The sequence below is a fragment of the Paroedura picta genome, chromosome 5 (genome assembly GCF_049243985.1).
Source record: "Paroedura picta isolate Pp20150507F chromosome 5, Ppicta_v3.0, whole genome shotgun sequence".
Taxonomy (NCBI): Eukaryota; Metazoa; Chordata; class Lepidosauria; order Squamata; family Gekkonidae; genus Paroedura; species Paroedura picta.
The window spans coordinates 44,231,378-44,495,195 of NC_135373.1; the positions used below are offsets into that span (position 1 = coordinate 44,231,378).

General features: G+C 46.2%; 9 protein-coding genes and 1 long non-coding RNA gene across 18 annotated transcripts; 3 read left to right on the forward strand and 7 right to left on the reverse strand.

The window, feature by feature from the left end:
* Positions 1-1,351: 1,351 nt before the first annotated feature.
* LYPLA2 (lysophospholipase 2) lies at positions 1,352-27,425 on the reverse strand. 2 transcript variants are annotated; one of them, XM_077337580.1, is made up of 10 exons: positions 27,287-27,425; positions 14,487-14,593; positions 12,585-12,616; positions 11,469-11,534; positions 9,217-9,264; positions 7,893-7,963; positions 6,796-6,869; positions 6,190-6,291; positions 5,788-5,964; positions 1,352-4,301 (listed from the first exon to the last, which is right to left on the reverse strand). In XM_077337580.1, exons 2-10 carry the CDS (start codon positions 14,562-14,564, stop codon positions 4,251-4,253), a joined length of 699 nt encoding a protein of 232 aa, XP_077193695.1. In that variant the 5' UTR covers positions 14,565-14,593; positions 27,287-27,425; the 3' UTR covers positions 1,352-4,250. The 2 variants fall into 2 exon arrangements, with proteins under 2 accessions (XP_077193695.1, XP_077193696.1); XM_077337581.1 differs by lacking the exon at positions 27,287-27,425 and adding an exon at positions 26,958-27,000.
* Positions 27,211-29,886, forward strand: LOC143837584 (uncharacterized). The gene is made up of 2 exons (XR_013231020.1): positions 27,211-27,662; positions 29,677-29,886. It is a non-coding gene; the product is annotated as an uncharacterized LOC143837584 (long non-coding RNA).
* A 1,834-nt stretch (positions 29,887-31,720) lies between these two features.
* On the reverse strand, positions 31,721-43,410 carry PITHD1 (PITH domain containing 1). 2 transcript variants are annotated; one of them, XM_077337582.1, is made up of 6 exons: positions 43,116-43,400; positions 40,131-40,174; positions 39,838-39,915; positions 38,745-38,849; positions 33,802-33,910; positions 31,721-32,474 (listed from the first exon to the last, which is right to left on the reverse strand). In XM_077337582.1, the coding sequence occupies exons 1-6, from the start codon at positions 43,311-43,313 to the stop codon at positions 32,373-32,375; spliced, it is 636 nt and encodes a 211-aa protein (XP_077193697.1). In that variant the 5' UTR covers positions 43,314-43,400; the 3' UTR covers positions 31,721-32,372. The 2 variants fall into 2 exon arrangements, with proteins under 2 accessions (XP_077193697.1, XP_077193698.1); XM_077337583.1 differs by lacking the exon at positions 39,838-39,915 and having other exon boundaries at positions 43,116-43,410.
* A 2,849-nt stretch (positions 43,411-46,259) lies between these two features.
* ELOA (elongin A) lies at positions 46,260-79,055 on the reverse strand. The gene is made up of 11 exons (XM_077337584.1): positions 78,859-79,055; positions 67,194-67,250; positions 66,316-66,434; positions 62,409-63,588; positions 58,965-59,079; positions 56,690-56,845; positions 56,112-56,209; positions 52,536-52,716; positions 51,311-51,422; positions 50,917-51,074; positions 46,260-49,614 (listed from the first exon to the last, which is right to left on the reverse strand). Exons 1-11 carry the CDS (start codon positions 78,928-78,930, stop codon positions 49,553-49,555), a joined length of 2,310 nt encoding a protein of 769 aa, XP_077193699.1. The 5' UTR covers positions 78,931-79,055; the 3' UTR covers positions 46,260-49,552.
* A 3,367-nt stretch (positions 79,056-82,422) lies between these two features.
* LOC143837586 (kelch-like protein 31) lies at positions 82,423-94,034 on the forward strand. 2 transcript variants are annotated; one of them, XM_077337586.1, is made up of 3 exons: positions 82,423-82,660; positions 90,443-91,648; positions 92,892-94,034. In XM_077337586.1, exons 2-3 carry the CDS (start codon positions 90,459-90,461, stop codon positions 93,622-93,624), a joined length of 1,923 nt encoding a protein of 640 aa, XP_077193701.1. In that variant the 5' UTR covers positions 82,423-82,660; positions 90,443-90,458; the 3' UTR covers positions 93,625-94,034. The 2 variants fall into 2 exon arrangements, with proteins under 2 accessions (XP_077193701.1, XP_077193702.1); XM_077337587.1 differs by having other exon boundaries at positions 82,423-82,568.
* Positions 94,035-98,262: 4,228 nt separating this feature from the next.
* Positions 98,263-105,819, reverse strand: RPL11 (ribosomal protein L11). The gene is made up of 6 exons (XM_077337588.1): positions 105,649-105,819; positions 102,500-102,653; positions 101,669-101,775; positions 101,446-101,577; positions 99,329-99,439; positions 98,263-98,344 (listed from the first exon to the last, which is right to left on the reverse strand). Exons 1-6 carry the CDS (start codon positions 105,652-105,654, stop codon positions 98,315-98,317), a joined length of 540 nt encoding a protein of 179 aa, XP_077193703.1. The 5' UTR covers positions 105,655-105,819; the 3' UTR covers positions 98,263-98,314.
* Positions 105,820-107,324: 1,505 nt separating this feature from the next.
* LOC143838871 (elongation factor 1-alpha 1-like) lies at positions 107,325-128,127 on the reverse strand. The gene is given in 15 exon segments (XM_077340781.1): positions 107,325-108,687; positions 109,936-110,035; positions 110,325-110,570; positions 112,456-112,687; positions 114,530-114,807; positions 116,061-116,360; positions 117,819-117,945; positions 119,250-119,484; positions 120,280-120,515; positions 121,050-121,200; positions 121,846-122,080; positions 122,082-122,119; positions 123,572-123,751; positions 127,290-127,445; positions 128,044-128,127. Coding segments are annotated over 9 exon segments (1,392 nt in total). The 3' UTR covers positions 107,325-108,687; positions 109,936-110,035; positions 110,325-110,570; positions 112,456-112,687; positions 114,530-114,807; positions 116,061-116,360; positions 117,819-117,868.
* A 547-nt stretch (positions 128,128-128,674) lies between these two features.
* On the forward strand, positions 128,675-141,919 carry PPT1 (palmitoyl-protein thioesterase 1). The gene is made up of 9 exons (XM_077337589.1): positions 128,675-128,850; positions 133,209-133,318; positions 134,055-134,182; positions 134,430-134,500; positions 135,269-135,371; positions 135,486-135,576; positions 136,565-136,663; positions 138,977-139,048; positions 140,917-141,919. The coding sequence occupies exons 1-9, from the start codon at positions 128,724-128,726 to the stop codon at positions 141,037-141,039; spliced, it is 924 nt and encodes a 307-aa protein (XP_077193704.1). The 5' UTR covers positions 128,675-128,723; the 3' UTR covers positions 141,040-141,919.
* Positions 141,920-144,030: 2,111 nt separating this feature from the next.
* CAP1 (cyclase associated actin cytoskeleton regulatory protein 1) lies at positions 144,031-170,642 on the reverse strand. 4 transcript variants are annotated; one of them, XM_077337593.1, is made up of 13 exons: positions 170,481-170,642; positions 157,078-157,199; positions 156,696-156,796; positions 156,284-156,361; positions 154,904-155,047; positions 154,388-154,473; positions 152,918-153,023; positions 151,958-152,141; positions 150,237-150,427; positions 149,012-149,135; positions 146,988-147,070; positions 146,647-146,790; positions 144,031-145,627 (listed from the first exon to the last, which is right to left on the reverse strand). In XM_077337593.1, the coding sequence occupies exons 2-13, from the start codon at positions 157,187-157,189 to the stop codon at positions 145,544-145,546; spliced, it is 1,437 nt and encodes a 478-aa protein (XP_077193708.1). In that variant the 5' UTR covers positions 157,190-157,199; positions 170,481-170,642; the 3' UTR covers positions 144,031-145,543. The 4 variants fall into 4 exon arrangements, with proteins under 4 accessions (XP_077193708.1, XP_077193709.1, XP_077193710.1 ...); XM_077337594.1 differs by having other exon boundaries at positions 157,078-157,202; positions 170,481-170,557; XM_077337595.1 differs by lacking the exon at positions 170,481-170,642 and adding an exon at positions 170,354-170,374.
* An 18,300-nt stretch (positions 170,643-188,942) lies between these two features.
* On the reverse strand, positions 188,943-227,207 carry MFSD2A (MFSD2 lysolipid transporter A, lysophospholipid). Of its 3 annotated transcripts, none has more exons than XM_077337591.1 (14): positions 226,164-226,414; positions 219,857-219,982; positions 218,348-218,472; positions 211,129-211,252; positions 209,725-209,803; positions 207,557-207,732; positions 207,038-207,128; positions 202,706-202,827; positions 201,522-201,605; positions 196,929-197,012; positions 195,533-195,645; positions 194,710-194,853; positions 193,327-193,503; positions 188,943-191,054 (listed from the first exon to the last, which is right to left on the reverse strand). In XM_077337591.1, exons 3-14 carry the CDS (start codon positions 218,353-218,355, stop codon positions 190,991-190,993), a joined length of 1,266 nt encoding a protein of 421 aa, XP_077193706.1. In that variant the 5' UTR covers positions 218,356-218,472; positions 219,857-219,982; positions 226,164-226,414; the 3' UTR covers positions 188,943-190,990. The 3 variants fall into 3 exon arrangements, with proteins under 3 accessions (XP_077193706.1, XP_077193707.1, XP_077193705.1); XM_077337592.1 differs by having other exon boundaries at positions 226,045-226,414; XM_077337590.1 differs by lacking the exon at positions 226,164-226,414 and adding an exon at positions 226,807-227,207 and having other exon boundaries at positions 188,944-191,054.
* Positions 227,208-263,818: the final 36,611 nt, after the last annotated feature.

Consider the following 263,818-nt stretch of genomic DNA (forward strand, 5'->3'; position numbering starts at 1 on the left):
GGGAATCAAACGCACGTCTCCAGATTAGAGTCTGCTGCTCTTACCCATTACACCACGCTGGCTCTTGGGAGATCTTGCAGAGCTGCTGGTATTGAGAAAACAACACTGGCCTTGGGGGACCAAGGGCATGGACTGCGTAGAAGGCAGCAGTTCCGTGCAATCGGTTGCTCAATTACTTCAACAGGAGAATTTGCATACATGTCATGTGAAACTTGCTGCCCAGGATAAAAGACACGGTCAAGCAAGAACAGATCTCCTTTTGCCCCAGGCAGGGGGAAAAAAACTAGCTATATCCCAAGACAAAGAATTTGGGCACCAGATGGGTTCCTACTTTCAAGTCTGCAGCAAGCTCTTAGCAAGCACCTGCCCCTTTTTACTGTTCAGCCCCCAGAATTGGGCAGGGCATACCTTATTGCACTCTCTAAAGAGCAGGGGGCAGTAGGGAGGGTCCCAGTGACAGATCTCCGGGAGGAGGGCTGGGAGAGAGACACCCTCCCCACCCCCCATTGAAGAACGACATTCAGTCTTGGGAAAGATGAAAATACCTGAACTACATTTTGAACTAGGGGGTTACATTATGCTGTTATACATTATACATTATACTAGGGGGTTACATTATGCTGTCTGCAACATCCTAAGGGTCCTTACAAGAGTTTTTTTAACAACCTGAACAAAGGAAGAGCTTCATTACGGGACAAACAGTGTCCCTGCATTATACAAAGATTTGTTTTAAAAAATACTGTATTTAAAAACTACAGGGCAGACCCTGCTCCCTGTTCCCTTCAGGAACTTTCCGCTTTCAAAGATAGGGGAAAAGGTAATTCTGGTGTCTCATTGTCCCCCCCCCCCCCCGAGAGACAAGGGAAGTCCAGCTTGCAAACTACAGACCCCGATCTCTGCCAGAAGTCAGTCATGTCTATTCCATTCTGCACAGCTGGTTTGAAGGCTGGGGCTTTAATCTCATTTTACTCACTGGGCTTCACCGGACAGCCTTGGCCAACTCATGCATTCATCCTCTCCCTTCCCTAACCTCAAATACCAACCTGCTTCACAAGCTTGTTGTGCAGAAAAGGTTGCCAGCTCTGGGTTGGGAAATAACTGAGATCTTGGGGGTAGAGCTGGGAGTGGGTGTGGGGCAGGGAGGGACCTGAGTGAAGTAGAATGCTATGGAGTCCACCCTCCCAAGCAGCCATTTTCTTCAGGGGAACTGATCTCTTTAGCTATAATTCCAGCAGATCCCCAGGTCCCACCTGGGGACTGGCATTCCTATGTGCAGGTGAACAGAAACAAAATGCTGCGTAACCAGGATTGTGTAGTGACCGCACCGAAGAAACAGGCCAAGGCAACAGGATGGTTGTGTTTGTTTAATCTCATACCCAACAGTAGAACATAGAAAATAAAAATGACGTAGGAGGAAGACAAATGAGAAGAGGATGACGAGAGAAAAAAAATAGAGGAATATACCACCCTCCCCCCCCCCCCCTGCCTTGGCCATATTCGACAATATCCTTCAGAGCCATCCACAATCTGCGGGCCCTGCTTTGCTGGCTGCTTGGAGAAAGATCCAGTCAAGTCTGAGGCTACAGTCGAGCACTGATCGGGACAAGCGCTTTGCAAAGGTGATCCACATCCAATTCCTGGGAGCAGCAGCCAGACAGCCCCCCCCCCCTCCCAGATGGGAACCGAATCCCACCCCGAGGGCAAAGCTAAGGCCTGGGCTGCTCAGGTAGACCGAGAAATGGAACTGACTTCTTAAAATATCTTTTATAAAATTCCCTGCAAGTAGAGAAGCTGGACTCAAGGAAAAGACGCTCTAGGTCAGTCTATCCGTCCCATGACTTTTTTTTTTTTAATGTGGGGAATCTTTTTATGCGGGGGCACATGTAAAAACAGCATCCTTGTCACAGGCCCCACTGTTAAGTGGAACATGCTACCCTTTCTTGTTCAGTTGCGCCTGAGTTGATCTTTTCCCCCAAAGTGGGGAGGAGGGAGAAACGGAACCCTCCAGGGGAAAAACAAAAGCCTTACTGTTTAAGCAGCCCCTTTTTAGAATGGCTTATGGCTATGACAGGGTTATTGCTTCCCACCTGGACATAAACAATAAAAAGAAGCCTGCATTGAATGACTCCATGCCGTCCCAACCACCCCCACCCCCACCTCAATACACTCCCCCCCCTCCAATATCAACCTTCACCTTTCCTTTTGCTGGTACAAACGTAAGTGATTCTGGCCTCCAGCTTGGAATGAGAACTACCAAAGGCGAAACAGGCTGTCTGCTAAAGAAAGCATACAAAAGTGTTTCGAGACCCCTCCAGGTGCCTGAGAAAGAATAAACTGAAGCAAAAGCTTCAACTGTGTAGGGAAGCCACTTATGCCCAAGGTGGCTCAGGCAGTGGCAGCCGCCGAAAGACATTCTTGCATGTCTTTTGAGAACTGAAGGTGAGCAGAGAGCCATCCCTTCTCGTGGAACTCCCACTAGGCCATGCTGCAACCTCCTCAAGGGGGCAGGAATCTCCTGGAAGAGGGAGAGCATCACTGCTGTGCCAGGGGGACTGTCAACACCCTCTCTTCCCAGGCACAGTATCCCCCTCGCTGCAGAGCTCTGTTGAGCACCAGGATGGACCCAGGGCTCACTGGCTGCTGCCTGACAACATTAACGGGGAGAAAGGTGGTGGGGGGGGGGCGTAGGCCACATAGTGAGCAAGACGAATGGGGGAAGAAGCAAGTGAAATAGCCCTTCGCCAAAACAGCAGGCACGCACGTGCACACACACAAACACACGAGAGAACAGAAAAAGCTCCTCCAGGAGGTACACACCATCCTTGGCTGTCGAGTCCTGGTTTCAGCCCAGGTGGAAGGATTCTTGAGAGGGGGGGGGAGGGCTTTGCTGCTCAGCAGCACAGACCACCCCCTCCTGCTGGAAGTGACAGAGAGAGCTTGATATGCCAGGAAAGAGGGGCCTTGTCACAAAACCCAAAAAAGCCGCCTTGGGTACCAGCCACCAGGGCTAGGGAGGGGCTTCCGGTGGGCGAGGAGAATGCTGGGCTTAGCGAGTCAACTGACGACTAAAAGGGGTGCCGAGGGGAGGCGGCCCCTGCTGCAAAAAACAAGAAAAAGAACCCAGCTTGCAGCCGCTTGATATGAAAAGTGAAAGGAGCACTAAGCAGCCATCCTGGGAAATCCGCTGAGGCGCGCCACTGAGGCCCTGCCCCAGCTGCAAGAGGAGCTGCCGGCAATCGGGGAGGGGGTGTGTGTGCTTCCAGTCACCGCAATGTCCAGAAGGCTCCATGCAGCCCTATGCTGCATGCCCATCTCCCCCGAGCTCTGCCCTGCCTGTGCAGCAAGGAACTAATGTGGGCCTAACATGATGGAAAAGACCACAGTGGAGGTGATAAGAAAAGGAAAGGTGGTTGGGCCTGGGAGGGATGACGCTAGGAAAAAATGCCTGATGAAGGTGAAGGCAATTCCACCACAGGACCCCCCTCTCCCTCCCCGACTGCAATTCCAAGCACCTGCCAAGTCGTGTGCATGCTCAGTTGTTGCACATGTGTCCAGCAGAGCAGGAATCGCATGGGGTAGGAGGAGAAGGACGCGGCCATCCACCAACAGGCTGCTCTTCCCCCTTTGCCAGGCAACACTGGTGGTGGTGGTGGTGAGGGGTTTGGAGCGAGGTTTAAGGTACGGGGCTCTGTGGAACGTCCTCCTGGGTGGGACAGGGGAATTTCCCTACCTCCCCAGCCCAGGAAAAAGTCTAGCGCCAGCTCCGATAAGAATAAACGCACGCAAGCTGGAGGAGACGGGCAGGCCTGAGAAGCCAACAGGGAGTTCAGTTTGCTCACTTACATGCCCCACAAATACTGCAAAAGAAGAAAGCAAGTCTCCTAATACCTTTCACTTTTAGAGCCTTTGGCTGCCGCCCAGTTAATCACCATGGGGGGGGGGGACCCTGAATCACCTTGCCCCTGGCAGACCCCCTAATTCACGAAAAGGCAGCCAAACAGAACTCAGCTTGTACCTTAAAACTGCTCCAGCCCTTCACTGTGCACACAGGAGATGCCTCCCCTTCTGCTGAAAGGAGAGGCGAGCACAGGAGGAAGGGAAGGGCCAGGGGGAAAAAGGAAACCAAAGGAAACCGACTGGAGTGGAAGTGGATTGCCATGGCTTCCAAATGCAACTGACAGGTCGAAGGTTAAAGATCGAAGGCGGTGACCTTTGGCCTCCTCTCCCTGCAACAGTCTTGATAGCTCCATTTAAATCCTGGGCAACAACTTCTCGATGAATTCTTTCACAGCCATCATCTCCTGCAGGGATTGAGAAAGGAGGAGTTCCAGTTAAGGGCCAGGAGGAAGCACTCCCTTCTGAGGAAGCAAGGCACAACTTTTGTCCTCTCCTCTCCTCTCCCCTCCGCCTCCCCAGTCAGGGCAGCCCAAATCAACCAACTCCTAAGCCCTGGTGGCATTTTTTCAAGATAAAACACAAGCAGAGTCTAGGGGCACCATGGAGACTACATTTATCCATGGCGTCAACTCTTGCAGGGACCAAAACCCACTTCCATCATATTCTCAAAACCTTAGCAAAGCTACATGCATCATCAGCTTGCTTTCAAGGCCCTGCAGGTGTCTCAAATGAGACCCAGTTTACAAAACCTGAGCAGGGGGGGGGGGAGAAAATACTTCATAATTTCCTCATGTTGCACATTTTCGCCTAAACAATTTTTAACTGTGCTTTAGGTCCCAAAGAGAGCTTGCAACCATTTTAAAGTCCCAAAAAGCATCGGTTTATCAAACAAAATGTGACCAACCCCCACCCCCACCCAAAGCAGTAATTAAAATTGCTCTCCCTGGGGGGAAAAAACAAACACACACTGTGGCTTCAAGGGTCCATGGGCCACCAGCAACATGGGGGGGGTAGGGGTGGCAGTGAAGCAGAGTGATGCAGCGTGAGGGCAGAAATCAACAGAAATCACTCTTCAGTGAGTGGGAGAAGAGATAAGGATATATCCGGTACAAGACTCTCACACGGGAGGCTTCTGAAGACCACAATCCATGTCAGGCTGCAATCTGACATGTTCTCTTTAAGGCAGCCAGAGCTCTTTGCAGTAGCAAAAACAAAAGACTAACATACAGCAGCACTCTGGAATTAATTCCACCCCCACCCCGACCCTAAGATCCCTCTGTTGAAGGAGCAAACAGTGGCACTGGAGTTTCCCTACAAAGCTCAGCCAACACAACAGGTGTCCTGAGAAAAGGAGCCTCCATGGAAGGGGAACGTGCAAAAGAAGAGGTGGATTTTTTGTATCCCATTTTTTTACTACCCAAAGGAGTCTCAAAGCATCTTACGATCGCCTACCCTTCCTCTCCTCACAACAGGCACCCTGTAAAGTAGGTGGGGCAGAGAGCTCCCAGAGAGATCTGTGACTGACCCAAGGTCACCCAGTTGGCTGCGCATGGAGGAGCGGGGAATCGGACCTGGTTCTCCAGATTGGAGACTGCTGTTCTTCACCACCCCGCCACACCAAGCTGGCTCCCAAGGGGACCATCACAGAAAATGCCATTTCCCGTTGTTGGCCAAGCCTCCAACAGTCAAGACACAAGCCAGCAGGCAGCCTTAGACTTTCCGATCCAGTTGGACCTTATGTGGAAGGAAGTGGTCCCTGAGATGTCTCCTCGTTGCTTGGGAAGACATGGCATCTCCTAGCCCCCCTCCCCCTCCCCCTCCCCACATGCTTGTTACCAAGTCCCCGGCAACAAAGCAGGCAAACGGGGCTGAAGCCAGCCACTCACTAACCTGAGGGCAGGAGCTGTGCATCAATCCCGGGTAAGTTCTGAACTGGACCCTGCTTGGATTGACGATGCACTTCAGCTTCTCAGCAGTGAGGGCCCCGAAGCGCACTGGGATCATCGGGTCCATCTCCCCATGACACTGAAGAATGGGTATGTCTTTGTTCACACTGTTGTTTGCTGCCTGCAACAAGATTAATGACGAGGAACTGCGGCTGACCCAGGTGGAGAGTAAGAGCATTCTGCATTCTGGCAAACAGTCTCTCCACTAGCAATCTATGCTTGCGGGGTTCTCCCAGCAGAGGAAGGAGACTGGTTCTTATCTTGAACGCCACCCACCCCAAATGGCTTAGGTACCAAATGACTTAGGTACCACCACATTGGGGGGGGGGGAGCAGGGCCACAATACCTGAGGGAAGGCCTTGTGCAGAGGGAGCCAGCAGCTGAGGGCCACGATGCCAGCCAATTGATGTGGGCAGGTGAGGGATGTGTAGAGGGAGAGCGCACCACCCTGGAGGACAAGAGGAAGCAAGCAGGTCAGGATTGGCCCAAGAGGAGAGATTCCCCACCTCCACCACCCAAAGGACCCCCGGATTGCTACGTGTTAGAAAGCAGGCAGTGAGCAAAAACTGGATTCCACTCCAGCGGCTTTGGTTTACGCCCCTGGGCTTCCAAGATCACACCAGCACAGCCTGTGTTTCCCACAGGGGCTGGAAACTGGCTTTTAAAAGGTAAATGAAAGCAGAGTGATGAAGGGTGATGAGTTCTGCACTAGACCCTGAATTCAGCAGCTGTTGTCTGTAGTGTGCCCCCCTTTTCTGGAAAACCTATGCATCTCCAAGGGGCCAGAAGCCACTGGACATCTGCCCCAACAGGAAGGCAGTGACTTGGGAAAGGGGCACCCAATGCTTACCCCCCAGTATCTACCGCTAACCCTGCAGCCCCCATCCAGGAAAGCAACCGACCATGCCCTGCCTCCACAAGCTGCCCTGCTTGCCCCTCTCCTCTGCCTGACCTGTGAAAAGCCTCCTAGGACGATGCGGTTGGCTGGGATCCCGTTCTTTATCTCGTGCTCGATGACGGCTTTAACTGGAAGGCCAAGGAAAGAAAGCTCGAGGCAGCACAAGATTTATAAGGCTCTGCATACACAGTCAACGATGCCAAAACTGCTCTTGCATTGATCCAACCTGCACACACCCCTCCCGATAATCTCTGTGCTGCCACCACTACAGACACAGCGATGCGGCTGCCCATCTTGATCTGTCTGCGCCTGTGGCTGGCCCATCTGCCATTTTATAGCAGCCCTGCAAAGTAGTTTAGGCCGGGAGAGAAAGTGACTGGCCCGAGGCCACTTGTTGCCAAATGGGGATTCTGGGTTCTACACGATGATTGCCACGTGACACTGGCACACCACTCAGTGTCGCATTTGCATCTAAAAAAATCTCCAGATTCCTCTTTAAAAAATGTTAGTACTTCAGTTTTCCAGGTTTGTGGCAGAGATAGGAGGGAAAGAAAGAATTTGAGTGGGGGTAGAAAAAAAAAAAGACCAATCCTACCTAAAACTCAGAATGTTCTTCAGTAGCACAACATAACATAAGGGCAAAAGTGCATAGCCTTTTTTGCAAAACAGGAGGTGCTGGTTTTGGTACCCTGATTTTTACCATCCCAAGGAGTCTCAAAGCGGCTTACCATCGCCTTCCCTTCCTCTCCCCACAACAGACACCCAGTGAGGTAGGTAGGGTGGAGAGAGCTCTGAGAGAACTGTGACTGGCCCCAGGTCACCCAGCTGGCTGCGTGTGGAGGAGAAGTGAGATATCTCCAGATTAGAGGCCGCCACTCTTAACCACTACGCCAAGCTGGCTCTCGAGGGGCCTTTCCCTGAAAATGCTGTTTCTCGTTGCCGGCTGACAGACAAGATGCAAGCCTCAGACTGTCGGATCCGACTGGACCTTATGTGGAAGGAGGCGGCCCTCAAGACATCTCACTACCGCTTGAGAAGACATGGCCCACCCTGGGCTTCCTCGGTGGTTTCCCATCCAAGTCCTAGCCAAGGCTGACCCTGCTTAGCTTCTGAGACCCACTTGCAACCCACCCACTGGCTAAGTGCCTTACTGTTCTCAGCGGCTTTTTTAATTCCAGTTTCATCCTCCGGTGCATCTGGACTTAGCCCCATCAGATCAAACCTAGAAAGGGAAAAGTGAAGGTCAGCCACAGCAGCCGGGCTTGCCTGCCAGGAAGCGACTTGGGGCCGAGAGATAAGCTGATTGGAAACGTGACCGTGTGGCTAGACCGCATCATGCCAAAGCGCTTGCATGTAGAAAAACACCATTTTCACTGAACAACAAAGAAATCCAGAGCATGTCAGTGGCCCTAGGAAAGGGTCCAGCTTGCCATTTCCCCTAAGAATCCACAGACTCTTGTTTCACTAGGTATTAGATGGGAGAGAGCCAGCAATTCCCCCACCCCACCCCCCTTTTTCCTTTTTAAAACCAGTTATGCAGATTAATGCCGTAGGCTAAAAAAACTACACGATACAAGATGCACTGCAAATGCTGAATTTACAGAAATAACTGAAGGTGAATAAAAACTGACCATAAAGAAAAATACTATTGGGTGGATGGCTCTGGGACAGATCCATCATGCTGCATCTGCTATCCCTTCTTGGATTACTGCCCCTGAGGTTTGGCTCTAAAGGCTGCATTCTCTCCTCAACAAGGAAAATCTGTATTCCCCTCTGTGAAGAGACAACGCCAGAATACCAGCCCAAATCAGAATGTGAATCCCAGAGCACCTTGACGGCTCACAAAATTTCCGAGGAGATAAACTTTTGTGAGCCATAGTTCACTCTGTCAGACGCAAATGAGGAGCTTAGACTGATCCGGCATTGAGCAGGGAGTCAGACTAGAGAACCAACTCTATGGTTCTATCCCTCTGGCCTTATATCCAGATCAGAAGGTCTATATGGGGGGTTTATAAGGAAGGGTCACTTTGAGACGGGATGCAGCAGTACCATGATGGTTCCTCATTTTCATTTGTATCTGTCAAAGTGAGCTGTGACTCACAAAATCCTATACCCTGGGAAACATTGTTGGCCCTTAAAGTGCTCCTGGACGTGAATTTTGCTCTATTACTACATACACAGCTCCTCAATCAAAACTATTCCTCTAAAACATTCATCAGCCCACTGAACACTCTGCAAAGGATTAGCCAGAGGCAGACTTCAGGCCCTCTTGCCCGTTTCCCTCTCTGGTCACTGCTTTATTTGCATCTTCTCCGCTACTCTTGAGGATCGGAGCCTCAACTGCAGGTCCAGGTGCCATGGCTCCTTGTTGTATGGAGCACGCCAGAGTTAAGAGACACCCGACACAGAAAAGCACAGGTCAGGGAAGACTACTTACCTAGCTGGCCATTCAACTAAACATTGTTTTATACTAACCAGGATGGCATGACCATCTTCATGTTGAGCGTGACGGGGATCCTGGGCCTGCAGTGCAAGGGGAAAGAAGCACAAAATAATCATAATCACCTGACAGGAAGGAAGTGGCAGCACGTCCTGTGCTTCTCCTCTCAAAAACCAGAACTCATCCAAAGAGACCGACGGAACGTGTTTTTTTTAAAATAATGAATGCAGAGAGGTGTTTTTTTTAAAGGCCCCTTGACTTGTTAGGTCCACCCCCAGCAATTCTGTGCTCACGTGATGCAACTTCAGATGTAGAGAATGCCTCCAGCTCTCCCCACATCTGCCCACTACCAGAAAGCACATTTCTCGCACCAGGATGGTGACCAGGTTGAGACAGGCTTGGAAGACAGGCAAAAAGCCTTCCCATAAGTACAGCCTGGTGTCCGCCCTCACAGCATCCTCCTCTCTGATGCAAGGCCACACACCATTCCTCCTGGACCAGGCAGTGTTTGATGTGGTTGCCTAGCAGCCCACCCAGGGACCTGGATGTTTGGGTACTGGCTTCAGCCTAGGCTTGATGCTTTGGCTAGGGAGATGCTGGTAAAGCAGCAGCCATTTCCTTTGGCGGGGAGGCTGAGGGCCCTGCGCAGGCCAGAGTACCCCCAAGAACTGCAGACATATAGAAGGACTCCAGGCTCATGGTGACAGGATTTGTGCAGAACCTGATCTGGAAGAACAATGCAGAGCTGCTTTCTAAGGTAACGGGGAGGATGGGAGAAGGGAGGGCAGAACATTGCAGGCATAGCTGAGCCGTACTTTGCAAGACCCATTTTGATTTTTGCAGGCAGGATGAGGAGGCTTCTGGCTCTCCCAGCTCTTCCCACTGGGAAGCTCAGCTCCAGGAGGCACTCAGGAGGGCGAACGGCTAGCTCTTCCTCCTCTTAGGCTCTCTAGACCTCTCCACTTAGCCATTCTCCTCCTTCCTTGCTAAAACGCTCTCACGCAAGCAGAAAGCCATTTGGAGGCCCAGACACGCACAAGCAGAGAGCTTTGGCCTGTGTGCACAAGACGATCGGTAGCTCTTAGCGAGGACTGAAGGGAATAAAATGCTCAGGCGCACAGCCCTTGCAGAAGACAGAAACTGGAACACCATCAGTGAAGCCCTCTCCTGTTGATAAATGCTCAGCTCTCCTCTCTATTTAACTCCGGCTGAGGAAGGAGAGGAGAAATACAGTCCTTCCAATGCCCGGCTGCTGAAAGCACATTTACTGAGTCAGCTTTGCCATGAACATTTCTGTTGTGCTGAACTGGACGTTCTGAACACCAAATGTCTTCTCACAAAACGTACCATTATCTGAATGGCTGATAAAGTCAACTCTGAACCATGGAGGATTTTACTTACAGGTAAAATACCTGGCTAGCAAGATCTTTTAGTCTTTTTTTTAAAGTCAAATTGTCTTAAGATGCTGGATGCTAAAGCGTTCATTTGATAAATTCTTCCCTGAAGACAGGACCTTCAACAGGCAATCTGACTCAAGCCACTGTGCCTTAAGAATGGCACATAGCAGTGGCATGTGCAGGGTGAGAAAGACATGTCTATCTGGAGACAGCCAAGAGACTTAAAGCAGCACGGGGATCAAGCAGGATATTGCCCTGGCTCCCAAATAAGGCACAAGTGGACTCCTATATACTCCTAGAATCTAGATGCGATCACACTTTGGGGGCAGTGAAGTCTTCAGTCCCCATTGGCTAAGCAGGTGCCATGCCAGGGAAGGTTCAAAGCTATCCTAGTGTTTGCAGTCCACTATGTGTGAGGGAAGGACCACTGGCAGTTTGGCTGTGACTGAAGCAGCACAAAGGCTCTAGGAATAAGGGGACCTTTACTGGGTTGGAGAAAGAGCAAGAAAGAGAACCGGGGGAAAAGCTACTGGTAGGAAGCCCAGGAGCAAGATGGCTGAAGGGAGGCTGCTGAAGAGGCATGGGACTGAGACAGGACAAATAACAAAGGAGACCTGAGGAAAGAGACTGAAGAGGTAGAAGAAGAAATGGGGAAAAAGAGTTAATAAGAGTGTGGATGGTGAACATCACGTATCTTCTATTTGAAATAACTGGCCAATTATTTGGCCACAGCCTCTTAGCAGCTATGCACTGAGTCAACAAGGAAGCTAGGGAAAAGCTGACCAGCCTGACATTACGGCATCCGCCTCCCTTGCCCTCCCCTTAGAGACACCTCTTCTTCAAGTCACAAACCAGCCCTCACTCAAATACAGGCCCAAGGCAACACTTACGCGTGAGGGCAGATGTATTTCACATATGGGAGCCGGATGGCAGACAGGGCCTCAGCCCAGCTGTGCCTGAAGGAGGGAGAGACAGAGAGAGGAAAGGTCAGAACTTGTCTTGTGGAGGAGACACACAGAGAGGCGAGGAGAGACAACTGCTCCTGTACACCCATGGCTCACGCGTGAGACAATTCCATTTTACCAAAATGTATAGCAGAATACGCCTTGCGCTGCTACCACTGTGGTAAGTGCCATGCTCCTAGCACCTCAAGTTCCCAAAGCGCTAAATAAGTGGCCATCAAGTTTTATCAGTGAAAATAGGGTTTTAATGGATTTTATGGTGATGACTGTGATGACTGTTACCTGCCATGTGGGAGTGGTGGGATATAAACTGAATTATAAGTAAATAGATACATAAATAACAAACTCTCAAGGACAGATCAGTACTATCCTTGCGCAGCCCGAGCACTGAAATCTGTAATCCCCCAACACTCTCCCACCCACAAGTTCATGTTCTAAACGAGAGCCCCAAGACGGCTGCGTTCTCTCCTCCAAAATGAACAGAGAGCAAACGCCTCGGAACCAATTCATACGAACAGCTGCCACTGGACAGGCTGCAATCCCTTAACCATCTTCCCCACTCCCCAAGACCTGGCTTGCGCTTGCCTGCATTTCTCTGAACAGCCTCCCGCTCCCTGAAAAATAAGTAGCCAGGGGCTGTTTGATTTGCACACGCATCAAATTCCCCTCTCTCCTTAAATGTTATCATGACTCAAAGGCTGGCAGACACGGGCTGCTGCTGGCAAGAAGGTGCCCACACTGGGCCACACGTGGCCTTAACCTGACATATTCTTGCCATGGCACAGATGAGAAGTGTTGTGTGGGCTCCAGCCCACACACACTTTGCTCCAGAGAAGTTTGGAGGTCAGGGCTGCAACGGCCAATGGGAAAGAGGCAGAAGGCCACCAGCTCTGTCCAATATTATCAGCCTTTTCCTGGCCTCCCAGCTTCCAAGGCTGCTGCTCGCCATGGTCAAAACCTCCTGACCCCTCATAACTGCAGCATCAGCCTCAACGACAAAACAAGACCAGGCAGCCAACAATAGCTTACGCTTAGGACGCTCACCCTGTGTCTCCGAGCCCATGTAAAAAAATGACCTGTGAAAGCAAGAGGAAGACAAAACACATTAGGCCAGCAGCACACTGAGGCCCATTAGCAACAAACAACCAAATATGTATATTTTAAAAGCACCTGGGATGGCAGAGGAATGATCCAACTTAACAAAGAAGAGAAGGAACAGCTGAGGAATGGTCAACCACTTGCTTGCTGCCTACTCAACTGTAATCAATGGGACATTCACCTACCCCTCACCCACCCCGCCCCGCTTGTTGGAAAGGAACTTGCCAAGCCACTCCTGTCTTGCCTACTTTTGGAGGCTGATTGAGCTACGCCACCCCCTCCATGATTTAGAGCAGAGGCCAGAAGACTTGCCACCTGAGAGTTCTACCCACACACACAAACACACGCACAAGAGGGCGTGAATTGCTGGGCTGGAGGTTATCACCACCTGTTAGTTAATCCGATAAACTGACTTGACTGCCTGCCCCTCCCACCTATTGCTCAACCTTGATTTTCTTTTTAAAAGGGAAGGATAAAGCAAGGCCAGCGTCTGGCCAGTGTGTGCATATGACTGTGAGTGTGAAAGAGAGAGAGAGAGAAAGGCTATTGCGCAGATGCACCAAATGACTCTTTCTGAACCCCAGCTTCCCTTTCTGACATAACTTCTAGCTCTCAGAATAGCAGAGATGAGGAGATGAGTGTGGACACTACAGGGTCCATGCCTGCTGTAACTGGAGAAACTGCACAGGCAGCCAAGCACTATTCTCAGCAGATGGGGGGTGGTCAGAGGAGGTTTCAGGACCCTCCTTGACTCCTTTCCCCTCCCCTCTTGTCTCTTTGAACTCCCCTTTCCAGGTTCTAGTCTTGCAGAATCCTGTTTGATAGGCAAAACTGAGAAATTAGCAATTCAAATCCAGTTTGAGGGGTTCAACTAAAGGATCCCTTGGCCACTTTACAAGTCCTGTTGCTGGTTGCAGCAGCTCACATCTCAGGGTCACCTTCTCCTCATTTCCTTCCACTTCCACAGAGCACTGACAGTGAAAGCAGAGCAAAAGGAAAAGGGGCCCCATGTGATACAGATATTTGTAAGCCTCTCACTCTCCAGAAACGTGTTTTTCCCCTGACTCTCAGCCAGATAAGATTGAAAAGGGTTGTTTACTCTAGATTAACTTCCCATATTAAGCACTGCAGCTACTTCAGAAGACTTCCCAAGTGCTCCTGGGTCTTGCAGACTCTGTGATCCACACAGGAGAGTCACCAATTGCTTCTCCTTCCCTGATTGCAATCTCTGGGCAAATGTGATTTACATAAATTATACTCCTTGGAAAATTCAGATTTGTGTAGGCACAGAAGATGCACAGGTGTGCAAGAGAGCTCAGAACATCTCCGATGATGTGAGTACAGCCAAGGTCAGCAGCAAGAATGAGGATTACGCGAGCTTTAGGGCTGGCACTGTGACAGCTGTGCCTCTCTGGTCTGTCACGGCATTCCCACCTTTAAATTAGGATGGCGAAGAGTGAGGCTTGGTTATTGACTTTCTCGTTAGTACAGCAAGAGCCAGGAGGCTAGCACACGCTTGGACCGCTGGGCTAATTACCTGCCAGAGACAGCAAGCCTGGCTGTGTGCTGGTCCTACACAAACAACACTGTGTGGTTAACTAGAAAAGGAACCAGATTATTTTTATTCATTTAGGTACCATCCCTCCCTTCTACACGCAGGCACACAATAATCCCATCTACAAAATCCCACCTCCCCCCCCACACACACACACAAACACACTCCACAGGGCGAGGAGCCCCTTCACATTTACAAGGGGGGGGGGACTACACAGAGGAACTAGATCCAGTTAATTCCTTTAATCTTCCTGGATCCCAGCAGATGGTAGGCCTAAGAGAGCATGTGCTTACCGCTGCAGTCTCCCGCTCTGCCCCTGAAACGGTCACGGCATCGGCAAGGAGGGGGACAGACATGTTGTTACCGCACATACACCAATAGAGGCTTCAACTGCTCACACCTGGAGGAGGGAAAGAGGCACACACAAAAATGTTGGATTATGTCACGCTTTGTTCACAGGGGATGTTGCCCAATATTTAACACAGCCCAAAGGTGCTGGGAGGCAGGTTGCTTTGTGTCCGGGTTTACAAGAAACAGATGCAAGTGACTGCCGACGCCTTCCACCAAGTCCGGGCAGGAGGCAGAATCCTCCATATGAGAACCCTTCCACCACATACCGGAGTCATTGATTCCTCTGTTTATTTAAAAAAATGAAAGCCATGATTTTCAACACACAGGACATTATAACCCAGGATATCCCTCCTTAACACCTGGGCACTCTTGCTGCCTGGACTACAACTCCTGAAACTTCATGAAAGAGGAGTGTTCAGTGGGCAAGCTGGTTGCAGACGGCCCTGGTAGTCCCTGCACGTAAATGGACTGCCCCACCTATAAGCAGGGGAATGGGGGAAGCCAAGCCAGCTTCTCACAGCAACCTATATGGGAAAAAAAGCAACGTTTGGAGACTCGGCTAATATTTTAGAAGACCTGTAAAAAGCAGAGATGCCACACAAACCTGAAAAGATATACGAGCCCTTCAAAAACTATGAATATTTTGAATCCCAGCCTACTTGAGGCTGTACAGCCCTTATCTCGAGGCATATTTAAATCATAGCACTTTGTAAAGGAGATAGGCAGCTCAGACTTAGGTTTGCATACGTTTGGGATACTGAGCTTCATGTAATTCTCCAGAAGTCCTGTGTAGGCATACTGGTACATACAGATTACTTGGTTTTGGAATGTATTCTGCAGTTTTCTAACAGATCTGAGACATGGAATTTTAGGAGTCAGGAACAACATCACAGCCAAGGGATCCATTTATTATTATTATTTATTTTATTTTTTTTAGATTTATTTCCCACATCTCCCGATAGGCTCGAGGCGGGTCATAACAACTAACCCCATTAAAATTCCCATTAAAACATCAATCTACTAACATGACGGCTAAAAATCCCATCCCTCCCCCAATTATCAAAGAGGTGAAGAGGAAAGGATAGGGGAGTAGCGTATACTCCAACTCCTAGGGGGGGGGAGCGATGTCCCTGATTTGCTGACCCCAGTCTCAACCATAGACCTGGTGGAAGAGCTCCATTTACAGGCCCTGCGGAAAGCTGACAAATCCCGCAGGGCCCGCAGATCAACTGGGAGCTCATTCCACCAGGTAGGGGCAAGGACCGAAAAAGCCCTGGCCCTGGTCGAGGCTAGGCGCACTTTCTTCGGGCCGGGAACGACCAACAGGTTCTCACCCGCAGAGTGTAAGGCCCTGCGGGGGGCATAGAGCGGTAGGCGGTCCCTCAGGTATGTGGGTCCCAACCCGCGTATGGCCTTGAAGGTTAAAACCAAAACCTTGAACCGGATCCGGGCAGCAATCGGCAGCCAATGCAGCTGCCTCAGCGCCGGCTGGATGTGGGCCCTCCAAGATGTTCCAGTGAGGACCCTGGCAGCTGCATTTTGCACCAGCTGTAGTTTCCAGGTCAGGGACAAGGGTAGGCCTGCGTAGAGCGAGTTACAGAAATCTATTCTGGAGGTGACTGTCGCATGGATCACTGTGGCCAAGAGATCAGGGGACAGGTAGGGCGCTAGTAGCCGGGCCTGGTGAAGATAGAAAAATGCCTGGCCCGCTACTCTCTTGACCTGAGCCCCCATAGTCAGGGAGGCATCAATGGTCACACCCAAATTCCTAGCTTGGGGCACAATGGTAAGTTGCACCCCTGCTAGGGTGGGTAAACGCGCTGCCTGTTCCCGCCCCCTTCCCCCCAGCCACATTTCAAAGAAGAAGATGCTGTAAAGATGCCTCCCATGCCTGAGAGGAGATGGATGGAGCATAATGGCAGGGTCTCAGTTAATTACTATCAGCATTCCACCGTTAAGGATACACCTGCCCATTAACCCCCTTGACAGGTTTATTTCCGTTACTATATTTTCCCCCAGAATTAAACCCAAACACATATTGTTGTTGTTAGGTGCAAAGTCATGTCCGACCCATCGCAACCCCATGGACAATGATCCTCCAGGCCTTCCTGTCCTCTACCATTCCTCAAAGTCCATTTAAGTTTGCACCGACTGCTTCAGTGACTCCATCCAGCCACCTCAAACCCATGACAACCATATAAACTAAGCTTGTTATTCCTGTTTGATCCTGGAATCTGTTAAACATCTACATTATGCCATAGGCTAACTTACCACATACCCTCTACCTATATGTATGGACTGATAATTCCCATTTCACAGTATCTGTGGAAATGTGCATGCACATAAAAGCTTATACCTTGAATACAACTTGGTGGGCCTGAAAGGTGCCAAGAATAAGCAGCCCAGGACATCCTTAAACAATCCCAACTGGAATCTTCAAGGAAGGAACTTCCACAATTTCTCTAAACCAATTGTTCCATCTAGTCACAGAACATTTATGGCAATCCCATAGGGTTTTCAAAGCAAGAGACATTCAGGAGTGACCTGATATTGCCTGCCTCTGTGTAGTGACTTTGGACTTTCTTGGTGGTCTCCCGCCCGATTACTAAGCAGGGCTGATCAAGGTTAGCTTCTGAGAGGTGATAAATGAAACCAAATCCTCTGGGCCAGATGAACTGCATCCAAGGGTACTAAAAGAACTTGCAGAACCTCTGTCCATTATTTTTGACAATTCTTGGAGAACAGGTTAAGTGCCAGAAGATTGGAGACAGGCATATGTCCCCATGTTCAAGAAGGGGGAAAAGGAAGATCCAGGTAACTACAGACTCATCAACTTGACTTCTATAGCTGGCAAAGTTTTAGAACAAATCATCAGTCAGTCCTTGAGCAGCTAGAGCAGATGGCTGTTATTACTAAGAGCCAGCATGGCTTTCTCAAGAACGTGTCAAACTAACCTTATCTCTTTTTTTGAGAAAGTTACCTTGCTAGATCACGGGAAGACTGTGGACATTGTTTAGCTTGATTTCAGTAAAGCTTTTGATAAGGTTCCATATGATATTCTAATTGGCGTTAGTAAAATGCAGTATGGATTCTATTACTGTTAGGTGGATTGAGAACTGGTTGACAGATCACATCCAAAGGGTGCTTGTAAATGGTTCATCATATTCTTGGAGAGGACTGACGAGTAGAGTGCCTCAGGGATCTGTCCTGGGCCCTGTATTGTACAACATATTCATAAATTATTTGGATGAAAGAATAGAGGGGGTTGCTTATTAAATTTGCAGATGATACTAAACTGGGAGGGGTAGCAAACGCACCAGAAGACACAATCAGGATATAGGATGATCTTGACAGGCTGGAAAACTGGGCTAAAATGAATTTTAATAGTGAAAAATGTAAAGTTCTGCATTTATGCAGGAAAAATCAAATGCATCACTATAGGATGAGTGAGACTTGTCTTGGCTAAAAATCTGAAAGAAGTGCCTGACAGAGCAGTTCCTCAGTGAAACAGGCTTCCTCAGGAGGTAGTGGAAGTTTTTAAGTAGAGGCTAGATAGCCATCTGACAGAAATCCTGATTTTATGAACTTAGGCAGATTGTGAGTGGGTGGGCAGGAAGGGATGTGCCACTGTTTGTCTCTTGTGGCCCTTCCTTGCATACCCAGGGAATTGCTAATTGCTGCTGTGGGATGGTAGGTGAATTTCCTCCAGGCCAGGCTGGATTCTGGAGATTTTTGGCAGAAGGATCACTTGGGCATGAAATTGGGGTCACCGTAGGTGAGCAGGTTGTTGTGAGTTCTAGTGCAGAGGGTTGGACTAGGTGACCCTGGAGGTCCCATCCAACTCTATGGTTTCTATGATTCTAAGATCAATGTAGCCTGGGCCATCCAGGTCAAGGTTCCCATAACACAAGGCTTTTGGGGACTGGGGGAAAGTTGTCCTGTCGATCGTACTTCCCCAGGCTCTCACATGCATCGCCATTGCCCCAGTTAAGAGAGGAGATTGGCATGCGTCCCATTTCGGAAGGGAAGCAACTTTTAAAATGACTAACTCCAGAGGGGCAGCCATATCACCTAATGCAGCAAAAACCATTTTGGGAGCCTTGTGGCACCTTGGAAGATTTATTTGGCACTCTTTTAAACAGGCCAGAATCCAGTTCATCCAGTATTAAGGCAAGGAGATGCAATGGGCATTCAATCTAAACTAGGAGGAGGGAATGACACTTTACATTTAGTGCACTCACTTGCTTGGGGAGGAAGCAAGAATGAATCAGAGAATCAGCATGAAGCTGTCCTAACAAGGAGCTCTTATCCCTGTGACAATATTTTATGAGAAAGTAGAGACTGGAAGGAGTTATTCTTCACTACCCCCCTCCCCCAGTGCATACAAGCACTCACTCTTCTAGGCCTTGCACATGCTTTGCAGACATATACCTACCTGTCAATATTAGTCAAATGAGACTGGTTGAATGCCCCAGTGCAAGAATCTCAGCCTGCTTAAGTGATGACGGTGTGTTTTGGGACACAGGCTGACGCCTCACCTGCAGTCTGCCCTCCCACCCATTATAATTTCAGCCATTGCATTTATGCTTCTGCTTTCCCACAATTCAAAGTGGTACCCTGAGAGTTCCCAAGAGGCCTCAATCAAGGACTGCTGAGATTAATTGCTGCTTAACATCAGCCAGACAGCTGGATGAGGTTTCAACCCCACCCTGGTTGCTGAGGGAATTCTTACCTACCACAGAAAACCGGGCAAGTGACTATTTACAGGCCTAGACTACAACTTCACCGTTAATGGTTTTTATATAAATTCTTAGACTTCCTCACATGGGGGATGTTTGTTTATTTGTGTTTACATTTCTAACCCACCCCACGTGAGCTTGTCACCTCAGGGTGACATACAGTATGACACTGATCAGCCAGACACTATAATTGAAGTTGGAAGCCATACAACCCAGATGAAGACCCTTCCCCCATAAGCCACACATTAAGGAAGCTTACCGCTCCTACACAACCCAAAGTCCTTTATTTGATTACTGTTGATGCCATCAAGGTGTTTTATAATTTAAACTACTAAAATCAAACCACAACACAAAACAGAGTTCCCTTAGCCAGGCTTTCGTGAAACCCTGGGGTTTCTTGACGGTGTTGGAAGAATTTCCCAAATGGGTGGGAGTTAATTTAATTTCTAATATATTTTTATATATATTAATTTGTCATTTCTTGGGTGATATATAGGGTCATGTTGACCTGCCACCCCCCATGGCTAATGATGGTCCTGGAGGGGGTGGGAAGGGGAGGGGCCTCAGTTGGGGGTGTGCACAGCTAAGCTTCTATGTGTGTAATACCTTCAGATTGTCTGGTTACCAAGAAAGAGGCATTTGGAGGTGGTTTGCCATTGCTTGCTTCTGTATCATGACCCAGGTATTCCTTGGGGGGGGGGGGGGCGTCTCCCATCCAAATACAAGCCCTGACTGACTCTGCTTAGCTTCCATGATCTGATGCTAGGTTGGGCTATCCATGAATGCGGAGTGTGACTATTGCCCTCATTGCTTCCCTTCTCTGCAACATCCTCATTCTCCCCAGCTCTGAAAATGGCAGCACTGCAGCCATGGCCAGCCCATCCCCCTTCCTTGTGCAGGTCGACTACTTGCTAAGATGTCACACCTCTTTAATGAAAGTCCCTGTGCAATGCCCTGCAAAAATGCTTTGGGAGACAGCACATGAATGAGCCAGGAGGAGATGCCTACTCATATGGGGTTATGTTTTATTTATTAGTTATTTATTAACCAAACTTTTATGCTGCTGCTCCTAGACCAGCTACCTGCAGCGGCTCACAACACTGAGTTTTACATATGGTAGACCTGCTTGCTCTGATGTTGTGGACTTGAGGGTGAAGAGTCATGCATCTGCTTCTGGTTTATGATCCACTGTAAGCTGACAGTGTGATCTATGGAAAAGCTTAGTGCAGGGGTGCCCCTAACTGTGGCTTTCCAGATGACCATGGACTACAATTACCTTGTGCTTGTGCTGGCAGGGGCTCATGGCATCTGTAGTCCATGGACATCTGAAGAGCCACAGTTTGGCCACCCCTGGCTTAGTGGATGGGTGGCTTTGCCTTTGGGAAAGAGGGAAGCAGCAAACAGACCACCCTCATATAATTTCCATTCCAGATACAAGTGCAGAAATTAATCCATCTTTGCAAGCATGTATTTATCACCTCTTAGTCCTTATCTAAGAGCCTCTTGTGGCGCAGAGTGGTAAGGCAGCAGACATGCCCATGAGGCTGGGCATTCAATCCCAGCAGCCGGCTCAAGGTTGACTGGGGAGGGCACTGGCAAACCACCCTGTATTGAGTCTGCCATGAAAACGCTAGAGGGCATCACCCCAAGGGTCAGGCATGACCCAGTGCTTGCACAGGGGATACCTTATCTAAATGCCACGCCTATTGCGCTGCTCCCCTCAAGATAGGCTGTAAAATCTGAGACCCGATATCTTTGACAGGGCCATCTGCCCAGACTCGGCACATACACACACCACACACTCCTGCTGAATGTGCCAACCTATTTTATCCCAGTTCCCACTGAGGACAATTTGGTACCTTGCCCTGTAACTTAACAAAACCCAAAACTACCGAGCTAGTTCATCCCACCCCCATACTGAATAATAAAGCAGTCCTGTAACTCAGTGGTCCCCAACCTTTCTGAGGCTGGGGACCGGCAGGGCATCGGGCCGCGCCCGTGCATCGGGCCGCGCCCGCATAGCCCGGCCCTGATTCCCTCTCCCCGCCCTCCCGCAGTAAGAAGCTTCCCGGGCCGCAAGCTTGCAGCCTGGGAAGTTTTTTACTGCGGGGGGGGGGGAGCCGCGGCCCGGCACCATGGCCTTCGCGGCCCGGCACCGGGCCACGGCCCGCAGGTTGGGGACCACTGCTGTAACTCACCCCAAAATCAAGAGAGCACAACATTCAAAGCCAGAAATGCCACAAGGGATGTGGTCATGGTTTAGGGGCGGAGGATCTGTTTGCAGGTAGACAGCCTAGCTTCTACCACTAACCACCGACAGCTAGAAAGTTCAGATGGTCTGCAATTTATTTTGGTCCATTTGTAAGGAAGTTTAGGCTCAGAGACTGGCCTAGATCGTCCAGCAAGCTTCCATGGCAGAGTGAGGGATCCAAACTTGGGCCTCCCAGATCTTAGTCCAAAGCTCTAACCACTGTACCATAATGACTCACCCCCTCTTGGTCGTGGAAAACATAGGCTAGACACACTGCAGTACTTCTGCCATTCAGAGCAGACAATATTAACCGAAATGGCAGTTTCTAAGTATATTCAAAGATCAGAAAGATAGGTGCATTTTAACCCACAAAATACCACTCCTCCAAAGGCAGTCAGCTGGGTGACCTTGGGCTAGGCATAGTTCTCTTAGAGCTGTTCTCACACCCCAGTCCTCTTCGAACTCTTACAGTCCCACTACCTCACTGGGTGAAGAGAGGAAGGGAAAGGTGTTTGTATGCCACTTTGGGACAATCTCAAATAGTGAAAAGCATAGTATAAAAACCATCTCTTTTAATTTTGTATTGGACTTGCTTTGATTATGGAAATCCAAAGCACTAAGCATAGAGAACAGAAAGTCTAGAAAAAGAAGATTCCTTTAAGATAAAAGAAAAGAGGAATATACAATCTCCAGTAAGATACTACTAACTCCCTCCCATCTATGGCATATTCATATTTATGTGAGGGCCAGAGAACCTTCGGCAGAACAGAAAGACTTCTAGGCTCACAGCTACCTGCATGCCTAATTATGATGATAACATATCCAGGCTCAGGGCGGTTTACATGGAACGTAAAGAATTACACATTGAACTCAGTTTTGCCAATAAACTAGAATATAACGGAGGTGACAATAGTAACAGAAGATAACAATTTAACAGAATAGTAATCAAACAGGGCTACGGTATAGATTCAGATACATGGATTCCAGGGAGGGAGGTTCAGGGGCCCAGTAGTTGTTGTAGATTCCTCTACCAAATGCCTGGTGGAGGAACTCTGTTTTGTAGGCCCTGCGGAACTGCTTTAGGTCTGTCAGGGCCCTGATCTCCTCTGGGAGCTCATTCCACCAGGTGGGCGCCAGGACAGAGAAGGCTCGTGCCCTGGTGAAGGCCAAGCAGGCTTCTTTTGGGCCAGGGATCACTAAGTTGGCGGTGGCAGACGGCAAGGCTCTTTGAGGGGCACAGGCAGAAAGGCAGTCCCCTCAGGTACACTAGCCTTGAATGGTCAACTCAGGATGGGTAACATCAAAGTTAAAAGAATAACCAATTAGTTAAAACATAAGTTAAATTTAGGCTTTAAAACTTTTTAAAAGCCACCACTTCTTATTGTTTAAGAACTTGCTGAGGGGGGCAAGTTAATTCATGGAGGGATTGGTTGGTGGATGGAGTCTCAAGGCAGGGAAGCCAGAATCTTCTTTATGTTCTTACTTGGCCTCAACCACAGGTCTAGCAGAACAGCTCTTTGAAGCATGGTTGACGTTTTCATTCCTATACAAGCATTTAATACTGTTATCTAATTACCTGTAATTTTTTTTTCATAATGCACATTTTTTTTATCCTGGTATCCTTCCAAGGAGCTCGGGATAAAATACATAATTTCCCCCTCCTCCAGTTTATCCTCAGAGCCACTCTGCAAAGTAGGTCAGTGAACTTCATGCCCAGGTGGCAATTTGAACCCACGTCTCCCCTGTCCTACTCCACCATACTAACTGCTAAAGCACCCTGGTTTCTTGTACACATTTCTCAGATTACATGTTCCAGTTCAAAAATGCACACTCTAGAAAATGTGGAAGGCAGATACTAATAGCAAAAGCAGAAGTTCAAGAGGAAACCACACACAACGTTTCAAGATAAATGGATATGTGAATGAACTGGATAGCTTTCAACAGAAATGATACTTTGGCTTGAATTTACAGCCACTCAGCACAACAACAAAGTATCTTACAGGACCACCAAAAATAGGAGAGGAAGGCAGCAGAACTTCTGCAAAAATCAGTTTTGCCTCAAGAGAATTCATGATCAGTGTGAAATATGCCAACAGGACGATCTGCTAGATATTATATGCTAGGACCTCCACAAGCATCTGACAAAATTCAAAAACTCCTAACAAAACCGAACAATCATGAGATGAGGTAGGTTAAGTGGCAGGAAGCAGACAGAAATAAACTGACACTTTTCTCAATTTGAAGGAAGCAAATTATTCTTCACACCTGGATCTGTACCAAAAAAGGTGTTGATTTAACCTATTCATAAATTATCTGAATGAACAACAAGGGAGGTGGCCTGCAGAAGATACCACATTATTCAGGAATAACAACATCCAGGGGAAAACAACTGAAAATAAAACAGTAAAGTATCATGTAATTATACACATCTGCAGCACCGCAAGAATTCTAAATATTGCACATAGTTCAGGTTACTCCCTTTCAAAATATCAGAGCTGGGAAAGGCAGATAAAATGAGTCGGTATCAGGTAGGCAGGTTAAAGATATTGAGGCTACAGGATGAAGATGGGCCAGGAACTCTTTCTAACTAACCTACCTTGCAGGGTTGCTGAGATCATAAAACAGAGCAAGGGGGAACAGTTTCTGCCCAAGGGCTCTTGAAGAAGAGAAAGAATAAAAATAGGATTGTTAAGGAAGATATAACGGAGAGCTATCCAATTACAAGCGGGAGGAGTAAACAGACATTTCTGTTCCTCTCATGACAGGACTTTGGGTCAATTAATGGAAGCTGATTGGCAAAAAGGTTCAGGTCAGCATTGCCACACAATGTGATTGTGGCAACTGGCTCTCTAACAAGGACAACTCCATGGAGCACAGCTCTTTCAACCTGGAGTGCTTGCTGGAACTTCTATGATCAAGCTTCTGCATATGCATCCTAGTTTTGAGCTTCTAGAATCATTGGCCTAGTTATAGCTGAAGACTGATTAAAGAGCTTGATCTGACCCCCACAGGGTAATTGCATATCGGCCCTCTTTTTATTTATATACGACATCCCTATGCCACCTGTCCGTCTATATAGGCTCCCCGACAAGCAAACATTATAAATGTTAACACTGAATGTTTAAACTATGTATACATATAGGAATTTCATTAAAAACATATACACACATAATACCAAAAACCAGGGAGAAGACTAATAACACTTATTACAAGTATGAGAAATGGAACAAAAATTGTCTTTGCCCAGAAGGCAATGAGAAGGGAATTCCAAAGTTCTGGCACTATGACCAAAAATAACCTCTCTCAGGTTGCCACCGATCTAGCCTCAGATGGCGGGGACACCCAAACTAGGGCCTCCAAAGATCACTGGAGTGGACAGAAGTGTTCATATGGAAGAAGGGGGTCCTTAAGGTGTGCGGGCCCAAGCCTTTAAAGGTTTAGGCCCTTAAACAAGTTGGGAGCCAAAGTAGGGAAGAATATACCAAGGACAGATTTGAAACCATCAGTATCCAGTTCACCAGAAGGTTAAACAAAGAGAGGCAAAGGGGCTTCCAGACAATTGCCTCCTTGCAGTGGTATTCTGCCTTAGAATGTGGAGGTTTCCCTTTAGTCATCATGGCTACTAATAATCATTCATTGCCCATATCTGAGTGAACGGGAAGGAAGGAAGATATTCAAATGGTGAATGGGATTTCAGTTGTGTGTTCTCTACTGATTCCCTGTTAACAAAAAGAAGCCATGCAATTTTAATAACGCCTGTTCAGCAATGACAGCATTCAGCAACAAGCAGTTTACAGGCACAAAGATAGCCCCATCATCGAAGAAGCTTCTGAATACATCACTAGTAAGCAGATCGCTAGCACCACCTTCACAGAATGCCCAGCAGAATTTAATTTGCACCCAAAGGGACAACTGGTATATCTGTATTGAATCCAAACGGATTCCTCTCTTATCTCAACTTCTTAAACAAAGATGTTTTAAATAACCCTCAGTTGATGCTCATCATTTAGCATTCCTTGTTCTTCCTAAGATGAAAAAACACTTCAAACATGGGGCACATAGCCCAACCCAATAGAAGATGTTCATAATTATTTTATGCAAACTCTCCTGTAGACCATTTACATACCAGGGCAGAAGGGAGACTAGGGCCAAGATTGAGTTACCATCCCATACACTCCATCCTTTTGTCTGGTCATGCCAAACAGACCAAAATACTCAAGGCAACAAGCAATCAGTTTATGGAATTTACCATCCTCAAAAGTGGTGATGGTTTTCTTAAGGATAATTCATATCAAATCAGGAAGGACAGAAAGTGTAAGCAGCTATGAGCCTCAATACCACTTCTGCATTCTGAGGTAATATAATTAAATATAGACAAAGGGAGAAGGCATTTGCCTTCAACACCATTATGCTAACTACCCCTGGAAACAGAACGCTGGGCTAGAAGGTCCTTCATCTAACTCAGCAACGCTATGTATAACCTAATGAACAACTCTGCGTCACATTATAACTAAAGCACAATGAGCATTATTCTGATCCCTATTATAACCTGATCCAAAAGTTCTGGCCTTGCCTGATTGATTCATCTACAAGTCAGACTTATATATTTTTCATAACTATGTGTTGCTTGCTAAAAGTCAGATGAGTTATGGGGGGAGCGGGGAGTTGGCATATAATAATGTTAACCACTAATCCAAAACATACATAATTTCAAAGCACAGCAGAGCTCATTTCCTAAGCAAATGTATTTCTCTGTAGCATTCCAGTTTTAGTATACACGCTGCCAAAGCCAGTACAATAAATGTATTTAGGATCTGACTAAAAAATAAAAACCTATAACATTCCAGTCAGAGGATAGCTTGCAGTTACTAAAGCTGTGAGCACACACCTTTGAATCCAGGGTCCCTCAGTCCTCATAACTCCTCTTTCTATTCCTTTTAGATCAAAAGACAGATCTGAATGCCTAACAACCAAGCAATTCTGCATCCTTTCCAGATGCCAAGCACTTCTGCTTGAAAGAAGCAAGGCAAAATATACTACCAGCATCCACATGACAGACCAGCATCAAAGCATTTACTAGAAGTACAGATGGTAGAAATGAAGTGCCCATCATTTCTTTGTAAGGGCACCTAAAAGACACCAGATGATGCCACAAAGGCCTGACTCAGAATGAGGCAGCCCCCCCCCCCTTCAAGAAACTGAAGGGGGAGCTTTTTAAAACACTTCTACCGCCCCAAACCACTCTCTCCCGCCAGTCTCCTTCCCCTCTGCGCTGCTCCTGAAAGGAAGAGCCGGTGGGACGGCGTTAGGGCAGACAGGACGAGGACAGCAGAGGCTTCCTATGCACCGAGCGAGAAACAGGGCTAAACAAAGCCGCACCTGCCCCTCGAGGAAGCCCCGACCCCCTCCATCCTCCCCCGCACCTGGATCAGCATCCCATCCCGCTCCCTCAGCCCTCGGGATGACTCGCCCTGATGCTTTTCCATTCATCCCCAAGCAGGAAGACCCTCCTCAGCTCGGGCCCCTCCCAACAGGGGCCACACCCGCCTTCTGCCCCCCCCACAGGCTCCCCCCACCCCACCCTTTTGCCGCACATGCCTCGACCCCGCCCCCCCCCCGCCCTCCCCCCTCAGCTCAGCCAACCGCCAGGTTAGCTCCACCCAGGGCGGCCGCCACACAGACGCACACACGATATTCCGGCCCCCGTCGCCTCTTGCCCGCCAGGCCCCGCGGCGCTCCCGCGGCCTCTCACCTCTGCCTCCCTTCTCGCCTCCTTCCCACCCGGCTTCTGACTGAGAACTCAGCCAGCGTCGAGCTCCCCCAGACCGCCCCGGATGTGCCGCCGCCAGAGCGCGAGGGGGTGACTTCCGGAAGTGACGTGCCGCTGGCCCTGGCCGGCCTGCGCGGAATCCGGAAGACGGCGGCGCGCGGGGGGCGACCCGGGTTGGCTTAACAACAAACAGGACGCGGTGCCTTTTGATTGTTTGATACTTGAAAACAAATAAACGAACCTTTAATCTTTTCGGGCCTTTTTGCTGCGTGGGGTCATCGACTGGGAACGTCCAAACGGTTTTAGGCAAAGTCGCGGAGACGGAAGATGCGAAGATTGGAAAGACGAAGGAAAACAAGTGAGATGAAAATCAAGAGAAAGCGATTAAATGTCCTAGATTTATATTTTTAAAACTCCTGCTTTCAAAAGTAACCAAGTTTTTAGTAGTCTCGTGCTTTTAAAAACGTGCTTAAATATTTTCATGCCTTAAAAAAAAAAACCTCTGCTGTAACGTTTTAATATTCATACGCCTTTAAGTTTTTAAACGATGTCTTGTCTAAAAATGTTATAGTGTTTCATGCCTCGGAAAAACAGTAACTCCCATAATATTTCCATAGCCTAGAAAAAAAAAGTGTTGCCAATGCATTGTTTGACAATTTCGTATGGTGATGATAGCAGTATGGAGGCTGTTTTGCGTTGACTTTTAACACAGATGGCAGTACCAAAACTGGATGGGAGTTAATTTTTAAGGCGTAATTATGTTGCTAAATGCAAGTGGGTAGCCGTGTTGGTCTGAAGTTGCTCAACAAAATTTGAGTTCAATGGCACCTTTAAGAATAGCAAATATTTATTCAAGGCATGAGCTTTTATGTGCATGCACACTTCCTCAGATCATAAGAGTACAGATATAAGGAGAAAGTAAATTAGTAGAAAATTAGTAAACAGCATTGCAACATCCTACATATGTAATATGATAATTCTGTGCTAGAAAAGCAAGTCTCTTTTAATTACTTCTTTTCAAAACTGGGAAAGTATCTGCCATTAATCCCTAACCTTAACAGTTTTATTCCCCCAATGTTTTTGTAAACGGCAATCCAACCCAAAGGTTTTCTCTTGAAGGTGACAGCTTTTTCAAATCTCATAGGATAGACATGCAGGCTCCTTACAATGGAGGCTTGCAGCAGCCAGGAGTAGTCCTAGCAACATAGCCAAGCTTACCCTCCTGGGCCATCTACTGTTCAGACTGAACGCACCACTGGAATGGCTTGGAGTGTGCCTAACACATTTGCTTCCTTTTCATCATTTGTTTTTTAATGGTTGGTCACTATAAACTGCTGCTCTACAACAAAAGTCAAATTGTGACCAAATCCTATTTACAAAAACCTAATTTCAATATCTGCCTCGATCTGGATGGTTTGGGCAAATCCAATCTCATCAACTCACAGAAGTCAAAAACGGTTGACTCTGGTTAGTAGCTGAATGGGAGACCGTCAAGGAAGATCAGGGTTCCAGTGCAGAGTTAGGCAATGGCAAATCACCTTTATTCAACTCCTGCCTTGAAAACCTATAATGGCAAAGACAGGATCACAATTCAGATCAATTTCATTCTCTGTTGCAATGTGGACCTGATGTGCCTACACTAGCCTGATCTCAAAAGTGAAGGAACATTAGGATTTGGACAGGAGACCAGCAGAGTAGCTCAGGTTGCTAAACAGAGGCCAGCAATAGTAAACCACCAGTGTTCCTCTCTTGCCCTGAAAAGCCTACAGCAGCCTTTTTCAACTTTTTTGTTGTTGAGAAACCCCTAAAATATTCTTCAGGCTTAAAAAACAACAACAACAGAAGTGGTATGATCATGAAGATTATGGTTGGGAAGCATAGCTGTGAACACAGCCACCTGGGGTTTCTCCCCTTACCATCCTCTCCAGGCCAACCTTTAGCCATTTTGATCATGTCACCCATTAAATGTTTAACAAATTTTAAAAATCTATTAAAATTAGCAAACTTATTAATTAAGGAAACTCTTCCAGGGCCATCAAGAAATCCTGGTTGAGAAAGCCAGCCATATAGAATCGCCATATGTCACCTTCAGTTTGCCAAACTCTTAGACACACCAAATGTTAATGACACAATGTGATTAATTATTCCTTTTCCTTTTTAAGTTTTAAAATTCACACAGAACACTTCCCCAAATGTGCACTGGTTGAGCAATGTTTTCTCATTAGTTTCATCAGTGGCAAGGCGGATAAAAATAAACGTAACCCAATTGTAACAATAAAGCAAATAATCCACAAATTTGTATTTACATATGACTCTTAGATATCTACTTACGCCTCTAATTTGTTGTAAACGTAATGTTTCTTTTCAAACAGATGCTGGCAGGATTCTACAAATCAACAAAGCTAATTAGAACTTTCTTCAACGTAATATGTATTTTTCTTTCCATTTGCTATCTGCGAGGCTGAACAGTCACGCTCCTTATATCTGCAATTTGCCAGCAGTTTCCATCACCAAGGATTTCTTATATTGTAAACAGATCTTCAGGAGGCAAGCATTAAAACAGAACTTGGCAATTATGAAAATGGTATTCAGAATTATTCTTGGACCTTGTCTCACTGGCTCAACTGAAAACCATTGCCGCCTTTTCAATAATGTATGCATCCACCACGGCAAGAAGGGTAACAAGCCATTCTGTCGTATAGCATAACAAATAATGGAGCCACGACATCCTCTCTATTATAACTGCATGTCTGTATCAGCTCTGTGCCTGAAGGATATAATCAGCTGATTGATGTGCTTATAGCTGCCCAAAAACTGCTGATGGCAAAACATTACAGTGAGGTAGAATAACAGACATCCTATAGTTTGGGATACGTGAGCTATTTAAATTGCTTGTGCATTCCTTAGGATGCTGGAAAAATTAGGGCCAAGGGTAACACTGAGCAAGGTCTGCATGCCACGGTATACATATTCAGGTATGTTGCATCACAAAATCTTTGCTTTATTAATGGTCAAGCTCTCACCAGATCATAAAACCGGGGGAGGAAATTCTGCACATTCTTGGCTGCACATAGCTTTCTTTCACTGACTCAGGGATCAGGGACTTTCCCATAAATTGAAGGAGGCTGTGGTTAGGCCATTTCTGAAGAAAATCTTGCTGGATGCATCTGACCCAGCCAACCACCACCCAGTCTTGCATGTAGCATTACTGGGGAAGGTGGTTGAGCGTGTGGTCGCACAACAACTACAAAGTTTCCTAGAAGAAACATTGGCTCTTAATCCATTGCAATCTGACTTCTGACCTGGCCATGGAGTGGAGACAGCTCTGGTCACCCTCATGGCCATTTTCTGAAAGCAGTTTGATCTAGGTGGATCAGCACTGCTGTTATTGTTAGATCTGACAGCAGCATTTGACACAGTTGATCATGGGCTTCTGGCCCACCATTTAGCTGCTGAGGGGGGTGTTCAAGGTGAAGCCCTTAAATGGCTAGTCTTTCCAAGGTCAGGGACAGGGGTGGCACTAGGGAACAGACCCCCCACACACACACACACCAGCAGCAGGCCTTATATGTGGGGTCCCACAGGGAACCATTCTCTCCCTGATGGTATTTGGCATCTACATACACTCCCTTGCCCAACTGATCTGGAGTTTCAGAATGGAGTGTCATTGATATGAAGATGACACTCAACTGTATCTGCTGATAGATGGCCATCCATTTACATCTCTGGATTCAGTGGTCAGATGTTCTGGAGGCTCTGGTGAGGTGGCTCAAGCAAAGTCAGCTGAGGCTGAATCCAGGTAAGACAGAGGTCCTCTGGTTGGGTCAACGTGTTCCAGATGGGCTGCTACAAGTCTGGATGGCATCCAGTTGACAACTGAAGCTACCATGAAGAGTCTGGGTGTGATATTTACCCCCACAGAGACATACCACCATCAATGGTTGACTTTAATATTTACAATTTCAAAGTATGATTTTTAATATTTTATTGTATAAATCTGAATTTTAAATATACAGGGATTGTATATGGAGTATGTAATCCATCCTGAGTTCTCAAAAATAGGGTGGACTATAAATCCCAAAATAAATAAGAGTGGATCTCTATGGCAAAACAGTCTGCCAGAATCCTTGCTGAAGCTAATTACACTGTACTAACAGCCTGAGTCCACGCAGATACTGAAGGAGCAACCTGATTTCAAGGGAGGGTGCTTGATGATTTCTGCTCTGCATCACTCCCTTCTTTGATACCAGAAAGCATTCCCAGCATCAGCAAAGCAAGGTCCTTTTCCCATACCAATGACATCCCACAGCTTTTGTCACTTCCGTATCAGAGTTTCATTTCCCGTTTTGCTTGTTTTCCTTTAATTTTGTGCCAAGGACTTCCTTCCTTATAGAGGTATTAATCAAGAGACAAAGGTTTGTTTTTGTTTTGCTGTATTTATTGGGGGAGGGGTGTAGAACAATCAACCCACCTTAGTTAGAAAGTCACACCTATGACAGACAGACTTCAAATTCTTTGGCACCCGAGGCTTTAGACAAACAACTGAAACTATTAGGGAGCAGCAAAACCCCCACTGAATAAATGCCTACTGAAAGGCAAAACTGCCCTGCTCACATTAACATCCTAGGAAGTTAGCCAGGATTCTACCTAGAAAGTCACTCATGGTCACCCCCTTCCCTGTAAATTACATTTCAAAGCTAGAACCAAACCCCAGATTGTGCAAATGATCCCAACATTCTTAACCAACAGTCTCACATACACTCTCCAGCAGCTGAGCAGCCAATTCAGTGGCTGAGAAAACAGTCAGCCCCCTGGAAAGATATTCTGCATGTAGTCAAGACAACTGCTGTGCAAACCAGCAAGGAGTCATTCCTCGGTGCTTTCAAGCTTCTAAACTGACAGTCCTTTTGGCAACAGCAGGGATAGCTTTCGACATGATAGCCAAATGTTGCCACCCTGCTTCCCAAAAAAAAACCCTTGCACGCAAAAAGAATTAAAGCTATGATGCTCCTTGTCGCTGCAAGGGTTCCAAGCTCACACAACAGTTGTGTGGTGCGAGCCTCCGAAGTTAGGAGATGAAATGGGTTTGCGGCGTGATCTGATCAATTCTGTGATCAGCAGGATTTGCAGCGGCTTCGTAGTTGCAGATGGTCACTTCGTGACGGAGAGCCTGTGGAGGAAACGAGATGAAAACTTCCTTTAAAATCTGCCACCTTGAAAATGTTGGTGCTCTGGAAAGCCAGGTCTGGGCCCCTCACCCCTTGGCGCTGTCTCTTTGTCTGCAGATTTTGCCCACAATTCCATAGCGTTCTCTGCCTCTGAACAACTGACATCTGCTGAAAGCAACTTTCCCTAAAGTGTGGGTTGCCATCCTCCAGAGAAGCGTGCCCCCCACATACATCCGACCCAACCAAACCAGCTCCAGGCATGCACTGTGGCCACTCAGGTGTACAGCTGGCCGAGATAGCCAAGAGCTGTTTATCTTGGCAGGGCTCAACACCAGAAAAATTAACAATAACCACCTTTCTCACTGCTCTCATCTTCTTGATCTGGAAAGCTGAGAGGAAAGAAGCAGGAATTTCAGGAATTTCTACTCAACAGCTGGCATCAACAATCAGAACAGCCTAGCTATTTACTCATCTGCTTTTCTCCCCAAAGAGGACGCCAAAGTGGCCTCCACTGCTCCCCTTCTTCCACTGTATCCTAACAACCACTCTGGCAGGTAGGCAAGACAGAGCAAGTGACCCAAGGCCACCAAATGAGTTTCCATAGAATGTGGGTCTCTCAGATCCCAGGCTGATACTAACTACACCACCACACTGGTTGTCCAGAAACTTTCCTGTGCCAGTCTCAACAGAAATTAGCCCAACACAGGAATATTTTCAAACCACTAAACATGAGGTAGATGTGTTAAAATAACAACTAGGTGGTATGAAAGGGTGGTGATCCAGATGCCCATTTATAGTGTGCAAGAATCATGTACAAGTCAATCAGAAAAACTTTTGTTCAGTGGAAGAGAACCAACTACATGTCCTCCTGCCTTACCCAAACCTGGGGTTTTGGAAGGGAGAGAGGGTTGTGCAAAAGTTGTATGCACTTGTTTTCAAGGCTGGTATAACTCACTACGAGAACAGGCCAATCAATCATGCCTTCTCCCACTAGAAAAACTGCTAGGAACTGTAATGCATAAGGAGCACTGGTACATAACTACATTTCAGCCTGGTTCACTTTTAATTTGATTGTGCCTTATTGTGCATGGACACTTGTTCCAGATTTTCACACTTTCCAATCCACAGCAACTCTTGACATATGTCAGCAAACTGACACGGTGGGAGTCCTGCCAGGAGAAACCATTTATAAGGGTACTCGCCATGTTCCCATTGTACTGGGGCTTGGATCTATACCACTTGCCTGTGCTCAGAAAGGTCACAGCAAAAGGCACAGAAACTCTCTTTCTGCGTTTTCAGTGGTTTCACACACACACAGAACACTCTTACCTCTGTCCATTCTCCCCTCAGGCCTATGTAAAAGATCTTTGTTGTCTCAGCACCAAAGTTCTTGGAGAAGTGTATTGAAAGATGATGAATGCTTGAAAAACGAGCAATTCTGCAAAGGAGGGGAAAACAAGTTCAATGCTCTGCCTGTAAAGCTCTTGTTACAGACACATTCCAGTCTCTGAACTATAAAGAACACCCATCGTGGCAGAAGTGTTGGCTCAGCAGGACAGAAAACAGAGATCTGTCTGAACTGCTGCAACCAGTTCCTGAAACCATCGTCGTCTTGAATCCATAAAGTCTAAAGGGAAAAACACAACTTGGCTTCTTCAGGGGACTGCAATCATTTCAGGCTTTCGGTAGCATGCTCACACCCAGAGGTAGACCACTTTTTTGTAACAGAATCAGGGAAGCCCCCGGGATTCTATCATTGTGCAAAATGCACAAAATAAATGTTTGGAGGACATGTTTGTCATGACATTAAGAGGTTCTACATAATGGAACAACTCAGGAGGGTGCTTTACAAGGGATAGGCTCATGGTCTATTGCAGGGGTAGTCAAACTGTGGCCCCTCCAGATGTCCATGGACTACAATTCCCATGAGCCCCTGCCAGCAAACGCTGGCAGGGGCTCATGGGAATTGTAGTCTATTGATACCTGGAGGGGCCGCAGTTTGACTACCCCTGGTCTATTGCAATATTTCTTGTCTGTAATGACATTCTTTTACTGCATTTTCTACATTATTGTACATTATGCTTTAAATAGTTTTATTTTCATTTTGCTTGCACTGCTGCCCAGCCCTAGTCCTACTGCACTGTTAATTGGAGACCTTTGCTGTCTGACTGTGTTACATTCCCTAATCCCCCTTGAGTCTCAGCAAGAAAGCAAGCTATACACAAAGTAGATAAACTAAGCCATCGTACATTTTTAAACTGTTTTGTCAGAAAACATTTTGTGGGATCTCACACTTTTGGGTTCTCCAATGGTGTAACAACCTGCTGAACAAGTTTATTTGTATTTAATTAATCAATCAATTACATTTATATACCGCCCTCCCCTGAAGCTCAGGACGGATCAACCTGACTCTTCATAGCAGCTGTCAATTCAGATTTGGGCAGGTAATTCAGTGAGCTCCCAAGGCTCTTCTTACAATTCCCACCTCTGAGAGGATAATACCAGTTATCCTTCCCACCTGGCTTGATTTACTTCATGTATAACCAGCCTTTTCCCCCAATGGGGATTCAAAGCTGCTTACATCCTCCTCTCCTCCTCCCTTTTATCCTCACAACAGCCCCGTGTGAGAGGTACATGACTGGCCCAAGGTCACCAGACAAGCTTCTATGGCAGAGTGGAGATATGAGCCTGGGTCTCACAGAGCCTATTCCAATACCCACTACACCTGACACAGTGGCTGACTATGCATGTTGTGATGTGCGAAGGTGCAGGGACATGCAGCCTTGGGACCAAGTGAAGCACCAGTGGAATCCCTACAATTCACCTTGAGTGACTGCAAGGCTTTGATTACCTGCTCCATCATGACAAATTCTCAGAATTTGTTAACTTCTTAACAAAAAAACTTCTTAACAAAAAAACTAGGGCCATTGTCTTAGTAGCAATGTAAACAAAGCAACCTTACCAGTATCTGGCAAAGGGAGTGGAGCTAAATAATGAGGAGCACACGAACTTTCAACCCATGTCCCACTACTCTGCCCTTAAATATTTAAACCCAACCCAACAGAGACCCAAGCTGCTGGCATCATCTTTCCCCTCTAATTCAACAATCATCCTGTGACTGATTGTAACTAGTTTTCATGGCACAACGAATTCTCAGAGGCTTTCACTGCCAGAGTCAACTGGCTGTTAAGGGTACTCCAGGCTGAGTGACCGTGGTCTGGTAGTTTTACTTCCTAATTTTTCATCAGGACCTATCAAAACAAGTTAGGAACTAAAACTACCAGATAACAACCACACAGCCCAGAATACCCATAGCCACTAGTTTCCATGACATACTGGGGTTTTGAACTTGGATCTCCATAATTCCAGTTCAACACTTCTCCACAGTTTAAGAATCATGCCTGGTTTAGGTAGATGGGTTTATAAGTTGCACTTACAATATGGGTATGAACAAAACAGCTTAAAAGTTAATGGTCGCAAATTCTCATGCTCACGTCTTTTCTTCAGGCTCTTGAATGAATGATGTGTCATTGCGTCACAACCAACTCATGGCGACCCCCTCCACTGGGTATTCAAGGGAAGGTGACTTACCATTGCTGCCTTCTGCACAGCAATCCCAACCTTCCTTGATGGTTTCCCACCTAATGACTAACTGCAGCCACCCCCTGCTTAGCTTCCCAGCTCTGACGAGTTTTGAGTGATTTGGACAATTTACTGAAAATGCTTATTATTCAAAAATGCATTTCAGGTGTTGCCACTGTGAAATGAGTATAGTGTCTGCTTTAGTTATAATTGCTTTGCAGACTCTAGCTGACTCAAAGGCTATAATGAAGAAGGGTGTGCGCATGTGAACATGCTTAATGTATGCTATTAAGACGCGTCAGAATTTCAGAATTTGACTGCGTGCAGAAGTTTAAGACTTCCTCCTAAAACTGCTACCAATGTTTCAACTAAAAAAGGCTTCAAGCTGACTTTCCTTTCTTGTTTTGAAGGAATTAATTCATATACATGTAACCAAGTCAGTTGAGTTCCTCAGGGAGGTCAGGGAGCAGAATGTAAACATATTCTACACACCAACAGTGGCAACATAGTGCTTTTGTAACCACTAAAGGAAATGAACAGAAGCCCAACAAATACAAAGCCATTAAGCAGGAGACACTGGGCATTTCTGAAGGCAAAATGACTTCCGCCAACACAGTACAACAAGGGAGTGCATTGGGATTGTTTCAAATCCCAACAGGATCTGAATTCCCCATTTATGTTTGGATTGGAAAAAGCCAAAATAAAACCAGGGAATTTGGGGCACAGTTTCAGATTGGGGAAATCCAAAAGCATATCCCTAGAGCACGACTTCCCTCTACCCACTCACCCCTTGCACCAATTGACAATGCCTGGAAAGGAGACTCCCCAGAATAGGGTTTTGGGTAGCCATGAAAGGGAGGAATTTAAAAAGTCACACCATGTGGGTGGAACACCTATAGAAATACTGTATCAGCTTTAGCCTCTGGCCTTTGTTGAGATGACAATACTACTAGGGTTGGCCCAAGTCTGGCAAGCTTAGTTTTATGTCTGAGGCTACTGGGGGGATTCCAGGAGCAGAAATTATCTTACTATTAAACATCAAGGGATTTCACCAGAAAGAACACTCAGACTTTCTCCTAATGAAGAATTCTGGAGAACCCGAAAGCTTGCACAACATTCTGCATCGTTTTGATTCGCCCACATGAAAGGTTGAATGTGGCTTTTGTCTTTACATTTTGCATGGGTGGTGCACAACATCATGCCACATACATAAGCTAATGCAAACAGGAGCCTGGAAGAAACTGACATAGCTAAAACCAACAGAACTCCAGCACAGCAGGTCAGGAGATTCAAGTGTAAGACAACAAAGCAGGAGCATGGAGGACTGCTGTGGGCATATGCCAGATGCAAGTATATTGCCTGATCTTCCAGTGCCCCCCACTTGCAAGGGACAGCTGTGATTGAGTTGGGCAGCTGTGAAAGAGCCTCTACATTCTCTGCAGAAGGTTCCAAGTTTAATCCCTCACATCTCCATTTAAAAAGCCCCAGGCAGTACATGATGAGTAAGATCTGAAGCCCTGGAAAGCTGCTGACAGTCTGGGTAGGCAATACTGACCTTGATGGAACAATGGCCTGACTCAGTATAGCTTCATGCACATTCATCTGTGTGTCTGAGTAGTGGATGTTACCCAGTTTCAAAGTACCTCACACTGTCCTTCTAACAGGTACAGCTTTGGGTGAAAGGGCAACTGGGATATTAGAAGATAGGCTGAAGGTCAACAATGATTGTAAATGTCAGGTGACTCTGGAATAATAAGCGCTCTGTCTTGATTTACAAGCAATCCACCTTGGACCTCTAGTGGTAGAAAGGTGTATTTGAAAATACACATGTGATTTGACTGAATGGAGGGTCGAATGGCTGGAAGTGTAAAAGAGGCTACTCCAATCCATGATACCAAAGACTTAAGCAAAGGAAGCCTTACAGCCTCCATTGTAAAACCAACCAGAGAAAGTGAAGACCTTTATAGAGTCCTTCCAGGTACCTTTGAGCAAGGAAAATCACCCTTCAACAAGAAGATTAATGAGCAAAGCAGGTATATTTATTTACCAATCAGGACAACCTCTAGAGTCAATATGAGTTACTGAATGTTTTGCGTGGGGAACTGAGGAAGAGGAGACCCTGCATAACATGCCCATGAACACTGAAGCAACTGATGCAGCTCCAGCTGGGGACCACTGAATAGTTTTCCACCCTCTCAAGCACCCCAAGCACTTTTCTGCAAGCAAGAAGCCTGAGCCGGTTTAACAGCTCTCAAGAGATGTGGGGAACTGCAGTTTTGTCATGAAAGCAGCTTAAAAAAAGAGAGAGACACGATAAAGGATGTAGAGAAATAGAATTTGGGGAAGCATGCAATGCATATGTTACATGGCTTCAGGAACAGAACGATCTGCACATGCTTACTGAAGACAGGGTAGCAGTCATGTTAGTCTGCTGTAGCAGAATAAATCAAAGGTCCAGGAGCACCTTAAAGACTAACAAACAAATGAGCTTACGGGAGATACATGAAGGGAAAACTGTACTTGCGAATCTTATGGGGCAGGAGCTGAGGCCATTATAAGTCCTTCAAATTTAAATCTCAATGTAAGGGGAAAAGGGAGGAGATGACATAGAAAGGTTACATGTGGCTTTTGAAAACGGTTACTGAGTCTTTAAGGAGCTATTGGACTTTTTGAAAAAAACAGTGCCATACTTGGTAGGATACTCCAGTTCTCCCGTAACGTCGTGGTTCAGGCTAAATGTCTGATCTGGTTCTCTGGCAGTATCATCAAAAGACATGTGGGGGATATTCTTAAACCTGAGGAAAGGAAATAAAAGCAAGACTCAGCTTGTATAAGTCTGCACAGGCTCTCCCTTCCTCCTTCAGCGCCTGTGAGAATTACTCGCTTTTGCAACAGGAGAAAGAGACTGATGAATGGGCACCAAGAATTACAAACTGGGAAATAAGGTGAAACCAGAACAAGAAGCAAGCTTCACTTTCTGTTTAAGACAAGGGAGATCGTCCCCCCTATTGAAAATAATAGGAAACATAGGCATGGGCTTCCCTTGCATACCACTGTTTGTAGGTCAGTAAGGTCATCATTTCTAATTAAAAGGAAACTAATTTACTGTTAATCAGCATACTTGTTTTAGAAACTAAAGGGACTTCTCAATCTCATCCCCAAGCTGGCAGTCACTGCTTCTTTGCATAGCACTGTCCCAAAGAGTCCATGGATGGCTGAACATGATTTCCCCCCTCCTCCTGCAAAGCACTTGCAACCAGCTGCTATAGGCTCCAGCCAGACCTCCTTCCATGACTCCCACAGCTGATGCCATTATGAAGCAAAGTCAAGTGACAAAATCCCCTCACAGTTCTCTAAAAAAAGAATAACTCTTGCTTCAGGGGCCCCAACATGATCCGCTCGTGTCACTAAACAGGAAGACTTCCCTACAAAGAGAACAGACCTGCAGAATCCAATCTCTTGATTTGAACTATCCAGGGTTGAATCTTCGCAAAAAGGTTTTTTAATATGAAAAGTTGAAATTAACAGGAGGGGAGAAGAGACTAAGGTGGCAGCTTTTTGCCTGTTTGCTAAGCAGCTCCATTAAATAATGTGGGACTTACACAGAGAAGAGCAATGTTAACTGATAATTTAATGCCAACAGGTAAAACACAAGGAAAAATTGAAGCAGAAATGAAAAGTAACAATTTACATGCTGGACTACCAGTTTACGTGGTGGACTACCAGTTTCAAACACCCCCTCCCCCTGCAAGTAAACTGATTTGCCCCTCAGTCACCACTTACAGCCTCATTTCCGATGGATGAGTGTCATTATCCTCTCCCATCACAATTACCCCTTTCAACTTCACATTGCCTGTAAACCTGCAACAAAAGATTGGGTAAACTGGATTCCAAGTAGTTATTAGTCAAACAGTTGAGTTAGCTTTTGCCATAAGCAGCTGCCATTTCCCAGAAATTCCTCCCTCCAGACCAGCCCATCCTCAAAATGCTTTGCTATTAAGGTCAGCAGACAGAGTCCAACATGAAGAGGGACCGGATGCCGGCAGGTCAGGAAAGCATTAAAAATGCGTACTTACGGAATATTAAACAGAAGCTCTTGATCGTCATCACTTTCGACAAACTAGAAGGAAGAAATATCAAACTGGGCTTAGGGTCTTTAAAACATTACTTCTGGTTGCTAAGAAAGAAGCAGCACTGTGGACTCCAGTCACTAAATAGTCACACCAGCTGCTCTTTGTCACTTTGACAATGTCACAGGGCACTGGATTTTAATGTTTAAAGTTGCTAAGCATGGTAGGATGCACATGTGAGAAGTGGAACAATTTTTCAGGCTTTAAAAGATTTGCCAATGAGCACACTAAAATTACTTTAGGTCACATTTTTAAAAAACTATCTTGTCTGCCCACACACACCTACAGTAGTTATTTGTGTTACAATTACCACTTTAAAAGGACAGGCAATATGCGAACGCTTCCATGCCTGGTCTCCTGTACTCAATAATAGGTGTGTGGCTAAAGTGATCTGGATTCAGGATGCAACTCTCTCATCTCTCCCAGAAATGGGATTCATAAAAATGCAACAAATTCAACCCCTGCTACTTTCCTCTTGTATCTCATTCCTTTCCAAGATCTCTACATTGCTTGAAAACTTGGAATTGGGGAGCATGCTACATACAGAGTATATCAAATAAGCTTATTTTGCCCCACTTACCCCAACTGTACCAGAAAGTTTCTTGATATTTGGACCATTATACACTTGCTTGATATCCTGCCATTCTTTCTGAAGCAGGTTACATAGTTCTCCTCTCTGCCATTTTATGTTCACAACAATTTTGTAAGTCAGGTTACACTGAGAGGATGTGATTGGCTGGTCCAAGGTTATCCCGGAAGCTTCTATGGCAAAGCAAGGATTCAAGCCAGGGTTTCCCAGATCCTACTGCCATCTCCAACATTCTAACCACTACACCACACCTGCCAAAGACATCACCAATTCGGAATCTGTAAGTCCACTCCCTTCAGAATCTACCATCTTCACATGCTTAACATTTAGGTACCACTCTTTATTTTCCTCATCCCCTAACAAGTAGGCAGGCCAATCCTCATTCTGGCAATCTCAAAAGCATGAACCAGGCAACTATTAAGAAGCATAAGACCCTGCTGAGAAGTCTAGCTAGAAATATGTCTGTCTTCTTCCATCCAAGCATACAGGCTGACTAGGCCAGATTTTTAACAGGACTCTGCATCGCAAATCCAAGTAGCACTTGACTAACAACAGCATGGGAAACCAATATATTTCCTTTTGCTCTGCAGGAGGGATAACAATAGCATGGGAAACCAATATATTTCCTTGTGCTCTGCAGGAGGGATGTCTTATCACATAAAAGTACACTAACATATAATTGCTAATCTCCACACAAATCTTTTGTGCACTGCCAACTAAACTCAACTACATGCCATTTGTACACATGTTCATTTTAGAAGAGGATCAATTACAAACCAGGAAACTTGATTTCAGCCGTCTTGGTAATGATTTAAATTATGTGTTTAAAATCAATCTGTTTCTCTTTATTGGGTCAGCTCTTGCTCTTCTCATAACTTTTCCAAAAAAGACAACATCAGTTTAAAAGGCAGAAACTTTACATCCATGCCAACCTAAACATCTAGTTTTTGTACAAAAGACATACCCATGAAATGGATAGCAAATAGAGTCTGGTTAAGAAGTGGAGATGAAATCTCACCCTCAGCAATTCAGATTAGGGAGAAATGTGAACTCAGATCAGTTTGACCAAAGTTTGAGTCCATTGGGGAAAACATTCACATATCCATTTATAGGTTCCATTTCCAGAGTAGAAAAGAGAAAGCAGTGTAAAGAATGACAAAATAACCTCATTTTCCACATCACTACCCACATGCATTACTCAAATACTTGTGTAGACTCCTGAAGTATTTTTAAAAATAATCTTGCTACAGTACAAACTGAGCTACACCTTTACAAACCTAAAGGCACACCGTGACTGCCCCTCCATTTGGTAAGGAAATGGCAGACTTTCAGTCCAATGAAGGAAAGCACAAAGGCGTACTTAGGATAATGCCACAAAAGGGCAAAGACTTAGTGGCCCCAACTCCAGTGAGCAGAACCACACTGGTGTTTCTACTTATGACGAGCCCTTCACCTCACTGTCAAATTGCCAGAGGGTGTAGAGAAGCAGCAATTTTGCAAACATGCATATATCTATATAAAAAAATTAATCAGGAGGGCATGTAGCAGATTATGGCACAAACTTTTATCTATCACTTCTTTTCTTTCTTTCTTCTTTTTTTTGGGGGGGGGGTATGTTTTTCTACCCAAATCAGTTCATACTGTTCCCTTCCTCTCTGTTTTTATCCTCATAATAACAATCCAGAGAGGTTGGTCTACCTGAGTGTGAAACTGGCCCACGGTTACCCTACAAATTTTCCTGGCAGTATGGGTATTCAAATCCAGTTCTTTAGATACTAGTCAGATGTTCTAACCCAGGGGTGGCCAAACTGTGACTCTTCAGATGTCCATGAACTACAATTCCCAAGGGCTCCTGCCAGCACCTCCTCAGCATAGCACAGCGACTCATGGCAATTGTAGTCCATGGACATCTAGAGAGTCACAGTTTAGTCACCCTGCAGTACATCATAATGCTCCTGACCAAAGGCCTGCATAAAGCAGCTTCGTGCACATTTATCTAATACCTTCCCATGCTACCTTCCTCAAGAATGTCATATATTGTTCTCTTGGTCTCCATGTCTCCTTCTCAAACACCATCCTGAGAGGCAAGCTAGAATAGGGCGTTAGCTGGCCCAAGGCTACCCAGCAGGCTTCCATGGCAGAGGACGAATTCGAACCCAGGTCCACCGCATCCTAATCTGCAACACTGACCACTGCTTTTCTAAACGACTGCATGCTAAATGTAGGGGGGGCTTCCAGATTAAAGAGCAGAAGTGACTCCTAGAAGCCGCCCGAGAGAAAGGCAGCGGCGGAGCTCTCCACGAAACACGCTTTCGTTCGTGCACACACACAAACTCGCCCACCTGCTGACGGTCGCCGCGGTCTTCCCAGGCACGGAAGACGAGCTTCCCGCTGCCCTCCCTGCGCTCGTTCAGGCACTCCAGCCGCTCGCGGTCAATGCGCAGGTAAAGGCCCCAGGCCTGGCCACGCCGCTCCGGAGGCTCTTCGGGATCGTCGCCATGGCAACAGCTGCCCCCGCCGTGGCTGTGCCCGTGAGACATGGCCCAGCACGAGACAGGGGAAGATTGGAAAACACCCGGATGTCAACAAAACCTGCGCAGGCGCGGCGCCCCGGTTTTATCAGCGCGCTCTCCGACCACCTCCTGTCACGTGACGATGCTGGCTTTCTCTCCCCTCCCGTCCGTAGAGGCATACAAACAGGTGCATAACCCGAACTTCCGGTACACACTTCCGTGTGTGCGAAATGTAAACAATGGCGTCCAAAAGGAAATATAAAGAGGTCTAGGCTGCGGTTTTTCATGTATGGTTCAACGCAAGCTCAGCGGACTCTTCCAGTCCATGAAAGCTTACACTGGAATCCAAGGCCAGCCATGGGGATGGGTGAACTGGGCGCTGCAGGGGGTCAAGCTCACAGGGTATCAATTTACCTTGTCTAAATGACAATTTACACATCTTCCTAAAATGGAAGAATGGTTGGAAACTCTACTTTTAAAACGATTTTTGTCTGCGTTTTGAATTATGCAGTTAATATTCTTTTTAAAAACGGAATTTTTGCCAAAATTTAAGCAAAAACATTGAAAAGGAAAACATGTATTCCTTTTCAGCCCTTCATACTATTAGATAGCAAGAACAGTGCTTCAAGGTAAAGACCTGCACTTGGTTGAGGCAATGCTGCTACCTCATCAGAGTAGCATAAACTTTTTTTGTTTGATATCACTTAGGCTTCCCACTGTCAATGTCATTTTCCCAGTTCAATGTAAATAATCTTACCTGAGCATCTTTTTTTTTGTCCCTTCAGGATGACACCTTTATCATAATCTTGCCCACAGAAATCCTGTGTCATTTTCCTTCATTCCCAACAAGAGCACCATAACCCCTTGTCCAGTTGATTCATGGACCGCACTGAATCCTAGGAAATGTTCTTTTGTCCACAAATCTCATCCACAAATCTCACTGCAAGGGATATCATTTCAGCAGACTTATATCAAGTGTGGAATCTGACAGAGTAATATGTTGATTTGTCCAATCTGTTATGTATGTTTTCTAACCCTTTGTTGGCAATGAGGGTGATCAGTTCATAATTTTCCCACAGTAGTGATCATTACACCTCTCATTTCATCATCCGTATAATACTAAAATTTCCATTGTTCTTTATGAAAAGATCCCTGAAATGGCGAGTTATGTGTTGCCAGGATCACTAAAATAGCATTGAGTTCAAGCATATCCCTCCAATGCTAAATTCCTTGCCTTATAATCCGCTGGTGTTCTGTATCAATGTACTTGTAATCTAAAACTGGGTTCAGGTTCCATCCACTTTTTGCTGTCAAATGGCTAGATGATTTTTCATGTTGTTTCAGAATATCATTTAAGTGTTCCCAGTTAGGGATGGGCACAAACCTAAAAGTTTCGGTTCAAGGTTTCTGGCAGCCACCTAAGTGAACCCTGTACTGAGCTGGAATTGCCCCAAACCAAACTGTCCAGTTTGGATCTCCTTCCCTCCCAGCCATGGCTTGCTGCAACCAGGAGGGGGGGGGGATTACCTGGGAAGGGCTGTCACAAACTGCAAACATGCTCATCTCTACAAAGGAATACACATGCAGCTGACTTATACTGACTTAGATCTTGGGAGTCTTGGCTAATCTTACTGGCTGTTCAGTCTGTTAGGTAGGCTAGCTAGCCTCCAGGTGGTGGCTGGAGATGTCCTGGAATTTCAACTGATCTCCAAGTAATGGAGATAATTTTACCTGGAGAAAATGGCTTTGTTGGAGGGTGGACTCTTCAGCATTGTACCCTGCTGAGATCCCTCCCAAAATTTCCAGGTATTTTCTATCCTAGAGCAGGCAGAGATCTTTCAATGAAAACTGAAGACACAGAACAACAGTCTTCACAGTCTTCACTTTTTAACACCAGTATCCTCAAGATACACCCTAATACCAGTGGCCTATCAACAATTGATTTCTACAGATAAAAAAGAGCTTTCACTTCGGTTAGATGTTCAGCCATGCCTTTGGCAGTCTTGGTGGGCAGACAGAGAGGAATTGCTTGTGCAGAAAAACTGTGTCCCTGCCCCTTAAAAGAAATGGAGACAAATGAACACATTTTCTGCTGCCCCGCTTTATGATCTAGAACAGTGGCTGTCAACCTGGAGATCGGGATCCCTTTGGGGGTCAAACGAACCTCTCATAGGGGTCGCAGCAGGATGAGCAGCTTGGGGGGGGGTGCCACTGTTGAACAATGGATCTTCATGCCATTGGTCAGTTTTGGTTTAATTTCTGTGAAAAAACACTTGCATAATTTTATGGTTGGGGGTCACCCTAACATGAGGAACTGTATTAAAGGGCATTAGGAAGGTTGACAACCACTGATCTAGAACGATCCAAACTTATTCACCCATTAATCAACACAATGCCATATGAAACTAATGCAGAGCGGATCAGACAACTTCTTCTGGATGAAAAGCTTCAGATCTCTCTGCAGAAGGCAACATTTTCCTTTAACCTTTAACATTCTTAATTTCCCTGTTAACTTTTAAAATGATTTTTAAGATTAATCTTAATATAGCTTAACTCATTCTGATGCTTGTCCTAAAGTACTAAAATTTTTACATTTTTACTTCTTATGTTCCTGTACTTTAGTATAAGACCATGCAAATAAATGAATCTAATCTTGAAGGTCTTTCAATTTACTACCCAATCTCTTCAACTAGAAATGCCAGAATTGAATCTGGAACCTTCTGCATGCCAGGCAAATACTCTACCACAGAGCCATGGTTCCAGTTAAAAGGTCTTTGGAAGCCAAAAGGATCAGACCCTGCATTATCTGTTCAGCTACCGGAGGTGCTTTCCTTCAATGGAAGGAGCCTTCTACCAGAGGAAAGCACTTATACAAGCAGAGCACAACAGCGGTGGTCCAACCAAAGAAATTCAGTCGGCATACTTCCCAATTAACAGGAACACACGCAAAACACAAATGGGGCAGAAACAAAGTCCAGTGTTTGGCTTTTATTGAGACACAGCTTTCTTCCTTTCATATAACTTATCTAGTTAAAATATTCATCTCCATAGTTACCACAAAAAAGTAACATAGAAAATTGTTATTTACAGTCAGGGACCAAAATACAACCGTTATTCGGCATTACCTTTTCCTCATGGTACACCAAAAAAAAAAAATGACTCTGTTTTTTGTAGTGTAGCAGTGAAAACAGTACTTCTTTTAAAATGTTCTGGACACCCAAGGGAGAATAGGGAGTGGAGAGGTTTCACTCTGCAACGGATCCCACTTGGGCCCCGTGTGCCTATTAAAAGGAGGTTCAAAATTCATTCAAATCAATTAATTTAGCATCAGACTTGGAGAAAGGCAGATCTCACCTTCCCAACTAGTGAGGGGCATGACCGTTCCTTCTCCTGCCTCTGCAGAGGGCCTGCTTTATCCACTGAAAAAAATGCTGTCCGGTATAAGAGCTAGAAGTTGCAACATTTGCACTGCAAACTTCCCTCGGCAAAAAACCCACCACCAAACTAGTCCAAAATACTGACAGGTGGCTGAATTCTCAGATACAAGGACCCAATTTCAGTGGCAAAGTAGACCCAATGGCATAGTTGATGGATGTCATGGCCACACGTTCCACTAGGCAATGCCCAAATATTGACCTTGACCAGTAATGTGGTACTAACCACAATAGGGGGGGGGGGAAGCCTGACACAACAAACCCAGGTTGACCCCTCCACCTCCCTTTCTGAGTCAAGGAAACTTGAGATCCTGTCCTTCCAGCCCAGCAACAGACAAAATATGCATTGTGAGGGGGTGGTGCTACAAAAAAAACCCTTTGACTTCACCTGATATGGTGTGGAATGATGACGTTACAAAGGCCAGATGGGCAAGGTTTCAATCAGGTAGTACAAGATACCATTTCAGTCTGCAGTTCCTCAGTTGGGCTGAAAAGGTCTGAGAGACCTGTTTGCTTTCTACTGGCAATTGATAGGCAGGGAGGAGGGGTGTCTACCAGGGTCAGACCTTAGGTATCCAAATTTAACACAACTCGGGAATCCTATGGATGCATCCAAACGCTCTTTCCTCACTGGCCAGTCCATCGGTTTCTGAACCATTCTGTTTCCCCTTCCCAATCCCAATGATAAAAAGGAGAAAAAAATACACACACATATTAAAAAGCACAACAGGAGGCAGATTATATAAGTAACTAAATACAGCAAAATTAAATACAGCAAAAAAAGCAAGAAAACAGCACGATTTCCTTTCCTTTTTTAAAACAGCACAACACACTTTGAAATGCTACACAATGTCATTTAAAGCTTTCTGGGGCCTTTGATTGGCTTGGAGCAGACTGCGAGAGACCCATTTTCAAATACCATCATCATTAAAAACTGATAGAAAAAGTACCTGGAACTGTAGGGACGATGCATTGGACAGAGAAACATCGAGAGGGCTTTTCCTACCCCTGCATGGCACGTGAGTCACAGCAGAAAAGAAAAGGTTCCATCCTGTCCCAAATGTCGATGGATAACCAGTGGAAAGAATGAGCAGGGTCTTCTCTGTCATGAATGCCAACAGCCTCCTATTATAGATCAGGAGCATTCTTGCAAGATCAGATGCTACAAGACTGGAAAGTCACTAGAAGAATTTCCCCCTTCCCTATGAATCAGTCTCTCCTTCACAAGTCCTCCTAATCAAAGTTCCTTCAGCCTTGGCACCAAGAAACATACAGTCAGACTTCCTAAGGCAGGGGTAGTCAAACTGCGGCCCTCCAGATGTCCATGGACTACATTTACCATGAGCCCCTGCCAGCGAATGCTGGCAGGGGCTCATGGGAATTGTAGTCCATGGATATCTGGAGGGCCGCAGTTTGACTCCCCCTGTCCTACGACATAGTCCACATCTTCGCTCCACCCCTTTCACCGTCAGGATCAATCACATTTTACAGCCCGGTGTCCCCTTTTCCAGCATTTTAAAAAAGCAGTACCTAAGCAACACATTTCCCTCAAACTCTCCTCAGATGGGCCAGGCCAGACGTAATACCCAGCAGGCTTCCCCCTGGCCTGCCAAATGATGAAAGTGTTGTGCTACACTCAACCCAGCTGCAGATGATCCAAGGAGACAGAAATGATCCAAAGAGACAGCAGTTTGCTTGCTGCTTCTTCCAACTTCTGGTGTCCAGGAGTCCTGAGTCAAAAAGAATTCACCTGAAGGGGGTGCCTTTTCCAATCAAGTGACTGGGGATTATAAACTAAAAAGTTAACGCAGTGACTCCCTTGAAGTGTTTTCCAAGGGATTTGGTGAACCGGAAGCAGCTGCATAAAAAAAACAAACATCTTTTGACCAAAATCCAGAAGGGAGGGGAGAAACAACAAATCTAAACAAATTTTTATAAGTTTTAAAAAACACAAAATGCACACACACAAAGACACAGCACCCCCCCAAAAAAAAAAGAACCCCTAAACACTAAAGCCTTCACTATTCCTGTTAAAAACAAATTTGGCTCCCAAATGTTGTGATCCGTTTAAAAAATAAACAGCTGAATGCTTAAAATTTAATTTGTGCATTTTCCCTCTGCCGCCTTTGAAAATTCATGTGCTGCTGCTGTTGTTTTTTTCCTATTACATTTAAAAAGGAGGATGGGGGGGCTCCCCCTCCATTCTTTTTTTCAAAGGAACAGATGATAGAACGGAGGGACAGCCTCAGCAGTCTGGAAAAGCCAACTGCTCCCGGTCTGTACAAGGGCTTCAGCAAGGCAAGGAAGATTCTAAGAGGTGGGGTTTAAGGGGAAAAGGGATTACAAAAGGATGCTCCAAAGATGGCCTGGCAAAAAGCTGGAAAACCTCCGGCAGGATCTTGGGACTGCGGGGTGGAGTCTGAAACACAACATCCAGATTTGGAGTACAGACTGTTCTTCAAGAGCAGAGCTTCCGAGGCACAAGACTTCTGGATCCTTAAACTGAAGCTGAGGAAAACACTGTAGGTGGGGCGGGAGGGGGTTTCCTTTCCATTCCATCATCAAGGCAGGGAGAGGAGAAAGACAGATTACAGGCCAAACAACAGTCTCTGGACTTCCTTGTTTTCACACATATCCAGATTTCACATTTTCAGATGCCAGGCTACAGGAGCAAAGGGGAGGGGCTGGAGGGCTGCTTCAAACAATACTGTGCTGTTGGTCTTCCACTGGGGGTGAGGTGGGGGAATCCTGGGGGCCCCTCCCTGTTTGCCCACAAATAATTCTCCCATTGAAGAGACAAGCTCCCTTCTTCTCCCGTGCTCGTGGGCACCTTTATCTTCGAGAGAATCTGTTTTTGAACGCTTTAATAGTCTTTGCCATCATGGGTGCAATTTCTGAAAAGGCAAAAAAAAAAAGAATGTAAAAAGTTGACAAAGATGTGCAGGATCATGAAATCCCAAGTAAATATTTGAGAAAAAGCTACTAGTCCTTCGGGTCTGGATTTCAAACTGTACTGTAGTACAACAGAGGAAACAGTTTTTCAACCGTTCAAATTAAATGTTAACTAACAAAGTTTTGGCCCAGACTTATGACCCTGCCCATCTTTAATGCCAAACTAGAAAAATTCAACCAACTGGCTGATACACTAATGTAATCTTTTTGGTTATAATTCTTCCAATTTATTTTGTAGATATTGCCTTCATACCTATGATGTGCAAACATAAGCCAAAACGGGTTCTGGATAAACACAAAACATTTTCTTTTTCAATAGCCCATTTTCAAAGTTGTTTTCTTCCTCAGTGGTGTTCTTTAACATATAAATAGTCCCTCAGGTTCAGTGCTTCATGGAGGTTTTTCTTTACTGCTCCATGGCTGTGAAAACCAAGCTATGACTAGCTATGACTCTTAATTGCCACTCTCCATCTCAGAACCCCCCACCTTCTGAGGGGGTTATAGTTAGTCTCTCTCCCACTCCGCGTCATGTCAATGAAAGATTAACCACATCCAGACCTCACTTCTTTTCCTTTTAAAGGCCAGGCTGCTAAGTTAAGCTATCGAAGGTTGTTTACCGATTCCAAAGTACTAGACTGGGAGTGAAGAAATTATTCCAACATTGCAGGGTCATGATTCATTTTGGGTCTTCCAACACCATAGATGTTGCAGAAGATCCTTGGGCAAAGCCTGAACTAGGACACAGTTCTTATTGGCTTGGATCCAGCCCCCCAAAAAACATCCGCTAACAAAAGAGGGAGGGGTTCAACCAATTCCCCCACAATGCTCCCTATGGAGCGGCATTTCAAGGCTCAGTTTGGGCTGCCACAAAAAAGGAAAGCAAGGAAGGTACATTACGTTGATGGATATCCTACCCATCAGTAGAGATCTGCCACTGGATCAAAGGACTTGGCCGGGTCAGTTTAGGGCTTCAATATGTGAACCAAGTCCATGTCTCAGAATTAACTTCCTACCCAAGAAAGCCATGCTAAAAACACCCTTATAGGGCTCTCTGAAACTGCAAGTTGAAATCTACTTGTCTATGCACTAGGCACTACCATTCAGGAGCACTTCTCACCACTCTTTCTGTTTACACGCCTAGCACCTTCAGTACCAGCTTCTGTCCCCCTATAATGCAGGGTTGTACATTGAAGCCAGGCGCAACCACTGGCAGAAGTGATACTGCAGCATCTCTGGTCACTTACTCTTCACGGGTGGCCTCCGAGGGTCGTAGCTAACAGAGGAAGTGCTGCCCAAAGATGGGCCCGAGTGACTGCTGCTCGTGCTTGGGCCTTCATAGGCCTGCTCCTCTTCTGATTGAACACTGCTGCTTTTTGTCGGGGTGAAGAGAACTGGCTTTATCCTGAGGGGGAAAAGAAAGATCCTAAATGACTTACATGCTAAAAAGCGCTCTGTGCGTGCTCAAGTACGATAACTCTGCAGCTTCAGTCAATCTGCACAAAAATACAGATACTGAAAAACAGAAGAAAAGTGTGTGTGTGTGTGGGGGGGGGCTCTTGAGCAAGCTGCTTGACTTCCATTTGCAGTCAGCTCCACCCTCCTCAGAGCTGAACAGAGAGGATATAGTTTGAAACTCACTTGATCTTCTCTGAGATCGCTGATCCTCCAGTGCCAAACTTCTCCTGTCTTCTCCGCACATCCCGGGGGGGCTTTGCGGTAGAATTGACAAACGCCATCTTGGCTACTCTGCCTGGAATGACGTGGGGAGAGAAACTCAGGTTAACCAAAGGCAGCTGGTCCATCAAGGCCTCAAAGACTGGCCAAGCCTGCTCTTTTCCTACCTCACAGCAGACAGCCTGCATCTTTGCCAGCCTCCCCCCCAACGAGCCTCACCTGCACCTTCTCCCTTGGGGAGTGCCGTTGTGTTTCCTACAACAGTTTCTTTCTGCAGCCACCCAGGGGCAGCACAGGAGGCTTTTCTAACCAGCAATAACTGCTCAAGAATGGATTGGCAGACCTAGGGCCTTGCGGGACAGGTGGCTTATTACATCCTGCTGCACTAAAGCCAGGAGCCATTGAACAGGGGCAGCATGGTGTAGCATTTAAGGGCACGGACAACAAAAGAGGGAATAAAATCCCAGCCTGTATATACAAGCTAGAAAAAGAGGCTGAGCAGCACATTTAAGATTTTTAAAACATCAATATTAATTGCATACTATTGATCCACTATATATTGACACAAATGCTGGCAGGGGCTCATGGGAATTGTAGTCCATTGACATCTGGAGGGCCGCAGTTTGACTACCCCTGCATATATATTGACACGTGGATAAAGTAACATAATACGAAAGACTAAACATGTTTCAACCCCTCTTTGGGTCTTCCTCAGTGGTCTTCAAGGCCATTTCCTCAGCAGATAGGATTTAAATACTTTTCTTACGGTGAATTATATGAGACACATGAGAATGCACTCGGGCTAAAAGAGGGCAATAATAAGGGTGCAATTTTGGAAAACAAATATTTTGTATGGGGCGGTTCTTAGAGAGAGATCTGGAGACATTTTATACTAGTAGGAGCCTCTTCTTTTAATTCCTTTTACCACCTAGTGCAACACTGTAGAAGTGCATTTTAATATCAGACCACTGAGGAAGACACTCCCCCACGGAAGGGTTGAAATGAGAACAGTCCTTTGAGATTCTACATGTAGCTTTTCTGTCAGCATTTTTGTCTTCTTGACTTCCAAGCTATCCTGACAGGTTGTCCCTGTTTGCTCATACAAGAGCTGGCAACCCTGATCCCCGCTGCCTTTCTGATCCAGTGGCCGGCTGGATGGTGCTATCTTGGTACTCGCCCTCCCCTCTACCTTTGGGCTTATTGGCGTGAGCCGAGCGGATGTTCTTGGTCAGCATCAGCAGGCGCTGCTCTCGGGCTTCGTGCAGGCGGAGGTACATCTCTCGCCACGACTCAAACTCTTCTGGCTTCTCCTTCTTGAAATCGCGGAGGCAGTGATTGTGCCACAATTCATTGGTGTCCTCGGTTAAAAACTGGAAACCAAAAGCACAAAGGATGAGCTCAAGGGAACAACAGAGCAGCGAGTGGCACAGAATCATCAGAGCCGTTCAGATGTTCTGGACAACCATGGATGACAAAACTAGCTTGATCAAATCCCAGTTAGTTGCAATATATGAATTCTCATGACTTGTCACTCTGGGTTTTCTTAGCTGATCCCAACTTGGGGTTTCAAACATGGGTTTGTAGCCCAGTATCTTATTGGTGCTTGACTAGAGATGGCAGAACAGGGAAAAAAAAGGCTCGGTATTGGTAGTTAAAGCAAGAAGCAGGGTCTTCGGAGTTCATACGCCAACCAGAATTTGTCATTAACATCTAGAAGATGAATCAGGGTTTGTTGCACAAACAGCATTTTACTGTGCCTGAACGTAGTCGCTGTTAAGGCAGAGCCATTCTCTGCGGATGATCACAGATTGCTCAAGAATACATGAAAGCTGTTTTACTTAAGAAATCAGATAACCACCTAAAACTTTTAAAAACTTACCTTGTTAAAAGGGCATCTAAACTTCTGGAGCAAAAATAATGACTGACATTTTTTTCTAGACACTGGTTGCTTCCTTTCCCATGGATCAGTCTCTCTTTCCTATGTGACTTATTTTTTTGAATAGGATTAATGCTATCGAGGAAGGTGGCTTGAATGGTTAGGAAGACTTTGGTTTGCATTTTGTATTGCTCTTCTGAATGGCCACACCCCCTTTCAAAATTTTATGGACCCCGGTATCCCTGCTTGTGCTAATTCTTTTTTTTTTTTATATTGTCCAATAAGGTATCGCAAAAGGGTTCAAGAAGTCGTATGAATGAGGAGTTTCATACGACCAGGCCAGGTAATAAACAATGCAAGAGAAAAGGTACAAAGATTACATTTGGGTCCTAACCTTCTTCTAAGGAGCTCAAGGTGATATATAGCCTTCCTCATCCCTCCTCATCTCTCTCTCTCACACACACACACACCCCATCTTGCCATTTTACTCTCACAACAGCCCACTGAGGCTGAGAGATTGTAAGTCGCTGTGAGATGACTTTGTCGGGAGTGACAGAGTAAAAGTCTAAATGAATGAACAAACAAGCAGCGATGGCCACCCAGGAATCTTACCCAATCAGGTGAATTTGAACCTACATCTCCTGGGCTAGGTCACACACTACCCACTACACCTCACTGTCTCTTACATGCATCCCACAGTAGTTCTTCATACTTTGTGTAGCAAACCAATGAACATTCTGTGAAGTCACACTCCTGCTTAATGGGTGTAAAGAACCAACTGCCATAGAAAGAAATCTCGATTTGGATTTGTGTGTGTGTGTGTGTGTGTGTGTGTTTAAAGCAGTTCTTAACTCTTATGGGTGTATGGCAAAGACAAATGGAAAAGTTTTGGCACTCTCTCCTTCCTTCCATTTGTCCCCCTGGCTACCTCAACATTTCCAAAATCTAAAGAGCACAAGACAAAACCAATAGCAAAGAAAGAAGTATATGAAATATACTGACTTTTGCATAGAACGAGGAAATTTTTATTTTACACAAAATACATAACGCTCCCATGTTAGGACTGCTGAAGTTGCCCAGCAATTGGCCAAAGGGCCCTTAACAGAAGGTGACTTACATGCTGGCACATTCTGTCAACCAAGTTATTGATTACACAAAACTTGTTCTCATTTCTTGTCCCCACTGTGGGAGCCTAGGAGACCATTTGCACCAGCTGCTCCTGGGCTCCCTGGAGGCAGGAAAAATTACAGGGTGGTTCAGCATGTTTTTCTTTCCAAAGCCTTGTGGTAACTCAGCCTTTCTTCTACTCCAGAGGCTCATTTGCAACGGCAACAGCTGGAAGCCAGTGTGCACGGCCTGATCTAGGATGCCATGCCAAGCTGTTGCCCACCTGAGCACCCCTCAGCAGACAACACCCTACTCCCAACCCCTCCCATCTAGAACTGATGCAAAAACCTATACTCTGACAGATCCAGAAAAGCAAAGAATAGTCTTGGGATCCCCACACTGAAAGCCCATACATAGCAGCTGGGACTTGTAGAACATTATTGACATAACATTCCCCTGAAATCTTGCCGCTTCAAAGGGCAAGATGACCCCAGATACATGCACATATGCTGTTTAAAAACCTTGTGCTTAAAACAACAACAAAAAAACCCCAGAAGAATGCTGTGATCAACGTAGAGCAGATGGTACTGGCTTCTTCTCCCAATTCAAGATTGGAATTAGAAAACCTGACTGCAATCCTTCATCTTTCTTCTACAGAAGGAGGTGACTGCCATTCATTCTTTGGGGCGGACAAGTGGGAGATCACTGATTGAGTTCAAGCAAAGCCCAGCTTCTTCTCCTATCTGTGGGTGGCTTGGCCTTGGCCAACAGGGTTGCTGCAAAGTCTTGTGCGCACATGCACGCCCCAGGTCCCACGCAACAAGTAAATGTTCCCTTTTCGCACATCCCACTTGCCATTGCAAAGCCAGGCATATTTCTCATGACTGATAATCGTCTTTCATGCATTGCACACCCATCCTGTCAGGAAAGAGCCCTGGACAGTAGTACAGTCTTTTGTCCCCTTATAGCAGACCTGAGCAAACAGCAGCTTCCCAAAAGCTCTCTATCAAGCACACAGCAGAGGCTTAGAAGAGTTGGTTCAGGAGGGTGCTTTTAGAAAGGGAACAGAATTCCACTGTTCATTGCACCTTACTGCATTGCTTTCGGCTATTGTTATTCCAACTTTTTTGCATTGTCTGTGTACAAGAGTGGCCAAATTGTGGCTCTCCAGATGTCCACAGACTACAATTACCATGAGTCCCTAGTCCATTACCCAGGCTAGCCCAATCTCTTCAGATCTCAGGGGCTAAAAAGGATTGGCCTTAGCTACGATTTGGAAGGGAGACCACCAAAGAATACCAAAATTGTGAATGGAATTAGGCTATGGCAAACCACCTGTGAATGTCTCTTAATCTCAAAAATCCCATGGGGCTGCCTTGTCAGCTGTGAACTAATAGCCAAAAAGAGACAGACAGACAGACATCTCCCATCGGATACTTTTGTGTTTGGGGTTTTTTGCATGCCTTCTAATTTTGGAATCCTAGTCCCACTGCATTGTTTATTGGATGGCTCAGGCTACTTCACTACTTCATTTTCCACTGTTGTGATCCACCTCAAGTTTCAGTAAGAAACATGGGCTATAGATTTAGTAAATATAATTAAGTAAACCAAGGCACTTCCTGATTGAGAGCTCAGCTGCATCATTGATACGCCAAACACAAATTCTAAGGTACATCTGGACAGTGACTCTGGGCCAGGGCTGCAGCCAAGCCCTGTTTGCCAGAGTGCTGGAAATCGGGCCAGCATGGAAAAATCCCCCTGCCCCATTCTCCTGGCACTTACGGGATTACACTCCTCGATGCGGCACAGCTGCTCCGGGGTGCACCGCTCCAAGACAGGTTCCAGGACACTGAAAGGGACTCCACCCACTTCATAAATTGCTGTACAGAAAAAGGGAGAAAATATGTTCTGTAGTCCTCAGATTGCAAGTCACCCACAGGCTTATACCAATCCACTAAAACCATTCTGTAGGGCCCTTTATATATTCATTACGACTGCATGACCTTATGTGAGCTGCTTCCTAATAAAAGACTAGCAGCCACCACATTAGAGCTGCAGATACACTATGGACTATAAATCCTCACTAATGTTATCACAAGTTATTACTAAATGGCATTTCCTTAAAAGCTACTGAACCTCAAGGTAGCGTGTGTCGGGGGGGGGAATCAGTGGATCAGGTAAAGAGTGACATGCATAGGCCTTCCATCCTATATACAGCCTCAACCCTCCAAATACTAGCATCTATTTACCATTACTTGGGAGACATGGGGAGCTGAAAGCAAATCTTAGATCAACAGCAGTAGAAAAGTCAACCAACAGCAGCAACCCAGAATATCTGGCAGGCAGCTGGCAATACTCACAGTCAATATTATTGCTGAGGACCCGGATGCACTGTTCATGCAGAGTCATCATCTTTGGGAGGTAGGCGGTCTTAGATCCTGAATACACCTGCATCTTGGAATTCAGCCTGCGTCCTGTAAAACCCGCTTCATCCTCCTCTGTATGAGAGGACAATGCTGCAAAACAAGAGGTTAAGTAGAGTTATGTGCGTGGGGGGGGGGGGGAAATATACACATTACTGTCAGGTCTCAAGATCCCAAAGAGAGATCAAGTGCAGATCGGCAAAGACACTTTGTCAATGGCTGGATGAGCCTGTTCTCAGAAGGTTAAAAATGTTTCATTAGATTAGGCTGAAGATCTACCTAGTCCAGCGGTGGCCAGTCAAGTGACCCCACATGGCAAACCCAAACAACACCTACATCAGGCATATTGCTGATGGACATTGAGGCTACATTCCACTATCATTGTAAATACCTGCTTCCACCATTTCATGGAAGATAACTGAATGATCTATTTGCATATTGCTTGTAGGTGGTCTGAAAGGATGAGCACTGTGGAAAATGAAGACCTTGGAACGAGCATACTGAAGCTGCATGGGAAAGGAGGAATGACTTCTTCTCTTTAAACCAGCCTTTCAAAATCTTTTGATCATGGAGTAAGCCCCAAAATATTCATCAGACTTCAAGTAACCCTGGAAGTGATACCAGCTGGCCACACCTTGCTGCCACACACCCAGTTTACAGTGTGGATGGCATTATTGAGGGGGGGGGATGGGAGGAGCCAGTGGGGGGACTGCAGCAGATTCAGCACTTCCCTCCTATTCCTTTCCCACTGTGTGAATTCATCAAGGCCACCGCAGACCAGGCAGATGAGCAGAAAGCAACTCTGTCCTCTTGACTCCTCCTTGAATTAGTTAATTTTTTTAAAATTTATATATTAAAAAATTAAATTCCCCTAACTGGAGTAACCCCTCTGGGACTCTGGAGTAACCCTGTTTGAAAATGACTGCTTTAAACCAAAGCTGCATGGAAGCGTCCAAAGAGCTGTGCAAATATACATTAGCTGAATTGTAGCATACACTCCATTATTTCTTTGATTGCTGATTCACACATAACACAGAGTACATAGGCTGGGTCCTGGGATCCACGCGCTGTCACAAGTGAGTTTCGGGCCCTGGACAATTCTCACATATGGGGTACCCAATTCAGATCACGACTCTGGTACCCATGGGGAGAAGACGCAGGGCTGTGCTATTTGGCCCCTGGGGGCCCTTTCTTCACACCTCTGATCCAAGAGGAAACCCATAATACATGTATATCATTGGGAGAGAAACCCCAGACTCCTGAATGTATGAATCAGCCTTGGCCGACCAGACACCAAAAAGGGATTACCTTATTTCTCAAAGCACATTTCACAGCAATCCTAATTTTGAAAGAGAGGATCAACTGCTGCTAAGAGAGAGTCTATCTTGCATCAAAGGAAGATGTCTTTCATTGAAAGTAAACCCCTCTGTCAGCAGAAGTGATCCACGGAATCCAGCCCACAGTCTGCCTATCATCTAACTGCCTAATTTCTCAACAGAGCAGGAATGCTGGATTCAGGATACCCAAGAACATGCCTTCTCCAATATGAGATTCCCCAGGCGAGCTCCAAAACCTTTTCAATGTCACAGCCAATAGATGCCAGGGTGGGGATGGATTCCCAGCAGGGGAACTCACCTTGTGGGATCTTCCTCCCAAAAGGCTCACAGAATGTAATAAAAATAAATAAGCCAGTGCATATTGAATTGTCTCTTGACAGCAAGGTCAAAAATTTCCATTCCTACAGGCTCTGGAGGGAAGGTAGCATGATATAGTTTGAATTCATGCGATTTTGGACGCTGAGCAAGGTCAGTCCTGGTCAGGACCTGGATGGAGACCACCAAGTAAGATTGGGGTTGCTATGCAGAGAGAGCCAATAGCAAACCACCTCTGCTTCTCACTTGCCTTAAAAGCTCCTTGCTGAGGTCACCATAAGTTGGGTGTGACTTGAGGGGTCTTACATAAACATATATGCCACCATTTCTAGCAATTAGACCCCTACCCTTCACCGGAAATGTTGGTTCTTTGATGATGGCACTGTGAGATTCATTCACCGTTTTCACTATTGTAAGGAGTTTTGAGTGCAAAGGGAAATGAATACATTTAAAAAAAAAAGTTTTTAAAACCACTTCCAACACATCTCTCCTGCCTCGATGAACAGCAGAAGGTTTTCTCACATCAATTCTGCTCCATTCCATTCTCATCTCAAAATTACCTTTCCTCTTTGGCTGGCTGGGGGGGAGCGAATCCAACGAAGGAAGAGGGCGGTAGGAACTCTGGATTGGGGGCAAAGGTATGTCCGGGAGCGTTGGCACCACATCTATGGGAATCTGAAAGAGGTGAGAACACAGTGTTTAAGTATATAGCCTTGCAAACAGTTACTACTCCGCAAAAATATTTACCAGTCATCCTTTCCTCATACATGTTAGATACTGATGTCCAACCAAAAAACCCCCACCCTTTCCCATTTTGCAAAAGCTTCTTGGCCTACTCTCCTCGGAGTGATTATTACTCACTGCAAGCGACCAACTGAGTCGCTGTTTACAAATTTTTTTTTTTATTTATTTTTCAATTTATTTCCCGCCACTCCCTAAGCGGTCGTGGCGGGTCACAGTGTCTTAAAACCCCATTAAAACACTTAAAATCCATCAGAACATGGCGGAACAAAAAATCCCCTTCCTACCTCCATTGCTAAGGGGGGGCGGAGAAGGAGGCGGTCAACGATGTTCAAGAAGCCCGGGGGGGGGGGGGAGCAGTAGATGTACCTCGCCGACCCTAGCCTCAACCATGGACCCGGCGGAAGAGCTCCATTTTGCAGGTCCGGCAGAACGCTGAAAGATCCTGCAGGGCCCGCAGCTCACCCGGGAGCTCATTCGACCAGGTAGGGGCCAGGACCGAAAAGGCCCTGGCTGAGGCACGCTAGACTAATATAGACTAAGGCAGTCAGGTGACAACAGATGACACCTAAAAACACCACATATCATTGGCTGAGGAGGGTAACAAAACCATATTTGTTTTGCAAGTAATCATAGTCTGAGAAAATGTTAGTAAATGCAGCAGAAATCAGCCATTTTCAGAGAATTCAAAATTTGGTTGTACTTTTAATTCCTAAATTCCAGTCCCTGTGCTAGATCACTGAAGATCCACACACTTCCTCTTCAACCCTCTCCCATCTCAAGTAGAAAATGAACTACAAGAGAACTGCAAGGGGACAGACAGTGGACTGAGTCTGAAATAGATCTCCCACTATAGCATCTTAGAGGTTGAAGGCTTATGGGATCACAGCACATGATCAGTCTGTCCTGCCTGCATCTTTTATAAATCAAGATGACACTTGAATCAACTTTTTCAGCTTAGGTACAATGAAGATGCATACCCACTGGTTGCTTTAATACAATAAAATAACCTTTATATCACAGAGAATAGACGTTTCTCCCATATTTAACATTTCAAAAGGTGATAAACAGTACATTGCTTATTTTTTAGATAACTTAATGTTCGTGACTTCTAATACTTCTAAGAGTTCTTTGTAGACAGGTGATGGTTAGACTCAACACGAGAAAGTGTTGTTTCTCCAGTGTCCTTTTCCACATTATTTGGCACCTTCACGTCTATCACAAAATTGCTTAGTCCTACTTCTGCCCCTCCTCCATGTAAAATAATCTCTGAAGAAGCAAGGGCTCAGAATAATTAAAGAGCAGATCAATGTTCTCCATGGGATGGAAGACAAAAAACCCCCATGCTAACCGTGTCATTCTAATGAGAGTTACACCATTTTAAACCCTTTGAAGTCAGTGAGCTGAGAAGGATGTAAAGCTTTGTTTAGTGTCATGCTGTGAGCCAGTTGCAGGAATAAAACAGGAGTGAAACATCATCCAAAGGGAAGAATGGATGACAGCTGTGGTCCCTTGCTCATCCTTCTCCCCCCCCCCCGCCGCCATGGATCAATACATCCACATAAACTACTGTGCTATATGACGACTTACAAAGATGTTTTGGGCCAGAGTTCTTTAAAAACATCAAAAACAGGCTTTCAAAGGGAAAAGTTCAGATTTTACTGAAACCAGAATAGTTTTGAGAGAGAAACATGCTACAGACAGATCTTTAAAAAAACATGTCCTTCAAAGCAATGGGAAGACAACCTACACCATCGTTGATTCTTTTGATTCCCTTAACACGGCACAGAACTCATGTCTGTAAATGTTTTCCAAAAAAGGAAGATGAAACAGAAATGCTCAATGAAAACAAAACAAAAATCTCATTTGCCAAAATCACTGATTTTTATGTTCTGCACATGAGACCATGAAAATGAGAGGGCTGGCTATCCAATTCCACATGTGGACTGGCAGACGCAGCAGAGCAGATACAAAGTGTACCAAGATCTTGATGCCAGAGGCAGACTACCCTCTAATTTAGGTCTGAATTCACTGGGAAGTTCTTCTGCTTAAGGCGCCCTGAAACGAACAGGAGCCCAAAAGTCTACACTGGGACTTCCACAGCAGGCCTCCTCCCCCCTGAATTGTACCACTGGGGTCAGATCTGCATCTTCCTTGGGTCACAGTGGTATCGTGTATGTGTAGGAGGAGCTCCCTGCTTCTTCTCTCTTCCTTCCCACCAAGTATTCTGAGCTGCCACACCCAAGCAGATTTGCCCTTCCCTCATGTACTAGTGGCCTGGGACACTGGCTGAGCTCTGAGAACATGAGAGGAAAGTAGTTTCTCCTAGTTTCTCCTATTTGATGTCCAACACAGCCTAGCCAGGAGATTATAATGGAAGAAATGAGCAGCCATGGCGGTGAGGCTCTTTGAACATAGTCTGAGCTCTTTAAAGAAAAACGATCTTTCTTCACTGGAGCATGGCTTTACATTCTGAAGCACACGTATGCAGGGGGAAAGTATTTCAAGGTACATGATGACCTAAGAAAGAAAATCAAAGCCATCCAAACTCTTGAGGCTAAAATGAACTTGAGAAACATAGACGTTACCCTGCCGTGCCCTCCTTGCGATGGACACAAGCCCACTGGAACTTGAGGGGAAAAGGCAGAAGCCACCCTGTCCCTTCCCCTAGCTCCTGGTCTGGCTACAGCAGGGGTAGTTAAACTGCGGTCCTCCAGATGTCCATGGACTACAATTCCCATGAGCCCCTGCCAGCATTCACTCATGGGAATTGTAGCCCATGGACATCTGGAGGGCCGCAGTTTGACTACCCTGGGCTAGAGCATTACTAATAGGTCTCCAGGTCTTTGAACCCTTCCTGCCCAAGCTGGGTGGGCTTCCCTTCACTCAGTCCTGAGTTAGGGGAGTGAATGCCCTCTTACGCCACTCTGCATTCTTTGCTCCAACACAGAGCACGTGCCTCCCCTCCTTTACCGCCCAGTCAAGTCATTCAAACAGCCATCTGGCAATTTGGGCAAATAGATATTCCCTTGCCAGAAGCTCAGCTAGCAGTCTAAGTAGTTGCTGACTCTTCCCTGGGCAAGAGTGTTCATCCTTGAGATTCTGGTCCCCTGGGCGTCATTCCATACATCTTAAACTCCCATCAAAACACCTGTGGATACCCACAGTTTAATCGTTCCTCTCCCCAGTGCAATCCCAGTGCAATCCCCTCCCCACGCATCCTTTGTGTCACCAACAGGTCCATTCTGGGGAAAATGGCTTACCTTGGTTGCTTTGGATGTCTCCGATTGCTTCTTCTCGCTCACCTGCTTGTGGGCTTTTCGGCTCGAATCGGAGCTCTTGGCGCTAGACTTGGACCCATTCTGCTTGCCATGCCCTCGGTCCTTGACGGGGGCAGGTGCTGGGGGCTTGGCCGGCACCTTCTTCTTCTTCTTGCGCTGAGGCTGGTCATACATCAGGTAATTCTCAAAGGACATGATCGGCTTTTCAAACTCATCCTCCGCTTCCCTGTTGGAAGGGGAGAAGCTGGCTCTTTTTTTATTCAAATCGGAGGATTTGGATTTGCCCTCTGGGGGTTTTATACTGCTGGAAGCCACTTTCTCTTTATTCTTATTGGACAAATCCTGTTCGGGTTTTCCCTTCTCCCGGTTGCCATGAGGGACCTCAGAACCCTGCTTGGCTTTCTTGGGTTTGGGAGGCTCGGAATCCACGTGCTTCTGCTTCTTGATGTGGTTGCCCAGAGCCTCCTCAGAGTCAGTGTGCAATGGCTTCTCCTTCTTCGAGCCACTGCTTTCTCTCTTCTTCTCGGGCTTGCTGCTGTCCGTGGCCTTCAGCCTTTCCTTACTGCCACTGGCTACAGAAGCTTCTCGGAGGGGCTCTTTGGAAGACCCCTTGTGAAGCCGCTCTGAGCTGAAAGCCATGACCTTCTCGTCCCCCTTGGCCTCAGGCCACCGCTTTTCCTTGTGAGAGGACTTGTGCTCTTTGCTCCAACTCAAGCTGCCTTTGTCCTGGGGCTCACTGGGGGTCCGAGCATGACCCCCCTCTTGCCTGTTCTTGTTCGCCTTCCGTTGAAGGACCTTCTGCTCTTGCTCCTCAGCTATGCAGAGGTCTGGGGATAATTCCTGAGGGCTATCGCTCAGCGTGGGTGAGACCGGATGCCCATAGTCCGAGCATTCCTGATCAGAGGAGAGCACGGGAGACTCTCTGCCCCATGTCCTGCCCTCTGGTGTGCCATAGCTCACAGTCTGATGGAGTCTGTCCGGCTTGGGGCACCTTTTGAGCTTCTTTGCACCATAGTCCGGCTCGTATGCCTGGCTGCAGGAAGGCTGGTATACTTCTGAATAGTCCTGCTCCACCTCCTCATCCTCTTTGGGGGATGGTTCCCGCTGCCGTTTCCTTGAGCTGCTTCGGCTGTAGCCGCGTTCCTCAGATTCAAGGTTATTCCTTAAGAGAAGGAGGGAGGGAATTATATGATTGATGTGAATGATGGAGCTACAGTTTTAATAATTCCCGGGTCCTAGGCCCTACCTGGTGGAATGAGCTCTCAGAAGAGCTCTCATGATAATTCCACAGGGCCTGCAAGATGGAGCTCTTCCACCTGATGTTTGGTTGAGGCCGGGATAGAGAAGATCTATGGGGACTCTCTTCTAACTAGTTATTCAAACACCTTCCCTGAGACTAGGGATCGGGATGAGATCTGTGAAGCTGGGTTGAAATTTGTATAGGTGAACTAGGGGCCAAGCCCATTGCATGCAGGACTACAATGGGCGATAGATTAGGAGAGTGGAGTGGAAGAACTCTGTGGATGGCCTCCCCTCCCCCCAGGACCTGGAATGGCTACAGGCAGCTGTAATGGAACTCACCAGCAGAGGCAGCTCTCACGCAGCAGTGATCTGCAGCCTCCAAGCCTCAAAGGGAAGTGGAAGGAGGAGGGGGTGGTCAGGGGTGGGGGACAGAAGGTGGCCCTTCTGGCCGCATGACAGGCAGGCAAGTCAGTTGGAGGAGGAGGAGGAGGAGGCACTCAGGGGCGGGACAGCCACCCTGAGTGAGTGTTAAGCACTAAGTGGCACTTAAGCCATGAGACACATTCCTCGTCCAAGGCCTTATCAGTAAACCACCACAAGCCAGCTGGTCCAAGAGTGGTGGTTAACAAATTGAATCAATCAGTCAATCAATCGATCGATCAAGATTCTAGGGTGCAGGATGGGGCCCCAGAATCACTGCTTCCTCCCAGGATGACCGAATCAGGTGGTGTCTCATGCTCCGTGTGAAGTGGGTGGCAGCTGCAACCACATACTGACTGCCTGGGCTCTAGACACTGCAGGCACAAGCAGCTGCCACCAAGCTGGTGTCCAAGCCCCGGATGGAGTGGACGCAAGTGGCAGTTGCTGCAAGCAAGAAGCTCAAGACCCAGATAGGGCAGGTCAAGTGACAGCAGTGAGAGCCTGCTCTGTTTCTTCTTCCCCCACCTCCGATAAGGATGGGGTAGGGATGTGGGTGGCTACACACATGGGGCTCAGGGTAGCGGCCCCATTGCCCATTGGTTAAGACCACCCTTGATCAAGAGCCCAAAAAAATTTGAATCAAGAATTAAGTGAATGCAATGGTGTGGTTAGTTCCACCCTCTTTGCTGGAAGTAAATAATGCAACCTGGTATGCTCAGACCTCATCACTTCTACAGACCTTCTTGTAGATTTTTAAAACAAAGCTTCCAGTCCTTATGACGGAAGATACGCATATTTTCAAACTCATCTATGAACGATCCCAGCCTTAAAGAGACGAACTTCCACCTTCCATCCCATTCTTTTACCCAAGGACTTAAGACAGCCTCTTTCTCCTATTTCTTACCCTTGAAATTCCAAGGTACATAAAATCTAAGAGACCAAGTTCTGAGTAATGTCAGCCAGTAAACAAGTTTAAGCAAAACACATGCAAGCTCTACTGACATGCAGAGCTGAAGTTTCATATTGTGCATTTCTAAAATGGTTCGGTACCAAATTCCAACTGTGACCTAAAAAGAGAGGGTCAAGATTGTGCAGCCCACTGTGGGTTGAGCTGCACTGCTACCCACATTTAATCACTGCGTGGAGCACAAAAAAGGGGAGACACGCCAACTGCATTTTCGTTGGCCACAAACTGAGAGACCCAGTCCTAGCTCAGTGCTCCTTAAGCAGCTGGGGGAGGTCCTTGGGAGATAAAAAGCAGCTGACGTCGATAGTTCTATTTCTCCTTTAAGTTCACAACCCCTCTCTGAAGTACCTGTTGGAAGCAAGTAATGGCCCAAATTCTTAGACCAGGGCACTTGACCTCTGAGGTATGTCTCCTCATAGCTTCCACAGTGGAACACTGCTAAGCAACCTAATAATGGGCAGACCTTGAAGACCATTTGGAAACTGAAAAGAATCCAGAATGAGGCAGCCAGGTTAATTCCTAGCATTAGTCACTGAGAACACATGATATCTGTTTGATACGAGTTGAGTGGGCTGCCAGTTTTCTGCTCCTGGGGTTCAAAGAGAAGATTGTCTATAAAACTCTTCAAGGTATTGCCCAAAGATACTGGAGAGGCTGTTTTCCTCCATATGATTCCTCCCGTTCACTAATATTCCTGGAGATCATCCATACACTCCAACCCATCCCACACTGCCTATTGAAATTCATCGAATCTGGGATCTGACATTCTGAAAAAGACCTTGAAGGCTTTTTATTGCTTCTTTTAGGCTTTTGTTGTTCTGACAGATATGGCTGCCCACTGACTGTTTGCTCGGCTGCTCTTTCCAAATGCGGCAGAAATTAACTCTAACTGGAGCACTATCATTGGTTTATTTCATGACACACTTTGAGAAGTTCTTTGCGGGGAGTGGGGAGGGTGATAATACAGTGCCAGAGGATGACAAGGGAAACCTGGGTTCAAATCCCCCCTGTGTGTCCTTGGATTAGTCATACTCTCTTGACCAAACCTACCTCTCACGGCGGTTGTGATAAAGTGGAAGACGATTCCTGATGAGTGAGTGGGATTTAAAAAAAAATCTAAACAAACAACACACGTGCTCAATGACAGGAGCCCAAGGAAGGGAAGGCTAATTGGCTTTATTCTTCATTGCAATTATTTTTCAGCTCTCCCCTATAATCTGGAGAATAACAGGCCCTTGGACATCATAGCCGAGGGCTTACCGGTCTGCTTCCTGGGGGACTGGCACCAGCTTCTTCCACCTTGCCACCAGGTCCTTGGCAAAGTCTCCAACCAATTCATGTTTCCGTAAACCATTCACTGTCTTCCCAACGCCAGTCTCCTACACCAAAATACAGAAAATCTGTTTAGGTTTTGCAGGAGCCTTAGGAACGGGAGGGGGGGGGAGGAGGAGGAGGAGGAGGAGAAGAAGAGTTGGTTCTTATATGCCACTTTTCTCTCCCCGAAGGAGTCCCAAAGCAGCACTGCAGCTGAAGACCTGGCCTACAGAAGTTCTGTTAGGGCCTTGTGCAGCTTGTTCCACCAGGCCTTGGCTCTTGTTAAAGCCAGGCAGACTTTTGGGGGGCCAGGGAAGACCAATCTGTTTGAGTGGATAGAGTGTATCACTCTTTGGGGGATATGGACAAGCAGACAGTCCTTGACGTACACAGGACCCAGACTGTGTATGGCCTTGGAGGTAAGTATCAGCACTTTAAACCTGATCCGGTGCTGTGAACACCTATGTAGTTGCAGCAGCTAGGAGAGATTCACAGAGCATCATCTGCTCAGAGATGCAAGCCTGGGCTCCATCAGATGCATTTCTCTTACCAGGCTCAATTTTACTATCCATGAGAGGTGCAGGCCAGGACCACCCGAGTGACATGTCCCCATTCCTCGGGACAGAACTACTGAGGCTCATCCAAGTAATTGCTCTAAAATTATTGATATTGTACCATTAAAACGGACCACGTTACTCACTGGGAATTTTTACCCCTATTTTAAAATCCCAAGTTTAGAAGCTCTGATCTCATCCTACAACTTCATAGCTGTGGCTGGTAGTTTAAAAGAAGAAGAAGCAGTGTCATCAGGAAAGAGCTCTTACCAGAAGGATATCAACCGTGATGGGCAGTTCAGAAAGCTTCTTCAAACTCTTTAGCAGCTGCAAAGACAAAAGAGAGGTGGGAAAACAGGTTTTTACTTTCTCCCCACAAACCACAACACCTAGGAAGAGCTCCTCCTTGAAGCATGAGCACACACAGGAAGGGCATAAAACAAACTCCTCAGGATGACTGCCATTGGCCTTGCTGTAAACGAACATTCAGAGATCTTTTGATGCACAGAGAAGCCAAATCCCCAGGCTGATGTCACTGTAGTTGGTAACCTGTGACTTCACTGGGGATCCTTGCAGTGGCTCTGGAGATACTCCCTGTTCAACACTGTGCAAGGGAGCCTTTGCTATTTCAACGCAGGAGCTTGCATGTAGAGAAATGGGCTGGGAGCATAACTCAAGTCCAAGTTCAGTGGAGGGAGAACTGTTAAGGATGCCACCAATGACATCTTGAACCATTGCATTATTTCATTTGTACCCTGCCTTTCTCACCAAAGGAGACCCACAGGGGCTTACACCATTCTCCCCTCATTCAATCCCATAACCAACATCCACTAAGGTAGGTTAGGCTGAGATGTTTGGGGAATGGAGCCTGGGAACGGCAGGGTTTGAGAAGTGGAGGGACCTGAGCGGGTATAATGCTGTAGAGTCCATCCTTTAAAGCTACCATTTTCTCCAGGAAAACTGATCTCTGTCATCTGGAAATCACTTGTGATTCCACGAGATCTCCAGGTCCCAGTTTGAAATTGGCAACTGTACCGCTCATCCTGCAGCCACAGCAAAAAAAGAAAAAGAATGAAGTAGTCTCAGACAGTCCCACACCTGCAACTTAGGTTCAATCACAAGGTGCCCTCTGAACAGCCTGCATTTACTGGAGCACATGTCAATATCGTCAATGCACAAACCACCACACGGTGTGTGCAAGCTCTGATCCACCAAATCAGAGCCTATGGCCCTTGACCGACACACTAGCCTTGCTGGAACCCAGTGTAGAAGCAAAAGTCTATCAAAGAAACAAGGACTCATACAATAGCGTAGAGGCAAGCCTTCTGAAGGCACCACCCTGAAAATGGGTAAGATCAATTGCTGCCTGTTCCAGAGATCTTTGCATGGCAGCTCCCTGCTGAGTGGAATGGCCAGCTCGATGTGTTCAGAAAGGCTCCCATACTTCTGGCATGCCACTGAGCATGTAAAACAGAATTATTCAGAAGGGCATTTTTATAGAGGGGATAGGGCTGGAGTTAATGTCTGTGAAATGTTTAGGTATCAGAATCAGAAAGAGTGGGAAGAGACCACAAATGGCCATCCAGTTTAGCCTCCCCACTTTCTTGGGCACTTAAAAATTACATACTCCTAAAAGGTGTTTATCCAGTCTCCTCCTAAAAACTACCAATGAAGGAGACTCCACCACCCTCCAAGGCAGCATATTCCATCTGCGAACAGTCCTCCCAATTAGAATATGCTTTCTGGTATTTAAATAGAGCCTCCTTTCCCATAATTTGAACCCATTGCTCCAAGTCCTTATCTCTAAGGAAAGTTGGCCCCCTCTTCAACATGTCTACCTTTTACATAGTTGAATGCAGCTATCCTATCACCCCTTGCCCTCTTCTTCCCCAAGCTACACATACCCAACTCTTTCAACTTCTCCCTATAAGGCATGGATTCCAACCCTTTAACCCTCCTAGTCACCCTTCTCTGAACTCCCTCCATCTTGTCAATATACCTCTTAAACAGTAGCACTCAGAACTGGATACAATATTTCAAATAAGGTCCTACTAATATCTCATTAGGCTTCTTAGCTGCCATTTCACACTGTTGGCTCACATTCAACTTACTGTCTACCAGAACTCCTAAGTTCCTTTCATAGGTACTACTATCAAGCCAGGTATCCCCCATCTTATATTTATGCATCACAGTTTTATTATCCAAGTGTAATACTTTACACTTCTCCCAATTAACATTCATTTTGTTGGCTATGGCCCAATTTTCCAATCTAGCCAGAGCTCCTTGAATTGCAGTCCTTTCCTCTGGGCAGCCTTTCTCAACTTCTTCACTGTTGGGAAACCACTGAAGTGGCGCAATCATGCAGAGTATGGTAGGGAAGCATAGCTGTGTATCTGTCTATCTGCCCCTCCTCTTCCCCCCCCTCCAGGCCCATCACTGGCCATTTGACTAGGGGGTGGGTGAGTCAACATGACCATATAAAGTCATACCACCCAATAAATGTTTAACAAATTTAAAAAATATATTTTAAAATTAATTAACTTCCACCCATTTGGGAAACTGTTTCAGGGATATCAAGGTTTTCATGAAATCCTGGCTGAGAAAGCCTGCTCTGGGGTATTAGCTACCCCATCCAAATTGGTGTCATTGCAAATTTGACCAATGTACCTCCTATTACCTCATCCAGCTCATTAATGAACATGCTAAACAATACTGGCCCCAGAACAGAACTCTGCAGTAGACCCACTGGTCACATCCCTCCAAGATGAAGTTGAACCACTGACGAGCACCCTTTGGGTAATCAGCCATTTGATTGTGACCTCATCCATCCCTGTTTATGCTAACTTTCTCCAACCTTATCAAAGGCCTTACTAAACTCAAGATATACTAAATCCACTGCAACAGGTAGTTTGGGTTGCATTGGCCATGATATCCATTATGCTGGGGGATTTTTTTTTTGCTAACTATTCTGTCATTTTGGAACTCAATTTCATTTACAATGTATACTGTCTGTAGTAACCCATTTCATTGCATTGTTCCCAAGTCTTTCAGTGCTGCTTCTACTGTGTTTTCTGTGTGTTCCTGAATAATGTGAATCAGCAGTAATGCACTAGTGTTATATGAATAGATTTCATTTCATTGCTTTGAACGATGCCCCTGTCTCAGCAAGAAAGACAAACTTCATCCACTTGAGCCTTTGCAATTCAGACTCCAGTATGCAACTTTCTAACCCACATATGCACAAAGATGCTTACACAAACATGGAACACAGCACAACAAGAAGAACTTTGTTCAGAGGCTTCACACCGTTGCAACCAAGGCTGTATGCATTTGGCACGGCGGGGGCTGAAGCACACAGTTGTGCAATCTAGCACAAAGAACAGCTGCAAGAGACTCTCCACTAACCTCACTTTCCTTCCCCCTCCAAAAGATCCTAGGCTAGCCTTCATGGTTGTGGGCCACCAGGCGGCAAAGGACAGAGGCCCATATGACCTGCATTAACTTCTAATGCAGCCCTCATGATGTGAGAGGACACGGCAGGAATGTATGCACAATTTCTGTTTTGAAGGGAAACTAGCGGACAAGCGGGCATTTGGTACATAGGACTGAACAGCAACAGGCAGTAAGACCTTGCTGACGCCTTGCGGAAGGGCCTGCTACTGAGAAATGCACCATTTTAAACTGGCCTGGTATACTTGTAATTTCGATCTGAGGGAAAGAAAACCCACATCCTATTTCCCCTCCACCCACCCACTGAAGAAACTTCTTTCAAAGCAACATTGTAATGGCTGCGGAGAACCACTTCCTTTTTTCATCAGTGCCCCAACACTGGAAGTTTGCTACGCTCCCAAGAAGAAGAAACTGCTCCCACTCCAGGGTATGCTCAAAGGTACCATAGGCGGCTGCCTCTTCAATGAAAAGAAAATAAAAGAATTTTGTTAAATGGCAGTGAGATCTAGGATGAAAGATTTCCTCCCAAGGTTGAGAACAGCAAGTCTTTCTTTAACAAACCAAATGTGTATGTAATCCGCTTTAAAGAAAATCACTATACAATCACTATACAATGGCTCCATGACACATCCAACAATGAAAATCACTATACAATCACTATACAATGGCTCCATGACACATCCAACAATGACAAGGATTTAAGGACAGTAACTGCTGGCTCTGTCACAATGAGCAGACTTTCTGTGTTGCTGTGCAGCCCATTATTTTTAGGAGCCAGTGGGATATAATGGTTCCTATATTGAACTGGGATCAGAGACATGGCCTCAAATCCCCACGCTGCCTTGGAAACTTGCTGGGTGACCTTGGGCCTGTCATTTACTCTCAGCCTACCTTACCTCACAGTGAGCCTCTTGTGGCGCAGAGTGGTAAGGCAACTGCCTGAAAGCTTTGCCCATGAGGTTGGGAGTTCGATCCCAGCAGCCGGCTCAAGGTTGACTCAGCCTTCCATCCTTCCGAGGTCGGTAAAATGAGTACCCAGCTTGCTGCTGAGGGGTAAACGGTCATGACTGGGGAAGGCACTGGCAAACCACCCCATATTGAGTCTGCCATGAAAACGCTAGAGGGCGTCACCCCAAGGGTCAGACATGACTCGGTGCTTGCACAGGGGATACCTTTACCTTTACCTTTACCTTACCTCACAGGGTTGTCAAGAGGACAAAATGAGGAATAGAAGAAACCTTGGGCACTGCATTGAGCTCCTTAGAGCAGCCTTTTTCAGCCTTTGAATCATGGAAGACCCCAGGAAATAATTTTCAGGCTTCGAGGAGCCCTGGAAGTGATGCCAGCTGGCCATGCCTCCTTGCCGCACCCCTGGAAGCAACATGTCACTGGAAGTGACATCACCATCTGCGTTAACAGGCAGGTTTGAGGAGGACTGAAAGGGGAGAGACAGAAGGTGGCTGAAGGCACAGAACCCAAGAGAGAATTCACTCATGTTTGGGAGGGGAAGCAATGGAAACAATCGGTTCTGTAGCTTGTGGCTAAGGAGAGGAGAAAGGCTGCGGACCCCCCAGGGTCCACGTGCCCCTGGTTGGAAATCCCTGCCTTAGAGAAAGGACAGAATAAAAATGCCCTAGACAGCTGATTGTGGTATATTCAATCCTAAATTATTTATTTAAAGACAGTGACAACAAAAGCAACATGTAATGTAAATTATTGTTGCAATGATTTGTTTGACACATCCTGGAGATCCCTTTGAAACTGGAATGGTTAGAAAGAGTCAGAGGAAGGTAACTTTGAGCTCACAGCTTATTACGTGTCATGGGTCAGGTTGGCTTGAGTAAAGGATGTTGAAACATGAAAGCTTTGTGGTGTGCATTATTCAAAAATATATGAATGACCTACGGAGGCGTCAGAGGAGATGTGTATTTGGGATAGTTAGATTAGGAACTTCCTGATATTTTTCAAATAGCCTGCCTCCTATGCCCTGAACCTGACTGGCTCGATTGGGGACTTCCTGCTCTTTGGAGCACACTTCCTCCCTGCTTGCCTCCAGAACAGACAGAACAAAGACAACAGGAGAGTTAGACAGGTTTCTCTCCTCTTTCAACACAATGTTTGTTTCTCTTCTTTGCAACTCTGCCAACAAAGGAGACATAACTAAAGGAGGCCAACAGTTCTTCATTATATGAAGAAGACCTGGAACCCCTCCCCACACAGCCATTTAATGAATGATGCCTGCGTTGGGGGCATATCATAGTTCACCAGTATATCCAAGTCATAAACTACAGCTTCCTGGCTTCCCTACAAATCAGGATTCATAGCTCTGGAATAAAACCAGAATGGAAATCCAAGTTTGCAGGGCAAAGCAGAAATCACAGTTTGTGATCTTGATACAACAAACTGCAGAATTATTTCATCCAGTTACTATTTCATTCAATGCGAAGGCTCGCCCATTAACCTGCCTGACGCTTATGATGTGCAGTTCCCATTCAATGAAGGAAGATTTGGTTTCCCTGATCCACCTTGGGCTCTTTTGGAGATTTCTTGACTGGTGATCTCCTCTAAATGGAATGCATTAGGGTCCCCTTATGCTAGAGTGGATCCCATTCCTCCTGTAATTTCTGCAGCTAGGGAACAATTGTGTACAATGTGACAACAGTAACAATTGGATCCGTTTTCACATGCTAAATTAACATAATGGTCCAATCCATCTGAAGGGAAGAAATCTCTTTTTAACAGGAGGATTTTTACATCGGACTACTTGATTACTTTTTGTCATTTTCTCAGCTGAGGTCTAGATATGACTTGTCAACTGCTGAATGGCAATATTTACAATTGAAACATCTGTTGGCATCTGAATACGGCACTGCTGCCGGCCCCCTTTGCTCCTGGAGACGCTAACTGAATCAAGACAGAAAATAACATCTGTAATATTGGTCTGTAAATATTGAATGCTGCTTAATAAATACGATATGCATAGAAATGAACAAAATCAGGGTATACTGAATGAAGAGTTTAACAGTTGGCATCGCAATGCATCCCTTAAGCATATGCTTTGGGTGTGTCCAGTCATTCATTTTTTTCTGGGAAGAAGTTATTAGTCATATCAGTTTTATATTTGAATGTTCATTTATTTTTGATGAAGCCTATGTCCTTGCAAACCATCAGCCTACCTCTTGGAGGCTAACTGGCGGTCAATAGGAATGGATCTTCTTTTCTCTTCCTATACTGAAAGGCTCCTATTAAAGCACAGGAAAGATAAATGGACACCCAAAATAATTCTGCGGATTGATTACCTTAGAACGTCATCAATATTGACTGCATGGCACACAGAGGCCTTATTTTTAGATATTTGGAACTTTTAATAGAAATGGACATGTAGAACTGCCACCACTGTTATATTTTTGACTCTATTTACGTTTTCCTTTCTCTTTCTCTTTTGTTGCAAGATGTTGAGTTCTCCTTATGTTGCTCTTTTTTTGTTTTGAAAGAAATAAAATGTTAAAAAAACTTCAGAGGCTGTTTCAAGTGTCCCTCTCCTCTGAGATTAGATGGGAAGCAACACAAGAGAGGGCCTTCTTCGTCATGGCGCCAAAACTCTGGAACACTTTCCCAGGGAGATCTGTCTGTCCCCTTCTGTTGCCGTATCTTCCACCAGCGAGTGAAGACTTTTTTGTTGTTTTATTTGGCATGTACTCATAGACCCTCCTTCCTGCCTGATGTTTTAGTTGTTATTCTTACATCTTTGTATTTTTGCTTTTGCTTTTCATTATGAGGGGGATGATTCCTGATTTAAACTCTGGGGAGTTTGGGAGCATCTGCTTTGCTTATGAAAGGCTGAAGCTTTGATTAGCCCCCTAAAATGGAGCAGGCAGCAAATGATACAAAAGGCTTTGGTGGGCTGCCATTCAGAGGAGAAGACTGCCCACAACGGATCAGTGGCCTCATCCAGAAGGAGGCGGTTTTCATGTATTCCTAATGCAGAAATCCATTTCAGGTAGACATGAACAGCTGCATTTCAGTTTTCATGTAGAGTACATACCCTGACCTGGATGGCCCAGACAAGCTTCATCTCATCAGATCTTGGAAGCTAAGCAGCATCAGCCCTGCTTGGTACTTGACAGGGAGACCACCAAGGAAGCCCAGGGTTGTTCCATGGAGGCAGGTAATGGCAAGCCACCTCAGTTTGTCTCTTGTGTCAAAAACCCCATGGAATTGGCTGCAACTTGAATGGCACTTTCCACCACTAGGAATACATATACGACGTTGCTGAATAACAAGCTGCATTTCAGACTATTTGGCACATTATGCAAAGGCAAAGGCCGGTTTGCCCTCAAGCCTCCTGTCCTAGCTAACCCTGATCTATTTCTTTCCTGGCCTTGCAATCCACCTGCAAGAAAGTAATGAACCACATCTGGGTCCCAATCCACAACCATTGATTTAGCTGAAAAATCTGGGGACTACTCCAGAGTCTATCTATATTCAAAATCTTATTTCAAAACAGAGATCTGTTCCCTCCCTAAAAGATGTACAGTCTTAACTTTTTTCTTTAAATTCAAAAAAGATTTCTGGGCTAGATAACAATGTAAATCTGCCCATGAAAACCCCCCAGTGACTCATATACAGTTAGATACTTTACATAGGCTTTAAACCAGAGATAACATGTATCTAAAGAAAGTAATCCATTGATGAAAACAAGTGGAAATTATGGTAAGAAAATATCATTTTGTGCAAGATATGTGAGCATATGAAACTGCCTTTTACTGGGCTAGGTCTATCACAGTCATCCTTGTCTGCTCAGACTTTCCAGGGCCTCTGATGGAGGTCTTTCACTGCAAAGACTGGGATTTGAACCTAGGACCTTCAGCATGCAAAACAGATTTGGTCCTGAGCCACCCCAATGACAACAGCCAGGTCATCCCCATATTTCCTCACACAGGGAAGCTTTGAATTAGAATATGTATAACAACTTGAATCATATCCTACAATCCCGCCATAGAAAATTTATTTATATATGTCCAGGTGCAGATAGGCAGAAACAGATCAGTCAATGTAAAAAAAAAAACAAATCCAATGTAGCATTGCCCTTCTTCTTCATATCACTCTCCACCCACATACACATATATGTTATTTCAACATAAGAACATAAGTAGAGCCTGCTGGATCAGACCAATGGCCCACCTAGTCCAGCACACTTTTTTTCACAGCAGCCTACGAATTGTCATCGCTCAAAATCATTCTTGGGAACTGGAGGGGAAGCTGAAGATTATTAAACAATTGCATGGGGGGAAAAACAGCATGCGGAAACTGATAAATCTAGCATCACTTATTCCTGAGCAAAAGACTTGGGAGGCTGGTGCTTTTTAAGAACTCCTCTCAACCAAATAAAACCACTTCCAAACCTAAAAGCATTTTTGAATGGTTTTCAGATCTTTGGCCAACATAGCTGAGCTCCCAGAATCCCGAAGGGATTTGTTTTTTTAAAAAATAGGAGCAATTCAAATGGATCCTGAGCAAGCCATAAACCTTTTAAAAACAAGAAGTGCTTTTAAGAACAATGTCACTTAGCTCTGTAGTTTCAAGCTACATGAGAGAAAAAGGACCTTCCTTCCAGCACTTGGAATGCTCAGTAATTAACATGCTAAGATGAAAAATGCTTCATGTACTTCTTCTCACACTGACCCTTGTTTTTTACAGAGTTCAAAGAATTGGGGAAGGAAGAATTAAATCCTTCCTTTTCCTTCTAGCGAAAGATAAGATGGTACAGTGGTTAAACTATTAGGCTTGAACGCCCAGTTCCAAGTCCCCCACTTAATAAAGGAGTACACTCCACACGTGTAACCTTTTCTACCTACCTTACCTCACAAAATTGTGTGGATGAGGGAATCCACCTTTTTAAGGATTGTTTGTTTGTTTATCACTTGGTATCTCAGGGTGGCTAACAACATTAATAAAATACAACATGAGTGCATTAATGCCATTTTAAGACTGTGAAATGTAAGTATACACAGTCAATAACACTAGGATTGATAAACCGACGTAGTCAAGAATCAGCCCAGTATTTTACAGCAGTGGACTACAATTCATGGGAATTGTAGTCTATGGACATCTGGAGGACCACAGGTTGACTACCCCTGCTTTACAGGGCAGTTCCTAATGAACAGTGAAAAGCAGAATGTGTATGCAAAAGACAGCCTGTAGTTGATTATTTATGTCTGCACTGGCCTCAACCCAAAGGACTGGCAGAAGAGCTCTGTTTTAAAGGCACTGTGGAACTGCTGGACTTCCAACAGTGCCCTGATCTCGCTTGGGAGCTCATTCCACCAGGCCAGGGACAGGTGCACTTCTTTGGGGCCATGGATCACAAGCCTGCTGGCATTGGCTGAGCATAATGCCCTTCAAGGGACGTATTCAGATAGGCGGTCCTTAAGATACGCTGGACCTAAACCGTGTATGGCCTTAAAGATTAATTTCAGCACCTTAAACCTGATCCGGAATTCAACTGGGAGCCAATGCAGAAGAACTGGTGTTATGTGGGCCCTCCATGGTGTTCAAGTGAGGACCCAGGTAGCTGCATTCTAGACCAATTGCAATTTCCCAAGCAGGGAAGGCCTGAACAGAGCAAATTACAGTAATCCAGCCTAGATGTGACTGTTGCATGGATCACAGTGGCGAGGTAGGATGCTAGTAGCTTAGCATGGTGGAGATGGTAAAATGCCTAGTCTCGTGACCTGAGCTTCCATAGTCAAGAAGGGATCCAGAATCACTCCTAGGCTCTTGGCAGATTGAAGCTAAAGTATAATAAAACAGAATACCACTTGACCCACCCACCATGTCTGTCCCAAACAACTTATCCTGCACCACTTCCTTACACAGCTTAAAGAAGTTCATAGTGACTGTATTTACAGGAAAAGATGGTTAAGGAACAGTTTCAGCTGTTCCATAAATGTGGGTCCTGTGGGTGTACAAAATCAGAGTGCAGCAACTAACCCAGAATAATTAGTCTATAATTTGAAAAGAGGTTAAAGTACCATGAAAAAACAAAACAAAATAAAAAATAGCTTTAAAAAGTACCTTGAAAACTAATAGATTTATTGTGGCAAAAGCTTTCCATTAAGGGGACCTTGATCTAGAAAATATTGGAACACCATAAATCAAGATCTTTAATGAACACACACCAGGCAGCTACTCGCCTTGAATTTATTTTAAAGGGTGCAATCTTACAGACAGCAGCAAGGACTGCCCTTCAGACATCCTTATCATGTTTTCCGATAGCAATTTCCCTCTTCCTTTTCAACCCCTCCCCCAAACACACACTGACTTTCTCCAGTGGAGTAACTGTGATAGCAGTTCGCAACAAAAATAAAGAGCACCCCTGCATCAGCGAGCCCAACACATTTTTGACAGTGTGAATTTTCAAGGGCTGAAAGACATTTAGTCATATGCCACGTCTAACATACGCACACCCCCCCACCCCCCCAAAAGACCACAGTGATAAGCATTCAAAAATATTTTTATCCGGTCTTTCCCCACAGAGGACCCAGGGCAGGTGGACCATAGTAGTCCAGTGGTTCAGACTGCTAGGAAGAGCTACAGCTAAAAGGAAATGCAGAAGGAGGAGGTCCCATGTCAGGAGCTCCATCCAACTAGGGGGCTCGTTTTCTATGTATGTCTCGAATGGGAGGTGAGTGGGTGAGATGGGGGTGGTGCAGAGGACACCCCACAAATGAGAACCCCTGCACACCCTTCATACATCCTTTAACCATATAGCTAAGGGGGAGTGAGGAAGAATGCCAATAGTAGGCCTTCTCCATGGGCAAACTTGGGGGTCAGTCTAGAATAGGAGTGAAAAACAGGGCGAAGGGAAATGTCTTGAGTCCCTTTGAAGGCTAACAGATGGATTGTGACAAGCGGCTGCCACAATTGTACTTAAAGCCAGTGAAAGGAGCTCTGGGCCCCCAAAGCTCGGGTCACTCCCAAATCTGTGTCGTTTATGCACAGAAAGGGAACCAGAAGGCTGGGGAGGGAAATCTTGAGAACAGGAACACCCCTCGGCAGCCTCCTTGGCTCAAACTTCAGGAGTGTAAAAGGGCGTCCCGGGGTAACTCAATCCGAATTAAGCCCCGTTCAGGACGTGGCCTGGCCAATTTAGCGGGGGGGGGGTCACCCCGCTTAGGCAGCTGCTTCCCCCTTACATCAGAGGAGGGGGGCGGGATTCACGATCTCTCTGCTCCCCCTCCACTCCCCGCTGTCAGGCTGTCCACAAAGGGCTCCCGGTTGCACCTCCACTTTTGCGCCCTCCCAATTCACGACGCGCACCCATAACAAGCCCCCTCTCCTCCTCGCCCCCCCCCCCGTCCTCGCCTTCTTCGCGGGGGGCCTGAGGGCCACAATGATGGCCCTCCCCACTGAGCAAGCATCTGGGCGACCGCCAGCAAAGCCCCCGCCCCCTCTCTCGCCTCCCTCCAGGGGCTCCTTTTACCTTCTTGGGCTCCGAACTGCCCGAAAGCCTCGATTGCAGCTTCCCTACAACTTCTAGTACCGACTCCGCCATTTTTACTGCTGGCGAGGCCTCTTCGCGGCGGAAGTGGCCGTTGCTTCACCGTCTACCCAGGAGAACTCGGGACTTCCAAACTTCTCGTTTCTCTTCGCTGGCTTTTCTCGCGACGCCATCTTTACTAAGGGAAAACGGAACGGCCGTGAAAGGAGGCGTTGCCGGAATTCTGAGGACTTAACGCTGTTTCGCGCCATATTGGAAGAGGGCAGAAGCTTCTAAACTGGAGAAGGTAGCGAAGCGCCAAAATCGCCATCTTGGGACGTGGCAGGGGAAAAAAACGCATCAGCTGAGTGGGAAATGGGTTGAAACTTTCCCATCTTGAGTCAGGGCAGGAAGCTTCTTTGCTGAAGCGCAGCCGCCATTTTGAGAGCTGGCAGAAGCTCGCTGGTCCGAAAAGCTTTTAAACATCTAGTACATTTTTAAAATCCTAATCTGCCTCCAGGGATCTCAGAGTGGCATACATGTTCTTCGTTCCTCCATTCTAATCTCACTACAGCGAGACTCGAGAGACAGAGACAGTTTGACTGACAGTCTCCTCCATTTTATCTTCACAACCTACAAGATAGATTTACCAAGCCTAGAGTTTCCTTACAGCTGAATTCCAGACTGCAGATATGGCTCTTCTGGGGAAAATGGTAGCTTGAGAGAGTGAACTCTGCATGCTTGTCTGGTTTGGGATATTCGTGGAGATTTGGGGACAGGTCCTAAGGAGGGACTTCAGTTTCTTCTGGACTCTGATGTATTATTGAGCCTACTCTCCAAAGATGCCGTTTCCTCTAGGGGGAACTCATATCTGCAGTTTGGAGATCAGATGTGATTCTGGGAGACTTCCAGGCCCATATCTGTGGCATGACATCTCAGCAGAGCACCTTCCCCAAACTCCACGATTCCCAAATCTCCAAGAATGTCCCAAGCTGGAGGTGGAAGCCCTGAAGATAGATGAGCCTGAAAGTGCCTAGCCAAACCTTAGCTCTCCAGATGTCCTAGCCAAACCGTAGCTTTCCAGATGTTCATAGACTACAAGTAATTGTAGTCCGTGGACATCTGGAGACATAGTTCAGCTACCTCTGGGCTAGCCCAAGGTCACTGTAACGGACAGTAAATGGTTAATGCTGAAACTGGGTCTGAGAACCTTGATTTATGGGATTTGAATGAACAAAGTTTGAGTCCAGGGGCACCTTTAAAACCAACAAAGTTTTATTCAAGATATAAGATCTCGTGTGCATGCACACTTCCTCAGATACAGTGAATCAGATTCAAATCTGTTTGGGATTCAAAGGGAATTCTTCAGCTGAGAGGGTCAGTTGGGAGTGGCAGTTGAGGGTTGTCAGTTAACCATAAGAAAGCGAAGCAGATTGGGGGAGGATCAAAAAAGATCCCCAGTTAGGGAAGTACGAAGTGTGGCCTATCCCTAATAAGTCTGAGGAAAATAGCTCCCATTCATAGGGATGCCTGTCCCCAGGTGGAGATCCCCCAGCTCATCTCCAAGCAACAGAGATCAGTTCCACTGGAGAAAATTACAGCTTTGCAGGGTGGTCTCCATAGCATTATGAAGTCCCACCCCACCTCAAATCCTGCCCTGGTTCCACCTCCCAAGTTTCCAGAGATTTCCCAACCTAGAACTGGCAACCCTACTCCCAGAAGACTGGGCTCACTGGGGGGTGGGAGAAATTCCTAGCCAGGAAAGAAACTGGAACTTGTATGAACGTCCCTGCCTTCACCAACTGTAGGGTCTGTTAGACCAAGAAGTTTATGCTGGTTTATGTAAGAAAAACTGCTGAGAAATCTCCAAGTTTTAAAGACCTGTCTGAATAACCCAAACAGTTACTTGTTTGTGACAAATTATCTAGTGTTTATTTTTATACAAAGTTACCTCATTCTTGTTCCCTGTCGCCTGTTGACCTCATAAACTCTAAACTTTATTCCTACCTGACTATTTCCACTCAAAGTGAAATAAAACAATTATTATTTCATAGAAGCAGATCTCTCTCTCTCTCTCTCTCTCTCTCTCTGTATGTATGTATGTATGTATGTATGTATGTATGTATGTATGTATGTATGTATGTATGTATGTATGTATGTATGTATGCATGCATGCATGCATGTATGTATGTATGTATGTATGTATGTATGTATGTAAACACACAAACAAGCAAAAATACAACATATTTTGTATCCAAAAATGCAACGTGCACTAGCTCCCCCCCACGCAGGACAGCCAAGGCCTGGACGAGCCTTTTTGGGGTAGAAGGGATGCTGCCCCCACCCCAAAAAGGCCTGTCAAGGCCCCTCCAGCCTGGAGAGGCCTCGGCAGGTCTTTTGGGGGGTGAGGGAGCACTAGTGGGGACTGTGTTTCTCCCCCACCCCGCCCTGGGCAGGCTTGCCAAGGCCTGACACAGAAGCTGGAAGAAGTAGGAGGGGGATACGGCCAGGGGTGGGACATGCCTCTTTTTTGGCCGTTCATTGGATGGACAGCCAATCAGCAATGGGACAGCTGGGACAGCCTACCTGATTGGTAGACAATGAGTCCCAACTTCTCCCAGCACTCTCTTACCATTTTATTTATATGTTCAGATATGTGCGCACGCACACAGACACAGACACACATATACACACAGAGAGTATTTTTAAATACAACATACTTTCTCATTCCGAAGGTGACCAGATTTTAACATTGGTAAAGCGGGACACCATTGAATGGGGGGGGGTCTTTATTAAAAATTTGGTCTATATGGAGCAACAAAAAGTTTCTTAGAATGCATAGAACGCAAAAATAGTATTGTAATATATATTTTTTAAATTCCAACATGAGTACAATTTGCCAGATACCCCCAGATGTCCCTCCAAAAGTGGGACAATCTGGTCACCTTACTCATTCCTCCACCCCATATTACAATTCTATTGTTGGATTGTACCAGAGACATACTATTCCTGCTATTTACCGTTAATCTCTGGCACAATTCCAACAGTGGAATTTTGACTTGTTTTAAGAGTGCCAAGGAAGTGTTCTACCAGCAAGCCTCTCCTTTTTACTCTGTGCTAGAACATTTCTTTCTGCTGTGATCCTTTTTTAAAAGCTTTGGGGAGTGTTTTTTGTTTGTGTGTTCATTTACAAACAAGAACATTCAAAATTACCATTGGAAACAGCATTGTCCCCTTTCCCCTTTCATCTCTCTGCATGTGTACAACAGGCTTGAATAATCCTTACAACAGCTTGGTAGGGTAGGCTTCTAACTTCCCAAAACAGCAGACTGGGGGGTGGGGGCAGAGTTTACAAGAACTGTGCCTTCAGTTTTTGATTCAGAGGAGGTCAGAACTAGAGGAATAGCTAAGCTGCACTCTGCCACGATAAAGGTGCCATGTGTATTCTAGGCCCCACAGAAGCTGCCTTTGGCTGGCTCAGCTCTTCTCCCTTTCCTGGCCTGTCAAACCTCTTTTTGCGTCACTCCCTTCCAGCCAAGGTGCAGGGGGATATGATAAGGGTGGTCAGCTGGCCTGGCTGAATTGGGAAAGGGGGAGGAGGAGGAGAGTGCTGGGGTCTGGCTTTCTGCCCAGACTCCTCGGTTCTTTTCTCCTGCAACACAGACAGACCCCAGTGGCTTCACCCTCCGTCAGATCAACCTCTCGACACTGAGGTAGGGAGCAAAAGGCAGCCTTCTTTCTCAGAACAACTTGCGACAGACTCCCTCTGCCCTTTCCACTGGAATATTTACCAAGTCCTTGGCAGGTCAGTGGAGTGGTTCCAAACTGGGCCCAGAGCCAACCAAGCGGGTTTTGTTTTTCTTCCTGAAGAAAGGGACAATAGTGTGATCAGACTGGGAGATAAGGACAAAGGGTTCAGACCACTGGCTTCAGAACTGCCTTTTTGGATCAGGGTCTCCGTACAGTGGGGTGCCTGCCAAGGGCCCATTGCTGATAAGAAACGTTTGGCCTTCCTGCTCTCACCAGGAAATGGGAGACTGGGCCAAGCACCTTGTAATGTTGTAAAGTTCTTTAGGACAGTCTCCTGTTTCCTGGTCAGGGGGACTGTGGGGAGGGGGATATGCAGCATGGCTTGGCCATGTGTGATTTATGTCCTGTTCCCTCCAGGTGACTCTCCCATCAGAACATAGATGTTTGTGGTATTGCAGGGATTTCTGGGACAATCTCCCTTTTTCTGGTGGGAGGGATGTCTGAAGCAAGAGAGCCACATTCTTCTGCCTGCCTCGTAGAGATGCCAGCCTCAAGGTGGGACCTGGTGATCCCCTGGAGTTACAACTGAGCTCCAAAATATGGAGATCAGTGCCCCATGGAGGAAATGGATGCTTTGGAGGGTGGACTCTACAGGATTGTACCCACTGAGGTCCTTATTCTCCCCAGGCTTCACCCCCAAATCTCCCAGGAATTTCCCAGCCTGGAGCTGGCAATCCTCCCCTCTCATTTCCTGCCAGTGGCCAAGGGGGACCTGGAAACCCAACTCCCCAGGCTTTTCCCACTGGGGTGAGCTTCCCTATCTTGGTTTAGAGATGGAGTGGACCATCAATTCTCCACTCCTTTAAGGCCCGTAGGGTGCATGTGCATGCACATGTATAGGGGGAAAATGGGGTAGAAGAGAAGGAGGAGGAGGAGGAGGAGGTGGCAGAGTAGCCTGCGTGACTTGGGGAGGGCCACTAGAAGGCGTCCAAACAATGTTATTTGTAGTCACTGTTCCAGAAAGAAAATACAACCCACACAAAAGAGAGGGCTATTTTGTTAATCCACCGGCAGGTAGTCTTCCTTCTACAGGGCCGTATTTAATGGATCACATCCTGTGCCCCAAAATCCTAGGATTCTGATTCAGTGAGGCACTTCTTTGGGTCTTAAAGCAAGATCACTTAGGATCCCAGCCACACATTCATTATGTTTGACTTCTATGCAGTTAGGATTATGTCTTCTTATTTTACAAATGGGGGTGCCCAATGGAATAATAAAAATTAAAAGAAGAAAAGGGGGTTATTCCAAATGGATAGCCATGTTGGTATATTCTAGCAGCACTAAAATGAAATCCAAAGACTAGCAACGTTTATTTTCGCAAATTCTAGTAACACCTAATGGGGTGGGGAGTCCATCCGGGATCTATATCGACTTAAAAATGTTCACAACAGAAGAAAAAATGCCCAGGAGAGAGACGTAATACCTCTGTAACAACTGAGGCTCATCTGGGATAACTACACAAAATACTTTGAACCTTTCAAAGCTAGAAATATAATTATTAGCATTGTTACATAAAATATGCAGAGAATAAAGACAAAGATCTAACTTTATACATCCTGGGGAGAGATTTTACAATGAGACCCTAAAAATGAAGATTTTAGTATACACAGCGTACACTACTGTGTTAAATTTTGCCGTTGATAGTAAAAGGCATGCAATATGATTTATGCGTGTACATGCTGCAATGCAAGGGTTCTGCAGGACGCATGTTTTCAAAGTCTGCAGTTTGGTTTTGTTCCCCCCCCCCCCCAAAAAAAAATACAAACAAACAACTGGAACAGAAATCTGGGGCACATAGTAAAATGTGGATTAATGTGTAGCTCCACACTAATAAGAGCAAAGTAGTCATCCAGTTTTAATTAGAGGGAGGGGAGTGCACCTCAGCTATCATCAGTCTGGAAAAGATTCCTCTGTGCACCACAAGAGACCCATCTCTGTAATGCTCATGTGCTTGGCATTATATTCATAATCCTCCCAAGCATTATTTTCCAAAGATTCCAGAGACAAAAGGCCCCTTTGGACAAACACGGTCAATTTTTCACAGCTTGTGATTTTCAGGTGCTGGAAAATGTCCCAAAGAGACAAGCCTTCTTGTCTCTTGCAAATCACTGTCCTTCTTTGATTGGCTGGGGAGATTTGGCCAAGACATCACTACTAAGCCAGAATTGCCGATGAGCATGAACTCTTCAGGCTCATGCAGTCCTTCCGTCCTCTCCTGCTGATGTGCTGTGCCAGGACCAAGGTCTTCTTGCTGGAGGAAATCTTGATCTGATTCCAATGTGGTGGTGGAATCAGACCAACGATTCTGACACTTCAACCAATTAGAGTTTGCTTCTTTCTCAGTGACTGGGGTTTTTAACCAGGACAAAATGGGCATTTGGAATCTCGCTTTCTGTGGAAGAAACAAAGTCCGTTTATTTGAAGTACCTGCACAAAGATACCTTAATTGATGCTATATCAAAGGTTTCCAAACCCAGGAAATATTTGGGCACCAAAAGCAATCAAAACCTTCACTTAGCTGGAAATTCACTTATAACTTTTTTTTTTGGTGGGGGGCAGTTTGGTTGACAGTTGGCCATACAGAACAAGATGTCATAACAAGGGGGGATTTTTAAAAAATTCTGTTGGTTTTAAATTGTAATGGTTTTGCTGTGAATTGTAAACCACCTTGAGCCAGGAGGAAAGGTGAGAGATAAATATTTTAAGAAATAAAATTTGTGCCCAGCCCTATAGATGATTAAGCTTTTAATTGCAAAAGGTCAAGCATAGCCTAGAATAATTGCTGACCAGGAAGCACCCCCCCCACACGCACACACAGTGTGACCTACTCTTTAAATAAAATCATGCAAACTGCTTGCTGCATATCCCGTTCTGCCACACATTCATTGGGGTGTTCTAGTTAAAAAGTATAGTTAAAGCACTATGTATTTTTGCAGCCCCTATGCTATTGTGCGCGTAAGAGGAACTGCACTAAATGCATTTTTGTTTCTATATATGAATCTTTGGATCCAGCTGTGATTTTGCGTCAGTCAGCCGATTAAGCTGTCCTTGACATGCTGAAGCCTACGGAGTGAGCCAAAGCAGCACAGTGGTTAGAGCGCCTGACTGGGATCTGGGAGAGCCAGGTTCAAAACCCCTCTTTGCCCCGGGAATTCACTGGGTGACCTGGAGCCAGTAACCCTGTTTGTCTAACCTTCCTCATAGCATTGTTAATACAAAGCGGGGGAGAACAGTGTTGTAAACTACTCCAAGTCCCTATCAGGGAGTATAGATATCAAGAAATAAATGCAGATAATGTGGCTGTTTAAAATATAGCTATAGGGGCTAATCCCCAAAAGTTGGCAACTCTAGCCTGGCACAACCGGCAATCTACTACTTATCCTGGGTCTCTCCCCGTCCTGTTCTAAGAATGACCAATTGCTTAGCCTTCCAGAAACTTGATCCTGTTATCCAGCTCTGAAAGATGCAAGGCAGAGGTACCTCAGCTATTTCTGTCCTGTAACAAACAGGTTTGTCACTCAGGGGCTCAAATCTCTCTCTCCCCCCCCCCCATTCTTCAGCACAGGGGAAGGGAAGCTGGACAGAAACAGCTGAGGAACAACGTCCTTTTCCCCACCAGTGATCCAAAACTGCACTGTGCTTAGTTTAGAGACCGGTTGCCCTCTTGCTAGATCCCCAGCCCTTAAACTTCATGCTGTCATGTTGGAGGCTGCCCTGGTCCCCTGCCAAGGCTGCAGGAGACATAGGAGACTGCTACAGCAAATGCTCCCTGGGAACTATGGGCAATTCCGCACCCATTAACTGTAGTGAAATGATTACCGTAGTCGTTATATTCAAGCCGCTCCGCATGACGTCACCAACATCCAGCATCCAGGCAGCAAACTGCTTGCTACATCCTCCATTTTAAAGTGCTAATTGGGGAATCACATAAAGTTGATTCCCCAACCTAAAAAGTGAGAGCTACAGGAAAGCAAACAGCAGGCCACCAGTAAAATAAATGTGTGGAGGTGAAGAAGTGCTACCTCTGCCTTCAATGGCCTGTCCTTGCACTTGCCTCCCTCTCCCTTCTTCCGGGGGACAGGAAGTGCTTTTTAAAAATTAAGAACAGCCTGGAGCAACAAATAGGCACACAAACGTGCAGGCAATGCCAGAAATAATTTTCTCCCAAAGTTATGACTCAATGCATGCCTCTCTAGAGTTCCCCCACCCCCCAAAATCAGGATCGAGATTATTTTTTTTGAAGTATCAGGACCAGTGAATCCATAAGGCATGGCATTCAAAAAGCACTTTGCATCTATGATTAGATGCATAGGCGTTTAAACAGAGAAGTATTGAATTGAACAAAAAAAGTGGGCATCGCAGGTCCTTTAAAATATTGAGAAAGGGGATTGGCTGCCAGGATTGACAGGTGGAAAAGAGTTGTGTATAAAATACATTGCTCTCTTCCGCCATTTCCAGCAGGCGATATGGAGTGTAGGAAGCATGAAAAGGCAGCAGACAAAAGTGACACAGCAAGAAGGTGAGAAATGGCCAGATGCGCAGTAATTCTTAGCATTATGCCATTCCGCTGGCGTAACGCTATATTTTTTGATGTGCGGAAATGCCCTAAATTTCCTTCATACAGTAAGTAGGAAACTTTCTTCAGTCTGATCCCATGTAATGGTCAGAGTTTCAAACCAGGGTCTAGAAGTTCCAGGTTTAAGTCCCTGCTCTTCTAGGGAAGCTAAATGGGTGACTTGAGGTCAGGCAAAGTACTTGTTTGCTGTTGGAAGATGCATAAATGATACTGCAGACCTGCCTACAAGGTGAATGTATTGTGCACCCTAAAACACTCAGCAGTATTACATGGCCACTATTTAAAAAAATCACATGTACTATTGATTCAATTGAAACTTTCTGCTTCTACTATGCGGTACTAAGCATCAGGCATCCTCATCCTCCAGTAAGATTAGCCAAGGGCTCGATGCCAATTCATAGCTCACCAAGAGACAGCTGAGCAAAGCAAGAAGCTGAGGCTGACTGAAGGGGAAAGGATTTAAGGGGAGAAGGGCTTGGATCACAAGGGCAGTGTGCACAACAGCGGTTCCTCCAACAGAGCAACATTTCCTCTCACACTGCTTAGGAGCCAAGCCAAAATGCTAGGAACTCATATCACCCATGCAGCTGAGCGAGTCATGGGATTTGCTTTCATACTATGTTTGGGTTGGTCTGAGTGAGGTGAGGAGTGTCTGAGAAGAAATCTTTGTGGGAGGGGCTCTGGGCAACACCAGAAGGAGTTGAAGGTACAGGTAGGGCCCCAAAGCCCTATCTCAAGAATTTTTAGAAGTATTACAAGGAAATGTTTTACATTTGAATGTGTGTGTATTAGAGAAGAGAATTAAGACACTCTAGTCTTGTTACCACTCCACACAAGCGATGTCATGTTGCGTTTCTGCTCATGGGGCTTTGCAAACTGAGCTATCAGGTCTGGTAATCACATTTCACCACCTTTCAAGAAGTTCATAGCAAGGTAAAGAGGGCTCCCGCCCCGCATTTTATCCTCACAACCACCCTGTGAGGTAGATTATGTTAAGAGAGAATGACACAGCAGAAGTGACTCAGCAAGTCTTATTGCTGAGGGCCAGACCAGACACAAAAAAAGAAAGCACATAGTAAATCACAGTCAAAAATCAAGGTCACAAGGAACCCATGTATGCATCAGGAACATAAATCTTCAAAGCAGATGAGCAAACATGAAATATAACTTTAATAATCATCAGCTTCCTCAAAACCAGAAGTCAAACTTACAGTGGTTACAGGCTAAGGTTTTGTGAATCCTTTGTGAAACAAACCATGTCTGTTTTTTTTTACAAAGTAATGAAACAGCAATCATGTACAAAGAGGTATAGAAGAAGAGCTGGTTCTTATATGCTGCTTTTCCCTACTTGAAGGAGTCTCAAAGCGGCTTATGATCTCTTTCCCATTACCCTCCCCACAAAAGACACCCTGTGAGGTGGGTGAGGCTGAGAGAGCCCTGATATTACTGAAGAAGAGTTGGTTCTTATATGCCGCTTTTATCTACCTGAAGGAGGCTCAAAGCGGCTTACAGTCACCTTCCCTTTCCTCTCCTCACAACAGACACCCTGTGAGGCAGGTGAGGCTGAGAGAGCCCTAATATTACTGCTGGGTCAGAACAGCTTTATCAGTATAATGGCAAGCTCAGGGTCACCCAGCTGGCTGCATGTGGTGGAGTGCACAATCAAACCCGGCTCACCAGATTAGAAGTCTGCACTCCTAACCACTACACCAAACTGGCTCTCAGAACAGCTCCACATATACAGAACTGTTTTCACATATACAAATTCAGCAGTTAATGCAAAAATCTGGATCTGGAGTTGCTTTCTGAAAGTTCAACAAAAGAAAAAAGTCAAATTGTTATAATGAGTATAAATGTTCTAAATACTAAATGTTACTCTACTGGAAATAAAAATAATTCTTACTTGATATGTTGTTTATAAAGCAGGCCATGGACTTTCAAGTTTAATTGTGCTGCAGATATAGCTGGCCAAAATCTATCAAAGATTCCTTAGTTCCTTTCCAAATCATAAAAATATCATCCAGGAATCTTCTTGTAGAAAAAAATACAAGTTCTATAGATATTTTCTCTTGGGGGATAAATTTATAATCTGTGTATAAACAGATTAGCCAGTTCTGGTGCAAATTTGCTTCCCACAGCTGTACCTGAAATTTGCCAGGAAAATTCCCTTTGAATTTGAAGGAAATTTTTCCACAATGTGATATTAAAAAGATGTAGGGGGACTGAAGTGTTGGTCTCTTTTGTGAATACTTCCATAGAACATCCAAAGCCTCATCATGTGGTACATTGGCATAAAGGGAAACAATGTCTAAAGTGACAAAAATTATCTTCTGCCTGCAATTGTATGCTGTTAATCTGGTTAAGAAAATCCATTTTGTCTCTTAAATTGGAATCAGTTGTTTGGAAAAATGGCTTGAGAAAAAGCTCTAAATATGTGCCAAAGGTTCCAAAACGGATCTGTAACTAGAAACAATGGGTTTATTTTTGGTAAAAGGCAGAATTGTGGCATCCTTTCTTCTGATGTTCAGAGGTAGGTTTGTGTATAAAGCTTTCTACAATGGCTTACCCCAGGAGAACCTTTATTACTTAATTAGCTTGGATGGATCTTCTTTACTGTTCACACAGTGAACTCTGTTGTTCAATAGTCTATATGCCCCTATGATGCACTCCTCTCTGCCCCATATTACCACTGCCCACTATTGTCAACTGGTTTGAAAAAGGCCCTGTAGGCTGAAACGCATATGGTCTTGATGACCAGGATTCCGCAGGATCAACTGTGTACATGAAATCATCAGGGTTTTTGTGAAATTACTACAGTTTACGTAAAGTTCACTTTGATGTATTATGAAGCCTGATATTCAGACTTTGTGTTTTTCATCTTTGCCATTATGTACACCATATAATCCATTCTATTTGAAGTATTTTGATTTGCAGCATCATCCTTGGGAATTTATCAAGACTGTGAGCGTTCAAGTTAAAGACTTGGGGGGGAAATGCTGTGTTAAACAGAAATTTTAAACTGCCTCTGGTTCTAGTGATAAGTGGATTAGGACCAGTCCAAAGACCATTGTAACTGGCGATGCTAGTTCCCGTGGTTTCAGCAGGAACTCTTAGCTCCCAAATTGATCCAGTCATTTAAAGTAGGACCACTTTGTATGTGTGCATCACCTAAAATGCCCCCCTTTAATGTTGTCATTGCAGGCATCCTCTTGTGCCAATGGCTCCCAAGAAGAAAACCCCAAAGAAGAGCAAAGCCGTGAAGACAGAATCTCTTCTTAATACCACAATGGTAGAGGATCCTTCCCTTGATATTGACCAGCAGCAGCAACTGGAGGGGTTGTTTGAAAATGGTTCTGATGGGTTCCTGTGCACCGCTGTCGAAGTCATAGACCCAAGCCATGGAAACAGCATCCTGCAGATGATGAGTCACATGCGCCAAGAGCACTTACTTTGCGACCTCACGATCACTATCAAAGGAAAATCCTTCAGCGTTCACAAGCTGGTGATGTCCTCCTGTAGCGATTATTTCAGAAGCCTGCTGACAAAAGATCTCCACCTTCAACAAGTGGACCTCAAAGAGGTCTCTTCCTTGGGTCTGACCACTGCCATAGCCTATGCCTACACAGGGAAGCTGAGTCTTTCCCTGTACACCATTGGCAGCACCATTTCCACAGCCAGCCACCTGCAGATGTACGCTCTGCTCAACATATGCACCGACTTCCTCATTCAGGAAATGAATGTGGAAAACTGGGTGTATATTGTCAACATGGCGGATACATACAATCTTAATCAGGTGAAGGAGGCTGCGAGAAAGTTCATCACAGAACACTTCCTGGAGTTCTCTGACACAGAACAGTTCATGAAACTCACTTTTGATCAACTCCATGAACTTTTGATGGATGACAGCCTTCAAATCCCTGATGAAGTGGTGGCCTTCCAGATTGCTATGAAATGGCTAGAATTTGATTCCAAGAGGTTCAAACATGCCGCTGATCTCCTGAACAACATTCGGTTTGGTACCATCCCAGCTCAGGACTTGATCAACTACATTCAACCTGTGCCATGTATGATGCAGAACCCAGAATGTCATAAGCTGCTGGTAGATGCTATGAATTACCACTTGCTGCCATATCAACAAAATGGCCTCCAGTCCAGAAGGACCAAGATTCGAGGAGGCTACAAAGTGTTGATCACAGTTGGAGGCCGTCCGTGCTCAACCGAGAAAGCCCTAAGCAAAGACATAAACTACAGGGATGAAGAAGGAAACTGGAATAAGCTAACAGAGATGCCCACGAAATGCTTTAACCAGTGTGTCATCGTGATGGATGGATTTCTGTATGTGGCAGGAGGAGAAGATCAGAATGATGCCCGAAATCAGGCAAAGCACGCGCTTAACAATGTGTGCAGGTAACAAAAATACCTAATCAGACTTCAAAGAGAGGTGTATGGGAAAGGAATTATACATAAACATATGCTTATAGTGAATGAAGACATTGGCCCATTTAACTCAGTATTATCATCTGATTAGCTGTATATCTCCAAAGTATTAATCGAGGGGTCTTCCTACCATCCAGAAGTGTATTAACTGAGTTATGGCCCTTGTTCCTGGACCATAACCACTTGAAAATATAATCTGGGAGATTTATCCACTTGGGTTTGATCTAGAGAAGTTATATTTAGGATAATTAGGACTTTTGTAATCGACCACAAACCAGCTTCGGGAGTGGTAGAAAATGAATATAATAATAATAATAATAATAATAATAATAATAATAATAATAATAATAATAATAATAATATTGTAAAGTCAAAATGATTTTTGGTCCTAAAGTTGGTTGGAATAATGCCATGGCTCAAAGGCAGACTACTGAGGATTCCCAGTTCAACCCCTAGTATCTCCAGTTATAAAAGAATCAAATAGGTGATATGAAAGACCTCAACCTGAAACTTTGCAGAGCCACCACCAGATAAGAGTAGACAAGACTGACCTAATGGTATGATTCAGTCTAAAGCAGGTCAAGTTTGTTTTGTAGAATAGCGATCCCCAACCTGTGGGCCGCGGACCACATGTGGTCTTTCGGCTAATTGGAGGTGGGCCATGAAGGATGCCTCCCCCCCCCCCAGCCCTTTACAACGCACTTCGGGTGTCATTGTCTCCCATCACTCCCAGATGGGACTATCTCATTGCAGAGAAACCAGCTCAGGGTTCCTATTGATTTGTCATTGTCATGAGTTAAAATTTCCATGAAAATAAAATGTTCCTTATGTTCATTGTTGTGGCGTGTCTGTATCTTATTTTAAAGGGATGTTTAAACATTACCATAGCAATCAGAGAGCGTCAGGGCAGTGGTTGAGAGAAGAGGAGTAAACTACCCCCCACACAAACACACATACACACCGGCCCTCAGTAAAAGGCGGTGAGTGGTCCCCGGCGTTGAGTGGTCCCCGGTGATAAAAAAGTTGGGGACCACTGTTGTAGAACATAGACCCTGCCTAGCTTTTTGTACAAAAATAAATATTCTTAAGGGTGGTGGGGGAAAAAAGATTTCAAGACATTCTCTCTATTTCAAAGTTTAGAGGAACTATCTATGTCCCAGTGTTTTATTCATGCACTGAAATTTCGGGTGACAGTCTTCTTTTCCCCCCACAGGTACGACCCGCGTTTCAAAACTTGGCTGCACCTGGCTAGCATGTCGCACAAGAGAACTCACTTCAGCCTCAGTGCTTTCAACGGGCACCTGTATGCTGTTGGGGGCCGCAATGCCAAAGGGGCCCTGGTCTCCGTTGAGTGCTACGTCCCTTCCACCAATAGCTGGCATGCCAAAGCCAACATGGAGTTGCCACGCTGCTGCCATGCCAGCGTGGTCATTGGGGGCAAAATCTTGACCACCGGTGGCTATGTGAACAACGCCTACTCTCGCACAGTTTGCAGCTATGACCCCGCGGCCGACGCTTGGCAAGATTGCTCTTGGCTAAGCAGCCCAAGGGGGTGGCACTGCGCTGCCACCTTAGGAGACTATGCCTACATCCTGGGAGGCAGCCAGCTGGGCCCCCGAGGGGAGAGGGTGGACATGATCCCTGTGGAACGCTACAGTCCTCTGACAAACCAATGGAGCTGCATGGCGCCCCTGCCCATAGGTCTGAGCATGGCTGGGGTGGCTACTCTTGGTGGGCAGATCTTGATAGCAGGCGGTTGGAATGAAAGTGGAAAGAAGTATCAGAAGAGTATTCTGGCCTACAACCCTGATCTGAATGAATGGACAGAGGAAGGGGAGCTCTTGGAAGGCACTGTGGGCATTTCCTGTTGTACTATTGCCCTCCCCCAGTCAAGCACCCGGGGATCCAGAGCTAGCTCAGTGGCCTCTGCAACTGTCAGTATTTAAGGATAGAAGGGCAGGGGGTGGGTGAAGAATGCACAATTCATATCTGGCCTAGTCAGGGTGAGGGAAACCTAAAATTGCCAAAGGGGTTTTGCAGTTTTCATGTACCAGTTTGCCAGCTTCCAAACCTTCTACATGTCACTTCCTGGAACAGTCACAAATCTTACCACATCTGTTTCAACCTCCCAGAAACTGCTAACCACTGAACAAAGGCTAAGCTACTTCATAATTTCCGGCCCTTCCAGGTAACAACTGAGAATGGCCCTCAGCGTAGAAAACCTTCCTGCTCTCATCCTTTCAAAACACAGCCATCCTTTCACAAGATGTTCTTGACTTCCAGGGTCTACCTTGAATGAAACTGCATGACTGGAATCTTGGGCTCTTCAGTTCTAAATTAAAAGATATGAAGTACACTCTAAAGCTTTGGCGTATTTTCTGTACAGACCCACTGAGCTCGGAAATAAAGGACAGTGAGCAGGTTCTGCTGAACTACAGTACTCTGAAAGGCAGAAATCCATTCCAAGATGGGATTTAGCATCACTACAGTCTTCATTTAGGACACTTCCATGGCTTCTATTCACAATTGTTAAAGGTACAAAAGTATAAGTCCGTTTATCCTCCTCCAGGGCTGAGTTTAAGTTATAAAACATCCCACCTTTCTCTAGCCCTTACTATTGACGTGGGAAATATTGGTAACAATAGCCAGTTCAATCATTGGATTGAAACACAATCATTATTTTCATAAATCATAAATTAAGTGAGCAGGCTCCTGAAAATAGGGGAACTGTTTACTGGGAACATGCCCTTCAGGAGAACATCATTAATGATCATATAGCGGGGGGGGGGGGGGGGGAAGCAGAGACTGATTTTTCAAAATTTAAGAACAGAATCACCATCCTGACTACCTGAACACAAGTGTATATTCATGAAGCTGCCTTCTATGGAGTCAGGCCACTGGTCTATCAAGATCAGTACTGTTGTCTACTCTGACCGGCAGCTACACTCCAAAGTCGTGGATCAAGGCCGTTTATGTCCTCTTCTACCTGACAAAGTGGAGATGCTAGGGACTCAACTGGGGGCCTTTATACAGAGCTGCCAGAGGCAAAAGGCAGCGGCCCCTCGATCCCCATTCACAACAGCTGTCAATCCCCTGCCCCCGGGGGGGGGGGGTAACTTCAGGCGATGTCTGGCCCAGCAGGCCTGTACAGGGAGGGAATATAAGGCCTGTTCAGACCTATAGCCACTCTCTGACATATAGAGAAGACACAGTTCTAAAAACATCATTTTCAATATTGTGGGACTTAAGATACAGAAGAGATTGGGGGCGGGGTGTGCGTGAAAAAGCCAGCAGTGAGTTAAATCTTAGAACTAAATCTTAGAATACATGTTACAATTGAACACATTGGCAGATGCCACAAAGCTTTGGTACATGTGCATACCTGATGGGAAGGAGGCAATGTAGTCTGTTGAATTCTCAACATATTCTTTCGTTCCCGACCCTAGGGAAGCACGCCTGGCCTCGACCAGGGCCAGGGCCTTTTCGGTCCTGGCCCCGACCTGGTGGAATGAGCTCCCGGGAGAGCTGCGGGCCCTGCGGGATCTTTCAACATTCCGCAGGGCCTGCAAGACGGAACTCTTCCGCCAGGTTTATGGTTGAGGCCGGGGCTGATAATAGATCTATGCCTCCCCCGGGGACTCGGGTTCCGGACCCGAAGCAAAACATCATCAGGACCTCCTCTCCACCCGCTAGTAGTGGGGGGGGGGGAGTTGAGCTGCCGTTCTTGCCATGCCAGTAATATTGGTAATGTTATTATTGTTTTAATGGGGTTTTAATGGGATTTTTGGGATACCGTTACCCGCCACGAGCCGCAAGGGAGTGGCGGGAAATAAATCTAATAATAATAATAATAATAAAGGCCAAGTGGAAGTTAAGATCATTCATATCAGCAAGGATAACTCTGTGGAAGATGCCGTTCATTGTTTTCCGTGATGCCAAGACTGCTGACCTCAGTGCCCTGGGTAGGAACACACTGACTACTTGGCCTCAGAAAATACAAAGAAATAGTGGTGGAATGAATTCAACAGAAAGCAGATCAACATTGGCATTGTGCTCAGAGAGGATGGTTTCAGACCACAGGAGAAGTCATTCCCCTCCTCAGAGCCCTGACCCACATGGCTTTTTGCTCAGCACAAGCTTTGGTTACCCAAAAGCAGGCGTCTCCCTGGGCTAGAAGAAAAATCGGTCCTATGTTCGAGAGCACAAATACTGGCTCATCGGGTACCTTCCCTGGGCCTCTTCAACCAGGGAGAGATAAGGACTTCCACGGCTTCCCATGTTCCTGTCAGCTGTTAAGCACATACCCAGGGAACAGCTTGGCAGCAATGGACACCTTTTGTTCAGGGCCTCTAAGTCATCAGCACTGATCTCTAATGCAGATAAAATATCTGACCGGGGCTTGGGGGGTGGTTCCTCCTTCAGCCATGAGTGAGTGGCCATTTCTTGCAACTGGCATAAGGGCATCGGACAGAACTCTGCTAGCCTTGAAAAAAGTAACCATCTGCTCAATGGTAGCAACATGCCAGCCGGAGGCCAGAACACACCACAGAATCAAACCCAGCCAGGTGTTAGATCATATGCCTTCCATCACCCTAACACATGCAGTTTTTAATGCTCAAGTATGTTGCTAAGAGGGGACAAAGCAATTAAGAAACCAAGATCAGTAATTACAGACTAGTCGAAAGGACTTCCTGCTCTTCCTCTAGTTAACCTGCCTAAGGCAAAGGCAGCAGAGATGCTGGGATGTATTTGTACTGATCTGGTTCCAGGGCAGGAGATTTCTGTATGCAGAGTAGCAGCTTTTGTAAAGTGTAAAGGAAAGCAACCCAACAAAGAGACAGATCACCCTGGTGCTGATGGGGGTGGGGGAAAGCTGCTCCCTGTTTGACATTAGCTTGCCCCTCTGTCTCAATCAGCATAAATTAAAGGGTATCCCACTGCATCTACTAATTCACACCTCAACTTTGGGGTCCACAGCATCTTGCAAATTTGAATATAGAATGAATCCTAGCCCCCGAATGCCTGCACCCAATACCTCTTTCAAAGCTTTAGCAGTAAATGAAGTAATCTGGCATCTTATACCAACTCTGCAGCTTGGCGTAGTGGTTAGGAGTGCGGACTTCTAATCTGGCAAGCCGGGTTTGATTCAGCACTCCCCCAAATGCAACCAGCTGGGTGACCTTGGGCTAGCCATGGCACTGATAAAGCTGCTGTGACCAGGCAGTGATATCAGGGTTCTCTCAGCCTCACCTACCCCACAGGGTGTTTGTTGTGGGGAGAGGAAATTGTAAGCTCCTTTGAGACTCCCTTTGGGTACAGAAAAGCGGCATATAAGAACTAACTCTTTTTCTTCTGTTCTGCATTTTGATGTTTGGCTCAGATTGTTATAAGTTGCTGATACCTGATCTATGGTACCCTTTGGGAGGAACTGGCAGGCCTCATATTACTGGCAAGCTGCCATTCTACCCATCTCTAAAGCAAAGCGAGGGCAGCATATAAAACATGTACTGGGAGAGAATGGAAGAAGTCCCCTGTCTCAGCAAGGGCCAGCATCTTAAACCAGAGAGTTAGATCTTCCCTGGCCAAGCCACCAAGAGGCTAGACGGTCAAGAGCCCTGCTAGCTGCCAGACTCACAACAAGAGCCTTCCCCTGCCCAGTTTAAGTGAAACACAGTGAAGTATGGACTCTCAAGAGTCTTTCTCTACATTCCAGGGAGCCCCATGTGACAGGAATCATGATTGTGCATGCGGGCAGGCTTCAGGTTACTGGCAAGCTGCCATTTTGCCCACTATCCAATTAAGTACCAGGTTCTTCAGCAATTAACTAAGTCCACAGGCTTTCACCCTTAAGTCAAGGGTAGTCAAACTGTGGTCCTCCAGATGTTCATGGACTACAATTCCCATGAGCATTTGCTGGCAGGGGCTCATGGGAATTGTAGTCCATGAACATCTGGAGGACCACAGGTTGACTACCCCTGCCTTAAGTAACAGATTCCTGTCTTCCAGTATTAGCTGGTAAAAAAAAGCTTTTCACAAATACACTTAAAAAAGAATATGATCAAAACATTTTCAATGGCCCCTAAGCCCTCATAAAACGGCTAAAACTAATAAAGGGATGAAATGTGATTGCTGGATTGGCTGACTCATATTTTATACACACGTTGAGTTTAACAGAGCTGAAGAATATTGGAAAATGATTTCTGGAACTATTTCTCAAGGAATAAAGTGTTACCTTCTTTGCTAAATGATTCCTGTTTGAATTATGTAACCTCTGTCAATACTGGGAAAGGAGTGGGTTGAGAAGCTAAAGGAATGAGTGCAGCAGGGTAAACTAATCTGTATGTTGCATGATAAAAAAAGTTAGACGAGTTCGATAAATGGAATGGTGAAAAGGATAGTGTATTGAAGCCAATAATCTTGGTATGATTTGTTTAAAGAACTGAAGATAAAATGGTAAAGCTTTGTATCCATCTTTCTTTTCACTGAATAAAATCTTTATTTTAAAAAAAATTCAGTGTGTGCATGTGTGTGGGGGGGGGAGATACAGATATAAGGATCCAATAAGAGAAGAAAGGAGGCAAGGCTACCAGTTAAACAATGGAAAACTTTATTAACTTTTTTGGGGACAGGGACTGCTTATTTGCCAGGAAGGATGATGCCATCATACTGCAACAGAAAAAAAGGGATAATCAGAAATGACCAACAGCAAAAGTTTCAGCAACATAAAGTTACTAGATGCTTTCTGATATATCAACTGTAATCAGCAATCTTGCAAACTACTCTACAGAAGTAGTGATGGAAAATGGCTCCAAGACACATTCACACCCATAGGATTTTCAAGGCAAGAAACAGACATGGTTTGCCACTGCCGGCCTCTCCGTAGCGATCCTGGACTCCTTGGTGGTCTCCCATCCAAGTACTAACTGGGGGCAACCCTGCTTAGCTTCCAAGATCTGACCAAATCAGGCTCACCAGGGCTGACAGAAGTTAACAGTCAGCAAAAATTGCTTGCCATGCAAGCCGCTGTCTTTTCTTCCAGAACACAGACGCTCACAACCAACTCTTGTCGCATCTCCCTGCCCTGTGGCCAGCAAGGCACTCCTCACTCAAAGGCTCCTAAGCAAACAGCTTACTTTTAGCTTACTAAACAAAACTTCTATTAGCCAACACCTCTCCTGCACCACATGGTGAATCATATGACGTTATTTGGACTGAGACTTTGCCATGTATCTCATGGTACATTGCTGCATCAAAGATTTTAAGGGCCCAAGTCCCAAATGACATTACTGCAGAAAACAAACTAAACCACATGCACACCTTTTACATCCTGCAAATAGCATCAACTGTCCAGGTCAGTAGCTAACCGTCCTAAACTGCCTGAACCCAACATGACACAGCAAATTCAGGGTCTGACAAAAGCAGGAAGGAGCAAGGACAGTTTTATATACTGTTCATTTTCAGAGTCCCAATACAGGCTTACTGCCCATCCCACGAGATTCATAAAAACTGGATCACGCTCAAATAATACTATAAAGATCTATGCCTCCCCAACACCCATCACGCTGTCATTGTGGTATGCTAAACAATTTGAGCTGATGGATAAGTGCCTTTTGCACATTCACTAACACTCCAAGTAATGCCAGGTTGTACCTTCTGCTGGAACCAGCGCATGGCTTCCTCCTTGCTGATCCTGTGCTTGGCCCCAATACTGCCGGTTCGGCGCTTCTTGTCAGCAATGCTGAAGCCTGGCCGGCCCAGAACCTGCAGAGACAACATTTATTTATTTTTTATTTTATTACATCCTCCCCTGCGGTTCAGGGTGGTTTACAGTGAATTCATGGTGTAATACAAAGAATGTTCGTCATTGAGAAAATATAATATTTTTAACAGTAGGAATCATAGCAATATTTAACATGTAACATTTATAATTTTACAACTTGCGATTTTATATTATTTCAGCACTGCAGTTTGACACACCCGCCTGTGAGACATAGCTGGCCCCTGGGCTCTGTTCGGTGGAATTACTTCATTGGCTTTGACCGAAAGCCTGGTGGAAGAGCTCCATTTGCAGGCCCTACAGAACTGCTTTAGTTCTGGTGGGGCCCAGATCTCTCTTGGGAGCTCATTCCACCAGGTGGAGGCGAGGCCAGAGAAGGTTCTGGCCCTGGTCGAGGCCAGAAGAGCCTCCCTGGGGCCAGGGATCGCTAGCATGTTGGTGTTTGCAGAACGTATTGCTCTTTGGAGGGTATAGGCAGAGAGGCAGTCCTTCAGGTATTCAGGGCCCAGATTGCTTATAGCCTTGAAGGTGATTAGCAGAACCTTAAGCCTGACCTGGTATTCAACTGGTAACCAGTGCAGCTGTTGAGAGTGTGGGCCAGATGTGGGCCCTCCAAGGTGTTCTTGTAAGAATACTGGCTGCCGCATTCTGGACCAGCTGTAGTTTCCAGGTCAGGGATAAGGTTAAGCCTGTGTAGCATGAGTTGCAGAAGTCCAGCCTAGAGATGACCATCACCTGGATCACTGTGGTTAGGTGTTCAGGTAGGGTGCTAGCAATTTAACTTGTTCTAGGTGGAAGAACATCAGCCTTGCTACTCTAGTGACCTGTTCCTCCATGGAGAGGGAGGTGTCAAAGTGGCTTCCCATCCCATCCCTAAACATGACTCTTTAAACCTACTCCTCAAATGTTAGGCTTTGTGGGCTACCATTAGCCAGAGGCCTACATTAAGTGCTCCGTACACTTCATGCCAGCTCATATGGGATCAGACCCTTGGTTTATCAAAATCAGCATTTTCGACTCAAACTGGCAGCGGCTTTCCAGGATCTCAGGCAAAGGTCTTTCACATCACCTAGTACCTGATCCTTTTAAATGGATATGTTGGGGACTGAAAATGGAATCTTCCGCATGCCAAACTGAATGCTTTAGCTCTGAACCCACCAACCCTCATCAAACCACTGAGGATACTTGATAGGAAATGTAGCTTACTTGATTATGCGCAAAAGACCCCCTGTTCTTTAACATATGTAAGAGAACTTTATTTTAGCATAAGCTTTCACAGAATATAGTTCACTTTTTTTCAGATCCAGTGACTGAACTCTCCCTATGCAATCATTTTATCTAAGAGCATGGGGAAAAGACCACTAAACTTAGGGGCATGAAATGCAGAAAGTACAGCTGAGATGCAATTATATAACATGCAAACCTAATGAAGAGTACAAGATTCAAGTCCAGTAGCCCCCTAAAGACCAAGATTTCTAGGTCATAAGTTTTTGAGACTCAAAGCTCCCTTTGGCAGATACAAGCAAATAGTTCTGATTCTCAAAAATTTATACCCTGGAAATGTTGGTCTTTAAGGTGCTACTGGCCTCCAGTCTTTCTCTTCTACTTGAGAACAACACAGCCACCCCTCTGAAACTATGAATACAAAAACCAACTGAGTTATTAACTCAGAACAACTATGAGCTATGGCCTATCTATCCTCCTCCTTGGCTCAGTTATTCAGATGTGTTCTAATAAACCAACCTCGGAACACAAGTGTAATTGTGTTCCGAGGTTAGTTTATTAGACTCAGCCTTTGGGGGTGGGACATACCCTTCTCCTGACCTGTAATCGCTTATGTCACACTATTCCAAAGATGGTGACCATCTACCAGAATAAATACAAGGTATGGGGTAGCTAAGGCCCTGCATAGAAAAAGAGGAAAAAGAACTATACAGGATAAAACTTTTGAGACTGCAACCTAACAACCCAATCAGGCAAGCATACATACCACGTAGAAGTCCAAGCCATAGATTCCAATGCTGGGATCGTATTTAATGCCCAGATCAATGTGCTCCTGGATTCCAAAACCAAAGTTGCCGGTGTCTGAGAAGTTGTTCTTCCTCAGTTCATATTCTCGCACCTGAAATAGTCACATCAAACATGCATGCTTAGTTTTCCCTCTTCCAAATGCTCGGTGAAGAAAGGACCAGATCACAAGGAGAACAGCTCACCTTCAGCCCCTTCTCCAGGATCTCCTCAGCTTTGGCTCCACGTACAGTGCAGTGAACAGCAATCTTCTCATTTCTCCTGATCCCAAATGATCTGACAGTGTATCGAGCTGCAGAAGAAAGCCAAAATCAGCTAGTTTGACAGTGTGACAGTCATGGTGTGTTGCTTAAAAAAAAAAACCAAAAAAATCCCACTTGGCAGTTCATCAATCTTCACTAGATAGCTAACAAAAAACAGATACAAGCAAACTAAAAACATGGCAAAAAGTCCACCCAAAAACCATCTGAGACGGCTTCCACACACACAATAGACTGAGCTTGCTTGGGGGGTCCAAAGGCCATGGAAGACTTATGAGTGGATCATTTCACAATACTTCAGAAGAGACCAGGGAGCTGTTATTCAAGGAATGGGTTGGAGGGGCCAGTTCCAAGCCAAACCAAAATGCACTTCTGTGTCCATCCGTCCCCTTATTTAAAAAGTTGAGTTGAAATACTGGTCTCTTGGCTTAAAAAAAATTCTAGCCTTTATGGATTCTGAAAATAAGACAATTATGAATCAACGAAGATCACAGCTTAAGAAGATGGCAGCACTGCAAGAATTAGTAAACAGAGAGGTCTGAAATACTAGTCTAGACAATGAACATGCTTACATACACTTCCAACTAGTCCAGCCCAAACTCCTACCACCACCACCCCCCACACTGGAATCATCACCTCTCTTCCTGTTTGGACTACAGATGCATTATTCAAGATAACATAATAGATCTTACAACAAACACATTCCAGGGCCTTGGCCAGAAATGCTTCTATGATGGTCTCTTTAACAAGTTTTACCTTTTGAGAAGACAGGTGTCTGGCCTGTGAGCTGCTCCAGCACTTTGGCCGCTCGGGTGAGCCTGTCACCGCTCTCCCCGACACAGATATTCAGGCAAAGTTTGCGGATGCGCAGCTCCCGCATGGGGTTCTCCTTTTCACCCTGATCTTGTTGCTGTGTGAGAATGGAAAGAGAACGCACTGTTAAAAACCAAGGAGGCCTAACTCTCGGCCCAAAATGTGTGCTCCAAAAGGAAGAACCCTTATGCTAAAGGGCCGTGTGGAATTGGGACAAATTGTAAAGGCATATCCAAGTACTCATTTTGAACTAGTTTTATGAATTCACGATGAAACCCTCTGAATCTTAAAGACAGAGGTAAATGCAGCCACTCTCTACAATACTCCCCAGGGCCATTTCTCAGCATTGAGGAAGTGTCACATTTTCACTCACTCACTCCTCCCCCAAAAGCCATCCTGCTGTTTCACTATAGTTTCTTTATGTATTTATTAATTTACTTTATTTATAACCTGCCTTTCTCCCCAATGAGGGCTATTTTACCTGTACAAAACTTCTGCGTGAGTGTGTGACTGGCCCAAGCCAGCAAGGCTCCATGGCAGAATGGGGATTCAAACTGGGCCTCCCAGATATCTGTCCAACAATAATTACTACACCACAATGCCTATTTTCACTACAGCTACCATAGTCCCCATTATGTCAGCTTAGTCCACTCCTAAACCTGCCCTAAAGACAACCTACAAGGACCCCCCCCAATGTATTGCTCTAGTACAGCGGTCGGCAAGCTTCCGCTTGCTGCGGACCGCTGATATTGAGTGGGCGGAGAGGGCGGCCTGGGGGCCCACACACGCGCGGCAGCCCCAGCGCAAACCATCAATATCTATATCACAGGGCTTGACAAATCCCAGGCCACTATTGCACATAGAAATTTCATTGTGGCATCTAGTATTTTTTTGCGCTGGCAATAATTAGAAAATACGATGAAGCATAACCCTGAAGGCTGAAATATGAATCTGTCACTTAAGATTTTTGAGCTGGTTTTCAGAGTCAAAGAAACTTTCAAGGCCTGCTGTATCAGCAGTAATACTGCAAGGGCAGGTGCCTGACTATGCTGACCTAACAACCAAGTTAAATATAATGCGGGCAGGCTAAAAAAAAACCCTCATAACTTCTTGGTTAAATCCAACCTCTTGGTTAACATGCAATGTTAATGCACCAGCAATGCCTGCCCTATGGATCTCTAGTGCAACACCAGTACAGAAAGCATGGGTTTGCACATGATGCTGGGCATATGCACAATCCACTGGATAGATTACTCTGTTCCTTTGGAATATTTCAGGCCTATCAGACAGAGGGCAGCATGCCTGATGAAGAGTTCTTAAGGCTAATTCTTGAGACTGATTCATACATGCAGAATGAAGCAGGAATAAGATGGCATATAACATGCCACAGTTTTAGAGCGCAGGCAGGATGCCACATGTTGAAATACTGCTCTGTTCCTATTCCTTGCAAACAGAAATCCAGCACAAGAAAAGGGAAGGTGCTGAAGCTTTTTCCAGCTGTGGTCCATTTCTATTTTCAAAGATGAACACCCATCACCTGCAGTCCCAAATGGTGCATCCCTTTCTACCACCTTATTCTCCAGCATACACAAAGTTCAAAAGTTCAGGCCTGTTTAACCTGTAGGTGGCTACACTAAGGTTTGAGCATCTATCCTTACCCACAAGCTCCAAAGAGTAAAATCTGAGGACTCACAAAGTGGCAAGTACAGCTTATTGCTAAAACATAATAAAGGTGACAGGTGAACTCAAGAAGAACATCACGCCCACTCTAATGTGCCAGTGCACCCTAGAATTGTTCCTCAACTAACATTTCAAGGCAGAATGAACTAAGCTGCTCCTGATTGTTACAATATGACAGTCCACAAGGGAGAATAGGAAACAGGCATAGATGCTCAAAGCCCTTTTACTATGTATTCTTTAGCCCATCCAACCTTTAACAAGAAGAAAGGTTGTAGATTCTCCACCACAGATGCCTGTAAGGGGGAGACAACATTCTACAATGCCAGTTTTCAGTACATATTCAGTATGCAGTATGCTAGTATCACCAGATTAATTTGTATACAAGAATGCACGTGTCTTTCCATTAAACATGGGCCTAGGACGTGCCATCATTTCTATATTCCTCACAGAAAACCAGATGCCAAGATTCAACCCTGAGATTCCCATCCAGACATCTCAGGAGGAACCAGGCCCGGATTATCATATAAGTGTAGTTTTTCAAAGATTAAAAAAGGGAATGCTTCACTAGTTTGTCAGACTGTTGTTCAGGGATGAGAGCGACCACACAGACAGCCAAAGTAAAAAGCCCAGGGTTCTTGTTTTTGGATAAAAGGACAATAGGATGTACGTATGTGACACGACAGAGACATGGCCGTGGGGTGGACAGAGCACATTAAAAAGTCATATAATACTAGAAATCTAGTGATACTCTGCAAGCTTACTGGGTAACAGATTCAGGATACATCAAATTAAGTGGTCCCCCCCTCCCCACCCCCAAACAAATAAGTAGTTTGTGGGATTCACTGCTACCGGAGATAATGATGGCTTTAAAAGAGGATTAAATAAGCTCATGGTTAAAAAGTCCATCAATGGCTACCAAGCAAGATGATTTAAAGGAAGTTTCCACCTCAACCAACTTCTATCAGGGAGGTTTTGGCCTCCCCATTCCGTTCGTCGGTTCTCCAAAGCAACTCGTGAAAAAAGGATGACGAACAAATGGCCCACTCATTTGATCCAGCAGAGTTCTCATTTTAGAAAAATAAAGGGGGAGGGGGGAGACATGGGGAGATAGTTCTCATTTCCTTTTAAACTCCCCCCCCGAAAGTTGGGGGAACGAAGGGCCGAGGCCTTCCTCGAGGAAACGGAGGCTTGACGGCATCCCAATCTGGAATAAGAGCCGGCCCCTCCGACATGTCTACGCTTCCCGGGCCCCGGAGAAGCATCCACCGCCTCCCATCACGGCCTGCGGGGAAGCCCCGGTCCCTCTCCGAGTCCTCGCAGCCAGAACTTCGCCGAAAGAACTCGGGCCCGGGCCGATGGAGGCGGATTCAATCCGACCCCCCGCCGCACTACCACAAACTGCAGCTACTCACCGCCATCTTGGAGGCGTGGAAGAGGCCAGGAAGGTCCCGGAAGAGGATCTTGTAAGGGAGGTCGCTTTCCGCTTGCCATAGAGATGAGCCGATCAGGCAAGAGAATCTGGCGGTTCGCCCGCGGGGAGCTTGGCCGCCCCCTAGGGGTAGGAAGGAGGCGCTGCTCGATGACTGTGAGACCGCGCGGAGGTTGGATAGAAAGGTCAAGCTGCTGTTATGCCCTCCCGCCCCGTTACAAAAACGGGATCCACATCGGGCAGGTCGGATCTGCGTTAAGCAATGAAGGCTGCAATCCCCGGCCTCAGGAAGCGATGTCTTATTCCGCTTAAACGTGCATAAAGCTGCACTTTGTGCCCGAAGTTAGAGGGAGGCTGCTGCTTGACACAACAGGCATCCTAAGAACCTCGGCTGAGTGCGGTGGCTTGGTGCTCAGGTTGTCAGTTCCAGGTGGAGAAATAGTTGGAAGTTGGGGGTAGAGCCTGAAGGGGGAGGGGTTGGGGTGGGATTTCAGGGTGGGGGGAAATGCCGTACCAAAGTTGCCGTTTTCTCCGGGTGAACTGATCTCTCTTGCCTCGAGATGAGTAGTAATCCCAGATATCACCAGCCAGCACCTGGAGGCTGGCAACCCTACTCAGAGTGCTGTCCTCCAGTTTGGGCTGGTGTGCCTGACCCATCTGTTCCTGGTTCAGTCAAACCTAGGTGCAGTGATCCCTGCCTTAGGTGTGCCATAGACCAGCCTTTCTCAGTTTGTTTTACTGTTGAGAAACCCTTGAAACATTCTTCAGGCTTTGAGAAACCCCAGAAGTGGAGCAATCGTTCAGAATATGGTCATGATGCATACCTGTATCCATGCCCACCTGGAGCCCCTCTCCTTCCTACACCCAACATTGGCCATTTTGGGAGGGGGGGTGGATGGGTTGACATGACCATATATGGTTCATCTTGAGGCAGTTGAAGACAATTTTATTTGGATTGCATTTGATGACTTTGAAAAATTATGGCAGTCCCAATTGCATATTTTAAATTTTGGGGTTTTTTTAATAATTGTTTTATTTATATTGTAAACCACCTTGACTTTCTCCAGGTAGGAAGGTGGTTCATAAATGTATAAATAAAATATAAAGAGGATTAGGCAAATTTATATCTAATAAATACCATAGGCTGTGTTGGTTAAATAAAACTTCCGCATTCAGAAGCAGTATATCTGAGGTTAGTTCCATGGTAGTCATTTAGTTTGGAATTGCCATTTTAAACAGTAAATCCAAACATTGTAGTCAACCTGTTGCATTCCAGCAGTCCTTGTGTTTTTCTATGTATTATTTCAAATTGTGATTTATACTGACTTCTTAAAACAAAACTGCAAGCATCAGACAATTCCATATTTCATCCTAGGATTACTGTTCCTTTAAAATGTTCCTTTTGTCAAACTTCTTCCTATGGAGTATTCATGAACAGACTGTAACAATGAAAATCATTTCTAGATTCCTACTTTGACAATGATACAGTAAGGATTAGAAAGTACATCAGATTTAACAAGTAGGTGAATGTAATTCAGTTTTCTTCTGAGCCCACTCAAATTAGCAGGCTTAGAAATATGCAGCTCTTTTTACAATTCCACTGTATAAATACCACCAAGTACTAAATCCTCCCCCAAAGAAAAATCCCTTAGATTAAGCTTTTGAAAAAATATTTTTACTTTCAGGAAGCATCACAACCTTTCAGAACAAAGAAAAAAGCTCAACCAAGTGACAGTCACAGCTTAATAACAAATACAAACAATGAGAAAGACATAAAGTATAATTTGTGATTTCACAAATTTTAAACCAGATACATGGGGAGGATGGGCTCAAAAGTAGGGCATCTCTTGAACTACAGATAGCAGAATGGGAGGATATATGGTTTGCTGGTTTGCAATGAAGCACACAGTTACCCCTTTCTAAAACCAATGGGGTAACTGTTTAGGATTGCACAGTCATAGGTATGCAGATTGCGGGGGGCTGGTTGGCTTGGATTCATGGATGCAGTGGTTTGGTAAAACAGGCTAGGCTTTTCATCACAAATAGAATGCAAAGGCCAAATCCCTTTTACAGGAACGGGCTACTGCTTGCAAGAGAACATTCTAAGAGGGCAACAGGCATCTAACCAACAGGCATCTTGACATACATAGGCTGAAAAAAAGATGAAGGGATGCACATTTTAGCACCCGAGCACATTTTGATCCTACAGTTCCCCTAATGCCAAAGCAGAGTGACAAGGGTGTACAAAAAATATCAAACATGGCATGTATTAGTGCTTTTTATATAATCTCTCTCAGGTAAATTAGAGGGTCATTTTGAATGGAGCACTTTCCGCTCTATGAAATTCGCACTGCATTTTACAGGAAGGACAAACAAGCAGGAATGGACAAGATCCTGCTCACCGGCTCCATGTCTGTGTCACACTTTTTCATACCTGTACCATGGAAGCACTCCAGTGGAGACCAAACATTACCTCAGAAACAATCCTCAATTACAAGTCCCATCAGAATCAGTTTGTTCTGTCACTATCCTAAACTATACTTTCTCTCAATGTAAACACAACTATTTTTAAATTACCATATGTGGGATAACAGTGGACACCAGAACCATCAGACCAAGCGTGATCATAACTGGCCAGCTCATGTCAGGATTCATGGCCAGACCAGAACAAGCTTTCTTGCGTGACACAGTGAAGGTCTTAGTTGTTCCTTCCTTCTCTCTCAGGCGGGCCCACAAGAACTTCAGCTTAGTCGGAGGGAAGAACTTCACACCAAACAGGTTGCACTTGGGAAGGAAGAAATGGGTCAGGTGAGCTGTGGCCACCTCATGAATGAAATTGGCCAAGACTCTTGAGAAACACTGAGATACTTCAGAGGGATTCCAGTCTTCGTTATTCTTCCACTCCCAGAGGGTATGCAGGAAGGATGTCCTGGTGTGATAGGAAGTCAGGTGAGCCAACATCTGAGGGTATTCCATCTTGAGAGCATCCACAAGGTCATCCAGCATCTTCAGACACTCTTTTCTAGGTCAGAAAAAGACATCAGTTATTCAATTAATTCAAATCTCCCAAAGACCTCTCTAAACAATTTTGGTGGGGATATGCAGAGCAATCCAAAGCTCCCACTTGGTAGAATTAGCTCCCTGAAATGGAGTCCTGAAATGGCTTTCCCTAAACAAAGTGCTGTAATACAACATCATGGATTACGGTCCTTTGAGACTGATTAGTGGTCATAGCTTTGATCACAGAATTCTGATAATTGTTCATTATGAAAGCAATGAGAATTCTTGAGCCAAGTGTTCAGCCTTTTTTTCAATCAAGGAAGTCCAGGTGGTCTGTCATCCAGGTGCAGGGAAGGGCTAGACCTGTTTGGCTTCAGCAAGGAGGCTATATCTTGAGCTTTCAGAAATGGCCCTATGTCACCCTCGGGGTGGGGCTGAGATAATAACTGCTTGACATCAGTGACAGGCATCCCGAATTCCACTCACTCTATCCACAGTTTGAATTAATTCCACAGCCAAGTTTTTGTTTATGGAGGGACACGTGAAGAAATTATAAAGAAAAGACTTTTGCAGAGTAGCTGTCCTCTGTTAAACACACCGAGCTCCCACATTTCTGCAACTAAAAGGTACTGCTTTCCAGACCAAATGAACTTAAGGGGGGGGAGGTGTCCTGCTGGGCCAGACCATAATCCTGTTTCAGATGGTGGCTGACAATTGAATGTATTGCTAACAAACAGGATGAAGGCTTCCTCCTAGTGCTGATATTCCAGAGATGGATTGCCTCTGGTCATAGATGTTCACCGGAGATAGTCAACAGAACTGTGCCTTCTCTCTGCAGCATTTCCACCTAGGGTTGCCAACATTTAGGTAGCTCTTAGAGAGCTGTTAGAATTACAAATGATCTCAAGATCAGTTTACCTGGAGAAAATGACTTGGAGGGGTGGACTCTGGCATTATACTCCACTGAGCTCCCTTCCCTCTTCAAGCCACACCATCCCTTGGCTCCACTCCCAAAATCTCCAGGAATTTCCCTACCCAGAGTTGGCCACTCTATATTCTATTTCCAGCATCCCCAGCCATTCCAGTTCCAAATACAATTTCTAGCTGCTGAATTCAGGGGCATAGCACTTGACAAGGCATCCTCAAGATTCTGGATTTAGATTGACTATGGAGCACATTTCCCTCAGATCCTAATAGGCCTCACTTTTGCCTCCCCCCCCCCGATCCAAAACTGAATCTCTAAGATGGCCATGCCCTCAAAGATACACACCTGCAGCAGTACTTTAAGTGGTACCTGCAGCATGCTTCAGGGCTCCGATGGCAGTTCAAAATCTCTTTTTCCACATGAGAGAAAGAAATCTTCCAAGTCTCTGAAAAGGGAAATTCCCATCCCAATCATTAAATTGTATTATATATTTTAACCATGTTGTAAACTACCTTTAGCCCATCATTGTGAGAATGGTGGTATAAAAATCCAATTCATAATAATAAGAATAAATGAATTAAAACTATATATGACAAATTTAGATTTTACTTATCGGCAGCCCTGCTTTGCAATTTTATATTGTGGACTTTTGTGTATTTTTTCTCATTGTTATTGTATATTGTCCTGCAAGGTGAAAGGCAGCTAATAAAGGTTTTAGATAATTAATTAATTACCTTTGTTGAGTCTCCCAGGGGACTGCTCAGCCACAAAGTGAAACACCCTCAGTAGCTGCAGCTGTTCGTTTTCCTCAAGCAAATCCTTGGCCTTCTTTGTACACGGCCATTCGCCAGCCATTTCCAGAGCTGGGATGAGGTCTATGGACATGAACTTGGTGTCTTGGTTGTCCCAAATCACTAGGTTGACTGCTGGACAGTTGGCCTTCTTCTTCTTCAGCTTCATTTTCCATCCTGGAAAAGGCTCTGAGATACCAGGCAGATAACTAGTTTGTTGAACCAACTGAGGATTGCTCTAGTTAGCATGTAATGCACTCCCAGGTCTGTCTCCAACTCTGAGGGAGCCTAATAACGCCCCCTGTAAAAACCCATGTTCCCTATATATTTGAGCTGGCTCTTGTCAGCAGTGCCCATGCATCTTTGTGAAGGGACATATAGGGAAGCTTTGGAAACCAATCTTTGAGCCTGAGAGCAAAAATGCTACCATAATATCACATGAGAACATAAGGATCAATGGTCCATCCATCTAGTCCAGCATCCTGTCTCATGCAGTGGCCAACCAGCAACAGGGTATGGAGGTTGAGGATTTTCCCTTGATGTTGCCTCCTGGCTCTAGGATTCAGAAGTATAGTGCCTCTGAATATGGAAGTTCTCAGTCACCATGGCTAGTAGCCATTGATTGATTTATCCTTCATGAATCTATCTAATCCCCCCTTTTAAAGCTGTTTATTCCTGTGGCCATCACTGTACCCTCTGGTAATGAATTCCACACCTTAATCACTCTCTGATAATCTCCTCAGTTGCTTCCATGCAGAGCTTTTGCTCCACATCTGCCCCTGCTGCATGCTGTGACATGATGAGAGGGGGATGGACATCTACATGACATTATTATGCCTATTCCAGGTTTGCCCTAGTTTGCTGTATATTTTCCTAAATCCACTTCAGCAGATTTTTCCTGAAACCTCATAGTAAAACCAAGATTGTGGAAAAAAAAGGGAAAGTACAGATTACTACAAGCTCCCCACGCAACTGGCAACATTCTCCTTCATGCCTGCCATTCTCCATGTCCACCACCTCTAGGCTTTGGGACAGCTATTTTGTTAAAAGCTTGGCCATAGATATATATAATATATCACTATATTATAGTAATACTAGTATCAAAGCACATTTTAAAAATAGTTATGATACCTGGAACATAGAGTAGTATTGCCATTCTCTAGGTATAGCCTGAAGATCTTCCAGAATTACAGCAGATCTTTAGAGAAATAGCTGCTTTAGAAATGGACTCTAGCTGACCAGGCGTCCCGATAATGGCGGGACACTCCCGGAGGAGTGTTCAAATGTCCTGCTTCCTCACAACCCTGCTGCCACCTGTTTTTTGCCGCAGCCTCATAAGACCACAGGCGCACCAGGCAGAGGCCCGCCCTTGGCCCCCACCTAACCTGTACCAACAGAGGCCACGCAGGCAGGAAACTGATGGGCTCATGGGAGGCGATGGTGAGCCCAGTTGGAGCGAGGGAGGGAGGGCTGCCATTGCCACCCCTGAGACCTTTGGGCCGGGCTGGCCCCCTTCTGGGCTGGTGTCCCACCTTACCTCTGTTCAAATCTGGTCACCTTACTACAGCATCATAACTTGCTGTGGTCCCTCCCCTCCCCAAACCCAACCTTCCACAGGCTTCGTCCCTAAACCCCCCCAGGAATTTCCCAACTGAGACTTGGCAGCCCTGGTATAGGGGTTACTGCCGAAGAGTCCCCGTTTCAGTTGACTGGCAGCCAGTGGTCACACTCATGCTGGTGTGCAAAGGGTACTGCTAACATAGTCCTTCTTGTGGCCTTGGGTCTGGCAAGGGCACTTCGTGAGGCCCAGTGATAATTTATGGGAATAGCCGCAATACTGTGAATAATTTGCTCTTGCTTTGTGCTCTGGAATTCGACAGCAGAAAGTCAGGAGGATACTGTCAACTCTAAAGCAGCTCTCTTGCATTAGATACACTACAGAGAAGCAATTAGACATACATTTTTGTTGCGTGGGAGTATCAGAGAACAAACCAAACGGTCGTAAGTGTTGCTGCTTCCGGCTTAAAACTGAAAGGCACTACTGATGTATTCATGATCAGCCATTGTCCCTCACCTGAATAAAAAGCTTTAATGAACTCGTCAACGTGCTTCCAGAATTCTTCCATGACGTTCCTTGAGGAGATAGTCTTTCCATCCTCCAGGAGGAGGGCTGCTGGGAAGCTGTGTGACTTCTTCACGAGAGTAAGGCAGTAAAACAGACCGCTGTAGTTCTCCACTTCAGTGTACTGAACGTAATCAGGAACAGGGATGCTCAACAGCACCTCAAACTCACCTAGACACAAGAACTGCAGGGAAATCAACCACACATTTGAAGGAACTGCGGGGGGAGAAGGGGGGCACAACTAGTTACTGCTCACTACTCTAGTTCTACCAGCTCTGTCCATTGCCACTACTCCCACCTTCCCTGGTTTTAACATCCCTATCCTCTTCAGGCCCAGTTTTACTTTCTCCTTTTAGCTGTATAGTATTATGAATACAATTAAATAAAGAAGATTAGGACTAGCTTTGCCCCACCCAGCTGAATGGGATTGAAGATGGACTTTTCTTTCTCCTCAGTTGCAGCTATTTCTGGCAGTGGCAACCTGCCATGTGCCACTGTGGTGGGGATGTACTTTCTTAAAACCAACCATTGGTGTAGCCTTATAGCAGAATTATACAACTATATACCACTCAGGCTTTCTGGATTCCCAGAACTCATTTAAAAAAAACAATGTATAATAAATGAATTTGGGGAATCCAGAGAGCCTGAGTGGCATATTGTTACATATAACAGGAAATGCATATTTCTACTATAAAAGGGACCAAACGATACATTGTTACAACTCTATAACAATAGGTGAATTGCTGATTTAAAGACAAAATTAAATACCTCCCACATTGGGATGAGCAGGGGAAAAGCCCACTCCTAAATAGCTTCCAAGCTGAGGTAAACAACCAATGTATAAATAACCGTTGGTAATCCAGATAAGTGTTGTGCTATGCCTGTACTTCTGCTGTTGCTATGGTACAAGTTCACAGCACTGTGGCTTGTCTCAGACATCATGTGAAACCAGAGTTATTTTATGGCTGAAGTGAGATGCTGAGTTGCTCCTTTAAATATGGCGAAGGTGTGTCAAATCAGGATCAAAAAACATCAATTTGAACTGGACTTGGTCTCAACTAATTTAGTGTATGATATACAGATGTGGACACACTAGATTGTTGGTGTCATATTTACAACATTACTGATGGAGATATCAGCAGAGTCTCTGTGGAGGAGGCAGAGCAAAGAGCCAAGACAATGAAGTCAGCTTTTTTGTAGTCAACCCAGGATTGAATGATTGACAGACAAATCCTCGGCTGATTCTGCACCTTCAGTGTGCTTTTGTAGCTGGATTTTCATGTGTAGAACATGAAAATCTGCTTCTAAAGTGCATTGAAAGTACATCAACCATTGTGAGCGGAATGGACCCAGGTTTCATAAACTAACAACAGGTCTGTGTTATGTTTGAGCTGGGCCATTCAGTGGGCCCCTTTGGAATTCTGACAGAATGAGCAAATACAGGAGGTTGAGCCAACCACAAAATGGCTGCCATAGTTTACCTTTGGTCAGCTGGTGAAGATTCCTTGTGCTGTAGTGGCAGCTGTTGCTAAAGCAGGAATTTTAAAAAATCTGCCAAGCCAATCAAATCTCCCATTGCCAGTCAGGCACACTACAGGGCAAAAGTCTCATCTGCCTTTTTCTGCTTTCTAAAAATGTTTGGTGGGCACCACAGAAGGTGCTGGCAGGCAGTACTTTGGGGTTCCAGGCTCTAAGGTTTCAACTCACTTGCTCTGATTCTCTGTGGTAGTCAAGAGTGAGCTAGTAATGAAACTCAACTGAGTGTAGATCAGTGTTTTGGGGTTGTTGTTTTTTTTTACATGAATTTTGAGGTTGGCCTGGATGGGGGGGGGCTGCTTTGTTACCTGTTGATGTAACAACAGCCACCTTTTCCTGTAGGTCAGCATTATGACCGCAATTCAGCAGAAGGAGAATGTGAGAGACTGAAAAAAATGGTGGCTCAACTAAGTGAATGTGGGACTGTGAATTGGAATTGGATACTAGATCTACACCGGCCCTTTGTCAGGACTTGCCAATGCAGTGTTACCTTTTCATATGAGCAGCCACCGCCTGAGACAAGTTCTTTGGTGTCCTGGAAGTAGGGTCTGTCTGGACATTCCCGCAGGTAAGTGAGAAAACGACTCAGGAAGTTCTCAAGAAGGTCTGCTGCCTGGACTTTCTCTGGTGGAGCTAGGTGTAGAGGTTTTGCCTTCCTGTTACCTGGTGGGACGCTGTCTCTCAGTGAGCTTTGGTGGTCTCGTCCTGCAGCTGCCAAGACTTCTGTGTCTGTATGATGTGTGCAACTGGAGAGGGAAGATATCCTTCCTGTATTTGGTAGAACATAAGTATTTGAGACAAGGTATCATGGTAGGTAGATCAGGGAGTCTTGGGACTCCCTCTGACATAGGACAGAATACTGGATACTCAGGCATATTGTTGCCTTATCTCTGAATGCACTATGTACTATGAATGTACTAAGACAGAAAGAGCAGATAGACTCCCAGGTGGATACCTCTGGTCCGTCAAATAATCTGGTCTAGGGACTTTTTCCATAGGCTGCTGCTGTTTCAGAATTGCAACAGAATTAATGTGTTGAGATCACCCAAGTCCACGTAAATGACAAGAAATAAAGGTTCTTTAGAAGTCCAAGGTTATTTGTGCGTGATTTTTTAATGACATTTCACTTTGTCTTCACAGGAAAGAAGACTCAAAGGTCAGTTGGTTTCCACAAATTAGTGTTCACAGAATTAGTTTTCACAGAACAGACATCTAGTATGTGCCAGTTTCATAAAAAAAAACACATCACCTGCCATTACAATACAACTTATCACCACCTCTCACAGCTAAAACAGCCATCACTGTCTCAAATTGGTTTTTACTCCACAATTTAATTGGGGTAGCAAAAGGCAAAAAACAAAATCAATCCCAAATCATCCCCAAGAGTCAGTTTCCTTCATACCAGCTACATTCCAATTGTCAAACGCCCCTCTTTACTCCTCTCCCAACACAGGTGGGTCATTTTTATTAGGTTGTAACCACCTGGCCTCAAAGGTGAGCAGCCCTCAAACTGGTATCCAGCTGTAGAGAAGCTCAGACAGTCATCGCTTTACTAGGCAAGGATACGCCTCTGTTGAAATGCAACGGAAAATTGTTTCTTAAACATCTCTAAACAAGTAAATGCTATATCAAGCAGATGAAAAAAAGCCCTCAAAGAAGAGAAGGCTGTGGTATTGCCATTATTTCTACTATTTGTGAGGTTCAGGATCTTTTGTGTGTGGCAAAGAAACCAGTTGCCCTGGCACACAAAAGGTCGGACCCGGCTGGCGTTTCTGTTCCTGGAAAAAAAGCAATGGGTCCCCCACCAAAACTGCTACCCAGGGGATCATGGACCTGCATGGAGAACAGCCATATGAGATGGGGACTGTACTAAGGAGGGGAATTGGGCATGATCTAACCCATTTTTTAAAAAATTAAAAGAACATTCATCCCAAGCCGAATCATTGGAGAGAAATAGCAAAGACCAGTGTGTTTAACAGTTCTCTTCCCCCAAAAGAATGATAGAAACATGAAATACTTACTTGTAGGCTCCCTGCCAAGCCTGTTGGCTCTCTGTCTGGACCAGGGGGCTGGAGTCCGAGGGAGCTCCAAGGTCTTTGGAATCTGAGGTCTGGGTGTTGTGTTATTTTGCAGCATCCTGTCTGGTTCTTCTTTCTCTGTTGCTGGTGATAATGGTGTTTGGTCACCACTCCCTTCCTTCTCTTTCATCTCTCTGCCGGTCCTTCCTTGGGACTTACCCTGAAGTGCCTTCACCATCTCACCACATCTCCTGTTTGGCATGGTGTTGGCGGAGAGGAAAAGAACCGAGGTGGGCTTGGATCCTGCGCAGTTTGGGAGAGACCTGAGCTGCTAAATATTAAGTCCATATTAACAGGCCCAACGATAGGGTGGTTAGAGAGTAACGAATGGGGGGGCTTGGACCTTTGAACAAACTGTGGGGACTGGGTGGGGATTCAGTGACAGCGTGGCTTTGCGCCCCCCCCCATTTCACAAAGAGTTCCCTCACCTCAACCCACTGATGCCCTTTGGAAGAAGGACAGAAGGGTCACTTCTTGGCTTTTTTGACATGTCTTTGCCTTTCTTTTCTACCACTTTCAGCTCCCAGAATCCACACCACATTTTGCAATGACAAATATTTCCCAGTATGGAAGTACCCTTTGGATTTGGATTAATTTCTCCTTTACACAAAGAAAGCAACTTCAGAAATGATTCCAGCCCCTCTGAAGCCTGGCAGAGTTCAGAGAAATGCTCCCAGGTGTCTGCCCCCCCAATGGCTAATGATTTATCTGGTATTTTGCACATAGGGGCTTCTCTCGTAAACCAGCAATATCTCTAGAGCAGCTCCTCAGCTTGGTGTAGTGACTAAGAGGTGGCCTCTAATCTGAAGAGCTGGGATTGATATCCCAATCCTCCTCTACATGCAGCCAGCTGGGTGATCTTGGGCTAGTTACAGTCCTGTTAGAACAGTTCTCACAGAGCAGTCTTCTCAGAGCTCTCTCAGCCACACTTACCTCACAGGTCTGTTGTGGGGAGAGGAAGGGAAGGCAATTTTAAGCCGCTCTGAGACTCCTATGGGCAGTGAAAAGCACGTTATAAAACCAACTACTCCTCTTGTTACACAGACAGCCTTACTTGCCATAGAGCCCACTGTGGAGAATGATCTTCTCCATCATAATACCACCCTCAAAAAAAGGATTAGTCAGAAACACCACTACACAGGAATGGGTCAGAAGGGCAGTGTCTTAATTTGGGGTGGGCTTGGTGGCATCCTCTGTCAAGGTGGTGCCACCAAGTGGCAGGCAGAGGAACAGACCATCATGAATGACAACAGGTCTCCTTCCTGAAGGGCTCAAGTCATGCCTTGCCTCCAATATGGCTCTTGCAGAACTTTGCTTAGTTTTTACCCACCCACTCCTGCCAAAAGTGCTGCATCCTGTCCCCTTGGTTCTATTCAAGGTGCTGGCCATTACCGATAAAAGCCTTCATGGTCTGGGACTAGGGTTGTCAGGGCCCCCATGGCTCCTGGCAGGGGACCGGGAGATAGGGTTGCCAGCTCCAGGTTGGGGAACTCCTGGGGGTGGAGGCTGAGGAGGACAAGGACCTCAGAGGGGTACAACACCATAGGAGTCCCCCTTCCAAAGCAGCCATTTTCTCCAGGGAACTGATCTCTGTAGTCTGGAAATAATCTGTAATTTCAGAAGATTCCCCAGGTCCCGCTCCAAGGTTGGCACCCCTACCTAGGTCCCACCTCGAGGATGGCAACCCTACCTGGAACCCACCTTATCTCCAGGACTGCCTCTGCAATTCTGCTTCATCAGCCTTTGTTCTTCTAAGCCTTTGAATTCTTCTTGTGGTCAATTAGAAGCCATCCCAGCTTGAGCTCAGGTCCTTTTTGGATTGCAGTTCCTGACAGGAAAAAGTTACCAGAGGACGTTAAACATACTTGTTCTCTGTTCTTCAACATCCACAGTTTACCTCAATCAGAACTTCCATTCTTTATTAAAACATGGGCTTCTGCAGAACATCTGCAAGTTGCCTTCTGGGATGCTGAGGAGGAAGAGACTATTTGTCATGTGTAGTTGCTCTGACAGCACTATAGGGGACTCATCCTACGACTTCAGATTGCCTGTTCATAGCCCACACTACTCATCCGAAAATGAAGCCAGGACCAGCCAGGATGGTTGAGGGAGAGGGGATGCCAAATGTTAAGGGAATCGGAACACCACGGCCCACATTATCCCAAGAGTTCACCCTTGTGATATTAGCAATGGCGTGACGGTTTTTTGGGTTGTGGCAGGTAGAAATTCTGAGAAAGTGAATCTAGGGGGTTCAGAATTGGCCATTTATGGTCAATTGCCCTGACCTGGATAGCTCAAGGTAGGCTGATCTCGTCAGATCTCAGAAGCTAAGCAAGGGTGGCCCCGGTTAGTCTTTGTATAGGAGACACCAAGAATCCCATAGATGCTATGCAGAAGCAGGCAATGACAATCCACGACTGAACATCTCTTGCCAAGAAAACCCTACAGGTCACCATAAGGCAGCTGTGACTTCACAGCCAAAAAAAAAAAAGGGTGTGAATTGCCAATTATTGTGTGCTGACTTTTCTGTTGTCTCCTTTGGTACTGCCAAAAATTCCCAAGGCAGACTACAAATTCCCCTATACTAGACCACAGGTGAAGGCACCGCTTCACAGCAAACTATTTCTCCATATTATTTTAGTCTGTTTTCCTGCCAAAATTGGTTCCAAGCTTACCACAGACCAGCTAGGGGTCTCTATGGTCATAGGCAACTCTGAACAGAAGATTTAGTCCCCCGTCCTGTCCTTATTCTCCTCTTCTGGATCTTCTTGGGTGTAAAGGGGGATTCAAGGCCTTAATGGAGAGGAGGGGTCAGCTGTCCACCCACCCTGGGACATGGAGCCCCAACTATACTGACCCTCAACAACTGTCCCCGTCTAACAGTTGGATTCAAACTCCTTAGAATGTTGGAGGACTGCCTCCCTCTGGTCTGCAGGTAGGGCAGCGTCTGGGTGCGAGGCTGGCTGAGCGCCTCGCGGCCAGCTTCTGGAGGTGGTCTCACCACACGCAGGCCGGACACCTAGAGGTGTCCTGGTCAGTGCTCTGCCCAGAGTGGCGTTTCCAAAATATTAGAGCTACCAATGATTAAGATGAGCAATCCAGAGCTTTCTCCAAGTCTTTAAGAATCCTTACTCAGTGGGGAGTAGTCAGAGAAGCTCTTCACACACATGGGCTTGCCAGGGATCATCTGGACAATGGCTGCGCCTCCAGACTTCAATTCCCTGGGGCTGTCCTCCAGCTTCTTGCCAGATCCGTGATCGATCTTCTCCTTCAGCTCAGCAGATTTGCATGCAATATGGGCAGTGTGACAATCCAAGACTGGAGAGTAGCCAGTAGCTATTTTCCCTGGGTGGTTTAAGATGAGGACCTAAATGCAAGGGGTACCAGAAGAGTGGAAGAACATAGCCTCTCGTTCAAGAATTACGCCTCCATATATTAAAGTAAGAATTCTAACGCAAGCATCCTAATATAGCATCCTCTGAGGCTGAACATCCTAATATATAGGATCAGACTGAGGCATCCTAATATAGCATCCTCTGAGCCTTCAGGGGAGGGCGGTATATAAATATAAATAAATATAAATAAACACATAGGGGCAGATTCACACATTGCTCTTTAGATACTTGACCAAGATTTTCTCCTAGGTTTTGTTAATGTATGTGCAAATATATGCCCTAAACAGATGGTGACAACCTGCCCTGCCATATTCAGGGGCAAACCCATAACTTGGCTTGTCCAAACATTTTATCATTCATGTGTATTTCCTAGGAAGACTCTAGGTGGGTTGTGATGATTTCTACCATATACAACATGAAAGTTGTATTTATTTCACTGATATCCTGATTTCTGCCCAATGGACTCCCAAAATGGCTTATAACTTTCTCCCTTATTCATTTTATCCTCACGATCTCCCTCTGAGGTAGGTTTGGATAGTTTCCATGGTGGAACGGGGATGAGACTTAAGTGATGTCAGCCAAATGGGAACTCTTTTTTAAGCTGCCAGAAGCCCAGCAAGGGACAGAGACTTCTGGTAGAGGAAACCACCTCTGCTAGCAAAACAGAGTCACAGGATCCAGTTCCATGTTTTGCAGGGGCCCTTGGTATCTTTTGTACTCTGGAATGTGTCTCTAGCTATGAGCTATACCACCACAGGACCACTCACCTGGGCTGTGAAGCTGTCCACCTCCATCGGAGGATCATTCTTACTATCCCCTGTCACATTTCCACAGCGGATGTCTTTCACAGACACGTTGTCACCTGGTAATGCCTCTGCCAGAACCTCATGGTGCATCTCCACAGACTTAACCTCAGTGGTGATGTTGCTGGGAACAAAAGTCATCACCATACCAGCCTTCAAGATGCCAGTTTTCACCCTGCCCACAGGGACAGTGTCAATACCTGTGTGGGAGAGGGTGTGAACTAACAGGTGCAGCTGAGCTTAAAGTTTTATTTCTCAGATTTATATGCCACCTTCCCTCGAGAGCTCAGGGCAACTCACAACAGATACATTTTACAATAAAATAAAATTCCAAGTATGTTGGCCACCATGGCTCCATGTTCCTCACCACCCTTCCCCACCCCAAAGTGAGGTCTTCCACTCTATAGCAGAAGCACCTTCAAGTTGTCTCGAAGGTCCAGCTTCTTCTCCATAGCACAAAACTTCTACACAAGTACACTACCCTGATGCATGCTACTTCTATTATTCACAGATACCATACTTCTGAATGAGAGTAAAAACATGAGAGGGGAACAAAGGACCCACCCCAAACAAGTAGGTCACAAAAGTCCACATGGAATCAGATCTTCAACCTCCACCACCAGAACTGGGCAACTAGCCAGGCTTCCTACTGTTTTCAGGCAGGTTTGTTGTTGTTTCAATGTTCTTCCAGGAAACGGACAGATATGACCACTTGCCTTCCTCAGTTGACTCACCACCAATCTTACAGACATCCTGCAAAGGCAGGAGAAGAGGTCTGTCAACAGGGTGAGATGGAGTAATGATGGAATCCAGAGCTTCCATTAGCATTGTCCCTGCAGCATTTCCTTCCTTCCTGGTAATTTTCCAACCTTTGAACCATGGCACCTGGAGACAGGATCAAAACTCTAAACCATGCATTGATTAAAAAAACCAAAACACTTATTTCCCTCCAGGACACTCAGCACCAAGTTCAGGATTATTCCAACAGGAGATGGTTGAACCTGCTTTTGAACACGATTCCAGCAGTTTTTTTGGACAGAGGCCCACTTATGAGTCCCAATCTACAGCCAAATGCCAGTTTACTGTGGACTTCACCGTCGCTGCCACCTATTTGTTGAAATACATGTCTGCCTTATTAGCCCTTGGGTTGCCAAAATGATTGGGGATAGACAACTTCCTCAGGTCAACTAAGCCTGTTCAGAGCTTTAGAAAAGCAATGATGATTCTCAACATTGTTGCCATGCACCTTCAGGGAAGGCAAGAGATCACTGCTAACCAGCATCTTCCCTCCACAACAAGTATATCAAGTTTGCTTCCTTCCTAGGTCCCATACTCCTGAGCCTATGTGATGAGCACTTTGATTTCTGCCAAATGATGCCATCTGTACCAGAGCTTGGCCACTGGAAGATTATGGCTTTGGGATCCCAAATACTGAAGCAGGTGGCTATCTAGTACCCCCCCCCCCTGGATTGCAGAAGCTGGCACTCCCCAGTCTTGAAGGTCACAAGTTGAAAGCAACTTTTTTCTTACTTTGCAGCTGACATCCATCATGTTGTCCCCATGCCATCCAGAGATGGGCACAAAGGCAACAGTTGCTGGGTTGCGGCCAATCTTTTTAATGTAGGCGCTCACTTCCTTGGTGATCTCTGCATAGCGTTGGCTGTTGTAAGGGGTCTCTGTGGAGTCCATCTTGTTCACCCCAATGATGAGCTGCCTCACCCCGAGGGTGTAGGCCAGCAGGGCATGCTCACAGGTTTGCCCATTCTCCCATGCCAGCTGATACAATCAGAACTGCACAGTCAGCCTAGCGAGGAAGAAATCAGGAGTCTCAGGGGCCACTTTGAGTCCAACACAATAAGTCTGAAATGTCGGTGAGGCAGTGCATGACCCTGCTAGAAGTCTTGTAATAGGAGTGAAAAAATCAAAAGCTCTAATATACCCATACAAGAACTTTCAAAAATGGCTAAATTAACCAGTCTAGTTAATGGGAGATCAACACAAGAATTTCAAGAACAATGGCAGTACTATACAGACTTCCTTGATAAACAGAAGTACATAATGGGATTAGGGGATCAGAGAACTTGATTGGGGGTTCATTATGTTTAACATGTCTCATACTTATTTTATATATTTTCTTGTTTGTTATATTATACTATAAAATTGAATAAAATAAATTATATAATGAGTAAAATACCCATGCACCAGCAGGATCACTCTTTATATCTCATCATCATGGGAAGATGCTCTAACTGGACTCTTTTTAAAGCACCTCATACTTCCTCATCTGAAAAGTTAGACTCTTGAAGTAGGCAAGAACAGTGTTCCTCCTGCTCTGACTTGCAAAGTGTGTGTTCTGTCTTCCATTACCTTATCCCTTTAATTGGAGATGATGGGATTTGAACCTGGAACCTTCTACATGCAAAGCCAATGCTCTGCAACTGAGCTATGTCCCTTGCAGCACAGATAGCCAAATTACAGAAGCAAGGCCAATGTGGGCCTGGGACATCATCTAGGAGATGCCATAGCCTATATAATAGGGACCAGATGGCAGGATGTTCACCTGGCCTCAGCCAGGGCCAGGGCAAGGGCCTTTTTGGCCTTGGCTCCTGCCTGGTGGAATGAGCTCTTAGAAGAGCTGAGGGCTCTGACGGAGTTCATCCTCCAGGCATTCAGTTGAGGCCAGACAGAATGGAAATTCTTGCCCCTCCTCCAAGTGTCCAACAGGAACATCATCCCTGGAGATGGCAACCGGGGAGGGAGGGTTGAAGGAGGCTTTGGTATGGTGAAGACTGGTGGAAGTTGGGAAGTGAGGGTCTGGAGTTTTAGGTTTCATCATACCTTTATTGTCTCTTAATCTATTGTTGAGAGCCACTGCAAACTGGCAGGTCTAGGAGCAGTAGCATACAAATGTAACTATAAATAAAAAGTAAATGGATGGTGATATATACACCAAACTCTGTCAATAGAATTCCTTCCTTTACTGGTCCAACACCACAGCCTTGAATAGAAGGCTAATGCAGAAAAGATTGCCTCCTATCACTTTGTGTCTGTGCCAGCATGAGAATCACCTGCTTAACATATTGAGATGCTGATAAGGACAGGACATGAGGTGACCTTTTCCACAGATCATTGCTCCTATTCTAACAGTGCTTATTGAGTTTGCATTTTACTGCAACATTTGAGCCCTTCAGCAAGGCAAAATAATCCTTCCCGTTCAATGGCATTCCCTGTCTGCAAAAGTAATAGGAGCCCCTACCTGAGAGGTTCCCATGATCATGTTCCTGATGAAGTCCCTGTGGCCAGGAGCATCAATACTGGTGATGTAGTATTCAGCGGTCTCGAATTTCCACAGGGAGATGTCGATGGTAATCCCTCGCTCCCTCTCAGCTTTGAGCTTGTCCAGCAGCCCGGCATACTTAAAGGAGCCCTTCCCCATCTGTTGAGGAATCAGACACCTTCTGTGCAACTAGGTCAGCCAGCTTGGCTTACTTAAGCTCCTTCGACATCAGCCATACAGAAGCATTGTACAGGGAGTGCCTTCAAATGATATTGACTGTTTAGGGGGAAACCATCCCACACAAGGATTTCAGTTTTAACAATACAAAGTCAAGGAGCCACGGACAGAGGTTCTCTTAAACTTATTTCATTGCAAAATGCTTTTACTGGTAAAACATTGTCTGGGAATATAACTGTGTGGCTCAAGGAAGAGAAAAGCCTAGCATTCAATTATTTTAGCAATTGATGCCTGTTGTCATCAGTAAATGTGTGCAGCTCAGTTCCACATGAGTAGACAAAGTGCCAAAAGAGGTGACTGTTTTGAGGAGAATGGGTCTACGTGGCAGGGGCCGATCCCAAATGCATGCCAATTACTACAGGATGGCTGATGCCTGCTTCATCCATTAAAAATACATTTTTCTTTCATGGCTCATGAAATTCCCATTTGGAAGTCACTGAGACTGCCTAGGATGCACTTTGTAGGTTCTCTCTGACAAGATTTCCATGCCACCAACAATATCTTTGAAACTTCTCTGGTCTTTTTAGAAACTGCAGTTGGTAGTCTAATAGCACATACTCCAAAGGTCCAGCTTACATGGTACAAATAATAAAAATGTTCCTAAATTGTGCCTCTTGAATGTATGAAGCCATTCTATACAGCTAGACTTGTGAATCACATAACCCAGCTGCAGCAAGCTTTCCTTTAGCTCTACCATCCCGTTACCTTGAACTAGAGAGCAAATCTGGGAATTATACAAGCAAATTAAGAAGTCTGCCTTTAAGCTACATCCCTCCACACTGCAGGCATGGGGGTGCATGACTGGATTATTCCCCGTGGAGTTATTGCTCTTGGATTGGCAACCAAACTGGCATCAGTTTTTTAGCATCTATACCAGGAGTGGCCAAACTGTGGCTCTCAAAATGCCCATGGAGTACAGTTACCATGAGCCCCTGCCATCATGGGCTCATGGTAACTGTAGTCTATTGACATCTGGAGAGCCACAGTTTGGCCATCCCCGATCTATACAATATTGCACTATTTTCAGCCATTTCCTGCTTTGCTTCATTCTTTCCTAAACTGTGCTGCTATGACTTTCTTTGAGAAATTACTATCAAAGGAATTTGCAGTGACAGGAGCAGAAGAGGAGCACTTTAACCACCCACCTGCATCTGTACAATGCTACTGCTGTCATTCCCCTCAAGTCCACCTTACAGCTTCAAAAACCCCACCATCATTAACTGATATCTTGCCAGCCTGTTATGCTACACTGATATATCAGTGATGGATTTTAAGCTGCAACTATGTTAGTCAACAGATGCAACTGATATATTGTAGCTTAACATAATCAGTTAAAACAAATGCTGGCCAAAACCCCTTCTGGCAATTTGGGAGAAGAAAGAGTATGGCCAGCATGGGGGAATGATCCAGGAAAGCATGGACAAAATGTTTTTCATCAAATCAGCCCAGGGCCCCTTCATTTTAACCTAACATCTTTTCCCTCTTAATAAAACAGTAAGGGCTGTTGGGGTGGGCTCAGTCCGTGATGGGGAAGGGCAACAATTGGTCCCATGGCCCTGGACTGACAAGCGGAGGGGCCAATTGGAAGGCGCAAAGCGCCTTCCGATTGGCCCCTTACCAGGACAGACCAAAATTCCATCCAGCCAGGGGCAATCTGGAGAAATGGCTGCCAGTCTGCTCCTGACCACCAAAGGGAGAGGAGGTCAGTAGGGCTGCCAAGGGGGGTGAGAACAGAGGCTTGGACAGGCTGTGCCAGCCCTTTTCGCCCCAAGGCTGCCCTAACTGTTCAAGTCCAACTGCAAATTGCCTCAGAACCCTGACTGAGCTGGCAGGAGGCTGGAGAGTGCTCCCCCTCCCCCCTTCAGGCCTGCTGTGAAGGAACCTCTGACAGGCCCTGACTGAGGGGAGGGAGGCATTTCCAAGAGCAACGCAGGGGAGCCTGAGGGACTTCCTTTTGAAGCTGGGGGACTTTCCCCTTCTGCCAAACAGCTGGCTGACAGGGAGGCCACAGAAAAGCCCCATCTCACTTAAAATACTGCTCTGCCTAGAGGTTAGACACAGCCAAGCCATGTCTCTTTCTTCTTTGCAACTCTCTGCATATTTGAAGCCACTGCACAGTGTTATTCTGCAGACGAAACTGGTTCTTTTGTCTCCTGTTTCATCTGCACAACAACCCTGTGCGGTAGGCCTTAAGTCTTTCAATTCAACAACAACCTGTGTGGGAGGCCTTAAATGTTTCTTTTCTACCACAACCCTGTCCAAAGTAGCCATTTCTGCCGGGGGAGCTGCTCTTTATACTCTGCAGATGAGCTGTAATTCCAGGAGCTCTCCAGGCCCCACCTGGAGGTTGGCTACCCCTGGGTTGGAAATATTCCTGGAGGTTTGGAGGTGGGACTTCAAAATCGTACAATGCCTCAGAGTCCAGCCTTCAAATGAGCCATTTTTGCCTGCAGTTGGGAGGGAGTGGTGCAGGTGTGTCCCTCCTGGGCTATGGGCTATGGCCAGCCCTTACCAGCAACTGTCTGTATTCTGGGGCGCAGACAGGCAGACCAGCATCAGTCCTGTGAGTCTGGAAAGTGCAGGAAGATCTAAATAAATACTTACAGCCTGAAACTAAATAGTGAGAGGGAGAGGAAGGGAAGATGATTTGAAAATGCTTTGAGACACCTTAGGCCCGCTGGGTCACTGCGGCCCATTCCCAGTTCTCTCAGACCTCTCACAGCCCCACATACCTCACAGGTTGTCTATTGTGGGGAGACGAATGGAAAAGGTGTTTGTTAACTGTTTTTAGACTCCTTTGGGTAGTAAGCAATAGGGTACAAAAATCCGTTCTTCTAAGGAGCAACCATGAAAGAAGCATGTGGGCACATAACATTTTATCAACAGTGAAAAAATGGAAAAGAAGGAATGGGTGGACACCTGTGTTCTGTGGCTACTCCATGTGTATTAGGGCAGAGGGGCATTTCGGTGGCTGTGGCCTAATTCCCACAAGAAGGGAAATGACGCAGAACTGGGGGGAATTGGTTGCCATGTAATCTTCCCCTAAGAAGAGTCTTCAGTCTGATTTTCCCTTCACATTTCTCAAGACATGGCTCTGGAAACCTCATCTGTAACCACTATGCCACAATTTCCAAAGGTCAGTCTTCTCCCACACTCAACGAACATTCCAAACCACAAATTCTTGACACCCATATCTCCACACCCATGCCCTCATTTGCCACTATGCCACCGCAAGCTCTCACACAACACACACATTCAACCCCATGCCCTTATAGACTGGACAACTCCTCCCCTTCCTCTTCCCACTGCCAAGCTCTAGCGCCCGTTGTATTCTTGGATACAACGGGCTTCACCCCTAGTCAATACATATTAGGACATGAATGAACAGAAACCTCTTTGATCAAAGACCACTCCACCATACTACCTCCCCATAAAGAACAGTCCTCTTCTCCTTCCTCACCTCAGCTGCTTCCTTCTCAAACTTCTCAATGGTTCCCTCATAGATGGCACCATATTTGTAGATCAGATGCCCAGTGGTTATGGATTTCCCAGAGTCCACATAACTTATCACCACAATATTGATATGGGCCTTCTCTTTCCCATGGTGGTAGCTGGACTGAAGAGACAAAAACAGCCAGTTGAATGCCAAGGCTCAATTGCCAACAGCCTTCATGAAGATGGCAAGAGGCTGCTTTTCATCAAACAGGCCCACCCATTTTCCAGTCAGGCACTAGCATGATGGCTTCAAGTGGAGGCTTAGACACATATTTGCAAGACCATCGCTAGTCAGTAGGCACAATGGCACTCCTGTGTTCAGGGGAAGGGGTGTCATAAACCCACCCTAGAGCCACATGTGCTTTCACTTGTGGTGTAAGTCTGTGTGCCCATAAAGCGTGTTCATCTTCATTGTGTCCCCAACCTTTTTATCACTGGGGACCAGTCAACGCTTGTCAATTTTACTGAGGCTCGGAGGGGGGGGGGGGGTTAGTCTTTTGCCGAGAGATGTCACCACCGCCGCCTGAACCCCTGCTCCACTTGCTTTCCCACCGGCACCCCTGGCTTCCCACTGCCCGCTGGGGAGCGCTGCCAGCAGAAGCTGCGCAGTGCCATCGTGGCTGCTGGAGAGCACCAAAGGTGAGCCGGTGGCAGAGTGGCAGGGCAGCCCCTGAGGCAGCAGCCGGGGAGGAGGATGAGGAGGAGCCCCAGCCCAGTACCGACTGATCAACGGACCGGTCTCTAGACTGGGGTTTGGGGACCGTTGATCTAGGGGACACAGGTTCAAATCCCCACGCTAGCATGGAAACTTGCCAAATAACACTCAGCCTAATACTGGCTGTTTTATTTTCCATCCCTTTCCTTAGAACCCCAGCATAGTTTGCCTGTCTACCAAAAGCACACTAGGCTGACGTTTTCAATGAACTAGGACCCCTAGATTTCAGCAAGTACAGCAGCAGATATGAAGTTTGGATTGTGTTTGTCCCAGCGTGCATCACCTTACATGGGGATAACAGGTCCGTTGTTCTTGGGAGCCTTTTGTGAGAAATCTTAAAATCAGCCCCTTTCCCTCCATTCATTTGGAGAACAGCAAGCCTGCTTTGCATGCATCATTTTTTTTCGACCACGGCCAAACTGCAGCTGTTTCATTACTCTTCTGCAAGGCTCTTGGAGGCTCGCGCCTGAGGGCAAAAAGGCATGACGCTAAAAAAAAAAGGCAAAAAAAAGGCACAAAAAAAAAAGCAAACCTTATCGCCAGAACCACAATACCCAGGGTTCTTTGGGGCGAAGACACAGGATTTCTCCTTCGTGCCGTAACGCTAAGCCCGCCCCGCCTCTTTGTCACGTGATATTTTGTTCTTCGCCGGTTCTGGTGTGTGTGTCATATGACACATCCAAGATGGCGCCGGTCAAGTGCTTGGCGGCTTTCCTACGGCTGCTGCTGCTACTGCTGCTGGGCGGGTCGTGTAGGCTGAGTCTAGGCAGCGCGGCGGAGCCGGTGCCGCTGGTGATATGGCACGGCATGGGTGAGTGGAAGCGCGTCCCGGTCCCTCGGGGGTCGTCTGTCTTGCAAGAGGATGGGGTGCATTACGCGATGATGGGGAAGTTTGACACTCAGTTGGTCTGTAAGGTAGTCCTGCAACCGTAATTAGTTCCTTATTTCGGAGGGCTGAGAAAGATTAGCTTGCACAAAGCGCCATGTTGTGCATTTATAGATATTGCACGCATTCCTGGCCACGCAAAGCTGCCTCTGACTTAGTCAGTCCATGTGTTGATGCCGTCCCCTCTGACTGGCAGTGGCTGTCCAGGGTCTCAGGTAGAGCGTGCTTCGCATCACCTACTGGCTGTGCAAGGTGATGTCAAGTTGCAAGCGACTTATATTGAGCCGGTAGCGTTCCCAAGGCAAGAGGCGAACAGAGGTGGCTTGCCATTGCCTGCCTCTGCTTTCAATTATGGATGACCTTGGAGATCTCCTATCCAGGGCTGACCCTGCTTAGCTGCTGGGATCTGGTGAGATTAGGCTACCATAAGACACCCCTAGGACAGGAAGGCCTGGAGGATCATTGTCCATGGGGTCGCGATGGGTCGGACACGACTTCGCACATAACAACAACAAAGACACCCCTATTAAATGGGAGATGTCAGGGATTTACCCTGATCTTTTCCATGCTAAGTGGATGTTCAGCAACTGAACCCTATCCCTCTTCCACTTTGCTGAGTGGTGAGAAGTTCCAAGGTCTAACATCTGAACTGACTCCCTTGGAAGGAAGTCATGCTGGAGTCTTCTCTTCTCTCTTGTATTATGCTTGATTTACAAATACACAGGTAGAGCACATGGGGAGGGGGATCTTTCTCAGATCCCCAGAGAAAGAGTGATCCTGCTGCCATCAAGTGCTTCAGACCATTGCCCCAGCACTAGCTGCCTCCCCTCTCTGCTTTCTCCATAATCTTACTCAGAACTGAATAGCTTTGTCTGTGTCCTGCCAACCTCTATAACAGTGTGCTTGTGTTCCTCCGAGCCTCAAGGACCATTTTGCAGTCCCTTTCAGGGTCAGCAAGACCCACTGTGGCCATCTACAGAGATAAGAGATGCTTCAGCTCCCCTTTGCCCTTGTCCTCTTTGATGCGCAGTGCCCCGGTGACTGCATTTGGGATAGACCCATTTGCAAATCCCAGGCAGAGGCCCCAGACATGTGCAATAGTTATTTTAACTATTTTGTCTCCTGCTTTTTTGCGTCTAAGCATTCAGTAGCAAGGAAATTTTCAAAGTTAAAAATCTCCCCTCCAGGAGAGCAAGTGGAGTGCAAATTAGCCTCATAAATAGTGAGGGATTCATTAGCTGATATGGCATGAAAGAAGGGAATCACATGTAAGAAGGGAACGCGATGGAACAGAGAACACTATGTTAGAAATCCATTGAAACAGCAGCTGTTTAGAATGCTAAGAACCTGTGTGGTAAAGTAGTCTAGAGCAGGGGTAGTCAACCTGTGGTCCTCCAGATGTGCATGGACTACAATTCCCATGAGCCCCTGCCAGAGTTTTCTGGCAGGGGCTTATGGGAATTGTAGTCCATGGACATCTGGAGGACCACAGGTTGACTACCCCTGGTTTAGAGAGTCAGAATACGATTAGGGAGCCAGGTGCAAGTCCCTATCCTGCTATGCTTAGCTTAGGCTAGTCACACACTCTCAGCCTAACCTATCATCAAAGACTGCATAACAACAAAATGTAGCAGGGGAGAGCAATGTAAGCCACTTTGGGTCACCACTAGGGAGACAAGTGGGGTATAAATGAAGTACATAAATAAATACCACAAATAAAACACAGGCAAACCTTATAGGGGGAAAACCGGTTACCACAAAGAAGATTCATAGATGCTCGCTGAACTACCAAAACTGGTCGAAGGCCTCTCTAGATGATATCAGTGTTTGTGCTAGATGTTTATTTGCACACACTGGGGCTCATAGCTGCATTATGTATACTTAGGATTAGGATGGTCACCATGGTAGATTTGTACCTGTGTGACAAGATTTAGATCATAAACTCCCTGCTGTCAGCTGCAGCTTTGTGACTGCACAGGAAGGACAGGTTTACTAGCAGGTTCTTAATCTGTTGTCAACAACTTCGTAAGTAGTAGGGAACTGACCCAAATTCCTTTGCTGAAAAGCCCCTGGGCTGCTCCGCAGTGCTGGCTGAAGCAGATTGTAGTTGCTCAAGCCTTGAACGTGGAGGTGGATTCTTATCTGGAATGTTATAGCGAGCACATCTGCCTTGCCCCCCTCACAAGAATTGTTTTGTGAGTTCAGTGGCACCTTTAAGACCAACAAAGTTTTATTCAAGGTATAAACTTTTGTGTGCAGACACACTTCTTCACATATCTGAATTCATTTATCTAAAGAAGTGTGCCTGCACATGAAAGCTTATACCTTGAATAAACTGTTGGTCTTAAAAGTTGCTACTCGATTTGAATTTTTTACGGTTGCTTCAGACCAACATGGCTACCCACCTGGCTCTGTATTTGTGAATTCGGTGAGGAAATTCTGAAAACTCTTGCCCCTGATTATCTTGGGGGAGTGGTGGGATCTGAATGTGGCGTAGGGACAGATTTGGTGCCTTAGGGCCTCTTACATAAAATGGGGCTTGCGAGATTGCAAGGGTTAAATTAATAAGGATTGTGAGGGCTGGTTTAGAACAATACTAAATCACAGGTTGGCATACCACAAGGCTTATCTGAAGGGCAAACAGGAGGGAGCAAACTGGCTTCAGCTTTGGACCTTCATCCTGTATTAGACCTTCTCCATTGTGACTGCAAATGTACATAATGCATTTGTACGCCAAATGAGTCTTCCAGGTTATATTGGCACTTTTGTCAGTGGATTTCTATTGTAGTAAGATGTATGTGGAAAGCTTCAGAACAAGCACACGCCAACATGGGACAGTGTTGTCTTGCCTGAGTCATTTTCTCCACCACCCTCAAAGCGGTTCTGACCCCTTTGCTGCTGCTTGCCAGGTTCCCAAGTCAAATGTTCACTCTCTCCCTGCTGGCCTTTTGGGCTCCATTTGCAGCTTCCCTCAAATGGTCAGGTCTCTCTTCCCTGCCTTAAAAAACAGAAGAGGAGAATTGTACAGGTGAATGTACTTTAACCACTTTTATCCCTTGCTTGTATTTAAAACAGGCTTGTTAACCTGTTGCACATTTGTGTTGCATTTTTACCTCTCGCTGCCTCAGAGGAACTTTGAGTTCCAGTGGTGAAGCTCAAGAGGCACTGGCTCAAGGAGCACCAACTTGAGAAATCTTTCCCAGGGAAGTTTATGTGCTTGGCCCCCAGCCTTCCTCTCCCTCAGCACTCTGCCTGCCCAGCTGATCCTGGTCTTCAGGAAAGGTTTAGCCTTGGGGCAGGAGATGGTGGATAAGAATTCCTGTCTGCAAAACATTTCTCAGTGAAAAGGATTATTTCTCACATGTCTAGACAGCCTGAATGTCTGTCACAAGTTTGCCTGGAGGCTGAGGTTAGCAGACTTTCTGAGCCATAAAAAGCTGCACTGGCATATGCATAGCTTCCTGAATGTCCTTATGGAGGGATTATGTGCAGGAGGGAACTAAATAACCCCTCTCACACACACTTCAGCTTTGATTTCAGCTCCTCTCGATATCTAGACAAATTGCTAGGGATGCATGAAAACTCCCAGGTTTGTTCAGTGAGTGTGTTCTTTTGGTGGGGAGCATTTGCTTCTTCAGATACTGATAGATAGCCCAAATTATGTTTGACCCTACAGTCTGATCTTTTTGGTGAATTGCCTGTAATTAGGTGTGTTTTTTCCCCTTATAGGGAGTTAAGCACACAAACTGCAGAGGGGTATCTATGTGAATGCCAATATTATTTATGATTTTACAGTCTGCACTCTTTCACAGTCCTAAAAAGGTTCTTGTCATTTATTTTAGTAGTAGTCAGGCAGCACAACCCAAGTGACCAAAGGAGGCTAACTGACCAAGGGGGGGGTTGCTGCTGGCTACTCCAGGCAGCTGTGATTTTGGGGTCCCTGTATATTGTTAATAGCAGGGCTATTCAAGCCTTACTCCTAGAATCCCTGGGTAGCATACTTGGTTCTCACATGAGCCCCAAGAGGTAGGTGAGGCTGAGAGAGCACACAACTACTCCAAGGTCACATAGGGAGCTTTATGGAAGAGTGTGAGTGACACCAAGATGCTTGTTGAGTGTTAGTAAGGCTACATTGTGTTGGCTTTCCTGATTTACATAGTATGCTATTTGTATTCTTGCCTGGTCTAAGAAAGAATGGTAGAGGCACAGTTCCATCAGGGTGCTGATTTCTGATCTTTAATCGCCTTTCTGTCCCCCCTCCTTTTTCTTTTTTACAACTTTAGGAGATAGCTGCTGCAATCCCGAGAGCATGGGTTACATTAAAAAAATTGTGGAGGAGAAAATCCCAGGCATTTATGTTCTGTCCCTGCAGATTGGCGACAGTGTAATTGAGGTAGGATCAAAAATTGGTTGTTAGTTTTGTCTGCAGACAAAGGAGTATGCAATCCCTTCATGCAGTTTGTCTTAAATTATTACCCTTTCTGAGGTTCTCTTCCCTTCACCTGATATAGACTACCTGCTTTGCCAGTGGACATGCAGAAATCCTTAAATAAGATGGAAAGTTGAGGCCCTTTACACACTAGAACAGTGGTCCCCAACCTTTTTCTGCCTGGGGACCAGCAGCAGCAGGGAGGGCGATTGCCCGGCCGCGCATGCCAGTGCATGCGCAGCTGAAAATGGGCATGCGCGGCGCACGCGCGTTCTCGGCTGCGCATGCGCATTGTGCGTGCACAGCCCTGCTTCCCTCTCCCCCCTCCCACAGTAAGAAGCTTGCCGGGCCGCAAGCTTGCAGCCTGGGAAGTTTCTTACTGCGGGGGGGTGGGGTCGGGGAGAGGGAGCCTGGTGGTTGGGGACCACCACCAAGAAGACAGCACAGGAGATGTCCTTCTGACTGAGATATCAGGAGAATCCAAGGAAGGAAATGTGCAAGCCATACATCCCCATAAGTTCTAGAGACTTAATTCTTTAGAGAGAGGTGAACATTCAGGGAAGGGGCCTGAAATGTCCCTGGGGGATCCCTGTTCCACCCCACTTGTGGCTGAAGCCAGGCTGAATGCAAAAATGTGAAAATCATTTGACACGTCAGCCACTTACCCCATGTCCTCCACCTCTGTGTCTTTTCCCACCAGGACGTGGAGAACAGCTTCCTCATGAACGTGAATGACCAAGTGAAGCTTGTGTGCAGTGTCCTGGCAACAGATCCGAAGTTGCAAGGTGGCTACAACGCCATGGGCTTCTCGCAGGGAGGGCAGTTCCTGTAAGTGTACCAGGTTGGGAAGGAAGGAAAGCCCTTGGGGCAAAGGCAGCCTGGCAGAGAGTGGCGAGCTAATCTCCTTCTCATGCCAGAGCTGTTTTGGAGCTCATCTTAGCTCAATGCCTAATTTTTAAAAACATTGTTGAATTCACCGATATCACTACTGGTCAATACAATTTTCAGGCCCTGTAGAGTTTAGTTTGGAGAACGGTGTCTTAAATCTCTTTTTTTCTTCCTCCTCCTTTCCCAGGAGGGCAGTGGTGCAGAGGTGTCCTTCTCCCCCTATGTTCAATTTGATATCTGTTGGGGGTCAGCATCAAGGTAAGCCGATACTGTCGGCATCTGTTTTCTAGGCTGTACGTGTGGGTTTAGGAGATGGCCCTTTGAGGCTTGATGTTGGCCATGCTCACTCCTTCTTCCTTCAAGGATGACAAAAGATTTAAACTTCAGTGGCATGGAGGAGAGAGGTGCTTTCCTCACAGCGTTGCCACATATTGCAGGTCCCTTAAGCATCCAGAAGAACAAACAGCTGCAGATTTGCTTGTTGCAGGCCAACAAGATGGAGACTTTGCCTCCCTTCCTTCCTCAAAGGAAATACTGAATGGGCGAGGGAGTGGCATGGAGAGGAGGACAGTGGGCTGTCCCTGACTGCCTAAGTCAGGGGTGAGCAAACTGTGGCCCTCCATTTGTCCATGGACTACAACTCCCATGAGCCCCTGCCAGCACTGTGGCAGGGGCTCATGGGAATTGTAGTCTATGGACACCTGGAGGGCCACAGTTTGCCCACCCCTGGCCTAAGTAGCCAGTTTAAATGGCACAGTGCAGGTTTACAGATGGTCACTTGCCTTGTTGCCTGTGGCAAGTAAGAACCACCTTTGGGGTAACCCAGCCTCTTAAAAGATTGCTACTAGTTCTAGGATTTGAGCCTCAGCTCCTCTGCCCCGCCTATGTAGAGAACCCATGTAAGGTCTCTCTCAGCAGGTTGGGGGCCCCCTTTGCACGTGATTTGGGGAGGAGTTTGCAAGGCCAGGTGCTCTTCTGGCTTGTGGCTGTTGAGATTGCTTGTAAATGGATTTCTTGCTGCTACAGGAGTCTATGGTTTCCCACGTTGTCCTGGGGAAAGTTCACACCTGTGTGACTGGATCCGGAAGATGCTAGATCTTGGTGCTTACACTGAAGCTGTTCAGGATCGGTGAGTTTCATCGGGGGTGGGTGGGGGGGAGATGCTTCACCAGAGTATGAATGGGACCAAAAGTGGGTTGGAATTTTGGCTTGCTTGGTGAACTTTTTTTTTTTAATACCACAGACTGGTTCAGGCTCAGTACTGGCATGATCCACTGAATGAAGAAGAATATCGGAAGAAGAGCCTCTTCTTGGCTGATATCAACCAGGAACAAGTAAGTCTCAAGATCAGCAGGAAAGGCCTGGCTGGATCAGGCAACAGATCTATGCAGCCTAACCTCTTGTCTCCAAAAGTGGACAGTTGGGTACTTCTGGAAAGCTCAGGCCACTGTCAGTATGGTCAGATGTCATTAGGGCCAAGATAGTGCATAAGAATTGGCATATTGTAGGGATGTGGTATCGGCTCTATGGTTCTGCAAAAGAATTTCTGGTTCTTTTGTCTGTGAGGATAGGTTTACAAGCATGTTGGCTGCTTTGAAAAGCACTGGGTGATGGGAAAGGAGGGTTAGTAATTTTTAAATGGCAGAATAAGCTTTCTCCTGCATACAGGGTACAGCTTGGTGCCACAGCAAATCATGCACAAGAGCCATCAGAATAAATTATCCAATCAAGGGAAGATGCTGAATTTCCCTGATGTACGCGAGCTTATCCACGTTATCATCAACATTTACTATGGCTGAAGATCAGCCAAGCAGTTTACCAGCTTAGTTTACATCCAAATATAAAATTAATACACAAGAATTAAAATGTATAGCTTCATAAACTATATAATCTGTGGAATGGTAGCTGCTGCCTTCAGGTGCCTGATGGAAGCCTGGTTCTCACAAAAGTGGTTGGTGTGCCTGAGGGGAGAGGATGTGCCTCAGTGGTGGGTGGTAGAGCATCTGCTTGAGGTGCCAAAAATCCTAGGTTCCACCCCCAGCAACTGCATTCAAAGAATCAGGCAGTAGGTGACTTGACAGGCCTCCATCTGAGACCCTGGAGAGTGGCTGCTAGTCTGAGTAGGCAACATGGATCGTCATGGAACAAAGGTCTGATTCCATAGAAGGCAGTTTCCTGTGTTTATGTCTATTGTGCTAGCAGGAAGTGACATATGGATTATATGCACATGAGATGGCAGGAGACAGGGCTTAGATTTGCAGCAAGAATGAAAGTGTGTTCTGCCAGATGGCCTTCACTCACTCCTTCTCTTCCTCCTTTTAGGGCATCAATCCAACTTACAAGAAAAACCTGATGTCTCTGAAAAAATTTGTGATGGTGAAGTTCCTCAATGACACCATGGTGGATCCTCCTGCCTCCGAGGTGAGCAGCTATAATCCCATCTTGGCATGAGCCTGGCGAGGCCCTGTGGACTTTGTGCCAGCCTGGCATCTTATTCCACCTGGGCAGCTACCCATATGAAGCCTCTGTGTGGCACACCACCAGAGGGGTGGGGTAGCAACCCAGCTTGAAGACATCAGTGGACATCAGTGCTGTTGGGTGGGCAAGTAAGTTGTTTTGCCTTGCCAACCACCGCTTCAAGTGTGTGTTTGTGTATGAGTAATTATTAGCTAGCTGACATAGTGCTGTTGAGGGTTTATAGATCATCAGATGTACAACATGCAGGATTGGCAGAATACCAGCTTTGCAGGCAGGTCCCACGTTCAGTCCCCTGGGATGCAACTTAGGAGTTGTCTAATACAGTGGTCCCCAACCTTTTTATCACCAGGGACCGGTCAACACTTGACAATTTTACTGAGGCCCGGGGGGGGGGTAGTCTTTTGCTGAGGGACATTGCTGTCTGAGCCCCTGCTCCACTTGCTCTCCTGCCGGCACCCCTGACTTCCTGCCTCCCGCTGGGTGCTGCCAGCAGCAGCGGCACAGTGCCATGCCAAGGAGGAGCCCCAACCATGACAGCCACTGGCGAGCACCAAAGGTGAGCAAGCGGCAGAGTGGCAGGGCAGCCCCTAAGGCAGCAGCCAGGGAGGAGGACAAGGAGGAGCCACGGCCTGGTACTGACTGATCTACGGACCTGTACCGGTCCCCGGACCGGGGGTTGGGGACCACTGGTCTAATACAGGGAGGGGAAAGAGGGTCCCTCTTTAAAACAAAAGTCATGCAGGGAAACCATTGTGGTCATGTGATAGGAATTGCTGCTGTAAATTAGTTTCTTAAGCAGACCCCTTCCTTGCAGACCCCTTCATTGGCTTTTCTGTTTTTTTGTCTCTTTCTACACCTGCTGTGGTTTGCTCTGATTAGCTTCACGACTGCAGCTTTATTGGTTTGCCATAGTTTCTGGCAGGATGTGACAGGCCAGTGGGATCAGCAAGATCAGCTTCACAAGAGGTTACGGATGAGGAGTTCTGATCTTGCAAGTTTTTTCTGTCCAAGTACTTTTATAGCAGTAGGGCAGTGGTTCTCAACCTTCCTAATGCTGCGACCCTTTAACACAGTTCCTCATGTGGTGGTGACCCCCAACCATAAAATTATGCAAGTGTTCTTTCACAGACATTAAACCGAAACTGACCAATGGCGTGAAGATCCATTGTTCAGGATTGTATATAAATTGGGTTTTTTCGGGGTTTCTCAGTTCAGTTCTGCCTCTTTTGTCTCAACATGCCAATCTCACTCTTTTCTGCTGCTCCAGACGGACAAACGCTCTATCTCGATCTACCCCACAAGGCTGTTGTGTGGATGGTGCTCTCCAACAGCCAAGCTGCTTGCCCTGCTGCAACCCCTGTGAAAGGGTCGTTCGACCCCCAGGTTGAGAACCACTGCAGTAGGGAATATAAAAGGCCTCTGCCTGTGACCCTGAAGACCTGCTGCTGGCAACAGTAGATGAAGACTGGTCTAGATAGACCAAGAATCTGATTTGGTCTAAGGCAGCTTCATGCATGTAAATCCCTCCAAAATGGTGCAGTCCAAGCTGCCACATCAGGACTACCAGTTCATTCTCCAGGATGTGAAAACCAGGCCTTGGCTGTTCTTTATAGCCAGCTTTGGACACGTCGGTTCTACTGCAAAAGAAGATAGAAGCCAGGTTCAAGGAGGGAGGAGGTCCCACTTCCCCTTGTGGCTTGTCTCAGTGTGCTCAGATTCCTTCCAGGAAGGTGCATGGCACCCAAAGGCAGACCTGCCCTCCCTGGCTTTGCAGTGAAGGCTGACAAACTGCTGTCCCTTTTTTTCTCCTGAAAAGCTCCACAAGCAATAAGAATGTCTCCATTATCTTCAAAACTTTATTACTAGACAAATGAAGTGCCACCAGACATTGGGAAGAGGTGCGGAACATTTACACTGACAGTTACTTATATCTGCATGGCCACTTACCTCTTTTACTGCTGTCTTTCCCCCCATAGCATGAGATGTATTGACTTTCTGGGTAGGTCTGGATCATGGGTGGAGACCATCTCACTAAAAACACTGACGACTGCCCTTTGAACAGTTCTGCTAACTTTTGCTTGACCTCTGCTCTCTAATGTCAGGGGCTTTTAGGGTACATGATTTTGTAGCAGCCAGACAGGAGCAAGAAAAGCAACTATGAGATGTGTCATTGGGCCCCTTACTTGCTTGAGTGAACTGGCTCTCCCAACTGGGAGTGTTTTGCTTATGGCTTCTCCTGTTCTTTTCCTCTTGCAGTGGTTTGGTTACTATCGTGCTGGCCAAGCCAAGGAGACCATTCCCTTGAACGAGACTTCACTGTACACAGAGGTAACTATTTTGAGTTGCGTGGATAGGAATCTTGCTTTTTCTCTAGATAGAATTTGCAGCTGGCCCCCATTCTTTTTGCAGCTGTCTAAAGTTTCCTTGCATGATCCAATTTTTCTGGTCATTGTTCTGTCGCCCAGGAAGGGAAGGAGCATGGCTTTGTGACATATCGTCAGGGAGCAAGGCAACTCGTAAGAGGATGGCAGGGAGTCCGGAAGGTGTGCTGAGCTTAGAGTTTTGCGCTTCGGCCACCTCAGCAATCACTGAAGCCAGAAGGGGCGTGTAGGAGTCTAGCGCTGTGGCGTGGAAAGGGGGGGGCGCAGTGGTGGCCACTGGTTGGTACGCGGCTGCCTCGGGCTTCGGTGATTGCTGAGGCGACCGAACTGCACAACCCTAGCCCAGAGAGGAAGGGAAGGATCTTCTATGCCATTGAGAAGTTCTGACTGCTGGAAACTTTGTTATTCTCTGAATGGAGAAGTTGAACATTTTTTCAGCATTTTTTTAAAAGATCAGTTCTTTAAACATGGCATTCTCAGGCCTGAAAAAGCTTGGGGTGATGACTTAGATCAGTGGTCCCCAACCTTTATTAGGCTGGGGACCGGCAGGGCATCGGGCCGCGCCCGCGGGGACCACGCCCGCGGGCCGCACCCGGCCGCGCCCGCGAGCCACGCCCGTGGATCAGGCTGCGCCCGCGGATTGGGCCGCGCAGGCGCGTCCTGCACAGGCGCAGCCCAGCCCCGATTCCCTCTTCCCGCCCTCCCGCAGTAAGTAGCTTCCCGGGCCGCAAGCTTGCGGCCTGGGAAGTTTTTTACTGCGGGGCGGGGGGGGGGCGGGGAGAGGGAGCTGCGGCCCGGCGCCATGGCCTTCGCGGCCCGGCGCCGGGCCGCGGCCCGCAGGTTGGGGACCACTGACTTAGATCACTGCAGCTCTTCAGACTTTTCTGTAGAAATGAATCCTATACATGTTTTAGCGCACAGTGCTAAACAAGGTCCATTAAAAAACAATACATTAATATCATAGCAGAAAATATGCCCCAGATAACAAAGCCACCTGATGTGATTTGATCCAATCGGATCTTCTTCAGAGGTGTTACTCAGAAAATTCTTGCATATTTTTCTACTGTAATTGTAATGTGTTGCTTCTAATTGACCTTGTTTGGCATTGCGCAACATATATTTTGATAATAATTTTTAGATTTTCCAACCCTTCGGGTTCCTAGCTCGTTTTACAGGTTGGGTTTGTTTCCTTTTCCGTCCCTTTTCCATTTTCAGTAAATCAAACCCATCCCAACTGGACTATAGCCATTTCCCCATAATTGTAGGTGAATGAGTCCTTTAACATTCAGAAACTTCCCTGGAGTGCTTGGAGGCTAAGCCACAGTTATCAGACTAGCCAGTTTTGGGTTGTCATGAAGGTGTTTTGCCTACAGCAATTCCACACTGGAATGTGTTTTAATCTTTCTGTTCAGCAAGGGAAATTCTGTTGCCAGTGAAAGACACTAGTGCATTGTGCAGGACACTGGGTGTAACTTTGCTTAGCATGACTACCTGTCTGAATACAGGCCACTATTCTAGAGTCGGTTTGGGTCAGGTTAATGAATACCAGCTAGTCATAACTGTACTTGCGTGAAGCACACTGCAAAGCAATCCTGGTCTACTCTAGGTTTCATTCTGGCTTGTTCCTTGGCCCTGCCCTCACAGGATGCAAAAAGCAACCAAAGCAGCATGCCGTCGTTGGGGCAAACATCCTGAATGTAGCTTTTTCTGGTTAAGAGATTTCCCCACACACCCCTTAGAATCATAGAATTGGAAGGAACCTCCAGGGACACCTAGTCCAGCCCCCTGCACAATAAGTGTTCTTTTTCTTTTTAGGATCATTTGGGACTGAAAGAAATGGACCAAGCAGGAAAATTAGTGTACCTGGGAGCAGAAGGGGACCACCTCCACTTCTCCAAAGAGTGGTTCTTCAAGAACATTTTGCCCTTCCTGCACTGAAGCTGAGGGTTTGCTTTCTACCGAGTCCAAGTGCCAGAACTCTCCTTCAGGACATCTTGGCCTAGTTTGGCACTTGCTGCCTGTAACTGCTTGCCTGGAGAGGTGTGTGTTTGTGTGTGTGTGTTCTTATTAACTCAGATTCTGGTCTCAGACTAGCACTCCAACTGAATGCCATCGCCCCCAGTAGCTTCCTTCTCATGTGGCCTGTCAGCTCCTTCCAGTAATTGAGGTTTGAGAGCCTGTATAGCCATCCATACATTCACTTCTATCAAGGGGGTCAAGTTAAAATATAATCAAAGCATTATTACTGATGCAGTTAAACTGAAAAATGGGGGGGGGAGGGGGAGAACCTAGAGATTTTATGTCCCTTTTCCAAAGTGTGCAGCTGACAGAATTCAACTCAAAATGCTCTTAGGACACATACAAGTCTGCACTTAGGACACACTAATGCAATTGCGAAGCCTCTAGGCAGATTTCTCAGGGAGTTAAATTTTTCCTTAAATGTCACACAGTATTATGTTGAGTGAGGGCCCCAGGCCCAGCTGAAGTTTTGGAGTAGGTGTTTTTGGTAGGGTTTTTTTTTTTTTTTTGCTTGTTTGGGTTTCTTTGTAGCAAACAGGTCTTGATCTCTGGCCTGTGCTGGAAGCGTAGCTCCAAATACAGCTGTCTAGCGAGTGACTGGAAAGGGCTGCCCAGCATTTCAAGCAAAGCCAGGCTGCTTCCAACAGCAATATTTTCCATCAGCTAAGAGGGCCGTGGGTGTGGCAGTACGGGTGTACTCTGTGTAATTAAGGTGAGTTGAGCTTTTCTGCACTGGAGAACTCATCCCAAGAATCAATGAAACATTTGATGCATTCCAATTAAAAAGTTTCAACTAAAATGTTGCCGTTATGATTGTAGCAGCCTCATGCAGACCACACTACTGCACGAGGGATGTATAAAAATGTATGTGTTGCTAGAATCATTTACTTGCATTTATTGTCCTACTGCAGGCTTTCTCAGCCAGGGTTTTGTGAAACCCTTAGGTTTCCTGAACGGGAGGGAGTTAAACCAATGCTTAAAATGTTTTTATTTTATTTTATCGAGTGATATGACCATATATGGTCAATGTTGTCCCTTCCAGTGGCCAGTGATGGGGCTGGAGAGGGTGAGAAGGGAAGGGAAGGGGAGGGGAGGGGAGGGGCCCTGGGTGGGTGTGCCCACAGCTCTGCTTCCCAACCACATTCTGCATGATTCTGCGACTTCTGGGGTTTCACAAAGCCTGGAGAATGTTTCAGGGGTTTCTCAGTGGTAAAAAAGTTGCCTACTGAAAAGCATAAGGCCTTCCCAAAAATGTTTTAGACACTGCCTTTGTTGTTGGGAACAGAACATGCAGTGCACATGCCAAGATGTAACAGGAGGCTTACATGAAGATCTTGGGTTGGATCACTGGCAGATTAGGTGTTAAAGCATCTCAGCAGGGAAGGATCTCAGCCACTGCCCCTCAGACTAAAAAATATAGAGCAAGCTGGTCAGTGTTCTTCAGGTATTGCAGTCATGAAATGCAGACTTCTAGTCAAAACAGAACATTTCTGCTCTTGTACTAGCATCACTACCTCAAACAGCCACAAAAGCAAGCCAGCTTTGGGCTCCAGCAGCTGCTTAGAAGAGTTGGTTCTTCTACGCCACTTTTCTCTACCCGAAGGAGTCTCAAAGCTACTTACATTCACCTTCCTTTTCCTTTCCTGTGTGAGGTGGGTGAGGCTGAGAGAGCCCTGATATCACTGCTTGGTCAGAACAGTTTTATCAGTGCTGTGGTGAGCCCAAGGTCACCCAGCTGGCTGCATGTGGGGAGAGTGGAATCAAATCTGGCCATCGCTCCTAACCAGTAAAACCAAGCTGGCTCTCTGATGCCGCACTCTGCCTGAGAGGGGAGATCATGTACTTGGCATGCTGAGTGTTCCAGGCTCAATCTCCAGTATCTCTCGTTAAAAGAATCAGGCAATGTGAAAAATTTCTGCCTTGAAACCCACTGCTAGTCTGAGCAGACTGCGGAGGACCAATCAGTGTTAGACAGCTAGACCAGGGGTACTCAACCTGTGGTCCCCTCCAGATGTACATGGACTACAATTCCCAGGAGCCCTTGCCAGTGTTTGCTGGCATGGGCTCATGGGAATTGTAGTCCATGGACATCTGGAGGACCACAGGTTGAGTACCCCTGAGCTAGAAGACACATCAAAGAGCCTTAAAGCAGGGGTAGTCAACCTGTGGTCCTCTAGATGCTCATGGACTACAATTCCCATGAGCCCCTACCAGCAAATGCTGGCAGGGGCTCATGGGAATTGTAGTCCACGGACATCTGGAAGACCACAGGTTGACTACCCCTGCCTTAAAGCATAGCTTCCTTACTGGCGTGTATTTCCCTTAGTTTGTCAAAGAAATGCAAGTATTGGGGTGAAATGAAGCCTGCCCAAGCTGGACAGGTGACATTTGGACCCTGAAAAGTGGGATAAAAGAAGCCTCAGTCACCTTGGAGTGAAAGAAACTTCAGGGCTGTATGTTCACAGGAGTAGCTATGTTAGCTCTTTAAAGACTTAACGTTTATTCCCGAAGCAGCTTAGAATCAGTTGTGCTTCAATGGGAATAAAATTCTATTAGCCCAGATAATCCATCAGGGCCATGGCACAGGAAACATTTCAGAAAGTGGGCAGGACTTATTACTGACAGTCATTGAAATGAAACAGGTGTCTGTTGGAGGATCAGGAGAACAGGAAGCACCGTAGCTTTCCTTAGTCAGTATGGAATTACCCTTTTGGCTCTACCTCCTCTGAAGGCCATTTTGGGTTTCGCAATTATCACCCCCCCCCTCAGAATTCCAAATGCAATGCAGACTCAAATAGGTTGGGACTTCCTTTATTAATCTGGACTTCTGTTGTGCAATAAACCACAAGTTAACTTCCCTTTTCAACACTGAAACAGCCTCCAAGCAGATGTCCCAATAAGAGTCACTACTTTAATGAGCAACTTGGCATTAACTTTATTCTATCTTCAGTATAATTTTTAAGTACATAAGAAAAGGGTTTTTTTTTCTTTTTTCCACAAGCCTCGAGAGAAATACAAGTCACAGGACAGTCTCAAAATAAGAAAAGATTGCATATCTTTTGGTAAGTTCCATTTCAGTGAAAAAAAGTGAACTCATTAAATGTGGCAAGAAAGGAAATAAGATATGCTATCCGAGACACCAGGAACCAAGCGCATAGGCAGCTAGCTCCCTTTTGTGGCCGATACAGTACCATGCCTTCAGTGCCTGAGCGCAACTGTTGCGGTGCCCCTGCCAACACGCAAACTTTCTGCACAAAGAAAAGTTAAGCAAAAAAAGGAAGGAAGCAGACAGCCGGGGGTGGGGGAGAAGTCTTCCAGCTTCTATATAGCAGGGGTAGTCAAACTGCGGCCCTCCAGATGTCTGTGGACTACAATTCCCAGGAGCCCCTGCCAGCGTTTGCTGGCAGGGGCTCCTGGGAATTGTAGTCCATGGACATCTGGAGGGCGGCAGTTTGACTACCCCTGTTCTATAGCGTAAATTGATTTCAATTAACTACACAACTGACTGCAATGAGCTTGTGCTTACAAATAATTAAATACTGGACTGGGAATGATCACTCAGCCCTCCCTAGGTGCGAGGGAAAGGGCAGGTGCTGAGAAAAACCGTCCTGAAAGGCTGAACATATGAGAATGTCCAGTTGCTCAGAAGAGGGGACCCTTTGGGCACAGCTTTCACGGGGGAGGGGGGCCTTGAATGGAAGAGGGTTAGTGGCAGCTTTTTAGCTGCTGGCCAGACACCTTGGAGGGGTGGTCTTGTGGCACTGATAACCAAGAGGTCTCCCCGACATCATGGCACAACACAGAATTTGTTTTTGTTTTTGTTTTACACTGAGCACATAGGAAGGGGAAAAAAATCAAGGAGGAAGGAATTTTTCAGCCTTTGGTCCAGCAAAGCCACTCCTGGAGTCTTTTGAACACCCCTGATTAGAATAGAATTGCAAAATTTAATTTGTTCCCTTGTAACTTCCCCCAAACACACCTGGCAGATGTACTTTTAAATGCACACATCACAGGGGTTGCTATACCCTGATACATACTGTGTTTCTAAGAAGGAAAATAACCTCTCTCTTAAATGAAAGGGCCTCTGATACTGGCCCCAAAGTCAATGGGGGGGGGGAGAAGAAAGATCAGACAAAAGATTGATTGGTGACGCAGTTTGGTCTGACGGGGAGGGAGGAATGCAACACCATTCCCCACTGATCAACCACCAGAAAGAATCAAACAAGTCCTGCCGCATCCTACCTCAAATCCCAGCCTGAGGTTAATTTTCAGTGAAGGCAGGTAGATGTCTCTCAGGTAGGGCAGAAGTGGACTGACAGCAGCGGGGAAAATTACAGGAAAACTTAAAAAAAAATATCCCCCAAAAGCAGATTTGTCCCACAGTGCTGGTGGGGAGTGGGGAGGAGTCACGGGCCCAGTCGGCTTATCCAGCTATTTCTGTCACCGTGGTGACTAGCTTCTGCCCATTCCACAGCGTCTTGAACTGCTCAGGGATCGGGAACTCGTTCTGGGGGAACAAAATTGTGGGAGTCAATACTGAAGCTTATCTGTATAGTATGAAGAAAAGAGGGTTAGCAAGTATACTAAGCGTGCTAAAGTGATGTGGAGGCAAAAGTTCTGTAGTCTTTACAGTTATCCACCACTGCACAGTATGGAAGAGGTCCACACCAGCATCACACCATCATGAGGTTTAGGTCAAGGGAAGAAGTTAATCAACACAATTCAGGGCAGACTAAAATATTTCACTGGAAACACACACCATTTGTGGAATGCACTGATTTTAAAAGGGGATCAGATTAATTTACAGACCTCACTGCTTATCTCTATGGCCATGATGCCTTAATAGAGCCTCTACGTTCAAAGGCATTATACCTTAGAATATTAGTTGCCAAAGAGCAAACTGAAGGAAAAGAAGAGTTGGTTCTTATATACCACTTTTCTCTAATTAAAGGAGTCTCAAAGTGGCTTACAGTTGCCTTCCCTTTCCTCTCCCCACAACAGACACCCTGTGAGGCAGGTGAGGCTGAGAGAGCCTTGATATTATTGCTCGGTCAGAACAGCTTTATCAGTGCTGTGTTGAGCCCAAGGTCACCTAGCGGGCTGCATGTAGGGGAGGAGCAGGGAATCTTAGCTTGCCAGATTAGACATTGGCACTCCTAACCATTGCATCAAGCTGTTGGCTTCATGCCCTGTTGTAAACTTCCAAGGTACAGTTAGGTGGCTGGCTACTGTGATAAACAGGATACTGGATTAGATGTATCTTTAGTTTGATCCAAGCACAGCTCTTCTTTTCTCCTAAGTTATGTTTTACATAAGAGGCCCCGTTATGCAGTCTCAAGGAAGGTATCAACTAAGTAGAACTGTTTCTTAATCCTAGGTCACAAGTATGAAAGGATCTAGAAATCTGCCAAGATCCTTTACAACACAAATCTTCTGGGCTGGTGATTTAGCCACAGGCCCATGAGTAATTTCCATCCAACTGGAAAGCTAGCAGAACCCCTCCACATGACTGGGAAAAAGACTTACAAAGTCGCCATTGTCCATGGGAACGAGAACGTTCATCTCTGAAGACTTGGCACTGACAATCTCGCATTCTAGGGAGTTCTTGCTTAGGTAAACATGACATCCGTCCGTCTTGTTGATGGATATAGTTGGCACTTTACCCAAAACCTAGCAAGGGTAGTAAGGATAGTTAGAGCTTCCTGGAGTGGAGAACCACAGGGCAAAACAGATAAGCAGCAAGGTAGCTTTCTACTTAATTTTTTTTAAAATGGTAGCATATATGGATCTCAGGCTTGTTTATCCTAAAGCCCAATGACTGTTTCACATCCCCATTCTGGGAACTGAGTGCTGGGATGGGCCGTTACCTGTACTTGGATGTCCCGACTGTTTATAATCTCAACAATGCCCACAACATCATCAAACACCAGTCCCAGCTTCTTACAGTTATCTGTAGAAAGGGGAGAGAAGGCAGTGGAAATGTTACCATCCCGTATCTTTTAGCCTTAGCATGACTCTTTAAACCAAAGTGCTTAACCCAGGTTTTCATGCCAGCAGGGGGAAAAAGAGGAGTGAGCAGGGAAGTACAAGCTATTGGTGACAGGAAAAAAACATTGTAGTCAAAAGCTGACCATCATGACAATTCTCCCCTTCTGGATAGAAGCCTGCTGACTTCAAAGTATCCCACAATTGCCATGCTGCTGATACACTTGCGGAGAGCCAAGGGATGCACAGCAGCAGCAACCCTCCAGGCTCCCAGAATTCACAAGAATTTGCATATTGTTGCTGCCATTGAAGGGTCTGCCCACACAGGGATTCTGTAACACGGGAAGTAGCTGTAGCCTGGAAAACACATGCCAAGTGGGTTCTGCTCCTGTTGGCCTTGCACCAAATAAGGGTGATTGGCACACTACCCCTTCTTGCCTCCCACAAGGGTGAACAATTGGAAACTTTTTAAAAATTCAGTCTCCTTTTCCAACAGCTCTGAACTCAAACAGGTCCCCCCCCCACCCCCAATATTCTCCTTCCTTCAAATCCCACTGCCTCCGTCTCCAGTCCTAAATGCAGCCCTAGCAAGTAGTCCCCGCAATTGCTCCTATTCAGCCTGCCCTCTTGTTGTCAGTATTGAGAGTCAACGGATCAAAGGAGACATTACAGCAGCCACAAGTTCAACCTGTGGCCACCCGGCACCATTATAGGAAAGACTGACCATTGAACAAATGCCATCAGGGTCCAAATCCAGGGTCCAAATCCGTGGCACTAGACAATTTTGTCCCCATTTTAGCCTTTTGAAATGCCTCAACAGCTCCCCCTGCTGCTTTTGGAGTACTTGAAAAGGCACTGGGGAGTCACTTGAGCCCCCCACATCATGGACACAATCAGGATTAGGTCTTGGTTCTCCCCTAAAATGGCTTTTGCCACCACAGGTCTAATGTGCAGTAGGGCCCTAAAGCTTCCAGGGAACCCAGATGTGTTTCTTCTTCTAATGCTTCCTATTGTCGCCTTATAAGGCAATGATGCAGTCCTTATAAGGTAGCCATGTTGGTCTGAAGCAGCAGAATAACACCTGAGCCAAGCAGCACCTTTAAGACCAAGAGAATTTTATTGAAGGTGTAAGATTTCATCTGCAAGCACATGTCTTCAGATACTGTGATTTTAAATGCTATGATTAGATTGCATTCTTCTTTATAGTAACTTATTTGTATTTTAAGGTGAAGAAGTGTTCTTACACACAAAATCTTAATAACTTCAGTAAACTCCTGCTGGTCTTAAAGGTGCCACCGGACTCAATTGTTGTTCTACATCTTTTATAGTTTGCTGTTCCCGCTGAGGTTTAAGGGGGATTACTCAGTGCTGTGCCTGCTTTCCAAGGAGGGCAGCCAACCATCCAAGTGGGGCCTGGAGTTCTCTCAGGGATTAAAACCTATTTTCAGACTAGAGAGGATCAGCTCCCCAAAAGGAAACGGTGGCTTTGGCAAACGAAATCTATGACATCACACCCTGCAGAACGCCCTTGCCAAGCTGCCTCCTTAAAGAACCACATGAGAATCTCTAGGATTTACCAGCCTGAAGGTGGCAACTCTATTTCCAGGTCAGGTAAGAACCATCAAGCACACTCATTCAGAACTCTGAGGTCAAGATGCAGCAAAAGGGGCTGGATACTTTTTGCTGCTTTGCACCAATCGGTTGAGTAGTCCCTTTTTGTCAGTGGCATACTTGTGTAGAAACCAGCCCACCAAGTTCAGGATATACGAGAGGAGCTTGCCATTGTGCACTTCCCCTTGTTCCCCTAGAGAAGGGACTCCGGAGCGCCTGCCTGTCTGCCCTGAACAGCGCACGCCCTTCCCCCTCTTGCTTCCTATGCTGATTAACAAGCCACCGAGGAACCTACCCAGTGTGATGGAGTTGATCTTCCCTTTGATGTGGAGTGTACTGTTTATGCACTTGTAGACGTAGGCCACCTGCTTCAGTTCAGTGTCACTGATTACCAAGTTGGAAGCACCCTCGTAGTTTTCCTAAAGCATGGAAGAGAAGAAGGCTGCTCATTGTCACATCCCTCAGGAGACAACCAGGAACCGCATCAAGAAACGTCTGGACAGTGCCAGATTCCTCGCGCCCTTATCACCAACAGCAATTAAAAAGCCCACCCTTCAAAGAAAACATGTACCCATGGACACTGGTTATAAGATCTTGGCCCTTTTCCCATTCCATGCCCCGCACTCCAATTGCAGGAGAACTTCCCTTTAGTTGAATGTTAATTAATTTTTCACTTGTATTCCACCCTTCCTTATTGGCTCAGGCCAGATAGCAAGAAGATTCCATACAGCGTTAAAATACAGGTAAGTTAATATAAAGAACAATACAATCCAATTATCACATTTAAAATTACATTTAAAATTTAAAACCAATCATCAGCCACCACCTTCTCACAGGTGGAAATTGTGGAGAATCTGTTTTGTCTATCTGGGTGGACTATCCAGTAGGGAGGCCAGGAATCCTTGATGTTACTTCTGGGCTCAACTATAGGCTTGGCAGAACAGACCCATCTTACTGGCCCTGCAGAAACGGTTAAAGTCCTGCAGGGCCCTGATCTCACTAGGTAGAGTCTTCTACCAGGCCTAGGCCCTGGTCGAGGCCAGTTTTACTTCTCTCCACCCCCACCCCGCAGCACCTTTCACTGTGCAGTCCCCTCCTTGTTACCCCAAACCATAAACTCAAGCATGCCCCCACATATCTGAAAGCTCTCCCCGCTGGGCAAGGTCAACTTCACAGGAGACTGACCAGCAGTGAAAGGATTTGGGCCTTAAATGAGACCAATGTAGACACCTAAGAATATACACGTATCTGAGAGCCAGGAAAGAAGAGGCTGAGGGCTGCACCCAACATTGCACTAAACACACCAAAGTTCTGCAGAGGCACGAGCTGGGTTCTGCTGTGCATGTGCCATTAGGTACACTGAGCATGTCTGCAAAGTTATTTCTGCTGCAGATGTGCCCTCTACTTGAAGCCTATTTTGCGGCTGCAACTTACGCTGTTGCAAAATCACTGGGCATGCAGCCACAGCCCACCCGAACAGCTATGAGGCCTAGATGCTAAGGCACCGCAAGACCACTCACCACTCTCCATTTCTTCCCTTCCAGCCCCAGGAAAGGAGGGTCCTTCCTTAGGGGCTGTTTCTGGGAGGGACTGATAGTAGAGGAAGGCTTGGGAGCTGTGTAAGGTTTTGGTCCCGTCCTCACTGGGCCACCTTGGTTCTTCAGTGCTGGGTTCTTGTGGGTCTTCATGTCATCGGACACATGCTTCAAACCTAGAAGAGATACTGTCATGGGTTTCCAGGACTGGGTTTTAGGCTGACATTCCCTGTAAGAATCTAACCCTCACAGAGGAAACCTTTCTTCATGCCTGCATGCTCCACAGCCCACAACACTACAGTGGCACTGGAGCACACTGAAACACAGCTCCTTCCTGCACACTAGCAATGCTGCTCCAGAAACCCTCACTTGGTCTGGGGCTCCTGATGTTACCTGAGGAGTAAAAGAAAGTAAGGGTGCACCTCCCCACATAAGAGCTTTCCAACACAAGTCCTTGAGAACTGGTCATTTGGGAGGTTTACAGTGCTTTCACTTTTTGTGCACTAAGAATTGCTATTCATTCTCTCTGGGAGAAAATTAAATGCTTGCAGAATTAGATGCTTAAGTTTTCACAATAATGGAAGTTTTTAAAGGCAGGCTCTGGGTCCAAACCATTCTGCAGATGTTCCATTTGCACCCAGAGGAAATCAGTAGCAATTGTAGGGCCCACTGACTGCGCTGTAGTGGGAAAGGCAGGTGCCCAGCTGTACCCGCTGTGTGTTTTGAGAACAGACGTGGCAGCTGCATTTACTGCGCAAGCACAGGGCTCCTCCTAATTAACAGATCTGTCAAAGGATAACAGGAGGAGGAAAAAGAGCTAATTGGCTTAGCTCAGAGATCAGAGCCGCAGCTCCTTAACACTCCTGGGGGATTTGCTGAACACAATGCAGTTCCTTTATTCCTAGAACACAAGACAAGAATTCCCCGCCTAGAGCTCTAGAGCTGGAGGCAACATAAAATCTGGTGCGTTACCCTCCTACTCTCTGATCCCACACTTCCTCACTCCCTCAACCACTACAATTCCCAGAATTCAAATTTCTTTTTCCTACATTAACATTACTCCTAGCTGTGAAGCTACCACCCTGCCACATACCATGGAGACTGAGTTCTCATCAGCCATGCAAATACATCTTGTTTGGCACATCAATATGATACAGTGGGAGCTTTAACTAAGATCCACGGTAGAGGGAGGAAAATCTTGACAGAATTAGCTCGAACCAGAGTTTAGCAAGCTGCAACCTGGACATATCGAGAACGCAACACATGTCCGAATCCACTAGAAGGAGCTTCCCCCCCACTGTAGGAAAGCACCCCCCCACCAGTGAAATGGATCTGTGGGACCCAACCCTGAGTCGACTTCCAACTCTGTCACTGGGAAGTTGCCTCAGCTGTCCCTGGCAAAAACTGCTGGGAAACAAAGTGCACACACGTGTCCCTTGCAGAGCCGCTGCAGGAGTAAAACAGATCCAGAGCTGCCAGTGATAAAACTACTGGTATAAACGCACCAGCAAGTCTATACAAAAATGGGTTTGCAGGACCCCACCTCTCCTGTGACTCAGAAGCTGCACACACCACCTCCTTTAACACCACTGTTTGAAACCTATACATTTTCCCAAGCTCACAAGACTGTAATTAATATGCTAAGCAAGCTTGCTTAGAACACAGATGAGTTCCCCTACTGCCCCTTGCCCCCCGGCATTACCTACCAGAAGTGATGGCTTCTCCTTGGTTGATTTGGGCAAAAAGCGCAGAACGGGATGCAGGGTCATCTGCTCCAGAATTTGTGGAGGTAGGAGGTGGCGGAGGTGGAGGCCCAGGTGGTAGGGGTGGGCCACAAGGAGGAGGGGGAGGAGCTGGAGAGCCCCCATCAGTTGCAGTTGCTATAGGTCCCTGGGGGAAAGGAAAAAAAAGAAAACCCAGGAATTTCAAATCAGTATGAGCAACAGAAGAGCCTGATAAATCCAGCTAGCCCAATTTCATCAGCTAAGGAAGGCTGACCAGGTGGTACCTGGATGGGAGACCTAGAAAGGAGACGGCTGGGCAGAAGAAGCAACCTCTGTTTGTCTCTTCCCTTGAAAACCCTGTTGTCATTAGTCAGCCACAATTTGATAGCGTGCAATTATGAGGAACAGAGCCCTGGGGCATATCTGAGGTGTGCAGATTTATTGTGGCACAGGCTTTTATGAGTTAGAGCAGGGAGCTGCAATCTACAGCTCCAGACGTACAGATCTAAATGCGGCTCGTTTAAAAAGAAAATGAAACCTGTAAGTTAAGGAATACTGGAGAGGGTAGGCGAGATGTTAGAATAACTAGAACGGCAGGGAAAGATTGTTCAGGGACTAAACAGCTTCTTCAAGATGCTTTAGGAAAGAGAAATGATAGACAGGAACAGCTGCCCAGGAATGCAATTGCACAGATTTCAGTCGGCGTTCCAAAACAACTACATAGTGTGTGAGTGTAAGGCTTACTCTGAGACCTCGCATGCGCAACTTCAGTAGAAATATTCAAGGATTATCAACACATACATCAATCATCAGCACTGTGAAGCAGCAAGCTTTCAATTATCTCAATATAAGTGCTTGCAGCAAAAGAGCCGACAAGAAGACGTGCACACACACACACACACAAGCTATCACATCCTGCCGTAACATTCAGCAGGCACTCACCGTTTTGCTCCAGGTCAGCCCAGTGGTGTGATGCTCCTTAATGTACGCCTGCAGCTCTGTCCAAATGCGCAGATAAGCCTTCACCCAGTTTACATGCTTCTTATCTCTAGGAGGAAGAGCCAGGCAAACTAATTGATTCCGGTAAAAGGGGAGGGGCGTATCTGAAACTCTGCCTAGGAGCTTTAGATGTTCTACTCCCCGGTTTGCAGGTGGAGCTCTCTGTACAACCTGGCCGTTCTGACCTCTGCTACAATCAAACTCCTTAGCCCACCAAAACAAACAAACCCTGTTCAAACTCACCTGTTTCTACCTTGGCACCATCTAACCTTCCAATTTAGCAGAAGGGCATTCCACTTCTGCTGGACTTTTTTGCATATTTATAAAGGGAATATGGCCGTATTAAAATGGGGATTGCTTGGGATGCTTTTACAAATAGACTGCAGTCACCGTACAAAATTCTTGTTTATGGATTTTGGTAATTTAGTTTTCGAATTTCTTATGTCATTTCTTAATACTGTTTTTAACTACATTGTAGCTTTGCAAGCCAATCTTATTTATTATCTAATTTATATGCTGCCACTCTCTAGAGGCTCAAAGTTGCTTACAACATTTTCAGTAAAAACATAGCTGAATTTTAAAATTTAACAATAAAATATTTTAAAACCTACATTTAAAATCCCCAGAGCATGGTTTCTCAGTGTGAGCAGAGGGGAGGGGGTAAAGTGCTACCATTGTTCATTTTCTGGCAGAAAGTCTCCTTTCCATATCTGTATATGTTGGGTGTTCGTAGGGAGGACAACTAGTGGTAGTATTTTGTAGGCCTCAGGCATAGACCCCGTGGAATAGCTCTGCCTTGCAGGCCCCGCAGAACTGTTTTAAATCCCACAGGGCCCTGATCTTACCTGAAGAGCCTTCTACCAGGTCAGTGCCAGGGATAAGAAGGCCCTGACTCTGGCTGAGGCCAATTTGATTTCTCTGGGGCCAGGGATCTTGAGCAGGTTGTACTCTGAGGGGGGATAGGGGAGGAGATGGTCACGCAGGTGCCAAGACCCTAGACTGTTTAGGGCTTTAGAGGTAAGAACCAATACCATGAACCTGATTCAGTCCTCAATCTGGAGCCAGTGCAGCTAGGAGCATTGCTGGTAGAATGTGCTCTCCCCATTTGGTTCCTGCAAGTATCCTGGCCACCCCATTCTGGACCAGTTTATTATCTTATACTGCTCTATCACATTGCTAAAACTGGCTTGATCCTCAGCTAGAAAGGCAGACTACAAATAAATACAGCAACATCTACTTTGACACTGCAGTTAGGGACTCACTATCTGGGCTATGAAAGGTATTAAAAGACTGAAATCCACCCCCTGGGAACAGAAGCCCTGCAGACAACCTAGCTATCACACCACTACTGATTTGAAGCCCTTCCATGCTTGTGATTTGAAGCCCTTGCGCCCTTCACCTTCCAAGACTTACACATCTTTATATTCCTTGAGGACACGATTGCCATAAAACATGGCTGCGTCTGTCATCTCCTTCACATAAGGGCCTGGTTTGGGAGCCTACAAGGAGAGAATGCAACATCAGAACACGAATTCTGAAACTTTACCATAGCCCTATGTGAACAAGTGGAGAGCAAGCCTGCACTGGCTTTGTACCAACAGTTCTGGCAGTCTCTTCCCACAAAGAATCATGGGGATTGTAGTTTGGAGGATTCTACCAGGAATTCCCCACACATCACTACAGTTCCCAGGGGAAAATGATCCAGACTGATTTAAACAGAACAAATAACATCCTATAGTCCCACCAGTCCTCAGGACTAGAACAAACCAGCAGAGGGTGGCAAAGTATGCCATAAAATTAGCTCCATTTTAAAATTACATGCACCCAGTGGTAAGTCAATCCTGTATGGAATTACTTGCTGCATACCCACTGAGAATTCAGCTCTGGACAATATGGAGTCTTGGATGGACCCAACTCTGAAATCCTTACCATGGCAACCCAGCCTAGTGCAGGGATGCTCTCACTAACTGCTGAGAGGTGATTGAACAGTTCGCTGCCACGGTTCTTCTCCCGGAAGTCCTGGACCACTTGGATCTGTTCTGAGATTGGCTTCAGCAGGGATGAGAAGTTATTCTGCAATTAAAAGTTACGGTAGAAATTAAACTTAACCACAAAAATACTTTACACATTTCATTTCCCTGTGTTACCCCCCCCCCCCCCCCCCGCAAACACACACACAATTTAGATGGCTGGTACTATTGATGGGCAGGTTTTTATGCGACGCAGGACCACAACCATGACTTAAATAAGAGGTGTAACATCACAGCATTTTGATTCAGAGAACTTTTAGGGCTGTCACAAGGTGGGGTGCAGTAGGCAGAGCACCACAATAGCTTCCTACAGAGGTGGCTACCCAACTGCATCTGTGCATGAGTCACTTCTTGGCTAAAACCCTCCTCCCACAAGACTCTTGCAAGTAATTCTGTCCCATGCCTGCTTCAGGTGGGATGGAAATCAACAGTCAGTCACTCCCAGCACAGAGATACAATAGGAAGAACTGCCCTCAGGAAAGGCTACCTGCTGCCACTCTGCATGAGTCAGTGTTCTGGGCTTTTGTTCTGACTGGAAGCCATGCCAAGAACGATGACTCACAAAGACACACAAGAACAGCATGGGAGGGGACAACACTCCTCTAAGGGAAAGTGAATGTACACAAGCTAAAAGAAAATTCATCTTTCACTCTAAGGGAAGTACGCCTCCAGTTTTAATTCAGACCTCAGCTAGCAAATAACTGGGAAACAGAAGGGACGGAGGTGGCATTTGTGCAGCAGTGACAGGCTAGGACCTAGGAGACCCAAAATCTGAACCTGCATTCCACCACGGAAGGTTGCTGGGTGACCTTGGGCTAGTCACACAGCCACATATACCTCACTGAGTTCTTGAGATAAAATGGAGAAGGGGAAGAAAGGTGGGGCATGAATGAACAGAGTAAAAAGTAAATATATGCACAGCCAAACTGATATACACCTGTGTGGGCTAGAATCTTCTGACCCAGGCAGAAACCAAACAGTCCCACCCCTCCCCAATCTAAAAAGTCACTTTTCTGGGCTAAGAGAATCACTGGAATCACTTATGGACTAATGACTCAGCAAACATCACCCCTGGCACACCACTATCTGATAAATTATGCACAGCACTGACTTAATATCTAGGCTTTGGCATTCTGGAGAACAAGGCTTGGAGAATATTATGGCATTTTGACATTGAAGGTATTATTTAAAGGAGAGAGTGTGTTGTCACCCCCCCCCCCCCCCCAAATCCATACACTTTGCAGTCACTCTTGAACACCACAGGTTTCTCTACACTTACTGCTGCTGGTTGCTGGCACTGGGATGCTGTTACCAGGAGCGCTCGCTCTGTCATCAGTCCCGAGTGGACCATCTTAGCCTTCCAGAGAAAGAAAAGTATACATGACAGCAATGGTTTTACCTTAAGCTAACAATCAATAAGGGATTGGGATGTACACCTCTATATACGACCGGTGACCTTTCAACTCTTACTACAGTTCAAAGATGAAATTCACAAGTAAAAGATCGAAACAAAGTCTACACAAACTATGAATGTAAACCATGAGGAAAGAACTGGGACAAACCACTGATGCCCCTTCATACCCCCCAAAAAACCCTTGTCTGCTTTCACCATCAATTTGCTACTCTCCAATCTAGGTTTTCTTTAAAGCATTTCAAGCACACATTTTTCAATGAAGAAACCTGAGGCTTACGTGTTTCAGGACATCGCCACCAATTTCTTTGCTTATCTTCATGTATTCGGCTACTGGACCAGCCAAAAGAGAGTCAAAAGCTTGCACGTACTCAGCTAGTCCTGTAGAGGGAGACAAAGCAAGGCTAGGAGGAGAATTGGAGGGGGAGCAGCTGGGCTTGGTCTGAATTTATGTGCAAATCGTATTCACAGTATAAGCATCCCAAGACAGGAAGCATTAGAGTTACTTGCAGGAAGCATTAGAGTTATCAGAATCATCTGAGAACTGAGACTGTTGCCACGTGAGAACTGTTGCTCCTTTAAAAACAAGCAGCTGGATTCTGCAAGGGGGAATGCATGCCTACAGCCAATGTGCTAAGCTTAGTGTCAATCGTGTCTCTTACTGTTCTGAGAGCCTTCTCCGTAACCACCTTGCGCACCAGGGCCGACGGACACCATCTCCAAGCGCCCCACAGCCTTCTCCAACCGTTCTACTAGGCTCTGCAACTCTGTCATCTCTCACCACCTGCTGAGGCAAACCACACATTAAGGAATGGGGAGGAAGCCGAGATGGCCAGTGTGTACATAAAGGCCACCTTATACTAAATAGATGCAAAATGTTAGACTTAAGCCTGAAACAGATGACGGTCTTTCCCCTTGCTCCACTGTGGTAAGGCTAGAAACCAGCCCTCTCAGCCAGAAGCCCAACAATTTCTCTGAGCTATGAGACAGAACAGCCCTGGGATTTTGCTTTTGACAGGCCACATGGCAAGCACTGGCAACATCAAAATCGGTGCCCTGTCCCTAATAGTTCTGTACCCCCAAAAAATGGTCCTCCGTGCTTCCTGGAGATTTAGACAAGTGCTGATTTTAGTAATTACTACATCCTAGCACTCTACCGAAGGAGCATGTTCATCTACATAAACAACCGAGTCCAGTCTTTGGGAATTTAAAACCCCATAGCTTCAACTTCAGTCACCAGCTGTCCTTGTTTGTTCACAGGTGCTAGTCTGACATGCATTTGTATGAGGAGGGTGACACAAGAGCCCAATTGAGATCCTCACAGCTCACTCCGGAAGTGTGCACCCCCAATAAAATTTCCCTCCTATCTTTCCTTGTCAGAGTTTACCGCGATGAAGGGTTAAAACTCCACTTGAACCCTTACAGCCTTGAACTCTCCCTGGGCATTCATTGTGGTATACCGTTACACACTGCACCCAAGTGAACAGAAAAAAAGGGGGAGGAAAGAATTCCTGCAGGAAAATGCAGAAAGCCAAATCTCCAGTAAGTTCCCAATTGCTAAGCCATGGTTGAGAGACCAGGACTGTGTCAGCATGAAACTCAGGAGAGCACAAAGCTAGCTCAAGCCCCTCGTGCTCTTGTGGTATGAAAACACGGAAGTGCTTGAGCTGCTGCTCATTGTGGGAACCAGTCCTTAGAAGCCCTGTCTGTATCCCATAGTTTCCTATTCCCAGAAACCTGGCAACAGATCTCCAATACTTCTATATGAATTACGGGCAGCTCTCCAACTAGCCATCTGGGACTCCTGTCAAGAGCAAACCAACTTCCCCCAACACCTCCTGCAGTTATAGGTATAATGTTATAGGTATAATGGGATGCCAGACGGCATTCCTTCCTCAATGGCTTTCCCCAGCAACTCCAGACAAGGAAAACAACTTAAAACATTTCCCATCCAAGACCTCAAAACCACCAAATGCGAAAAGCACCAAATGCTAAAGAGACGCTGGAGGCCACAGCAGGTTCCCTGCGGAAGGCAGAGAGCTCCCTTCTGTCCCAACCAGGAACAGGCAACCATTGTGCTTACCTGAGGTCGAGAAAGCAGCCACAAAACCCATTTGAGCAACACAAGGCTGGCGATGGCCAGAGCTAAATTAGCATGCCAGGCCCAGGCACGTGCCAAGGCAAGCAGCTGCCCAAGGCAAGGAAACAATTGTGCCCCTGTTCTTGCCTTTCCCTGCAGGATCTTGTTTTCCAAGGGTTGCTGAAGAAAAGGCTTGAGGCATGTGAGTTTTCTTAGCTGCCTCCCCCAGGGGCAGCTAACAAAGCCTGCCATTAGCCTTCTAAACTGGAGACCCATTTAGGAGTTCGCCCACAAGCAAGCTGAAATAAGGGGCAGGCAGGGAGGGGCTGGCCAGTCACTTTCTTTCAAACTGCAGCAGTCATCTGGAAGATGAATCAGACTGCCAGGCCAAGAACAAAATTCCCTTATATCGTCAAAGAGCTCAAAACTAAGCCAGCCAACGTTTTTATCTCCAGGCACTGGGAGCAGCACTGGGCCTAAAGCGGAAAAGGGCTTGCTAAATTAAGCTTCAGGATCTTTCACCCTTTGCATTCCAGACTGCAGACAATGAATGGCACACAAATTTTGCAGCATCCATGCAGTGTGCACGTGGGTTTCGCTGGCAGATTGGAAGGAGCTCTGCTGCCAGCCCAACATATGAGCTGTTTGCTCTTCCTGTCTTCAGCAGGTATACAGTTCAGAGGCTCAAAACCTCTGTCTATTAGCTCTGGTTTGCACTGTGTGGCCCTGGACAAGCTGGCACATAGGATTGAGGACCAGTCAAAGACTTTTTTTGTTTCATTTAAAATTGTACCTTGAAACTAATTTTCAATTGGGGCTGTTTTTCAGGGAAGTATTGTTAAAATCTGATAAGGATCCCTGCAGGGAGAAAAGTAAGGAATAACTATTCTAAGTCTAACCCCCTGGAGTTCAGACAGATCCACACTCATACACAAGGCCATGAAAGCTGCTTGCTTGCCCTTAGATATAGTCTCATACTCCCCAGGAATGTGTTGTAAGATGGAACCATGTGTGTGCTGACCGTGTTGTGACTCCTTCCAATGCAAACTAAGTGTGCCACTCCCCCACCCCATTAACAGACAGCGAACAGTGCAGGACTGCAGTATAGGGAAGATTTTTCTCAGCCTTGGTGGGCAAGTATCAATGGGCCCTTGATGGATGGATAAAATAAGGCATGCCACTTGTTAGCATTATATTGATCAAAACACCAAGGTCTATCAAGTTATGCGGTTAGTATCATATGTTTCTTCTGCAAGCTCTATTACAATAGAAAGAGAGACAGGACTGTTCCACATACATCACACTGTTACTGAGTGTTCTGATGATCCTTAAATTAGACAGCCGGCCTGGGTAGGGCTGTTGGATGCAATTGTGCTGCTCCCACTCACCAAACGTACTGGCCACAGAGAAGAGGAAGAGAACAGCTTCCTTCCTGGAACAGCCAATTTGTCTCTGCTTCCCCTTTACAGGAAGGCCAACATCTACTACAGACAGTCACTGCTATGCTAACTCAGATTGAGCTCCTAAACTTTCCCTTCTACATAAAAAAATATTACCTTACTTTCACATGGGGTTTTCAATGGCCTCTCAAGGCAGGGAATCACAGGCCCATGAAGTCTACATTGAACAATTGACAGCATCTCATGCCAATAAGTTTTAATTTGCACGCAATTCTGCTGTTTGTTCACTCAACAGAGAGCAGGTCATATCTTCTGTATGAAAGACTGAGTGCAGAAATGCTTCCACAGCAGTGACAAATTATGTAGGATCCTGGCTGTCAAGGAGAGCAATCTCGCTTGAAAGGATGAAGGTTAAGCAATGGTCAAGAGCTCCCATCTACACTTTAACAGCAGAGGCTACAAACCTAGGGACCAGTTACAGAAACAACCCCTTCAGACCTCCCTTCTCAGCACAGGAGGCCGCAAATAATCTCGTGCAGGGCTTTGCTTTTGAAAAGGCAAAGAAGTGATATAGTGGAAATTTCCTCCTACCAATTCAGAACCCTGGCTGCAAACCACTCTGATGAGGCTGCGCTAAGCCCAGCATTTCAACTACGCTACCAGTTCTGGAAAAGCAGCCACATTTTGCTGCATCTGATTAAAATAATTACATCTTGAATACTCCTTTAAAACACATCTGAGACAGATCATGACAAAATTAAGAAATCCCAGCATAAAAATAAAATACACAGTGAACACACTGAAACCACAGTTTCCTGTGGCAGAAGCAGAGCGGGGGGAAAAGAGCTCAGCACACACAGATATAGCAGTAACAGCAGCCAGGGAAATGGGAAGAAGAAAATCAATATTCAAAATACCTGGAGAAAATACACGTTTATATCTGGGGAATAACGGCAAAGCAGGGTGACTGGTGACCGTGTAACCAACAACAGCAGCAACTTCTTCAAAAGAAACGGGCAGTTGAGATTTCACAACAGCATAACTTTGCAATATACGTCCACAAAGGTATTAGTTCATAAACTTTTTGCATCGCCTGAACAAAAGAATGCCCTCCAATTTACAAGGGAATACCTACCCAAAGACGGTTCTAACCCCCCACAGCCAATACGTATCTAGTTATTTGAATTCCCTTCCTGTTGCAAGTACACAGACCTACGTTGCTTCCACACATCTCACACTGTTAGGGACCACAGTACATGAGGCATGGACTGGAGGCTTGGGACAACCTGTCTCTTCCTGATTTATGTTATAGAAATTGCAAACTGACAGCTGAGAAGATTTCCAGCTAGCTTCCTTGCAGTCAGACCAGGACAATTCACCGGAATTGTTGAGGACTACCTCCAGGACCCCACTTCCACACTCTGTCCTGCTGACTTATATGCTTAAGTGAGAACATTTGGGAGTGGGCCTGTTTTATGCTAGTGTGTGCTATGTGTGAATAATGCTGGGGAAGCAGAAGGAAAACGAGAAGAACCAACATGAGATGGAGTGACTCAATAAAGGAAGTCACAGCCTTCAGTTTGCAAGACCCGAACCAGGCTGTCAAAGCTAGTCTGTTCTGCAGGTCATTAATTAATGGAGGCCACCATAATCAGAAGTGACGTGAAAGCATCTGAAACACACATGTGCACATGCGGCAGATAATGGGTTCTGGACAAGGAGAATCTTTGCATTTAAACACTGAGCAATGGGAAAGTGGCTATCATAGAACGCTCACACTGGAAGAAGGTGGTAGGAGATAGGTGGGTTGAGTCAGTAATTATATCTAATTCTGAACACAGTTAAAAATGTGGCTGGTTAAAGGCTATATTCAAAGAAGGGAATCATAAAAGAGGAAGGGACCGAGATGCAGGTTTGCAGAAAAATCCCAAACAAAAAGAGTGGGAGAGTTACATTAAAAAAAGCAAAACAGAGCAGCATTGTATGCCTTTAGTACATAGTGTTTGGTAGGTAGGGGATTGTGAGGAGTTGACCAAAGGAATGGGGAAGGAAGAAACAGGCAGCATGGGAGAGCAAGGCAGTGAGACACAAGGAGCAGGTAGCGGCAAGGAAGGTGAAAGAAGTGGTTCCAGGTAGGCGAGTGAGCTGTGTAAGCAGCAGTACAGGCAGCTGTGGAGAAGATAGCACAAGAAAGCAAGAAAAGAAGCAGTGGCAGAAGGGAGACAAACAGATTGAGTAGGTGGGGGAACATAGGGGGCAAAAAGCTGTAGGAGGAAGCTGCAGGATTGCCCTCTCACACCTCCCTGTTCTGTTTGTTCTATTCAATTGTGTTCATCAGCCTCAAGAGTCCCAAGATAAAGCAGAATGTAATGATGAAAACTTGCTAGAATTATGGGGAAGTGAAGCTTAACACATTTGTCATGGCTCTTCTTTGCACTGGCCAAATCTAGCAATTTTCACATCAGAATTCTGAGGTTATTTCCAGTTAACGGGCCACAGGCCAGGGTACCGTTCTCGACCACTGAGCCCGCTGCATTCCACATGGGCCTTATCGGATTAAAGCACTATTACCTCCGTCTGATTGCATTTCAGATACAGGGATTACTGGCAGCCTGAAATCTCAGATACAGAACAGTTTCTAGCTCCATAAGCAGTTTATTACAAGCTGCTGCAAGTTTGGCTCCTAGTGGAATGCAGGGCTCCCCTGGATCTTGGCCAAAGAGAGCATGGCTCCTGAACATCAGGAAACAGCATATCTCTCTAGAATGTCAGGTTTTCTTGCGGTCTGGCAAGGAAACCCCGACTCTTTCTGAAGTACGTCTTGCAAACATAGAACTCAGCTGAAAAATGCCTTATATCTCCTTGCTATGGGAGTTGATCTATATGAAAAGTATCCCTCAAACTCACTGGCCTTGCAAGCTCTAATTGGGAAGTCATTTAAAAATGTGCTAAGCATTGCTTGTTTCATTAACCATGTGGGTACACTTAAACCATGCTGAAACAAGTCCTCATGCATGGAGAGTATGTACTTCCAAAGGAGAAGGAAATTGCCATTTAGTTTGTTCAGTGCTAAAGATACATCTGATTGTGATGAACACAAGTTCTGGATTGCAGGCTCACTTCACAGCATGGTTCTACATGGTGTTTTCAATCAATCTTCAACCTTGGTTTATGTATTATTTTGTTAGGGCTAAGGGGAACACCTGACCATGGTGATCCGTGCAACTGTCACTTCTAGACTTGACTTCTGTAACTCTCTTTATATGGGCCTTACCTTACACAGCTGCTAGGGTCCACTCCGGGTCATGTTGGAGGGCCCATATCCAGCCTGTGCTGAGGCAGCTACGATGGCGGCCAATTGCATTCCGAATCAAGTTCAAGGTTTTGGTTCCTGGCATAACCTTTACGGTCATTTGCTGTCCGGGCCCTGCATATCTGAGGAATGGCTTGTCTCTTTATGCCCCCCCCCCCGCAGGTCTCTTCTCTATGAGAATGGTTCCTGGCCCATGGGAAATGCGCCTGACCTCAACCAGGGCCAATGCTTTTTCAGTCCTGGCCCCGACCTGGTGGAATGAGCTCCTGGAAGAGCTGAGGCCTCTGACAGAGCCATCACAGTTCCGTAGGGCTTAGAAGATGGAGCTCTTCCTCCAGGCATTTGGTTGAGGCCAGGCTGTGGAAGATGTTCTGAACAACTAGGTCAAAAAGCCACACACACACCCGGAGGCTGGTGGGCAGTGGGTGCAGGGAAAGGGCATCAGCCCATGCTGGACTGGTGATGGGGGAAGCAGTTTACTGTAAATCAGCATGAGCTGGATTAGTCCAGAAGTGGAGGTCAATACTAGGGTTGGGTGCTTCAGTTCCCGACGCAGCCTGCACCTCGGGGGGGGGGGGATCAGCACGCCAGTGGGCGCACATACACAGGCGTGGAGCTGACACCTGCGCCTACACCCCCCCCCCCCCCATGGAGCTGGCTGTGTTGGGAGAGACCGGCTGCCAAACCGCTCAACCCTAGTCAATACATTTTAAAATAAAATAAACTGTGGCTATGTATTATATCTGCTGAAGGCCACAGATGACACCCCATTTTATTCTTCCATTATGTGGCTTGCTCCAATAACAAAATCATAAGCATTTTCTTCTTTAGAACTTAAGCTTCCATCCACTCTACCTGCTGAGTGGCTTTCAAACACATGGTTCATACACCGACATGCCCCTGAAGTGCTCCTTGTTCACTGTAAGTGCCTGAAAAACAAAACTCTCTTTAGAACGGCTTAAGCCACTGACTCTTTTTTTTTTAATGGCAGTTACGTTACTAGGAAATGGTGGGGAGGGAAGTCAAGCCACCCAGATTCTATTTTCCTGTCAGAGCAGACTTTTACAAGAGATGCTTTAGCGTTTTCATGCTATGTCGCTAAATTTCAGACAAACAGCCACAAAAAGCTCAGCAGGATGCTACTCTTCAAGTTTAAATGAGAAAAGAACATTGGACTGACCATGAAGATTTTGTCTTCATAAGGGTGAGGAGGACACTCTGATATGCATGGGAAGAGGGACCCAATGGTTCCAGAATGTCCTCCTCGTTCTCGAGAACTTAACTTTCAACTTACCACGAAGGTTCCTTTTTCTCAAGGATGCGGACACTCTTGTACCATTGGGCTCCTCTTCCCAGAAGAAGAATTGGTTCTTATATGCTGCTTTTATCTACCTGAAGGAGTCTCAAAGCGGCTTACAGTTGCCTTCCCCTTCCTCTTCCCACAACAGACACCCTGTGAGGTAGGTGAGACTGAGAAAGCCCTGATATTACTGCTCGCTCAGCCTCAGTATAGTGTGTGTGTGTGTTTTGGGGGGGGGGGGGTGTTTAAGAAGCCACAATGAGAACTTTAAAGCCCACCCTGCTGGTCCCTGTTATCTCTCCTCTTGTTCAGTCTCTGTTCCTTCCCTCCCCAAGACGGATTGTTTTGGCAAGCTCTGTACATACACAGGACTTGCTTTATAGTTTGTGGTTTTAATTCTCAATGTTTTTGAAGCTTTTGTGTTACCTGTGGTTTGCACTAAAACATGCCCTAGTCCTACCTTGCAGTTTTTCCGCGCTGCATGGGGGAACCATCTACAATCTACAAGATATATAATGTATTAGCATGGAATAATACAACCACACTCCTCTGCCACCAACCACGTCTTAATGTGGTGATATAAATGGCTCTCTCAGAAATGACACACCATTTTCACTTGGCGCGCAGCCTACCTTTGCTTTAGTTCTATGCCCATGGAACTGCAAAGACCGCAGAACTTCCCAGAGGCACTTGATACAAAAAAAACAAACACAAAGGTATATTTTGCTGCCAAATCTGTGATGGAAAGACAGCAAGAGTGACAGGAGTAATAAGAGGACTGTAATGAGAAGCTAATATGCAGAGGGAAGCAACAACCTTTCAGCTACCTTTGAATGCCATTACTTGATCACTCCTTTGGCATGAAACTGTTGAAGCCAGATGCTTATTGGAGCTAGCAACAGGAGCCAGTGTCGAGAGCCTTGATGGGCTGCTTAGGAAGTTCTTATCTTGTTAGTCTACACTTGCAGCTTGCTTGCCAGCAGGCCAACAATCAGGCTATAAGAAAATGCATTACTCTAAAGAAAATATTTCTGCTTGGGAATACACATGATGAACAGGCAAAGCCTGCACATCGTTTGAAACCAATGAATCAGAGAAGTGTGCAAAGATATTACAAATGTACAATATGCCACCCCACTTTTGGCAAATCTTTTATGAGGCTAGTGGCAGCCATATATCCCAAGTTACCACCTCGAGTTAACATGGTGCTTGCAAAGCTTACTTCAGCTATGATGCAAACCCACAGGAAGAGATCTTGGGTGCAGAAAACTGGAAGAAGAGTTAATCTAGGGTCCTCAATCTTTTAAAGTTTGAGGGTTCCTTTGGAATTCTGACATAGGGTAGAAGACATAACTCCAAGACAGCTACTACCACGGGAAGCAGCGCCAACCACAACATGTCAAAAGAGCGAGGTTATCCAAAACTCCGGCAATTGGTCTTCAATATTTCAGGCAGACGTTTTGCTTGACAGGAAGCTTTTAAAAATGAAATTATTGTGTTTGAATTTTTTTTATTATTATCTTCAGCTGTGCAGGGAATATACCTGCACTGTGTTTTTAATTGGGTAGTCAATCAGATCTCCAATGGCCAATCAGAAGCCCTTCTGGGCAAAAATCCCATCAGCTTTCTAAAAAACACTTAGAAGGTGCCAAAAAAGGTCTCAGCAGCTGCCATGTGCCCATGAGCAGCATACTGGACATCCCCGAACTACGCTATTCATGGCTGTAGAAAGCCTACACCATCTTAGGTGCCCTGAACAGCCTTGCAAGCACATTGGTTGACCATAAAACTTTTTAAATGGTCTTCCTACTGACATTTTTGTTCAGTGTTTGTGTGGCATGGTGATAATCTTAAATGCAACAGAGAACCCAACAACCTTCCAACACTACAAACTGCTTGGTTGCCCCAAGGCAATTCTTATTTGCCCTGTATGATTAGGTGCACACATGAGCTTGATTCCCAAGTCAGGAGGCTGATGCTCAAGAGGCCAGACTCCTGGGCACATCCTACCATGAACTTATCCTGAGCAGGCGTCATTGACTTAAATGAGGCACGTGCTTCTCGTCTGTCCAGCACTGACAACGTACATTATGCTCCAGTGACAATAGAACTAAACAACCATCTCCACACAGAGAAGCTGACATCTAAAAGGAGACTAGGGGCAGATGTAACAAGGGAAATATGAGAATGTACAGTTTTGCACAACTTGGCTTTGTTTCAGTTAAGGACCAAGGAGCAATGGAGATAAGCTGAGGGAAAAGGTGAGGGATGAGAAGGTGGCACCTACTGGGGGAAGGGGTTTAGGCATAAAGAGCAGCAACAGAAAATGAGCTAGCTTTTTAAAAGAATTGCACAAAGTGATTGAGGCTTTAATAATTATACAAGAGGTCCTACTTGGGGAGGGGAGAACAATCTTGCATCAAAAATGTTTAGCATAGGGCATATCCTGATGTTTCTCCAAGGAATTCAACAACATATTGAGGGCATTTTCATTTTATTTTACCATTCATGAAAGGTAACAAGAAACACAAAGTCACCTGGCTGGTTTTATTTTTATATATACGGCTATTTTACATACTCAGCATATGGACTCCCCAAATCAGATACATTTAAAATTATGTTCTTAAACATGCAGATAAAAGACAAGGCAAAGCAGTCAACTGAGCTATTTGCAGTCTTTCCTAAAAAGGAAACTTATTAACCAGCCCCCTACTGTTTAGGCAAGACCTGGCCTGGCATGCCTCCCTGGGAAGGAAGTTTGAGGAAAAAATGCTACTACAGATAATGTCCAGGGCTATCTGGTCAATCTCTTCTCATACTCTGGAAAACAAGGAAACACAAACAAGCTCTGTTCCCACATGGCTCAGCAGGTATTTGAACTCACGTTTCTCTCCCCACACCCAACAGCCCTGCAAGAGACACTATAAAGGAGAGAATGCAGACACAAAGTACCATTCTGAGGCACCGCTTTAAAGAGAGCAGAGTGATCATTTGTTTCCAACTATTAATCCAGGAAGTTGACAGAAAAACCCAAACCTCTATATCCTGCCTTAATGGGGCACATCTGTAAGTAAAGCTCTCCTATTAAATTGAGTTGAGCATGAGAAGTGCACCTGGGAACAGTTATTGCTTCTCATACAGCTAAGTAACTGGTTTCCCCTCAGTTCTGTTAAGTCTTGTGGGGAGAAAAAAACAAATAAACTTTGCCCCCCAAGAATTCATGCTAAATAGGTCCAACGGTTTCTGACTAACCTGAAACACACAGCGCTTTGAAATATTTTCAGTCTCAGAAGCAAGAGAAAACTACTGTTTCTTTAGATAACTAACTACCAGGATCCTGAGACACGATATACTGTATTTTACAGTATATTTTACACAGGGCTCCTACCCAACAGGGGAGAGGTCAATATCACCTTTGTAAACATACATGCCTTGCTGGATCAAACCAACCTTCAGATAACTCAACACTTCGCAAGCATGAAGGTGACTACCCTCCTTGGGCCGCTTCAAAAATCTTGATACCCAGATATGCTACCTCTGAACATGCAAGTTCCATTTAACCATTAAGTTAAGTGATGACTGTTGACAGACTTACCCCCTAGGAATTTACCTTTTTAAAAGTTAAAGCAATCCTTGCATCCTGAGGGAGTGAATCCCTTAAGTTATTTATGCACCATGTAAAATAATACTACTTTATCTCTGTGCAGAACCTACAGCTAATCCATTTCACTGGGCGATTCCCAAGTTCCAGGAGAACAATGAGAAAGGGTGAAGCACCTCTACTGACAATTGGACATGCTCCTCTCTTCAATTATTACTCAGCTGCACTTGGCACATACCAGCATTGCTTCCAAAGGATTCTGCCTGGCCCACTCACAAGAGAAAAACTGCAAGGCCATATAGCTATTTTATCCAGTAGCTGCCCCAGCTCACTTATCTATGTGAATTACAAAGCTCTTTGCATCCACACATGCCAGACTAGAAACTGCCAACTCATATACAGCAAATAGTGACAAAACTCAGGAAGAATGGAGCCAACTCCTTATGGAAGAACTCCTCTTGGCTCCAACACCCAGCTTCCTAATACAGTCTCACACACAGCTACTATCTGAAACATTTTCCTACCACCCGCCAGTATACCCAGGGCCAGGTTACTGCCTTCATTCTCAAAAACTCCTATATCAAGATGGACCCAACTTCAGCCTCCCCACTGCCTTGTTCAGACTGCACACTGCTTGTATGAAAAGCACACTGCTTTTATTCCTGCCAACTAAAGGTAAAGGTATCCCCTGTGCAAGCACCAGGTTATGTCTGACCCTTGGGGAGACGCACTCTAGCGTTTTCATGGCAGACTCAATACAGGGGGGGTTGCCATTCCCTAACCCCAGTCATTACCGTTTATCCCCCAGCAAGCTGGGTACTCATTTTACCGACCTTGGAAGGATGGAAGGCTGAGTCAACCTTGAGCCGGCTGCTGGGGTTGAACTCCCATCCTCATGGGCAGAGCTTCAGAATGCATGTCTGCTGCCTTACCACTGCGCCACAAGAGTTGGGAATCCTACCAACTATTCGGGCACTATTTTCTCCACACTGCATCCCTTCTGCCATTTTCACATTTAACTATAGTTTCACCCACGATTGTCTATTTAATTCAGAATTTAACAAGATAAGCACCATAGCTATGATGGTAACCAGTTTCTAAGGTAAAGCTTTTGTTCCCACTATTTTTTTACAAAATCAGATACCAGTTGGCTAACTTGCACATTGCCTTTTCAAACAATGCATCTCTTTTCTGAAGCATCTTTCACAGTGCATTCATACATCTCTTCACCCCATCCAGTACATATTTCGGCTTTTCCAATACACCATACGGTATTCTAATTATATACTCTCTCTATCAAAGTGCTTCAAATGTACGAACAGATATTCTTCCTTTTCCACCCACACTAAAGCCAACACCCCACTCATTCATCCCAACAAAAAACATTCAGCATCTAAATGTCACTTCCTACTGACTTCTTTCCTCTGTGAAAATGGCTGTGATCAAGAAAAGGAGATGCTCCAGGGTTGCTTTTTAAAAAAATGTACTGGGTTTTCTGGTGAAGGTTTAATTCTGAGTCCTGCCAAAACGTCCATGTAACACTGACCATTTAAAAACGGCCTGAAGCCCTGGTAGATTTGCAACTGCTGGAAACTCTTCATGAAGACGACTTCTGCATAAATGGAATGCTAGCCAAGTCACCTTCGGCCCTGCCTGATGCAGCAATAATAATTTAATGATCTTATTCGAACAGCCACAGAAGGCTGACGAGACCTGTATCAGGAACGAGACTGTCAAGCACGTGACAGATTGGAATTGCCTCTCCCCCTCCCCCCCCCCCGGTAAAGCCTAAGCGTCACCTCGCTGGGGCAGGACCAAACTCGTGTGTGTGGGGGGGAAACCCACATGCAAACGACCCCGGTCTTTTGCCTGAATGAGGAAACGGAAAACACAGCGGCGTGACACTGGCAGCCGCCAGAGAAAACTAACCGCGCGAGGTCTGTTCCAGCCAGAGCCCACCGGCACCTCCCCCCCCCCCCCCGACTAAGGAAAAACACACAATTCCAGCCGAACTGTGAATCAGAGCTCCCTTCCTCGGAGCCAAGCATGCCTATGGGCTTGCACCTCGGGCAGGGCCTCCCCTGACAAAATGCTTCCCCACCCAATGACTGCAATCATTAGGGCTATCTTTAACGCACATGCGACTCGGCCGCCCCCGCCCCAGACCCCGGCGTGCTGCCTGCTATTTTTTCGCCTTCAGCTCGGACATGCGTCATATCGACCCCTCAATAGGCAGTCAGTCACCTCCGGCCCCCGGCCTCACTCGCCCCTCAGTCCAGTGCAAGCTGAGTGAGGCGCGGGGGTCAGACCGGCCGCCCTCGCTTCTCAGGGTGCAGCTCTCCCACCCTCGCCCCAGCCCGGGCTCGCTCACCTCCGTCTAGCTCGCCTCTTCCCGGCTGCTCCACTTCCGCCTGGAGACGCCCAACCGCCCTCCCCGCTCCACTTCCGGCCCGGCCGGAAATACGCGCGCGCGCGCGCGAGGACTTCAGTCGAAGAAGAAGAGGGGGGAAAGGCGCGCGAGGAGGCGGGGGTAGGCACGCCCCTCTTGATCGAGCGGGTCGGGGAGGAGGCGTGGCTTTGGCAGGTGCCCGAAAGGGCGGGGCTTGGAATGGTGATGGGCGGCAAGCGGGAGAACTGTTGGCGCGAAAGTAGGCCAATTAAGGAGACAGTCCTTCATCCGACAGGCGGATATCTAACTGGTGTAGCTTTTCTGAGAAGAACGGCACCTGTTTGACTTCTGTCTGGCATGGAGTGATGGCTTAGGAAGGAATGCAGGGCAAAGAAGTCCTGTTTGGGAGGGCGGGATTAAAAATTGCCAGTTGGATTTAAACTGTCCGGAATTTTTGCATCTATGAGGACGTCTTCTTAGAAAATAAAATGAAATTGCAGTTTTTCAATGCTTTTGTTGTTGTTAGGTGCGAAGTCGTGTCTGACCCATTGCGACCCCATGGATCCTCCAGGCCTTCCTGTCCTCTACCATTCCCCGGAGTCCATTTACGTTTGCACCTACTGCTTCAGTGACTCCATCCAGCCACCTCATTCTCTGTTGTCCCCTTCTTCTTTTGCCCTCAATCGCTCCCAGCATTAGGCTCTTCTCCAGGGAGTCCTTCCTTCTCATGAGGTGGCCAAAGTATTTGAGTTTCATCTTCAGGATCTGGCCTTCTAAAGAGCAGTCAGAGCTGATCTCCTCTAGGACTGACTGGTTTGTTTGCCTTGCAGTCCAAGGGACTCACAAGAGTCTTCTCCAGCACCAGAGTTCAAAAGCCTCAATTCTTTGATGCTCGGCCTTCCTTATGGTCCAACTTTCACAGCCATACATTGCAACTGGAAAGACCATAGCCTTGACTAAATGCACTTTTGTTGGCAGGGTGATGTCTCTGCTTTTTAGGATGCTGTCTAGATTTGCCATAGCTTTCCTCCCCAGGAGCAAGCGTCTTAATTTCTTTGCTGCAGTCCCCATCTGCAGTGATCTTGGAGCCCAGGAAAATGAAATCTGTCACTATCTCCATTTCTTCCCCATCTATTTGCCAGGAATTGAGAGGGCCGGATGCCATGATCTTTGTTTTCTTGATGTTGAGTTTCAAGCCAACTTTTGCACTCTCCTCCTTCACCCGCATCAACAGGCTCTTTAGTTCCTCTTCACTGCTTTACTGCCACCAAAATTACTAAATCGCTCCTCCCCAGGAGCAAGCGTCTTAATTTCTTTGCTGCAGTCCCCATCTGCAGTGATCTTGGAGCCCAGGAAAATGAAATCTGTCACTATCTCCATTTCTTCCCCATCTATTTGCCAGGAATTGAGAGGGCCGGATGCCATGATCTTTGTTTTCTTGATGTTGAGTTTCAAGCCAACTTTTGCACTCTCCTCCTTCACCCGCATCAACAGGCTCTTTAGTTCCTCTTCACTGCTTTACTGCCACCAAAATTACTAAATCGGTAAGGCGCTAGGGCAAGTCAAAATCTATTTCTTCTTTTTGAAAGTGAAACAATGGAATCCGATTCCTCACCGTGTTGATCCTTGCAGTAATCCTGATTATTGTGAGAGTAAACAGAGAATGCTATGTTTTTCCATTTGCCATTTCTAAGATGAGGGGAAAGATTCTGAAGGAAAGCAACTTGGAATATTGGGAGGATAAAACTTGTAAAGCACTTTGTTTCAGGGTTAAGTAGGTTTATATGAATGTCTTTGGACATCAACAGGACTACACCTGTTTAAAAATCAAGCTGTGAAACTAAGGCAGATCTTTCTAGAGAAAGAAGAAAAAGAAGAGTTGGTTTTATATCCTGCTTTTCTCTACCTGAAGGAGCTTCAAAGCAGTTTACAATCACCTTCCCTAACTCTCTCCACAACAGGGAGCTTATAATGTAGGTGGGGCTCAGAGCTCTGAGAGAACTGCTGTGTGATAACAGCTCTATCAAAACTGACTAGCAAGGTCATCCAGCTGACTGCATTTGGAGGAGGAGCAGGAAATCAAACCCAGCATGCCAGATTAGAGGCCATCACTCTTAACCATTACACCAAGATGGTTCTTAGATGCAAAATTCCATGAATTTAAGCTCCACAGAACATAGTGGGACATTTGAAAAAGCATACACAAAGTTCGCTCTCAAAGAATTCTGTTTTGCAAGACTATCTGAGCTCATTATCCTGAAGAAAATTTGCACGTTCTGTGCTTTCCACATTCTTCAAGAATCTCCATTCATTTTGATGCATTGGCTTCCTAGCCCAGTCAGCTCCCAAAGTGGCTCATGCATTCAGTGCAAGCATGCTTGACTGGGTGAGATCCCACCCTGTCTGCAGTTTCAAACTGGTCTTGCCTGTCTAACCTATTCCCTTAATGTATTTGTAATTAAAATGGATACCTGAAGTCCACCATTCCATCCTGTTGTCTTCCCAATGATACAAGCAAAATATTGAAACACTGGTTGGGTCTGATAGGATACTGAGAAGGGGAGGCTATCAACTGCTGGAGAGGAGGATCCAAGGGATCCCGAATATTTCTGCCCCACCTCTAACATCCAACCGCTTGGGTTTCTTATCACTGGGACTTAAGAGAGTGGATGACGTTCCTCAGAAAATATAATTGGGGCTGCCAACTTCAGCACTGGAAATTCCTGGAGAATCAGGGGTGGTGACTTGAGAGGGTGGAATCTGGGAGGGAGATCAGCAGAGATATGGACACTTGCCAGAGCATTATACAAAAGAAGTTATGCAAGATCAAAAAACATGGCAACAGTTGATCCATAGGGTTGCCAAGAAGTAGACACGGCTGAATGGCTAACCACTGTCTGCAGAGATGTACCGTAATTGCAGGGAGTCCAGGGTGTGTACCTGATATTTCTTGGAGGAGAGGTGATTTCTGTAGTCTGGAAATCAGCTAGGAAAACTCCAGGTTCCAGATGGAAGTTGAGAAGCCTGAATGTTCATAGAGTTTACAAGTCTGCCCTGGCTCCTGTCTAGCAGACAGATGCTGGGAGTTCTCCAGTGTGCAGGGGCCAGATTTGGATGGGGACTGCAGTGCACAGGGAGACTCAGAACTCCCCATCCCATGCCATTTCTCTGATCAGAAACAGTCCCAGGGAACTGCTATTTGTCCTCTTATGAAAACTCATGTCCATAAACATGCAGCGGCAGCTGTTTATAATTAAGAATAAATTATGTCAAAATTCAGAGCAAGCAGTCAACCAAGAAAGCCCATTAGCAAAGCTGAGGATATACAACTGAACATTACTCATAATGGACATGTTGGATGCATTTTCCACAGCCCAAATACTGACTGTGGCATGTCCTTTATCGGGAAGCAGAGCACATGAAGTCTCACAAATAGAAGCAGGAACACCCAGCACAATGGTTTCCGAGTACTCCCATGTTTCTGTGCATGATTTGAACCTGGATTCCTGGTGACTGTTGAGCTCTACCATTCCCTTTTCAGTAAGCTTTTCAGTAATCCTATTTGGCTCTAGAGGTGTCGCAGGCCCCCTGGCACAGATCATCTTGGGTCACCAACCTCCAGGTACAGCTGTAGTTCCCTAGTAATTACAAATGACTGCCAAACTGCAAGGATCCATTTCTCCGGAGGAAGTGGTAGCTTCCGAGGTCAGTCTCTATAACACTCCCTGAAGCTAGTCTATACCATAGAGTTTAGGAGAAATAGAAGTCCTAGGAGTAATATAATGTCTAATCTGGCCAAGCTCCCTCCCCACCAGAAACCCTGCCCTTCCCAGGTGCTAACCCCAACAGGCGCTTCCCAAGCTGAAGTGGGCAATTGTAAATCCTCCAGTACATATGAGTGCCCAGAACACAATACAAAGGAGGCCCGAGTCTTCTTTCCAAATTTAGTTTTGAAAACTCCCCTCTCAAATGTTTATTTCCAAGCACAATCCTTGTCGATACGATATGATAACATGTATTGTGTTTAGCCAAAGGCCATTACAAAACATAATTAAAAACAATATGGTACAAATATGGATAAAACAATATTTCTCCAATATTGCGTACATAAAATTGTAGACGAGGGCTACTGAGTTACAATTTAAAAGAAACACAGTGTATCAAGGTGGGGACACCTGTAAAACAGCTTTGGCTCGGATCTTCCTGGCGGACAGAGCGAAAAGGGCCACCCTATATGAAATCTAGGGGTCAACATCTGATAACAGATAGGCGACTGTATCAAAATCAGAAGTGGGGTGTGAGCTTGGTAGTAACTTGGCAATCCTTGTCCACTTGGAACACCGGTACATCTCTAAATCCCAGCCAGACATTTGCTTCCATCCAGCCTCACAAAGCAGACGGCTTCATTCAAACCAAGCCTGCTTCTTTGGGAAGGAGCCCGTCCCCAAAAGCCGATCATGTTGCAGCGGCACGTTCTCAGGAGGTGGGAGGAGACACTCCGTGAGGTTGGTTGCTTTTACCACCACTTCCTGCCGCCGCCTTCTCCTTTTTTTTTTTACCATAGATGGTAACATGCACAGTCACGACCTTCCCTTCCATGTGGAAACTGGAAACAAAACAGACGTAATACTTAAACTTGTCCACGGAGACGGCTGCTCTGTTTCTAGGATTATTTTTTTTTTGCATTCAGGAATGGGTGACGGGAATGGATTTGTTTTGTTGCTAAGGCAGAAAAGAACATAGTGAATTCATGGGTCATGCCTGCGTGTGAACCAAGGATGTAGAATAAGTGACGTGTAGCATCTTCATTTTCGTTTTGATTGCATTAATAAAATCATAAAACTGCTGGACTAGGGCTGATAGCCAGCCTGCTGCATTTCCCATTGACGGGTTCTAAGATCCTTATTTATTATTTATTTTTTTAAGATGATTTTATTGATTTTCACAGATTATAAAAAGAAAAGAAAGAAAAAAGAACATTCCATACCTTTAAAGCCATATTTTGCTACCTATGCACATAGTTTGTATAGTAGCGCCACTGTTCTTGAAAATCTTCCAAAGATAAGATCTATTATTTCTTCATAATCAATAGACACTCCCAAGATTCCTGTTACCAGATCTAAATAGTCTCCATGCATTTCAGTAACTATGTAATATGTTACCCTCAGAAATGTGTAAGTCGATTAAGAACGGTTATTTTAAAGTGTGAAAATTATCTTGTACTCTCTGCAAACTTACTGACACATTCATAGATCCCAACCCCAGTGAAATGCAATGAAATATGATCTTGAAAATTCCATCAGCACCACATAAAAAAAATATTTGGAGAGCCAGCTTGGTGGTTAAGAGGGGTGGCTTCTAATCTGGCAAAACAGGTTTGACTCCCCACTCCCCCACATGCAGCCAGCTGGGTGACTTTGGGCTCGTCACGGCCCTGATCGTGTTGTTCCGACCAAGCAGTACTACTAGGGCTCTCTCAGCCTGACCTACCTCACAAGGTGCCTGTTGTGGGGAGAGGAAGCGAAGGTGATAATAAGCCGCTTTGAGACTCCTTTGGTTAGAGAAAAGTGGGGTATAAAAACCAACTCTTCTTCAAAATGAGGTAGGTCAGGTTGAGATGAGGTTGTAGTCTCTGCTGACCCACTCTGTCGCTGTAGTATATTTAAAACCAGAAGATGTCTGTTTCTAAAAACAAACTCTTGACCTTTAAATCAAAGCTGTCAAAACATAAACTGAATAGGATGGATTTTAAAGAAAACCTATCAACCAAATCCTTAGGTGGAGCAAATCTGTACTTCATATAGGGCAGTGTACCCTCTGGGCCTACCATAGCTATAGCCATAGCCAAAAGACTATCAGGGTGACACCCCTCCCAACTCAAATCACTTTAAGTTCTGCTGGAGAACCATTGGTAATCTCTGTATCTCCCCTACCTCATGCCAAATATGGTAGGGCAATTCCTGGAGACCTGGGGGTGGGGTTTGGAAAGAGGGGGTCCCTCAGCAACCCATCCTCCAATGTCATTAATCAACCCTCCTCCAGGTCAGCGGTAGTCAACCTGTGGTCCTCCAGATGCCCATGAACTACAATTCCCATGAGCCCCTGCCAGCAAATGCTGGCAGGGGCTCATGGGAATTGTGGTTCATGGGCATCTGGAGGACCACAAGTTGACTACCCCTGCTCCAGGTAAACTGTTCTCTGTTGTCTGGAGATCAGTTGTAATTCTGGGAGATCTTCAGGCACTGTCTAGTGGCACTACAAAATAGAAAATCCGTAGTCAGTCCTCTGAAGATAGAGCCAGGTGGGTAGTCATACTGTCCTGTAGCAACGGGACAAATATTCAATCCGGTGGCATATTTTCAGACCGGCAGAGTTTCAGAATGTCAATTAATGATGAATCACTCCCGAACTGCCTCTCTGTAGGCTTTACTGCTGATACTCAAATAGGGAGCATATCCGTAGGCGAGGCTAAGTGCCATCAACCCTGTAGAGTTTTTGAGCAGAGAAATGAGCAGAGATGCTGGGCCGTTGTCTAATGCTGCATAGCAACCCCAGAACTCCCTTGGTGGCTTCCCACCCAAGCACTCAACAGGGTCGATCATGTTTAGCTCTGATTGTGCTCATGCGGGCCGTTAGATTGTGGCTGTTTTGCACCGAGAGGTGCTTCTGTTACAAGTGTTCCTATCTTAAGAACCAGCGTTTTGTTCCACTAAATAAAATAAGCATAATAGGGAATATACAGAGAATGGTTCTATTATGCAGCTTTGGGCAAAAGGGGAATGGTTTGGGGGCAGCCCAGCATATGGTTAAAAAGTAACATTTCTTAAATCTAGATTACCTGGGGAGGGTTGGGTTTTTTGGAGGGAAGGGAAATCTGTAGGGATGTGACGTAGGTTGACAGATCCCACTTGGGAAATATCTGGAGACTTTGGTGGAGGACCCTGGCGGGGGGGAGGCTTGGCGAGAGAAGGTACTTCAGGATCATATAATGTCATAGAAGCTTCCCTCCAAAGCAGCTATTTTCTCCAGGGGAATTGATGTCTCAAGTACAGCTGTAATCCTGGAAGATCAGCCACCACTGGAGGTCGGCAGCCCTAATTGTGATGCCATGTCACCCACTCTCCAAAGCAGCCATATGCTCCACAGGAACTGAGCTCTGTTGTCTGAAGATAATTTATAAATCTAGGAGCTGTCCAGGCCATACCCAGAGGTTGGCAACTATGAGAACTGCTGGGGACTAGGTTGTGAGCTTTTAGCATGCATTTCATTTATTGTATGGTGCATGTGTAGGGAATTGTGTTGCAGCCAGGCAAGGTACGGTTGGAGGTGGTTTGCCATTTCCTCCCTCTGTGTCATGACCCCTAGTGTTCTTTGGAGGCATTACCACCCAACTCCTTGGATGTCTGTCTCCCATCCAAATACTAGCCACGGTCAGCCTGCTTAGCATTCATGGCTGTCCTCTTCTGAGCTCCTCTGGCTATGATGCCTGCAGTATCATCCATTCCTTATCTGCCTTTTCTTGCAACAGCATCACCAAGAGCTTGCAGTAGTGAGATTTCACTAACTCTGCCGTGGCCTTCATTGATTGCATTTCAGTTTCCTTGTAGTTGGTGCAATAAATCAGTGCCCTGAATGAGACTGTAGCCCAACCTTTATCAGTCCTCTGCATATGGAACCTAGCTGGCATTGTGCTTCTGGTCATGATTGTTCTTAGAATGTTTGCTGTTCCAATTCTCACGATTTCCTTTGTGGGGTGATGGACACTGGGCTATCAGTTGCTCTTTTGTCTTGGAAATCCTCCCCAACGCTATCCCAACGCTACCCCCCACCCCGTGCCCTGCTTTTTGTAGCAACAATGGAATGACCTGATTGTAGGAGGTTTAAGGGATGCCATGCTTTTCTAGTTGCACGGAGTTTGGGATATTTGGAGGGAGTTTGGGAGGGAGTAGCATTGGAGGGAGTTTGGGATGTTTATTGAACCACTGAGGATCTACTCATCAGCTCATCTCCCTACTTAAGAATTTAGAGAAAATAAGACCTGGTTTAACAAAGGTAGAAAAACCACCTGTTGTTGTCTTGCCTTTGAAGAGAGGAAGGGCAAGGAGGAGGCCCTTGAATCAAGACCTTTTTCAGAAGAAGGTTCCTTCTTCCTGAGAAAAAAATGTCTCTGGAAGGTAGAGCAGCATCAGCATAACCTGGGATCAGCCTGGGCCCAGGACTTCTGGCAGAAGGAAAGAGCTGGGTTTTTTTTGTACCTTGCCATTTACTACCCCAAAGAGTATGAAAGTGGCTTACTGTCACCCTCTTTTCCTCTCCCTGAGAATGCTCTGAGAGAACTTTGACTGGCCCAAAGTCACCCAGCTGGCTGCATGTGGAGAAGGAGTGGGGAATCTAATCCGGTACTGCAAATTAGAGGTCACCACTCTTAACCATTACATGAAGCAGGGCCCATTGCCACAGACTCTCCACCCCCATGCCATCTGCACACATCCCCTTCCCCCACTCCCCCACTTGCATGTAGGGTTGCCAGCTCTGGTTTGTGAAATACCTGTAGATTTGGGGATGGAGGCTGAAGAAGGTGGGATGTGTGGAGGTGAGGGAATAGGGATGTCAGTTTACAGGTGTGACTTGGGGATCCCCTGGAATTACAGGTCATCTCCAGACTACAGAGATCAGTCCCCCTGGAGAAAATGGATGCTTAGGAGGGTGGGCTCTAGAGTAGCGATCCCCAACCTGTGGGCCGCGGACTACATGTGGTCTGTCGACTAATTGGAGGTGGGCCGCGAAGGACGCCTTCTCCCCCCCCCGGCCCTTTACTTCATCCCCCCGGCCCTTTACAACACACTTCGGGTGTCATTGTCTCCCATCACTCCCAGATGGGACTATCTCGTTGCAGAGAAACAAGCTCAGGGTTCCCATTGATTTGTCACTGTCATGAGTTAAAAATTTCCATGAAAATAAAATGTTCCTTATGTTCATTGTTGTGGCGTGTCTGTATCTTATTTTGAAGGAATGTTTAAACATTACCATAGTGATCAGAGAGTGTTAGGGCAGTGGTTGAGAGTAGAGGAGTAAACTACCCCCCCCCACCGGGCCTCAGTAAAATTGTCAAGCGTTGAGTGGTCCCCAGTGATAAAAAGGTTGGGGACCACTGCTCTAGAGCATTGTTCCCCACTGAGGTCCCGGTCCTCCCCAGGCTATTCCCCAAATCTCCAGTAGTTTCCCAACCTGGATCTGGCAAAACAAAAACAAAACAAAATACATCCCCACAGTGGCTGGAGGGGGGACTTAGGATGGACTTCAATGGGATAGAATGTGATAGAATCCACTTTTAAAAGTGGCTCTTTTCTCCACAGGAATGCTTCCCTGTTGCCTGGAAATTAGTTGTAATCTCAGGAGAGTTCCAGCTCACCTGGAGGTTGGCACCCTTGTTTGCAAGTGCCCCACCTCCTGTGATTCCTGGCTGCCCATATTCCGTGGGCATACCCCAAGGGAAGAGTGTGAAGAAGATGCAAGCATGCTCCTGAGGTCAGTCCTTTCAGCCACAGACATCACCCGGTGCAGTTAAGGAAAGAGCATGCAAGCAGCTTGTCAGCATGGGCGGAAAGGGTGCCGGGAGCAGGAGTCCTGGTAGTGGGCAGAGGGAAGGCCCTGTATGCCCATGGCCCCTCGACACCTGGAACCAGCCTTGCTGGAAGCAGAATGGATCCATAAGATCGAACCCAAGTTGAAATCTGAGACGCTGAAAACAAACGGCAGAGATGGGAATACATAGGAAAACCCTGTGTGTGTGTGTGTGTGTTGTTGTTGTTGTTCTTTAAGGCAGGGTCCATCTGGCTGCACTTTATGAAAAAAGGTTTCTTTGGGGAGAAGATTTCAACAATGGGACACTACTGAGGGTGGAAATGTAGGTTTTCCAACATCCAGGTGGTGGCTGGAGATCTCCTGGGATTACAACTCATCTCCAGGCAATGGAGCAGTTAGTTTCCTGGAGAAATGGTCACTTTGGAAAATGGACTATGGTATTCTACCTCTCCCTTCGCCTTGCCCTTTTCAGAGAATTAGCTTGGTGATGTGGTTAAAAGCGGTCGCTTCTAATTTGGGAAGCTGGGTTTGATTCCCCAGTACTCCGCTGCCTTTTTAAAATTTTAAAGTTTCTTCCCATGTATATTTTATTCAGGTTGAGTAAGATCATGATTCTAGTAAGGAAATAATCAATCCACTGACTAAAGGTTTTAACTGGAAGCAGCTGCCTGTACTAGTTTGTATGATTGCCACTTCCCCCTGTTGTCCATTAGGTGTCAGGCGTCTTCTAATATTGGCAGCAAATTCTCCAGTTTGCAGCCCTGAATTTTGGCAGGACTGAGTGCCGTTTTGCCACTGGGATGAGAACAAATGGAAGGGTTGCCTGGGTTCGAAGCAGAAGTTGATATATGAGTGCTACTTTGGCTGGACACAGAGAACAGCAAGTCCGATGCTTGGATTATTCTGCTCATACACAGACCTCTTCCTCAAGTTTACGAATTCCAGAGAGACTAGTCATATTCACTATTAACAACAAAACCAGAAGACTGTTCTGGCACCTTCAAGCCTATCAGATTTTCAATGCAACCCTAAACAGAGTTACCTCCCTCTATCCAGCCTGTCCCAGATTTTATCTGAGTGGGCTCTAGTTATAAATGGTAGTCTTTAAAATGCTACAAGACTCATATATGGAATCTGTCCACTAATCCGTAAGACTTGGTTGCTTTTTATAGAAGCCATTCAGAACACATTGTTAAAATGTGTTCAACCAATTTTAAGGAAGAATTCAGATCACATCACTGGCAACTTGTTGTTGTTGCTATTATTATTATTACTATTTATTGATTTTATAAACTGACGTCCCAAAAACAGCTCAGGGCGGTGAACATCATAATCAAAACATCCAAAATACAAAAATCAGTAATAAAGATTATTCTTATTAAATTTCCCAATAGATGTTAACAGTTCATTGGCCCCAGCCAGTTCCATTTTACAGGCCCTGAGGAACTGTGCCAACTTCGACATGGCCCAGATCTCCTCCAGGAGCTCCTTCCACCAAGTACGGGCCAGGACAGAAAACCTACTTGTTACATTGTGGTGCCTACCCTGTTGTCATCCTGTCTTTTTTCACAACTGATTTGTGGCTGTTCTTAATTGGTTTTTATGAAATGAAGCTAATAATTATTAATCATTTACTTTATACCTATTATTTCTCTTTAATGGGGTCCCAAAGCAACTTGCATCTTTCTCCTCTCCACAACTCGGTGAACTAGATTTTAGGCTAAGTGTATGTGGCTGACCCAAGGTCACCCAGCAAGCTTCCACGGCAGAGTAGGGACACTCTAACACCACACCACACTGCCTTGCGTGACCATATCACTTGATAGTAAAAGATCAGGAGAGTCAGTTATTACATATCAGAAAGCTGAACTAATATTATACTTTCATAAGTTAAAAAGTAGGTTTTCAAACCAGTCCCTCTTTGTAACATCTCTCTCTCTGCCTTTCTGATCAAGCAATATTCAATTCAATGCATATGATAAAGTGAGTCCTAATTCCCCCAAAGCATATGTGGAATAAATTGCACTACTCTTCAAGGTGTCACTACTGTTTTATTTAAATGTTCACATATTTTTTAACATTGCCCAGAGGGAGAGCGGGTTGGGTGTTGCCAAGTCATATCCAATTTTCTAGGCTATTTTACTCTTCAGGAAATCTTACTTAATGTGTATATTTTTCTGTTATTGTTGTTGATGTGGAACACATCTTCTGGCGCACTCAGGGAAATGGAAGAAGTCTATAATTCTTGCCCACCAAGCATGGCAGAAGACATTGCATGGCAATCACCACGGAAGCAGCCAGTGGTGGCGGCAGTGGCCAAAGAGGCTTGCCCAGCTGCAGGGGCGCCACCCACTAGGTCAGGGCCATTTTGGTGGGAGAGAAGGCTGGATAAGCTGTGGAGCTGGCACCTGTGGAGGCCAGGGCAGCTCCTGCAGTGGAGCAGGCCAGCTCAGCTGCACCACTGCGAGAGGCTCAAAGCACGTTGCCCAGCTTAGGTGGAGATAGACATCCGAACATGGCGGCCCTTCAGCTGCAAAAGGTTAGGAGGGGAAAGGGAGGGGGAGACAGGATTCTTTCTGTCTGTGGGGGGGGGAGGGACAGGGAAGAGGGAAGTGATAAGGGGGAGATGACAGGGGTGTGTGTGTGTGTGTTTGTGTGTCTAACAGAGGGGGGGAAGGGGGAGAGACCAGGATGGACATCATGAAAGCTAAAGGTAACGGGGAGAGACAAGGGAGGAGAGGGGGAGGAGTCTGTACCAGCACTCCCTTATGTGGATGGGTTCCACATAAGAGGTGAGAATCCTTTTGGGGAGATTTTTTTTGCATAGTTCTTTAATTTTATTGTAAAATTCTTTTTCATTCCCACAACTAATATAACTGCTAACATGAAGTAATGTAAGAGTTCCTTTAACTTTGCATTGTGCCAGTGAAGATTTGGAGCATTTTAAAAAATATGTAATGTAGTTACAACACCAGATTGTTTAGAGTCTTGTGTCCAACGTTTTGCGAGACGACTGCCCTTTAACCTTTTTTTCCCTTCTGCTTGCAGTTCAATTAATTGCATTCTGTCCTCAACTGATTGGCTGGCCATGGCTTTTCTGAATCAACAACTGATCAGTGGTTCTTAACCGAGAGTGGCCTGTTTTCATTTGGTATCCAAAACCATTGAACAGGATTTGTTTGAACGTTTTTATTATTGTAATTTTGACATTGTACTATTTTGATAATGGACAACCAACAGTGGCTTTGACTGCAAACGGAAAAGTAGTTGTTGACTGCCCCTCACCAAACAAGAACGGGTGATTAGCCATTCATTCTTGACTGCTGTGGCCATGGAGTGAACAGATAACGAGGCTATAAAACAAATCAACAAAACAAAATGTACAGGGAAAAACAAAACCTTTGCTGAATAAGGCTTTTGCCATCAAGTCGCTTTTGACTTATGAATTAATGACCTTATGAAATAACGATCTTCAAAATATATATCGCTAGCAGCCTACTCAGGTCTTGCTAATGTGGCTTCCTCGCCTGGGTCAATCCAATGTTTAATCTCCCTCTTTTCCTTTTGCCTTCAACTTTTCCTAGCCTTGTTGTCTTTTCTAGTGGACACTTGCATAAAAGCTTTCAGTTTCTTCCTCTTCCTGTAGTTGGATAATAAACTTGAATGGTGGTTATGTCAATAGGTGTTCCTTGAAATCTGATTGATATTGTTTGGTCAGACTTTGTGTTATAGCCCCTGATGGCCTGTGCTACGTGTCACCTCACTATTAGTACAACTCAGTTTCTTCTGTGCTATATCATTCCCCAAGTAAAACACTCTGTAATTTTTTGAGGGAAAATGACCTCATCCAATCCACTTCAGTTCACTCCCAAAATTGCAAGGTTTAAACATTCCATTTCTCATTTTATGATTTTAAGCTCACTTTGATACATACTTCCCATGTTCCTATTCTAGCTGCAGAGCAGATCTGGACTTTCCTTTTGCCTCCATTCACATGAACGATTGAAGGTCCTTTCAGCTTTAATCCACTTGTGTCATTAGGAATAGTGCTGTTTGTATTTATCCTCTGCTCTTTAGATTGGATCATCGTAGGATTTTTGCCTCGACCTTCTTCTTTGCAGTACTAACCAGAGTTAGCTGAAGTGTCACTGTCATTATCTATGATAGATCCTCTACCAATGTCACCTTCCACTGCAGCTCCAGCTCCTAACATTGTTGGATTTGTCCCTTCTCTTCTGCTGATGTGGCTGTTGATTTCTGAAGTGGGTGGATGATCTTAGTCTGGTGTCTCAGCTGTGACCATTCCGCCTTAAGTGACTTTGCCAGGAGCTTAACCTATTGACATAGTCTAAACCAGGGCTTCTCAACCCTAGGGTTTCTTGATGGCCATGGAAGGGTTTCCTGAATGGGGGAGTTAAATAATTTATTGGGTGATATAGCTATATATGGTCATGTTGATCTGCCCCCCTCCATGGCCAATGATGGTTCTGGAGGTGGTGGGAAGGGGAGGGGCCTTGAGTAGGCATGGACACAGCTATGCTTCCCAACTGTATTCGGCAACCATCATGCCACTTCTGGGGTTTCTTGAAGCCTGAGAAATGTTTCAGGGATTTCTCAACAGTAAAAAGGTTGAAAAAGAAGTGTGACCAGGAGATGGGAATAAGGCTTACTTCCAAATAAACAATAAGCAGTTGTCCTTTCTCCATTTGCTCTATTTAAAGATGTAAGTTTAGCCAGTTCCAACATCTTTAACAACCAGTTGCCTACTGTGGTTATTCACAATTTTCCAGTTCTGAGCATATAATAGTCTTGCTGCTGTTATCAAATATAAAAATAAAGTTCCATGGGTATTTTCAAGCTGTTTATCAGCCCTCGAAGACAAGCTTCTGGTCTCATTTGTAAATTGATCTTCAAAATCTTCTGCCTCAATAAATGTATTCGTATTCAAACGGAATTCCCCAACTCAGTTCTAATTTGGGTAAAGCCCTGCTGTAGGGCTGTTTCATTGCATTGGCTTCTGCTGTGCTTATATATATTTATAAACATTGCCCAGATGAGTAAGTCTGGTGCTTTCTCCTCCAAACACAACCAAAAGCATCATCCTAAGAGGAGTTACAGTTTTCTAAGGGCACTGAAGTCAATGGGCATTTAAGGTCATAACTCTGATTAGGATTGCACTGCAAATGCCTTAGCGTTACCGTTGCCAGGACCTCTCGCAGCTCAGGGAAGCAAGGAATGTGCAATGCTATTTTCATGCTCATGCTCTCCCCGCCTCCAAATTACCTAGTCAGATTCCGCTTGAGTGGACCATCCACTTTTCCCTTTTCCATGGGCAAGGTCATGGCCTTCTTTTACTTTTCCATTTCTTTCTGAGCTCCCCATCCCCCCCCACCTATTCAGCAAGGCTTTTCTATTGCTTCCTTTGTTCACTTGATCCGCCCAGTCGTTCAACAGGATGCAGAGATATTTCTCTTTGGCTCTTCCCATGCCTGAAAACTCTCCCCCTTCCCACATCGCTCTTCCCTGCATGACTTTTGTTTTGAGAAACAATCTCTTCTCTGAACAAGCGTGCCAAATCATCAGCATCTGGGACTGTCAATCAGCTTTTTCCTAATGGATGAAAAAATCCCTGGGTTTCCAGCATAAGAAGCCCTGACGTGCTTTCCATTTTTTGGCTGTAAAACCAAGGCTGCTCTCAATAGAAGAAAGACCCATCCAGAGCCCCACACAATGGCCTGGCCCCTCATCCCATCAAGCCTGACAGACTACTCTCTTTTAGAGATTTGCCTTGCTTCTTGATTGACATTGGGCAATGGCTTTGGCCTGCTCCTCTTGGCCTAAACAATGGCCTGCTTTCCCATGTTTTATGCAGAGGCCAGATCCACGGTCTCATCTGAGGGTTAATCCCTTTTGTCATTTGTCACCCACTCCTCCTGCCAGCCTTTGTTTGACATTCAAGTGGCTTAGGCATCACCCTTCACCCACCTTTCCCATCCACCTCCAATATGGGGTGCAATTGTGACCCTGCTGAATGTCTGCTCATGGGAAATGCTATCTAGAAGCAGCCAGAACCATGCTAAAGATATGGCAGAGGGAAGGATATCTGTGCATTTGGAGTTGTTTCCCATCAGCCCCTGAGCATTCATTAGGGTGTCCAGGTCTCCCTCTGGCCACCAGCATAAGATGGGGGGTGGGGAGTAGAGTTCCAAATCCAGCTCAAGGAACTCTGGGAGAATTGAGCATGAAGCCCGGGGAGAACTGGGAACTCTATGGGGTGTCATAGTCCAAACCATCCATTTTCTCCAGGGGAAACAAACTCTGTAATCTGTAGATGAGCTCTAATTCCAGGGGATCTACACTACAAGTCCCACCTGAAGGCTGGCATCCCTAGCATGGATATAAAGAAGTTCAAGCTGAAGTGGCTTTCAAACTCTAAGGAATCAAACCTCAGTGCAAAAGGCTTGAACTTGCCAGAACCCAGTGGCCCAGGGAAAAATAGATAATCAAGGAGCATGCAAAGATTCCTTTCATTGATTTGTTTCTTCCATCCTCCACGCTTTTGAGATTAACAGGGAACATTACAGCAGCAGGAACCAGCCTTCCTTTCACATAGAAAATGGTCACCATTGGCACCTGAAATTCGGGGTACAGTTATGAATCCAGGAAGAAAAATCCCATGGCCTCTGCTTCATGAGAGCACAGACCTAGGTTCGGTCCTTGGCATCTCCAGCTGAAAGACGGACTTAGGAAAGTCCCTCCTCTGAGACTGCAGAGAGTTATGGCCTATCAAGGCGACCAGGCATCATTACTATCAGGCAGCAACTTTCTTAAAGAATGAATCACTGGGAAAAGCTGATGGATAGGCTCTATTTTGTCTCTCATAATCATTTACAGCAGGGGTAGTCAACCTGTGGTCCTCCAGATGTTCATAGACTACAATTCCCATGAGCCCCTGCCAGCAAGGGGCTCATGGGAATTGTAGTCCATGAACATCTGGAGGACCACAGGTTGACTACCCCTGATTTACAGGGTAAGGACTGGTCATTTAATTCATTTTAGTCCAGTTTGTGCTCCCTTGGGATTACCCAGTTGAGTCCTGGAGAGTGCAGGACAGGCAATAACTGCTGTGCATGCACCGTGTCGCATTGGCATGCAGTGCAAGGTTCCTTGCGAATCTGTCCCTCTCACATTCCAGCCTTTACGGCTGCCAAGAAGTTGCCCTTGAAAGTATCCAAGGCTGGTGCAACCTCAGCAGCTGGCAAGCAGGTTGAACAGACACTTCTGTAGGAGGTGGTCTACCTGCTCTATCCGCTCCCTCCGCTTAGCAGAATAACAAATGAGTCAAGTACCCAGTTGATAAAATTTACAGCTGTGCAAATAAAATCTGCAATTTTCTTTTATTAGCCAGCACGCTTGCCCAAAAACATACCCATATTTGTCACTAAAATCCCATTTTAATTCTGTCAATGAGGCCCTCCTCCAACTTTCCTCTTCTTCACTTGGTATCCAATAGGAACAGGGCAAAACACACTTCTTCAAGGGACATATTTGCCCCCAACACTTACATGTGAAATTTGCACAAATATTTTTGCGCTGTGAGGCCATACGCAAGAATTCCCATATTTGCTCTCTAGCTATTCTTTCAACATTTCTTTGAATAATATTTTGCTCCCGTTTAAATCATTAAACAGTTTTAAAAACACATACTGAAAATCATTATACAAATTACACCAATGGCTACAAAAGAAAACCCCTTCCTCAGTTAGCCAGAAGCCAGAGGCTAATACAGATAAGCAAACTGGGCATCTTAATCTACACAGGCCTGGAAAATCCTATTTTTTTTCCAAAATTACACATCAAGGCATGCTTTGCGCAAATTTAAAAAACAAACATGTGACCAAGACATTCTGTCTTTCCATCACTATAAACACTGGAGACTATAAATCCAGCCTAAGCAGGGGGGGATCCAAGCAATTGCTTGTGCACTTCAGCCAGAAGTCTCCTGGTACGTGAAGTCAGGTTAGGTTTTTGCATCCATTGCTTGTATTTGGGACAATCTCTAACCTACAGCTTGGAATCTCCGCAACAAAAGCTTTCATTGCTTACGGTTGGCTTTTTGAAAAAGGACAGCCCCAAAAGAATAGGACCATTGTTGATTTCCTAAGGGAAATCTAAGGCAGAGGCGAAGGGGTTACATGATACTCCAAAAAGGACATGAAGCAAAGAGTTAGGAAGACACGGAAGAATTAGGAAAACTTGTTTAACCTAGAAAAAATAAATGGATCTGAACAGCAGTGCAGCTTAATAGCCAGGATTCAGCCCCTGGCATTTCAAGATTTTGTTTCTGCCTAATATCTTGGGAGAGCTATTGCCAGTCAAAACAGAGCTAAAGGGACCAGTGGCCTAACTAGGTATATGACAGATTTTTACATTTATAGTAGTTTGTAGCCTGCCACTCCCACACAGTGGCATGTAGCAAGTGACAATAACCTTCATCATAAAACCCCACACAAGAACCATAACCTCCCCCCTACCCCAGATAGTAACAAACTCCTACCCCCAGCTTGACAAACTTCTTAAAAAATTACCTTCAGAGGGCAAACACAAAGGTAGCCTGATGATCAGGAAGGGACCCAGATCTCACTCGTCCCAGCCTCAACCAAAGACCTGGCAGAAGAGCTCCATTTTGCAGGCCCTGTGGAACTGCAAGATGTAGGATGTGAGTCCATAAGGGGTGTATGGAATCTCATGTGTCCCCCAACATACATAACATTCCCTTGCAACTCATTGTGAAATTCTTAGTTGTGAAATTAATGAAAGTGGCATATAAACACTGGACGTAAAGTGTCAAAATCCGGTTTATTATGAAGCACCAAAACAAGGCTTTGGAGGAATAATTTGAACATACATTGTTGTGGAAAATGAGAGCCTTTAGAGCCCCCCCCCCCCCATCAGTCGTAGCATTTCAAATCCAAACCTCCCCACTCCTAGGGGAAAAGATGCAACTATAGCCAGTAAGGATCGGTAATCAAGGAATGTTAAGCACCCACACATCTGTTTTTAAAATTCATTTGGTTCTGAGATTTAAATATTTTTAAAGGAATACTTCTGTTTCAGGACTGTGGCTCTTATTGAAGAACATTCGATGTTCATAGAACACAACCCTCAATTTCGCACTTTCTCCAACACAGAGCAGAAATTTAGGACTTTAGAACTCCCAAGACATTAACTTTTTGAACTGGCAGGTACAGCTGGAGAAAAGGACACACAAGGATAAATACTAGGACACTGTGTTTTAGTGTACCCACCAGCTAGAAAAATAGCCCCCTACGCTGGTTCTAAGCATCTCACTCTAGGATTCTACTTGCTAGCCTGTATTTAACAAAATACAAAAAACAAGCTAGTTTGTATCCTGGAACACATACCTAGCATCCCTGCTGAAGATGGCACCAGACACTATGAAGCTTTCCCCACCTTCTCCCATTTCTGGGATTTTTGTCACTGCCCAAACCAGCAAGCTTCAAGGATTGGGACCTTTTAACTCCCCTGCTGTAAGTTATCCCTCAACTCAGGACAGCAAGAAAAGAAACTCCTTCTTGCAAATTAGCTGAATTTGCATAAAGCCAGAGGGATATATTGGCTAGTGTCAGACTAGGAGTGGGGAGAACCAGGTCTGAGTCTCCACTATGCCATGGAAGCTCACTGAAAGGAGAAGAGTTGGTTCTTATATGCTGCTTTTCTCTACCAACAGTCTCAAAGTGGCTTACAATCCCCTTCCCTTCCCTCTTCCCACAACAGACATCTTGTAAAGTAGGTGAGGCTGAGAGAGCACTGATATTACTGCTCTGTCAGAACAGCTCTGTCAGGGCTGTGACAAGCGCAAGGTCACCCAGCTGGCTGCATGTGGGGGAGGAGTGGGGAATCAAACCTAGCTCACGAGATTAGAAACTGCTGCCCTTAACCAAGCTGGCTCATTGGGTGTGCGGCCTTGGGCCAGTCTCAGATTCTCAGGATAAAAAGGAGGGGGGGGTGATGTAAGCTTCTTGGAGTTTCCATCAGGGGAAAAAGCAGGATACAAATGAAATAAATAAAATTTTCAGTTCTACAGGCACGCACACAACACACACACAATATGGAACAAAGTTGGAGTCCAGTGGCACCCTTAAGACCAACAATAGGGAAATGGTTTTTGCATTTTAATCATAACTATATTAATAGTTCCAGTCATCTTGCTGTACAGACATATACAAATAGGGGGGAAAACATTTGTATTTACAACAAAATTAAGTTATTTTAATTAGGTTCTTTCTATATATACACACATATAAAAAAAAAACAGCAAGACACAGAATATTTTTACATTAGTCATGTCTGACTTACAAACCATTACGAGGTTCAGTTTGGCAAGGTCATGCCCATAGTGTAATATACACTAAGCAGCACCATATGGGTCCACAATACAAATAATGAATAACAATAAAAAGTTAATGGTACCACAGAGACTTGCGCTGTACTCAGTGCCAATGGTATCAGGTGGATTAGTGGGGCTGGCAAGGGGCGGCCACACACCCCAGAACATCACCGCCCAAAAGACTCATGTCATGTGCAAACTGAAATCTGCTTGGCGTCGGTGCTTATTCCATTCAAGAGGTACCCTTTACCGCAGCACTGAATACCGTCCTGCATTGTACACACATACGGCCCAGTGTTCCGTGAAAATCCCATACATAGGCACAACATAAACCAGTGTTTGGCTGTTTCTCCAGAACTTTCTGGAAGGACGTTGTAGAGCACTCCCTTCCATGGGAGTAAGTCAGCATCGCTCCTCTGCGGCAGAGGCTGCATCCGCCCCTTCCGGCTTAAAGGTCCCCCAGTGTGTAAACAAGTGAAATGAAGGAAAGCCAGGGTCAAACAATGATGGCTAACTCTGTGGAGTCCGACTCAGAGCTGGTGTTACTGATCTCTTCCTCTCTGGGGAAACAAAAGAATTGAGAAGCAAGTCAATAGAGAAAATCTTATGGGCAAACTGGAAGCTAAATAGCTGACTTTTCCAGTTTTCTCCTTCGGGCCAGAGAACACTTCACCCAATTTCATAGCTGGCTCAGCCATTGCATAAGGTGGGTATGTGTTCCAGCATAAAGAAATTTGTCTTGCAAATGTATTTGTTCCCCGTAACATGTAGAAATTCTTCCATACTTTGCGTGAGATTGAGTACAACATGGACACTGTAATCACCTGCCAGGCCCAGATGGCCTATAATCCAACTGCAGTTCTTGGGATGGGTCCTGTAACTCCACTAGGCAAAGTTTATTTAAATGTTTATTCCGCTCCTTTACAGAAATTAGAGAACAATGCAGCAAACATACAAGTAAGGCATACAGCGAACAACGCCATAAAGTTCAACCTTCGTTTCATTGTTTAAACGTCCTCCTGAACAATTCCCTAAGAACAGAAGAGAAGCCTCATTGGCTACGATACTGCCACTGTGCAAAGCAGTTCACACTTCTTCTCCAGGGAAGAAGAAGAGTTGGTTCTTATATGCTGCTTTGCTCTAACCAAAGGAGGCTCAAAGTGGCTTACAATCGCCTTCCCATTCCTCTCCCCACAACAGACACCCTGTGGGGTGGGTGAGGCTGAGAGAGCCCTGATATCCCTGCTCAGTCAGAACAGCTTTATCAGTGCCATGGCGAGCCCAAGGTCACCCAGCTGGCTGCATGTGGGGGAGTGCAGAATCGAACCCGGCATGCCAGATTAGAAGTCCGCACTCCTAACTACTACAGCAAACTGGCTCTCTGGGAGAAGGCTAGCAGCACTCTCCTGATATATGGCCAAGCGAGTGATAAGGGCTGGGCAAAGCAGTGAGCCTAGGGAACTTTTAAAATTATAACATTATGAACAATAGAACATTGGGGAGAACAATAAATCAACGCTTACTGATGGCCTGGTGGTTGGGCGAATCTGCAATGATGGATGTAGGAGGGAGGCTGAGAGGGGCTGATTGAAGCGGTGGTACTGGTTGACCTCAACCAAATACCTGGCAGAGGAGCTCCCTTTTGCAGGCCCTGCGGAACTGTTCGAGTTCCGTCAGGGCCCTGATCTGCTTTAGGAGCTCATTCTACCAGGTGGGGGCCAGGAATCACCAGGAATTGGAACTGGTGGAGCGTAAGGCTCTTTGAGGGGTGTAGGCAGAGAGGCGATCCCTTAGGTACACTGGGCCCAGTCTTCATTTTAAAGAACCCAGACACTGCTTGCTCCCCGGTATCTGTTGCAGTTCATGGGTGCCGAGTATGATAACAGTGCCAGAGGTCAAAATAGGAAAGTACAGAAATGCATGTGCTAACTTAGACAGGTTTACTCAGCATTTTATATTTAGCCTTCTTACATTTCTTCCAGATTGCCACATCAGAGGAACCCGACCCCTGCTTGGCAATTTGTCGTCAAATGCCAGCTGTATTTTCAACAATAAAACTGGGTCATGATGAGCAAGACTCTAGAGGCACTACCTGTCCTTGCAGGACCTGATTCCATCCACCCAACCAACGCAGGGACCTTCAAAAACAGAACCCTTTGGAGGGGGCAATTAAATGGGGGGGGTGTGTGTGTCACGGTTAGAATGAAACTTCAGTATCAGCGGCCTGATTTAGAACACAGCTGTGGGAGAAACCAGAATCTCAACCTGCTCATGGCTGGATTCAAAGCTTGAGTCTAGTGGCATTTTGTGAGATTTTACAGTGATTAATGAGCTGTCATAACAAGTCAGTACTCAGCAAGCGAAACAAAAAGATCTTTTTATGGGAGCCTATAACTGCTTTGTTTGCAAGAAGACCCTTCTAAGTCGGGGAAAACCAAACAAATGGAAGGCAACGTACTTATTTTATTTGCCGTCAAGTTGCAGCTGACTTATAGCAACCAGGCAGGGTTTTCCAAGGCAAGTGATGTTCAGAGGTAGCTTGTTACTTCTGTGTAGTGAATCCAGGAATCCCTTGGTGGTCTCCCATGTATATACTAGAGCAGGGCTATCCTGCCTAGCTTCCAAGATCAGGCTACCCAGGTCAGGACATATTTATAGTGATGTAATTACAATTTTGTCGGTTTGATAATGATATGAGGAAGGAAACCATTACTCCTTTGTGTATTGGTAACTCACAGAACAATTGGTAACTCACAGAAAGAGCTGCTTTCCGCTGTTATTTTATAGCTTTGCATATTACATTCTCTCTCCAGTGACAGGTAAGTAGCTCACCTTAGATCTTGCAGGGCCTTCTTGTTTTTCCTTCGTCTCTCCTCGTCGATGGGGTACAACTTGAAGAGAAGAAGGCCAAGAATGATCAAAGCCACAGGGGCTGCTGAGACGAGTAGCTTCAGGGTCAAATTCACCCTCTCTGGTTGGCTGCAGCCCCGGGTCTTGTATCCAGCAAAGCTGTGGCATCAAAAAATATTGGTCTAGTCAGTTTTGCAGCACCCCGGAAAAATGGTTTTACAGTAGTCTGTAACTGTTGTTCACCTAGTCTCTGTGCAGATATGCCACCAGAAGATTTCTAGCTAGCCTAGTAACAGAACAGGGCCAATTCTGCACACATAGGATAATGTACTTTTGATGCGGTTTTGCAGCTGGATTTTCCTGTGCGGAGTAGGAAAATCTACTTCTAACGTGCATCGAAAGTGCATCATCTGTTGTGTTCAGAATACGGCCTGGACTGAGAATCCGAACTGAGGCCATTTCCACGCTTAACCATCATATGCTCCTGGGAGAGGTCCCTCTCTCTTTCTCAGTTCTCCTTGGCCATTGCTGTGGGCCAACGAATACAGTCAAGGAGCTCAAAGTGGGGCAGGAGCAGGAGGGAGGGACGTGCGCCTATACAGAGACAACTGGACAAACAAGACAGAGTCAAGTAGGTAGCAGTGTTAGTCTGAAGCAACAGGACAAATTTAGAGTCCAGTGGCACCTTTAAAACCAACATAATTTTATTCAAGGTATGAGCTTTTGTGTGCATGCACATTTCCTCAGATACAATATCATGGAATGCAAGAGTGAGGGTAAATTAACATACAGCATAATGAAAATAGTTGAGAGATTCCAGAGATAAATAGGACAAAACAGCAATTTGGATTTGTTTGTATTCACTTGAGCTTGAATTGCATGGGAAACATCTTGGGTTCAATAAATATGTCTACATCTCTCAGGCTTCTGGGTGCTACAAGACACTCTTCTACTACCATCTTCCCAGAGCTCTGAGAGCCAGTTTGGTGTAGTGGTTAGGAGTGCGGACTTCTAATCTGGCATGCTGGGTTCGATTCTGCGCTCCCCCACATGCAACCAGCTGGGTGACCTTGGGCTCGCCATGGCACTGATAAAACTGTTCTGACCGGGCAGTGATATCAGGGCTCTTTCAGCCTCAACCACCCCATAGGGTGTCTGTTGTGGGGAGAGGAATGGGAAGGCGACTGTAAGGCACTTTGAGCCTCCTTCGGGTAGGGAAAAGCGGCATATAAGAACCAAGTCTTCTTCTTCTTCAATAGTACCTCCCACACATCAAGAATTACCAAATGCTCATTCCAAAATGGCTATAAAATGCCACCACCCAGCACAGAGAAAGGCTTATTCTAAGAAAGACTTTAGACTTACTCTAAACTGAGGGTGGAGATCCCAAGAGACACTCCAGAGGCAAACTTGGTGAAGAAGACATAAAAGGAGAAGAAAATCGCTTCATGCCCAGTGGAATCTGGGTGCTGAAGCTTGAAGTCATCTATGACATCTGGCAACATGGACCTGTGCAAAAAGGAAAGAAATCATTACTCTTCAAAATTATACGTGGGTGAAACGTGAGCATTGGCTGGGAGAAATGTCAGTCATCTAAATCTCTCTGGATTGGGTAAAAGAAAGCAAAGCACACAGGAGACACGAGGCAAACCTGAACTACATGTTTAAGATTCTGTGCAAACATTTCTAACCAAGAACATAAAAGTAAACCTCCCGGATAGGATAACCGACAGTCTAGTACCTTGTTTCCCACAGAGGTCCACCATTCCTAACCATGGAAGCCACTATGAATTGCTCAAACCTGTTTTGAAAGCCCACACTAAGCAGACACCACTATCTCACAGCTCCAAGTTAACTGTGTGTTGTCTGATTTGTCTTAAAGAGAAATTGGGAGGGAAAAATGGACTCGTCAATCCATTTAGCTTGGAATTATCTTCTGAGAGTTCAGGACCTGAGGCAGAGAATGGTCTTCCCACTCATTCTTTACTAGAGAGCCTTTTAGAAGTCCAAAAGATTAAATCTGCAGCTTTCTCCCTGCAGAACACCCACGCTCCCATTGAGCCATGGCCCAAACATTTTATGATGGAGTTTAGCATTCCACCATTAGATTATGAAGGGTCTGGAGAAGCCTACCAGCTGTTTTCCGCACTGAAAGCAGGGCTCTGTACCTAACTGTAACTACACTTACCATGGCAAAAGGAAGGCGGCAGCTACGCTGATCCCTGCTGCAACAGCCACTATGTAGGTGACAATAAGGTTGCTTCTCAGAAGAACAACTAAGATGAGGAATGGTGTGGCTGACTGCAGAACAAGAGAGAGATAATTATTGTAGATACGTTACTTAAGAGTTTTACTGATATTTTTGCACATTGTTATCCTCGGTAAACATTGACCCTCCTAGGCAGCATGCATGGGGCTCGTTTTCTTCCTGACGATGGCAAGTAAGAGGACCACAGGCCTGACTCACGCATCATGCTACCCAATGAAGGTTGCCAACGCCAGGTTGGGAAATATCTAGAGATCTGAGGGCAGAGGAGAGGAGGGACATAATGCCATAAATCAGCCATTTTCTCCAGGAGAACTTTTCATGCTGAGCAATCTCCAGCCCCCACCAGGAGGGTTGGCAATACCAACCAATGACCGCACCACAGCTTAGTTTATCCCCACATGGTCATTCCTAATCTCCCTACCTATTAAAATAACTAAATCCCAGTCCCATCAATGGTCCTTTCATTTGTTGAAGAGGAAGGGTGAGGCATGATCAGCCATAGAGAGGCCAGGCTGCCTGCTTTGGTGGTCAACCTCCTAGCCTCACCACCCTGCCACCACATGATAATACACTGGGAAGGGGGGGGGGGGAATCCTGCGACACCATGGAAGTGATGTTATCACGACACACTAGATTTTCCTGAAACATTATGGTTACCATAGAGTTTTGAGGAAATCCTAGAGCAGGGGTAGTCAAACTGCAGCCCTCCAGATGTCCATGGACTACAATTCCCAGGAGCCCTTGCCAGCATTCGCCATTGTAGTCCATGGACATCTGGAGGGTCGCAGTTTGACTACCCCTGTCCTAGAGTATCCTATGATGTGGTGACAGCTGTTCTGGTTAAAAGTGGTGCCATGGGGTATCATTTGCATAAATCTCTGCTTCTCCAGTTTGTCAGGGATGGCATCCCTAAGAAGGTGGGAGGAAAAGGGCCATGCCTGGGCCCAGCAGTGCCCTGTCAGCCAACCACAAAATAACAACAACAAGGAGTAAATAGGAACAACACTAACACCGCGCTGCCAATGAGAGAGCAATTACAGAAACTACCATCGAAAGAGCCTATTAGGCTAATTCATTCATATCTTCATACTGCTCTCCTCTTGCCCTAAGTAGCTTTGCCAAGGCCTACCCCAGCTTATTAAGAAGCTGCTCAGCAGGCTGTCAAAGCTGGTATTTTCTCACTGTTATTGGCCTGGCAGCAACAAGCAAACCATTTCAGACCCCCTCTGCCCATTATTGCTCCTCAAAACGCTTGGCACTTGTTCCGTAAGCCCTCTTTATGCCACCCCCTCCCCTCCAGATTGTGTTTACTCACTGAGATTCCAATGTAGACTGCTGTTTTCTTTCCAAAGCGAGTAAGGAACCACTGCCAGAAGGGTATGGTCAGAGTGGCAGAGAGCTGCAAGACAGCAGAAAGAAGGAGAGTGTAAGAGGAGCCGTTATAACACACCATCAGCCAAATGGCAACCTCTGCAGCGGGGAATGCAGCGGGCTATGCAAGACCAGGATCTTCTTATGACTTCACACAAGTTCATCTGGAGTGGCAGCTGCCAGTCCTCGGTCCCAATCATGCATGCACTGAAGGCGCGTGGGAAACGCTTTATTTTCACAGCAACCCTGGGATCAAAGCATGCATTGTCTCAGTGCATTATCATTTGATCCCATGATATCAAATTCAGAGACTGCCTGTGAACCACTGTCTGCCCAGCCCCCAGGCTGCCTAGCCACTAATTCCTACACTAGCTTCCTACTACCTTCTGCATCCAGAGTGAAAAATCTGATCCCGTTTGAGGGCCTGGTCTACTTCCCAAAATACTCCCAGCTGGCAGCTCTACCATACTCAAGGGGTTTCAAATCACCCAGCAATCTGGTACCATCTTTGGTTTCACCCCTCAGTCCCATTTCCTTTTGAAGTCCAAAACCAGGGCCACATTCATCTCCCATTCCCTCCTTCCTCTCAGTTGTCACCATTCCCACGTGAAGAAGAAGAGTTGGTTCTTATATGCTGCTTTTCTCTACTCAAAGGAGCCTCAAATTGGCTTATGTTCTTTCGCCTTTCCTTTCCTCTCCCCACAAGAGACACCTTGTGAGGTAGGTGAGGCTGAGAGAGCTCTGATATCACTGCTCAGTCAGAACAGTTTTATCAGTGCTGTGGTGAGTCCAAGGTCACCCTGCTGGCTGCATGTGGGGGAGTGCAGAATCGAACCCGGCTCTCCAGATTAGAATTCCGCACTCCTAACCAGCATGGTGTAGCGAGGATTATATCGTATGCATGGGTATAGGGAGTTTCCATCCCCACTTATGAAAAAGGACCAAGCACACCATTAACTCTGCATAATATTTGTGAGGCAATCTGATATTTTTCAGCATAACTTGGAGATCTTTGCCTTCCCACTTTTTTCTTCTCACCCACCCCAGTACCTCTTCCTCTGAGAAATGGAAAACTTGAGAAGCGACTGCCAGTGTTGTAACTTCAGAATGAAGCATCAATTTCTCTGCTATGACTTGGCAAGCCTCAAGCCCCCACCTCAACACTTCAGAGTAGCAGCTTGGGCCACACCCATTTCTAAAGCAAGCCAGGAATTTGCTACAGCCATGTCAAAATTCTTCCCTCTGTTCCCACCCATCTAGAACAGAATGGGGAAGGGCTCTGTCATGCACCAGAAGACTGGAAGGAGTTCCAATTCTGTGGCAAGGACAGAAACTGGGGGGCAGATTTTTCCACAGTCCACTAAAACATATTTCACAGTCCCTACAGAGCACACAAAAAGGCAATGGCCAATACCAGCAGCCTGGACTCTTGCCTGGGAAAATGTGAATAGCTACAGAGCTAAGTCCAGACACCTTCCCTCCCTCCAGCTCCAGCCCATTAGAAGCAGCAGAGAGACGGCCAAAGCAAAGGGTTGTTTGAGCTTTTTTGCCTGGCCTCTTTTATATAGTAGAGACGCCAAGAAATGAACCAAGGAGATTTCTGCATGGAATGCGCATGCCCCAGACGCTTGCCAAGCATTATGATAATAAACCGACAATTTCACTTTTATACAGCATTTGCAAATTGCAAATGGCTATTTTAAACTCTTGTTTCAGTCTGGGAGAGTTGCGTTATCTCTTGCAGCAACTTCCATGCGTAATGTGTGCCGACAAACACTTTTTGGGCAAGATATTCAGCCACTGAGACCCTCCTTTAAAAAGTCATGGCCCAAGTTCAAAGTTATGCAGCAGCAGTCATCTCCCAATGCTTTCTAGACAGCCATTCTCCACATGAAGCGGTAGACAGGTTTGGACTACAACATGGCTCACTGTGGGTGGGATGCATAATATTGCAAGCTCTCCCACATAAATAAAGTGCACCCTCACGCGGCAATTCATCTTTCACCAGGGAAAGTGTTACCTTTTCCCAGATAAACTAGTTTTCTAAATGTTGGAAAGCCCCTCGTGCCACCACACAATGATCTTAAAATCCACAATCCCTTTCCAAATTGTGAGCTGAAACAGGACACAGATCCACAACTGTGTCCTCCTTCTGCCACATGGCAGATAGAGGCTGCTGCTCCGGAGCTAGCCTTATCCCTGATGCCCATCTGACAGCCTGCAAGCCAAGACCGATGTTTTGAGAAAGGTGGCAGTCAAAGCAAGAGAAATGGACAGGAGACAAAAAGGCAGCTTCTCCCTTCCCTTCAAAAAACTGTTTCTATCCTCAAATGGAATGTTAAGAGCCAGCCCAAGCTGTTCTGAATAATGGAAATAGGTCAGCAGATTGTTTGGTGTGAGGGCTAGCTGAACACTTGTAGGACAGGTGTGGTTGGGAAGATTCTTGTGATGGTGAGAGACCTTGCAATATCTGAACAATGCACGGTGGATCTCTCCCCATGGCCTTTGTGTGTGCCCCCCCCTTAAGGCCAATTGGTCTGCATGCAGGCAGCACAACGAAAATCAACTCTGCATTCCCATGCAGGAGTTGCATGCAGCCGCCAAATTTCTATTATCTGTGTGTGGTCTCCAAGCCCGCAGTTCTCTCATGTTCATTTGGCTCAATCAGCAGATCCATCTGCTTCTCTTCCTCTGCCTGAGCAGGTTAGGACTGGGCATTTACAGCAAAGTGCTGGGTCTTGGGAAGCAGATGCTGCATCTCTTGGGAGTATTTAGGCTACAAGGCATTATCTTAATGCAGCGAGGGACTTTGAGGAAGAAACGGATCTCACTAAGGAATTTTTAAAACCTGGACACTTCCTGGAGTGGGCTCCCTTTGAAGCTGCTTCAACAGAGAAGTTTGCGCACAAGACTAAGATAACCTCATTCCTTGGTAGCTTGGTTGAGCCCTCCTCCCCGAAGTACTAAGGACAATTTTAACACATGTGGCAGAGCATGCAGCCTTCCCTAAGAATTATGGGAGAACGAGGGCAGCATTTATACTTCATTTATAAAACAGGCACTCTAACCATGACATGGGCACCAGACTATTAGCAGGCCTTCCAAAGACCACAGTACACGCCACAGTCGACTCCAGTATAGGAATGAATTAACAGTCACAGGTTTTCTTTTCCTAAGGATCATTTCAGCCTCAGTTGATCTCAGGAGCCTTAGCTGCAGGGAGAGGGTCAGTCCACCCCACCCGCAATGGGCATTCTGCCTTGGCACAGCATTCTCAAGCACAATGCTCCCCTCTCCACTGCCTGCCTCCTCCATCTATTAGCTTGCAAAGACTTTTCCCAGACAAATCGGCTCCGTTGCTTTTCTTCAATGCCTCTCTCTGATAAACACTCAAGCCTCTTTCTTCTCATGGTTAAGGGGGGGGGGGAGATGGCAGCCTCTGGGCAGAAAAGACGTGCATGTTTGTTATCCTCCACCCCTTTTCATAGCTGGCTTCAAGCATGAACAAAGGAGGTAGTGTTTGTACCAAAGCTGTATCATTTCAGGAACCATGTTAAGGAAATGCTCTTCCCTGCTAAGGTTACCCATCTTTCAGCTCAGCACAAGGACTTCCATTCCAGTTCTTCAGAAAGGACATACAAAACTTCTCTCTTCATCCTTATGACTGCATTTGTGCTGGCAGCTTACCATCAACTAACTGTTTGGAAAGCACCTCTGCTGTTGTAAATTTGCAGAGAACCAGTGTTAATTACTGCTGGTGTTAATTACTGCTGGTGTTAATTACTGCTGGTGTTAATTACTGCTGGTGTTAATTACTGCTGGTGTTAATTACTGCTGGTAGATTCAATTTAAAAAATCTGCTGTTTCTTTAGGATGCTCAATGGAAAAAAACAACCAGGGGGATGCAGAGGTCAGGCCAACCACTGAGGGGGGGGGGGGGAGTGTCAAATTCTGCCATTGCAGTGATCTTGGGACTCTTTCTGGGATGGTTCCGACTGTCTTTTCCCTTAAGTTGGTGGAAGGCTTCTTACAGCCATTTACATGTTATGACTGCCAGCATGGTGGGGTGTCAGACTATCCAGGTTCAAATCATCCCATGGCAGCTTGTTGGGGAACCTTGAGGCAGTCACAACCACTCAGCCCAACCTACCTCACAGGGTTGTTTTGAGAATAAAATGGAGAAGGGGAGAACGTTATAAGTCACTTTGGGTCCCCACTGGGGAGAAAAGTAGGGTATAAATTAAGTAAAATAAATCAGTAACACGATTTGAAATTGCAGCCGCGACAGGGTTAAACATGTTCTACAGTTCCATGAGGACAGAGATTTTGCATCTTTACTGGCCATACACATGCTTCTCTTCAAGTATTTATACCACAGTTTTGAAGTGCTTTGCTTGTAAGGATCCCTGAGACACTGCTACAACAGCCCTTAAGATAGGTCAGTATTAACATATTGCCACAACAAGCAGCCAATTTAGTAAATTACATTATTAGAAAAAGAACAGGGAAGAGAACAGGTCGACTGCAGGGTACTCACCATGATGGCCAGGAGAATATTCTGGAATTCATTGCGGAAGCCCAAGGTGTATGTACAGAACAAAGCAAAGTTGCCTTCCAGCAGCTGAAAATGGAGAGAGAACATGGAAGTTATCAACAACAACAACAACCTTTACTGGCATAAAAAATAGGACAGATCAGAATACAATCAATTAGTTCTTAAATTCACGCAGCTTAATTGCCATTTGTAAGAATTTAGCCACTTTATCAATTGTATCTGGATCTTGATTGGAGAGAAGGAACTGTATCTTGTACTTATCAGAGTAGCCAATACATTTAACTAAGAGCTTTAGCCCGAACTACCTGCCATGGAAGTTATCAAGAGGTAACCTGGAAATGGTTATTGTTCCAACTACCTCATGGGGGGGAGGGTACAAAATCCAGCCCCCTGCCCATGCACCATAAACACCGTGCCAGAACACACCCTTTGCAACAGCCAGAAAAATGTTGCTTTCTTCACTGTCACCAATGAGATGCAATCCAGTTTTGTGCAATTGATACCTTATGATATACGATGTACCTTGCCTCACAAATACTATTGGTTTTTTGTCTGTGTGCTTCACTGAAGCACACTTCTGTGAAACTCTACTGAAGAAGATGGCATTCTGCTTTCACACATGTCAAAGAGAAAGCATATCCTAACCAGATGGAAAGGCTGGTGGACAAAGGCCACAGAGGAGAAGGAAAGGCAGCTAGAGGGAAGAATTCCACAGATTCTCTCAGGCCACAGGGGAGAAAAAGTCGTTATTCACAACTCAGCTCAAGCAAAACAAAAAAAACCTCAGAAACATTTGAGCTGCTAATGCAGGGATGCTGTTGCTATTTGCTGGCACACCAAATTCCAGAAGCATGGGGTGTTACAGAGCCTGTTCCACGCAGCATTTTGCAAACACAATTGGTTTCAACAGTGGTGGGTGTTAAGCAGGTTTTGAGATGGACCACAGACTGCTGGGTCAGAGAAGGGAAAGAACTGGCTACTGTCCCTTTGTGAATGTGTCCAACATGTATCCCTGATATTTGAGCAAATCTATGCAGTGCAAGGGTTAATGGGGGGGGGGGGCTGTTTACGCCAAGTTTCACCAGCCACAAGATACTGCATTAGGAAAGCAGGTGATCCTTGCAGCGGAACAAACCCCTCTTGTTCCACAAGATTCTCTTCCTTACCATGAAAGCCAGCGATGTAAAAAGGAAGCCAGCAATCAACTTGATGTAGGGTCTGTGGTTCATCACCAGCTTCAAGCCTTGGAAGAAAGAAACGGACTCGTCTGGCTGGAGCTCAAGGGAGGCTGCAGGGAACAAGACGGAAATGACTTTTTCAGCTCAGTAAGACTGGGCAGTGGGTGCATCGCAGGAAAAGAGGGTTAACCAGCACACAGAGAACTAATTCTGCACATCTTATGCAAGTGGAAGGTTGCGTAATAATTCATTCATGACTTGTGCTAGCCATAGGAGAGGCACTGATGACAATCAAGAAAAAAAAACCACTGGAGGGAGGGAGTTTCTTGGAAGAGGCTGTGGTTCTGTGGCAGAGCATCTGCTTGACATGCAGAAAGTTCCAGGTTTGATTCCTGGCATCTCCATAGAATCACAGAATCATAGAGTTGGAAGGGACCTCATGGGTCATCTAGTCCAACCCCCTGCACTATGAAGGACACCTCCAGTTTGTTCTTTCTCTACTCAACAGAGAAAGAACAAAGATCAACAGGTCCTTGAGTATTATCAATCTGTCCAAACTCTGAATACAATGGAGGAAGGGAGGGGCATCTTCACTTAAAAGGGTCAGGTAGTCACAGATGATGTGAAAAAACTCTACCTGAGACCTTTTAGAATTGTTGCTAAGAGAATTCTCTCTCTCTCTGGTACCTTTGACATTACTTTATCATCAGTTAGATGTTGTGCATTTTTGGCTGTTGCTTGCCTTTTGTTTCATCTTACACAGGACCTCTCTTCTTTGCTCTCATATGCAGGCTTGGAGCTATAGGAAGTTAATCTATAATCTGTTCACAATAAGTCAAATGTCCCTACACTAATACGTGGTGTAAGATGTGCAGTTTCTGCAAGTGAAATTTTTCTCTTGTAACCACTGGAGTCAGATCATATTTGTATGAATATTATATTTTCCGCTTAACTGGGGAATGTGGAGGATCGGGGATACTACATAAAGCTTCTATGCTTCCAAACCAAATGCTTTTTCTTTATGTTTAATCCAATAATGCGTTCATAAGCACTAGAAACTTGGCTTTCAATTTTTTAAAAATGTAGATAAGGAAAATAGATCCCACTTTCGCAACCATATCCCACAGCCATCGGGAGAGAAACTAACAGCTTGTTATTCTTGTGGCATTTCACGGTATTATTAAAAGGGAGGGTGGGGGTGGGAGAAGGGAAGGAAGATCAAAACAGGTCCTTGTATATTGCACCATCGCAGACAATAGTGTACGGAATTTAAGATTACACAAGCCTCTTTTGTGCATATATATTTTTGTCAAGGACACAGTCGCTCTCTGATATCCTCAAGCACATTTGGAACGTATCCCCATCATTAGGATAAGAGTGCTGTCCCGCGGGTTGTCCAGGACCTAGTCAACCCTGTGCAAAATGCACACTCTTTTGAAGAAACCTTTCAAGAAAGGAGGAACAATTAGTTTGCCCCGCTTGTCCCAACAGATGGGGAATTGCAAAGCGCTCGACTTCCTCTTCCGAGCAAGCTGGTGACGGGGCCTGGAAAGAGGAAGGACCCAGTGAGAATGGGTGCAGATGACACAGGGCAACTGTGTTTGCCAACAGAGGTGTGCTTCTTCCACAAAAAACTTCCTCCAAGAACTGGACCCCCGGCACACCTTGGGCTAGACAGATTCCTAATTCAAGCATTCAAATTACAATAAGTTTGCTTGGGAGGACAATGCAGGGCAGAGATTAGGAGAACCCAGCTTCTCCAAAGGGCTGGTTGGACTTGAAGGCGTGGGACCTTTCCTGTGGGGAGCTGAAGTCAGGCGAGGCTTGGGTCATGGGACAAGACTCCTCCTCCATGTGATCACTGGGACTCTCAAAGTCTTGCATTATACAAAAGAGAGTTTTTTTGTTCCTACACATTGTACAGGAGAAAGTGGCTCACAGAAAGCCTTGTGCAAAATTCCATTCAGTGGCACCAATACAAACCACAATTCCGATGCCACACAGCGTTCATACGTTTTTTGTAGAAAATAAGTGTTCCGTTGATTACAACCTTGTGAGGTAGGCTGGTGTTCCCTTTCCAGATACCACTATAGGGAGGGTGGCAGAAAACAGCTTGCTGGAAATAATTCATGGCAGAGTCGGGATTTGAACCAGGGCCTTTGTGCCTTGGCTCCTAGCCGCACTTCTAAGCTGTAAATGTAACTAGCACCATTTTCACAAGGGTTTTAGGCCCAAATACAGTTTGTTGAGCTTCTATAGCAGTGATGGCCCAAATCAAGCTACAACCACATGCTAAACATGCCGACTGCATTGGGACATTTAAGAAGCTGATTTTATTCTGTCAGGCCTTTTGCTATTTAGGATTCCCCCTCCCCTCCACACATCAGTTGCAATTTATGAGAGTCATAAATGGCTTTACCTATTTCAAGGATGTAGGACTTTGTTGGGTGATAGGTAGACACCAAAGCTCTTTGAGGCCAGGTGAGGTTTAGTCAAGACAAAACAATGTCTCCAGTGCCATAGTAACCCCTGCCCCGGTTTACTGGCAATGCACTGACATCACTTCCGGTGTACCTGGAATCGAGATTACTGTGTCTCCAGGGACACTCTAGCATCCCACAAAACTATGGTTCTACCACAAAAGGTTTTTTTTGCAGAGGGCTAGAGCATCCTTTGTTGTTTTTATTTTAATGTGGAAACAGCAGGGGTGCAGTTGGGTGATGCCAAGATGCCAGGCCGCCCCACTCAAGTCCTCCTGATGATGCCCAAGGCACCAAGAAACATCAAAGGTAATTAACGGGAAGCTACCTCTGTCTCAGGATGCCTTGCTTTCTGAAAAACAATTAGTAGTGGCTAGAGTTGCCAGTCTCCCAGTGGGGCTGGAAAGGTCCTGGAATTACAACTTATTTCCAGTTTACAGAGATCAGTTCCCTTGGAGAAAATGGCTGCTTTGAAGGGTAGACTTTTTAATGGTATTGTACCCTGCTGAATACCCTCCACTCCCCAAACTGCACAGTCTCCAAGCTCCAGTCCCAGATCTCCAGGAATTTCCCAGCCAAGACCTGGCAACCCCAATGGCTAAATATTTGGTGGAGAGACTCCAAGCTCAGAGATGTAGCTATTATTTTATGAAGCTATTGTGGGTTCCTGAGCACTACTGTAACCAGGATGTTTAAACTTCTTAGTTTGCATCTGGGTACTGGTGGCGTAATTTCCTTCTAGGCAATCTAGGCTGGGGCTTCCCCCTTCTGAAGCCCCCTCACCTCTGCCCCTTTACTGAGGGACCATCCATAAGAAGATTTGGAAAAACAGAATTCTGCAGCAGGACGGCACATTCTATAGCAGTGGTTTCAACCTGGGGGTTGGGACCCCTTTGCGGCAGGGCAAGCAGCTTGGCCGGGGGGGGGGCATCCACACAACAGCCTTGTGGGGTAGATCAAGATAGAGCATTTGTCTGTCTGGAGCAGTGGAAAAGAGCGAGATCGGCATGGTGGGACAAGAGGCAGAACTGAACTGAGAAAACCCGTAAAAGAACCAGCTTATATACAATTATGAACAATGGATCTTAACGCCATTTGTCGATTTTGGGGGGTCGCTACAACATGAGGAACTGTATTAAAGGGTCGCGGCATTAGGAAGGTTGAGAACCACTGTTCTATAGACTGTAGCAGTGTTGAAATTTTAATTGCATGTGGAAACACTGAGCTTGCTTTTTCTTTACCCTTAATATTACATTTTTCTTGCTTGCAACAACTGTCTCCATTTTGCTCCAGTTATGAAATCTAGTTGGACAATGGTGGTGAAACTCAGTCCATGAGATGTACTATATAGCTATTTCATTGTGTAACCCAGATTTATTGCATTGTAATTTTTTGTACTATACAAAGAGTGGCCAAAGAGTGGCTCTTCAGATGTCCATGGACTACAATTGCTATGAGCCCCTGCTGGCCAGCAAGCGGCTAATGGTCCATGAACATCTACAGAGCCACATTTCAGCCGCACCTGGACTATACTAATCTTTATCACATGGCTTTCAATGTAGTACAGTGCTTAGACTGCCATCCTGGGATCTCAAGAGACTCCGATTCAGCTCCTCACTCTGCCATGGAGGTTAAGCTGAGTGACCCAGGACTAGTCACATACCCTCATACTAACCTACCTCCCAGGACAGTTGTGAGCAGACAAGAAGGATGCGTAAGCTGTTGGGGAGAAAGGTGAGGAATAAAAAGATAATAAACAATGGGTGCACTCTGTAAGCCCCCCTTGAGTCTCAAGAAGAAAGGCAGAAGATAAATGAATCAGTCAGGCTGTTTGGCTCACCTCGTTTTTCCCGTACGCCAACAGACAGGACAATGGCACAAAGAACGTAAATCCCACCAATAACACCAGCAGCGATCATGTAGGCATTTCTCTGTGTTTGGGTTAGAAAGAGTAAAAAGAGATGCTTATCCTGTTGGACTAATGTTGAGACAAGAGAAATATGAAGGAGCCCCCTGCAGGGCTACAGGTCCGACAGCTGGGCCTCTGATCAAGGGTGTTTATTCTCAGTCAGCACGACAGCCTTAATGGCTAGCTGGCTCATTAGATGAACAACCTTTAGGCTACTGGTCTTCAGCTTACATCTCCTTCTGGGGGCTGCTTTTGGGAGGAACCTGCTGCTAGTTAGCACTTGTCCATAGAGGACATGGGTATACATCTCTTGGCATCCACATAAGGAGCAGCAGGAGGAGGAAGCAAGGTCACTTGGCAGCAGAGAGACTTGATGTGTGGCTTTCTGCAGTCCCCCTTGTATTACCCATCCCCCAACTGGGACTACAGGCCATCGGAACAGGAGCATACCGTGTCTGTGAGTGAGCCCGTTTCATGGGTGACGTTCACCTCCTCCATGACCACTGATGAAGAGTTGTCCATGTTCAACAGTAGTGGGCCTGGAATGCATGGCGTGTCAACTTTGCCCACTATCTGGCCTTGGATGGCTGTTCCTAGGACAGTACCAAGAACTTCCACCGTCATACCTGTAGACCATGCATAAAACACACAGTGAGGCTACTGTGTATCAGGTGGGGCTACCAAGTGTGGTATATGCAAGCCCCAATGCAACATCACAAAATATAAACATTGGTTAATTAAGCCATTTCTGTTTTATTTATTTTAGTTTATTATTTGATTTCTTGAGTCAAGATCTTTCAAGCCACTTACTGCCCAACCAAAAAAAGATAGCGTCAACCTGTTCGTATTTCTTGAAAAAGCATCTCCAAGGAAATCATTGCAAGAATGACATTCATGAAACCCAAACAGGTTAGTGGCAGACCTAAGAACAGAACTTCTGATTTTTGTCTCATTTCCCAGCCACTATTTCTTTGCAGTAATCAAGTGGATTTGTGATGGGTACAAATTCACGTTGTAACCTGAAGCCAGCAGGATGGGAAAACTCAAAAGCTTTCGCAAAACAGGAGGGACTGCTAAGGCCTAGGGTTGCAACCCTACAGGTGAGGCCCAAAGATACCCTGAAATTACAACTAATTTTCAGGTGACAAATAAATTCCTTAAAAAATAATTCCTGCTTTGGATGGGGCCCTTTATGGCATTATACCCCAGTGGGGTCCCACCCCAGGGTCTGTTCCCAGATCTTCAGGAATTTCTCAGTGCAGAGTTGGCGATCCTTAGTTTTGGCTGGTCTTGGTCTGAACCCACAGAGGAGCCTTTTTAAACCTTTTGACCATGGAAGAGCTCCTGAAATAATTGTTCAGACTCCAAGGCCCCCCAGAAGTGATGTCAGCTGGCCATGCCTCCCTGCCAAGGCACTGGAAGTGACATCACTACCTGCATCCTTCATCCTCCTTTTGCTCCCTTCCACCACATTTGCTATTATTCCATTTCATGCAGACCAAAAAGGGAACTGAGAAGACAACCCAGACCACCCATAGCTTACCACACCCCCTTTGATTTTTTCACCCACCAAGCCTTCTGGGTGGAAGCTGCCAGTTCCCTAGCTTGTGACCAAGTCCATTAAGGCTAGAGGGGAAAGGCCCCCTGGAACTCCTACGGACCCCAGATAGGGAATCCCTGCCAAAGAGAGTCATTCTATGCATTACACTAAATTCAAGTCTGGAGTGGGGAAGTGAGTTAATATAGCTTTGAATATTTTCCCATATTAAAACAAAACCACCCCCTAGAGCAGCAGCCTAGAGTTTGTACAAATATGGCCAACTTCAAATACCACAAGTTAACAAGTCAGAGAAAAAAGCTGAGCCGAACCCTCTTCCAAATGTATTTCCACAGTGTCTGTGGAATGTTAAGTGCTTCTTCTTGTAAATGCTCACCTACACAATCAACAGTCATACGGAATACCAGCAGCTCTTTAAGCACCTCCAATCAAGACAAATAGAAGAGCAGTTTTTTATATCCCACTTTCCTCTACCCTACAGAGTCTCAAAGCAGCTTACAATTGCCTTCCCTTCCCCACAGCAGGCACCTTGTGAGGAGACCTACTAGGAGACCCACTGGCATAGATTCCATGCCAAGTAGCTTAATGGCATTCAAATGCCCTGGAGTTTAAGAAATCGGAGCATTCAAGAAAAATGCCTGCATGGGTTTCAAAAGAGGCTTCAAATGTTAAAAATTATTCTTCACATAGCAGGCAAATTTGGATTGCAAAATATATACGTTATAGATCCAGCAAGATCCAAAATGCCTCATCCCTTTCAGGGTCTAAAGCCAGGATCACTAGAGATACAATTAACAAGCAGGCCTTGCAAAGGTGTGATTCTCCTGCCTTGTACCCAAAGTAAAACCTCAGAAAAGAACGGCCTGCTACAAGTTTATGTACCCAAAAAGGGGATATGCAAACAAAAATGTCATGCAGTCACCCCATAAGTTTACTCAGCTAGATCACAGTTGTTCCCCACTGGCTGGGTCAGGGGAAAAGGGAGAAAATAAGAAAGGGAAGCATTTTGACAACTATTTTGCACTGGTGGGGAGGAGAGAGAGAGAGAAGAGGCTCTTACGGTAGGCAGTGGCGGAGTCACGCTCACTTTGCTCGCTGCTAATGAACATGGTGAGGGCTGAGTAAGGCACGTGGAAGCACTGCAAAGGAAAGAGGGGAGAATTAGTCATGCACAAGCCATTCAACCTGTCATTAGGGGGCATTAGACACACGACAGGCATGTGCAAGCAGCTAGTATTTTTCAAGGGCGTGGTACAAAAAAAAAGAAAGCCGAGCAACACTTTCTGGCTGAATGCATGCCAAATTTCTCGAGACTGAGACAACGGATCAACTGGATGGACCAAGCCCACTTCCTTTTCTTTATTGTTAAGCTCCTTTGATCAAAGGTCTTGAGCATAAAACCAAGAAATCACAACAGGATAAAACTGTGACACGGAGCATGACAAATCAGACAAGAGGAAAAATCAGAACAATAAAAGTACACATCTCCTAAAAGTCTAAAGATCTTTTTTTTTAATGAGATAAAACAGATGACTAGACGTATACAACCCTCATATGTCAGCAGAATAAACTTCATTTTAGTGAGACAACAGATCGAGTTATTTCTGGATCAAACCCACTTCAAAATCAGATTAACATTCCGCTTGCAGAATTGAAATCCAGCTAGTGACGATCTGGTGAAATCCTTCCCCAGGGCAAGCATTCGTGCACATTCCTCTAGCTGTGAAAAGCCAGGGCGCTTATTTTGCATCCATCATGGTTCCAACTGGCAGAGCTTCATATCAGCCTGCCACAGACTAGGCTGTCCAAACAAAATGCAAGTTTTCCACAATGCTATGCAGCCCAGAAGCCTTTATTGCTGCGTTTTAGAGTACAGGATAGCCCAAGCTAGCTTGAACTCATCCGATCATGGAAGCTAAGCAGGGTCAGTCCTGGCTAGAACATAGATGGGAGACCTCCAAGGAATACCAAGTGTGTGATGTGGAGACAAGCAATGGCAAACTACCTCTGAATGTCTCCGGCTTTGAAAACTCCACCTGGGGCTGCTAGAAGTCAGCTGTGACTTGATGGCAAAAAAAAAAAAATCCCCAACCAAAAACACAGATGCCCAGGAACCCAAAATCTACAGATATCAGATGTGGATTTAGACAAGGGGGCTGAATAAAATACAGGGATCGGCACAGAAACCAAATTGTGCACTTTCCTCCTCAGCTTCACTAAGTATGGCAAGTAAATTCATTCAGTAATCAAGAGGATGCTTATCAATCTCATGGTCAAGTGTAAATACGTGCAGTTTATTATAAGACTCAAGTTCAGCTTTGCTGAGCCAGGCCACCACAACAATGCTCTCCAAGCATTTAAAAACCCCACAAAGAGAGGTGACAAGCAATACATGGGACAGGAGGAGAGAGAAAAGGCTCAGCCGGAAAGAGCTGGCTGTGGCACCAAAGTCAGGCAAACTCACCGTTACAAGAGTCTGGAAAATGCAATAGAAGAAAAGATACCACATCATCTGCCCCCGAGAGATGTCTGGCACGAACCATATTAAGAAGTAGGAGATCACAGCAAAAGGAGTGGAAAACATAATCCTGTGGGATATTAAAACAAGACTTAACACACTTGCCATTTTCCTTCTCTGGACACTCAAATAGTATGTCACACAGTTTTTTAGGGCAGTTTAAAATATGCAAAGGAAACTGGCTTTCTGTTCCCACCCCTAAGCAATCTGTGTAAAAAACTTTTATCCTCTGGTTTCATTCTACTACTACTAATCCCCGCTAGAAGCACATGCTCACCCATCCTCCACACTGGAAATGAGAACATTGCTAGATACCCTCAGATACCCCAGACTGTAGGAGATTTGGTAACTCCCACAAGAAATACACAACCAATTGTTTCCAGTAACCACTACATTATGACCCTCTGCCTACTGTCATTTAGTGTCTGTCTCTTTGGCTGAAAAGTGTGACAAGTGAGTCCCTAGACTGAGTCTAACTTCAACCATGAGTTTATTGTGAGGCCCAAGGCATACCACTCAAGACCCAGCCTGAAAATATAAGGGAGATAATTCACTTATTTCCATATTTATAAACTGCTTTTCTCCCAAATGAGGACTCAAAGCAGCTTACAAGATCATTTCCCTCACATTCCATTTTCTCCTGACAGCCACCTAAGTGAGGCAGGAGAGACTGAGTGAATGTGACTGAGCTTTCATGACAGAGCGAGGGTTCATTAGTGGTTTGCCCAGATCCTAGTCCAGCACTCCAGCCACTAACCTAAACTGGCTGTCAACCTCATAACGCTGGCCTAAATTATAAGGTTGTGGTAAGGAAAGATTTCCCTATGTGGACTCTTTTTTAAGTATTTGTATCCTGCACCCTCAGGCAAAGCAGCCTCTTGAGGTGATTTCCAATAAAAACCTTTATGGTATAAATTATATGAAGAGTTGGTTTTTATACCCCGCTTTTCACTGCCCAAAGGAGTCTCAAAGTAGCTAACAATCACCTTCCCTTCCTCTCCCCACAACAGACACCCTGTGTGGTAGGTGAGGCAGGGTGAGGTCTGATACACTGCTCGGTCAGAACAGCTCTATCAGGGCTGTGACAAGCCCAAGGTCACCCAGCTAGCTGCATATGGAGGAGTAGGAAATCAAACGTAGCTCGCCAGATTAGAAGCCACCGCTCTGTGATTGCTTCACAGTAAGTGTACTCTAACTCAAATTCCCTGGGTAAACACGTACGGGAAATGTAGAGATAATACAACAGCAATAATAATAGAGCCAGATGGATAACCGTGTTGATGTGAAGCAACAGAGCAAAGTCTGATTTCAGTGGCACCCTTTAGACCATAATAGTTTAATTCTCAGCATAAGCTTCCATGTGCACGTACACTTCATCAGATATCTGAATCTAAATTGTATCTGATGAAATACTATGCACACTAAAGCTTACACCCAGAATTAAACTTTATTGGTCTTAAAGGACTCAAAAACATTGTTCTAGCAGCAAGAATAATAGTGTTCCATTTTCTCCTCCCTCCTTGCCTTCAAGCCCCACCTTAAGAACACAATCCAGTTGAAATCCAAAAGAATCCAATGACTTTCAGATTTCAATGCTGATCCTGCAAATTGCTAACTCGAGGCCTGAGCAGAGGAAGAGATCCAGAGAGCATTAAAAAAAAAGTTGAGTAAGTTTGTTATGGAGTGAGGTTTTGATCCCAAAGACCAAATCCCCTTCAAATGAGGCAGCAGGAGGCAGGCCTGCAAGCTTTAAAACGTGTCTGGAAAAGTAAAGAAGGCGTTGGCAAACTGCCCAGTGACTAAAGGAAAGTTTGCATGCCATGGGAGTGAAACAAGAAAAGCAAAATGGGGAACTGAAGCACCATTAAAGGACAAGTGGGGGGGAATTATTTGAACTGGTTCTTTTAGGAACTGGACAGGAATAAATAGCCACTCATGTGGTTACCTCCGGCATACAGGAATAAACTTCCGGCATTCATGATTGTGTATGCCAGTCGTCATAACTTTATTACTATGCATTTCAGTTCTTCTGTCCAGCCTCTGGAAAAAACCGCTTCTCTAATTCACATTTTAATGGAAGATTTGTGATGGTGCACGCTTCCGCTGAGCGGAGCGAAGAAACCACAGCATGCTGCTCTTTTCAAAAAGCAAGACCTAACACAAGTTGTTGGGTACCTCCAGCAGCCTGGCAAACTGGGACAAAGACCCTGATCCCCAGGTAACCACCAGCTCCCCCCCCCTTCCACATTTCCAGCATAGCTGATCCTCCCAGACAGAGCCCTTTTTCCTGGCTTCTCTGCAGCAAAGGTCTCATAACCTCCCCCCCACCCCTACCTAATTAGCATGGATCAGACCCACGAGATAGATGGCATGCCTGTGCAGAGGGAGGGCATTCCAGTCAGTGGCAAAAAAAAGCCTTTGGGAGCTGCACATTTAAAGACCACGATGCTAACTTAGCTTTTCCTCCCCCTTTCTCAGCATCCATCCCCCCCCTCCACCCTGAGAGCAACTGGATCTCCGAGCCGTGTGTGACTCTTAGTAACCTCCTCCTTGAGGCAATGTGGCGATTAGCAAAGACATATGAAACAAGCTAGACATATGAAACAAGCTAGAAGGCAGCCACACTCACACCGAGCTGCCATTGGCTAATCTGGGATGGTGTGTTCAGCTGTGAGCCACACCCCTCACTTTCCCACCTCCCCACGCTTTAACTGTTTCCTCAGTGTGCTTGGCGTGGCTTCCTTTCCCAAGAAATGCTGTTGCACAAGCCCAGAAGGTGCCACGAGGACATTGTGATGAGATGGAGCTGGGGAAGGGAAATGAGAAGGGGAAAAACCTTCATTCCAAGTCTGCCATCAGAAATGTGGATTCAAGTGGGTAATTGTAAATGTTCATTGTAAACATGCTTACTCGAGAGCAGTTTTTGTCCAGATCTATAGGGCTTACGCGCACATATGAGTACTAAAACATTAACTTGGTTAAGTCCCGTTTTCAAACCGTCTACCTTCAGAACACTCAACTCTTCTGCAAAGAAAGTCCTAAAACCCATTCATGTGTTTGGGCCATAGCACTGTTTCTTCCACGCTCTTTCCTCTGTATACAGGCTCCCTTCTCATCTACAAGTACACACAAGGGAATACCTTTCTAACCTAAGGGAAGACAACATGGCAAAGAAAGGCAGGCAGTGGTTCACCTCTTTCTTTTTAAGAAATTGCCTGCCCAGTGCACAAAAACTCCTCCCTCCCCTCCACAAGATGCATCCATCAAAATGTTATGATACACACGAGACCACAGTGCTGGCAGAGGCTCATGATAACTGTAGCCCATGGACATCTGGAGAGCCACAACTGGGCCACCCCTACACTAGAACATCTGCCACAAAGGAATTGGGTGTATGTTCTACAGATGCATTATTAGCAGTCATACCCCTCCTCTAAGTATAGACAGGAAACCAAAAGCACTCTTCTGTCAATACCATTTCATATATTAAATGCAACATGCTGCTGCTTGGCTGAAAATGATTCAGAATTAGCTGTCAGACAGATCATAAGTGCAAATACACTGTCTGGCCTAGCAGAGCATAAGACATATGCCAGCCAGAAACAGGTCTCTGAAGACACAGTTTAGAATGTGTGGTTGGCCCACTGCTAACCTTCTATGCCCCAGAGAGATGCATAATTTAGGAGACTAGATTTCCTAGAAATGTGTGATGAATCTCATCAAATTCCAGTCACACTCCCCTTCACGCATTAATCTGAATTAGTAATACTTAACACCTTTCTCAAACCTGACAGAGTATCCATCTGGTACGCAGGAGGTTATCAAGAACCATTAACACCACTCAGAGGAAACCCCTACTTTTCTCCCAAATCTTTAACTCCAAACACTAACCCAATCGTTGTTTTTGAGGCAAAACAAATCATTGTCTTTGAGCCTCAGGTATCATTTTGCTTATATGGGCACCTTGCCCCAGTCCTCTGTGTGTTCCTGGTACCAACAGCAGCCCACCCCCCTTTTTGTGGGGTTGTTCTCTTCTTCCCTCTGTAAAACGCTGGTTGTTTTGCTGCTGCCTCCGCTGACCTCTTCATGTTGTGACTGGTGATATTGTCTTCCCTGAAAATTCTCTCTTTCCTCTCCCCCCTAATTTCCCCTTAGCTAGCCTTGTGTGGGGTGTTCAGCGTGTGTTGTATCCCTTTATTTCCCCGCAATAAAAGAAACTTTCCAGTTCATCACCTGCCTGACTGGTTATTTTGAGAGTTCTCCAAGAAGACAATCCTTGCAAACATTGGTAGAGATCCCAGTTACCCCCTCTCACTTTATCTCCTTTAAAGCTAATTCCCCCCCAATGAATTAGGAGACTGCCTTTGGGTAACAACATGAATTGCACATATGCTGACTACTTGATTTTCATGGTCTATCTGCTAAAATACAAGCCCTCAACACAGCCAGGAACAGCAGCCATTTAAACCTAACTAACAGGTGGACCCACCAAGCAGTGATTTCAGCTATCTGTCTTGCTCCTTCCCGCTTGGAAGTGTGGGGGGAAGCGAAAAGGACATCTGATTGATATAGCTCAGGATGCCCAAATAAAAATGTGGCTTTTAGTCGGGTCAGTTATAACCAGTAGCCAAAAGAGATTAGAGAATCTGTATTTGACTTTGAGATACCCGTAAGGTATTTTATCAGTATTTTTCTCACGCTAGCTAAGCTGAACTGACAGTTCATCTACCGTCTGAATCCATACCCACAAGTTAAAAATGAAAGCAGCCCACAACTGGGGGCCTATTCTAAGAGGTTTCAAGACTACCAGAAGGCGGTCTCATTCGGCTGCTTTTAGAAAACCTTGGGCAGGGACCAGGAGATATAATAATCTGTCACCAGGAAAAGCAGTCCCTAATCTCTCCCTGGAGAGTTCCTCTCAGGCGAACCTTTCCAATAATTGTAGCCCTGATTCCAAAGTTCAAAAATTAATTCCTTCAGCCACAGGATGACGCTTTCCAGACTCCTGTGGCTAGCCCTGACTCACAAATGATTTTGAGGAAGAAGAATGCAGGGGAGGTAAAAAACACCTAGCTGCTTTTTCTGAGGCTATTGTCTACAGTACTGAGATTCCCCATACAAAACTAGACAACACTGGTGGTCTATTCAACACCACCAGTTTCTGTGGCCTTGTAGAATCCAGAGTCCTGGAGTGGAAGGAGTCTCTTGGGTTATCTAAGGAGCCAGCACAGTGGTCAGAAAGCCAGCCTAGGGGACCCAGGTTCAAATCCACCAGGGAAATATGACTGGATGACCTTGGGTCAGTCTCTCTCCCACTATCTAGCCTAGCCCACAGGACTGCCATTAGAAGGATAAAAATGAAGGGGAAACAGTGGTGCCAGCTCCCTTTGGCCTCAACAGAGAAGAAAGCAGGGTACAAAGGCCTACATAATGAGTCCATGCCCTCTTCAATTTGAAAGGCCTTCAGACATTCAAAGAACCTGATATGATTAGTGTCCTTATCACTGATAAGGAGATGAGAGGACAAAACATTAGAGCGTACTAATCAGCTCTGTTTGCTAAAGATTTAAGATGGGGAGGGGGTGTCCTGGCTGCAGGCAAGATGCAGCTGTGCAGCGTTGTTCTGCTCTGAAGAGATAGAAAATCAGAGGGAAGGGGGACACATGGACTGATGCCCTTCTCCTCAGCATCATCTTCTCCACCCAACACCTGTAATTCCTCTATGTGTTGAAACACAAAATAGTAGAACAAATACACAATTGGTCATGCTGGCAGGGGCTCATGGTAACTGTAGTCCATGGACCTCTGGAGAGCCACAGGTAGGCCACCCCCACTCCAAACAATGGAGAAAAATGCTCCTAGACTAATTTATCATTTGGAAGGGGGTGGGAGAAGGGGAACATTTGCTCCTCTTTGCAAATGAGTTACACCCGAGAACCATCCACTGGCATGCCCCCATGTTGCCTTAATCCAACTGAAAAGCTTTCTGAAGGAGTCACCCCAGCAGCTGTTAACGGCTCCACAGCAAGCACAATCTGATGTCCCCCCATCAGGGGCACGCTGGCTTGGATTGTTTGCCTTGCACATTTGCATCCCACATTTCCCCAACAGAGCTCAGAGGGGTGTGCCTCTGCTTTCCCTCTGCCATTTTATCCACACAGCAACCTAAAGAGACAGGGTAGGGGCCCAGCGGGAGAGTGACTGCCCCAAAACAACCAGTAAGCTTCCACGATAGAATGGGGGTTTCCATTCTGGTTCACCCACATTGTAGTCCAATCCAATCCACTGCCACTAAATAAAAGGCAGTTCCCGACACCCTATTGCATTGTCGGATGAACAAGAGCTGGGCCCAAGATAGAGCTGAGAAGACAGAAACTCTCTTCTCTTAAGGACTTTGACTCTCAAAGGTAAGTTTTCCCCTGAGCCTCACTCTTTCCCGTCCTTCTGTACTGCTTTTTAAAATTCTGTATTCCATACTCTGGGACTCAATTTCAGACCAAGCAGAACTTGCCCTTGGACCCTAGACTGCCCAGACTTCATAGACAAGGCCCCTGCAGAGCGGTGTGAGGCATGTCTAGAGTAGGAGCACCACTGATTGCATGCACAGAGGATTTCTAGCAGATATGAGCCCTCTCTCCACTCTCACCCTTACAGGGATTTCGCCACCATCTCCAGCAAAAGCACTGGGCAAGCCAGCATTCGGAGCCGTTGGAGCTCAGGAATAGTTATCAGGCTCTTGCATGGGAGACAGAAGCAAAGAACAAAGGCAGAGACTGATCTGTTTTTGTTCTCCAGTCTGTCTTTCGGTTGGGAGACAGAAGCAGCAACCAGGGCAGAGGAGGAACCAAAATAAAATCAAAGGCATGGGGATGGAAGTGGCATTTGAAGGAAGAGTGTTCATCATCAGTGGGACTCTCTGCTGAGGGGCATGGAACATCACATGGTCAGGCCTCCCCCCCTAGTCTGAGAGTTGCGTTGCTTGCCAGGGGCAAAGATTAAAGGTATTACAGACAGGATGCACAAGCTGATCAAACCTCAGGATTATTACCCATTTGTGATGTCCACATGGGAACAAACGACATGGCCGTGGACACAATTGCAAATCCTGGTCTGGGTGGCCTAGATGGCCCCTTCCAGCTCTATGGTTCTATGAAACCTTCCTTACCAGGGCATCAGGCGTCCAAAACGACTCCATGAGGTTTTACTGATGAAGAAGCCGACCAATGGATCGGTGACAGCATCCCATGCACGGCCCACAAAGAGGATGATGGAGGCATAGAAAGGGTCCAGCTGTGAAGAGAAATGACACCGTAAGACACCTGGGACGGAGGCACAGAGCCCTCCTCCACCACACGAATCAAGGAAGCCACGTTGATGGGGCTTTCAGAGCTCCTGAGGTGACCACCAGGACCTTTGGGACCACTGGTCTGTCATGCTCGGTATGGTCTACTCTGACTGGCAGCAGCTCTTAAACAAAGAGAGGTTTTTCTCTCAGTGCTCTCCCAGAGATCCTGTAACTGGAGATGCCGGGGATTGAACTGGGAACCTTTTGTGTGCAAAGCAGACATTCCCCAGTTGAGCCACAGCCTTCCACACAGTTCTTCTCAGCTGCCCCTGCCTTCTAAACCTACAAGTATAAAGGAGCAGCTGGGTCTGATGTTTTGCCAAGCAGGCAGCAATATTCCCTATCCAGCTTCCTTTTCACACTCCTGTACTATCAAAAGCTGGGCACAACCCAAATCTGGCTTGGAAGGTCAGAAGTGGCACAGGCTGGTCTCAAAGAACCTGCAGGCAAGTGCCAATCTGCCCACCCCTTGCCAGCACAGGAGGAACTCTCCACCACGAGACAAATGCCAGACAAGACACCAAGCTCCGAAGGTATACAGGGTGCCATCTCAGGACAGCAGTGTGTTCTGAGCCTCCCCATGTGGCATCTGCTTGATGCATACTAAGCATTAGTCCATAGTTATTTCAGTTCTGAAAGGGGAGGTTTGCTTCTGCATGGAGCAAAGGGGGAAGGATGCAAACGGATCCTTTCTCCCATAGAAGCCTGGAGACCTGGAAGCATCAGAAATGACTCTGCCATTCCTGTAACTGGCAAAATGGAGCAGCTAGCTGGATTTAGGAGAAGCGCCCTGCTTTATGCGCAAAGATTTATGGCTTTTGGTATTCATCCAATAGTAGAATCAGAACTGGATGTCCAGTAGCGCTCCAAGATATACCACAGAGTCACCAGAGTTTTATCAGAATAATAGCACACAGGATTCTCTAGGCTCACTTCCTGATCAGATGGTTGGCAGAGCTGGGGGACTCGTTTGGACTGATTCTCACAAATAGCATACAGGGAAGCAAACCTGCTGCTCCTCCGGGCCGTTTCAGACTGTTGATTGCACAAACTCCCATGTCTGTCTCTCACACATTCACTCTTGCACAATTAACACACGCAACTCCCTCGAGGAACATTTAGGCACCAGATGCTTGTAAGAATCAGGTTCATGCTTAGAAGGGGGGCAAAGTTCACATTTGCATTTTTGAAACACTGCATTCGATGCCAGCCGGTTTGAGCCGGTAGCTGGGTGCCCTTGAGCTGACTGCGGTAACCTCTCGTATTTGCACGTTTGAGCTGCCCCCGATTTCCCCCTCGACAGAAGTGCACCTGAGCAGCAGAACTTACCTGTGCCACATCAAGCAAGTAGATCTGCAGGAAAAAGCCCAAGGCACAGCCAGTGATCTGGTAAGGAGCTCCACCGACAGCATAACACACTTTACTGCATATCGATAGTTTTCCTTTGCTCTCTCTCTGGAAAAATCGAGGAGGAGGAGGGGGAGAGAAAAGGCACACAATCATTCAGCAGTACTGATACCAACAATCAGGTTTGTCCCCCTCCCCCAGGCATATGAGCAACATGCAGTGAGCAGTGGGCAAAGCCCCTCGAAACATCACTTCCGTCTTCAGCGCCACCCAGATACTGGATGGTATTTTAATGACAGATCATGATTAAAGGAGGTGGATAAGATCACCCGTATTTTATTGCTATTGAGACACGCATTGGAGAAGCTTGAAGTGAAATGGATCTAATTTCACCCTCCCTGTGTGTCATGTAATAAAAGAGAGCATGAGGTGGATAGGTAGTCTACTCAGAGGGAAAACAGTATCAAGGACAGGGTCATCCTCAGCCCCACCAACTTCCAAAATGAAAATGGATGGGCTGAACTCAGGACACTTAACACACCAAGCATGCTTCAATTCCTGGGATGCACCCAGTTGAAGGGCATGTTTTATTGTTTTCCTTATAGTCCACTCACATCAATACACTCAACTAGGAGTAGAAGGGCTAATAAGCAACGCGATAGGACTAGGGTTACAGGGACCTGGAATAAAGTATAAAGCATGATATGTTACAACAGGGCAGGAGATGGGATAAGAAGAAAACCTGGAATAGCCAGCACTTCCCAGTTCCACACCCACTGCTGGTTTCAGCTCCAAAGCATGCACAGCAAGATTGAAAGAAAGCTACCTTCATTGCAAGGCCTAAGAAAGTTCTCAAAGGTCGGTTCCAGAAACTTACACCCCACCAAGCCCAGTGACATCATGGATTTCTGCATGTCGGTGCAGGGAATGTCGAAACATCAGTACAGTCAAGGGCATCGTAAAGGGGCAGCTGTGGCCAAACGGAATGGACATCCAGTTGTAAGTCTTTAAGGTGCCATGGAAATTTTGTTCCGTCAAGGGCATGTGGCAGGGCGGCATTCAACTTGGTGCGACTAAGCCCCCTCAAGGCAACTAAATTAAACAGCCCGTAACCCCAGCCTATGAGCCGCTGGTGTCAGTTCGAAAGGCACCTGAAACACTTCAGAACCAGCCTTGTGAGGAGCTCGAAAGCTTGCGTAAGGCTGTACAGCAATTGGGATGGTCCTAATAAAACACACGTGATTTCTTTCTCGTTGTTGGACTTTGCACAGCTGTGCAACTTAATTCTCCTTCAAGGATGACTTTTGGTGGGACCAACATGGCAGCCAAGAATCCTTGCAATTTAAAACAAAAACACACATAAGGATACAATTAGGGGCAATGGCCAGATGTTTCTTGGATGCCCTCCAAGGAACTTCAACCACCCCAGTCTGTGTCAGCCGGAGAGAGGCTTGGTCTAGATCATTAGCGGCTACATAGCTCCCAGCTCATCTTGACTAGCAGAGGTCAGTTTCTTCCATTGTTTGGGAGAAATTAGCTTCAGACAGGCAAGGCATTGTGCCAAGGAAGAGCAACTGCCCAGTTCAGAAGCTGTGTGTGCGGCCAAGGACACTCCCACTAGACAACTGTAGTTCTTATAATAGCCAGTTTGCCAGCTTGCCCTTCTGCACTCTCAGCCATTTATTTCACGCTTATTTGGGAAACCAACAGAAGGAAAGTCTGGAACGGGGGTCATCAACCTTTCATAACTTTGCAAGAGCCGGGTAACCGTACAATTAGAGCAGGAGATCAACGGTCTCTATGAGAAAGCCCAGCTGTATCACTGAAAATATACAGCTTGAAGGACTGAACACCGACATGTTGATTATTAATCTATAAAGTTTCTGCAGTCCCAACGCAAGCTGTCGGGCGTTTTAATTTGAGGAGGCTCACACACAATACATTGCAGGTTTGCACGAGATCACCCTAAGCTCAAGGCACCTTTCTGACTTTCAAAAGGGGAAACTGCAGACAAAATGTTTAAGCTGTGAATGTGAGAGTAAACAGCAGTCTTTAAAGTCCTCAGTTCTTTTCTTAGTCTAGCATTAGCTTTTGTGGAGTAGAAGCCACCAACACATTTTCTCATAGCATCCACCGAGTTCCCACGTTCCTGAATGAGTACTAAATCTTGACGGGCCTCCTGACAGTAAGGAAGCCGGCCCTGAAACAGTGACTCACATGGTATCTCTTCCTCTTACATAATTTTGGTGTGACTCTGCATCAGACATGATGCACTCAACCAATCATATGACGCAGAGAAACAGCAGTTGCCTACTCTCGGGGAGATGCAGACTTGGAGAAAAGGCTTACTGCTCTATCTCACCCAGCATGCTAACCCAGTTGTTCACAGGACTGCAAGACACATCAAACCGCAGGAGGGGAGCATGGGTTCACCTCCAGGCCATCAGCTGCAGTTTTAAGAGCAGTCCAAGTTTAGAGTATGTCATCATTTACCCGACAGCTGCAAAGGAAATTTAACTACATGCAACAGAAAAAGTTTGATTTCCCCCAACTTGCACAGAGATTCCATTCACAGCTGAGTATGGAATTAAAGTTTAGCCAGCGGCAGGGGGGGTGGGGAGCAAGCAATTTATCAGGCGTTTCCACAGGACATTTAACTGTATGCATAAGTCACCTTTTAAAAATTAGAATAAACTGAAGTGACAGCATGGAATATTCAACATATCAAGTCTCATATTTCAATTTTTATAAGAAGCAAGGCTGCAGTTCTTTGGAAGCAGGGAAAGTTTCAAGCCTATGAGAACAACTGCAGCTGGAATTTAGGAGGGAATTAATTTTGGGGGTAGTACAAGATCAGTCTTCCTATTTTACTTCTGCCCTTCTAGAGGTCTGGGCAAATTACAGCCTGGAGTTACATCTCCCAATCTATTCTGCCTGCCTTACAACATGTCCACATCGCATTCCGGGATCAGCTGGTAGTCCAATTCAAGAAAAATGGATGGACATTTTAAAAGCTACTAAGACCTTTGGGTCTCTCCCTGTGCTTTAGAGCAGTGGTCCCCAACCTTTTTATCATCGGGGACCACTCAACACCTTATACTGAGGCCCGGTAGGGGGGGTAGTTTACTCCTCTACTCTCAACCACTGCCCTAGTGTTCTCTGATCGCTATGATGTTTAAACATCCCTTCAAAATAAGATACAGACATGCCACAACAATGAAGTGTGTTGTAAAGGGCCGGGGGGGGGGGAAGAGAAGGCGTCCTTCGGGGCCCACCTCCAATTAGTCGAAGGACCACATGTGATCTGCGGCCCACAGGTTTGGGATCGCTACTTTAGAGTCCCCAAACATTGTAAGACACACAAATGTAGCCCTTGGACCAAATCTCTTGCCCACTCCTAGAAGCGGCAGAATATTATTGAGAATCCTGTGCAAATTTGCTTCATTCATTCAGGTTTCCCTCCCCAAGCAACACAAGAGCATGCAAGCCTGCAGTCTTAGCAACAGGAAAAAGCAAACATAGATATACACAAAGTATTTTAAAAATTCCATCCTGGCAAGAAATCTCACCTGATCCATTCCTGGAAAATAGCATTGTTTTTAAGAAGGGAAAGAACCAAACATAGTTTTTTGATCTCAACAAAACTCAAAATGTAGGCTTACTGTTTGCTCCGCTGCCATCCTCCTTTCCCATCAGTAAATCCTCCAAGTGCCAAATGAACCCAATACATCATCTATGCCACCTTTCATTCTGTGGTCAGAGGGACATGCTGTGTGGTCTCTTCTAACCAGATGAAACATTCACAAGAACATAGCTTGGTTCCTAACATTACAGCATTTGCGGTCACGCATGATCCTATAAGAGTTAACTGTCTATTTAAGCATAGATCCCATTATATTAAGCACATGATTTATCTGCAAAGATCATGTGCAATCAAGTGGTTTGGTCATCCTTTAAAATTAATATAAAGCAAGGGTGGTCGAACTGTGGCTCCCAAGATGTCAACAGACTACAATTACCATGAGCCCCTGGCAGCACCATGTTGGCAGGGCCTCATGGTAAATGTAATCCATGGACATCTGGAAAGCCACAGTTTGGCCACCCCTGAATAAAGCTTTAGTGTTCATATCCATCAGCAACAGCCCTGTGAGGTAGAGCACCATGAGCCCTATATGGCAGGTGGGAGAGAGATCAGTGGCTCAAAAATAGCTTACCAAAATGCAACAGTCAACCCACAAAGGAAGTGAAATTTGAACTGGAAGGGATGTGCGGGGGGGGGGGGGGGGGAGGAAGAGAACATCCTGGCTTCAATGGTGTGCTGCTGCCAGGAATTCATTGTAAGACCCACAGGGTGGCTGTGCAGCCTCTGAATCTATAGCAAGTCAAAAGTACAGAAGCATGCACAGAGGTTCAATCCCCACTCCAGAACAGCAGCGCCGCAGATGGGAAGTTTAGAGATATAAATTTTGGTGCATCAACATCAGAGGTAGCCAACAACAAGCAGAGAGGTTCAAGTTGAGTGACATAAAAGGAAGCTGCTTCCAATGGAAGAGCACAACGGCCTTGGTGGGGAAGAGAATGAAGCCGCTTAGCTCAGGAGCCGGCGATTCAGAGAGGAAAGGGAGGGGGCTGGACAGGACACGTCAGCCAACCACCACCAGTGCGGTCACGTGTGGGAGGCTTCATGCCCTGGCAAGGAGATATTATGCTCTCCTCCATCCAGGCTACTATAGTCTCCTTCCCCCCCTCCCCCAGCCTTTCTGGACACCATAAAGAAAACAGGGAGCACTATAGGGAGGTTCAGTTACCAGCTTTCAGCCTCACAGACAGAGATTCTCCTGACAGAGATTCCACGGGCATCTCCAAGCTTCGGTTGCCCTTTTGTTGTGAAGTGCTGACATGAAGAAGCAGCAGCAGCTGGTCTTTTTACACCCCGCTTTTCACTAACCAAAAGGAGCCTCAAAGTGGCTTACAAACAATTTTCCCTTCCTCTCCCCACAAGAGACACCCTGTGAGGTAGGTGGGGCTGAGAGATCTCTCAGAGAACTGCCCTAACTGGACTGCGACTGGCCCAAGGTCAACCAGCTGGCTGAATTTGGAGCAGTTGGGAAACAACCCCAGTTCTCCAGATTAGAGGCCGCTGCTCTTGACCACCACACCAACCTGGCTCTCTTTGCAAGACCAGACTGAGGAGCTGCTCAGGAGATGGGGTGTGTCACCCTCATCACCACCTCACATGGTTGCTCCTAAGAAGAAATCCTATTTCAGACCAGTGCTTGGGTGCTATGTAGGAGTGATGTAAAAGACGATATGGGTCCAGTCACCCCCCAAGCATGCATATGAAGGGCACAAATGCTGGGGCTGAACAAACTGAAAGTGACTCCGACCTGCCAAGAAAGTTTTGTTTTTTTAAAGCAATACACCTTCAGAACCTTTGTAATTGTTTGGTAATCCCCTATTTAGCCTTGAGTACCTATGTGTCTTTGAGCCTGGCACCCCCCCCTAACTGAAGTGACCCCGTCCCCCCAAACACAAAACTGGTGGGGGAGAAAAACATCAAGTCACAGCCCTCCTGAGGTTGGCGAAGGATGAGCAGTGCCATTTTGCCATTGCCTGCCTCTGAACAACAGCCCTGGACTTCCTCCGGGGTCTCCCATCCAAGCACTAACCAAAGGCAAACTAGTTTAACATCCCAGGTGGGGTGAACCCGGGCATCAGCTCTGTTCAAAATGTTCCAAGATGCTCTTGTGTCTCCTCCTCTGCTGAAAGCATCTCTGAACCGGGCAAGGCACTTCTGCACCATTCAAAATGCTCTTTTTGCCTCCGCCTCACAACAAACCTGCGAGGTGGGTCCCATGCAGGCTCTCATTTTACAGACTGGGAAAAGCGGGGCTAAATACACTTCCTCGGGAAGTCAGCCGACTCGAACTCAACGGCGTTTGTTTCCGCATGACAAGCCCCAAGGCGAGCCGTTACCACTGTTAACGCGTTATTTATTGATCGATGGCGGCAGCCCTCCGGGTTCCCGTCTCCTGACAAGCTCCTCTGGAAAGTTTTCCCGCCCTTTAAGGGCAGCCGCCACCCCACTCACCCCCAGAGTCACATAGTGCAAAGGTGACGAACCCAATGCACGTTTGTCTGCACAACCTGGGACTGACCCCCGAGCGCACCTGCAAAAGCGAGGCGCAGGCCGACCGAGAGAGCTCTTCGGCTGCACGCGCCTTAAGGAGGCTTCGTGCACCGCACGGGCTGCGCGGCGCGTCCTCAGCAGCCTGCTCGAGTTTCTCACCGGAGACGCGGGTTTAATCGGGCTTGCTCAGGCTTCCGCCGCCCAGGCCGAAAGGCCCGCTGAAAGCCCGCGGCGCGTCCCCTTTAAGAGAAGTTCCCCCCGGCCTCTGTGCATGAACTTCGACGGCGACCCCCGCGTCTCGCCCTTGCCCGCGGAGGAGTGCTCCTGCCCCCGCCAGGGGAAGGCGAACCCGACGGGTCCGGCAGCCGGAGAGACGAGTTCCACCCGCCCAACCAGCCGTGCTCCCGCGAAGAGGGAAAGCAACGCCCTAGGAGGAGAGCGCCCCCTTGCTCCACCCCCTCCCCCGGACGGAGCCGAAGCCCGTGTAGACGCCACGATCCGCAGCAGGGGGGAAGAGAGAGCGGGCGGGAGCAGCGCGGACGGGGCCTCTCGCTCTAGGACACCCCATGCCGGGAAAGCCGTTTCTTTTTCGACCCAGGCCCGCTGGAGCATTTTCCCATTCTCTCCCCGCCTGGGCTTCTGAAGGGCGGCCGGATCCCTGCCCGCGCAGCCTCCTCGGGAGCAAGTCCTCCGCCTCCTGGAAGGGACGCTGGCCAAGGGCGCCCAGGGGGAACCCGCCGCGCCCATTCCCGGGGAACTTCCGACGCTGTCCCGGAGAAACCTGCCCCGCTCCCCCCCTTACCTTCGGACGTATTAACTCCTCGTTCTTTATACTCTGCTGCAGGAGTCCCGCCGAGGAAACGCTTTCTGCGCCTTCTCCTTTGGCCATCGGAAGAGAAAAGCGAGAGGGGAAAGAAAAAAAGCCACCCCAAAAGGCTCCTTCTTATTTCCCCGCAGAGTGGCCTTTTCCCTCTCTCGCGCGCGCTCTTTTCTCCCTCGGTGACCGAAAAGAAAAGGCTTCCGAGGAGAACGCGCGCGAGGCGCTGGGGCTGAACTCTCTGGCAAGGCGAAAGGGAAAAGTCGCGCCGCCACGATGCAAAAGAATGAATGAACCGCCCGGCCGATCAGGTTTCATTCCACGCCGCCCGCTCAGCTGCAGGCCCCGCCCCCTTTTCCGGCAAGGGACCCGCCGGGTAGGCGGCTTCTCTCTTTTGGGGAAGGGGCGGGGCGTCTTTAATGGGAGCGCTCGGCATCCGATATCTCAGAGCCAATCGGCGGCGGCGGCCCGGCAAACACCCCCACTTTGCCCCCTCCTGACGTCACGCTCGCGGGGAGCTGCTTCTTGCTGAAGAGTGAGGCTCCGCCGCTCGGGCCGGCCTAATTTTAGCTTCTCCACCTGTCGGGAGCTTTTGGCTGCGGGATCTGCTGGCTGAGCTAACCTGTGCGCATCTGACATTGATTTCATCCCGTTTGGAGAGAGGAAGGTGGAAGGTGGAGGGCTGGGCTCAAACCGACTAACTTGGCTCAATTTTCCTGATAGTTAAAGAAAACGTCGCACTTTAGAGTGCCTGGATGGATATGCTCCACCCACTTTGCCAGGGAAGCTTTCTGGGCGACCTTGAACAAACTTTGAGGCCAGTCGCGGTTAAGACCAACAAAGTTTTATTCCAGGTAGAAGCTTTTGTGTGCAGGCACGACACACTTCCTGGATACAATGAAATGGGAATTACCAGCCCGTACATATAGATAGTGGGTCAGCAGTAAATTAGCTTACAGCATAATAAAGATGTCGGAACAGATACAAGGAGTTAGTCGTTCTCTTTCAGCCTAACCTACCTTACAAGGCTGTTGTGCTGATAATAGTCTGCCACCAGCCTGGTGGAATGCTCTGCCAACTGAGATCAAGGCTCTGGGGGATTTTAGCCAGTTCTGCGGGGCCTTTAAGACAGAGCTATTCTGCCAGGCCTCTGGTTGAGGGCAGGAATACAACACCCATGACATCTAATTGGCTGGCTTCCCCAGTGAAACACCTACTCAAACATCAAAGGGGGAAAATATCAAGAGAAAAAATGACCATACAAAGAATGGAATCATTCTCAGTATGCAATTAAATTGGCAGATACTTTAGAGAAGCTGGGGAAAGTTTTAACTGTCTTGGGATGCTATTTTAATATTATGTAGGACTGTTATTTTATTGATCTGATGTTACCCGCCCAGAGCCTCATGGCAACAGTGCCTTATATATATTTAAAAGATTTATTTATAAAATAATGGAGGGGTAAATGATGTTGTAAGCTGCTTTGTCTCCCTTCCCCATTGGGGAGAAAAGCTGCATATATGTCATCACAGGGTCCATTTCACAGTCCTACCTAATCCCTCTCAAAGAGTGCAGCTGTGTCTCTGCCTGAGGCCCTGTTCCGTCCTGTTAGGAACAGTGAGTACATGCAGAGATGCAGGGCTGGTTCAAGAGACTCAAGGTACACTCCAGCACTTCCTCTGAACCTCTGATGGCTGGGAGTGAGCTTGAAGCATGGTTGGGGGCATCCCTCGTTGCTGCACCATTTTAAACAGTGAGGCTTACAGAGGTGATATGACTGAACACTCCCATCGCACCCTCTGAGCAAAAATGGTGACAGGTGGCATTTGCACATGGTTGCCAGCATCTGTACGGGTCCCTCTAACAGTCCCTTTGATACCAATATGATCTGCAGTGATGATGAAATATGATTATGCTCCAGGCCATGAAAAGCTTGTCCTGTTTAAAGGACAAGGCTCAGTTCCCCCCCCCCCCCTCTTATGCCCCGCTGGCAACATGACATGACATAAAGAAGCCAAATAAATAAAGTGCACGTCACCCTTTCTCCCTGCTTTGTTTGATGCAAATCACCCTTGGAGCTGGACTTTGCCTCACAGGGAGGGGAGGGGAGGGGAGGGGAGGGGAGGGGAGGGGAGGGGAGGGGAGGGGAGGGGAGGGAATACGCACATAACTGGTAACTACATATTTTCACCTAGCAGCTCTGGGAGGAAGAAGAGTTATGGTTTAAAAAAAAATGGTATTGGAGAAAGGATTCCAGCCTCCTTCCACAGGAGAAGTCTCCTGTGTCTATTTTCTCTTCACAACAACCCTGCAAAGTAGGCTAGGCTGAGGTAGCATAATATGTCTGCTGTGCCATATATTCACTTCCAACTTACAGCGACCTTATGAAGTGATGTTCTTCAGAGCGTCCTGTCGTTAACAGCCTTGCTCAAACGGGGCCGTGGCTTCCTTGGTGGGAGTCCCTCCGTCTCATAGTGGGTCTTCCTCTCTTTGCCTGCTGCCTTCAACTTTTCATCATTTAAATTATTTATTCCGCAGTCCAAGGGCTGGGTTCGAGTGTCAGACTTGAAGACCCAGGTTCATGTCCCTAGGCTCCCGTGGAAGTCACTCGCTCAACCTCACCGACTTCCTAGGATTGTTATTGTGAGGCTAGAATGGAGGAAGGAAGAGCTATGAGGTCAGCCTCTTCATGTGCCTGTTGGGTAGGAAAGCAGGATATAATTATCTAGATAGATAAATAACCTTCAAAAAAAGGGGGGGATCATTTATATTCTACTGTAAACCTGGAAAACATCAGCTGTATTTTCTTTTCCACTTTGGGCGGGATCCTGGCAGGTAGCCCAGACAAGGCTGATCCTGTCAGATCTTGGCAGCTAAGCAGGGGTGACCCTGACTAGTATTTGGATGGGAGACCTCTAAGGATTTGGGTTGTAGTTCCTCCAAGGGTCAGTAGAGCTTGTGAAGCGGAGGCAGGCAATGGCAAACCACTTCCTAACATCCCTTGCCTGGCTGCCAGACAATCCTCACATGCCATACGATAAATCAATCAGTAAATCTTGCAGGGCGGCAGAGCTGAAAGAAAAGTAAGTCGGCACAGTGTTTATGCCGGATAGTTATGACACCATATGTTTGTGTTACATGTACACAATGTGCATTCTCCCTCTAAACCTCTCTGAATGCTCTGCGGCTGTTGATAGCATCAAGAACACTGTGAACTTGATGGACTCCCCATGCCGAATGCAGACGAAATTACGAACATAGCACGTCTGCCACAATGGCATGCGTGCTCACGGGATGTGTGTCTATGGAAAGCGGTCATTGGTCCTGACTTCAAATGGTGTAGCTGCTCTGCTTCTCAGACCAAAAGCAGACCTCTCTGTGGCATGTTAGATACGCCCAGGAAGGCTAAGTTTGCAAGAGGAGATATTTTACAAATAGGGATTCTCAGGTCTTGTAAAGAAGGAGTTTGCAGCTGCTTCCTTTTAACCACACCCCTAAGGAATATTGCCCTGGGAATAAGCACCATTGAATAAAATGGAAGTTGTATTTGAGTACAGATGCTCATATCTGCTACATTCATTTTCAATAACCAGAATGCCTCTGAGGTTAAGGAAACTGTCAAACAGCAAGAAACTTCTGAGCATGGCTTTGCAGAGGGTTTGCAGATCTGAGTCCTGTCTCTCGCCAGAGGAAAATGTAATGGATTCATTAATCAAGTAGCCAATGATAATTGCAATTTTAAACGGTTTGATATTTTTAGTATTGATTGAGAGCCAGCTTGGTGTAGTGGTTAGGAGTGCGGACTTCTAATCTGGTGAGCTGGGTTTGATTCCGCGCTCCCCCACATGCAGCCAGCAGGGTGACATTGGGCTAGACACAGCACTGATAAAGCTGTTCTGAGTGAGCAGTAATGTCAAGGACCTCTCAGCCTCACCCACCTCACAGGGTGTCTTTTGTGGGGAGAGGAAAGGGAAAGCGAATATAAGCCGCTTTGAGACCCCTTCAGGTAGAGAAAAGTTTCATATAAGAACCAACTCTTCTTGTTCTTCTTGTTCTTCTTGTTCTTCTTGTTCTTCTTCTTCTTCTTCTTCTTCTTCTTCTTCTTCTTCTTCTTCTTCTTCTATTGTATTAGTTCACTGGATTTTATATGTGTAAACTGCCCCAAAACAGTACCACTGAGTATTATATGTACATACATATTCATGCCATGAAAAGTATTTATTTAGTTAGCTGTTTGTCCTACTGAAGCAACAACCTCAAAATCCCATCTGCATGCTGGAATTGCAGTCTTTGTCTACATCCACCCATCCCGAAAAGGTTTCCTGCTCACAGATAAGGATCCACGTGCATAAAACATGCATGTCTGAATGGGAGAAGTTGCCCATTTCCAGTGCAGCCACAACACGAAAAAACAGGCGGTTCTAAATATCCTAACAGAAAAAGAGATATCACTCCCTGATACCACTCTACAGATACCACGCCCTGAACAAAGCTCTCCCATACCTGCAAGCTAAAGGCCGGCATTATGCAGAGAATTTTGATTAAAATTTTGAATTGGTTGAAATATCGAAAACTTCTAGGATAAGTTTGAAGATCATAGGAGAAAACAACCACCAATGAAAGGTCTACTTTTAAAATGGGACAAAATCTAGTGTCCGTTCTGGTTGTTTCATTTATCATTAAAATAGAAATTGTATAAAAAATATTGTTAACTGATTTTGACAGCCTGGGAAAAGGTTCTCTCTTTTTCTGTTATGACATCTCCAATGCAGGACATTCAATAAGGTGTTGGTTCCAATGTGCATCTCCACCCAACTACAGGCAGCATTGTGCAGTTGCATCTCAACTGTGCAGGGAAGATTTTAATACTCTGATATTGTTTATCTTATGGAATCTCAAAGCAGTTTATAATCGCCTTTCCCTTCCCCACAACAGACATCTTGTGAGGTAGGTGGGGCTGAGAGAGTTCTGAGGGAACTGACTCACCCAAGATCACCTAAGACCTCAAGTGGGGGAGGAATGACGAATCAAACCTGTTTCTCCAGATTAGAGTCCATCGTTCTTAATCACGCTGGCTATCATAAGAGTCATTACAGCCAGTTTGCTTTTGTAAAATGCTTCCACAAAGAGCTATTTTTCTCAAGATAAGGATGTGTAGAAGGTTCCAAGGGCATCCTAACATTTGGAAACCTATTTCTTTGAACAAAAGAAATTTGAGCATAAGAATGCCTGTGGGGAGGGTTAACTCTAATCTATCTGTGACAGCTGAATTAGAGTGTGAGAATCTGACAAGAGAATTTCTGGGGAAGAACATGACTGGGGCAGCTTTGGGCATTCATGCTCTGCAAGCCAACAATCACATTCTATGGTCTTTGCACCTGTTGGAGTTTAGAGATCAAATTATTTCTTGCATTTGGTCAGCTCCTTTATGGCGTTCGAGTTTCCATGAGATGTCACCTTCATCCAACCCCAACGTTCTTTTCCTCAACAGTTGTTGCATCAGCTGACCAGATCTTTGTGCTCGATGCAAGACAGCACGAAGAGAGATCTCAGCATTTACTTGGATAAAAGATGGTCATAATTTCTGTCTGAAGGAGTGATCCAAAACATCAACAAAACAAAAGAAGTGGCACTCTTAAGACCAAGGTTTTATTTTGGGTGTGAGCTTTCATGTGCATGCACACTTCTTCAGATATATCGAAACAGAAGTCACCAACCATTACATGTAGGCAGAGAGAGGGTGGAGAGGGGGTTGCCTGGAAGAGGTAATTAAAGTCAAGATGCATAAGTAACTAAGAAACAAATATAGCTAAGATTGGATTAAGGGAAAGGTAAGACCTGTGAATAGCAGCAAACCAGCATACAACATAATAAAAGTGTTTACAAACAGGCGCGAGAACTCGGGAAACCTTTCAATCCCATTTTTTGTACCCTGCTTCTCATTACCTGAAGGAGTCTTGAAGTGGGTTACAATCGCCTTTCCTTCCTCACCCCACAACAGACACCCTGTGACATAGGTGTGGCTGAAAGAACTGTGACAGAACTGCTCTGTGAGAACAGCTCTAGCAGGACATGTGGAGGAGTGGGGAATCAAACCTGGCTCTCTAGCTTAGAGGTCCCTGCTCTTCACCACTATATCATGCTGGGTAATTGAACTGAACTCACTGCCGGTATCAATAAACCCTGGAAGCATTCTATGACCTCTGTTCTCTCTTGCCCCAGAGGGACAAACCAGAACCAATGGGATGAAATTAATTCAAAAGAAATTCCGTCAAAACATCTGGAAGAAGTTCCTGACAGAGCAGTTTCTCAGTGGAACAGGCTTTTTCGGGAGGTGGTGGGTTTTCCATCTTTGGAAATTTTTAAACTGAGGCTGGATAGCCATCTGATGGAGAGGCTGATTCTGTGAAGCAGTGGTCCCCAACCTTCATCTGGTCAGGGACCGCCTCCGGGGGTGGGGGAGAGCCAGCGGCCCGGCTGCCGCAGTTGCTCATAAACGTGCATGCACGTTTTGGCCACCAGGGGGCGCAAACGCGCATGCGCAGCAGTTCCGCGTGTGGGTGTTAGTGTCGCTGGCGCGCTGGCTGCCGTGCCGACCTCTTTCCCCGCCTCTCACTGTAGGGGGGGGAGGCAGGCGCGGCTGCTGGCGGCCCAGTACGATGGCCTTTGCAGCCCAGTACTGGGCCGCGGATTGGGGGTTGGGGACCCCTGCTGTGAAGGCTCAAGGGGGTGGCCGGTTACAGTGGATGCGAAATAGAGTTATGAGTGTTCTGCAGTGTGCGGGGGGTTGGACTAGATGACCCAGGATATCCCTTCTAACTCTATGATTCTCCCTCCAGTAATGACAACATTTTGCAGCTCGTCAAGCCACTTTATTTGAGATGGAGAAACTTCCAGCCTATACGGTGACATTTTAGTCTTTGTGCTCGATGCAAGACAGCACGAAGAGAGATCTCCAGATATCTCACCCTCCAAGGGAGCTTCAATACTTATTTTCTCCCATGCTTCCAGTCTCCCATGCTTTTTCTGCTGCTGGGTGATCCTCTAGCAGCCTTTCTCAACTTTTTTACTGCTAAGAACCCCCCAAAACATTCTTCAAGAAGCCCCAGAAGTGATCATGTAGAATATGGTTGGGAAGCATAGCTGTGTACATGCTACACCCAGAGTCCCTCCCCTTCCTACCTCCTCCAGGCCCATCATTGGACATTGGGGGGGGGGGGCAGGACAACACAACCATAAACCCAATAAATGTTTAACAAATTATTTTTTTTTCAATTCTCTAGTTGAGAGAGCCTGCTCTGTAGGATAATCCCTTTTTCCTTTTTGGTATTTAATCATAATACTTGTTAACAGTACAGATCCTCTGCTCTGGTGCTGTCTTACAACGTAATAATAACTTCAAAGGAAGTCAGCATCAGGCCATCCTCTCCTGAGTTTGGGTGGGGAGAAACAATTATGCATTTGTATGCCTGCCTAGACCCCTCCCCCTGCATTCCAAGGCCCATAGAATTTCCAAGTGTGTGTGAAAATGCTGCTGATGGGAACAGCAGAGAGAGGAAATTCTTTTGGTAAAAACATACAGAGAACTTCTGTTTGTTTCTGCAAAGGCCACCCAAGTGCACTTCAGTTTTCAAGTTCGAGTGGAAGGCGGCGTAAACTTGAGGCAAACCTGACTTGTTTTCTTTCATTTGAAGGCTAAAACTAAAAACGGGGTTCATGTGCTTTGGGAACAGCATTACTACAAATATATGCACATTTCTGCCTTCATAGCTCCCCTCCCTCCCTAAACTCTGCTGTCCTCATGACCTATCCCCAAATAAGGCTGCCGAGCCCCAGTAGCAGCTGGGTCCCTCTACCTCCAGCTCCTATTGCCTGCTGTCACTCCAAGCAACAATGAACCACAACAAAAAAGGTAACACGATATGCTGTACTGTGACACATCTGATAAAAGCTTGGAAGCAACCGAGAGTAGCTCTAGGAATCACAGGATACTCAATGCCAAAACCATAGAGTTGCCTCTGATTCCTGGAACTCCACTCTGTCACTTCTGGGTTTCAACTGGAATTGATGCGATGCCACAGCTGGTGTCACAGCTCCCCACATTTGTCTTCCCACAACCCTCCTGCCAGGTACTACCTGCCTACCCTACCTCCAAGGTCTCCAGGAATTTCCCAAGCAAGAGTTTACATTTCTAGATTTTGGGGTCATAGTGAATGAAACAGACATGATATGACATAATAGCAGATGTTAGAGATTTGGGTATAAGGTATAAGCTGTTCCACATGGAGGTTTTGCTAGGCTTGTTGTTGTTAGGTGCGAAGTCGTGTCCGACCCATTGCGACCCCATGGACAATGATCCTCCAGGCCTTCCTGTCCTCTACCATTCCTCAAAGTCCATTTAAATTTGCACCAACTGCTTCAGTGACTTCCTAATGACACAATGCCACCCTCTGATCATCCACTTTCTGTTTTCCTCCATTTTGCTGTGATCCTTCACAAACCTGGCTTGATTTAGGAATCATCTTATCCTTCAGTAAGGTTCTCCAGAGGGGCAACATAAAAACTTGACAAATAAATAAGATGACAGTCAAAGCACAGTTGCCCTTATCTGTGTGGACAGGAAGGAACACATCTTTGCACGTCTTCCCCATGTGAGTGGGGATTTTCCTTATTGAACCCTCGTGAGCCACCACTTTTCTTCCCCCCTACTGCAATTTCACTGAATAACTTCTTTAAAAAAAGAACAGTAATGCACATATCCCTATGGCAATATACCAGTGACCACGCAGGAAATTGACATACAATATCAAATGTAATTGACACACCTCTATATCTTAAAACTGGTAAGAGAGATTCTGCAGGAACTTACTGTTATAGCGATATGTCAAATACAGAATTTTTAAAAGCCCTTTGGGAATGTGTTTGGGGTGGGGGGAAGAAATGGGAGTTATTGAGGAAAGAGGAAGGCAAGGGAAGTGTGGAGAAAACAACTCATGGGTGTTCCATTCATGCTGTCAATGCCTTTATATCAGCAGCTAGCCCTGGAAAACACAGAAAACAATTGCCTTCTGGATACAGCCGATTCTTGGAAAACCGTGATGGGGTAGGGCACAGCGCTCCTCAAGGTGACAATCAATGTACTAATTTTTATCATGTTGGTCTGGCCAGCACCAGCACCAGCACTAAGCTTTACCCTTTGCCCCGACACCTGGCACAGGTACCCTTGGCTACAGCCCCATTCACCTTAGCAAAGGCTAAGTGTCAGTTCTCGTGCTGCAATTGACACCGTATATATGTGTGAGAGAAGATATCTCCTTCCTTGTAAAACTGTGACACGATAAATGCATTAGCCACGACATTTCAACCTCTGCTCCTCTCAGGCCACTTGCAGGAGCTCCAAAGGTCTTGGGCTGTTAAATTCCAGGGCACAGATAGAGAATAGAGTAGCCGTCCATCATAATGCGTCAGAAAAACTGCAGCTGCACTTGCTAGGCTAGGCCCTAAGCTTGCTCAGGACGGAGTTGTGTGGCACAATGGCAAAGCATCTCCATGGGCTCATAGCAGTCAGGGGAGGCCACTTATTTCCAATGCTCTATACCAGGGGTAGTCAAACTGCGGCCCTCCAGATGCCCATGGACTACAATTCCCAGGAGCCCCTGCCAGCATTTGCTGGCAGGGGCTCCTGGGAATTGTAGTCCATGGACATCTGGAGGGCCGCAGTTTGACTACCCCTGCTCTATACATTTGCAGGATATCTACACATGCAATTCACACCTCTGCTTCCAATTTTCCTTGAAAGCCCCTTGCTGGGGCTGCCAGGAGTCAGCTGTAACTTGATGGCGCAGGACACACATATACCTATATCAAGCAATTCCTGCCTTGCTATCATTTATGGGCTCAAGAAACACATTTAGCATGCATGTATATTTGTATAGGGGTGTGGCTGTATGCATTTAAAACAATAAGATAAGAACATTAAAATAATATTCTCAGTAGAATCAAATAAAACCTAAAAGACTCTTTATGTATCTATGAAATTTAGACCCAACTTTTTTCTCCCATCAGGGGCACTAAAAGGACTATAAAGAACAGCGCTTTGGTTTTCATCTGCCAAACAATGTAATTTTATCATATAAAATTATATGTTATCGTATAAAATGATGCATGTTAGCTAGCTGTTGCTATGGTTGTTCTGCTTCCCTTGTTATATCGTGATGTTGACTGACAAAAGACGTACCCTTTTCAACCTATAACAAAGGAAGTTATGAAAAAATGTAAAATAAAAGGGCTTTTTTTAGAAAGTGGAGGGTGTGCCATCAGATACCCACCTCTGACAGATTGATCAGTATCTCCTGGAAACTGCTTGGGGGAAGGAAGGAAACAGTGAGTCATGATTCATTGCAACATCTTGGGGAGAAATTCAAAACGCCAATTGTGCCATGTCATATGCCTACTTCTCCAAAAGTGTCCTTGTGAATCATCCATAGGAAGCATTCACTATGTAGTTAAGAAAAAAAACCTACAACTTTGCACCACAATTGATATCCTCTGAATTGCACAATTTCCACTGCCTCTATGTTTCCTTAGAAGGGTTCCGGATGAAATCTGATCTCTTATCCAGAGCATGACTCCAGGGGAGCCTCCAGAAGACGTCTTTGTGTTTCCCTTATACTGTTGTGGCGCAGAGTGGTAAGGCAGCAGTCTGAAAGCTCTGCCCATGAGGCTGGGAGTTCGATCCCAGCAGCCGGCTCAAGGTTGACTCAGCCTTCCATCCTTCCGAGGTCGGTAAAATGAGTACCCAGCTTGCTGGGGGGTAAACGGTGATGACTGGGGAAGGCACTGGCAAACCACCCGGTATTGAGTCTGCCATGAAAACGCTGGAGGGCGTCACCCCAAGGGTCAGACATGACTCGGTGCTTGCACAGGGGATACCTTTACCTTTAACTTTATACTGGTTGCTTTAAATTTTTAAATTTTATTTAGATTTATACGCTGCCCTCCCTTGCAGCTCAGGGCAGTTTACAGAGAACATGAATTGCATAATGGGATACAACGTACATTCGATAACTGTGTCAGTAACGCGTAGCATACTGTAGGCAATAATAGTAGTGTTACAATCGCAGCCCCACAGAGTGAGCATATTGGGATGGGAGAGAGTTCTGGGAGCCCAATAGATGTTGTCGTTGACTTCAATCCAGTGCCTGGTGGAAGAGCTCCATTTTGCAGGCTTTGCAGAACTGTGGCAGCTCTGACAGGGCCCAGATCTCTTCTGGGAGCTCCTTCCACCAGGTGGGGGCCAGGACTAAGAATGCTCTGGCCCTGGTCAAGGTCAGATGTGCTTCCTTGAGGCCAGGGATCACTAGCCGGTTGGTGTTGACCAAGCGTCGTGCCTTTTGGGGGCATGTTGCATCTATAGCCCTACCAAGGATCAAGCTTGAGGTCTGAGGCAGGATCCTAGCCAGCACGAAACTGAACAATGCATGGGGAGATCCTGTCTGCCAGATCCAGTCAGTTTAACGTGAAACTGTCCAATTGCACATACTGGTGGGAAGATCTATTATGAGGCTTGTGTAAATATGTTGAGGTGTTTTGGGGGCTTATTTGGTTCCTTTTACAGTTCTGCTGTACTATGCTGGAGTCTTGAGAAACAGCTCAAATCACTACTGGTGTCCGTGTCCACCTCTGAACCCACAGATTTAACACTGGTTATCTGACACTCTGCAAAGAACCAAAATTAGGTTTCACACAACTTTCTAGGGATGGTAGCTCTGGGATGGGAAATACCTGGAGAGCTGGGAGTGGACAGGATTTGGGATGGAGAGGCAGCTCAAGGGAGTATAATGCTATGGAGTCTATTTTCTTCAGGGGAACTGATCTTTTAAGTCTTGAGAGGAGCTATAATTCCAGAGGATCCCCAGGCCCCACCTGGGAATTGGCATCCCTACTTGAAGCTCATGAAAATTTCTATCACACAGACAGAACAAAGTGTGAAATGCTTCAAATGGCCAGGCATGTCATCCTGTGCTTGGTCCAGGGTTCAGCTCTGGGTCTCTGCTTCTTTGTCTGATTCGGAGGGAGACTCTGACTGTGATCAAGGATGGTCCCCTCAGGGGACTCCTGGGCAGAGTCTGCACTTACTTTGTTTATTCCATTGTCAATCCTGTTGAATTCAGGTTGCTTTGAACTCGAATCTTCCTCCCCCCCATTGAAACAGGAAAGTGTTCTGCATGTGGTTAGGGTAGTTCAGAAGGGGGGGGGGGAGCCAAGCCTCTTTCTTTCTTTTCTTGGAGGAGTGGGGGAGAAGATTGAAAAAGGTAGAGGAGGGAGAAAAAATCCAGGACCAACAGAAGTTGAGAGAAATTAGGGCCTTCTCCTTTAAGGCAAGTTTGTCACAGGACCACCTGTGGCCAATCACAGGTCCTCTACCATGGAGGAGAGCCCAGATTAAAAACAGCCTTTAAATATTGAGCATTAAAAGCACTCTAAGATATCGCACAATAAAAGTAGGGTCACTCCAGATCAATCCTTCTTGCTGCAGAAGGAAATTTTAAATCGCCCCAAATCGAAACGGAAAGCACATTCTATGTAGAGGGCAGGGACTGTGCAGTTTACACCCTGGTCTATTTGTGCCACTGACTCTTGTGTGGGTGCTGTCTATGGTGAAGAAGGCAGGGGGTCTTCTCCTGAAGACTTGCCAACTTCTGAGTGAGGCCTGGAGTCCTCCTAGAATTACATCTGCTTTCCAGATTTTTTATTTTATTTTATTATTTTATTTTATTTTATTTATATACTGCCCTCCCCGAGGGCTCAGGGCGGTTTACAGAAAACAGGAAAGGATACAATTAACATATAGTAACAGGTAACAATAACAGTAATAATATTATAACAATAATAACTTAACAAGATCATAATAATAACATTATAAAATAGAAATTGTGAGAGCCTCAGCTCAATTCTTACTGGACCCAGCGGGACCCAGTATATTACCGAGATGAGTTCTCCTGGAGACACACAGTGTCAGAGGGCAAACTCTATGGTACACTGTTGGTTCTGGGCAAAATCCCTCCCCAAATTTTCTCCACACTCCTGCTTTGCACCACTCCCAAATCCCCAGGATTTTCTCAGGATGAAGGTGGCAACCATAGGTGCTGGCAGCCTCCTATATAGTGGGGATGACAGGAAGGGGAGTGCCATGGCCCTTCAGCAATCTTCCTCTTGCTTCAAGGAGTCTTCTTCCCAGGTCAAGGAGAAGGCCAAGAGACACCTTGGCAAGCTTACGATAGCCCATCAATAAAGCTAAACACAACTGTTACCACACAGGCACCCTTGCATGTGCATTCTTACACATGGGTGGACTCTCTAACTTGGGTTTAGGATACCAACCCAGAACTAGAACAAACCTTTAGTTCTCTGGTGTGATCTAAATAAAGAGCTGATGTTTCACTGCACAGGTGACTCCGTGGCTTATTGAACCCACTGTTTATCACCTTTTATCCTCTTGACCTTAATCCTATGACCACACAAGGCACAGCAGGTGGAATTAAGAAAGACTCAGTACCACGGCCAATGTCACAGTGCAAAGTTCTCACTACTGAAATCGATTGGATAGGAGATCACACAGAAGCATCTTTGGACATCCTACTAAACACCCGCAGCTAGAAAGGACGGAGATCTAAAAAAGCAGTAACTACAAACCAAAAGCAAACCTCAGAAGTGAAGTCAATCTATTGACAAGTCATGATGTACATTTCCTAATCAGGAAGCAAACCAGTGGAACAAGATCAGCGACCTCTTGCTTCACTCAGAAAGCTTTCAACTACCCCATTTGTTACCGTCAATAGTGGCCACAAATGTACTTGCAACGTCATGTGCATGAGAAGAATTCCTTTTGCACCCAAGTTCTCATTGAGACAGAAAACCAGTATCTGAGTTGTACTGCTTCAGATTGGGGGTGGACATTTGGCTGAATACTCCTCTGTCATCACCAAAATGTCTAATTTTCAACATGGCCAAATCTGTGAGCTTTCTACAAACCTGAAAATGGCCTAGGTTAGCAGAAAAATCTAAATCAAATCAAATTAAAATTACATTAGAAGTACCTGTAGCTTTAAGAAACAAATGCCATCAGTGGTCATTGCTAGGACACCACAACAGTATTGTCAGCCTTCAAGCCTTGTGTCAGTAAAAGGCCAGAGGAGGGAACAGGTCCCTTTCCAGCATTATTTCAGACTTTGAACGAGGATTTATCAGGGATAGGCCCAGGACTAACCACCACATACAACATGCATGACTCACCCAGTCCTGGCTGCTTGCTACTTTTCAATAGCAGTCCCAACCACTAAAGCCAATACGGTGTAGTGATTAGAGTTTCAGACTAGAATCTGTGAGATCCAGATTCAATTCACCAGTCTGCTATGGTTACAGTTGCCAGGTTCCCCCTGGCTACCCATAGAGGTTGGGTGGGGTAGGGCTGTCATATCCAAATTGGGAAACTCCAGGAGACTGGGGGAATGGTTGAGCCTGGGGAGGATAGCGACCTCAGTGGGGTACAATGCTATAGAGTCTGCTCCCCAAGGCATCTATTTTCTCCAGGATGAACTGGTCACTGTAGTCTGGAGATGAACTCTCATTCTGGGGGATCCCCAAACCCACCTGGTGACCTGCATCCCAAAGTTAATAATAACTATAGCTGAAGATTGGGGGAACAGAAAAGGTGGGTTGGTTGGTGAGCAGGAAGGAAAGAAGGAAGCAAGAAAAGGAGAGGGTTTGGAGGCTGCCAGGAGGGAAAGGGGAAATAGAGTGGAGAAGGGGAGACAGAGGATAATGAGATGCATCCTGCAGGTCCTTGCAGGTTCTCTACTGTGCACCAGGCAGCTGGCACTGCACAACTTGGCCAGAGTTTTCCCAGGTAGAGGCTACCAGGGGAAGGAAGGCGGGAAAACTGAAGGCCGAGTGCCAGTTAGATTGACTGGTGTGTGGAAAGGAGAGAAGAAAGAAGGAAAAGTTTGCCAGCAGGTCTCCCCCTACAGTGGAAAAGAAGAAGAGTTGGGTTTTATACCCTGCTTTTCGCTACATAAAGGAGTCTCAAAGCGGCTTACAATCGCCTTCCCTTCCTCTCCCTACAACAGATACCCTGTTGTAGCCATCCTGCGACTAAGGGACCTTTCACAGAACTGCTCTATGAAAAAGCTCTTTACAAGCCCAAGGTCACCCACTGGCAGCACATGGAGGAGCACATGGAGGAGCACATGGGAATCTTAACCACTGCATCACGCTGGAAAGATCTGATTATGAGGGAGACCTCCCAGCAATCTGGTTCATTGCCTGCTGGCACTTGAAAAGCTGGAGGCTGGCAGGAAGAAATGGGGAGAGCAGAAGGAGCAGGAGGAGTCTTACAGGAAAGGATAGAAAAATAAAGATGTATTTATTTAGCTCTCAGCATCATGTCACTACCAGCAAAAACTGGATTTGCAGGAACCATATAGTTTCCCATAGAAGTTTTGCAAACCTTGGCCCCACTTCTGAGATCTGATGGGATCGGACCTGCCAGGCCAGTGTCCCACCCCTGGTGAGAGCTAGGCCCGAGCCTAGACTCTATTCCACAAATTACCAGTGCTTGAATTCAGTGATAAGTTGAGCTCTCAAAAATAAGTTTGCTTCCTCAGGCCTTAATCCTGCCTGAATTAACCGAGAGACACCTTGCTCCCCTCCTGTTCTGGCTGCTGATCTGGGGACCCTTTCGTGTCCCTTGTCACTCTCCTCCCACCACACCTTCTTGCCCAGGTTGCCTGATTGTCAGTCAACCCACGTTTCACCATCTGTTCATCAGGCGGAGTGATGCTTGCCTCTCTTCTGAGGATAAGAACAACTTCTGGAGGTGTGATCAGGCCTGACGGATTGCCAAGCATCTCCTGTCATCAGTGGGAGCGGAATCCGAGTGTGTATTTTAAGCATCGCAGTCTTGCTCGGCTCCTCAGGAAAGTCGGGAAGACAGCAGACGGCACGTCTGCTGGCAGGAACCATTCAGGCACCATGATAATGCCAGGCTTGTTTCAAATGCAGGTTGGGCAGCAAATTCTACCGGACAAAGGAAACAAAAACCTGGCTTGCACAAACGGCAGTGTGTGTTTGGGCTAGTGACTGTGAGGGACAATACCGTTCAATGAAAGGAGTGTTGGCTTTGAGAGCCAGAGCTGGGTAGTGGTTAGGCTGGCTGGAATCTGGGACAACCAGGTTCAAATCTCTGCCACAAACCTTACTGGGTGACTACAGCTACATTGTTTCCTGCTTGCTTAGCTCTCTTCAAGTGAGATGTGGAATTTGCAGCTGCAAGAAAGGGTGGGGGTCTGTAGTTACGTTGGGAGGGGGTGTCTATCAACACCAATTTACCAGGAAGCTTAAACAGGCAGTGGGTCTTGGCAGGGTCTTGTTCAGAGGCAGTGGGTCTTGGAATACTAGACATAAACCACAGAGGGTGACCCTCACCCAGGGTTGTCAGGTTCTCCCCCACAGACCACCAACAGGAGATGTGGGGGGTAGGATGCCATATCTAGGCTGAGCAACTCCTGGAGATTTGGGGATGGAACCTGGGGAGGACAGGGCATAATGTCATAGAGTCCACCTTCCAAAACATCTATTTTCTCCAGGGGAATTGATCTCTGTAGTCTGGAGATGGCCTGTAATTCCAGGCCTCACCTGGAGGCTGGCATCCCTATCTTCACCATACCTTGATTACAAACTCCTAAGAAACATAGAATGCTTGACTATGTGGATCTTTGGTCTCATTCCCAAAAGCAACTTTGAAGGTTTTGGTTTCTTTAAAACTTAGCCACCGTATAATCTGGTGGTGGAGAAGTCCCAAAATAGACATGAGGAAACACAAGAAGCCACTCTGTAAAGTGAATTTTAAAAGGATAAATGTGGACTTGAGGCTGGGCTAAAATGGTCTTTGTCTTTAAGGAGCCACAGAATTAATTTTTATTCTACTGCCTTTGTCTGATCTGTAATTCATTAACAGCCAAACGTCGCAAACAGCATTCATGCAAAGGACGTTTTCAAAATACAGTTATCATTAATTGTCTAACCACGCCGTTGCCCGAAATCATCTCACATTTATTGCATTCTTGGAATATAAGCCCTAGGCATCTGTTGTCTGTCTACAAAAAGAGCACTTTCAATTGGGTGGAATCTATTTAGAATGCAACCACAAAGGAGGACATGGATTCCTATGAAGGTGAAGTGGGAAATTCTTCTCAACAAAACTGGTCCAAAGCCTAGAGATGCAAAAGAGGAATAACTCTGGGACCAAATCAATGTTTTGTCATAAAACGTTTTGCAGAGTAACAACAGGAAACATTCCAGAAGAGGATTCATATGAATCTGTTATGGGAACTAAAAAGTCCCCTTAGAGATTAACAGATGTACACTGTGGTCTCAAACAGTTACACCCTTCTGACTTCCCTTGAGATCAATAGGCAAAGGTGCTTTCCACATGAAGAATAGCATGTGCAGTTTCCCTGTTGCTGTTGTAGGACAGTTAAGGGCTGATAACTCTGTCTTAGGAATCTCCTGGAGATTTGGGCATGTGAAGCATGGGGGCGGGAGGTGATGATCCAGGAGGGAAGGGACCTCAGCAGGGTACAGAGCCGTAGGGTCTAGCCTGCAAAGCTGCCATTTTCTCCAGGGGAACTGATTCTGACATCCAAAAATGAGTTACAATTCTGGGAGGTGTTCCGGCCCTGCTTAGTCAGGAATCCTAGTGACTGCTAGTACAGCACAGAAGCAATAAGGCTTCTCCCCTGCAGGTTTCTTCCTGCTCCAGGGTCCTGGTGGTGCCCCCCGCCCCCATCCACACAAATGCAAGCACATCACAGCTTTTTAGTTTCATTTGTTAAAATCTGCAATTATTGATCTTATGTTATAATAATGTGTAACAGGTTCTCTGACTATCCTTCCTTCCTTCCTCTGGACTTTTTTTGGGGGAAGATAACAAGAAGAAACAACAAGAAGATAACAAGAAGAAAGGCATATCTCCTCAACAAAAGAGCCAGCTTGGTGTAGTGGTTAGGAGTGCGGACCTCTAGTCTGGCTAGCGGGTTTGATTCCCCACTCCCCCATGTGCAACCAGCTGGGTGACCTTGGGCTGGCCACAGCACTGATAAAGCTGTTCTGACCGAGCAGTGATATCAGGGCTCTCTCAGCCTCACCTGCCTCACAGGGTGTCTGTTGTGGGGAGAGGAAAGGGAAGAAGATTGTAAGCCGTTTTGAGATTCCTTTGGGTAGAGAAAAGTGGCATATAAGAACCAACTCTTCTTCTTCAAAAAGAGCTAGAGGCATTTAAAAAAATTAAAGCTGGAAATCCAGAGGGCCTGTTACACAGTTTGTTCTAATGTTTCATCAGTGTAATGATATCCAGTTGCTGACTAAAACAAAAAATGCTCCAGGGGGTGAGGGGGACCTCCATCTCAACATAGGGGAAATGGCTGCCAAGCTGGCAAAATCTCTGAACTTTCCCACCCATGTGGGAGCCATCCAGGCTTTTCTGCAATCTTTCCCAAAACTTTGGACCAAAGGGGATTTGGGAAATGTTATGTCTGTGGGCATTTGGACACTGATGCAAATGAGGGCTTCTGCCAGCCAAGGAACTAACCAAGCAAAGGAACCTGATCGCTCTGCTAGAGCCAATTCAATTGTTCTGTTTAGGGCCAATCGGATTGCTCTGCTTAGAGCCAGTCAGAGGCAGCAGCTGGCTGCTTGAAAGGTATACAAGTGCATGAGTTTGCCTGTTTTTCTCTGTTCAGTAGTCGTAGTCTGTTGCTGGAGTTGCTAAATAGAGCTGTTCTGAAGAGTTGGAGTCTGTGATCACTGAACCAGCAGATTTAATAGGAAAGACGGGGAAAATCCAGTTCCAGGAAGTGTACAACGGCATCATGATGTTGCGGGGGAGCAGGAAGGAAATCCGCTTCCTAAGGGCACTGAAGCAAATACAACCCTGCTTGGGTCTGCACTGTGCTGTGAGTGAGGCAGAAGGCCTCTGTCCTCATTGAAGCAGATTAAACAAACTCACTCCCAGAATGACACCCATGCAGGCCCCAGAGAAGACAAATGTAAACAGTGCGTTCAAAAGGGAAGGAAATGTAATAGGGACGGGGTGCGTAAAGCTCAAATATATATAAGATAAGCACAGCCCTAACAGTGTCAACGTTCCCAATAAATTCTACTTCGGCAATTTCAGTTTCCCTGCCCCAGGTTGCCATGTTGGGGTACGATCTGCCAATGTACTCTACACCAGTCAAACTTGTGCAATTCATGGCAGAGAAATGCTCCTTTACATGTTGGCTTGTTTGGCAGTAAATATCTCCACATCTTCCTGCTCTCCTCAGGGCTTCACACCCTGCTGTTTTCTATCCCCTGCAAGGAAAGAGGTTTAAGCAAGGGAGAGGGCATGCCTCACTGCCCTGGTTGGCAATTGGGCAGGGCTGCTGAGATGTAGGAGGCCCTGGGATTTTTAGAATGACATTTGAATGCCAGATCTGAGGAGGGACTTGGGGATCCCCTGGAATGATAGTTCATCTCCAGGTGACAGATCAGTTCCGCTGGAGAAGATGGCTGCTTAGGTGGGTGGACGGCATAGCATTATACTCCACTGAGGTTCCTCCCTGCCCCATATCCTGCCCACTGCTGGCTCCACCCCCAACCTTAATTATCCTTCATCCCCAGTGAAGGGATAAGGGACACTTTGGGATTAGGTCTTCTGCAGGAATGGTGTTGCTGGTCTCTGAATGGTAACTGGGCAAAAAGGTTTCAGGTGAGAGGAAGGCCTGTGATGCAGAAGGGAATTTTTATTTGGGATGCTGGCAGGGGCTTCTGGGAATTGTAGTCCATAGACATCTGGAGGGCCGCAGTTTGACTACCCCTGAATTACACTATGCATGTTTACTGGCAGGGGCTCATGGTAATTGTAGTCCATGGGCATCTGGAGAGCCACAGTTTGGCCACTCTTGCAAGCAATTTAAATGGGGTAAAATACCAGGTTCCCATCTGTCACAGGACTGTGAGCATCGTGCTGTCCAGGGAGATGCGACTGAACTCTTTGTATTTCCCCACCTGAGACTGAATTGACCAGATGCTAGTGTTTAGGAGACTGCCCAATCTGTCTGCATAACCAACTTGGCTACATATTTCATATTATTACATACTTTCTGCATGTAGCTCTGCCGTACAATAAGGACATCTTTCCAGCTTCCCTGCCACTTTTTGACTAGGGCAGAGTCTGCACTTAATTTGTTTATTCCATTGTCAATCCTGTTGAATTCAGATCGCTTTGAACTCAGGTCTTCTTCTCCCCCCCCCTCCCCATTGAAACAGGAAAGTCTTCTGCACGTGGTTAGGGAGGCTCAGAAGGTGTGTGGGGGGGGGGAGCCAAGCCTCTTTCTTTCTTTTCTTGAAGGGGGGGGAGAGGAGCCAGGCAGGGAGCGTCTTTCTTTTCTTGGAGGGGAGGGGGAGAGGATCAAAAAAGGCAGAGGAGGGAGGAAAAATCCAGGACCGACAGAAGTTGAGAGAAATTAGGGGCTTCTCCTTTAAGGCAAGCGTGTCACATGACCAGGTATAGCCTATCAGAGGTTCTCTACCACGGAGCTTTCTTTCCCAATCTGGATATTGAGGATTAACAGCACTCTGAGATATCGCACAATAAAGGTAGGGTCACTCCGGATCAATCCTTCTTGCTGCAGAAGGAAAATTTAAATCACCCAAAATCCAAACGGAAATCGCATTCTGTGTAGAGGGCAGGGACTGAATCGATCTGGGGTTGGAATAAAATCTCCGTGCAGTTTACACCCAGGATAAAAAGATCCAGCAACCTTCCTTAAAAGCTTATACCCTGAAACGCTTGTTGGCCTCTCAGGTGCTGCCGGACTGGAAGTGAACTGTTGCTAAGGTGATTCTCCCATCTCTGTTTCTACACTGTATGAAACCTTGTTGAGAACTGTTCTACGTTTCAAGTTCTGCTGCTCTTGATTTGCACCTATGAAGTCTCTGGCGTTGTCATGGCTTTGGGTTGCAAACAAATTAAAGCTGGAACCTATTTAGTACATGTTTCTTGCAGGGTAAGAAAAATGTGCTTGAAAAGATGTCTTCTCTGGTCGTGTAGATTTGACAGTCTGAAGTCTGTCTCAGTGTGTGCTCTCCCTCCCTCTCCTGTTCATGTACATACGGACTAGCAGAGCTTATCCTCTTCTTTATGGCTTCCTCTGGCTTTCCTCTTTGCTGATCCTGCATAAACAGCAAAAGTGGCAGCCAAGAGCAGACACATTTGCAAGATCTTTTTTTTTCTTTTGCTGATCAGTTAAGGCAACAAACAGCATGCAATACCTTACGCATGAGAAATGAAAATGCACAAGAGAAGCACTTGCCTCCCCAAATAATAATGGATGGTTATTATTTTGACAATTTACTGATAGGTTTTCAAAGACTGTGCATTGAAGGGTTAAGTTATACAATCATTAGATTTTTTTTATTAGACAACTTTGGGCTTCAGGAGAGCAGTTGCATGGCTGAATATTCTCACACACACACACACAAATTTGCACATGCAAAAAACCCTCCTTGCACAGAGGTGAGGTTGGCTCAGCTCTTTGCTATCTGCTTAAAGAGTAAAACAGCTTATATTCAGAAGAGAAACAACTTTGTATAGAAAGAGAGAGATTGAGGCCTGCCTGATTAGCTTCCATAACAGCAGTTGATCTGAAGAATGACTGCAGACAACAGTTTGCTAGCTAGTCTCTTTCTCTCTCTTCCTATGCACAATTGTTTCTCTTCTAAATAAAACTTTTATTCTTTAAGCTGTCTGGTGCTTGGCTCTCTCTGCATATGTAAATTCCTCCCTGTGTCAACACTTCGTTCCCAGTAGTCAGGCCCAGCTGATGATAATACGGCTGGAGCCGTCTCACCAGATTATGAGGAGGCTGATCTCTGGGTCCTAAAAGATTCTTGGAAATACAGCCAGGTTGGACAGGGTTCATTTGTTTCACCCAGCAAAGGTCAGGTCAGAAAAGCCAGTTGCGATAAGATTAAATTATTGTACAGTGGAGTGTGGATTTTGGCTGGTGGGGTGTGTGTTTTGTTCATGTGTCAAGTTCTCCAGTCAACCTGTCCCCTCCCCCCAATCACAGTTGCCTCCTTTCATGTGGGAGGGGGAGGAGGGAAGAGAGAAGGAATTTAGAATGTTTTCTGGTTTTTGTGGGTTTTCTGGGCTGTGTGGCCAGGGTCTGCTAGTATAAATTACTGATGATGTTTTACCAGTAACTGTAGCTGACATCTTCAGAGGTAGGACATGGCAAGATGGGAATCTCTCTGTGCCAAAGTACAGTGTGTGAATAGTTGCTGGCCATTTTATTTACATCTTGGTGTGTGAGTGTGTGTGTAACATATCACAATCCTGTCTTATCTGGGAGTCTCTCAGGGGATGGACTGTAACTAGGAAGAGCATTTCCTGTATCTGGATGGAGTTCATTAGCAAGTCCCTTAGGAAGTATTTTTTATCTGGCTGGGTGGAGTTCATTAGAAAGTACCTTAGTCAAGGTCATGCCTGTCTTATCTGATTAATTGAATGTGTGTGTCTGAGTAAATAAAGGCAGATGCTATGGCATAGCCTGATCTTGTCAGTTCTCAGAAGCTAAACAGGATCAGTTCTTGGAAGGGATACCCAGGGAAATCTCTGCAAAGGAAGGCAATGGTATGTGTGTGTGAACAGAATTCCCAATATTGTGGTCCAGATGCTCAAACTCTGCAATCACCACCAGGGCGGGCGATGAGTCTGTGTGCCTGTATAGGAATTTGAGCCACTATAAAGTTGTTCACTTTTGATGTTCCAGAGAACTCTTGGTTGCTACAAACGTAGAGTTACTTTGGTCTAAGATAGAGTTTAAACTGCAGTACTTCCTGGGAGGATTGCTCTCCCAGGTAACTTTGTCTCTGGGATTTACTGAATCCACATCCTCTATGGCTCAGCACACATACACACCCCCTTGTACAATTCAGTCCTGTGTTCCTGGTTGGTTTGACAAGAACAAGGGGAACTGCAGCCAAGGGACCATTGAGGAGTGATAGTTTGACAAGGGTCTGGGAGATCCAGGTTCAAATCTCGGTTCTATACAAAGAAAACTGTGCCTGGCTGCATTCATCGTTAAAGAAGCAAAACTTCCTGCTTTTAGTCTTTTTGTTCTTGTTGTCGTATTTATGAATGTATCTATGGGCAAATAACAACTTCTCATAGCAACAGTACTTTTAGTTCCTTCACAGGTTATATGCAGGACTGTTGCTGTGAGCTATTGTTGCTTACGGAGTTTCCTGTAGTGCAAAGATACACTTTATATGCTTTTGAGTGAAAGGGTCACATTCAGAATTTCCATTCCCCATAGAAACACCCATATGCTACTGAGTGAACATAATTGGGGAAGGTGAATCCACACTGAAACATTTTGTGTTTACTTCAAATAAAATTAAATACAAAAAATACTACAAGCAAGAGGTTTTGCTCCTATATGGGTAAATCTAGCCAGGCACAATTTTCTTCCTTTTCCTTTCTTCCTTCCTCCTTGTTTATTTTATAATTGTGTCTCCCAGTTATTTTGCGATCAAATTCCCATTCTGTCATTAAGCTCTCTGGGTGGCTTTGAGCCAATCACCAGCTGCCAGAGGAACCCACCTCACAGGGTTCTTGTGGAGAATGGAATTATATACACCAGCCTCAGTTCCTTGGAGGAAGGGCAGGATAAAACAGTACTAGCTAGACAGAAGCATGAATTTGGAATAAAATAGGAATATAACAGATTAGTAAGGGGAAAAGAACTAGTTTTTTACTATCTGAAGGTGTCTCAAAGCAGCTTACAATCACCTTCCCTTCCTCCTCTCCCCACAACAGACATCCTATGAGGTAGGTGGGATGGAGAGAGCTCTGAGAGAACTGTGACTGTCCCAAGGTCATCTGGCTGGCTGCATGTGGAGGAGGAGTGGGGAATCAAACCCAATTTTCCAGATGAGAAGCCGCCGTTCTTAACCACCACACCAAGCAACTGTGCTAGAGAATTGGGATACAGAACTCCATGGTAGCTCCATGCTGGGGAATCCCTGGAGATTTGGGAGTAGAGTCAAGGGGCAGGGTTTGGGGAGGACAGGGATTTCAGCAGGGTTCACCAGCACACAAACCATCCTCCAGCGCCTTCTCCAGGGGAACTGATCTCCGTAACTTGGATGAGTTGTTGTTCCAGGAGATCGCCAGACTCTGCCTGGAGGTTGGCTACCCTAAGCAGGTTAAAATATGACAGGCTCTTTCCTGAAACTCTGCATCCAGTTTTTGAGAGGCACATGATGCGCATCCAGGCATATCTATACACGGAGACTATGGGCTGCTTCTGTTCCCTCCCTCCTATAGCCCCCATAGGGGGTTGATCTAGCCGTCCCCCAAGGAACCTTTCATCCCGTGAAAAAGCCATTTACATTTGAGGAAAGCTCCTTTGATTGAAGAGAGGCTTCAGACCTGAGCCAGTTGGAAAAGTGGGATATAAACATTTTAACAAATAAATATACTTTGCTCAGTGGTGTGATAGGAGAGTGGCTGGATTTACCCCAGTAAAAGTGAATGGAGTCTGAACGGCACTTTGTCTGGAATAGGTCACAACATAAATTCTTGTCCAACTAGATTTTATAGGATCATAGAGTTGGAAGGGGGCTATCCAGGCAATCTAGTCCAACCCCCTGCTTCAATGCAGAATTAGCCTAAAACATCCATGAAAAGTCTCTGTCCAGATGCCACTTAAAGACCACTCATGAGGGGGAGATCACCACCTCCTTAGGCAGCCCATTCCACGGCTTGACTACTCTGTGAAATGTTTTTCCCTGACATCTAGCTGGTACCGTTCTATGCATAGTGTAAACCTATTGCTGCAGACCCACCCTCTGCTTCCAGCAGGGACTGCTCCCTGCCCTCCTCCAAGTAACGACCTTTCAGCTACTTAAAGAGAGCCATCATGTCCCCTCTCCATCTCCTCTTCTCCAGACTGATCATCAGCCCATCAGACCCCATCCAGTTCAACATCCATTTCATACTTGAACACCATTGACCTCCTTCTCCTCCACCCCCCCTTTTTTTAGGAAGGGGATCTTATTATTGTGCCGCCATGCTGTGACATTTTAAAGTCTTTTAATGGGAGTTTTAATGGGGTTTTAAGACACTGTAACCTGCCACGAGCCATTTGGGAGTGGCGGGAAATAAATCAAAATAATAATAATAATAATAATAATAATAATAATAATAATAATAATAATAAGATGATGATGATGATGATGATGATGATGATGACCAACTAACTGGGGTGTCAACAAACAGGACACAGAGGCTGAGGCCTTCCCCTGATGTACCCCCTAGCTCTGGGATTCAGAGGCCAACTGCCTCTGCGTATGGAGGTTCCTTTTAATTGTTACAGCTAGTAGACATTGTTGGATATCTCCACCATGAACTTGCCTGCTCTCCGCTGGTGGCCATCGTGGTGGTCACCAGCAACATTGAATCTCTTGTGTGAGGATAAAGTTACACCCACTCAGCCTCCAAAGCCAGCATGAGGTGGTAGAGTCTGTGCTGCAGGTGGAGAAATGTGTGCTGCTATAATGTGCCACAGTGGAAGGGGAAGCGCAATGTGGGCATGGCCAGTACATGAGAGAGTCCCCGACTGCACCCATGAAATCCTGGAGCATATGAAATGGGGGCAGGTGGTGGGGAGGGAGGGTACAGAAGATTCAGGGAGGCAGAACGAAGCATGGCTGCTGGGGGAGCGGAGTATCAGACAGGAATGTCAAAGTCCATCCATGCTGTCAAACCTGTTCCAAAGGCTGCAGGAACATTCAGTTCTCTTGCGGCTTCAGGTCTTTCTGTGATTCGAGGCTGACAGATCAGCCCATGAGGACCATTGGGTGGCTCCAACGTAAGTTGTCCTGAAGCATTAATAAGAGGGGTGTCAGATATTATTCCTTCCTCCTTTCCACTCCACCTGACTTAATTTTCTGAGTTTTGTGGGCAGAGTTTAAATGTGCAAAGAGGAACTATGCACCAAACTGCTTAAAAGAATAAAATAGTTTTATTAAGGAGAGAAACAACTTTGTATAGAAAGAGAGGAGGAAGGGAGAGAGAGAGAGAATCATAATTAACTGTCTAACTATTCTGTTGTGGAGGCAAGCAGGGAGGAAGTGTGCTCAAAAAGAGCAGAAAGTCTCCAAATAAACCAATGAGGACACTGGAGGAAAGTATTTGAAAAATATCAGGAAGTTCCTATTCAAACTACGTTAAATATGCATCTCCTCTAATACCCCCTGTAGGATATTCCTGATACGCTTTTGAATCACGCACACTATAGATCCTGCATATTCCAACAAAAGTTTGACGGGTGGTGTGAGCAGACTTTCAGGAATAACACAGTAGGGGTGTGCTGTGGAATGGGGGGGGGGCAAAAATCAGCACTCTCTGCTCAAAAAAACGTAATACAGACACCGCCTAGAACATTGCATAGCTGAGGTAGGCGGTGCAGGATCGGGGATCGTGGTGACAATTGTGCCATGGGATCACCAAGAGTCAGACATGACTGAATGCTGGACCACAACGACAACACTATTGGTTGTGTTGGAAGGATATTATTTGGGGCACCTTTGTAACCAATGCAATAAAATATTTGAACAGGTGGACGGACACCAAGAGATAGCAGGTCTACACAGCCTGCCCCGAGCCTCTTAGTTCTGCCTACGCTGTCCTGCGTTGGTGGAGGACGAAGGGGTGGCTGTGGTTATAGAAGGAAACTCGGACCAAGGAGGCCGGGAAGGGTTAAGCTGCTGTGTGGATACGTAAGGAGAAGTGAAGCACCACAATGCATAGAAAAAACTGACCACTAGAAGTGAAGTGCCCCACACTTTTCACCAAGCCCAGCTTTCCTTCTCTGATGTTTACTCTGGACAGTTGTCTTTTGATTGCTGATCATCAGGATGGAGCCAGTTCTGGGGGAGAACTTGGCAGCGCCTTGTTCGCACCTGCCAACCTGAGAGTATCTGCACAGCGCAGCAGCCCAATCACCTTCCCAGATTGTGTTCTGACTCGCTAGGAGCCAATGAACGAGACAGCGAGAGGAGAGGGAGGCCAGGATCAACACACAGCGGAGCACTCTGTGTCCCACTCCAGGTCAGAGCTACCTGCCTTCCAACAGAGAGCTAAACAGTCCCCCTCCCCCTCCCTAATCTTTTCAAGTCATAAAGCATGAGATGAAAGGCCTTGTGGACTTGACATTTTGGCTTCTCCAGAAACATATGTCTGCAAGGTCTGGGACAAAAGGACTTGAGATGACAGTTTAAGAAACAAACATTTAACTTTCCCCAAGACTGATCCTTCATTTGCTTTCAACCAATCTAGGGTTGCCAGTTCTGGGTCAGGTAATATCTGGGGACTTTGGGGGCTGGGGCTGGAAGTGGGTGGGGTTTTGGAGAGGAAGGGGCCTCAGGGGAGTATAATGTAATGGACAGTTAAGAATAAGGGTTTGCATAGAAATACATGAGCACTCAAAGAAATGCCTAGGCAAATTGTGGCTTGAGGTATAATCATTTCTACAAATGCTGTGGTTCCAAACTCTTTTCCTTCAATGTATTGCTTGGAGTGTTCACAGGAAAATCAAGACAATAGTTTCTGCCAGCGTGACTTTTCTCTAATTCATATAAATCAAATTTTTTCACACATTCCAAAAAGAGCTTTCCAAAGTACATGAAAAGTTGCATTCACAGCTTAGCCTACGTTTATCCCTCAGGCTCCTGTGATTATCAAGCTATAAGTCCTCTCTCCAAAGCTTCCATTTTCTCCAGGGGAACTGATCACTCTAGTCTGAATATGAACTAGAATTCCAGGGGATCCCCAGGTCCCACCTGGAGACTGGCAACTCTAGACTTGCTGTCAAGAATTCAGCCACCTTATTTTCTACAATGGTCACCACTCCATGGTGCCACCTCCTGAATCACCTGAAATGGAACCTTTCCTTTTACCACTGTATCCCCATTCTTCTTCAGAGGCAGATTTTTTTTTAACACAGGAGGAGGGACTGAAGTTGCACAGTCCATTATGAAATAAAATGGAGGAGAGGAGGAAGTGTACACTCTCTTGGAACTTCTTGGAGAAAAGGCCAGATGAAAATGCACTAAAATAAAGGATGAAATAGGATAAGAGGAAGGGCTGGAAACTAGTTTAAAAAGGATGGGAATAAACGAACTGCTGTTGTAGCGGAAGGAGCAGAACCCCAAGAGGGTCAATGTTTGACTGGTGCAGCTGAATTAGCATGGCACAGTGATGAAAGGGCCGGCAAAAAGGAGTGACGTGACAAGTAAACAAGCTGCTAACCGCCAACCAGAAGCCGCATAATCTGCACTAATAGAAAACTGGACCACAATGTAGAAAGACCAAGCTGTTGTTTGTTCTTGAGTAAGGTAAAGGTAAAGGCAAAGGTATCCCCTGTGCAAGCACCGAGTCATGTCTGACCCTTGGGGTGACGCCCTCCAGCGTTTTCATGGCAGACTCAATACGGGGTGGTTTGCCAGTGCCTTCCCCAGTCATGACCGTTTACCCCCCAGCAAGCTGGGTACTCATTTTACCAACCTCGGAAGGATGGAAGGCTGAGTCAACCTTGAGCCGGCTGCTGGGATTGAACTCCCAGCCTTATGGGCAAAGCTTTCAGACGGCTGCCTTACCACTCTGCGCCACAAGAGGCTCTTTATGTTCTTGAGTACTGTTGCTATATTACACTGTTTGATACAAGTTTCACTGTTAAATAAGTTGTATGTTCATTGTACTGTACTGCATATGTAAGTTATAATGTAGACCGCCGATGGATGGATGGATGGATGGATGGATGGATGGATGGATGGATGGATGGATGGATGGATGGATGGTCATGCAGAATATGGGTGGGAAGCATAGCTGTGCACGTGCTCAACTGGAGCCCCTCCCATTCCCACCCACTCCAGGGGAGTTTAACAAATTTAAAAAATATATTTAAAATATACTAAAAATTAATTAACTCTCAGTCATTCAGGAAACCCTTCCAGGGCCATCAAGAAACCCAAGGGTTTCACAAAATCCTGATTGAGAAAGCTTGCTTTGGGCTGATCCTGCCTTGAGCAGGGGTTGGACTACATGGCCTGGATGGCCCCTTCCAACTCTATGTCTCTATGATTCTATACTTAGTTGGTACAGTATATCAGCCTGTAGGAGGCCGAGCCTTAAAATAGAACATGACAAGCCAGCTGGTGCTGCTGGGTGGCTTTCCATTCCTGTCCCCCGTTTTTTCTCTGTCGGGCCAGAGGTCTGTTGGTGTGTTGTCGCCCTGTTATCTCGCTTCTGTTCCCGTCCTGCCAAAGGTTATGTTGCTTTCCAGTGTCTTTTTCCCCCCTCACGAACTACCGAGGAAGCAGGGATCTTGGAACAAGCGGTGAGAATCTGTTGACTCTGGACTCTGCTCGGCTGCCAGCGAGAGAGCGGCGCGTGGCACACAGTCTGACCCCAAACGCTGCAGGACCAGCTGTGCAGCCACACAGCTGTGCAAGAAGCAGACTGACAAGCGCAGGTGGGAAGCTACCCGCCAAAAAGAGCTTCCTTTGGCCAGGGACCCTTTTTAAAAAATTAAACGAAATTTACAGTTGGAAGGGATGTGCTGCTGCAAAGGATATTTGTGCCTTTCAAGTCACGTAAAAAGTTATATTACGTTAGAGGATTTCCAGAGCATCAGGTAACACCAGGGAAAGCAAAGAGATCTTTGGCTCTTCTCCAGCCTCAGGCCATGGGTTTTGCTGAAGTTCTTGTTAGTTCTTGTGGGAAGCTTGAATGCAGGAATGAGGGTGGGCAAATCTACCGTTCTGTGGATTGTCCTGCATGCTTTTTGCAGGTTTCCAGACGCCTTGGGATAGGACAGGAATTCATAAATCATACCTGTGTGTGCGAGGGAAATGCACGGGTTGTTGCAGAAGCCCACGCCTTGCATGCAATCATGTACCACAGTGTGCCGCTCCAAACTGCCCTTCAAAATCCTGCCGCTTTTGCCAGGACAAGAGTCCTTGTGCGTTTTTGTTCTTTCCTGTTCTTTGAAATCTGAAGTGGGTCAGAAGAAATGGACACTCAGGAGCCCCTTGAACCTCTGGTGGTACTTGGGAGAAGGAGCACTCAAGGACTTTTGGCCAACTGGTACAGTGACCCTCAGGCAGAAGAGGGAGGGAGAGAGCTGATCACTGCCCCCACCTCAATATGGGGAGCATTGAAACACTTGGAATGAAACTGATGGGCCTCATGATCCATCTCCAACTGAACAACAGAAAGGTTCAGGGCTCAGTGGCAGACTATCTGCTTGCCACGCAGGAGGCCCCAGGATCAGCCCTGGACATTTCCAGGATCAGGTAGCAGATGATGTGGAAGGCCCATGTCTGAGACTCTGGAGAACCCACTGCCAATCAGAGACAACCACCCCTGATCCTGATGGGCCAATGATCTGATTCAACTTCATGTGTCCAGTGGCCCAAGGAAGTTCCTGAACAGTGATTCGCAAGTGAGTAATGTCAACGGAGAGCTTATTGGGTGACTGGCCCCAGTGTTCTTTGCATGGTTTCCACGTGGCTAAACCAAAACACCAACTATGGTCATACCATTTCCTGTGCTTTGTTTGGAGAACTTTGATTTCAGACCAGCCTGGCTGCACAGAAAGCTTTGGGAGATGGATAGGATTGTCTGTCATAAGATCTGTCCCCCGCTGTTCTTTAAATGGCTCAGGCTTTACAACTTTGCTTGTTCCACATTCATTTTCTTCCCACACATTGGATTCCCCTAAACAGTCACACTTCCCCAGCTAGTAGCTCCATAAATATCTCTTGATGAAGTAAGTCCAAGGGACCTTTAGGTCAAGGCTGATAAATTCTTCTTTTCTGTCCTTAAAAAGAAAATCTAGCCAGATTAAGAGTTCTGGGGAACTTGAACCCGTGCACACTTCGTTTATTTAGATATTTAGATCCTGGTGTTCCTGATGAGGTTTATAACAGCATTAGGAGCCAAGCCCGTTGCATTCAGGAATACAACGGGCACTAGATTAGGGGAGTGGAGTGGCCTTACCAGAAATATTAGGTGGAACAGATTTTTCCTGCCTCAATTTTATCCTGACAGCAATCACCTGTGAGGTAGGTAAAAGTGAGAGAAAGAGCCTGGCCAAAGATCACCTCCTGAGCTTCTATGGCAGAGACCTCTCAGATCTAGGGATGCCAGTCCCCACGTGGGACCTGGGGATCCTCTGCAATTATAGCTCATCTCCAGATTAAAGAGATCAGTTCCCTTGGAGAAAATGGCTGCTTTGGAGGGTGGAGTCCAGAGTATTCTACTCCACTGAGTTTCCTCCCCCACCCCAAATCCCGCCCACTCCTGGCTCCACCCACAAAGTCTCCTGGTATTTCCCAACCCAGAGCTGGCAACCCTACTCAGATCCTAGTCTGACACTCTGACCACTTCATCATGGCAGTCCTCTTTGTCTTGGTCAGTGCAGATAAAAAGTATGGCATGGGATCCCTGAGACATAGCAGAGAGTGCCTGGGCCACCTGTGGCTTTGCAGGTGCAAAGGTCCTAATGTGTAACTTGAAGCGCCCTCTGGTGGCTGTGAAGAGGACTTGCAAACTCCACCCGGACTTTCAGCGGACAATGCTCCACTCTTTCAGTAATCTTGGAAACGTTTCCAGAGAGCAAAAGATTGGCAGATGTATCGAGAACCTATGAGGCAGCAGGCTATTCTTTGATGAGCACTGTTCCTTGTTTGCAATTAGGCCCTGTTAATCTTTTCAGCAATAACATGTATATTTTATAGATTCAAATGAGTAGCCGTGTTGGTCTGAAGTAGCACAACAGAAATTGAGTCCAGCGGCACCTCTAAGACCAACAAAGATTTATTCAAGGCCTGAGCTTTCGAGTGCAAGCACTCTTCCTCGGACTAAGCACTCCCTGTCTTGCTCAGATGGAGAAGTTGGGTGTGTTGAGGGAGGGGGTCAGCAACACGAATGAAACCAGCATCCGTGTTGGGCTTTGGGGCTGCCACTTCTCACAACTTCTTGCATCTGTTCATTAAATCTTGTGTTTGAATGCTTATTCACAGATCTTGATAACTGCCTTAGCTATTATCACCCAGTTTCTTATGCATAACCAGCCCTTCCTTGCCATTAACCCTCCCTCCTATCTCTGTCTACCTGTCTGCTTCATGGAATCTGACAAAGTGTACATGCGCATGAAAGCTTATACCACAGATTCTGGAGAACCTGTGGTATTATGTGAGAGCCCCCCAAGGGTTATGTGGCCTTTCCCAGAAGTTCAGATTACTGCTGATATCACTATTTCAGGGGTTCCTCCGTGGTCAAAAGGTTGAAAAAGTCTGGCTTATATCTTGAATACAACTTTGTTAAAGCGTATTTTATGGATTTCCCAACTTTATTCCAAGTTTTCTTGCATTGGCTGGAGGAGTGGAGTATCCCAGGTATGTCTAGCTAGTCCCAGTCCAGCTTAGTTTAATTCTTATTTACTTCTCCCCAGTGGAGACCCAAAGCAATTTATACAATTCCTCTACTTCAATTTATTCTCACAACAACCCTGTGAGGTAGGTTAGGCTGAGAGTGTCCAACTGACCCAAGGTCACCCAGGAGCTTTCCTGGCACAGTGGGGGTTCAAACCTGGGTCTCCCAGATCCTAGCCCAGCACTCTAACCACTATACAGTACACTGGCGCTCTGCTGGATCATGTTTTTACACCATCCCTAGGACTATACAAGCCAGCTTGGTGTAGGGGTTAAGAGCCTCATTTATCAATCCCCTCTGAGAACTAACCTTGAGGAGAGGAGAGGACTCTCTAATGAGATGATTTGGTTCAGGGGCAGAAAGCCACTTTGTGAGCCAGGGTGGAGGAATGGTTAAAGAATGGTGGCCTCTAATCTGGAAAACCAGGTTTGATTTCCCATTCCTCTACCGGCAGCAAGCTAGAAGAAGAAGAGTTGGTTCTTATATGCCGCTTTTTTTCTACCCGAAGGAGTCTCAAAGAGGCTTACAGTCGCTTTCCCTTTCCTCTCTCCACAACAGACACCCTGTTAGGTGGGTGAGGCTGAGAGAGCCCTGATATTCCTGCTCAGTCAGAACAGCTTTATCAGTGCCATGGTGAGCCCAAGGTCACCTAGCTGGCTGCATGTGGGAGAGCATGGAATCAAACCCAGCCCACCAGATTAGAAGTCTGCACTCCTAACCACTACACCCAGCTGGCTCTCACTACACCAAGTTAGGTGACCTTGGGCCAGTCACAGTTTTCTCAGAGCTTTCTCAGCCTCACCTCCCTCAAAGAGTGTCAGTTGTGGGAAGAGGAAAGGAAGGCAATTGTAAGCTACTTTGAGACTCCTTCAGGTAGTAAAAAGTGGGGTACAATAAACCAGCTCCTCCTCTTCCTCCTGCAATTATTTCAGAACGTAAATATAGATGTGTATTCTCTGTTATGGCTGATAAGACCAGGATCACTCCCATGCTCCTCTTGTTCTGCATCACATAGTGGACACAACAGCCTGGAGGGCATTTTTATGACGTGAGTAAAGCAGTAGCTAATGTTTGTGGAACGTTAGGCCTATATTATGCTATGTTTACTGCATTATGCTCTGATTTTGCAATCCAGATTTATCACCCCTGTTGAGGATGTGAATGCTTCACTACATTGTTCTGTAATCTTCTACTTCCTTAGCTTACCTTAGCTTGATGTTCTCTAATTTTGTAGGTTGTCTATGCGGGAGGCCCTGACGTGGATAGGCTAGGCCATCTTGATCTTCTCAGATCTTAGAAGCCAAACAGGGTCACCACTGACTTATTTATTATTATATTTTTATCCCGCAACTCCCGGACAAGCTGGCTTATGGCTGTTCACTGCACAATCACAGTATTAAAAAACCCATAAAATCTTTAAACTGTCCGTGGCGCCGTGGGCGCCACGGACTAAATAAAGCAGTAAGGGCAGGTAGGGAGGAGTTAGGGCGGGCTCTGTCCGGGATAAAAACTCGGAGGAGCGAATCAGGAGCCGCTTTGCAGCTCCTGATTCGCTCCTCCGAGTGCAACTCCAGGGCCAAGTGTCCAATTGGGAGGCGCGCAAAGCGCGCCTCCCTGTTGGACACTTGGACCGTCTCGACAGCTCGCCGCTAACTCCACACTCCGCCTAAACAGCCATCCTTGCCGGATGGCTGCTGGGCAGGAGCCTTGCCCCACGGCCCAGGACTTCGGGGAAAAACCTTCCCCTCCACCCACTGCATGCCCTACCCTGCCTATGGCCTTCCAAACGACACCCCAGCGCTTCCAACCCCCACCCCGAACGTCCGTCCCCGCCCGCCACATCCCCAGCCACCAACCGGCACACCCTTCCCACCCCCACTCCCCACTTGCCGCTCCTCCGTTCGCCGCCTTTCTCCGGCTCCCCGCTGCCACCGACTTCCACAAACTTCAGCCGCCGCCTCCCCGCTTCCGACGCCCTTCGCCGCCGCCGCGCACACAACACCAATGGCCACGCAGACTCGGAGCGCGCTGCCGAGCCGCTCCGCCATCCACACCATGCCGCCGACAGCCCCGCAGCCCACAACATCGCCGCCCGCCTCAGCTCCGCCCAGACTACGACGTCCACAAACCTGCCAGATCAGGAGCCAACGCCGCCCAAAGGTACGCCGCTTCCCCTCCATGCAGCCCCGGCCCTCCCAACACCTTCTGCGCTCTGCCGGGGGAGGGGGGGCAAGCCTCCTGCGGCCCCGTGCTGGCCTGTGCTACGCCAGCCAGGCCTACCCTTGCCCAGTGCCAATGCCATCTAGCGCCCATTTTATCTACAGTAAAATGGGCTTTAAATCTAGTACAATATAAAACAGATAAGGACAGCATAGATGGCGATCACACAATCCCTCATTAGGCCCATATTCCTCACTTCATCCATTCCCAAATATGTCAATCAGATTTTGATAGATGTAAATCTGGGGGCAATGGTAGTCATGCCATTCTCAACTCTGCATCACCATATAGATTGGAGACAACACTCCTAAATATGCTTTGAAAACCATGCATGCATGGAGAATCCAAAAAGGTTGCTTCCTATTTTAATTGTGTGAATTGCTTTGCATAAAGTGCAGCAAATATACATTCACAAGAACTCTTTTCCTTTAGCTTGCTATTCTGCCCTCCCTACCCAAAATGCAGTGTGTCATCCTTGAAAATGCCCTTATTCTGCCATACTCAGCAAGCTTTCCAAAGGACATCATCCCCCTCTATTGTGTCCGTGGAGAAAGTCTTTCCCCTACCTCAGCTGGCTCAAGAGATGCTGGGGCCTGATTTCTGCCTTCTGGTCACAGCTACTGCCCTAGGAATCCCTTGCTGTGAATGCTGAATATAAGCTGTAGTGGCCCAGTGGGCAGTCAAAGGCATACACTGAACCACTCTGTATATGTTGCAGGGGTAAGACCTGACATCAAGAAAAGAGCCCAAGGCTAAAACCCACTTCCAATTTTGCCTGGGTTCTCCCTACCCTACTCAAGAGCAGCCAGGCAGATGCCAAGCCACAGCTGGAACCACCAAAGAGGTCTAAATATAAGACAGTTGTGGCTTCCAGCTTCCTTCCTGGAGCCTGTGGAGTTGGCTCACTGCAGGCATTATCGGGAGACGTCCAGTCACAGGGCTTCAACCTCCCGGTGCCCCCCTAGAGCCTTTGCCCAGAGACCAGACTTAAGAGCCACTTGCTTTCCTAGCCTGTCAGGGTAATTATTCTGCCCTATAACAGCTGCACATACATGTGTGTGAGAGAAACAGCATCATTCCCTCTCTCCTAGAAATGAAGGCAACGTGAAGATCAGCTGGCAAGCTGTAGAATAAGGGCAGCTCATGCTTTAAAGCAGCCATTCTCAACAGGGGCCATATGGTCCCATGGGGGCCCCTGGCATATTTGAAGGAGGCCACAGACTAAAAAAAATGTCAAGGGGTTTATCGGGGTCCTGGAAACTGAACCAATGAAATACCCTTTTTGTCAAATATTAATTGCTAGGAAGTTCAACCTTCACCAAAGGAGGAAAAACCATGTAATTCATTCCTTTGTGCGTCCTTGAGTTAATGCATTCACAGGAAAAAATGAACACACATGCTTCTCTTGGTCGTGGCCCTGGGTTTCCCCAATGGGTGAGAGTTAATTTTAAATATATTCTTAAATTTGTTGAACATTATCAGGTGATATGATCATATATGGTCATGTTGACCTGCCCCCCAATGGCCAATGATGGGCCTGGAGGAAGTGAGGAGGGGCCCCAGGTGGGCATGTACACAGCTATGCTTCCCAACCATATTCTGCATGGTCGCACCATTTCTAGGGTGTCTCAAAGCTTGAAGATTGTTTCAGGGATCTCTCAATGGTAAAAAAGTTGAGAAAGGCTGATATAAGACAAGGTACATTGAGTACATTTCACTTTTAGCTTAGGCCTTTTTTAGCACAGCTCGTTGTGCAAGTGGACCACCTACTGTTGGGGGCCCTGGGACCTGAGAAGAGCTCCTAAAAGGGCCGTGGCAAAAAACAACAACAACATTGTGAATGGCTGTTTGAATATCAGCTCCTCTACTTTGCCATCACCTCACTACAGACACTGTGGTGTAGTGGTTAAAGTGTGGGTTGGAGCTTTGGAAACCCAGGTTCAAATCTTTGCTCTGCCAAGGAAGCATGGTGGGAGCTCTTGGGCCAATCATGGCCTAACCTACCTCACAGGGTTGTTGTGAGGAGAAAAGAACAATGGAAACCACTAGGGAGAGGGGAAATTTTTTTAAAAGGCTTTGGGCTGATCCTTCATTGAGCAGGGGGTTGGACTAGATGGCCTGTATGGCCCCTTCCAACTCTATGATTCTATGATTCTAAACAAGGGAGCT

Bases quoted from the DNA above. Each gene is read 5' to 3' on its own strand.
- LOC143837586 (XM_077337586.1), top strand. From the start codon at position 90,459: ATGGCTCCCAAGAAGAAAACCCCAAAGAAGAGCAAAGCCGTGAAGACA. The intron at 91,649-92,891 runs GTAACAAAAATA...TTCCCCCCACAG, and splicing joins GCGCTTAACAATGTGTGCAG to GTACGACCCGCGTTTCAAAA.
- PPT1 (XM_077337589.1), top strand. From the start codon at position 128,724: ATGGCGCCGGTCAAGTGCTTGGCGGCTTTCCTACGGCTGCTGCTGCTA. The intron at 134,183-134,429 runs GTAAGTGTACCA...CTCCTTTCCCAG, and splicing joins TCGCAGGGAGGGCAGTTCCT to GAGGGCAGTGGTGCAGAGGT. The intron at 136,664-138,976 runs GTGAGCAGCTAT...TTCCTCTTGCAG, and splicing joins TGGATCCTCCTGCCTCCGAG to TGGTTTGGTTACTATCGTGC.
- PITHD1 (XM_077337582.1), bottom strand. From the start codon at position 43,313: ATGTCTCACGGGCACAGCCACGGCGGGGGCAGCTGTTGCCATGGCGAC. The intron at 38,850-39,837 runs GTAAGTGGTGAC...TCCTTTCCTCAG, and splicing joins CATCCATCGGAAATGAGGCT to GTTTAAGAATATCCCCCACA. The intron at 33,911-38,744 runs GTATGGCACTGT...CCTCCTTTGCAG, and splicing joins GAACTGGAGTATCCTACCAA to AATTGCTCGTTTTTCAAGCA.
- MFSD2A (XM_077337590.1), bottom strand. From the start codon at position 226,893: ATGGCCAAAGGAGAAGGCGCAGAAAGCGTTTCCTCGGCGGGACTCCTG. The intron at 219,983-226,806 runs GTAAGGGGGGGA...CGATTTTTCCAG, and splicing joins AGGAGTTAATACGTCCGAAG to AGAGAGAGCAAAGGAAAACT. The intron at 211,253-218,347 runs GTAAGGAAGGTT...AATATCCCACAG, and splicing joins TTTGGACGCCTGATGCCCTG to GATTATGTTTTCCACTCCTT.
- CAP1 (XM_077337593.1), bottom strand. From the start codon at position 157,189: ATGACAGAGTTGCAGAGCCTAGTAGAACGGTTGGAGAAGGCTGTGGGG. The intron at 154,474-154,903 runs GTAAGGATTTCA...CTCTCCTTGTAG, and splicing joins CACTAGGCTGGGTTGCCATG to GCTCCCAAACCAGGCCCTTA. The intron at 147,071-149,011 runs GTAGGTTCCTCG...CCCTTTCTACAG, and splicing joins GATCAACTCCATCACACTGG to ATAACTGTAAGAAGCTGGGA.
- LYPLA2 (XM_077337580.1), bottom strand. From the start codon at position 14,564: ATGTGCGGTAACAACATGTCTGTCCCCCTCCTTGCCGATGCCGTGACC. The intron at 11,535-12,584 runs GTGAGCGTCCTA...TCCCTCCTTCAG, and splicing joins CATGGGCTCGGAGACACAGG to GCACAGCTGGGCTGAGGCCC. The intron at 6,870-7,892 runs GTAAGGCACTTA...TTGGCCTTCCAG, and splicing joins TAAAAAAGCCGCTGAGAACA to TTAAAGCCGTCATCGAGCAC.
- RPL11 (XM_077337588.1), bottom strand. The intron at 101,776-102,499 runs GTAAAACTTGTT...TTTCTTCTGCAG, and splicing joins GACACCTGTCTTCTCAAAAG to CTCGATACACTGTCAGATCA. The intron at 101,578-101,668 runs GTGAGCTGTTCT...TGACTATTTCAG, and splicing joins TCCTGGAGAAGGGGCTGAAG to GTGCGAGAATATGAACTGAG.
- ELOA (XM_077337584.1), bottom strand. From the start codon at position 78,930: ATGGCGGAGTCGGTACTAGAAGTTGTAGGGAAGCTGCAATCGAGGCTT. The intron at 52,717-56,111 runs GTAAGTGCCAGG...TTTGGTTTCCAG, and splicing joins GCATCGAGGAGTGTAATCCC to TTTTTAACCGAGGACACCAA. The intron at 51,075-51,310 runs GTGAGTTTCAAA...TTTCCCCCTCAG, and splicing joins GCGATCTCAGAGAAGATCAA to GATAAAGCCAGTTCTCTTCA.